Source organism: Crinia signifera, chromosome 4 (assembly GCF_055691185.1).
Source record: "Crinia signifera chromosome 4, ASM5569118v1, whole genome shotgun sequence".
NCBI lineage: Eukaryota > Metazoa > Chordata > Amphibia > Anura > Myobatrachidae > Crinia > Crinia signifera.
This window is the reverse complement of record NC_139220.1, coordinates 133,375,741-133,664,098: the sequence shown is the minus strand read 5'-3', so window position 1 is coordinate 133,664,098 and position 288,358 is coordinate 133,375,741. Positions and strand designations below refer to the sequence as shown.

General features: G+C 44.3%; 2 protein-coding genes, 1 long non-coding RNA gene and 1 pseudogene across 5 annotated transcripts in view; 1 reads left to right on the top strand and 3 right to left on the bottom strand.

The window, feature by feature from the left end:
* LOC146072429 (uncharacterized) overlaps positions 1–16,400 on the bottom strand; it is a 19,584-nt gene extending 3,184 nt beyond the window's left edge. The window contains exons 1-3 of the long non-coding RNA XR_014473121.1: positions 16,321–16,400; positions 7,530–7,608; positions 2,687–2,817 (exon numbers count right to left, since the gene is read on the bottom strand). This is a non-coding gene — a long non-coding RNA (uncharacterized LOC146072429). The remainder of the gene's footprint in view (positions 1–2,686; positions 2,818–7,529; positions 7,609–16,320) is intronic.
* Positions 16,401–80,383: 63,983 nt separating this feature from the next.
* MYRFL (myelin regulatory factor like) lies at positions 80,384–183,588 on the bottom strand. The gene is made up of 25 exons (XM_083182534.1): positions 183,506–183,588; positions 178,409–178,499; positions 173,864–173,922; positions 171,216–171,456; positions 158,510–158,598; positions 158,169–158,319; positions 156,064–156,259; positions 155,473–155,549; positions 152,395–152,505; positions 150,977–151,067; positions 145,643–145,843; positions 144,960–145,068; positions 140,134–140,243; positions 134,077–134,240; positions 128,816–128,906; positions 126,203–126,282; positions 124,642–124,713; positions 124,024–124,082; positions 123,605–123,757; positions 119,125–119,187; positions 115,607–115,694; positions 112,622–112,696; positions 90,160–90,268; positions 83,282–83,356; positions 80,384–80,875 (listed from the first exon to the last, which is right to left on the bottom strand). Exons 1-25 carry the CDS (start codon positions 183,558–183,560, stop codon positions 80,789–80,791), a joined length of 2,697 nt encoding a protein of 898 aa, XP_083038660.1. The 5' UTR covers positions 183,561–183,588; the 3' UTR covers positions 80,384–80,788.
* A 10,061-nt stretch (positions 183,589–193,649) lies between these two features.
* On the bottom strand, positions 193,650–237,961 carry RAB3IP (RAB3A interacting protein). 3 transcript variants are annotated; one of them, XM_083182531.1, is made up of 11 exons: positions 237,771–237,960; positions 215,869–216,132; positions 215,094–215,352; positions 213,960–214,055; positions 205,776–205,853; positions 204,001–204,201; positions 201,161–201,289; positions 199,551–199,663; positions 195,907–196,006; positions 195,742–195,811; positions 193,650–194,031 (listed from the first exon to the last, which is right to left on the bottom strand). In XM_083182531.1, the coding sequence occupies exons 2-11, from the start codon at positions 216,108–216,110 to the stop codon at positions 193,949–193,951; spliced, it is 1,371 nt and encodes a 456-aa protein (XP_083038657.1). In that variant the 5' UTR covers positions 216,111–216,132; positions 237,771–237,960; the 3' UTR covers positions 193,650–193,948. The 3 variants fall into 3 exon arrangements, with proteins under 3 accessions (XP_083038657.1, XP_083038658.1, XP_083038659.1); XM_083182532.1 differs by lacking the exon at positions 237,771–237,960 and adding an exon at positions 236,904–237,038; XM_083182533.1 differs by lacking the exon at positions 195,907–196,006 and having other exon boundaries at positions 237,771–237,961.
* Positions 237,962–273,110: 35,149 nt separating this feature from the next.
* On the top strand, positions 273,111–273,246 carry LOC146076271 (U2 spliceosomal RNA; annotated as a pseudogene).
* The last annotated feature ends 15,112 nt before the right edge of the window (positions 273,247–288,358 follow it).

Sequence of the window (288,358 nt, the reverse complement as noted above, 5' to 3'; positions counted from 1 at the left end):
CACAAGGAATGAAGGAGACAAAGCACGCCAAAATCTGTGCCCCAATTTCTCCCGAGTATGGCAATGCCTCACATGTGACCAAAAAATACCAGTTGGGTGCATGGCAGGACTCAGAAGGGAAGGAGTGATATTTGGTGGTGGAATGAATGGTGGGTGCTATGTCGCATTAGCAAGACCCCGGAAGCACCAATACAGTGGAACCCCCCCACATGTGACCCCATTTTGCTCACCAGATTTTGCAGGGGGTCTGGCGCTGCGGCTGGTGGGGGGGTGGGAGGGGTGCTGGCGCTGCGGCAGCCGGGTGGGTGGGAGGGGGGACTGCCGGGTGGGAGGGGGGGGGCTGGCGATCGGTGGTGATCGGTGCTGTACTTAACAGCACCGATCACCACCGATCACTGTGTTACCGAGCGGCTTAGCCGCCGGTAACACAGAAAACGCTGCAATTGGCTGTTCACATTTGAACAGCCAATCGCAGCGATCGCCGACCGGGGCTCAGGGACAGCAGACATCTCCAAACTGTCACCGCGTCAATGGATGCGGTGACAGTTTAAAACCATGACGTATATATACGTCTTCGGTCGGGAAGTACCTCCCGACCATGACGTATATATACGTCTTCGGTCGGGAATATCTATCTGTGTATATATATATATATATATATATATATATATATATATATATATATATATATATGTATATACACACATATATATATATATATGTGTGTGTGTATATACACACATACACACACACATATATATATATATATATATGTGTGTGTGTATATACACACATACACACACACATATATATATATATATATATAATCATTTCATTTTATTTTTTTCATTTTTACATTGTCCCTAGTGCTGCTGCTGCTGGCGGGGGGAGGGAGGGGGGAGGCAGCGCTGCGGCGCATAGCAGAGGGAGGAGAGCGGGTGCCGGGTAAGCACATAGTGCTGCCGGGTGGGAGGGAGGGGGTGTCCGCGGATCGGTGGTGATCGGTGCTGTACTTAACAGCACTGATCACCACCGTTTTCTGTGTTACCGAGCGGCATAGCCGCCGGTAACACAGAAATAGCTGTGATTGGCTGTTCACATTTGAACAGCCAATCACAGCGATCGCCGACCGGGGGGGGCATCCCTGCCCCCCCCGGGCGGCGAGGGGGGATGTCTGCTGTCAGGGACAGCAGACATCTCCAAACTGTCACCGCGTCTATAGACGCGGTGACAGTTTAAATCCATGACGTACATTTATGCCATGTGTCGGGAAGTACTTCCCGACCATGACGTAAATGTACGTCAAATGTCGGGAAGGGGTTAATATGTTGAATTGAGTTTTGTTGCAAATACATCTAATTGGCATAATTTAAAAAGTGAAAAACAAAACAAACAAGCCTTGTATTTTACGATAGTTAAATATGATACCAGTGGAATGTAGCTAGGGTACCATAGCTATAATTTATTCTAATTGAATACGACTATGGGCCTTATTCTAGCTCACTCTTTCTGACAAAATCATTCTTAGATGGACAGAACCATGGCCCTTATTCTGGTCGGTGCGGCCGGATCCGATTATGCGGCCAGGACCGTGCGTGCGAAACCCCGCCTTCCATACGGATTGCCAACTCCGTCCTTACGCGGTAAGAAGCTGGCCGAACGGACCGCACGTGTATTTTACACGGAATACGCCTCCTCCATCTAAGGGAACATCCCCCATCATTCGATGGTCGCAGACCATCGAATGCAGGACCGAGTGGTCCACCAGTTCCCGCAACCTCAGACCACAAAAGCAGGGATCTGGGCGGGCAGCTGACATCCGGCGATGTCATATGTCCGCCCCCTACACGTGCGTCACGGCCGCATTACCATACGTACGCCCAGCGTTTGCATGGGAATGCCCATGAAACGCGGGGCGTATGCATATGGTAATGAGCCCAAATAGCCCTTCACGCCCCTCTCCACCCCCTGTTCGGAGTGTTCACATATCATGCGGGATTTGGCCGTACGCCCCGCTCGCACATGCGCAGAGACGCCTCTGCACATGCGCAGACACAAAACATCGGCGGTCCGAACGCACGCGGATATATCCGCACCGACCAGAATAAGGGCCTATGTGCACTGCAGGGGGGCAGATGTAACATTTGCAGAGAGAATTAGGGGGGCAGATGTAACATTTGCAGAGAGAATTAGATTTGGGTGAGTTATTTTGTTTCTGTGCAGGGTAAATACTGGCTGCTTTATTTTTACACTGCAATATAGATCTCACTTTGAAGTAAAACCCCACCCAAATCTAATTCTCTCTGCACAAGTAACATCTGCCCCACCTGCAGTGCACATAGTTTTTTCCATCTAAGAAGGATTTTGTCAGAAAGAGTGAACTAGAATAAGGCCCTATGTAACAATGTTGGCCAAAGTGGTATTCACAAATTCAGGAGTAATACTGTACAAAGTTGGTCCTCAAAGTACCCTAAATGTCCATGTATTAATCATAACCACTCTTGGGCACAGGTGACTTAAAATGATTTCCTCAACCAATTTGATTTAACCATCGTTGCTCAGCCACGGATGTCCTTAAAACCTGGACTGTTTGGGTGCGTTGAGGACCAGATTGGGAGCCTCTGCTATAGATAATTTATTGTCATTCTTGTGTTTGCTTTGAATGTTATTTGTTCAGTGTACTTACTTGCTCAGACTTTGGTTAAGAGTTATATAATGCAGATTTCTCCACCGCTCTCTTTTTTCTTGCTGTTTAACGTATTCTTCTTCCGCCTCTTTTCTCTGCTTCTCCTTTATTTGTTCTTCAAAGAGAGCGATCTGCATGGAACAGAGACATATCGGGCAGAATGGTTTGACAAATGTATATGGCTCAAAACTGCATTCCGCACAGCACACATGCAGCTATAGACATACAACGCACCTCAGTTTGCTCATGTTGCAGAAGCAACATGGCCATATTTGTGGGGGTGTAGATGTCAGTGACCTACTGGTGCAAACCAGCCCTGGCATTATTAGTGGTGGGCACGTAGGGACATAACCATGCCTTATAGGGGGAGGGGGTGCCAGACTTCATTAACCATGGCATCTCAGCATGCTCCATCTCTCTGTGTGCCACCCAAGCAGCAACCAACTGGTCAAATGGTCATAGGCCTTTCTGGCATTTGCTAGATGGCAAGTCTGGCCCTGCTGTTGGCATATTGTGCTCCAGATTTTGAGGAGCATGGGGGGAACCAGATTTCAATATGCAGAACAATATTATTGTAATGAAATAAAGGGATGTAAAGGGACCATTTTCATGGACTTTACTCTGAACAACTATTTTCACTCTGTAAAAGGCCTTGAATTTATCAGCTCAGAAATGGTAGTTTCTGGTCTTATTTTAAATGAGACTTTCAAAATTCTGTATACAGGGCACTTTGTGAAACGAAAGTTAAAAAGAGCAATTTTTTACTCCCTAGTCCTTCTGGCCCAAAGCTATATCCAGTATAGCAGGGTGAGCACAAGCATGAGGCACCGTTCCTTAAAAATGAAAGTGGCACCATGATGGTATCTTTATGTATGCCACTTGCTATGTGTTGAAAGCTGGAGCGATTAGCAAGTTTTTGCTTCCTGGAACCTAGCCACTGCTGTGGTTCTAGTTTCTAGATAATGCTATTTTGCATGGGTGCCAGTCAGGATCCCGATAGTCATTTACCCGACGTCAGGATCCCGACAGTCAAAACCCCGACACAAGGGGGCCCGACAGCCACCGGCTATTCTCTCTCGTGGGGGTCCGCGACCCCATAGAGGGAGAATAGAATAGGTGGTGAACGTAGCGAGCCACCGTGCCCACAGCGTGGCGAGCGCAGAGAGCCAGCATGGTTCTTTGTTGCGCTCTCCATGCTGTCTGGGTCCGGCCAGTCGGGATAATGACTGTCGGGATCCTGACTGTCGGAACCCTATACCACACCCATTTTGTATAGATCATTTATTACAGTGTGCTGGTGAGGTCTTTAACAAAATCTAATTTAAGCTGTGTACACACGGGAGCGATAGGGGCTGAAATCGCTGGAAATATGGTCGCAGGCGACCATATTGCCAGTGATGGGAGTGTGCCCCGGCGATTAATCGCTGGGTGCGAGCTCCCGTTTTCAGCCCCTTTCTAATCATTGGTCGCAGGAGCTTGCTCCTGCGACCAGCTGATTACCTCTGCGGCACCACTGGCAGAGGTTCCCTTTCATCAGTGACCATCTCTGGTTGCTGTTGAAAAGGAGAAACTGAGCAATATATTGCTCAGCCATATATTGCTAGCAATATATGGCTGAGCAATATACTGTATCTCCCCCGTGTGTTCGGGGCTTAAGACTTACAGTATATGCATATTGACTGAAAGTGGTATATTTAAAAAGGACAAAATGTTTTCGTCACAGTGCACTTAATACAAACCAAAAGCAACCAAAAGAGTGTCATCCCAGAAACACTCATAAACATATAATTCATATATACATATATCATGAAAAGATCATAAGGACTTAACTTGAGCTATATTGCTCCATTTGATTCATCAGCATCTTGACAATATTATTTGGTGACAAAAATGTCTTTACTTATTTCTCACACTTAGGGTGACATTCTATGGGTTGCAATTTGCGTTTTTTTGGCGTTAATTAGACAACAAAATGGCGATATCGCATTTTTCCTTCAAATCGCCAATTTAATGGGATGCGCTAAGGGACTGAAATCGCATATTATGTGCGTTAAGGCATGCTGACCAAAAGTGCGAGATTAATTCGCATTTTTATCACATCCAGATGTTTTCGTACAGAACAGTATACAACTCGCTTATTTAATGCTATGCGCATTTGCAAATCGCAATTTTTAGGTGTCTAATTATCGCACTTATTTCAGACCAGGGTCTGTTTGGCGAATTAGCCAGAACCCTGCACAGATCGCAATGTTCTGTGCAGGGTTCTGGTGTTAAAAAAAAAAATAAACGGTAAAAATAAAAAAATAAACCAGCGCGGGGTCCCCCGCCAGAGCATAACCAGCCCCAGACTCATTGAGCCGGTGCTGGTGACATAAAATCAGGGTCCCCGACAAATCGGGGTCCCCTTGATTTCATGAAACCAGCACCAGGCTCAAGGTCCGGCGCTGGTTCCCAAAATACGGGGGACAAAATGACTAGGGGTCCCCCGTATTTTAAGAACCAGCACCGGACCCAACCAGCCAGCAGGGTAATGCCACAGCCGGGGGACACTTATTATATAAGGTCCCGCGGTCAAAGCATTAACCCCCTGGCTGGTCAGCATGGGCAGGGGTCCTGGGGAAGTGGGGACCCCCCCAATGAAGGGGTCCCCCCCCTCCAGGACTTACCAGCCCATGCTGATAGTCCGGGGCTGTCCCCGATGCCCCTGGGCGGTGGGCATCGGGCTGATGAATTGTGTAAAAAAAAGAAGTAAAACTATTGTTTTCTACTGGTGAACTATGAGTCCCAGCAAGCCTACCCCGCATGCTGGGACTTGGAGAACCACAAGTCCCAGCATGCGGGGCATTAAAGGGCCTGCTGGCACTTGTAGTTCTACAGTACAAAAAATAGTTAAAGAAAACACACTGACACCCTGAAAAATAAAAGTTTAATACGCACAGAACACACACACACTGATACTTACCTACCTTGAGCCCGTAGGTCGGTCCCTGGGTCCGGGCTCCAGGGCAGAAGAGTCCGGTTCCGGGGCCTTGGTCCTGGTTCCGGGGCTGGTCCGGGGTTCCGGGGCTCCTGGCCTGAAGAATCCGGGATCCGAGGTAGTCCCCAGGGGTACCTAAGGAAGGAAATCCTACTCACCTGGTCCCCGGTGACGACCTCGGCATCCTCTCCGGCTGAAGCGCTGCTCCCATCTGGTACCCGGCTTACAGGACTTCACCGGCGCCCTGATTTTATGTCACCAGCACCAGGGACCCCGCGCGCGTTTTTTTTTTTTTACTTTGCGCTTTCCTGCAAACGTGCGATTTTTCAGACATGGAAATCGCACATTTTCAGGACTAAAGACAGCGCACCAATTCGCCGCAAATCTCACCAATTCGCACTTTTCAGCCTCCAAAACGCATCACATTAAATATGCGAATTTTGACAGAAAAGTGCGATTTGAAAGTGCGATTTGCGGCGATGTGGTGTGCTAAAAAAACATGCGCATTTATCTCAACGCATAGAATGTCACCCTTGGTGTGATTGATTTGTGGGAACACCGGAAGCACTGGACACTTATACATCTTTTTTGCTGTGAAATTGGTATATTTGTTACAGTTATTCAAAATATATGATATGTTAACTTATATAATAGAACAATAAGCAGGATTAGATAATATACAAGGCATTTCTCAGTTTGAATGCATGATGAAAGGGAATGTTACCTTTATAAACAGTTATGGATTTATATGACATCAGCAGCGTGTATATTAGAATTATACCCTTGTTTTCTATAGTACATAAAATTTTACCATTTCGTCTCATCGTGAAGGTGTGCTCATCTGCATCTTTAGATTGTAAACCTGCAAGCAGGGCCCTCCTACCTCTAATACTATTTGTTATTACCTAGCTTTGTTTTATCTGTGTGTCCAATTGTAAAGGGCAGCGGAATTTGCTGCGCTATATAAGAAACTGTTAATTAATAAATAATTGAACACATTCATTATGCAGTGTGAATTAGTGTGGATTAAAAGATCAACAGTATAAAGATAGTCAATAGTTCAACAGCCAGTAGTTTAACAGGGTCAATTGGTCAACAGTTAAAAGGTCAACATGCAAATTTTTGACACAGAAAGGCTGACACCTTATTTTTGTCATTTTATGCCTAACCCTCCCTTGGTGCCCAACTATCACCTTCTGTAGACTAACCCTAACCCTCTCCTTTGTGCCTAACTATCCCCTTTTGTAGACTAACCCTAACCCTCCCCTTGGTGCCTACCTATACCTTTCCGCAGACTAGCCCTAACTCTCCACTTGTGGCCTAACCTTTCCACCGGTTCCTATCCTTCCTCTTCCACAGCCTAACTCAAACCCTCCACCAAGTGCCTAAACGTCTACTCCGGCAGCCTTACCCGAACTCCCAAATGCCTAATCCTAACCCCAAAAGTGTCTACCATATGTATGTTGACCTTTTGAGCATGTTGACCTTTTCACCCTGTCAACCATTTAACCATCAACCTTATTCTATCAACATTTTGTATCAACTGACCTACTGAATGTCAGCCATCTGGCGTCGACCTATTATCTATGTCAGGCATTCCCAACCACGGTCCTCAAGGTACACCAACAGTGCAGGTTTTCTAGATATCCAGGCTTGAGCACAGGTGACTTAATTAGTATCTGAAGTATTCTGATGATTAAGCCATCTGGGCTGAAGCCTGGATATCACTAAAACCTGCACTGTTGGTGTGCCTTGAGGACCTTGTTTATCTTCCATCTGATACCATGTGAAAAGCTTTTCATGAATCCATTATATTTACTATTTTTAGAAATCACTTTAAAAAAAAAAAAAAAAAAAACACTTTACCTCTTCTAGGAAGCAACATCTCCTTTCCTTCACATCCTTTGTCTGTATTACCTCTTTAGATAGTAATGTATTTTCATAACTGTAAAAGAAAGAACATTGTTATCATTTATATAATTTTATATCATTTATATTTATGACTGCTGGGACTGCAGTTCTGGGACTGCTCAACCAATTTCCTTGGCTGCGGTCTCAGCACTGCGTTTGTGTAAAATCTTGATGCCCTCAGGAATTATGGGTAATATCAGGCTGGCTGCAGAGGGGCTGCCTGGAGTCACTTCCCAAAGAGCGGCTGACTGGCGTGGCACACCAGAATGGGGCTGGCTGGCAGTACCGGGGTCACACAATTTCTGATGGCAGCCCTGGAAGTCCAATATGGGTAATATAATACTTGTAACATAGATAAATTACAAAGCACATGTTACATAGATGAATACTGAGAAACAGTTAGATTTGGCAGAGCCAAAAAAAGCATGTTACAACAATAAAAAAATTATTAGGGATGCAAAAAAAACAAGTGCGATAATGGCCAACCCATGAAACATGCAAGAATGTGTAACGGAAATGCATATGCAGAAACCAGCTGTTCCATATTACAGAGCATCGCGTTGCTGGCAGAGTAGGGTGGCCAATTCCGGGATCAGCGGGATCCCGGTATTTGGCCCCCAAAACACCGGGATTTCAATCCCGGAATTGGAGTTTCCAATCCCTGGATTTCGGTATTAGACTGCGCATGTGCAGTCTAATGCCAAGCAACTTCTGAGCACGTCCCCAGCAGCACGGCTCTGAGCAGTGTGACAAGGTCAGCGGTAACGCTGCGCAGGCCACACAGCTGCACAGCCGGGATACGGTCATTGGGTCTACAGCAAGTTGGTCGACAAGCATTGGGTCAACACCGTTAGGTCGACATGGGTCAAGGTCGATATAGGTCTAGGTCGACAGGTCATTAGGTCTACACAAGCATTAGGTCGACAGTCAAAAGGTCAATATGGGGTTTTTCACTGATTTTTGAGCCAACATATGTGGACAGGTGGTATTTCATGCCCTACCATCCACTAGGGCGTGGTGGGAGAATAAAGTAATGTGCCGTGTGCAGTGAGGCACCGTGCTGGAAGCATGGCGAGCAATGAGAGGGGATGCGGTACACTGGAAAGTGTGTCCATGTCGACTGTGTCAACATTTGGGTAAAAAAACAGTGAAAAAAACCATGTCGACTTTTTTACTGTCAACCTAGACAATGTCGACCTAACGCTTGTGTCAAACTATTGACCTGTCGACCTAAACCCATGTCGACCTAGACCCATGTTTAACTAGAACCACGTTGACCTTTCCCCATGTCGACCTAGTGATTATCGACCAACTTGCTGTAGACCAAACGATCCCAACCCGCACAGCTCACCTCATCCTGGGTGCACTGCCCTCCTGCCGCATCTATTGCATCCTGCCCGGCTCCAGGACAACAGCCCACCCACCAGCTTCCAGCAGCATCGTGGCTGCCAGCTCCCAGTTCCATTGCCCGACCACCTTCCTGGCCGTACCACACATGTAAGTAAATATGTGGGGCGGCCGGGTCAAGTTTTTCTTTTAGCACTGAAGCCAATCCTGGGAATACCGGGATTAGGCATTTTTCAATCCCAAATTCCGGAATTGAAAAAATGCCCCAGACATGAAGCAAATCCTGGGAATCCCGGCATTAGGCATTTTTCAATCCAAAATTCCGGGATTGAAAAAATGCCCCAGGCCTGGCATCCATACTGCAGAGTAGGACCAACTATTGCTTCACAGGTTGTAGCTCACAACTTTGCAAATTTGGAGAAGCTGTGTGCCAAACTAGCAATATAATGACAGCATGGTGAGACTTGCTGGTGACAGATGGTAAATCACGGAAGCGGGGGAGTAAGGTGTAAAATACTTGAGCCCAGCCAAAAAATAAAATACCTGTGAAACTATGCTGGCTCTATGGAGGTCAGCTGTGCTGTGCTACTGTACCATAGAAGCTTCTTCTTAATGTCTATCAAACAAAGCACAGCCTGGATAGTGGCAGCTGGGAATGGCTGCTCTGGGGTTGCTATCAAAGGAACTGGATCCTGGAAATGTTGAAGTCAATCCGAACATAACAGAACATTGGTAAAAGTGTCCCAGGTCCGCTGGTCATGCAATGAATTATTGCTTCTCAGCTGGAATCCAGTTGGATATGGGCAAAGTGATCACAATGAAACAGCCATGGTCCAAATAAATGCAATACCCCCACAGCAGATAATGGTCCCGCACAGGCAGTGCATTGCTCAACAGGTTTATTGAGGGAGTCACTTCACAGCCAAGGGAGATAGTCAGCAATGTATTTACAACACCATAGCAGTGTTCTCGCTAGGTATAATAGATATATATAATATAGATTTTGCGGGGCACCATGCACTGCCCATTTTTTTTCCATCAATTCCCGCACGCTGTGCCCTTGTGCTGCCACTGATAGCCTGTAATGCATTTGAAAGAAGGAGAATAGAATTCTACCCGCTTGCCGATTTCAGTGTTTGTCTTCCTTCCAGCCTTCCACAGCTTAAGTGATAAAACAGAGCACATATCAGGAGCTCATTTTTAAATACCAGGTGGGAATGCCAGTTTCCTGTCAGTCTGGTGGTGGTGGTAGAAGTGGAGTCTAGGGTATTTAAAGTCTGTTTAGGCTATATGTCTAGATGACTGATGCTGAAACAGCTGGCCAGTGGCCAGAAATAAGGGCTCTGTTAGCTAGTGACAGGGCCATGAACACTGCATTGTGAAATGGTTACAGGTCTGCAGTCACTTTGACAAAATAAAATCATGGTGAAGTACAGGGTGACATTTAATAGAATGAGAGTTTTTCGCAATTTTTTAAATTGCACCATATCGCCGCAAATCGCACATTTAGAACTCACATTTTTCCCTTGTAATCTGCATATTGAATGAAATGCTAGCGAGGAAAAATTGCGATATGGTGCGATTTGTGGCGATTTTTTTTTTTTAAACAGTAATTTTTATTGGGTTTTCAGAATAAAAGGGGGGGGGGATACAGAAAAAAGAGAGGGGAGGGGGTGGGGCACAGGGTACAAATAACAATATGCAAAACGTAACAGTCCAAGCGTATATTCAACACTAATAGGCGGGATTTGCCGGTACGTACAATAGAATGAAAAATGAGGAGGCCAACTCCCATTGGAAAAACACAGCTGCATATATGTCGAAGGTCATGGACCTCTAGATAGGAACTCCTGCCAACCGGACCATTTCCTAAGCAGTGAGGCATGGGAAGGGGAATACTGGCAAAAAGTGGTTTCCATGGTGTAGTTGTGGGAAAGCTTAGATTTAATGAGGTCCACTGGGGGGGGGGGGGGGGGATCGGGGGGGATCGGATCGGTTGTTTCCAAAACTGTGCAATGGAGGTTTTGGTGGCAATAAGAATGTGAGTGATTAGATGTCTATTATTAATGGGAATTGAATCTGGAAAAATATGAAGGAGAGCGGCCTGTGGTGACAAGGAGACCTGGAGGCCAATCACCTTCAGTATGAGGTCCTCAACCCAGATCCATAGGGCCCGAAGCACTGGGCAAGACCAAAAAATGTGAATCACATCACCCACTGATCCGCAGCCTCGCCAGCATGTCCTAGACCAGGCATGTCCAACGTTGGCCCTCCAGATGTTTTGAAACTACACATCCCAGCATGCTTTGCCACAGTTTTGCTATTAGAGAATGCTAAAACTATTGCAAAGCATGCTGGGATGTGTAGTTTCAAAACATCTGGAGGGCCAACGTTGGACATGCCTGTCCTAGACTGTGCTGGCCAGAATTTGTGTAGCTTGGCAGGGGTTAAATATGTACGGTAAAACAGTTTTATATACATTTCAACATGGGAAATACATTTAGACATTTTAAAGACAGATGAAAACAGGTGGGACCATTCTTTAGCTTCTAAGGAGAAATTAAGATCACGTTCCCATTTTGAATGCATCAGAGTTTTATCAGGTTGGGTGGAGGCTACTAAAGTTGAGTACCAAAAGGAAATGCCTCCCTTCCGGTAAGGGGAAGCGAGACGAGAGAGGAGGTGAGGGGGCACTTTATGGGAGGGGTTGAACAAAAGGGGTTATGATTGCAACCAATGCCTAATTTGCAAATACTTATAAAAATCAGCAGCTGGGAGAGAAAAGGAGGTTTGCAGTTGTGAGAAGGACTTAAGGACACCATCTGAAAATAGGTCACTGATCTGTTTGGCGCCCTTGTTGCTCCATGTAGATAAGTTTAAATCAGGGATTAAGGAGGAAAGCCCTAGTAATGTCAAATTGGGTGAAGGTAATGGTAACAGTAAAAGTTTAGAGAGTTTGTCCCATGCTTTGAGGGTGTCCACAGAAGCTCTTGAAGCCTGCGTAGAGACCAATCTAACTTTGGGTAAACACCACATTAGGTCTATCAAGGAGATAGGGTTTAACATGCTCGATTCCAGGGCCACCCATGGTTTAAGGTCAGAGGGTACTGACCAGTCGCTGATCTGGTTTATTAAGCATGCCAGCTGGTACAATTCTAGGTTGGGATAGGATAGGCCTCTAAGCTCCTTGGACATCATAAGGTACTTTTTTGCGATTTTAGGTTTTGCGTTATTCCATACGTAATTATTGAGCACTGCCTGGAATTTATTAAGCCAATGGGATGGTAGGAGTCTGGGGATAGACCTAAATAGGTAAAGGATATTGGGAAGGATCGTCATTTTAACCGTATCCAGTCTACCCATCCAGGAAAACTCATGCGACAGCCAGTCCTTAGTGATGGCTGTTATTTGTTTCAGAAGGGGGCCATAGTTAACCTCTAACTTTAATACATACAGTAGCTGATAGGTGTATACCCAAATAGCAGAGGGAGTGGGTTTGCCAGCTGTATTTATATTTAGACTGCAAAAGGGATAATGTATTAGGTGAAATATTCAGTGGCAGGACTTCAGTTTTAGTAGTGTTTAATTTATATAGCGAAGCCGATGAGTAGTTCCGGATAATGTTATGCAACTCTGGGAGGGAGATTTGTGGCGATTTTAAGTCATGGAAATGTGCACATTTCAAAACTTGTGATTTTTGGTAAAAAAAATGCGTAAAAAACGGCGTTAGGTCCCCCCTCCTGAGCATAATCAGCCCAGGGCTCAAAGAGCCGGTCCTGGTTTCATAAAATCACGGGGAAAAACAAATAGGGGTCCCCTGGATTTTATAAAACCAGCACCAGGCTCAAGGACCAGTCCTGGTTCCCAAAATACAGGATACAAAATGACTAGGGGTCCCTCTGTATTTCAAGAACCAGCACTGGGCCCAACCAGCCAGCAGGGTAATGCCACAGCCAGGGGGAGACTTTTTATACAAGTCCCCCCGGCCAAAGCATTCATCCCCCTGACCGGTCAGCATGGGCAGGGGGTCCTGGGGGAGTGGGGACCCCCCCCCCCCCCCAAAGAAGCGGTCCCCCCCCTCCAGAACTTACCTGCCCATGCTGAAGCTCGGGGCTGTCCTCGATGTCCCTGGGCGGTGGGCATCAAGCTGATTTTGTGTAAAAAAATATTCTCTTATACCCTGGAACTATGAGTCCCAGCAAGCCTCCTCCGCATGCTGGGACTTGGAGAACCACAAGTCCCAGCATGGGGGGCATTAAAGGGCCCGCTGGCACTTGTAGTTCAACAGTAAAAGAAATAGTTAAATAAACACACTGACACCCATTAAAAATTAAACTTTAATACATACAAAGCCCACACATACTGATACTTACCTATCTTGAGCCCGTCGGTAGGTCCCTGGGTCCGGGGTCCGGTGCTCTGAAGAAATCCATAGGGGGACCTGTGGAAGAAAATGCTACTCACCAAGTTCCTCAGGAGCAGATCTGTCATATTGATCTGACGTAGTCCAGGTCTTCTGCCCCGCGTCAGGTCTTCTGCGTCTACTCCCGCTGGTACCCGTCTGACGAACTATACGGAGAGAGGCTGATGTTCCATCTTCAGCGTCTCTCCTCCGAATGATTCTATTGGCCACCCAACTCGGCACCTGATTGGCCGCTAGGCGGCCAATAGAATTATTTGGAGTTTTCGGGGGGAAAAAAAGCAAAAAAACGGGACTCTGCGCACCCTATTAAATGGACGATTTGAAGGAAAAATTTGTTGCCTAATTATCGCAAAAAAAGCAAACTCTCATTCTATTAAATGTCACCCACAGAGTTAAGGCCCCCTTACACTTGTCCAACTTATTGTTCAACAAGTTGAACCTGATTGACTCGAGATTTATCCTATGTGCAGGAGGATCAATCTCTTGCAATGTCTTGGTTATAAGCAATGGCACGGGATTGTGCACTGGGTCCTACACATCAGGCACATAAGATTTTCTTAGACAGGCGCATCAGATTTTGTCAGATAAATTGACCCAATCCACCTGAACTGAGTTAAATCTGACAAAAGATCACAAGTGTAAGGGGCCCTTTAGTGTGTGTGCTTCCCTTACAGAGCTTCTTTAACACATTTCAGAATATGTGCTGACATTAGCACAATAAAATACAATGCAATGAATTTAAAAATTCAAGTTCAAGTGCGTTCTGGATCCGTGGCTGGGTCTTGAGGTGCAACCGCGGCTGGAGTCTCCACTCCCTCCTTTGACCCCTCTCTGCTGTCTGCAGCATTGTCCTCTGTGGCTGGGGCTCTGGCGCCCCTTGTGGATACGTTGCCCCGGGAGACGGCGGGGTCCCAGACAGGGGACGGTCTCAGGGGGCACAAAGGGGGCCTATTCCAGGGTGCTCAGAATTCTTGCAGGCCTTCAGGGATATGGGGTCAGCTGTTGCCATGATGGAGAGGGAGACACTCCCAGGTGATGGGTCTGCTGCTGCGCAGAGCGCATACAGGCCCAAGGCCATGGCCTCCAGTCCTCAGGGGTCCCCCTTGCTTGTTCTCTCAGATGTTGAGGCACAGCTGGACTACGGGGAAGAGTATTTGGTCGCCACTGGCGAAGACAATGCAGATGATGACACATGGGCTGCTCAGCCTGAATCTTCAGGAGAGGGGTCCTCTTGTGGGGAGTTTACATCTGTGTCTTGGTATTTTCTCTGCAGGCTCTCATTCTAGCCACTCCTCTTCCTCATCCTCCTCACCTGGGGGTTCGGATATTGACAGTGTGGCTAAAACTCGGAAATGGGCGGTCAAGTATGCTAGAAAAGAGGGAGGCAGGTGCGCCGTGATAGGCGTAGAAAAGTGTAAGCACTTTCCTGCAGGGAGAGGATGACACGTAACTTGCCGGCTGTGGTGCACTGTGATTACGCAGCAGTTTTGTGAGGGCTTAGGGCAGGGGTGTCCAAACTTTTTGCGACGAGGGTCAGATTTGAAGAGATGAAAATGTGTCGGGGCCAGCCATTCTTTGAATCATTAATCACATCAGAATGGTCCCCCACTCTGCCCCAATTCACTTTATGTCCCCCAGCCTGCTCCTTCACTGTATATTCCCCTGCCTGCAGGGGCGGATTGGGGTCTGAAAGTGGCCCTGGAAATTTTCTGGAAGTGGCCTCATGTGGGCGGCAGCAAATCATTAATGGGTGGAGCCAGCATAACAGTAGGCGGAGCCGCATCCAGCAGCACTGGGACTTATATTTACTGCAGGGTATGGGAAGAAAGAGGACACTTTGCAGTGTTGCCGCCGCTATACATGTCCATACTACCCACTATTCACATTACATAGCACGTAGTGGCCCATACTCGCATTACACAGAGCATAGTGTCCCGCAGTCACATGACACAGCGCATAGTGACCCATAGTCACATTACACAGTGCGTAGTGCCCCACAGTCACATGACATAGCGCATAGTGACCCATAGTCACATTACACAGTGCGTAGTGCCCCACAGTCACATGACATAGCGCATAGTGTCCCGCACTCACATGACACAGCCTGTAGTGACCCATAGTCACATTACACAGTGCGTAGTTACCCATACTCACATTACACAGTGCGTAGTTACCCATATTCACATTACACAGCGCATGGTGTCCCACAGTCACATGACACAGCGCATAATGTCCCATATTCACATGTCACAGCGCATAGTGACCCATAGTCACATTACACAGCGCGTACTGACATATAGTCACATTACACAGCATGTAGTGTCCCACAGTCACATTACACAGCACATACTGACCCATATTAATATTACACAGCATGTGGTGTCCCATGTTTACATTACACAATGCTTAGTGGGGTGGCAGACAGGGTCCCGACAGTAGGGATCCCGACAGACATTTACCTGACGTTGGGATCCCGACTGTCAAAACACTGACAGCCGGGTTCCCGACGGCCGGCAGCTATTTTCCCTCGTGGGGGTCCACGACCCCCATAGAGGGAGAATAGAATAGGTGGCGAGCGTAGCGAGCCACCGTACCCGCAAGGGGCTTAGTTGCGCTCACCATGCTGTCTGGGTCCGGCCAGTCGGGATCCCGACGTCGGGCTAATGACTGTCGGGATCCCGACTGTTGGACCCCTGTACCACACCCGCTTAGTGACCCATATTTAAACACACACACACAGTAAAACACAGTCAACCAGTAAACATTACTGACACCCCCAGCAAAGCATTAATGAAAACCCCCCAGCAAACATCATTTACTGAAACCCCCCCATAAAACATTACTGACACCCCACCCCCCAGTAAACATTGCTGTCACCCCCAGCAAAACATCACCCTAGCAAAGCATTAATGACAACCATCCAGCAATTATAATTTACTGACCCCCCCCCCCAACAAACATTACTGGTATCCTCACCAGGACTTGCCTGAGCCACTGTTGCCCGAGTCTGTGCTCCTGTAGTGTGGCTGCTGCTCTGAGTCTGCTGGGCTCCTCCATTGCACACTGTGACTTCCTGTTCAGGAAGCCAGCAGAGAGGTCAGGTGGCATTGTGCTTACACTGATGGGAGGGAGGAGGGGGGACCCGGAGACGCTGTCACAGTAATATCTAGCTGTTAGCACTTTAGCATGACAACAGGGCAGCGCGGAGGAGAGGGAAGGGGGAGCCTCCTTACACAGGAGATAACGCTGCCAGCGCTGCTGCTGCTGCCTGTCGTACAGTATGACAGGCTGGAGGCTGCAGCAGCAACACTTCCTCCACAGCCCCGGCCCGCTTCCTTCTTCCGACATGTCCTGCTTCCTCCTGTCTCCGGCGCCCACCACAGCGCAGCCCCACTTCCTCCTACCGACCTCCGCAGCGTAAAGCAGTCCTGCTTCCTCCTCCCCGGATCTCTCGGCAGACTGGCTACAGCAGCAGGACTTATTATATAGAGAGCGGGTGGAAGGATTTGAGGCCACATCCAATAGCGGGGCACTGTGCAGCGCTGCTGCTGAACGAAACACGGGGGGAGGGCTGGCCAGGGAGGAGTCACTTTATCTTTTACTGTTATTCGGCCTCACTGATGTCGGCCTCCCGGGAAACTTCCCGGTAAATATAATGGCCAATCCGCCCCTGCCTGCCTGCCCCCCTTCTCTGTATTTCCTCCAGCCTGCCCCCATTCACTGTATGTCCCCCACTCTGCCCCTTCACATTCTATTCCCCTGTCTGACCATCCTTCTCTGTATGTCCCCCTGCCTGACAAATCCTTCACTTTATGCCCCCCATTCAATGTATGTTCCCCCCTCTGCACCCATTCAATCTGTCCCCTAGCTTGCCCCCCTTCTCTGAATGTCCATCACTGCCTCAATTCACTGTATGTCCCCAAGCCTAACCCTCCTTCACTGTATGATTCCCATTCATTATGTCCCACACTCTGCCCCCATTCACTCTATGTCCCCCAGCCTTCCCCCCCCCCCTTCTCTGAATGGTCATCACTGCCTCCATTCACTGTATGTCCCCCAGCCTGACACTCCTTCACTCTATGTCCCCCACTCACTGTATCTCCACCTGCCTGTCCCCTCCTTTCTCTGTATGTTTCCCAGCCCCTTGTGTGAGCCAGAGGACGGAGAGGCAAAGGCAGCACTGCAAGGACAGGAGATGCTTGGGCTCCCGCTACCACCCTCCTCCGCTCAGCATGTTATGGGAGCAAGCTTCCCCCTTGCTGCCCCCCCTCCCCGCACACTCCTGTCACAGTGATTGCAGAAGAGGTATATGATATATGATTGCAGCAGCAGGAGTTGGACGCACACTCACCCGAAAGACGACATACTTATCTCACTGTGGCGGCCGGTACCTCCTCACTGCTGCAGACAGCAAGGTAAAGGCGCACTCACCGGGACCCCACCTTTATTGTCATGTGCTGTGCATCCTCCATCTGATGTTCCCGCTGGAGGCTGTGGGCCACTTGAAATGATGGCACGGGCCGCAATTGCCCCCCCCCCCCCCGGGCGCACCTTGGACATGCCTGGCATAGGGAGAGCTGCAGATTTAAAATCGAGAAAGGGGACTATGTCGACTTGTTCAGCTTGACTGACAAGTCCAAAAAAGCTTTTAAGGCCACCAAGGCAAAAGGGGGAGTTGGGGCCGAGGCTTTTGGGTCCTACAACAACTGGCTAGCCAGGTTTTGTGTTTTTTCAGCCTGCTACCTAGGGGATAGACCTGATGGGCACATCACTGTCATCAGGTACATACACATGGTCCATAACATGCAGATGAAGTACGGTGGAGTCATTTGGAGGACGTACGATGAGCAGTTACAGCGTAAGCAGGGCTGCCTTCATGTCATGGACTTTGGTTGCAAGGATGTTGAGGTGGGGATGGGACTCTGCGCACCCTATTAAATGGACGATTTGAAGGAAAAATTTGTTGCCTAATTATCGCAAAAAAAGCAAACTCTCATTCTATTAAATGTCACCCACAGAGTTAAGGCCCCCTTACACTTGTCCAACTTATTGTTCAACAAGTTGAACCTGATTGACTCGAGATTTATCCTATGTGCAGGAGGATCAATCTCTTGCAATGTCTTGGTTATAAGCAATGGCACGGGATTGTGCACTGGGTCCTACACATCAGGCACATAAGATTTTCTTAGACAGGCGCATCAGATTTTGTCAGATAAATTGACCCAATCCACCTGAACTGAGTCAAATCTGACAAAAGATCACAAGTGTAAGGGGCCCTTTAGTGTGTGTGCTTCCCTTACAGAGCTTCTTTAACACATTTCAGAATATGTGCTGACATTAGCACAATAAAATACAATGCAATGAATTTAAAAATTCAAGTTCAAGTGCGTTCTGGATCCGTGGCTGGGTCTTGAGGTGCAACCGCGGCTGGAGTCTCCACTCCCTCCTTTGACCCCTCTCTGCTGTCTGCAGCATTGTCCTCTGTGGCTGGGGCTCTGGCGCCCCTTGTGGATACGTTGCCCCGGGAGACGGCGGGGTCCCAGACAGGGGACGGTCTCAGGGGGCACAAAGGGGGCCTATTCCAGGGTGCTCAGAATTCTTGCAGGCCTTCAGGGATATGGGGTCAGCTGTTGCCATGATGGAGAGGGAGACACTCCCAGGTGATGGGTCTGCTGCTGCGCAGAGCGCATACAGGCCCAAGGCCATGGCCTCCAGTCCTCAGGGGTCCCCCTTGCTTGTTCTCTCAGATGTTGAGGCACAGCTGGACTACGGGGAAGAGTGTTTGGTCGCCACTGGTGAAGACAATGCAGATGATGACACATGGGCTGCTCAGCCTGAATCTTCAGGAGAGGGGTCCTCTTGTGGGGAGTTTACATCTGTGTCTTGGTATTTTCTCTGCAGGCTCTCATTCTAGCCACTCCTCTTCCTCATCCTCCTCACCTGGGGGTTCGGATATTGACAGTGTGGCTAAAACTCGGAAATGGGCGGTCAAGTATGCTAGAAAAGAGGGAGGCAGGTGCGCCGTGATAGGCGTAGAAAAGTGTAAGCACTTTCCTGCAGGGAGAGGATGACACGTAACTTGCCGGCTGTGGTGCACTGTGATTACGCAGCAGTTTTGTGAGGGCTTAGGGCAGGGGTGTCCAAACTTTTTGCGACGAGGGTCAGATTTGAAGAGATGAAAATGTGTCGGGGCCAGCCATTCTTTGAATCATTAATCACATCAGAATGGTCCCCCACTCTGCCCCAATTCACTTTATGTCCCCCAGCCTGCTCCTTCACTGTATATTCCCCTGCCTGCCCCCCTTCTCTGTATTTCCTCCAGCCTGCCCCCATTCACTGTATGTCCCCCACTCTGCCCCTTCACATTCTATTCCCCTGTCTGACCATCCTTCTCTGTATGTCCCCCTGCCTGACAAATCCTTCACTTTATGCCCCCCATTCAATGTATGTTCCCCCCTCTGCACCCATTCAATCTGTCCCCTAGCTTGCCCCCCTTCTCTGAATGTCCATCACTGCCTCAATTCACTGTATGTCCCCAAGCCTAAACCTCCTTCACTGTATGATTCCCATTCACTATGTCCCACACTCTGCCCCCATTCACTCTATGTCCCCCAGCCTTCCCCCCCCCCCTTCTCTGAATGGTCATCACTGCCTCCATTCACTGTATGTCCCCCAGCCTGACACTCCTTCACTCTATGTCCCCCACTCACTGTATCTCCACCTGCCTGTCCCCTCCTTTCTCTGTATGTTTCCCAGCCCCTTGTGTGAGCCAGAGGACGGAGAGGCAAAGGCAGCACTGCAAGGACAGGAGATGCTTGGGCTCCCGCTACCACCCTCCTCCGCTCAGCATGTTATGGGAGCAAGCTTCCCCCTTGCTGCCCCCCCTCCCCGCACACTCCTGTCACAGTGATTGCAGAAGAGGTATATGATATATGATTGCAGCAGCAGGAGTTGGACGCACACTCACCCGAAAGACGACATACTTATCTCACTGTGGCGGCCGGTACCTCCTCACTGCTGCAGACAGCAAGGTAAAGGCGCACTCACCGGGACCCCACCTTTATTGTCATGTGCTGTGCATCCTCCATCTGATGTTCCCGCTGGAGGCTGTGGGCCACTTGAAATGATGGCACGGGCCGCAATTGCCCCCCCCCCCCGGGCGCACCTTGGACATGCCTGGCATAGGGAGAGCTGCAGATTTAAAATCGAGAAAGGGGACTATGTTGACTTGTTCAGCTTGACTGACAAGTCCAAAAAAGCTTTTAAGGCCACCAAGGCAAAAGGGGGAGTTGGGGCCGAGGCTTTTGGGTCCTACAACAACTGGCTAGCCAGGTTTTGTGTTTTTTCAGCCTGCTACCTAGGGGATAGACCTGATGGGCACATCACTGTCATCAGGTACATACACATGGTCCATAACATGCAGATGAAGTACGGTGGAGTCATTTGGAGGACGTACGATGAGCAGTTCCAGCGTAAGCAGGGCTGCCTTCATGTCATGGACTTTGGTTGCAAGGATGTTGAGGTGGGGATGGAGGTTTCCAAGGTGCATTTGGAGATGGTGGAAGGCTCTCAATAGGTGCCGCCAACCAGCTCTCAGCCGTTTACGCCTCTGCGTTCAGTGGCTGAGGCTACTCTGGGCAGGCGTTTCCCTACTGGGACCCGCACATTGGCTCCTGGTTCGGCTAAGGGGAAGTGTTATGCCTTTAACAATTCTTCTTGCCACCTCGGCCAACGGTGTCATTTTCAACACATTTGCACTCACTGCTTTGGCAATCACCCGGCCTCCAACTGCTTTCGGCCTGGCCACCCCTCCAGGGGGGATCAGATGCAGTTACTGCACCAAAGCCCTCCGAGTTGGGCCCCACTCACTAGGGCTCATATGCCGGTCTGGGTGGAAGCCATGGCCAGATGACTTTACCAGTACACGGATAGGGAGGTGGCTTCCTTCCTTCTTGATGGCTTTAGCTCTGGTTTTCAGCTGCCGGTTGAGGGTCTTGTGCAGGGGGGTTCCTTTCGTAACCTTCAGCCCATTTGGACCCCCCCTCTGTATTCCTCAGTATTACGGGCAGAAAGTAGATAAGAAGGTTCAGCTAGGGCGCATGGCCAGGTCTTTTTTGCAGGCCCCATTGGCGAATCTGGTAATTTCGCTGGTGGAGGGTTGTTCCCAAGAAGGCTCCGGGGAAGTTATGCTTTATTCAGCATCTGTCTTGTCCGGTGGGGTCCTCGGTCAACGTCGCTATTCCCATGGAGTGTTGTTCAGTGGCTTATCAGTCATTCCATGAAGCGTTAGCCATGGTGCAATCGTTTGGTTCTGGGGCCCTCATGGCAAATATTGATGTGGAATCCAGCTTTTGGCTGCTTCCTCTACACCCGGATGCATTCCAACTCATGGGCTTCCGCATAGGTGAGAAATATTTAATTGTCAAAAGCTTGTTCTGTATCCTGTGCATATTTCGAGAAGTTCAGCACCTTCATACATTGGTGCGTAGAGGTGGCATCGGGGGAGAGCGGAATCACTCACTACCTCGATGACCTTCTGTGTGTCGGGCCGGCTGATTCTGAGCACTGCCCCGCTCTTCCAAGTAGTTTCCGTTCTGTCTTCGAGCATTTTGGCGTGCCGATCGCCGAGGATAGAACGGAGGGTCAGGTTACCTGCCTGTCATTTTGGGGGATCCAGATTGACACGGCGCAGGGTCTATGGAAAAAGTGTCCAGGCTCAAGGAGGCAATTGCAATGTGCAGGGAAGCGCAGAAGGTTACACTGTGGCAGGCACAGTTGGTCTTGGGACAGCTTAACTTTGCATGCCGGGTAATACCTATGGGGCGTTTGTTTTGCCACAAGCTAGAATGTGACACTGTGGGCGTAGCCAGATCTCTCTGCCTGGTTCGCTTGTCTGCTGAAATTAGGCGGGACTTGACGGTCTGGTCCTCTTTTTGGAGGACTTTAACGGGGTGAGGATCTGGCTGGCTCCCGTAGTCGATAACGCCAGGTTACAGCTGTTTACCGACGCGGCTGGCTCTGCTGGTTTTGGTTGTTTCCTGGCTGGTGTGTGGTGCCTTGGCCTGTGTGTTGGGTGAGCAATGGCCTTACGAAAGATATGTTGCTCTTGGAGTTATTCCCCATCATATTGGCAATGGTGATTTGGGGGCCCTGACTCCCTAATAGGCATTTGCTTTTTTAGTGCGATAACTTTAGCACAGTGCATGGAATCAACAACCAGAAGGCCAAGTCCCCCTTGGTCTTGCATGTTTTGGGGCAGCTTACTCAGCAATGTTTGAGCTTTAACATCCTCTTTAGGGCGTGGCATGTTCCAGGCATCGAGTTGCGGGTCGGTCTGCGCAGTAGGGTAGGCGGGGCTGAAGTTAGTGCTGTCTTTTCTGTGGGGGATGTTTAGTGGCGGGAAATCCAGGGCAGTGGCGGCGCATTACCAAGCGGGTATCTCCTTTTTTGACAGGATTACCCAGACTTTGCAAAGGGTTTCCTAATTACCACGGCTACAGTATGTAAGGTTTGGCGCGCGCAGTGCCAGTCTCCCCTGATTCCCATCGCCCCATAGATGCCCCCCCCCCCCCTTCTTCTTTCACTGCTGGGTCAGGCGGAACTCTGCTTATGAGATGCTCTTGTTCCGCCTTGTTTTTTTGCTATGGCTTTCCATGGTGCCCCTAGAGTGTCTGAGCTGGTAGCGCCTTCTAAGACTCGCGCTGTGTTCTTGCTGAGTTCAGATACTCCGCTAGACTCCAGGGTGTCATGGTTTAGGATTAGGCGAGCCAAGACGGATCAGATGGCTGGGGGCAGATGGGAGGCCTTGGGTCCTGCGGTGCCCAAGGTCATCCGCCCAGTGGCCTTTGCAAAACAGTTATGCTCCTGGCTCCTGCATTACAATGGCTCCCCTGTGACCAGATATCAGTCTGCTTGGATGATGAGGCATTGCCTAGCAGGTTTGGGCCTTTCCCCTCGGGAATTTGGAACCCATTCACTCTGCATTGGGGCTGCCACGTCGGCATTAAATTCCTAGGGAAATGGCGCTCCGCAAGTTATAAAAAGTACAACTGCTGCCCTGAAGGTCCTTGCGCTTGTGTATGCCTTGGGTTTGACTGATGTCCTTTGTTACCCCCCCCCCCCTTGTCCATCCTACTCGGGGATTAGCTACGCTCTGCTTTTGGGCCAGTGTCCAGAGTTTTCTCGCTTTTTACCTGAACTGACGGACTGAATTTGACCACTCTGATTCGGCTGTCCTGGGGTGCTGTATTAGATATTAAATTGCAATGAAGGGTAGACACACTGGAGTAAAACAAAGGTAGTTGTGCAAGACTCAACTGAAATATTGCACCTTTTTCTGCCTATATTATAAGTCCCAGCGGGCCCTTTATTGCCCCACATGCTAGGACTTGTGGTTCTCCAAGTCCCTGCATGTGGTGCAGGCTTGCTGAGACTCGTAGTCCCACAGCAGTATACAATAGTTTTGCTTTCTTTTTACACCATTTATCAGCTCGATGCCCACCGCCCAGGGGCATCGAGGACAGCCCCGGGCTTCGCATCTCATTACATATGCAAATTCACGGCAAAAAATTTGATTTTGCACATGCAATTTCAGGCGTCCAACCCCCCCCCCCCCCCCATCACATTTCACCGATGTCTAACACCAGCATAAATTGCAAAATTCAATTTCCAACTCTAATCTCCCTGAAACTGTTTTTCAAAAAGTAGGCAAATATGCCCTTGCAATATGCTTTCCACCCTATAGTAAACCCTTTGCCAGCCCCCTGCTTTTTCCAATCTGTTTGGCATATAATTAGATAAAAGTATTTACACAAATAGAGACACCCCCATGAGCAGACCACCCAGCCACACTGGTCACGCCCCCCACATTATTAGGTGATGGACACAACCCCTATTATTGTGCATAATAGGACCTTGATCATTTTCAGCTCCATTAAGACCTTAATCTGGCACTGGTGACTATTCGTTGAGGAATGCCCCGCATAGATTCAGGCACCGAACCCTCAGGGGCAAGTAAAACCTATGCGGACAAGTGTGGAAGAAAACCGTCCAAGCCCAAAAAGAAAGTTTAATTTTTAACTTATCCTCGTTTGAACTTTCTCAGAATTAAATTAGTTTGCTCTCTAAGGGCCTATCTTTTATTCTGACTTTTGGACCTAATGATTTGAACTGGCAACTAGAAAAACATCAGTTTATCCATACGGGATAAATTAAAGGTGCTTAAAAGTAAATCATTGTTTGACCCATAGTCTAACAATGCTAGCATTAAGACATTTATCAGACTTTTGGAGGAAGAAGTACAAGCTTCCTGGCACAAAGATTTGACCTTAAGACACAATTGTACTAAAGATGAGATGAAAGCCCTTAAATTGTTGGCAAATAATGAGCAAATAATCTGCCCTGCGGATAAGGGCGGTGAAATCGTTCTGCAGGATCTGTCTGCCTACTGACACGAAATTGAGTGTCAACTTGATGAACTGGGGATTTATTACAAACTTTGTGGTGATCCATCCAAAGTATTCTCGCAGGAATTGAGGGCAGTTTCAGTGCATTAGATAATGGATTTATCAGTGCTGAGAGCCATCAAATTGTGTTGCCTAGTTACCCCACGATTACACTCCTTTATACCCTGCCTAAAATCCACAAGGGTTTGAGCCCTCCCCCAGGTAGGCCCATTGTGGCAGCCCAGTGCCATCTATCTTGACCGTGTATTACACGGTATTATTCAACAACATCCCCACTTTCTTTTGGATACCACAATGTTTCTTAATAAACATATGTCCATTGGTGATTTAGGGACAGATGCACTAAGTGATAAACAGCCAGCCAATCAGCTCCTGCCTGACATTTTTCAAACACAGTCTGTGACATGGCAGGTAGGAGCTGATTGGCTGGCTGTTTATCTGACAATATTTATCAGCCACCATTGTGCACACAATATTATACATACATATAGATATACAGTACCATTTCATAACAAAAACAAGCCAGGATAGCATGAAGAACAGGCACTAAACAGAACCCCAACAGGGTCTTTTGTCCCTTCTCTCCTTTGTGTCCTGTCTGTTTATCACTTTGCACTGTCTTATTTGTGGTATGTAATTTTACCCTCTGTTACAGCTGAAGAGTTGCAAAAAGAAGGCAAGTACCTTGGCCTTGTCGGTGTTGTGTTATCTTTGTTTATCTGTCTCATGTTCCTGTGTAAGGTACTCACATGGGAACCAAACTGTTTATTTCTCTGGTCCTGTGAATGACAGCACTGTGAAACAAAATAAAAGTCAGAGTCAATCAGCTGTGTTGAGATTATCACCTTTTAACAGCAAACATCACTCAACACTTCCTCGTGAGCTATGCTGCGCTGAGCAGATGATGTACTGAGCAGTCATGTTATGGGAGAAGCTTTCGTATAAGAACGTATTCTTATGGACAATGAGCATGTTTAAGTCATTTAAACCGACCATTCCTACCAGCAGAATGATGGCAACTGCAGATATTTTTTGCAATAGCTACACACATAATCCTGCTTTTTGCTTACTGACATCACAAGTGGGTGCCTGCCCACTGAGCTGTCAATCTCCAGCAGCTCCCAGCACGACTGTATAGGTGGTCAGTGCATCGCCCTTACCTACAGCGCGATGTGCTAATATATCTCAAAATATATCAGGCATCGGCTGTGTTACAGATATATGTACAATATATCTGTGAATGGTGCTGTTCACAGATATATTGCTCGTACACACTGGGCCTGATTCTGGTTGATGCGCTCCCACGTGAATTTGCACGAGAGCGTGATGTTTTTATTCTGCGCATGCACATTTCTGTGCATGTGCATATGCTGTGTGTGAGTGGCCACGGCAAATAGAGTGTTCACCGGGGGGCTTGCACACAAGGGGGGCATGGGGTGGGGGGCCGGCTGATGCGCCCCCTTGGAAACTCCCAGTGTTTCATGGGTGTTCCCATGAAAACCCTAGGCATTCTTATTGTAATGACGCGGGTGCCGGGACGGAGTGATGTTGGGGTGTGGCAAGCGCAAATACGAAATGCAAAGAATGACTTCAGCACATGGGTAATATAAGCCTCAGCAGAGAAGGGGCTAATCTAATTAGGGATGGGGACTTTATAGATGCCAAGACCCAATACATAAAGGCCCTCATTCTGGTTACTGAACACCCTTGTACGGTCATAAAGGGAGTTCGATGGTGAAGATCTGCACATGCGCAAAAGCAAATATGTGCATATGCAGGTCTTCACTGCGGGCGCCCTTGTAGACTTGCATATTCTCCAAGGTGCTCATACAGGAGGCGGGCAGGGGGTGTTCGCATGTGAACACCCTGTGTTTCCTGGGTGTATCCACGAAAAACGCTGGGTGCACCTAGGAAAACACTGGACATCCCCATGCGAACAGGGGCAGCCACCTGCCTTCCAGGGGTGGATGGCTGCATCACCGGATGTCAGCTGCCCGCCCTGTTCTCAGAGCAGGGTGCTGCTAATCTAACTCAACAGTGAGTGACTTAGATTAGCGAGAGCTAAGCCTGTGCGAATAGCCATTCAAAGTGGCTTTCCTCTAAAAGGCCTGTATGTGAGAAAAGTGAGTGGCCATATTGCGATGCAAGGGGAGCAAATGGACTATTTAGGCATTCACTGTGTGAGCAGACACCTTGGGGTGGATGCAGAGATGGCCTCAATTGCACTCCAAATAACAATTACAATTTACGTTCATTAAATAGCCAAAAGTAACACATCCCCTTGGTATATGTCAGGCAAACATCATATACTCTAGAAACAGATTTTTAAACTACTGTTAGCTTTCTTTGCAGCAATCACAATTGCTTTTTAGCATTAATAAAACCTCTCAGGTGCAGGTCCTACTTGTGGATGTGCATTGGGTTCCATTAATGTAGAGGGCAGGATGTTGCACTCAGGGGGGGGGGGGTTCTGAGTACCCAGAAACCCCCCAGGAGTCTAAGGGCCCTAGGCTGAAAGCTGAGGGCCCCCTTCTTTACATGGGTACAAGAATTTAAAAAATCGGCCCTTGGGAACCGGAGATATCTGACTTCAAAGCAGTGGTCCCCATCCAAGCCTGTTAATTGCTCTTCCCATTTAGATATTTCAGGTTCTTTCTGACATAGAGTTTTTCCCAAAAACTGGGACTCTCTCCTTTTGATAGACACTAGTAGCTTGTCTCTACTGTGCCCAGAACCAGAGATATCAGCCTTCTAGCAACTGGTTACTGCTCCAGCTCCACACACCTGGTATGGAGTTTTATATACTTGTTGGCAGATTGCTCTGCCTCCTGAACTCTGATCCCCTAGTCCCCAATACCATTTGGTAGGTGGGATTCTCTCGTTTTTAATTCCATTAAAATCCAAGAAATCAATTTGCGGGAACTGGAGATATCTGCAGTCAAGCAAGCTGTCCTCCCATCAGAAAATTATGAATAATAAGCCCACTCCCCTATACACCACTCCTATGCATATTAAACATCCTCTACCACCCTGGAAGTTATGTATCAGGGCCCCTTCATTCAGCCCAATGCCCCCTTCTCCCACCATTTGTGCAGTAAAGGGGTAATTAGTGGAAATTACTGATTCAGGCCCTACATGCTGAGGGGTTGATATAACACCCCCTACCACCCTCGGGACATCAAAGCTTCCCCCACCCTTACAGCTGAAGGATCGGTAGGGGCCCCAATACATTGCTATACCCAGGGTCTACACTGCTGTTGACGCCCCTGTATGTATGATATATATGTATACATACTGTATATGTATTTATTTTATTATTATTATTATTATTATTTATATACATTTGGTCTATCTATATTACTTTAACTAACCCGGCATATACTAGGTCACCTAAGTGTCCATCTCCGTGCTTTGCTCTGCCCCTTTGGAAACCCCCTTCCGAAAATCCTACGTTTGCCCTTGCGCATCACTGCTCTCCCCTCAATATTCAGTAAAGTGTCTGTAATCGTTATTCAGCATGATGCAGTGATTAAAGATAGACTGATGCAGTTCTCCTGTGGTGATTGGCACACTGGACCTGATGCACAGATTAACACAATAGCATCTTCGTACGCAGCTAAAACATGCTAACGCTGCAGGAGGTGGCTTATTCTATAAAAAGACGCCTGCTGCCAGCTTCTCGGATTTATTGCTTCATTCTATCATGCAGAATCGGGTCATCCTCAGGTTATTGCCTGCCATAAATTTCTTTTGTTTCTAAGTGAATCCATAGCCATAATTCTTTTAGTGACAAAAAAAAATGATTTTACTCACAAAATTTTTTGTAGGTGGGCTGGTTTATGGGGATGCAGTTTAAATCCCGGTGGTCGGGATCCCGGCGTTCAAAATCCCGACGCCGGAATCCCGAAATCCCGACACTTTCTCCCCCTGTGGGTGTCCACGACACCCTCGGAGGGAGAATAAATGAGTGTGCCGAGCGTAGCGAGCCCGCAAGGGGGGGCGATCCACGTCCCCCCCTTGTCGGGATTTTGGCGTTCGGGATTTTGAACGCCGGGATCCCGACCGCCGGCTTTTCATGCCGAATCCGGTTTATGGGTGTCCCACGCCCTAGACTTGAACCTATATATAGTTACATAGTAGGTAAGGCTGAAAAAAGACTTGCGTCCATCTAGTTCAACCTAGCTCCTATAGCAGTGAATAGGAGCTCATTTATGTAATATTCTCACTTTGCATTACCCATAGATTGTTCCCTTTATCTTTCACATATCTTCTTATCTGGGGTTATTGGGGTTTTTACCATCACCATCTTCCCAACAACAACCCTGCAGTGTTTGGGGGAGGCAAAGGGGTGGTTAAAGTGCAATCATATTGGGACTTTTATATGGGCTTGCCCTAATCAGCTACTGCACAATTGTACACAGTAGGAGGTTCCTTGGTGCCCTGGGTGAGACAGTACAAATGTGCTCAGAGGTCTGATGATGCATCGGATTCCCCAGCTTTTGTATGTAAGAAATGTGATGCAGACAGACGGCTCAATTGATTACACTTCAAGACTCAATTTCAACAGTTTTTTTTTTTAAACAGCCATCGGACTTCATTCCAACTGTGTTTTTTTAATCAGCCACAGAACCTGTGTAATTAATATGTCTCCAGGATTAAAGGGATGAGGTGGTTACCCTACCTGGAAGGCCTGAATTAATCAGAGAGGTATGGCCATACCCTCGGTACTTGTGTATGATCACAGCGCCCAGTTTCCTTGCTTACGCTACCGTACAGAAATCGCATCGCATGTCACGTTATAGTGGCGTGCAATGCAATTTCGTTCCCGCTCACTTTCATTCCGTCATTCTCGCCCCCTCTCAGACCCTGTCAGAATCATTCTGAGGTGAATTTCTGCCAGGAATGGCAGCATCCCTCATACCTGCAGCAGAATTATCCGAAATGGCTATGGCTGTACCTGTAAATATGTTCAGCTTGCCGAAGACGAAGGAGAAGGCTGTCCAGTTCTTTCAGCACCATCATCTGCTGCTGCTGACACAGAGTTGATGTACACCAGCATGACTGACTCCTCTTCTATCCGGGATTCCTCCGGAGGATCCTGCAGCGCTACGCCTACTACTGCCTCTGCTGCTGTTGCTGGTGGGAGTCAGTCATCATCCCAGAGGGGAAGTCGTAAGACTGCTATGTCTTTCACCAAGCAATGGACTGTCCAACAGTCGTTTGCCACGAGGATGAAGTACGACAGCAGTCATCCTATGGCAAAGCAGATAACTGCAGCCTTGACAGCTATGTTGGTGTTAGACATCATCCGGTGTCCGCCATCAGTGGAGTGGTATTTAGACAGTTGAGGGAGGTTTTGTGTCCCCGGTACCAAATCCTGTCTAGATTCCACTTCACTAGGCAGTCGATACCCGGGATGTACAGAGATGCCAGAAAAAGTGTCCTCAGTGCCCTGAAAAATGCGGCTGTACCCACTGTCCACTTAACTACGGACATGTGGACAATTGGATCAGGGCAAACTAAGGACTATATGACTGTGACCACCCACTGGGTAGATGCATCACCTTCCGCAGCAGCAGCATCTCCTGCAAGCCAGCTCCTTCCAAGGCAGGCTACGCTGTGTATCACCGATTTCAGGAAGAGGCACAACACTGACAACCTCTTAGAGAAACTGAGGGAAATCATCTCCCAGTGGCTTACCCCCCTTAGACTCTCCTGGGGATTTGTGGTGTTGGACAACGGGCAATTCAAGATCGTGCAATTTTTTGCCCACACAATAAATTTGGTGGTGCAGAATTTCATCAGAAGTGACAGGAGCATGCAGGAGATGCTTGCGGTGGCCCGCAAAATTTGCGGACACTTTCAGAATTCTGCCACTGCCTGCCGAAATGGCTGGAGTGGCTGCAAAAACTCCTCAACCTGTCCTGCCATCAGTTTAAACAAGAGGTGGTGACGCGCTGGAACTCCACCCTCTATATGCTGCAGAGGAGGGAGGAGCATCAAAAGGCCATTCAAGCCAACACGGCCACCTACGACATAGGCAGAGGATCGGGGCTGAACCTGACTCAAGCGCAGTGGAGGCTGATTTCCGTGTTGTGCAAGATTCTCCAGCCGTTTGAACTTGCCACACGTGAAGTCAGTTCCGATACTGCTAGCTTGAGTCAGATGATTCCCCTGATCAGGCTGTTGCAGAAGCAGCTGGAGAAAGTGAAGGAGGAGCTAAAGCGCTGCGATTCCGCAAAGCATGTAGCTCTTGTGGATGAAGCCCTCCATACGCTTTGCCAGGATACGAGGGTGGTCAGTTTTTTAAAGTCAGAGGAATACATTCTGGCCACCGTTCTCGATCCTCAGTTTAAAGCGTATGTTGTGTCTCTGTTTCCTGCTGACACAAGTCTACAAAGGTGCAAAGACCTGCTGCTCAGGAGATTGTCATCTGAAGGGGACCATGACATGGCCTCAGCTCCTCCTTCATTTTCTCCCACACCTGTGGCTGCGAGGAAACAGCTGCGATTTCCCACACAACCCGAAGGCGGGGATGCAGGTCAGGCAGGAGGGAGTTTGGACATCTGGTCTGGACTAAAGGACCTGCCAACGATTACTGACATGTTACTGCATTGGATGCTGTCACCATAGAAAAAATGGTGGAGGATTACTTTGTTGACAGCATCCAAGTAGACATGTCAGACAGTCCTTACCTGTACTGGCAGGAAAAAAGGCAGTTTGGAAGCCCCTGTACAAACTGGCTCTATTTTACCTGAGTTGTCCCCCCTCCAGTGTGTACTCCAAAAGAGTTTTTAGTGCAGCGGGGAACCTGGTCAGTGAGCGTCGATGGAGGTTGCTTCCGCAAAATGTTGAGAAGATTATGTTTATAAAAATGAATGATCAATTATTCAATGAAGACCAGGATTTGCCTCCAGAGATTATAACGGGACCTGTGATTGTGGAGTCCAGTGGTCACAAATTGATAATCTGTGAGGATGAGGAAGTACACACTGAAGAGGGCGAGGAATCAGAGGAGGATGATGAGTGACAATGACGTATTGTCTCTGTAGGGACAGTTTATACAGGGAGATATGAATTGTTTTTTTGTGTGGGGGCCCAAACAAACCAATCATTTCAGCCACAGTTTTGTAGGCCCTGTCGCTGAAATGTTTGGTTTGTTAAAGCGTGCATGTCCTATTTCCGCAACATAAGAGTGAGCGGGAGTGCCCAAGGACAACTCCATCTTCCATCACCATTCATTAATCACACTGCTGAGAGTCATTGATATGTGATATAAGTGGACTCGTCTTTAATCACATACAACTGTTTGCGCTCAGGTGGTAATAATCACAGAGCTGAGCAATCCAACTGCTGAGAGTCATTAATATGTAAGCTGCATGAATCACCCACTGCTCCTTGGCTGGTCACCGCCAGGTTATATCTGGTCAGAAGGTTCCACTCCTTTGTAGCTCCACAGTGCAGATATTGCATTGCTGCACGAATCGCCTACTGCTCCTCGGCTGGTGGTAAACAGGATCAAGCCAGATAGGGGTCTTATTGGATATTAAACTGACAAAAACAGATAAACACTCACAGAAGTACTCAGTTCTGCACCAATCACCCACTGCTCCTTGGCTGGTCATCGCCAGGTTATATCTGGTCAGAAAGTTCCACTCCTTTGCAGCTCCGCAGTGCAGCTGTTGCATTGCTGCACAAATTGCCCACTGCTCCTCGGCTGGTGGTAAACACGATCAAGCCAGATAGGGGTCTTATTGGGTATTAAACTGACAAAAACAGATACACACTCGCAGAACAACTCAGTGCTGCACGAAACACCCACTACTCCTCGGCTGCACATCGTAAACACGATCAAGCCAGATAGGGGTCTTTTTGGGGCCTAGTTGTTCAAACTGCCATCCTGTCTGCCGCTACAGTGCCACTCCTAGATGAGCCACGTGTTTGTACCGCACACTTGTTTGGCTGAGCATAGTTATCCAGCTACCTCGGTGCAACCTTTTGCCCTTAAAACAATATTGTGAGGTAGACTGGAAATGAGTGGAAATGAATGCTATTAAGGTTAATAATAGCGTAGGAGCAAAAAAAAATCAAAACCCAAAACGTTTAGGGGGTGTTTTGGCAAAACCCATTAGTACCCGAAACCTGAAGGTAATCAGAACTCAAACCCCAAAATGCGAAAAGTGGCCGGTACACATCCCTAGTGAGGAAATGATATACAGTATTGTGAAACAAAGGGCCAAATTCAGACCTGATTGGAGGACAAATTTGTTCTCAAAATGGGCAGTACCATGTGCACCACAGGTGGGGCAAATGTAACATGTGCAGAGAGAGTTAGTTTTGGTACTTTTTTTTGTTTCTGTCTGTGCAGGGTATATAATGTCTGCTTTATTCTTACACTGATATTTAGATTTTAGTTTGAACACACAACCCCCCAAATCTAACTCTATCTGCACTCTGCACTTACATTTGTCCCACCAGCAGTGCAACATAGTTTTGCCCATTTTGAGAACACATTTGTCCTGCAATCAAGTCTGAAGTAGACCAGAAGGCTGGTAAGAAAAAGGTATGTAATGAAAAGGTTGATTGCACTTGGCATGTGTGGAAAAAGCTGGTGGACTGGGAATCATGGTTGGTGGCATAGGTGCCGATTTATGTTTTTGCTGGTGGGTGCTCAAGCCAAAAATATAGAGGAGTGGCTTCATGGGGAAGAGGTGTGGCCACAAAATAATTCCAATTTATATTATGGAGCAAAGTTGTTTTCAATATTCAAATTATGGCAACAGAGTTCCTCATACATAAATGCCCCCACAGTGCAGCTACATAAATGCCCCCACAGTGCAGGTACATAAATGTCCCCACAGTGCAGGTACATAAACGCCCCCACAGTGCAGGTACATAAACACCCCCGCAGTGCAGGTACTCCGCGGGCAGAATACGCACTTTCCGGCATACTGTTTCCCAGGTAGCGGGTCCAGCAATGTGGGTGCTGCAGCCGCAAATTAGCAAGTTAATATGGCGGCCCAGCAGCGGGACTCGGACCCGTGGGTGCACATCAATTTCCGTGGGTGCTCGGGCCCTTGAGCACCCACAGAAACGGCACCTATGGTTGGTGGGTAGGATGTGCCATGTCATAGACAAGTTGGTGGGTAGAATGGGCCATTTCATAGACAAGTTGGTGGGTAGGATATGCCATGACATAGACCAGTTTAAGGGTATGATGTGCCATGCCATAGACAAGTTGGTGGGTAGGATGTGCCATGCCATAGACAAGTTGGTGGGTAGGATGTGCCATGTCATAGACAAGTTGGTGGGTAGGATGTGCCATGCCATAGACAAGTTGGTGGGTAGGATTTGCCATGTCATAGACAAGTTGGTGGGTAGGATGTGCCATGTCATAGACAAGTTGGTAGGTAGGATGTGCCATGTCATTAACAAGTTGTTGGGTAGGATATGCCATGCCATAGACAAGTTGGTGGGTAGGATGTGCCATGTCATAGACAAGTTGGTGGGTAGGATGTGCCATGTTATAGACAAGTTGGTGGGTAAGATTCGCCATGATAGACAAGTTAGTGGGTAGGATCGGCCGTGTCATAGAAAAGTTGGTTGGTTAGAATGTGCCATGTCATAGACAAGCTAAAGAGGTGGTGGGCAAAAGTGCATTTGAGAGAAAGCCGTATGGGCTCCAGTTGGCATGTCAAATTCTATGTAACAAGTAACAATATGCGAAATGCTAAATCCATGGCAGCTGTTTTGTCTATTAGGCATCATAACAAAATAGTATGATGTCTCCTGAGCCGACTGTTGGATATAGCCTTTAATTCTTTTTTACTCTTTATGTATTTAATGTATTTGTATTATAGCATTATCTTACCAAAAACACCTTTACAATACACATATGGGCTAGTAATTCATATAGTAATTCCTAAAATTGTTTAAGAAGAACTAATAAGCGCCAGACACCAGTGCAAATGTACAGAAAGTATAGATATACAGTATATTTTATTATTTCTTTAAAACAAATAATGATTGCAATAATTAACAGAGTTTTTGTTCCACTGTAAGATTTTGGTATTTGTTTTATTTAATTATGGGTTTTCTATCATTTGTGTACAGATATTCTTAAAGATCAAACAATTACACTCCTATACACTGGACATTCAGGCAACCCAATATCATTTCCACCCTAAATCCCATATCTGGGGTACAGCAGCTCATTAATGAGGATGCTGTAGCTAAAAAAACAAATCCAGAGCTGTCAGCATTTGTCTCCTGGGAGAGATACAAAGCAAGTTTGTGTGATACCTAATGTACAATGAATGAATACTTGCTGACTTATGAGTGTTTATAGTTATTCACAAGAAGTGAATGCATCATGCATAATACATATGTTAGTCTAAAGAAGCAGTTCATGTGACATTGTCTGCAGACATACAATATGTCCTTATTTAATATTCTGTGTAATGTAATAGAATCTCTGGAATTCCTGCACAGTGCTCGAAGTTAGTTACACAAGTGTTGTCAATGAAGTGAGACACATTTATGCCCAATAGTGAGAGAAGTGTAGGCCAGAATGGTAATACGCTTCTACAGAAGCCGTAGCTCTAATTTAACAGACGAATACATGCAAGTCCTTAATTATATGCCCCATAAGCTGTAGTAACATATACTTGGTGTATAACTAATAGTAATGTCAGACCAGGCAATACAGAGGGTTTAAGAAGGTGACCTAAGAAGCATGTGCAGAATGAGACATTCCACTTGCCCTCAGGGCAGTAGAGAGCCTGGCCGGGCCCAGGTGCATTTCAGTGGGCGTGGCCTATTTGGGGATGTGCCCTTAAAATAAAATATAGAAAAAATAGCACTTTAAGCATCTCCCTAACCACACTGCAGCCCAACACACAGCAGCATGTGCTATGTTGAGAAGAGTTTATGCGCTTAGCATTTTATAGGTGTCCCCATGAAAACGTTGGGCGTTCCCATGGGTAGGCGGGCAATGCCTGCCGGGGGCAGGCGGCTGACTACACATGACATCAGCTGCCAGCCCTGTCTTCATCCCGGCGCCTGCAGATAAAAGTCAAATGAGACGGAGGCAGGAGGCAGGAGAAATCATTCGATGGTCGGTGACTATCGAATGTTTTTTCCTGAAGCTGTGATATGCAAGGGCATGTGTCTTCGTTACACATCCCCTCCTTTGGTTGCAATGGCAAGACGGTGGCAGGGGGCAGATATTCGGCGGGGCGGAGGTAGGGTGGCCTCTCTGGCACTCGCTAAGCTTCGATCTTCGCAGCTTACAGAGCCAACCAGACTCAGGCCCACAGTGTGTTAGCATTATTAATTAGATGTCCATGGTGTGTGGACTGTGGAGCTCCTAATTCATGCAGAATATATATGCAAGGACGGTGGGCAGGAGGACGGCATCCCGATGATTAGAATCCTGACAAGGGCTGGGTAAGTATACTTACTCTCTACCCTTACCCTCGTAACCCTAAACCTCACTAACTTATGCCTAACTCTAACCCTCCCTGTTAGTGCCTAACCCTAACCTAACCCTTCCCCCCACCACAGCCTAACCTTTAGTGCCTAACCCTCCATCCACGCAGCCTAACCATAACCCCGTCATACATACAATCGGGATGTCAGCTGTCAGGATTCCATCATCAGTATCTCCGGTGATGTTGGGATTTCAGCTCAGTGTTGTGTTGCTGTTCGGAATTCCAGCATCAGGACTCTGACCACCGCCATCCCGATCACATACCTTTCATACTATGCTATACACACCTGAATTAGGTAGTCAATAGGCAACACACAGTGGTGTAACGTAACATAAACTTGGTGCCCCGCTATGGTACCTGCTCATTGTTAGGGGATTCAGTATTCGGTACTTGTGTATTATCACGGCGCCCGAATTTACTACGTACGGAAACATAGTGAAATCGCATCGCAATGCATGCCGTTATGGTATGGCATGCGATGCGATTTTGACGCTTATAATGGCATTTAATGTACTGTAGCATTATCGACGTGATCCTGAAGCATGGCGAGCGGCGGCGGTACCGACCTTTTCATACCCCCACTATCCACGTCGGTGTGGAGTTGATCTTATATAGTGTTGCGAGCCACCGAGCCCGAAGCATGGCGAGCGGACGTGTATTATGTTACATGTGTTACACGTACGCTCGCCACACTATATAAAATCAACTCTACGCCGACGTGGATAGTGGGGGTATGAAAAGGTCGGTCGGACGCGCACCGCCATGCTTCGGGATGACGTAGATAGTGTGTGTGTGTGTGTGGGGGGGGGGGGGGGCGGCAAAATAAATGACATTATATGCCATTTTACCATCAGAACCGATATCTGATTGCATACAATAATAGCATGCAATGCAATTTTTTATCGCATCCTATCTTTTTAATGGATTCACTGACACAGAGCATTACATAGGAAAATCGCATTGCATCGCATCACATGCCATACAATATGGCATGCAATGCGATACAATGCGATTTCACTACCCTGAATAGCCCTCTACGCAAATGGAGTAGTGGGCGCCGTGATAATACACAAGTACCCAGTATTCAATACAAATACCAATCTCTAGTGAATGCTTAGCAATACCAACACAATATCTGATGGTTATTTTATAATATAGACCCCAATGTCTGGTGGTGGCTACAGTCTAGTGGTTTCCACAGTATTTATAGTGCAGATCCCTATATTGTGGCATCTGCACAACTCATTCCTTAATCTTATGGTTACTGTCTAATGCAGTATTATAATATCTACTAATAAGGTGACTGCCATTCATTTTTAATCAAAATCATCCTTTTATTGTTGTTATTATTATTATTGTTGTTGTTATTATTATTATTTAATTCACTAAATGTTGAAGACCTCCAAGCCAGAGACAGCTGCCAAAGCTTACGAGACTATAGGCATATCCCTAGTGTATGGTGTTCTATCTAATACCTCAGCCCAGATGATTGTAATCACTTTTTTTAAGCAAATTCCTTTTGATTGGCAGAACCCACTGAACAGCAGTAACACTATTAAGAATACCAGATACTGCTTATTACCGTTTTAGAACATTCCCATCCAAGGGCGTTACTACCATAGGTGCAGGGGGGGCAGCTGCTATGGGGCCTAGAGCGGAGAAGAGCCCTCTATGCCTGTCAAAGTATCATGTGCTATATACATTATTCAGCATTAGTTGATGAACAAACTTTTGCTATGGGTCCACATGTTTCGAGTTACGCCACTGTTCCCATCTCTGCCTATGGATCATGTTAGAGTACTTCTGCTGTCACATCAGTATAGATCAGGCATTGCCAACTACGGTCCTCAAGGCACACCAACAGTGCAGGTTTTGTAGATATCCAGGCTTGAGCACAGGTGACTTAATTAGTATCTGAGGGATTCTGATTAAACCATCTGTGCTGAAGCCTGGATATCACTAAAACCTGCACTGTTGGTGTGCCTTGAGGACCGTAGTTAGGAATGCCTGGTATAGAGGATGCACATAGAGGAGCAATGACTCAGGGTCAAATTTGGGTGTATCTCCTAGAAAATTGGAAATGCCTGTTAGGGTGCATGTAACGGTCCTTTAGTTGTACATTATAACCCAAGCTAATAAATCCCTTATTACAGGGAGCACGTTTGTCAAACTCTCAGAAATCGCATGAAAAATGCAAGATTTAATTAGAAATGTCAAATTGCAGTACTCACTGTAAGGTCCTGTGACTTTTCTACAGAGAACGACTGGTGGGGGTGCATGAAATAGTGGGAAAACATCTTGGACATCCAAAAAATTATCCACTGAGGTAGCATTTAGAATGTTTTTTTAAAAAAAAGTTGACAAATGGATGATTTTTGCAATTTCTATAAATGCTTGAAAAATTATAGCAAGCAAATTTTTGTTTTGTCACAATAACATTTATCCAGCATGTTGAGGGTGCAGAAAAATGTCTGTATAGTAGTTCTTAAGGGTTTTTATTCCCATTTGTAGTTGTATTTAATACTTTTACCAATCATCTACAAGTTATAAAACCCATCTTCCACTGATAGAGCACCTCCACGTTCCTGCCCCACATAATGTACACACTACTGAGTTGTTGTATTTTTGGAGTAATTCAGCTGAACACTGACATGTCTTTGTTGACCAAATTATTCTATTTAAACCCCTCCAAGCATAACTATTCCCTGGAAAGAGTTCACCAGAGGTTCTGTACTGTGTCCTAACATTTTTACCTTTCAATAAGATTTTCCTTAGCTTATTAGCGGCTCACATGTCTACACGCAAACAAATGCAAATTTCCTGTGACAAAGCAATGGGAGTTTGGAATTAAATTGCTGATGACCCCTATAGTTCATTATGGTGTGCTTTGTAGGAAAATAAATCTTCATGTTAACAATACTGTACATGCAGCTGTCTTTACCTGTGCCATAGTCCCGGTGTTCTTGTTAGTGTCTATGCTGAGTTTCTTGCAGGCTCCGTCTGGATGCTTTGAAGATCTAAACCTATGTCTCTGACTTAAGCCATCTTATGTGTACAGAATCAATCAATAATGCATAGATGAAGACTCTACAGTTTCCTTTTTCCTCAATTCTCTGCATCGATACAAGTCTTCCTAGTTATTCCATCCCTTTCCTGTCACACACTGGATGTCACCTGTGTTATTAATTACTACTCAGACGTTACGGCTTTAGTGGAGTCACCGGTGTTTTCATAGAAAGCATGTGTCATATCTGTCTTCTGATTCTACTCAACTCATTATTGGAAATAGTTTTACCAAGAAAAAAAAAATCATCAAACATCATCCACTGTACAAATGATATATTTCTATATAGCTTTACTAATTCAAATATACCCTGGACAAGCTGTACACCTGGCATGTCTAACCATTTACTATTTGGACTACATACCTATAAGGTGTCTTCTGTGATATGTTTAGCACATGTGCAGGTTTGTACTGTAATAAGATTAAGCGAGGGCTGTATAGGCACGAGGGCATTTAAGAGCCTGTGAATTTTGTGATTGTCCTAATAAAGTTGTTGAATAGTTCATTACCCATAGAAGTGCACATGATTGATAGTTAGAGTAGCCAATTCGGTAGAAAAGGGGTGGTAGCTTATGCAGGGGTATATAAAGGGGAGTCAGATGATGCTGCTTCCTCTGAGTCTGGATTCCCACCCTCCCTCCCTTGCTTTTTCAATTGCTACCTGGCCTTTCAGCCTTCACCTAATTTGGCTTTACAAAATTAATTAATAATTGGCGGGAAGGCACTCTCGACCAGCGGTCAATTTTGAGCTACAGGTGGTCATTGTGCGGTATTGCCCCCCGGCTGGTGAGTCCTGCCCCAGAGGGGGGACGTTGGTCACTTCCTTGAAGTGTCCTCTCCATGCCATAGGAGGGGCAGTAAGGACAGTGCGGGCTGTGCCTTAAATTCAATGGGGTGGTTCATCGCCCTGGTTATAAGTTGGGGCGTTGTAGTCGCCGCCATTACTAACATTTTTTGACCTGAGCTGGTCTCCAAGCGCTTTCCTGGCCATCCCTTTCAATAGGGTCATACCACTTAATAAATATTGTCGACCTTTTAACTTATGCAGTTGTTGTCAGTGTGATTATTTTAGAATAAGGTGTCCGTGTGATTCATTTCTAAGGGGTAATTTAGAAGTTAAGTTAAGGTAAATGTCAATCATGATAATTCAATAGGCGCCTTAATACATTACTGAATCACATGCAGCTAGTAAGCTAGATAGTAAGCTCAGAGCACTAAATACAGCAGTAGATAATTAAGGTTTTTTTTAGGCTCCAATAAGTAAGGTAACAAGACCTTTCATGTGTGTAATCTTGTCTGTTACATTGTTATTTCCCACCAGGCCAGAGCAGGTAGCCCACATTTTCCCATCATGTTCTTTACACTATGCCTCATATCAGTCATACCGTCCCAGCATCAGTTGTAAGATGGCGGTGCTGATAGAAAGTTGGTCAGATATTGGCTGCACAGCATACAATTTGCTGCACTTAAAAATCAATTTATTTAAGCTATATTTCAAGGTAATAATTCATATCTAGTAATTGAGGGGTAGATTTATTAAGCTTGGTGAAGTGATAAAGGGTCTGGTTTTTATCACTTGCCAATCAGCTCCTACCTGTCATTTTTAAAACCAAGCCTGTAACTTCACAGTTAGGAGGTGATTGGCCGGTGATAAAAAAACAGACACTTTGGGGGGAATTTACTAAAGGAAATTTGTAAAAAAATAGGTGTATTTGTATCCAAAAATACACTTATTTTTGACATTTACCATCCCGAAAATACGGCAATTCGTATTGATAGCACATCAATACGACTACGAATTGCCATATTTTTGGGATAGTAAATGTCAAAAATAAGTGTATTTCTGGATACAAATACACCTATTTTTTTTACAAATTTCCTTTAGTAAATTTCCCCCTTTATCACTTTGCCAAGCTTAATAAATCTGCCCTAAAATTACCTGATATAGTGTGTTATTCAGTAAGGGGGCCAGATGTACTAAGCTTCAAAAGTGATAAAATGGAGAGTGATAAGCCACCAGCCAATCAGCTCCTACCTGCCATGTTACAGGCTGGGTTTGAAAAATGACAGGTAGGAGCTGATTGGCTAGTGGTTTATCAATCTCCTTTTTATCACTTTTCAAGGCTTAATACATCCTGCCCAGGATCTCCAAAGCAAAATCTTTCTTTAATGGGCAAATCCATGTGCACTGCAGGTGGGGTAGATGTAACATGTGCAGAGAGATTTAGGTGGGGGGGGGGGGGGGGTTCAAACTGAAATCTAAATTGCAGTGTAAAAATAAAGCAGACAGTATTTACCTTGCACAGAAACAAAATAACTCACTCAAATCTAACTCTCTCTGCACATTTTACATCTGCCCCACCTGCAGTGCAGCATGGTTTTGCCCAATAGATTTTGCTTTTGAGATCCTTACTGAATAACCCCCATAAATTGATGACAGGACATTCAATTCACTATTGCAGGACATGTGACCAATAACTGAGTTGTTTTTCTCCTTACATATAACCTCCTAAAAGTGTTTATAAAATGTGCTAACAGTTGTGTAAAATGGCCGCATACATCACTGATAATGCTGTGTTTTTGATATTGCTAATTGATGAAACACTTATATTTGCCTGCGGCAGTAACAAATTGGGACCTTAATTGTGTAGCCAGAAAATAGCCCCATCAAATATTAAGAGTACCACAGGCTAATTACCAGCCATCATGGATAGACTGATGATTAGGCAACTACCCAATAATATAGGAAAAGGAGGTGAGGTGGCGCTGACACAAGGAAGGGGGGGGGGGGTGTATGCAAGCTGCTGGTCTCAGGAAAGGGGGGCCACCCTCTGAAGGTAATGATATGAGACAAAAGGGGGGTTCTGAGTACCTGGTACCTGTGCTCAGTATACACAATAGGTGTCTGCATTGCATGTAACAATTGCTGCTTCACGGGTGATATACCATATGCAATGTGCTCTAAGTGAACAAGGAAGAATATACTGCCACATGGGGATTACTAAACATATATCTATTCTATGCAATATGCTCAAAAATGGTCAAAATGCCAAATCCCACAAGTCCACTACTCATTAAACAATGTGCTAAATTGCAGACCTTATATACAGACAGAATGTGTGTGGAAGACAATACTGCTGTATGCTTCTGCTGCTGCTGCTGCTGCTGCTGCTGCTGTCCTGATGCTAATGACATTAGGCACAGGAGTGCTGATAATGGTTAAGTGTCAAGCAGATGGGACCAAAGTGGAAAAGAAGGTCCGGTTTTAGGCAATTTACCAGTACACAGGGTGGTGGAGCGGGGGACTGGTGTCCCATCCCCTCCGCAGTGCACCTCTAACTTGTGTGTTATGTCCTGCCCTCCTGGTGTCCCACGCCGCGATCTCCTTCTCAGCTGCTGCTGTAGCTGGCGCAGTGACTGCACAGCTAGCCTGGCTCCACAGAGCTGACATGCGTCGAGACTTCCGGGTTGCGTTCTCGTGAGGTCCCGGTCCCCCGTGTCTCACCCGCCGACTCTGTGTGCTCAACTCCCGGCCGGGAGGAGACTTCGGTGTAGATGGATGTGAATGAAGCTGTGTGCTGGCTCCAACGCGTATCGACCCCAATGGGTCTTCTTCAGGGAGAGGAATACCCAATAATGCTGCCAGGACATTTCCATTCAGACAGTTGCCAATCTCCTCCCATCTAGTGGGTCACTCAGAGAGTATTCAAACACTACAGATTATTTGAAATAAATTCAAGCTTCTTTAATAGTCTAGTTTTTAATTTATAACTTATAAATGTCTCTAAAGTTTTCTGAAGAACTACTGAGAATTTTTAGTGAGCTTTTAATTTCTGTCATAGTTTAATGCATACAGGAAATAGCTATCGTGCTATCATTTTTGTTATGCACCACATGTGTTAATGCAAAATTGAATTTAAGTGATCATTTTTAGTAATTGAAAATTAACTAAACAATGTACAAAGTGGTGACAATCCACATGTATTCCTACAGTTGGAAGATTGAATTCCAACTGTCGGAAATGTTCCAACAGTTGGAAACAATACCGAATACCCCCCTTAGTCTCACTTATGGATACATATAACCATATCGAATATGGAGAAAAGAGCACACTAATCATTATCATTAATAGGTTTTAGCGCACAAAAAAACCAAAAAGGAATAACAGAAGGATTCTGGTATTGTATTAACCCTTGTATTAACTCTAGAATGAGGGAGTGTTCGTGTACATGTAGTAGTAATGAGTGTAAGCTCCACTGGGGCAGGGACTGATGTGAATGTTCAAATATTGTCTGTAAAGCGCTGCAGAATATGTGTGTGCTATATAAATAACTGGTAATAAATAAAATAAATAAACTACCAGAAAGAAATAATTCATATAGTCATTCTAGGTTTGTTTTAAAAGTGTATTACTAATATACAATAAAACAGAGTGGATTACATTTCATAAAAGAATAACATAAAATACTTATTAGTTAAACTCTAAATTGTAAAAGCCTTTTAGTATCACAGAGTATTTTTTAAAGCTTAACAAAATAACTTAAAACGTAATAAGAAAAATGTAATTAAAAATAGCAGTTCATTCCTAAGTCCATAAGTACATTAATAATAATATTATTATTATTATCTTGTGCATAACGATTTAGAAATACTTGACTTTATTTTAATATTTATTGAAGCAGGTTAGGTTAGAAAAGGGTCCATCAGAACCAGGGGATTCCGCACATGTGTTTATTTGCGGTATGCAGGTATGTACCTCCTAAGGCCAGTACAATTACTGAATTTGAGGTTAATAAACTGAAATATCCAATAAAGGATTGTATTTATTATTCGCCACCTGGACAATGTTATGTATCATTTAAAATCCAGTATGGTAACTGTGTAGGGTGAACTTTCAGATGGGGATATGTACTAGGGGTACAATGTGAACAGTGAGGTAACTGCACAGCGGCTTACATTACACCAGGCATGTCCAACGTTGGCCCTCCAGATGTTGTGAAACTACACATCCCAGAATGCTTTTCAATAGTTTTAGCATTCTCTAATAGCAAAACTGTGGCAAAGCATGCTGGGATGTGTAGTTTCACAACATCTGGAGGGCCAACGCTGGACATGCCTGCATTACACCTATACATTGCACAGGGGCTGACATTACACCTGTACGTTACACAGGGACTGACATTACACCAGTACATTACACAGGGGCTGACATTACTTGGGGGCTGACGTTACACAGGGGCTTACATTACACATTTTCAAGTTTGAATGTTGCAACCTATAGTGACACTGAAAGCTGGTCTCTCAGACCATGTAATTTTGGAAGCATGGATGAGGAACTGCTTTGTAGCAACAATAGCATAGTCACAGACTCAACTCCCCCCTCTACCCAATAGACCCCTTCTCCATTAGAGTGGACTTGTTTTAATTGGTTCTGCCATTTCGCCAAATGACAAGACCCTACTTACAGACTGATTACATCTGTCCACTCCGGGTCTGCTGGCTTCTTGTCAGTCAACTTGCGTACAGCCAGTCAGTACCGTAAATAGAAATTTTGGTACCCTGTGCCAGAAAGGGAAAGAAGGGGTGCATTTTGACATCCCCAAATACTTAAAAAAGGATTTGTGTGCGCCTTAAGCATGCATCAAAAATGTAGGGGCATGGCTTTACAGGGATGGGACGTGGTTACATAATAGTAACAATAATGCCCACAGGAGTAGTGCCCCTTGCACACTTAATACCCACAGGACTAACACTGCTTGTGTACACAATGCCCTCAGAAGTAGCATCCCTCTTCCCGCTATTTTGAAATAGCAATTTTTTGGGCTGCCAGTGTCCACTGCTGCTCCTCTCTATCCTCCTCACCACAGCCAGTGACAGTGCGTCGCCTCTATGCTGCATTGTGTTCCCTGGCCGGCTGCTCCAAGCCTCAGTCACGCCCCCCCGCCGAGCAGTTTGCTGAGTCTAGGACACAGAGGGGGAGCGCTGGTCAGTTTGCCAAGTCTAGGACACAGAGGGGGAGCGCTGGTCAGTTTGCCAAGTCCAGGACACAGATTGGGAGTGCTGGTCAGTTTGCCAAGTCTAAGGTACAGAGGGGGAGCGCTGGTCAGTTTGCCAAGTCTAGGACACAGAGGGGGAGCGCTGGTCAGTTTGCCAAGTCTAGGACACAGAGGGGGAGTGCTGGTCAGTTTGCCAAGTCTAGGGGGAGCGCTGGTCAGTATCAGTGTCTGGGAGAGTCAGGGGACAAGGTGGGTGCTGGGATGTGCGTGCCCACAGTGCAGATGCGCTGTGGGCAAGGCATCGCTGGCACACACCTAGTTACAGCCCTGCAGAAAAGTAGCAGGATTTTATCATACAATGGCCTCACACATGCATATTATGAGCAGTACGCATGCACAGTCATGCGTTTATCGCTGGGTCTGCAAATTGGCAGCCATGCGATCAGGTCTGAATAACCTCCTAAAATGAGGAGTAATATTTTAGCTCCTATGTCCCACCTGATTAATAAATTATAGTTTGCAAGTAAAGACTTGTGTTTGTTTTTCTATTGAAAATATTCTGATTGCAGTATCACTCACAAAACATTAAATACATAAAACATTGTTATATGAAATAAGCATAAAACACAACCAAATATAATGATATGCTGTCATTTATAAAATGCACAATGTATGTGTCTGAACAAGACTATGAATTTAATAAGATTGGATTTGAACAAAATAAAACTTTTATAATAGGCTTTTGCCAACTTCTGTTTGTTATGAAAACACGGTGTCACACAGAAAAGGCAAAATGTCATTATAAATTGGGGACAGGGACCAGAGGGTTTTTTGTAGCTGAACATTACAACAAATACACAGTAAATGTTATTTTCAGTCCATGAGCAATACATTAGAGAATGGGACTTGACAAGAGGAGATTACCTTTAAATTGAACTTGAAATGTAGAAATGCTTTAGGAATAGCTCTCATTGGAGAACTCAGCTGCTCAGAGTAGTACTTGAGATGGATGAGACACAGCGGTGCAAAGTCCTTATAATTAGGTGTACTAGGTACGCTCACAACTATGACAATTTATATTATCAAACGCCTATGCCTGAAAGACTAGCTGGAGAATGTTACTAATATGTATACTTGAAAGAAATCTATGGTGTGAGCACTTTTGTTGTGGTGAGAGATGGGCACTTGGCATGAAAGCAATTAAACCATGAAAACACTGCATGCAGCAGTTCTGATTCTGAGTCATCAACTTTGGGAACAATGTTCCCCATTCTTTTTACTGTGTCAGCACAGAAGCATATATAGTGAGTACTCTATACTCTAGAACTTTTCTAGCTCAGTTACAGTATAGAACTCAACCGTTAGTTATATAAAATCCATTGTAGCAATGTATCGCATCACTGTCTACCCCTCCCCTTTAGAATGCAAGTGCTCATGAGCAGGGCCCTTTTCTCTCATGTGCTTTTTCCTTATCTTACTTAAACCATCTTCGATGGCGCCAAAACCCACAGTTTTCTGCCATCCTGATACTTATTTCAGTGTTGTCTGCTAATGCAGCTGTGTTATATACCCTGTACTTGTCCTTTATAGTCTTCATAAGTCAGTGTTTTTGTAGTAATTTATGTACTCTGTAATTGGGCGCTGTACAACCCTAGTATATAAAGGATAATAATAATAACAATAGTAATAAGGAATAAATGTGCTAGTCAATTTTTCATAATACAACAGCATACAAGTACAAATATATATGGTTACAAAGGTGAGCTCAGGTGTCTAAGGAGACCACCAGTATACATTCATAATGTATTAGCGTCATTGTGTTGCTCGAAACCAAGCCAAAAATAGAAAATCATTGTGTGTTCTCCAATGCATTAATTTAAATTTGACCTATTTAGGGAGACATTGCTGCTGATAGTGATAGAAGTTTACCTGCCAACATAGTACTGGCCACACCTCTTCTGCTTCTCACAAAAGTCCCTTCATCATAGAGGATCATTGGTTGGTTAAAATTATATAGTCATCATAGCTGCTGCCATTAGTGATTAACATTGATAGCATGAAACCATCTACTGTTATCCTCTATGGCTTGCACCTATTGAAGGCTATATCAAGGCGCATAACAGGCTTTGGGCCAATCAGGTTTAGTGGTGGGTGTGACAGAGATGCTGTATTTACATCATTACATATATACAGTTTACTTGAAATAAAAAAAGTTTAAATCTTTTATGTATATATAGTTTACTTGAATTTGTCTTTATTTTAGTAATCATTGCTCTCAAATGTTTAGAGGTGGAAGTGAGCAGAGTTAGTTATGGAATGTAACACGGTGGTTTGAAGGAGGATAATAGAATATAGGGCTTTTTACTATCCAACACTTTTTAAATCTGCTGCATAGTGGTTTAGGCCATTAGATTTATAGGGGTAATAGCAGTGCTTTATTGTGGTGGTACTTGGGGGTACATGCAGTAGCATAACTATAGCCCTGCAGATGCCGCGGTGGTGGGGAGGCGCTGTATAGGTGTGGGCGCCGGGTTCTGCGGGGCTATTGTAATGCCACTCACCTGTGGTCGGAGCCCGGGACCCGCATCTGCTGTATGGGGGAGGACATTTTGTGACGGTCCGTTTTCATTAGACACTGGAGCCAGGACGGAGCGGACAGGGGAGCCGGGACCACAGACAAATTTTCTGCGGGTCCCGGGCTCCGACCACAGGTGAGCTCCCGGCAGTGGCAGCGGCAAGACAAGGTTAACTGGGGGGTGTTTAACTGCAGGAGGGGGGGGTGTTTAACTGCCGGGGGGGGGGGGGGGGCGCTGGGTGCATGGTACTGGCACCTTTTTTGAGTCTTTTCTTTTCATACCTATAACTAGTTCCAGAAAATGTTTTTAAAAAATGTTTAATCATTTCGTGAATGTGTATAATAGTCAATTGCACACTTCTCCAAAGTCTGGTAGATATTATAAATATTGTACTAAGTTGTAACTTTAGGGGGGTAATGACAACTTTTTTTTGTTAGAAAATGTAAAATCATATGAAATATAAAAGAGTATAAATACAAAACACCCTTGTTTTGTATTTAATGTTATTTCTTCTTTAACCCTTTGAGTGCCAACATCTCTGTGAGATGTTCAAAATATCTGCTAAAAATCCCACTGTCCATCATATTTGTTATGTAAAAATAGATTATATTTCCTATATAAGGTAAACATTACAGGTCATTATGATTAATAAAAATGTTTTTACACCAATTTTTTACACCTATTTTGATAAATTCAAAAGGGTTAAATCCAGTGGCCAAACCAGCTGTAGGGATAGTAACACAGCTTTGTAAATGTATCCTGTAGTCCAAAACAGTGGTCTCCAACTTTATGTGTGTGTGTGTGTGTGTGGGGGGGGAAGGGGGGGGAAGGTTTAAATTCAATAGTGGCATAAGTTTCTAACTTTGAACTGGATTTAAGGAATAACAACCACGCACATCTGTTTTCCATAATCACCTATGTGTCATTGTCATGGCAACATGCATCTTACAGTTTGCTGAGGTTCATGCGCATGTCTGATGAGAATTAATAGTGTTCTTATTTGGCCATTTAAATACCTTGTTTATTATGGCTATCATTAAAATAATAAAGCAGTGGTCTACATTTTCTCTGTATTCTCTGTACACCCTGTAATAAATACAGTTGTGTGTCACAGCAGTCAAAAGATTGATGTGCCAGTCACTTGTACTAAAATAGTATGCACATTTTGAAATGCTTAGTGGTGCATCAGAAATGCCAGCTGTGGCAGAGGACATCAAGCCTCTGAGCATAAAGCCATATTCTAATACACATCATGTAAATGACAGCCACACAGGTGTAGCAGAGATAAAACGGAAACAGAAAATAAAAGAATACTATTTGGGATCTAAAGGTCTCATCTTTCTGTCTGTCACTGTCTAGCCCCCTGGTCTTCACTTCCACTAGGTCCCATCTGTGTAAAATAAATACATTTTTTTTTTTTTTTTCCAAATATTTTATTGGTTCAATGCATGAAAAATTGCATACAACATACAATGTTTTCAACACTTCACTTTGGGTTAGGTATTGCATACAGTTCGTATAGGGATGTACAATTACAGGTCTTTACATACTTGTACAGCATGAAATTTTCCAGATGTCTACATATTTTCATATGTTATCATGAGGCCATTCTCTCAGAAGGGGGGCGCACCGTTTGTTATCATCTCTAAGTCATACCAGGTTGTTGACTTGAGGCTGTTTCTTAGGGCATCTTTTATCGATTGGTTTAAAGTTAATATGTAGGGTAGCCATAAGCTGACAAATTTGCTCGTTAATTTTTCTTTATTTGTTATTGTTTCGGTCCAGTCCATTGTGAAAAGATACTGGATTCTGGGGTGTATTTGTGATAATGAGATAGGTGTTTTATCGACCCATTGTGAGAGAACAGCCTTCTTCCCTGCTGCCGCTATTTTGTTTAACAGGAGTCTTGTGTCCCTAGGTATCTTGCGTTCGTCTTGTTTGGAGTATATATTCCAAAAGACCCAGTCTTTGGATACTTGAAATTGTATTTTTAGTTGCGTGTTGATATATTGCTGTGTTGTTCCCCAGAAATCTGCCACAACTGGGCAGTCCCACAGACAATGTACCAAATCCGCCTCCTGAGCTTGACATTTATAGCAATTAGAATCTTGTGCATCTCCAATTAAAAATTTTAATTTTGGCGTGTAGTAAGATCTGTGAAGTATTTTCTGATGCATTTCTAAAAATGTGGTGGCTATTAGTTGCTTGTTCATATTGACATAAGACGCAAGAATTTTTTCCATGGGTAAATGGGGAAACTCAGTCTGCCACTTTAACAGGCCCACCCGAGATGATTTAATATTGAGTAGTCTACGGGACCTTGAGTATATTTGTGAGGTAGATAATGTGGTTGAGTGATTTCTGACTGCGCTATCTAGGATATTGTTTTTATCGTTAGTTTTTAGCTCCCTTAAAGTTGTTGTTATATAACTGTGTACTTGTGCATATTGAAAAGGCGGGACATGAATGTTCGGGTATTTCTCTTGCATCTGAGGCCGAGTCATAGGTTTCATAGTGATAGGGTCTAGAAGCTGATATAAGTAGCGTAGCCCTTTTTTATGCCAATCAGGAAAACATGGGTGTGTCGAGTATGAAGTAAAAAATGGGTTGTCCTTTAGTGGCATAAACAGGGAGGTATACATCTTTAATTTTTGGCTGGCTCTTAGTGTCCGCCAAGCTACACACGTTGTGTTTAATAAGATATTATCCTTAATGTCTTTTTCAATTGTACTTGAATGTGTGTGTAATAACATTATTAGGTCTTTTTGTGGACTAAAGGCTTGTTCTCTGGATTTTTTGGTGTATGTATCACCACCCTTTATCCAGTCTAATGCTATTTTGTAATTCGCCGCTATGGCGTAGTTCTTTAGGCACGGTAAGTTCAAGCCTCCTAGTTCTTTCTGTTGCTGGAGCTTGAAGAGAGAAACTCTGGGTTTCTTCCCACTCCATATGAATTTTGATAATGCTTTATTGAATGCCTTCAAATCTTGTTTTGTGGGCATTATAGGTAACATTTGGACTAAATAAAGTAATCTTGGGAAAGTTATCATCTTATATAAATGGCATCGGCCTACATATGATAATGGCAGGTCTTTCCATTTCTGGAAATCTTGATATGATTTTGAAAACGCTGGGGTATAATTCAGGTCATATAGCTTTTTAATGTCAGAATGTATAGTAATGCCTAAGTATTTAATTGTACTTGTTGCCCACGAAAATGGGAAATTGATTCCCCATCCCGACCTGGCCTGGGTTCCCAATGCCAATGCCGTTGTTTTAGAATAGTTTAATTTAAAACCTGTTGTCAGCTCCAATCGTTCTAGGGCCCTCACCAGTGTGGGTATAGCTTGTTTAGGTTTAGAAAAATATAGGAGTAGGTCGTCCGCAAATGCAGAGAATTTATACACATCTGTGCCAATTGTTATGCCTTCCCAGTCTCCAAGGGAGTCAAAATATCTAAGGATGGGATCTAGGGCTAAATTAAAAAGGAGGGGAGAAAGTGGACATCCCTGCCTTGTTCCTCTATATAGACGAAATTTTTGAGATTGCAAACAATTTATAGTGATAGATGCCTCAGGTTCTTTATATAACATTTCAAAAACATGTATGAACTCAGGTCCAAATTCCTGGTGAGCAAAAACCCTGGTTAGGTGAGACCATGATATCCTGTCAAATGCTTTATCTGCATCACAACTCAGGACTAGGCTATCATGGTCTCCCATCAGTTGTGATTGTGTTATTGCCGCTATAAGCATCCTAATGTTATGTGTTGATTGTCTGTTTCTGACAAAGCCCATTTGGGCTGGGTGAAGCATGTCAGGGAGGATCAATTGCAGTCTTTGTGCCATTATTTTAGAGAATATTTTGAAATCCTGGTTTAACAGGGATATAGGTCTGTAAGATGATACATCTGTAGGGTCTTTATTAGGTTTGGGGATCAGACTAATTTTTGCCTCATTAAAGTTCTCAGGAGTTGTACCGCCAGCAAGTATTGAGTTATATAGTGTAAGTAAATGTGTTGTCAGTAAGTTGGGAAACATTTTGTAGTACGCTGCCGAGTAGCCGTCCGGGCCAGGTGATTTTCCGGTTGGCAGGGATGAGACTACCATATTAATTTCCATCTCTGATATAGGTGCCGTTAGTTGTTCTCTTTCTACGGGCAGTAATTTTTTAAGATTTATTTGGCTTAGTAGTGATTCCCCATCTTGTGTGTCTTCTGGTGCCTTTGTATATAGGGATTTAAAGTAGTCAAGAAATATTTTTTCAATTTCTTTTGGGTCTGCGGTAAGTTTACCATTGTGTGTTTTCAGTGATGTGATATGTTTAAACCCTTTAGCTGCTTTTGTCATTGTTGCCAGTAGTTTCCCCGATTTATTGCCCCAGCGGAAGTACTTGTTTTTTTGGAAATTGATGTCCATTTGGGCCTTTTCTGTGCTTAACATGTCATAATGAGATTTAGCTTCTTTATACAGGTTCCTATTGTGGTCACTGGGTGTATCAATTAAAGTGGAATACGCATTTCTGACCCTTTCGCTGGCTTCCATAAATTTCGCGTTTAATTTTTTCTTTTGATGGCTAACATATGAGATAATATGACCTCTTATGACTGGCTTCGACGCCATCCACAGTAGGTTGATATTTTGACTATGTTCCTTATTGTCATTGAAGTAGTTAATTATGTTTTGATTCACGTATTTCTTAAAATCTGCAGAGTTGGCCATATAGTCCGGGAATCTCCAATTAGTGGAGGTTATTTGGGGTCTATGCAATTTAATGGTGAACCAGGTGGGTGCATGGTCCGAGATCAGAATATCCCCAATTGCCGCAGAAGTGACTCTGTGTAATAACGATCTAGGTATCAACCAATAGTCTAGTCTGGATGACGTATTATGAGGATGGGAATAAAATGTGTACTCCCTGTCGTTCGGATGGTGGTACCTCCATGGATCGATTAGTTGAAATGTGTCTATGAGTAATGATATACTGGGAGGGGTTTTCTTTCTGACACCACCCCCAGTTCTCTCTGTGGCATCCAAAATCGGGTCAATTGTTATGTTAAGATCTCCGCCTATTAATATCGGCCCTTCTGCCCAGTCTTGCAAGTGTGTAAATATATCAGTAAAAAAATCAGCATTTGAATTATTAGGGGCATATAAGCATGCTAACGTGTATTTTTCCCCTTCTAGGTTAACTTTCAGGAACAGGAATCTGCCTTCTGGATCTGCCCATTCTTGTGTGATTTCATATGCCAGATGTTTACTAAACAGTATTAGCACCCCTCTTGATTTGGATGTAAAAGATGCGTATTTGAAGTCCTTCAACCATTTGTCTCTAAGAACATTAGGATCACCTGCTTTCCAATGGGATTCTTGGAGGAATACCACATCAGGTTTGTATATTCTAAGGTGTCTAAGTATCTTTTTCCGTTTCAACGGAGTATTCAGGCCTTCTACGTTCCAGGATAAAAATTTAATATCTGTTTTAGACCTGTGTGCATTTCCTATCATATTAGTGTTAGCCATAGTTATCCAATGCCCACTCTGTGTGCTTTAATTATAAAGAAATATAACCTGTTTTTAAGAGGCCCCCTCCTGTCCCAGCCTTCAGGAGTGGGAAGTGTTGTGAATAACATTTTGCTGTGTTCCCTTATCGAACCTAATAATGATCTATATAGAACATTGTATGTGCATATAAATTGAAACATAAACAGTAATAAACTTTGCATTATAACCATTGTTTTTGTTTTCTGTACCCAAATTGAGGTGCTGTTGTAGCTCCTCTTTATATCATAACATTTATACAGATAAGAATAGGGATATAGTTTCCCAACTATATGTGTTTCATAAGACCACCTAGGCCTAGGCGGAGAAACCAGTAATCGACATAACCAAGCAAAACTATAATAGCATATAACAGTAACTATAAAGTCTTGTGTGAGTCCCAATGATCTTCCTATCATGAACTAAAGAAATAGGTGACATATTTACGGTTTAGTCGGACGTTGATTTACGTCAGCCCGTTTCTCCCCCAGTAGGGCTTGATCCAAGTGTTTTCAATGATTGCAGGACATTTTTTGCCGGCTGGACTTCGTCGAAGTACGATGGTTTGTCGTTGTGTATGATTCTCAATTTTGCTGGGTATAATAGGGCGAACTTTATCCCACGTGTGAACAGTTCTTTGCAGATCGGTGTAAATTCCCTGCGTCGATTCGATACTTGGAGTGAAAAGTCCTGAAAAAGGAGGAGTCTGGAGGTCTCATAGAACAGGTCCTTCTGTTTTCTGTAAGCTTCCAGAATTTTCATCTTGTCTAGGTAGTTAAGTAGCTTGAAGATAACAGGACGTGGTCTTTGCTGTTGCTGTGTAGGCCTGTTTTCTGGGCCTATCCTATGGGCCCGTTCTACTATGATCGGGCTGTCTTGTATGCGGATGTTTAGGGCTTGAGGTAACCAGATGGTCACCAGATGTAGTAAGTCTCTGGGTTTGACTGACTCGGGGACCCCGATTAGGCGCAAGTTATTGCGTCGGTTTCGATTTTCCATATCTTCCATTCTGTCCTGCATTGCTAGGACTGCAGATACGTGATCATCTAGTAGGGTTTTTGTCTCTTGTAACTCATCCTCCAGGGTAGATATTCGTTCCTCTGCTTCATCCAATCTGGTTGCGTGTTGTTTTAGCTGGTTCACCGCCGAGGTGATTGCTTCTGTGAGTGGGGCTAGTTTGGTATCCAAAAGGGGGGATATTATTTCTGAGATCTCTCTCGCTCTCTGTATAGATATGTCACTGTATGATTGTGATGCGTTCAAATCAGCCAGGGGGTCACGTGGGCTAGGTGAATGGGGTGAAGCCGGGGAGCTTTCAACTTGCTGTTTTTCTTTTGCTTTATTCTGTTGTGTGCCCCTTTGGGTTCTTTGTGTTTTGGCCACATATTTCTCCATTGAGCTGAGATGTGTTTATCTCTGCCTGATGTGATTGTGTGATTAGAGTCACTGAGTTAGCAGTTCTTGTAAGAGGTACTCTGCAGGATATTTGTGTTCTATAAGCTGTTAAATGGGCAATAGTGTCCACTTCAATTCTGGTAGATGCAAGGTTTCTTTCCCTTCCCTTTCCACACAATATATTGGTGTTAGAGTAATTAGTAAGGGGCTTCCCTTTTATGTTGTGCTCAGGTAGGTGAAGATTTTCAGTGGGCTGAGACTTCTGTCTCTATTTCTTACGCTTTGATGTGCTATGCTGCAGTGACTCTAGTTCTTGTGCTCTCAGGGGACTCTATTGCAGCACGTTTTCCCAGCTACTGCATAAGTGGGTTATATGGTTCCTCTTTATTAGGTACCAGTCCAGTACTCAGCCGGTGAGTGTCAGTGTTATGCTGCTATTCTGTGTCCACTCACCGAATAAGAGGATACCTCTCCTCGTTGTAATCAGCTTGATGGTTCCCCTCTATGACACACCAGGGCTTAGGTAGCTTTGCTGTCTCCTCTTGTGGTTTATCACGGTTGTGGTCACTGATCTTTTCCCCCCTTGCCTGCTGCAGCCGTAGGGAGTGTGTCGCGGGTGTATGCCTTCTGTGCGGCTTCTTCCCCCAAGATGGCGGCTGATCTCTAGCGCAGCCTTTCAGACGCTGGGCTCCGGAGTGAGGTGTAGGGCGCAGGTAGTCCTGCTGTCTCCTCCCGTATGTTCGCGCGGTCCCACTCACTCGTTTTTTCCCCCGCTGTATATGCCGTACGTGGCCGCGGGTGTGTATCTCCTGCGCCGTCTCTTCTCCAAGATGGCGGCGGGCCTCTGTCGCACTTTCTAAAGCGCTGGACTCCGGGGTCGAGCAAGGCGGTGATGAGCCGGGAGATGTCTCCTCTTCCTCACCGATATCTCCGGTGCCGGTAGGTGTCTCGGGCGCTGTGTTTTTAATTGATATATTCTCAATTTCTCTATCTATATGCGCCGGGCACGGAGAGCTCCTGTAAAACGCGGCCACCTCTCAGGTCCGCCTCCCGGAAGTCCTCCAAAATAAATACATTTAATGAATTTTGTTCATCCTTTCAGGCCCGGGAGCGTCAGTATATGATCGTCCCCAACATCAGCAGATTTACAGACATATTTTAAATAGTTCATAAAATTTAAACCCACAGTACCTTAAGTTTCAAAACACAAAGAAGTGTGGCCTACTTGTGAAGATGTGGTATTGGTCGGAATGGCATGATCAAAGCATGGGCTGGGTTAATCAGTGCATGTCCTAATTCATCTACATTTTTCCTTATGGTATACTCAGTGGTAAGCAAACTGCCATCTAGAACTGAAGGGACAACTGGCTACCCTGACATTTAGCTTCACTTTCCATAGTAACTAAAATCTGCCCAAGGATTTATTCAGCAGCATGACAGAAAATGCGCATAATAATGCTGTACTTAATACAAACTTGAAACTCGCATGAAATATGCAGCAGACATAACATTGTTAATGATTCAATTAATGTATTATTCATTTATACACAATATATATATATATATATATATATAAAAGGGAGGGGGGGGGGGGCGGCTAGACTCTATGCCTAACTACACGTTTTGAGAGGTGCAATGTATTGCCACACAATTCAGAAGAATGCAGGTGCACAATTATGTATTATATATACATCATATATATATATATATATATATATATATATACAAAGTAATACGCACTCGCACTTACCGGTAGTCAGCCTAAGGGGTGCCCAAATGGTCACACCGCAGTATGCCAATTATGGACCAAGTATCCACTGAGCACCCGCCTCAAACTTTTGTCTAAAAAACTTTTACATTTATTGCAAACAGAAATTTTTTGGGAAAAAAAAGTTTTAACCCCTTCCCGACAATTGACGTACATTTACGTCATGGTCGGGAAGTACTTCCCGACACATGGCGTAAATGTACGTCATGGCATTTAACTGTCACCGCGTCTATAGACGCGGTGACAGTTTCAACATGTCTGCTGTCCCTGACAGCAGACATGTCCGTGCATGCCCAGGGGGGGCTGCGATGCCGCCCCCCCGTCGGCGATCGCTGTGATTGGCTGTTCAGTGTGAACAGCCAATTACAGCGTTTTCTGTGTCACCGGCGAATAACGTTCGCCGGTGACACGCGATCGGAGGTGATTGGTGCTGTAAAGTACAGCACCAATCACCGCGGGGTGTAAGGGTGACACTGGTGTCACCCCACCTCACCCCGCCCGCCCCCAAAGGCCGTGATTGGTCAGTCGGACCGACGGACCAATCACAGCCATGGAGGGGGGTTTAAACTAACGGTGACTGCACTGCAGACGCCATTCCGGTCTGGAATTGCGTGCAGTGCGGTCACCGTGCCAATCTGCCGCGATATACTGACCAGAACCTGGCAAAATACTTACCTGATCCTTGCAAATATCTTGGCTGCTTCATCTGTGCTTGTAGTGTGTGGATGCTTCCTGGATCCTGTTACTTGTGAACTTGTGCTGCTGCAGTGTAATAGCGTTAGTTAGATAGAGAGAGATAGAGAGAGATAGTGTCAGAGAGTGCTGTATTTTGTGCTGCTGCAGTGTGATATAGTTATAGAGAGAGAGATAGAGAGAGATAGAGAGAGATAGAGAGAGATAGAGAGATATAGAGAGAGATAGAGAGAGATAGAGAGAGAGAGATAGAGAGGCCTAGTGACAGAGAGTGCTATATTTTGTGCTGCTGCAGTGTTATAGTTATAGATAGAGAGAGAGAGATAGAGAGAGAGAGATAGAGATAGTGACAGATTGTGCTATATATTTTTTATATAACTGACTGCTGCCCCCCCTTTTGTGCTGATCAGTATAAATTAACTGATCAGCAACTTTTTGGGGGCGCAGGGTATTTTTATATATATATATACCTGTCACTGCTGCTGCTGCAGTGTCATAGAGTGTTAGATAGTGAGAGATAGAGAGATAGTGACAGAGAGTGCTAGAGAGTGCTAGATTTTGTGTCTGCTGCCCCCGCCTTTTGTGCTGATCACTATATCTGAGGTGATCAGCAACTTTTTAGGGGTGCAGAGGTTTTTTTTTTTTGTTATATATATACCTGCCAGTTGCACTGTCAGTTGCACCTGCTGCCCCTCACTGGTAATCAGTGTCGCATCACTGATCACCTTTTTTTTTTTTTGTGTGTGCTGTGGGGTCTTTTTTTAATTTTTTTTTTTTACACACACTGTGATTTTGTGGGTGTCCTGTGGCCGCTGTGCGCGGATCAGTGACGTACATCACTGATCATCTTTTTCGGCACAGGGTTGATCTATTTATTTTTTTTTTTTTTGATCAAATTCCTGTTGCCTTTCAGCGCTGTTCAGTGACGGACGTTACTGACCAACATCTGTGCTCAATTTTTGGCGCAGGACCTTTTTTTTTTTTTTTTTTAACCCCTTCAATTTTTTTTTTTAACCCCTTCAATTTTTTTTTAACCCCTTCAATTTTTTTTTTTTTAACCCCTCCATTTTTTTTTTTTTGTATAAAGTATTTTTTTTTCTGCACACTACATACACACTACACACTACATACCCCCCGGGTTGAAATAAAGTTTGTACCCCCCCCTACACTATACACGTGTTGAAACATTTCACTACCAGTAACACAAAAATAAAAATGGCATCCCAAATGTCATCCCAAATGTCATCCCAGTCATCCAGAAGAATGTATTCAGCGGAGGAGGCATATGCCCTGCTTGCTTCTGACTCTGACACAGCCAGTGATGCAAGCGGGGAATTTGAAGGATTCGCCTTAAGCTCCTCTTCCTCCTCTGGTGATGAGGGACCCCCTCAAAGACGCCCCCGTAGAGCAGCTGAGACCCCCCCCCCCCAATAATTGATCTCGTATGGACCCCACCACCAGACAATTTTGAGCCCCAGGTTCCTGAGTTTTTGGCCATGCCAGGAATCCAATTTGATTCCACAGGTCTCAGAGAAATTGACTTTTTCAAATTATTTTTCTCTGATGATTTTATAAATTTAATGGTGGACCAAACTAATTTATATGCCCAGCAGTTTATTGCTCAAAACCCCACGTCATCATTTGCTAGGTGGACCCCTGTAGATGCAGTAGAGATGATGACGTTTTGGGGTCTGGTGTTTCATATGGGCATAGTAAAAAAGCCAGAAATTAGGCAATATTGGAGTACAGATGTTCTGTACAGCACCCCATTTTACCGTATGGCCATGCCCCGGGCTCGATTTGAGACGATCCTTAAATTTTTGCATTACAACGATAATGCACAGTGCCCACCCAGAGATGATCCCACCTTTGACCGGCTATTTAAAGTCAGGCCGGTCATTGATCATTTCAGTGCCAAATTTGAAGACATGTACATCCCAGATAAATTCATTTGCATAGACGAGTCCCTTATACATTTTAAAGGAAGGGTTAAATTCCGCCAGTACCTTCCCAGTAAGAGGGCAAGGTATGGCATAAAAATGTATAAGTTGTGTGAAAGCACCTCAGGGTACACCCACAGGTTTAGGGTATATGAAGGGAAGGATTCAAGAATTGAACCGCCAGAATGCCCCCCCTCCCTCGTAGGTGTTAGTGGAAAAATTGTCTGGGATTTAGTGCACCCCTTCCTGGATAAAGGTTATCACCTCTATGTGGATAACTTTTACACCAGCATCCCCCTGTTTAAGGCCCTTGGTTCAAGAGGTACAGCAGCTTGCGGTACTGTGCGCAAGAACCAAAGAGGCCTCCCAAAAACGCACATTGCCCAAGTAATGAGAAGGGGTGAAAGCAGGGGAATATGCACCGAAAATATGTTGTTGGTCAAATATAAGGACAAGAGGGATGTCCTTATACTGACAACAATTCACGGAGACAGTACCACCTCCGTCCCTGTACGAGGTACCAGTACCCACACCTCCAAACCTAATTGTATCCTGGATTACAATAGGTACATGGGCGGAGTGGATCTTTCAGATCAGGTACTGAAGCCGTACAGTGCCCTGCGGAAAACAAAAATCTGGTACAAGAAGCTGGCCGTGTATATCATCCAGATGGCACTGTATAACGCTTACGTGCTATTCCGTTCTACCGGCCAGAGGGGGACATTTATGCACTTTCAAGAGGAAGTCATAAAGGGCCTAATATTTGGGAACCAGCAGGCTGAGGGCCCCAGTACTTCTAGTACTGGCCCCCGTATTGTACCAGGGCAGCATTTTCCTGATGAAATCCCCTCCACTGGAAAAAAGGGCAGGACACAAAAAAGGTGCAAAGTTTGCTATAAAAAGGGAATAAGAAAGCAAACTATTTTCCAGTGTGACACTTGCCCCGACAAACCCGGCCTATGTATAAAGGAGTGTTTTAAAATATACCACACATCTATGGATTATTAGGTTCATAATTTCACCGTGCTTCGGGGGTCTTGCTAATGCCACATACCACCCACCATTCATTCCACCATAATCTGAGCCGCAAAATCCAAAAATCACTCCTTCCCTTCTGAGTCCTGCCATGCACCCAACTGGTATTTTTTAGTCACATGTGAGGCATTGCCGTACTCGGGAGAAATTGGGGCACAGATTTTGGGGTGCTTTTTCTCCTTCATACCTTCTGAAAATGAAAAATTTCGAGCCAGAACTGCATTTTTGTGTAAAAAAATGTAATTTTTCATTTTCACTGCCCACTTGTATCAAAATTGGTGAAACCCCTGGGGGTTTGAAATGTACACTATACCCCTAGATGAATTCCCTGAGGGGTGTAGTTTGCAAAATGGGGTCACTTGTGGGGGGGTTCCACTGTATTGGTGCTTTGGGGGTCTTGCTAATGCGACATAGCACCCACCATCATTCCACCAGAATTTGTGCTGCAAAATCCAAATATCACTCCTTCCCTTCTGAGTCCTGCAACTTTTTGGTCACACATGAGGCATTGCCGTACTCGGGAGAAATTGGGGCACAGATTTTGGGGTGCTTTGTCTCCTTCATTCCTTCTGAAATTGAAAAATTTTAAACCAGAACTGCATTTTTGTGTAAAAAAATGTAATTTTTCATTTTCACTGCCCACTTTTATCAAAATTGGTGAAACCCCTGGGGGTTTGAAATGTACACTATACCCCTAGATGAATTCCCTGAGGGGTGTACTTTGCAAAATGGGGTGACTTGTGGGGGGGTTCCACTGTATTGGTGCAACATAGCACCCACCATTCATTCCACCAGAATCTGTGCTGCAAAATCCAAAAATCACTCCTTCCCTTCTGAGTCCTGCCATGCACCCAACTGGTATTTTTTGGTCACATGTGAGGCATTGCCGTACTCGGGAGAAATTGGGGCACAGATTTTGGGGTGCTTTTTCTCCTTCATACCTTCTGAAAATGAAAAATTTTGAGCCAGAACTGCATTTTTGTGTAAAAAATGTAATTTTTCATTTTCACTGCCCACTTGTATCAAAATTGGTGAAACCCCTGGGGGTTTGAAATGTACACTATACCCCTAGATGAATTCCCTGAGGGGTGTAGTTTGCAAAATGGGGTCACTTGTGGGGGGGTTCCACTGTATTGGTGCTTGGGGGGTCTTGCTAATGCGACATAGCACCCACCAACATTCCACCAGAATCTGAGCTGCAAAATCCCAAAATCACTCCTTCCCTTCTGAGTCCTGCCATGCACCCAACTGGTATTTTTTGGTCACATGTGAGGCATTGCCGTACTCGGGAGAAATTGGGGCACATATTTTGGGGTGCTTTTTCTCCTTCATACCTTCTGAAAATGAAAAATTTTGAGCCAGAACTGCATTTTTGTGTAAAAAAATGTAATTTTTCATTTTCACTGCCCACTTGTATCAAAATTGGTGAAACCCCTGGGGGTTTGAAATGTACACTATACCCCTAGATGAATTCCCTGAGGGGTGTAGTTTGCAAAATGGGGTCACTTGTGGGGGGGTTCCACTGTATTGGTGCTTTGGGGGTCTTGCTAATGCGACATAGCACCCACCAAAATTCCACCAGAATCTGAGCTGCAAAATCCAAAAATCACTCCTTCCCTTCTGAGTCCTGCCATGCACCCAACTGGTATTTTTTGGTCACATGTGAGGCATTGCCGTACTCGGGAGAAATTGGGGCACAGATTTTGGGGTGCTTTTTCTCCTTCATACCTTCTGAAAATGAAAAATTTTGAGCCAGAACTGCATTTTTGTGTAAAAAATGTAATTTTTCATTTTCACTGCCCACTTGTATCAAAATTGGTGAAACCCCTGGGGGTTTGAAATGTACACTATACCCCTAGATGAATTCCCTGAGGGGTGTAGTTTGCAAAATGGGGTCACTTGTGGGGAGGTTCCACTGTATTGGTGCTTGGGGGGTCTTGCTAATGCGACATAGCACCCACCAAAATTCCACCAGAATCTGAGCTGCAAAATCCAAAAATCACTCCTTCCCTTCTGAGTCCTGCCATGCACCCAACTGGTATTTTTTGGTCACATGTGAGGCATTGCCGTACTCGGGAGAAATTGGGGCACAGATTTTGGGGTGCTTTTTCTCCTTCATACCTTCTGAAAATGAAAAATTTTGAGCCAGAACTGCATTTTTGTGTAAAAAAATGTAATTTTTCATTTTCACTGCCCACTTGTATCAAAATTGGTGAAACCCCTGGGGGTTTGAAATGTACACTATACCCCTAGATGAATTCCCTGAGGGGTGTAGTTTGCAAAATGGGGTCACTTGTGGGGGGGTTCCACTGTATTGGTGCTTGGGGGGTCTTGCTAATGCGACATAGCACCCACCAAAATTCCACCAGAATCTGAGCCGCAAAATCCAAAAATCACTCCTTCCGTTCTGAGTCCTGCCATGCACCCAACTGGTATTTTTTGGTCACATGTGAGGCATTGCCGTACTCGGGAGAAATTGGGGCACATATTTTGGGGTGCTTTTTCTCCTTCATACCTTCTGAAAATGAAAAATTTTGAGCCAGAACTGCATTTTTGTGTAAAAAAATGTAATTTTTCATTTTCACTGCCCACTTGTATCAAAATTGGTGAAACCCCTGGGGGTTTGAAATGTACACTATACCCCTAGATGAATTCCCTGAGAGGTGTACTTTGCAAAATGGGGTGACTTGTGGGGGGTTCCACTGTATTGGTGCAACATAGCACCCACCATTCATTCCACCAGAATCTGTGCTGCAAAATCCAAAAATCACTCCTTCCCTTCTGAGTCCTGCCATGCACCCAACTGGTATTTTTTGGTCACATGTGAGGCATTGCCGTACTCGGGAGAAATTGGGGCACAGATTTTGGGGTGCTTTTTCTCCTTCATACCTTCTGAAAATGAAAAATTTTGAGCCAGAACTGCATTTTTGTGTAAAAAAATGTATTTTTTCATTTTCACTGCCCACTTGTATCAAAATTGGTGAAACCCCTGGGGGTTTGAAATGTACACTATACCCCTAGATGAATTCCCTGAGGGGTGTAGTTTGCAAAATGGGGTCACTTGTGGGGGGGTTCCACTGTATTGGTGCTTTGGGGGTCTTGCTAATGCGACATAGCACCCACCAAAATTCCACCAGAATCTGAGCTGCAAAATCCAAAAATCACTCCTTCCCTTCTGAGTCCTGCCATGCACCCAAATGGTATTTTTTGGTCACATGTGAGGCATTGCCGTACTCGGGAGAAATTGGGGCACAGATTTTGGGGTGCTTTGTCTCCTTCATACCTTCTGAAAATGACAAATTTTGAGCCAGAACTGCATTTTTGTGTAAAAAAAATAATTTTTCATTTTCACTGCCCAGTTGTACCACAATTGGTGAAACCCCTGGGGGTTTGAAATGTACACTATACCCCTAGATGAATTCCCTGAGGGGTGTAGTTTGCAAAATGGGGTCACTTGTGGGGGGGTTCCTAACTTTTAGCATCTTATGGTGCCTAGAAACCTACATGGTGCCTAAAAAATAATCTCATAAAAAGGAGGCTCCAAAATCAAGTAGGTGCTCCTTCTATTATGAAGCCTGTGGTTTGGTCACCGTGCACACTAGGGCCACATATAGGATATTTATGAAAACAAAAGAATTGGGGGAATCAATTTTCAGTCACATTTCTCTAGTAAAATGTACTGTGTTCCTTAGAAAAATGTATTAAAATTGCAAATCTGCAAAAAAAAAAAATTTTGAAATTTCACCTACACTTTGTTTTAATTCCTGTGAAACACCTAAAGGGTTAACAAACTTCCAAAATGCTGTTTTGAATACTGTGAGGGGTGCAGTTTTTGAAATGGCATCATTTATGGGGGTGTCTCACATACAAGTCCCTCAAAGTCACATCAGAACTGAACTGGTCCCTAAAAAAATCAGTGTTTGAAATTTTCTTGAAAATTTGAGAATTTGCTATTCATATTGTAAGCCTCCTAGTGTCCCAAAAAATTAAAAGGAAGTTGAAATAATGATGTCAACATAAAGTAGACATATGGTCTATGTTAGTTATTAACTATTTTGAGTGGTATGATTATTTGTCTCACAAGCAGAAAATTTAACATTTTGCAAATTGCTAAATTTTCCATTTTTTTACGACATTTTGGTATTTTTCACAAAAAAACACAGACTGTATCAACCCAAATTTACCACTAATTTGAAGTACAATGTGTCACGAAAAAACAATCTCAAAATCACTGGGATAAGTAAAAGCAAAAAAAAGTTATCCCCACTTAAGTGAGACATGTCAGATTTGAAAAAAAGGGCTCTGTCAGGAACGCAAAAACTGGCTCTGTCAGGAAGGGGTTAAACATACCAAGTGAAGCTGTCAGTTTTACAAACTGTCCCGACGTTTCGATCCCAATCCGGGATCTTTTTCAAGGGAGAGTCACCAGGGGCAATATCAGCTAGAAAGTGAAAAAAAAGCCAGCAATCCTGAGGTCCTTCTGCCACAGCGCACAGAGACCAAGCTTCACTCGGTATGTTTAAAACTTTTTTCAAAAATGAGGCGAGTGCTCATTTCCCTCAGTGGATACTTAGGAATAAATGTGAATAAATAAGCATTGTACCTACTGTGGTGGTGAGTGCCCTCTCTGGCCTAAAAACCGGACTATTTGCTATTATTGGAACATCATCCTTCCTTAGGGGAGCACCCCGATTTTTCAATATTCCTGGATGTGAGTACGGATTCCTGGACTATATATATATAGAAAAAGAGTGCGCCACTAGTAAATATCACCACCACAACCGCTGTAGTAATTTACAGAGTCATAAAATTTAGTACATTTTAATGCAAAATCACATAAAAACAATTGGTAAAAGATTTTGTCTTGCAATTCATCAATTTCATATGACGGAAGTGTCTTGTTAGATTTCACATAAGACAGAAAACACCCAACGCGTTTCGGCAACAAGTGACTTCCTCAGGGGTAACAGTTCAATATGAAGATCTTTAGCACTGGATGCGCAATTAGCGTATACCAGTGTCCTATCGATATTACAAGTAGGGGGATCTCCAGTGGATCCTATTGGAATGTGCACAATAAGCAGTATCCAAATTGAATCAAAATTTTCTAAAAATTCAGGTAATCCGGCAGGAACAAAAGCAGGCAAAATTTTCCCAAACACCTTTAGTGTAGTGAACAGGGCACCAGTCTGTCATCCACTGCCGATATATATATATATATATATATATATATATATAAAGAAACAGACTCAGGCGTCACTCCGGGGCTTGTAGTGAAAAAGTTTTACTGTGTGGCGGTCAACGCCGTTTCGGGTTTCCCCGTCGTCAGGACAAAAATTCACAAAAAATTTTTTGACATGAGCGGAAGCTCGTGTCCCGCGGGTGGTATGGGGTATTATATCAACCGCTCAGCATGTAGGGCTCAGTAATTTCCACTAATTACCCCTTTACTGCACAGATGGTGGGATATGGGAGCATTGGGCTGAATGAAGTGGTCCCAATACATAACTTCCAGGGTGGTAGAGGATGTTTAATACACAGAGGAGGGGTGTATAGTGGAGTGGGGTTATTATTCATAATTTTATGGTGGGAGGACAGCTTGCTTGACTGCAGATATCTCCTGTTCCCGGAACTAGCTTTCTTAGCTTTTAATGGAATTAAAAACTAGAGAATCCCACCTACCAAATGGTATTGGGGACTAGGGGATCAGAGTTCAGGAGGCAGAGCAATCCGCCAACGAGTATATAAAACTACATACCAGGTGTGTAGAGCTGGAGCAGTAACCAGCTGCTGGAAGGCTGATATCTCTGGTTCTGGGAACAGTAGAGACAAGCTTCTAGTGTCACTCAAAGGGGGAGAATCCCAGCTTTTGGAATATATCCTCAGAAAACTTTAAGTCAGACAGAAACTGAAATATCTGACTGGGAAGAGCAATTAACAGGCTTGGATGGGGACCACTGCTTTGAAGTCAGATATCTCCAGTTCCCCAGGGCTGATTTTTTTAATTTTTGGAAAGAGGGGACCCTTAGCTTTTAGTCTAGTGCCCTCAGATTCCTGGGGGGTTTCTGGGTACTCAGAAACCCCCCTGCGTGCGCTACTGCCATTGTTAATCCGGCCCTGCCTTCGGGATGTTGATAGGTATAGTTTGAAAAAGGTAAAGGAGTTGGGGCATAAGAGTCATTTTAATCGCTATGATTCTGCCCAGCCAGGAAATGATATGGGACTTCCATTTAGTAAGGTCTGATTTTAGCTTATGGAGAAGACGTGGCAAATTCTCTGAGTATAAAGATTTATATCTAGAAGTGATATATATTCCTAAGTACTTTACTCTGTTTTCCTGCCTTATGAGATCATAAGATGAATGTAGGGTGCATTCAGTGGCGTAAGTTAGTTCAAGCAGCCCGGAGGCAAGAGAATGAATGAGAGAGAGAGAGAATGAATGAGAAAAAGAAGTGTCAGAGAAAGAATAAATGTTACAGAGAGAGAGGATTTCACAGACTCACCCTCACCATCTGCCGCTGCAGCGCCTCCCACTCAGATCCCGGCTCTAAGTTTGCGCGTGGACTGTCTCCCGTCTCTTCATCACTGTCCTACAGTGACATTGTTGGCAGGCTGGCTGGTTGGCTGGTTGGCTTGCTCAGCCTCAGGCAGGCCGACTTCCGCCCCAGCTAAGTGACAAGGTGGAGTGGTGACATTGCCGCGGCCGCATACACGCAATGGTACAGGGGAGGGGGCGGGGCAGCCAGCACGCACCACTACCACTGCACACAAGGTTACGGGGAGGGGGGTGCACGTCCGCACCACTGCAAACAAGGCTATGGAGGAGGGGGGCCGCGCTGTGCTGCATATGCATAATATAGCCGCATGTCGCTGAATAAGATAAGTGCGACAGGCGGCAGTGACTATGTTATGCAACACAGCGTGGGCCCCCCCTCCCCCGTAGTCTTGTGCGCAGTGGTGCTGAAGACCTATAAGAACTGTTCTGGTGTATGTTCTGGTCTTCTCCCAGAGCCCCACAATGTAATCAGGAGCAGAACCTTGAGTCTTTTCATCACAGCCGTGCAGTGGCAGAACATCGGAGGCAATGGAGCCACTGTCCCCTTTAAGCCTGGCGCCCGGCGGCAGATGACTCCATTGCCTCCGGGAGTTCCGCCACTGGGTGCGTTTCAGGTCATCAGGAGTATGTAGGAGCATAGCTTCAGATTTGGAATAATTTATTTTATAACCTGATATACTTCCATATTCCTCTATAATTTCATGTAAGGCAGACAGGGATGATTGCGTATGAGTAAGAGATAGCAGAACGTCATCTGCAAACAGTGATATTTTATAATTTTGAGGGCCTACAGGAACACCACATATTCTGCCAGACAATCTGATCATGGCGGCCAGTGGTTCTATGACCATAGCGAATACTAGTGGTGAGGACTGCCCATATTTTAAAAGTAGCAATCATTTACAAGGCAACAGCAACCTGTTTTTTCCATGTTAATGATTTCAACTTAAAAAAAATATGGACAGACTCACACAAACTCCGGCACCTCTGTCAGCTCGCAGGCTATTACATTTAGTGTTAGATACTTTTTAAATAAAAAACAAAGGGACAAAGTCTGTTTTATAAACCCTACCTTTCCCATGTCACATACACATACTAGGGTACGCTTACAGATGTGCACACAAAACAGTAAAGAGACTTATAGAAATAGCCCTTTTCAGTTCCCAACAATCTAATGATGTATTAATGGTTTGCGGTACTTGTTTCCTAGAACGGCGCCCACTAAGCTATTTGCTTAGTCGGGTATTCTGCGTAGTCAAATCGCATCGCATGCGATTGTACTGCCGTGTGATGCGATGCATTTTTTCATGTAATATTAGGTATACAATAATATGATTGTATGTCCTAAAATGAGGTTTAACGGACCCCCCACTATCCACGCCACCCCGAAGCGTGGCGAGCGCAGCAATACGCGTCCTATGACTTTTTCATACCCCCACTATCCACGTCGGTGTGGAGTTGACTTTATATAGTGTGGTGAGCGCAGCGAGCCCGAAGCGTGGCGAGCGGCCGCGGAATACATGTAAAGTATTCCTCACGGGGCGCGCTGTGCATGCCACGCTTCGGGCTCGATAGCTCGCTGCGCTCACCACACTATATAAAAATCAACTCCACGCCTACGTGGATAGTGGGGGTATGAAAACGTTGGAGGACGCGTACCACTGCGGACGCTTCGGGGTGGCGTGGATAGTGTGGGGGGGGGGGGTGCGTAAACCATGATTGTATGTCATACAATCATATCATGTAGTGGCATCGCAGACCCGATAAAATCCCATACGATCGCATGCGATTTTGCGGGAGGTGCTATACGATGCGATGCGATCCCCTGGGGCACACAGAGCAGTGAATAAATTACATTTAAAAAAACGCATCGCATGCCACTAAAACGGCCCATGCGATGCGATTTCCCTACGTTTGCGTACGTAGAAAATCTGGGCGCCGTTCTAGGAAACAAGTACCTGGTTTGCTTAATGCTGTAAAGCAGATATCCCACAGAGAAGAGTTTTATTCTCTTTAGATAGCAAATTAAGAGGTACTAATTAGGCCTACACATGGGGCAATTTGAGGGTAAACGATCTTACTAGATCCCTTAGAACATGCCCCTACATCATTCCATATGTAGGGGGCTATAGCGATAGTGATACATGGCCCTGCACATCGATATCGCCTGGCGATTTATATTCAGCATGCTGGATAGATCTATAATCGCCTGTATCAGGGCCACCTGCAGCAGTCGATGGCCCCAGTACTTCCACCTAACAACTGTGTCTCTAACACCTCTGCCTTATCACTGTTTGACCCCAGCAATATCCCACTCTCATCTCTGTGGCTTTTCAGCATCCTTCTCTGTTAACCCCTTCCTGACAGAGCCAGTTTTTGCGTTCCTGACAGAGCCCTTTTTTTCAAATCTGACATGTATCACTTAAGTGGGGATAACTTTTTTTTGCTTTTACTTATCCCAGTGATTTTGAGATTGTTTTTTCGTGACACATTGTACTTCAAATTAGTGGTAAATTTGGGTCGATACAGTCTGTGTTTTTTTGTGAAAAATACCAAAATGTCGTAAAAAAATGGAAAATTTAGCAATTTGCAAAATGTTAAATTTTCTGCTTGTGAGACAAATAATCATACCACTCAAAATAGTTAATAACTAACATAGACCATATGTCTACTTTATGTTTCCATCATTATTTCAACTTCCTTTTAATTTTTTTGGACACTAGGAGGCTTACAATATGAATAGCAAATTCTCAAATTTTCAAGAAAATTTCAAACACTGATTTTTTTAGGGACCAGTTCAGTTCTGATGTGACTTTGAGGGACTTATATGTGAGACACCCCCATAAATGATACCATTTCAAAAACTGCACCCCTCATAGTATTCAAAACAGCATTTTGGAAGTTTGTTAACCCTTTAGGTGTTTCACAGGAATTAAAACAAAGTGTAGGTGAAATTTCAAAATTTCATTTTTTTTGCAGATTTGCAATTTTAATACATTTTTCTAAGGAACACAGTACATTTTACTAGAGAAATGTGACTAAAAATTGATTCCCCCAATTCTTTTGTTTTTATAAATATCCTATATGTGGCCCTAGTGTGCACATTGACCAAACCACAGGCTTCATAATAGAAGGAGCACCTACTTGATTTTGGAGCCTCCTTTTTATGAGATTATTTTTTAGGCACCATGTAGGTTTCTAGGCACCATAAGATGCTAAAATTTAGGAACCCCCCCACAAGTGACCCCATTTTGCAAACTACACCCCTCAGGGAATTCATCTAGGGGTATAGTGTACATTTCAAACCCCCAGGGGTTTCACCAATTTTGATACAACTGGGCTGTGCAAATGCAAAATTACATTTTTTACGCAAAAATGCAGTTCTGGCTCAAAATTTTTCATTTTCAGAAGGTATGAAGGAGAAAAAGCACCCCAAAATCTGTGCCCCAATTTCTCCCGAGTACGGCAATGCCTCACATGTGACCAAAAAATACCATTTGGGTGCATGGCAGGACTCAGAAAGGAAGGAGTGATTTTTGGATTTTGCAGCTCAGATTCTGGTGGAATGTTGGTGGGTGCTATGTTGCATTAGCAAGACCCCCCAAGCACCAATACAGTGGAACCCCCCCACAAGTGACCCCATTTTGCAAACTACACCCCTCAGGGAATTCATCTAGGGGTATAGTGTACATTTCAAACCCCCAGGGTTTTCACCAATTTTGATACAACTGGGCAGTGAAAATGAAAAATTACATTTTTTTACACAAAAATGCAGTTCTGGCTCAAAATTTTTCATTTTCATAAGGTATGAAGGAGAAAAAGCACCCCAAAATCTGTGCCCCAATTTCTCCCGAGTATGGCAATGCCTCATATGTGACCAAAAAATACCAGTTGGGTGCATGGCAGGACTCAGAAGGGAAGGAGTGATTTTTGGTGGTGGAATGTTGGTGGGTGCTATGTCGCATTAGCAAGACCCCCAAAGCACCAATACAGTGGAACCCCCCCACAAGTGACCCCATTTTGCAAACTACACCCCTCAGGGAATTCATCTAGGGGTATAGTGTACATTTCAAACCCCCAGGGGTTTCACCAATTTTGATACAACTGGGCAGTGAAAATGCAAAATTACATTTTTTTACACAAAAATGCAGTTCTGGCTCAAAATTTTTCATTTTCAGAAGGTATGAAGGAGAAAAAGCACCCCAAAATCTGTGCCCCAATTTCTCCCGAGTACGGCAATGCCTCACATGTGACCAAAAAATACCATTTGGGTGCATGGCAGGACTCAGAAGGGAAGGAGTGATTTTTGGATTTTGCAGCTCAGATTCTGGTGGAATTTTGGTGGGTGCTATGTCGCATTAGCAAGACCCCCCAAGCACCAATACAGTGGAACCCCCCCACAAGTGACCCCATTTTGCAAACTACACCCCTCAGGGAATTCATCTAGGGGTATAGTGTACATTTCAAACCCCCAGGGGTTTCACCAATTTTGATACAACTGGGCAGTGAAAATGAAAAATTACATTTTTTTACACAAAAATGCAGTTCTGGCTCAAAATTTTTCATTTTCAGAAGGTATGAAGGAGAAAAAGCACCCCAAAATCTGTGCCCCAATTTCTCCCGAGTACGGCAATGCCTCACATGTGACCAAAAAATACCATTTGGGTGCATGGCAGGACTCAGAAGGGAAGGAGTGATTTTTGGATTTTGCAGCTCAGATTCTGGTGGAATTTTGGTGGGTGCTATGTCGCATTAGCAAGACCCCCCAAGCACCAATACAGTGGAACCCCCCCACAAGTGACCCCATTTTGCAAACTACACCCCTCAGGGAATTCATCTAGGGGTATAGTGTACATTTCAAACCCCCAGGGGTTTCACCAATTTTGATACAACTGGGCAGTGAAAATGAAAAATTACATTTTTTTACACAAAAATGCAGTTCTGGCTCAAAATTTTTCATTTTCAGAAGGTATGAAGGAGAAAAAGCACCCCAAAATCTGTGCCCCAATTTCTCCCGAGTACGGCAATGCCTCACATGTGACCAAAAAATACCATTTGGGTGCATGGCAGGACTCAGAAGGGAAGGAGTGATTTTTGGATTTTGCAGCTCAGATTCTGGTGGAATTTTGGTGGGTGCTATGTCGCATTAGCAAGACCCCCCAAGCACCAATACAGTGGAACCCCCCCACAAGTGACCCCATTTTGCAAACTACACCCCTCAGGGAATTCATCTAGGGGTATAGTGTACATTTCAAACCCCCAGGGGTTTCACCAATTTTGATACAACTGGGCAGTGAAAATGAAAAATTACATTTTTTTACACAAAAATGCAGTTCTGGCTCAAAATTTTTCATTTTCAGAAGGTATGAAGGAGAAAAAGCACCCCAAAATCTGTGCCCCAATTTCTCCCGAGTACGGCAATGCCTCACATGTGACCAAAAAATACCATTTGGGTGCATGGCAGGACTCAGAAGGGAGGGAGTGATTTTTGGATTTTGCAGCTCAGATTCTGGTGGAATTTTGGTGGGTGCTATGTCGCATTAGCAAGACCCCCCAAGCACCAATACAGTGGAACCCCCCCACAAGTGACCCCATTTTGCAAACTACACCCCTCAGGGAATTCATCTAGGGGTATAGTGTACATTTCAAACCCCCAGGGGTTTCACCAATTTTGATACAACTGGGCTGTGCAAATGCAAAATTACATTTTTTACGCAAAAATGCAGTTCTGGCTCAAAATTTTTCATTTTCACAAGGAATGAAGGAGACAAAGCACCCCAAAATCTGTGCCCCAATTTCTCCCGAGTACGGCAATGCCTCACATGTGACCAAAAAATACCATTTGGGTGCATGGCAGGACTCAGAAAGGAAGGAGTGATTTTTTGATTTTGCAGCTCAGATTCTGGTGGAATGTTGGTGGGTGCTATGTTGCATTAGCAAGACCCCCCAAGCACCAATACAGTGGAACCCCCCCACAAGTGACCCCATTTTGCAAACTACACCCCTCAGGGAATTCATCTAGGGGTATAGTGTACATTTCAAACCCCCAGGGGTTTCACCAATTTTGATACAACTGGGCAGTGAAAATGAAAAATTACATTTTTTTACACAAAAATGCAGTTCTGGCTCAAAATTTTTCATTTTCAGAAGGTATGAAGGAGAAAAAGCACCCCAAAATCTGTGCCCCAATTTCTCCCGAGTACGGCAATGCCTCACATGTGACCAAAAAATACCATTTGGGTGCATGGCAGGACTCAGAAGGGAAGGAGTGATTTTTGGATTTTGCAGCTCAGATTCTGGTGGAATTTTGGTGGGTGCTATGTCGCATTAGCAAGACCCCCCAAGCACCAATACAGTGGAACCCCCCCACAAGTGACCCCATTTTGCAAACTACACCCCTCAGGGAATTCATCTAGGGGTATAGTGTACATTTAAAACCCCCAGGGGTTTCACCAATTTTGATACAACTGGGCAGTGAAAATGAAAAATTACATTTTTTTACACAAAAATGCAGTTCTGGCTCAAAATTTTTCATTTTCAGAAGGTATGAAGGAGAAAAAGCACCCCAAAATCTGTGCCCCAATTTCTCCCGAGTACGGCAATGCCTCACATGTGACCAAAAAATACCATTTGGGTGCATGGCAGGACTCAGAAGGGAAGGAGTGATTTTTGGATTTTGCAGCTCAGATTCTGGTGGAATTTTGGTGGGTGCTATGTCGCATTAGCAAGACCCCCCAAGCACCAATACAGTGGAACCCCCCCACAAGTGACCCCATTTTGCAAACTACACCCCTCAGGGAATTCATCTAGGGGTATAGTGTACATTTCAAACCCCCAGGGGTTTCACCAATTTTGATACAACTGGGCTGTGCAAATGCAAAATTACATTTTTTACGCAAAAATGCAGTTCTGGCTCAAAATTTTTCATTTTCACAAGGAATGAAGGAGACAAAGCACCCCAAAATCTGTGCCCCAATTTCTCCCAAGTACGGCAATGCCTCACATGTGACCAAAAAATACCATTTGGGTGCATGGCAGGACTCAGAAAGGAAGGAGTGATTTTTTGATTTTGCAGCTCAGATTCTGGTGGAATGTTGGTGGGTGCTATGTTGCATTAGCAAGACCCCCCAAGCACCAATACAGTGGAACCCCCCACAAGTGACCCCATTTTGCAAACTACACCCCTCAGGGAATTCATCTAGGGGTATAGTGTACATTTCAAACCCCCAGGGGTTTCACCAATTTTGATACAACTGGGCAGTGAAAATGAAAAATTACATTTTTTTACACAAAAATGCTGTTCTGGCTCAAAATTTTTCATTTTCAGAAGGTATAAAGGAGAAAAAGCACCCCAAAATCTGTGCCCCAATTTCTCCCGAGTATGGCAATGCCTCATATGTGACCAAAAAATACCAGTTGGGTGCATGGCAGGACTCAGAAGGGAAGGAGTGATTTTTGGTGGTGGAATGTTGGTGGGTGCTATGTCGCATTAGCAAGACCCCCAAAGCACCAATACAGTGGAACCCCCCCACAAGTGACCCCATTTTGCAAACTACACCCCTCAGGGAATTCATCTAGGGGTATAGTGTACATTTCAAACCCCCAGGGGTTTCACCAATTGTGGTACAACTGGGCAGTGAAAATGAAAAATTACATTTTTTTACACAAAAATGCAGTTCTGGCTCAAAATTTTTTATTTTCTGAAGGTATGAAGGAGAAAAAGCACCCCAAAATCTGTGCCCCAATTTCTCCCGAGTACGGCAATGCCTCACATGTGACCAAAAAATACCAGTTGGGTGCATGGCAGGACTCAGAAGGGAAGGAGTGATTTTTGGATTTTGCGGCTCTGATTCTGGTGAAATGAATGGTGGGTGCTATGTGGCATTAGCAAGACCCCCGAAGCACGGTGAAATTATGAACCTAATAATCCATAGATGTGTGGTATAATTTAAAACACTCCTTTATACATAGGCCGGGTTTGTCGGGGCAAGTGTCACACTGGAAAATAGTTTGCTTTCTTATTCCCTTTTTATAGCAAACTTTGCACCTTTTTTGTGTCCTGCCCTTTTTTCCAGTGGAGGGGATTTCATCAGGAAAATGCTGCCCTGGTACAATACGGGGGCCAGTACTAGAAGTACTGGGGCCCTCTGCCTGCTAGTTCCCAAATATTAGGCCCTTTATGACTTCCTCTTGAAAGTGCATAAATGTCCCCCTCTGGCCGGTAGAACGGAATAGCACGTAAGCGTTATACAGTGCCATCTGGATGATATACACGGCCAGCTTCTTGTACCAGATTTTTGTTTTCCGCAGGGCACTGTACGGCTTCAGTACCTGATCTGAAAGATCCACTCCGCCCATGTACCTATTGTAATCCAGGATACAATTAGGTTTTGAGGTGTGGGTACTGGTACCTCGTACAGGGACGGAGGTGGTACTGTCTCCGTGAATTGTTGTCAGTATAAGGACATCCCTCTTGTCCTTATATTTGACCAACAACATATTTTCGGTGCATATTCCCCTGCTTTCACCCCTTCTCATTACTTGGGCAATGTGCGTTTTTGGGAGGCCTCTTTGGTTCTTGCGCACAGTACCGCAAGCTGCTGTACCTCTTGAACCAAGGGCCTTAAACAGGGGGATGCTAGTGTAAAAGTTATCCACATAGAGGTGATAACCTTTATCCAGGAAGGGGTGCACTAAATCCCAGACAATTTTTCCACTAACACCTACGAGGGAGGGGGGGCATTCTGGCGGTTCAATTCTTGAATCCTTCCCTTCATATACCCTAAACCTGTGAGTGTACCCTGAGGTGCTTTCACACAGCTTATACATTTTTATGCCATACCTTGCCCTCTTACTGGGAAGGTACTGGCGGAATTTAACCCTTCCTTTAAAATGTATAAGGGACTCGTCTATGCAAATGAATTTATCTGGGATGTACATCTCTTCAAATTTGGCACTGAAATGATCAATGACCGGCCTGACTTTGAATAGCCGGTCAAAGGTGGGATCATCTCTGGGTGGGCACTGTGCATTATCGTTGTAATGCAAAAATTTAAGGATCGTCTCAAATCGAGCCCGGGGCATGGCCATACGGTAAAATGGGGTGCTGTACAGAACATCTGTACTCCAATATTGCCTAATTTCTGGCTTTTTTACTATGCCCATATGAAACACCAGACCCCAAAACGTCATCATCTCTACTGCATCTACAGGGGTCCACCTAGCAAATGATGACGTGGGGTTTTGAGCAATAAACTGCTGGGCATATAAATTAGTTTGGTCCCCATTAAATTTATAAAATCATCAGAGAAAAATAATTTGAAAAAGTCAATTTCTCTGAGACCTGTGGAATCAAATTGGATTCCTGGCATGGCCAAAAACTCAGGAACCTGGGGCTCAAAATTGTCTGGTGGTGGGGTCCATACGAGATCAATTATTGGGGGGGGGTCTCAGCTGCTCTACGGGGGCGTCTTTGAGGGGGTCCCTCATCACCAGAGGAGGAAGAGGAGCTTAAGACGAATCCTTCAAATTCCTCGCTTGCCTCACTGGCTGTGTCAGAGTCAGAGGCAAGCATGGCATATGCCTCCTCCGCTGAATACATTCTTCTGGATGACTGGGATGACATTTGGGATGACATTTGGGATGCCATTTTTATTTTTGTGTTACTGGTAGTGAAATGTTTCAACACGTGTATAGTGTAGGGGGGGGGTACAAACTTTATTTCAACCCGGGGGGTATGTAGTGTGTAGTGTGTATGTAGTGCAGAAAAAAAAAATACTTTATACAAAAAAAAAAATTGAAGGGGTTAAAAAAAAAAAAAATTGAAGGGGTTTAAAAAAAAAAAAATTGAAGGGGTTAAAAAAAAAAAAAGGTCCTGCGCCAAAAATTGAGCACAGATGTTGGTCAGTAACGTCCGTCACTGAACAGCGCTCAAAGGCAACAGGAATTTGATCAAAAAAAAAAAAAATAGATCAACCCTGTGCCGAAAAAGATGATCAGTGATGTACGTCACTGATCAGCGCACAGTGGCCACAGGACACCCACAAAATCACAGTGTGTGTAAAAAATAAATAAAAAAAAGACCCCACAGCACCCACAAAAAAAAAAAGGTGATCAGTGATGCGACACTGATTACCAGTGAGGGGCAGCAGGTGCACAACCTTTGGTGCAACTGACAGTGCAACTGGCAGCAACTGACAGGTATATATAAAAAAAAAAAACCTCTGCACCCCCAAAAAGTTGCTGATCACCTCAGATATAGTGATCAGCACAAAAGGCGGGGGCAGCAGACACAAAATTTAGCACTCTCTATCACTCTCTGTCACTATCTCTCTCTATCTCTCACTATCTATCACTATCTATCACTCTATGACACTGCTGCAGCAGCACTGACAGTTATATATAGGAAAAATAACCCCTGCACCCCCAAAAAGTTGCTGGGGGTGCACTCTCTGTCACTATCTCTCTCTATCTCTCTATCTCTCTATCTCTCACTATCTATCACTCTATGACACTGCAGCAGCAGCACTGACAGGTATATATATATATATAAAAAAAAACCTGCGCCCCCAAAAAGTTGCTGATCAGTTAATTTATACTGATCAGCACAAAAGGGGGGCAGCAGTCAGTTATATAAAAAATATATAGCACAATCTGTCACTATCTCTCTATCTCTCTCTATCTCTCTATCTATAACTATATCACACTGCAGCAGCACAAAATATAGCACTCTCTGACACTATCTCTCTCTATCTCTCTATCTCTCTCTATCTATCTCTCTCTATCTAACGCTATTACACTGCAGCAGCACAAGTTCACAACACAGGAAGTCACAAGTAGTAACAGGATCCAGGAAGCATCCAGCACACTACAAGCAGTGATGAAGCAGTGATCAGGTAAGTATTTTGCTCGGTTCAGGTCAGTAAATGGCGGCAGCTGGGCACGGTGACCGCACTGCACGCAATTCCAGACCGGAATGGCGTCTGCAGTGCAGTCACCGTTAGTTTAAATCCCCCTCCTTGGCTGTGATTGGTCCGTCGGTCCGACGAACCAATCACGGCCTTTGGGGGCGGGCGGGGTGAGGTGGGGTGACACCAGTGTCACCCTTACACCCCGCGGTGATTGGTGCTGTACTTTACAGCACCAATCACCTCCGATCGCGTGTCACCGGCGAACGTTATTCGCCGGTGACACAGAAAACGCTGTGAATGGCTGTTCACACTGAACAGCCAATCACAGCGATCGCCGACGGGGGGGCGGCATCGCCACCCCCCCTGGGCATGCAGGGACATGTCTGCTGTCAGGGACAGCAGACATGTTGAAACTGTCACCGCGTCTATAGACGCGGTGACAGTTACAAGCCATGACGTACATTTACGCCATGTGTCGGGAAGTACTTCCCGACCATGACGTAAATGTACGTCAAATGTCGGGAAGGGGTTAATGTTACACCCCACCCACCTCCACTGTTGCTCTTCAATACCATCCATGCACCTCCAGCAGCTCACCACACCTCATGTTTCTCCAGCTCCAGCACAACCCTTGTGTTTCTTCAGCAGGGCTCCACACTTACCTTGTCTGTCTTCTGCTATTCCTCTTCATGGAGCTGGGGAAAAAAACTGTATGTCACTGACAGCTGGGTCTGTGCTCTTTGTACATGCCTGTGCCCTGCAGTAGCACCACAGCAGCACAGACAAACCAGGCAGGCAACAATAGTCAAGTACTGGACAGGACACTGTGGATTCCTAAGTGGCCAGGGCCCCTGAAGTCTTGCAGACTGGTACAGGTGTCCCCCTAGTACCCCCTGTTGCCGGGCTTAGTTGAACAGGTACAGGGTCAAAGCCTGTCCTTTTTTCATTTTATCACATCTTTAAATATGCTAAATTAGCTGGTGCAGTTTGCTACAGTATTGTATAGGGAAAAGGGGATGGGGGGACATTACCCGAGCACAAGTGGTACTACAATGAAAGCAAGAATTGTAAGAATATGTTGTTCAGTAGATGTAGCCACAATTGAAGATTTGTAGTGCCAAAACTTTTGGTTATATTGATGTGGCGGTGTTCCCCTGAGAGTAAGTTTGATACAAAGTTGAGGGGAAGAGAAAAAGTTAGCTACAAGTCATTCGATGGAGAGCAGATCAGTTATATGTGACTGTATTAAAAATGTACCAATGCTCTTCCCATACAGTTTTTTATGAAGATGAAAGTTGCTGACATCTGTCCCATTGAAAAGAAAGGTCTCAGCATTATGGTTGATGTTACCACTCATAAAATGGCAGCACTGCAAATCTCTGTGGAGGAGAAGGATTGCTACACTGATGTACAGTATGACAACACAGGTAATTTCCCATTTGAGGTAATGCAGCAGTGCATTGTCTCCAAACCAATATGTTATTGGCATACATCCTTATGTTCTCTGTATATTCCCAATATCTGATATACTGTCCCTAGAAATAGTATCATAAACTACTGTCACTTTATTTATTTATAATAGCACAATTCAGAGACATTTCATTTAATGTGTTGATACAGTTTAAATATGCTGTAAATTTCTGTCAGTTTCTTAACTTTGAAACCTAGTTTATCAAGGTTTTGTAGACAAAGGGCCAGATTCTCTTAGCTTCAAATGTGATAAAATGGAGAGTGATAAACAGCCAGCCAATCAGCTCCTGCCTCACATTTTTCAAACACAGTCTGTGACATGGCAGGCAGGAGCTGATTGGCTGGCTGTTTATCACTCTCCATTTTATCTCTTTTGAAGCTTAGAGAATCTGGCCCAAAAAGTGTAGAGAAATGAAGTACCAACCAATTAGCTTCTGATATTCTACAGTGGTTAAAAATGACAGTTATAAGCTTATTGGTTGGTACTTTATCACTCTACACTCTATCTCTGCCCCTCCCCTCCAAAAGTTGACAGTTACATCAGTCTAAACCAGACTTGGCCAAACCCTCCAGCTGTTGTGAAACTACACATCCCAGCATGCATTGTCATAGTTTTAGCATTCCCTAATAGCAAAACTGTGGCAAGGCATGCTGGGATTGTAGTTTCGCAACAGCTGAAGGGCCATAGTTTGGCAATGCCTGGTCTAGTCCACAGGTTCTCAAAGTCGGTCCTCAGGACCCAACACAGTGCATGTTTTGCAGGTCACCTCACAGAATCAAGTAAAATAATTAGCTCCACATGTGGATCTTTTAAAATGGGTCAGTGAGTATTGAGTGCACCTGTCAGGTGACCTGGAAAACGTGAACTGAGTGGGGGGTCCTGAGGACTGGCTTTGAGAACGACTGGTCTAGACTTTTGCCAATTTGCGAACAGCCTTTTCCCTTAAACCAATACATTGGCTGGAGTTAATGGTGTAGTAGAGGTGGATGACTTCCATATTCTGTAGAGCAGGTACTGTATTCGGTTTCTTATCTCAGCAAGTAAATAAGAAAAAATGAGGAAAACTACAGAAATCATATATTTTACAAATGCAGCTCACATGCTGTTAGTAATACTGCATGGAGAAGGTTGAGAAACTCAACCGACCATTTACATAATTCCCCTATAAACACACATAACAATTTAAAACAAGGTTAAACATGACATACTTAATGTACAGTACAGGACAATGAAATAAACAGTTTATTGAAATGTAGGACAATGAAAATGTACATAGCATAGTTCCCACCTATGTGGCACTTCCCTCTGAGTTCCTGGAGGGGATGTCCTGGGGACAACGTGCTGTGAATCACATGATTATGGCTCCACCCCAACTGCAGAATGATGTTGTTAGCTACAATGTGCAGTGAGGGTTAGAGCCACAATACAGTATTTCACAGTAAATCATGTCATCTTAGGACCCCGCACACTTTCCTGTAGCAGCGGACAGGATGATGCAGAGGGTATTACAGAAGAGAAAAAAATACAGCACAGAGGAAAAGTTCTACTTGCAATCTCTGTAAAAATACAAATAGTAGTCTGTGAAGAGGATTCCAGCATAGTTTGGATCTGTTGAACAATTTGCAAAATCCTAGTGAAAAAGAGAGAAAAATGTAAAATATCATTCTGTAAATAATGAGCAGAGCAGTAATGACTGACTGTGTGCTCTATACTTTAAAAGATTGTTCGGTACATGTTTAGTTTTACAGCGGCAGCGCGCGCACACTCTAGCTATGAATCTTGGCAGCTTGCCAAACTGCCTTAAGCTACATTGTCAGCGTAGCGCCTGGCGGCAGCACGTGCCGCTCTAGCTATGAATCTTGGCAGCTTGCCAGACTGCCTTAAGCTACGTTTTCAGCGTAGCGCTGCCTTACTTCTGTAATCTACGTTATCAGTTAGTCAGAGGTCGACAGCGCAGGCCTCCCATAGCAAATTGTTATACTGCACAGTGGTGGCCTTGGACACGGAGAGATGGCGTTGGCAGAACCGCACACTGGTCAGCTCCTCAGCCCAGCAGAAAACAAATCTTATGAGGGGACGAAGGTCAAGTGGCACCCTCTAAACCACTGTGTTGCCCTTAAACTGACATTTTTGCCACAGGCCCTGATATGGCAGCGCCACATCCACTCCCTAATAGAGAGCCTCATCGGGTGCCCATTGGGGCAGGTCTGGGTCTCAGACAGGAAATGCTGCCCCTTAAGAAAAGACACTGCCTCCTCCTCACTCTGAGGCAGAGTAAAGATAGTCAGCCTCTCTGCAGCCATCTCTGTGATATGTCTGCCTCTCACAAAATACAACAGCTGACTGACAATGTTCACTGTTTACCGCTCAATCTATACCAGCTGACTGACTACGCAACAGCTGACTGACTACGCTAACTGCGTACCGCTCAATCTACAAGCTGACTGACTTAGTCGTGAAAACTAGATGTTGTTTCTGACAGTGATGCTAATTCTGACTAGAACTATACGCTAGACGCTTTTAGAACTAGACGCTAGATGCTTTTCAGTAAATACGATGACTACGCTACTCAAGTAAACAGTACTGCCTACGCTGACTACACTACGCTACTTCTGACTGACTGCACGCGCTGCTGATAACGTAGATTACAGATGTAAAGCAGCTGGCGAGCTGCTAGAATTCAAAAATGCGCTGTGCTGATTACGTAGCTAAGAGAAGTAAGGCAGTTTGGCAAGCTGCCAAGATTCATAGCTAGAGTGTGCGCACGCTGCCGCCTGAAACCAAACAAGTACCGATTGTTCTTCCTAAACTACATATATTATACCTTTTTCCCTATACTTTTATATATATACTTTTATATATTATAAGATTTGCCAACAGTCTAGAATAAATTATATGAAATATAACGCAATTTTTTTCTATACCCGATACTAATATCGCTTTCACATTGCAAAATGCAGGGTCGCACCGGGGCTTTGAAACGGTTCAGTCCTGGTGCGACCCTGCATTTTGCGCCATTCAGATCACTGATGTCATGTGGGGGCACAGCAGAGCGACATCGGAGGTGAGGGAGGCTCCAAGCACTGCCTCCTCCATAGTGTGAACGGGAAACAGGTCGCTCAACCCAATTAACCTGTTCATACTGCAAAGCAACACAGCAACAAACCAGTAAGAACCCTTTTTTTTTTACCAGTTCCTATTGCCATGTTGCTACCGGTTTGCTGGACCCGGTAACCCCATTCACATCGCACCAATTACCAGGACGAACTGGCAAAAAACTGGCATGAACCCGGTAATTAAGTGTGATGTGAAAGGGGTATAGCACACATAGTAAAAGTCCTTGTGAAGTCAGTCAGATACATCAAAATCAAACCACCATTTCTAAACCTGATCGTTGACAATTTTCAGAACTGGATTTTCTTTCATATAAAAAATACAAACTGCAAGATAGAGTAACATGTAGTTACGTAAATCAGCAAAAGTGCCGATAAAATGCCCAGGAAGAAAGGAGGCTGGTATAGATGAGATAATTAAAGCAGCAGCTATATTACAGTACCTGAAACCTTAGAAAACAACCCCCCCCACACTAAAACTAACATATGTGAACTCTTATGTTTCATTAATATGATCTCTGCTATCTCATGTTTCAATAATCAGACCTCGGCACACTTATAATGAAATATATGTGCCAGTAATGACTAATAATTTGCCACTTCTTAATTCAAAATACCTACTATGGTAAAGCATAATTAGTGGCAGCAAGCCAATTAGAAAGCCACTTAACATTAGTATCTTTGCCTATCCAATATGGACTCAAATGCGAGGGACGAAAATGAACAGACCAGCAGGGCTGTATTGTAACCCAGGAATGGTTAACCCTGGAAATATGTAGGTGAGGGAAAAAAAAAAAAGAAATATGCAGGTGAAATCTGAAATCCATATTTCAGCCTAAATATCTCAATCTAGAATTTGTAGTGCTGCTAGTCAAGATTTGCCATCTGTATGGAACACATTTTTCAAACATAAATGAACTTACCGGAGTGGCCACACGAAAATGATATTCACTATCAAACAGCTGTGTCACTGGGAGAATCCAGTGATGCTGGAGACCCTAAATGGTACCACAAAACAAAATAAGTTATTAAAATGAAAATCCATGCCGGGAATCACACCAGACAGTAGCAAACCTCTTTAAGATTTTTTTAATATTCCTCCTGCCTACATTCAGCCATTATTGGGATTTCTTGCAACCCCTGCTGTACCCCAGAGATGTAAGAGCCAGTTAACCAATCAGAAGCTACAGCCAAAAGACTACATACGAATGAATGACTGTCACAAACCCTCCAATCCCATAAATGTGATTAACTAATTTGATCGATCCCCAAGAAAATCGCCTGCACTTAGCAGACCCTGTGGCTCTGGCTAGGGGGAGAGGAATGTTAGTAAAATATTTTATGTAGGTAGTAATCCAGTTTTCCGTACCATGAAATATAGCTCTCGGTAGTGTTTCTGAATTACAAGCATCTTAAAGTAATCATATCTTATTAAAAAATAATAAATCGCAACATTAGGTAAACACAGTAAGTAAATGTTGAGAAGCTCATTTATTAGCCAAGTTCATTAAAACGGTTTAATAGCTAGGTCTAGAAGAATGTATTGATGCTATGTGTATGTATTGGCTCCAAAATTACCAAAACTAGCCAGCGGAAAAAATATAAATCATAACAGCCATTTCTACTGATAAACAGCTTAAACTGTATTGGCAGTAGAGCTATATTACAGCCAAGGTGAAGCAAAACGTGTATTTATTATGCGATTGTAAAATGTGTGCCTGTAGGGATTACACCTGGCAACATTAGCGTAATACTATTTAAACTGTAATAGGAATAAACAGATTACATCAGCCGTGGCAGAGCAATGACTAACAGAGGAAGAGATAAATTAGACAGCAATGTAACACAGTTAAGGCATACCTCCCAACTGTCACGATTACAGCGGGACAGTCCCGCTGCGGGGGGTGGCAGTTGGGAGACCCCCCAATCTAATAGAATAGATGCTGTGCGCATGCGCACAGCGTCTATTCTCGTATGAAAATGAGGTAGCGGCTAATTAGCATAAGCCGCGCCCTCATTTGCATACGTCCCTATTTCGTCAACACAGAAGTTGGGAGGTATGGTTAAGGGCCCTACACACCCGGCGACTGTGCTGAGTGATCTGAGCGATGGTAGATCGCTCAGCAACATCGCTCAGCACACAACGATGTGTTAGCGCTGTGTGCTGAGGCAATCTGTCAGGGCCAGGGTTCTCCAGTGAGAACAATGGCCCTGCCCAGCAATTAACTCGATTTATTTATTTTAAAACAAAAATTAGTCTAAACAACCTCAAGCGCTCAATCCACCTGCAAGTCAAACAATATGTCTAAGGGTTAACTGCAGCGCTGATGATATATGTCCTGGATTTTCTGGAGGATATGCAGAGGAATATAAGGCAGCTTTTTTCAATATGGATTTTATAATATGTATTCTCTCTACAATCTTCTTAAAAACAACAGTCTCTTTGGGCCTTATTTTGGTTCACTCTTAGAGGCAAAATCCTTCTTAGATGGGTAAAACCATGTGCACTGCAGGTGGGGCAGATATAACATGTGCAGATAGAATTAGATTTGGGTGGGGTTTTTCTTCAAAGTGAGATATATATTGCAGTGTAGAAATAAAGCAGACAGTATTTTCCCTGCACAGAAACAAAATACTCACCCAAATCTAAAGGCCCATACACACTTGAAGATTTTCATTTCAAAAGACTTTGCCAAAATCTCTAAAAGATTTATCTTTTACCAAAGTAATGCATACACACTAAGCTACTTTCCCCAAAGAGCAAGAGATTTTCAGGAGTGCTGAAAATCTTTCATTAGAAAAGCTATTTAAATAATGGGCGGGTTTGAATTCCAAGGGTGGGAGCAGAGGCCACCAATGTAAAAAAAAAAATATATATATATATATGAGGAGGTAACGTATACATCACTGGCGTGTGATGTATATTCTGTACATCGCTGGCCAGGGATGTATACGTTAGTGGATCCACTGGCCACCAATGTAAAAGAAACATGAGCCGGTAACGTATACATCGCTGGCACAGGCCAGCGATGTATACGTTACCAGCACCACTGCCCACCCATGTTAAGAAATGAGCCGCTAATGTATACAATGTTGGCGTGTCAGCGATGTATACGTTATCGGCTCATTTCTTAACATTGGTGGGCAGTGGCACTAGTAACGTTTTACGCCAGTGATGCATACGTTAGCGGCTCATTTTTTTTACATTGGTGGGCAGCGGATCCGCTAACTTATACATCGCTGGCACAGGCCAGCGATCTATACGTTACTAGTTCCACTGTCTACCAATGTAAAAAAAATATAAGCCAGTAACGTATACATCGCTGGCCTGCACCAGCAATGTATACGTTACCAGCTTTTTTTTTTTCCATTGGTGGCCAGTGGCACTAGTAACGTATCGATCGCTGGCCTGCGCCAGTGATGTATACATTACTAGCTCTTTTTTTTTTTTTTTTTTTACATTGGTGGGCAGTGGTTTGCTGGTTAATACCAGCATAATACATAATTACATTGGTGGCCAGTGGTTTGCTGGTTAATACCAGCATAATACATAAACAACATTGGTGGCAGTGTACTCGCTTGTAATAGCTGCAGCAGCGCTTCTGCGCTTCTCCAGCAGCTTCTTCTATTGTGAGTGACTGAGGGACGGACGGACTGACGGCCGGAGGGAGCAGGGCGGGTGAGTATGACTGTGGGAGGCACTGGGGGAGGCAGCGGGGGGAGTGCAGTAGCGCCTAGGCTACTTGGACGGGACTCGGGAGCGCAGGTCAGAGGGAGGGAGCGGGGGAGGGTACAATTGCCGCGGCAATGTAAAATCAGCAGGACGGGGACAGGGGGAGGGAGCAGGGGAATGGAGGCCAGCCCAGCAGAATGTCTTCTTTGGACCATCATCACTCGCCGCATACACACTGAGCGATGATGGTTCCAAAAGAAGCCATGATCGCCAGGCATGCTGGTTTTACCAGCAGATTACCCACTTTGACAGCGATGATGCGGGAGCGCGCATCATCGCTAGTGGGTGATCTTTGCTCCATACACACTAGGCGATTTTCACCTGAAAATCGGTCAAAACACCCGTTTTGACCGATTTTCACCTGAAAATCGGCAAGTGTGTATGGGCCTTTATTCTCTCTGCACATGTTACATTTGCCCCCCTGCAGCGCACATGGTTTTACCCATCTAAGAAGGAATTTGCCTCTAAGAGTGAACCAAAATAAGGCCCTTTATTTCCACAAACCGACAAATCAGAAAAACTAATAAAAAGATAAAAAGTACATACTGTCTAAAAACAGTTCCTTCCACTTGAACAAGAAAAAAATTATTTTGAGCTCAATAATTTTTTTCTTGTTCAAGTGTAATGAAATGTTTTTGGTACTTGTTTCCTAGAACAGGGCCCATCGCGGGCATCGCATGTACATTGCATGCCATTATAATGGCATGCGATGCGACCGATGCGATGTCCGCGATTTTACATAGAAATGCATGGTAAAAAGTAAATCGCGTCGGTCGCATCGCATGTGGACAAAAAATCGCATGCGATGCGACCGACGCGATTACCGATTTTACATAGGGAACAATGTTAAATGGCCCAATTGACCCGATTTCACATAGGGAACAATGTTAAATGGCCCACAGACCCCCAAATAGCCACCCTGAAGTGTGAAATGGCCCCCCAAATTGTTAACGCCACCCCACGATCAACGTCAACCTGAAGCACGGCGAGCGCAGCGAGCCCGCGAGGGGTGGCGGTACGCATCCTCCGACCTTTTCATACCCCCACTATCCACTTCGGCGTGGAGTTGAGAATAGAACAGAGTAGTGTTAGGGACTTTTTTTATTGAGGTAACCTGGACGCGGTGGACAAGCCCATAATAATGGCCATCATTATGATAATAACCTCCAATGCATTATAGCAAATATATTAAAAGGTCTAGCATTTATATTTAGTGTGCACCTGCAAACTCCTCCTCCTGCTTGCTGCACTACAGGTCTCAGCAGGTAGCACCTCATATGTCCAGGGCGTGCAGTTTAGGGCCCCTCCCCCCATGTACTATATATTGTGTATTCATACACACTGGAAGGAACTAGAGACGCCTTCCTCCTTAACTAGCACCCCAACCACCTGTCCCAGATTGTTTTTAATTAGGTTGGAGTCCCAACATTCAAGACTGCACACCTCAGCTTGGCACTATGAGGGTAAGTCCTACTGTACATATATGCTGAGTGTTGGTCAGTGGGACTGTGTTTGGGGCGCTGGGCTCTTTGGGCTGCTGTTGCTGGGCTGCTCCATGGCATCATATCGTACACTTTCAATCACCCCTTTAGTTTGTTTAATATATATGTAGCACCCTTCACATTTATTATTACTTCTTACCTAGGTAATTCCTATCACATATAATTTCCCCTATCCCTTTTACTATCACTTTAATTTCACACTAATGTGATGCCATGGGGTGGTTCTGCTGGGCTGGCCTGGGGGGCCCTGTGCCCTGGACCTGTCCCAGAGTAGTGTTAGGGACTTGTCCTATTGAGGTAACCTGGATGCGGTGGACAAGCCCATACTAATGGCCATTACTATGCTAAAAACCACAAATGCAATATAGCAAGATATTAAAAGGTCTAGCATATATATTTAGTGTGCACCTGCAAACTCCTCCTCCTGCTTGCTGCACTACAAGTCTCAGCAGGTAGCACCTCATATGTCCAGGGTGTGCAGTTTAGGGCCCCTCCCCCTATGTACTATATAATATTACAGCACAGCACCAGAGGTAGGCCCCAGTACAGAGGAGACAGTAGTACTACAGGTACACAGTTAGACCGTCCTCCTTGCTAGGGAGAGCCCACCCTAAGCAGAGAGGAGAACAGATTACACAGCAGCACTGAGGGAGACAGCCCCAGCGAATAAAATAATTACAGCACAGCACACCAGAGGTAGACCGCACAGAGGAGACAGTAGTACTACAAGTACACAGTTAGACTACACAGCACTGCAGCAGCACTGAGAGACAGCCCCAGCAAATAAAAAATATTGCGTTCAAGGTCAAGCTCAAGTTCAAGCCCCAGCAGCAGCACCAACACACCCTCTCCCAACCCACTACTAGACTGGAGTGAAGATGGCGGGCGCAGCAGCCGCTATTTAAAGCCTCGCGAAATCCGGCGCTGGGAGATGACGTTCTGACCACGCGGACGGACCCGAGTCAGGCGGGAATCTCCGAGCTCGGAATCATGACATCCGTGGGGGCTCGGATCTCTGGAATCCGAGTCTGCACATCTCTAATGTAGATGTATTTATTTTTGCAGGCATCATTTTATAATTGATGGGGAATCAACAAAGCTTTATTCAGGCAAAGTAGTGCCTCCATTAGGTGGACACTTGAGGAGAGATCCTCTCGTACACTCAAAGGATATTCTAGATGTGCTTTTTAGACTTAAAACCACCATTGGCGCTCTGTGCACGGACTATTCCATGACAGCTGTGAACTAGCTGAAACAGCAGGCAATACAATATAGAGAGGCCCATTCTATTAATGGGTAAATATGAAACATTTCATTAGACAGGAAGTAAAGATCCAGAAAAAGAAACACTCTGTACATTGCTTACTGGCAAAAAGTAGAATTGCACAACAAATATATTCATCTTAACTTGTGTATTGCTATTTTTGTATTGTAATATTATTAACATAAGCAACAGGTTGAGGGCCAGATGCACAAAGCTTTAAAAGAGATACACTAAAATGGAGAGTGATTAACAACCAAGCAATCAGCTCCCTAACTTCCATGTCACAGACTTTGTTTGAAAAATGTCAGGTAGGAGCTGATTGGCTGGCTGTTTATCACTCTCCATTTTATCACTTTTGAAGCTTAGTGCATCTGGCTCCATATCTGAAATGATTTGGACCTGCATAATGCAGGGTATTTTAGCAGGATCACAAAGCATACTCATCGGTTGACACCTCCATTTTCCTTCAATGGGGTGGCAGGCACATGCACACATGGCTCTGATTGAAGTCAAAGCATAGTGTAGTGTACAGTATGCTATACCTCAAGTTGCATTACAACAACGTGAATGGATACATCTGTACCCTTTACACGCACACGAAAATTTTTAAAATACCCCACCCACACCACACATAAACATCTGCCCATACCAACATTCAGGGTCCAACTAGTCCCCAGGGATGCAGATGAAACGTTCTGTGGCTCCTACTGCCTAAGGGGCCACCTTTAGGGATCAGGTTGTGCAATTGAACTTTGCACAGGGCTATAGTGTATTCACTGCAGCGCATTGCTGTTATTAATAAAGTACATGATTATGCATAAACTAGCAACACTTACTATAAATATTTAACCAATGGCTAGCCATGCATCTGTGGTGGTTGCTCCCTCCCCCCCCCCCCACCCACCACCACTGCATTTTCCTGTTGGGCCCTTCATGCCCCAGTCCAACACTGCCTGCAATGCTACATGGTTTTCCAATCTTCTTGACAACCAGTGCAGTGATTGGTATAATGCGTGCTGCCTTTTCTTGGCCTTCAATAAGTATGCTGCATTAACACATACCAAATGACTGGTGTAAACAATGCAGAAACTGTTACTTAATACTTGCTGTTTTTTGTGACAACAGTTCTTCTCCATCCCCTTCCCCTCTCAGTTGGCTTCTGGCCATCCGTAATGTCCCCAGCCCTGCAGTTATTATATAGTGCTGCACCCACACCTCTAAGTGCTGTATTGCTAGTCACCTGATGACCAACTGTCTAGGGAAATAGATTCACTTTAATATATGGATTAAATATGTTCTCACCTGAGTTGCCACTGAAGAATCTTCTGTTTTGCTCATTTTGTATAATGCTTGGTTACAGATATTCCCCAGCCTCATTTTACACTGGTAGACAATCAATGGCTCTGTAGTACTGTAAGAACAAATACAACACAGAAGACAATTAAAAGAGAATTACATTAAATTAACTTTATGCAACTTCATATACTGCCATTGATGCTTTTTAATCTCATATATTGGTCTCAGGAGACTGAGATTTCCCCTTCTGCCGTTCATCCTTGTACTCATTTACTACACATATAGCACCAGATGTATCAAGCTTCAAAAAGTTTTAAAAATAGAGAGTGATAACGCGCTCTTACCTGTCTGTAACATGACAGTTAGAAGCTGATTGGCTGGCTGTTTAGTCTCCATTTTATCACTTTTTGAAGCTTGATACATCTGCCCAATAATCATATAATACGAGCAGCAGCCACCCCCATTTAATGGAGGAGGTGTTCCCACAACCAGATCCAATGCTTGACTTCATATCCTGGGTTCTTGTACTTCATTTTCCACAGCTAAAATCTAGTTGTTATGACAAACACAACGGGTGACATTCTATGGGATGAGAGTTTTTCGCACCTCAGTTTTTCGCCCATTATCGCACTTTTTTCAAATCTCATTTTTGCCTTGGATTCGCATATTTAATGAGGTGCGTGTTCCGGCAAGAAAAGTGCGATTGAGTGCGATAATGGGCGAATTTTCGGCATGAAAATGTGCGATTTTTAGGCATGAAAATGGGCGAATTTGAGCTTATGTGCAATTTTGGGTTTGTATAAAAAAAAATAAAAAATTGTGTGGGGTCCCCCCTCCTGAGCATAACCAGCCCCGGGCTCATTGAGCTGGACCTGGTTCCAAAAATACAGGGGACAAAAAGCGTAGGGGTCCCCCGTATTTCTGAAACCAGCCCCGGACTCTTGGACCGGTCCTGGTTCCAAAAATACAGGGGACAAAAAATGTTGAGGTCCCCCGTATTTTGAAACCAGCACCGGACTCCAACAGCCCGCAGTGTCATGCCACAGCCGGGGGACACTTTTTACATAAGGTCCCCCGGCCGTACCATGAGCACCGTCGCTGGTCAGCCTTGGACGGGGTACCTGGAGGAGTGGGGACCCCCCCAATAAATGGGTCCCCCCCCCAGGCTTCACCCGTCCAGGGCTGAAGCCCGGGGCTGTCACCAGCGTCCCTGGCCAGTGGACGCCGGCCTGATGGGGTTAAATCTTTCAATCCTAACATTGCTTTATACAGGAGAACTACAAGTACCAGCAGACCTCCCCCGCAGGCTGGGACTTGGAGAACCACAAGTCCCAGCATGCGGGGCATTAATGGGCCCGCTGGGACTTGTAGTCCACCTGTAAAAAGAATGTTAAAAGAAAACACACACACAGAAAAGTAAAACTTTATTACATACACACACACACCTCACTTTTACAACAATATACTCACCGATCCAGGATCCAGCGCTGGTCTCCCTTCTGCAGCAGAGCCGGCTACCCCCGCACTGACAGCGGGGACAACCGGATGTCTCCGATGCAGCTAACAGCTTCTGTCGCGTTGTCCCAGCGCGACACAGGCTGAGAGCGTGATTGGGCGATGCGTCTCCATGGAGACACATAGCTAAGCCGAAGACGCTCTCAGCCTCTGTTGCGCTGGGACAACGCGACAGAAGCTGTTAGCTGCATCGGAGAAAGCCGGTTGTCCCCGCTGTCAGTGCGGGGGTAGCCGGCTCTGCTGCAGAAGGGTGACCAGCGCTGGATCCTGGATCGGTGAGTATATTGTTGTAAAAGTGAGGTGTGTGTGTGTATGTAATAAAGTTTTACTTTTCTGTGTGTGTGTTTTCTTTTAACATTCTTTTTACAGGTGGACTACAAGTCCCAGCAGGCCCATTAAGACACATTTCCCAAATTCGCATCTCATTAAATATGCGATTTGTATACTTATCAATGGGAAAACATCTAGATGCGAGTTCTGGCGCGAGTTAAAATCGCACTTTGTAAAATCTCATTAAATATGCGAAAAAGGGATTTTGGACGTTTTTTGCGAAAATTTCGCCAAATAACACAAATCTCATCCCATAGAATGTCACCCAACATCTTTCCTATGTACATTTATTATTATTAAAACAATCCTTATCATTGAAACAGTGCTAAAGGCCCTTTTCAGACATAAAAAGCTAACAGTGTATTTGCTTGATGATTAATTACTGGATACAATATGAATGAAAAATGAATGATATATATGTGTGTGTGTGTGTGTATACAGAGCCATTGCAGAGTGAATGTAACATGACTTTGCCCTGGGAATAGGTGATGCGGCATTGCAAGCATTTCAATTACATCAACAATTATGACTGAAGAGACGAAACTACAGTAGGTTGGAATGGGTCGATCTCACATAGGCAAATGCAGACTAAGCAGAGCTGTATACATCAATTAAGAAGCCATGTGTATTATACCTAGTATTGGGCATGTACTAGGTAACTAGCAGCAAACCAGGAGTACAGCTAGTGTGCATATTGTACAAATTTGTGTATGGGCCAGAGGTGTAACTCTGGGAGGCAATGGAGTCATCTGCCGCCGGGCTCCTGCTCCCAAAAGGGCACCTTTCCTCCCCTGCAAGTTTGAATAAGTTAATTGAAAGCCATCTATATCACTTCTGAGGCCAACTCCCCCTACTAACAATAATTTAGCAAGTGTCACACCACTATTTTACTGGAGACAGGCACCTTACTGATTGAGCTATTTGGGGGCACCAATATTTATCTTGCCTTCGGGCAATTGGGACAAACTTAAGCCACTGATATGGGCAAATATATGCACTTTCCCAGGCAATGTATGCTCAACACTGCGATGGGCCCTAAATGTGTTGGATGCAAGTTATTACAGACTAGTAGTGGACAAAGATGACAAATATAACATACTGCTTATATCAGAATATCCCAAACTACACTATTAAAGTCCAGGTGTTTACAGAAATCCAAATAGTTAAAGTAAAGTATAATGCTCTAAAATATGTATAGCACAGTAACTTTTGTGGGAGCAAGAAACTGCAAGCTATGCAGCATATTAGTGAGAAAGATTTGGTTATCTTACTCTGTGACATCAGTTACACAAATTGTTTAAAATAATGTGGCCATTTATTTTATATTCGAATACAAAAAAAAGAAGTGAAGAAAAAATTTTGAAAAGTGAGAATGTAAAAATTATCTTTGAATGAAGTTCAGTAAATCAACTGCTAACGGCCATGAAATCTAATTTAGAATCTGTCATTACTAATTGCTGATATTTCTAGCATTCATCTCATAATTTTATTTGCAATACGTTATTTGAAATAAAATTCCAAGTACAGAAATGTAGCTTCAGCCATCTACTCACTTAGAAAATACTGATTCCCTGAATAAACATGGAAAAATCCACAGATATGCTACTTCAAGGTAAATGTGGCTTCCTCTACAGCAGGCAAAGTAAGTTACCTGGGATTAATTTTGCCCTGCAATCCATCACATGTACAGATGGAGCCTCCCTCATCTTTGCAGTTGGTGCATGGGCAGGGCCGTTGAAGTACAACATACATAGCATGCAATACACATCTTCACCACTGGGTGGCTAATGCTCCCCTAATCCAGTACTGTAGAGCGAATAGCGGTGGATGGATATACAGTACCGTACAATCTCTGGCAGATGACTAGTGACAACTGTACTTTTACTGTATACTGTATGAACAGAACAATGGTCAGACGGAGAGAGTCAATAAAAAAATAAAAATAAACCAATAAATAAAAATAGTATATACAGATGCAAATGAATGGGTTAACGCAATATTCTATTGATGTTAGGTTAAAGTGAGAGTCCAAGTACCATAGCCAATACATAAGCAAAACCGTTGTGAAGGGATCCCTGCTTACATTTACACATAAGCTAGTTTCTCTATCACCAGGTGTCGTGGCCAAGTGGTGACCAATTCCCCTTCAACTTCCCCAGTGTCCAGGACAAACAATATTGTGCATACAAACCAAACAATATGATGTACGACGAACGATCTAGCTAGACTTTTTAGCTTATTGTGAAAGTCATCCGAAAATTGACCTGCCTGCACAGTAGACGAACAACCTTGATAAACGAGCAGACCTCTGATTGAGCAGCTTACCAACAAAAGTGTTGTGCAGTTGAGAGAGGCATAGATGGGTCAGCATTAGGAGGGATTGCTGACACCTGAGTGCCATTGGAGAAGCCAGGGGTATCTCCAGGTAAGCTGGCTCTCAGATGTTATACGCCATTATCATGTGGCCTTACACTGGGCTATTAAGCCCAGACATATATGTTATTGCTAATGGGATGGGTTTGGGAGTGTGGTGCCCCCTATGTTGGTAGGGCTGGTCTGCTCCAAGTTAGCACACCCTAACACTTTATTAACACTTATTTTTTCCTATCACATTGTATATATTTTGTATTTTAATCACACCTTCACTTACCTATATAGCACTTATGTGCTTCTAATTAACCCCTACTAACTTTCATTTGTGTGCTGCCCTGGAGTACTCAGCCTGTGTCGGCATGTTGGGGGCCCACACCCCAGTATTAGGGACCCCCAGTGACAGAGATGCCTTGACGTACGGCCTGGGGGCTTAGCCCTATATCTGCAGATATATGCAACCAAGATCTCTGATTATTATGTAGATATCTCTCACTCAGTGTACAATTGGGATACAAAATGTTGTTTTCCTAACCAGAATTACCCCTCCCTTTTGGCACCTGAGTGACCGACCTCTGATTGAGCAGCGTACCAACAAAAGTGTTAAACGAGCGGTGGGACAGCACATCTTTGTTAGTAATTCATAGCATACGCAATGGCTGATATTTTGATCAATATCATTTAGAAGGGCCAAAATATATAATATTGGTCAAAAATCATGTAGTGTGTATGCAACGTTACACTGCTGAGTGATATTGGATGTGATCAGGCTCTCTCCCTGACTTCATCAATTTAAAATTCCTCGTATTCTGCTTTTGCTTTGCTCTATGTTCCTTCCTCCATTCCTATTTCAAGTCTTTCATCTACTCCAAGTTTTCCGATCACCTATCACTAAAAATCTTGCCCAGATCTTGAGACTCTAACTTTCACATTCTCTCCCTTTCACTTTGCCTCCATCATTGAGATTCATGTCTAAAGATCTTAATAATCCCCTTACTCTCACTATATATTGCGATCCCTAAACTCCTCAGTTCCTCAAGTCTGACCCCAGTTGAAACCACGTCCGAAATCTGGGTGTGATATAACACACCAACAGTCGGGATTCCGACAGTCATTAGCCTGACGTTGGAATCCCAACTGCAGAGACTCAGACAGCAGGTCTAGTGCAATTAAGCTCCTTGCTGGCCCGTTGCGCTCACCACACTGTGGGCATAGTGGCTTGCTGCTCTCGCCACCTATTCTATTCTCGCTCAATGGGGGTCATGGACCCCCACAAGGAAGAATAGCACCTGTCTGTAGGGATTCCAACTGTCTGGGTTTGAAGTTAACAGTCAGGATTCTGATGTTTGTGTAATGACTGTCAGTTTCAGAATCCCGACAGTTGGCCAGTCATCCGGCACCCCCGAAACCTTTCCCCCTACAGGACACTATGGCTCACAGTTGAGGCAGAGGCTACTTTAAAGTCAGGAAGTATAAACAATGTGGCAAGTGGGGCTACAGGAACCACATAAAAGCAGCATGATGGTGACTAGCCACCGAGCTGGACACACTGTCAGTCATAAAATCTGAATTCTGCAATCATTACATAATTTTTTATTTAGAAATACTTTATGTCTGTACTATAGAGGGTGAACAATATGAATGTGGCTATGGCCACAACCGCAGAGCACTGGTTTCGGCTCCTCCTCAGCTCAGTATTGGTCTGAGCCCCAGAGCTATGCGACTTTGAATGGCCATTTGCAGTTTCGCTCTCAAGTTGCTATTAAGTCAAACATGTTATGACTTAATGGAACATCATGGATAATTAACGCAAAGCAATGAAACATACATTCTGTACTGTTTTCATCAGTAGCTACTATTTAATACTCATTATAGTTTAATGGTCAGGTTCTAAAAAATACATTTGCCTCTCGTGCTCAGTAAAATTGTTCCCTTTCACACTGTACGGTGTATGAGACTATGTGGATGAGTGCTAGCCATAATTCCTAACACTCGCTCTCAGGAATGGGTGAGCTGACAATTGGGTCAAGAGCTCTCCAGAGTGTTTTTCCACAGAGGTTTTTGAAGCTCACATCAATGAGGGGACAGAAATGAACAAAACAGCAGAAGTGATTGGGATTTAAATGAGGAAACAAGTAGATTACAGTGTGCCGAGGGAATAGATACTTTGAGCAATGGTACAATATAAAAGGTTTACTGCAAATGACAACACAAATCAACCTGTAGTCTTTTCTATGTATTGTAACTAGTGATTAGACTAACAGATTTTTGCTAATTAATCATACATGAACTGAGAATATTCTTGGTCAGCAGCAAAACAGTACATAACCAATTTTCAGTTTCTTTCACTGTGCTTCTTCTAAATGTCATATAGCCTTTGCTGATTTTACAGCAGTTTACAATGAAAATGTGGCAAAGTATTTTTGAACCCAAAAAAGTATTTTAGTATTTGATATGCATCAATAAGTAATAGCCTTGTTAGTAGAAAATACCTTCAAGATCTTTTATGGTACAGTAATTTGCCCAGTACACAATGCTATAAAGATATGTTTTGTATGGCGTTAACCCATGCTGCATGAATTAAGGATATGGAGGACTGTGAGGTTTGCTGTCCACGGTAATGTAGTGTTCCTAGCGTAGATTTCATGCACCACTAAGCCCAGAATGTGGCACCTGCTCAACCCCTTTGGCATTGTTACGAGGACAGCAGTAGCATTGTCTCATGCACAGTTCTGTGAAAGGTAATTTTCAACACAGTAATTACTGTGATACAGCATACTGAAAGGAGACAATAACAGAAGAATAGAAGAGAATTGAGAACCGTATAAAAGAAAGTGGTAAGAAAACACCTGAGAACCTGTCTCCTGTGCTTTAGCCAAACTTGTATCCACTCCACTATCTTTGAGCCGAGCGCAATGATTTTATTGTGGCAAATCAATCAGCTGAACAAGCCATGTCCACTGATCCACCATGATATATATAATTTTAGTAAATAAGTCCACTAATGTGTTTGCAATGATCTCCCCGCAGTACATGGATGCTTCAATGGTAACTGTAATTTGTTTGGCCTTAAATAATTAATCATCTATAGAAGTTATAGCCTTTCCTACTATCTGTTCCCCCCAACTCTGTGTCTCTTTCCTCCGGACCTCCCTTATCTGTCTATCCCTATTACCCTGGAATGGGATCATTCGTCAGACTGCATTTAGGTCTACACCATTAGGTCAACTTGCATTTAGGTCGACCTGACTGAAGGTCGACATGGGTTAGGTTGACACGGTCATTAGGTTGACAGGTGTTAGGTCGACAGGGTCATTAGGTCGACAGGTATAAGGTCAACAGGGTCATTAGGTCGACAGTGAAAAAGTCAACATATTTTTTTTTCAAGCGTCGACAGAGTCAACATAGCACCGCTGCGCTCGCTACGCTCGGCACACTATTTTATTCTCCCACCACACCCTAGTGAATGGTAGGGCATGAAATACCGCCTGTTGGCACATGTCGACTCATGAAACAGTGAAATGCCCCCATGTCGACATTTTGCCTGTCGACCTTCCCCATGTCGACCTAATGACCCTGTCGACCTTATAAAATTCGACCTAATGAATCTGTTGACCTAATGACCCTGTCGACCTAAATGCATGTCGACCTAAATGCAGGTCGACCTAGTGGTGTAGACCTAATGCTTGTAGACCTAAATGCTGTAGACAATGTGGAAGTCTAGGTACACACACGCCATTTTGTGATAGTATGGCCGCCATTTTGGTTCGCAGAGTTGCGCAAATAAAGTTTCCATACCCGAGTATGTGTGACAATGTGGACCAAAATGAGTAGACATACTATCACACATAAATTCATAATAACACACTTACACGAAATGATATATAGTTAAAAGGTTTAGAACGCCACACATAGCTTAGTTAGCCCTGCACACATCTGTCTGTATCGTGTTTAGTATCGTTCCGCTCAGCTCATCATGCAAAGTATTCCGGTCATTGCGAATATTTCGCAATGTAAACTGTCCGATAGTTATGGACATAATCCATAAATCCAGAGACAGTTTCTGTTGTAAGTAGTTAACAAAGGAAACTAGCTCAAACCGGTTCTTATCCTTGCTGACGCCGAAACCACCAAACAAAGGACTCTTAAAGTTCACTCCCCTGCACCTGGTCAGACCAGTTACAGCGTCTAACCTCCAATCACAGTGGACCGGACATATGATCTCTGACCAATGAGAATGGCCTTTGACCTCCCCCTTCTGACCCTATAAGATAGGCGACCCGGAGCAGGCTCGCTCTCTTCGGCACATCTACTTTCCCTGGACCTTCCTACCGGACTATCGCTCATTCCTGAACGATAGTGAGCTCTGACCGGACTGCTTTTCACATACTAGATGACCACGGTAAACGGTTGCATTTATCACGGTATTTATCCTTGTAGTTATTGTTGGCTGATTGTGTCTTGTATTTGTATTCTTTCCCTTTAGCAGAGTTTGTTTAGTATTCATTGTCATTGTATTGTATCACTTGTTATACCTGTTTATTCTTATTTCTGTAACCCCCTTTTGTCCATTAGGGACTTTGGGCCTTATTTTGGTTCACTCTTTCTGACAAAATCCTTCTTAGATGGACAAAACCATGTGCACTGCAGGGGGGCAGATGTAAAATGTGCAGAGAGAATTAGATTTGAGTGAGTTATTTTGTTTCTGTGCAGGGTAAATACTGACTGCTTTATTTTTACACTGCAATATAGATCTCACTTTGAAGTAAAACCCCACCCAAATCTAATTCTCTCTGCACAAGTAACATCTGCCCCACCTGCAGTGCACATGGTTTTGTCCATCTAAGAAGGATTTTGTCAGAAAGAGTGAACCAAAATAAGGCCCTTTAATACAATCTTTTTACGGAGTTCTAACCTCCTTACTTCTATTCAGTGGTCGTGTCTAGTTATTCGCATAATAGCGATAAGGTACATTAAGGACTCTGTCCTTACATTGCGGACTCTGTCCTTTAAGGTATATTCGCACAATTGGAGACAAAGTCCTGCGAAAGGATCTCTTATTAAGGTATCGGTTATTGGTGTATAACATACAATAGACTGTACGCTGCGCTGCGCTACGTTTTGTTCGCACGCAGTTAGGTATAAAGGGTACGTTGGTTGCGGACTTATTACGTAACCAACGCTTTTCACTTATCGTCACTCTGGTTATATTTTAATCACCATTAACAATTGGGGTGCTCGCCCGGTCGTTTCACAGTCCAGAACTCAGTACCAGGCGTGCGACTCGACCTATACCAGCAAAAGGGTGGAAGTATTTATTTGTTTCCATTGCTGGATAGGCCGAGTCCGCGGCGGTGCGGGGTTCGGGAAGTGCTAGCGCTGAACCCGGAGTACAATAAGTGAAAGCCACATGTTTTAAAGCATATCATACCTAAGTGTTTAGTAAACTGTACTTCTGCCTGCCACAAGTAGTTTAACGGGGTATAGTGTCTTGGGCTGCTTGTTTATTATAGTATATGTACCACGTGCGATAAGGTTCGCACACGTGGAATCTGTGTTTATTATAGTACATAGAGGATCCCCTCTGTGCAAAACTATAATTGTTTATTGTTAGTTACCGCAAAAACAGGGACTCCGCCACGTGGCGACAAGTCCTGGGCCTTTTGCAGTAACGTAAAGCGTCTATTGTGTATTACGCAAGGTGCGCGCGCACGTGCCCACATCGGGAAAGTTTCGCATCTTTGTACGTGGTTTACGGATTAAGTGCGGGATTTATTTCGCATCTTGATACGTAACTCTCGGACAGAGTTAAGGGATTTATTCCACATTTAGGCGCAATTACTACGTATAGCGAAACCCGAGCGCAACCTTGCAAATACACTATAGAACACGTGGGTGGCCGATTCATCGGCGGCCTGTGAACAAGCGCACGTACACACGTGGCTGTTCATTGGTACTGCACACGCAGCACACATAGGAAGAAGTGAACAGTATTTAAACCACTAGCTTTATTTAAACAGTATAGTAATATACTGCGAATGAAGCGGTGATTAAGAAAAGAAAATAAGGTTTTCTTTTTGTTCATTTTCTCATAAGCAAGCAACTCAAGCATTATTTTAATAGATTCCTATAGCTTATTATAAGGGATTTATACCTGCATAAGAATCTAGTGAAAAGCTACCGGCCTGGGAAAAATTTTCTGTACAGAAATATTTCAAAAATAAGCATAAGACCTAGGTGTAAATAGCGCCCAGTGTGAAAAAGAACTGAGGCGGACGGGTGTGGGACGGACACAACCCAAGCGCAGTGTAATAGGACAGGTCCAGTTAGGACAGGGTGTACGTGCCGACGTACACATAGGAACTGCCCCTTCAGTGGAATTAATTCCGCTAGGAGGGTACAAGAAGATATATCGGAACGCACTTGTTTCCGATTAGCTACTTTAGAAATCCGATTTTTGGGGGTATAGGAAAACAAGTTTGTTATACCCTGGAAAAATTGTGCCGCATCAAGCAAGTTGGCTAGAAGTTCGCTGCTAGTTGAGAGCTTGGTGATTGAGTATAATACCTCGTATCCTTCGCACCTGCTTGACTGTGGGATGTTCTAGGAAGCTGTAGAAGTGAGTGTTTGGGGAGCTCTCAGATAAGTAATAACCCACCGATATCTATTAAGCTGTGAACGTTTATTCCTGTAACTATGGGTAATAACGGGTCACGCTGTGATAACGTGCAAGATAGGGAGGAAGCAAGCCGGCCAAGAGGATCGGCTGCTTTTATTATGTGCAAGAAGCACGGTGAACTCGCAGTTGTTTACCAAAATAAATGGAGAAAAATGACACAAGGCAGCAAGTTAGAATTTCCCAGTGTTGGTAGCTTCGATCCAGAAATCTTATCGGCAGTAAAAGATGAAATATGCCTACTCTCCAGCCGTAAGGAGAGAGTGAAGCATATAGATATTCTTAAATTGTGGCAGAAGGAAGGACAGGAACAATGGGGAATCAAAGATCTGGCAATACCGGACACAATCAGCCACAATAAAAATGCAACCGTTGCCGCAATAGAATCAGCTCCCCCACCCCCATATGTGCCGAAGGGGTTAATGACTTATAAGAAAGACATAAGTAATAATGTATCCATTGCTAACTTGTACCCTGTTTTTACCCTCTATAAGCAAGATACAGATCCACAAGGGAGATTCCTGACATCAGCCATCCCTTGCGAAGCTAGCGGAAAGGAGAGAGAGGCTGAGACAGCCCAAGCTGCTGTTGCCGTTCTGGTCGAGGAGATGGCTGATGCCAGGAACACGATTGGAGACACAGGTAAGTACACACAACACAGCACAGAGATAGTTGCTCCTGAGATGTTGTCCAATGGTGCAGGGGGGATACAGATCCGCCCTCTGCACACAGTGGAACCTCCTTGTGGACGGGGAGACGGGGATGAGGTAATGCCTGTAAAGGATAGTAACATGCACAATACATGGACACGATTGGAACGTCATTCAATCATCAAAAATTTCCCTGATCCCAGCAAAGATCTGGCAAAGTGTCAGAAATTTGTAAGGGAGCGAGGAAATTCAGATGAGCCCACCAATAAAGATTGGCGATACATGTTGAGAGCTTGCCTCCCTTCGCACATAAATGTCCAGAAGTTCATTCGAGACAGTGGTGTGGAGGGCGATAAGATTTTAACTGAACAGGGCAACCAGGAAAATATACGCCTAATAAATATACAATTGGGTGTATATTTCCCAGGGACAGTTGAAAATACCCTAGGGTTCACCATCACACAGAAAGATGGTGAAGTAGCTAGCGAATATTTCAACCGGGGTTTGATGGCGATATCAAAATACACTGGTGTCTCTAAACCTAAGGACGACCCCCACTTGAGGGAGCTGATTGTGTCTGTGCTGGTGGAAGGGCTTAACAAAAACCTGAGAGCCAGAGTCCAAACTTCCTTTCCAAATTGGCGTGGAATGACAGTAGACGCCCTACGGAAATCTGCTGTGGACCACGACCGCAACATTAAGAAGCACAGGGAACTGCAAACTGACAAACTGATGATGGTTAGCATCCAAGCCCTTACTAATGCCCCAAACAAAGCTGCATACCAACAACGAAACACCAGGGAAACAGGTAGAAAGCCAATTATCTGTTACAACTGCAATAGGGAAGGTCACTACTCAGCTCATTGTAGGTCAGGAAACCCCAGGAGTTATCAAGACACATAAGCGAGAATGGGAATCTCACAAAGGAGAGACACGGAGATACCCAGCCCCTAGACAATGGGAGGAGACAGACAGGTCACGCAACATGCCTCCTCCCCATCTGATGGCTGACACTGTGCTAAGGGCAACCCAGGTCAGACAATAGGAAGCAGGTCATACCTGCATCCTACAACCAGTTAGACTAACTCAATACCTTAGGGAGGAGCCTCAGATATGGGTAAGTGGAATAGTTTAAATATAAAGTTTTTTTTGTATCAAACCAGTTAACAACATTCCCTCCTGGTCTAGGTTGTGCCAAGCAATCAGTAGCAGCAATTGGGGTAACAGGAAAAATACAACATTACCCACTGACGAAACCAGCGGAGGTTACAATCGGGCCTCTGCATACCAAACACTCTTTTCTGTTGGCTGCAGCGGCCCCGACAAACCTCCTGGGTAGAGATTTACTATGTAAAATGGGATGTGTCATCTATTGCACCCCTGATGGGGTATTTCTGGACACTCCTAGAAATCTTACACAAGAAGTGCAAGATATGCTGGACAGTCCTCAGAGGCTAATGTTGTATTCCACTGTTATAGAGTCAAATCCATCTAAGGTAGCTAAAAACTACAGCACAAATACCGAGTTCCCTTTGAACTAAAGATGGGAAGGACACAGGATCAATGGCAACCATAGCTTCAATAGAAACCCTGTTAAAAACAGAAAGTATAGCGCCCCAAAGTACAGCTTCACCATTCGAAACCTGAGGTTGAGCTGGAAAAATACCCCTAGACACAGCCCATAGCCACAACCACACTGGGAAACAGAAAGAAAGGGAGGGCTTAAGAAGCAGAACAGGAGTTGACAAGGGTAAGAACCAAATAGTTGAGAGCCAATTCCCCCATAGTGCTAAATCCTGGCGTCCTCAAAATAAAAGAAAAATTTTCGGTTGAAAATAAATGTACACATTACTGTCATTGATATTTTCTACCCTTTTTGAGTTTTTTCTCTCTCTCTTTTTCCAATTTTTTTCTCCTTCCCCTACCCTTTTGTTCCAGAAACCCACAAATCATAGATAAATAGTTCAAAGAATCTGTCGCACTCCCAGCAGAGAAATACCATTGGGAATATGCGGTACCCTGTAAAGCGAGTAGTCACAATAGAGATATTTTTCAGTAAATCTTGAACAAAGTCCAAATAACTTTAAGCATTACTCCTAATGTTACCCAGGGCAACCACAGCCACCATCTTGTGAAAAGCAGTCCAAGTAATGCACAAAGCATTCCCCTTCTACAAAGAATGAAAAGGGTTGTAAAACGCATTTACATATAAATAGGTGCAATCACAATACCCATGTCTTCACAGACAGATGTGGACAATAAAGAAGGAGAAACAGGCCTGATTACAGCTTTTTGCCATGGGTAAAACTGACACAAGAGACCATGTGATTTAGAATATTAGACCTGCTGAGGGGGCGGCAGATATAGTGACGTAAGAAACCTGGTGATGCCAGCCTGACCAATGTCGTACTGCAGTGTGCAATTAAACCCTATTTACTTAAGCACATTCATACTTGTCTACACAGTGTAGTCGCCATAGCACTACTGGTAAACAAAACTGAGAATGTGGTGTTGGGGTGTGTTTTAACTGTTTATGCTCCTCGTATAGTCTGGACACTCCTAAAATTCTGCCTAAACATGTGAAAAATATTCATCAGCCAAGTTCACTAAATGGGAACCTGCATTGATGTTACCAGTAAAAATGGGTAGTATTGTAAACCCAGCAACACTCTTACCAGGTGTGCCCACTAAGGCACAAAGGGTGGAGTGGTGCTGAGGTTGCTGGAATGGTGGAATTTAGTGGGAGCCGAGACGAATATGATTGCATGACATGTTTGAATCAGACCTTTGCAGCATGCCCCCAAAAGGGTGGTAACAACCCATTGGAAGAGGTAATTCATTTTTTTTTTTTTTTTTCGTTCTTTCCACAACACCGAGAGGGAAAATTGTACACTGGCTATACCGTAATAGATGGAAAAGGCATAGTAGAGGCTGAACCCATTGGACGTCTCACTCAGCAACAGCAGTCTCATTAGTAGTACTGCGGGCTGAGAGAAAAACAGCCAATATTCATGCCGACTCCAAGTATGTTTGTTGGGGTAATACAGAAGATCGTAGGGCCTATGGCACCTCAGATGTTCTGTTTCAGTAGCTGGCACTCCAGTGGCGCAAGCGTTGTAAGTTTAAAAGATTTCTGACAGTCACACAGCTGCCGGACAGAGTGGCTGTTATCAAGTGTAAAAACCACATCCTCAATGAGGATTCAGTGTCACTTGATGATGAACATGCTGGCAAGGCAGCTGGGTGAGCCATGCGCTCTGCGGATAATGTTTGTGGTCCCCCTATAAATGTCAGTATATTCACATAGTAATACAAGATTTGTGTCCCCTGCAGGAGAAGCAGTCTGGAAGCCGAAGGGATGTGGACAGGAATAGAAAGATGGACAAGGAAAACCAGTGACTCTGAGAACATGCCAAACTGTCAGGACAGAGATAGCCCATGGCCTGACTTGTCTTGACAGGGAAGGTATGTGAAAAAAAAATTAGTCCGAAATTACTGGTGTGCCCACAGACAGGTAAGACGACAGAATCATGCCTTACTTGTCTGGAGGAAAGAAACTGCAACGGCTGTTCCCACAGAGCCATCTCCACATCCCTCCTCCAGCAGGATCCTCTGCAGGTAATACAAAAATTGGCTTTGCACAGTCCACTCTAGAAGCAATATAGTTTTTATTATTATTTTTTTTATGTATATATATATGTATGTGTTGACGTTTGTGTGTATAGATATGGCAGCCCAGAAGCACCCTTGAGTATGCAAATATATATATAAAAGGTTTAAGTCATGTGTTAACCTTCAGGGACTGATGGTACACCCCATAATCTCTTTTCGTAGTAGTAAAATCACTCTCAGAACTCCACCTCACTGGTTCCCATCGAAACATTGCTTGGCGGGCAGCCACAGGTTATGGTAATCCCACAAGGAGATCCTAGACCACAAATGCAAGTGATGTATCCACACCTGGAAAACTGCAGCAAAAGGACTTTGTTGACACCTGTTGTGAACTGTCATAACCGTGAACCAGGAGATGTTGTTGTTGTTTCCCCTGCTTTGCCATATACAGGTTGCTTGATAGACCTTTGGAAAGGACCACCCCAGATCTTGTTGACCAGCACTACCTCAATAACAAAGTCGCAGAGAGAGATTCGGGTACGTTCGTCCTACGGCAGAAAGAACTGAAAACCGGAAGGTCCCTACACTCGAGGACGAAAGAAAGAAATCACTAAGAGGCACCATTTCGGGAGGACTGGAGAGCAGCTAAGGTCAAGCAACCTGTACAAGCTACAAAACGGGACTGTGATACACCCCACTGGTAACAGGTTGAAAGGATCACTAACAAAATTTTTCCTTTCTCAGTTTTCCCTACTGTTGTGGGTCCTATTCTTGTCTTTTCCCCCCCCCCCTCTGTCCGTTCTCACCCTCCAAATCAAGGATACCGCCGCCGCCCTGCTGCCAGGCATTGGATGGACGATACAGAGTTCTGAGAGTGTGTTACCCGTCCCAGCTTAGGTTAAGGTAGAATCTATAAACTTGACACCTTACCCAGGACCGGATGTTTTAATACCATCATACTTAAAAGCATACCAAAAAGAGAGACAACAAAGAGTTCAAGGGTCTGTTGTCACAAACAATACCTACCAAAGGATGCCATATTTGTGAACGTGTATATGTTGTAACCACCCCTGTTTTTATTTTTATCCCAAAAATTGTACATTATCCTTCGTGACCCTGAGTAGATTGTTCGATAAATGCGGCCCATCGTTTATCCATGATCCTGGATCGGCCGAGAGCAGATGGTTTACTCCCCTTATATGTTTATTTCATGTATCCCAATTTCTCTGTTAGGATTATGAATTTCTGTTTTGTCGTGTGAAATATTTTGTAATGTAACAGTTTTATATTTACTGTTAAAGGGTGGACTGTGGAAGTCTAGGTACACACACGCCATTTTGTGATAGTATGGCCGCCATTTTGGTTCGCAGAGTTGCGCAAATAAAGTTTCCATACCCGAGTATGTGTGACAATGTGGACCAAAATGAGTAGACATACTATCACACATAAATTCATAATAACACACTTACACGAAATGATATATAGTTAAAAGGTTTAGAACGCCACACATAGCTTAGTTAGCCCTGCACACATCTGTCTGTATCGTGTTTAGTATCGTTCCGCTCAGCTCATCATGCAAAGTATTCCGGTCATTGCGAATATTTCGCAATGTAAACTGTCCGATAGTTATGGACATAATCCATAAATCCAGAGACAGTTTCTGTTGTAAGTAGTTAACAAAGGAAACTAGCTCAAACCGGTTCTTATCCTTGCTGACGCCGAAACCACCAAACAAAGGACTCTTAAAGTTCACTCCCCTGCACCTGGTCAGACCAGTTACAGCGTCTAACCTCCAATCACAGTGGACCGGACATATGATCTCTGACCAATGAGAATGGCCTTTGACCTCCCCCTTCTGACCCTATAAGATAGGCGACCCGGAGCAGGCTCGCTCTCTTCGGCACATCTACTTTCCCTGGACCTTCCTACCGGACTATCGCTCATTCCTGAACGATAGTGAGCTCTGACCGGACTGCTTTTCACATACTAGATGACCACGGTAAACGGTTGCATTTATCACGGTATTTATCCTTGTAGTTATTGTTGGCTGATTGTGTCTTGTATTTGTATTCTTTCCCTTTAGCAGAGTTTGTTTAGTATTCATTGTCATTGTATTGTATCACTTGTTATACCTGTTTATTCTTATTTCTGTAACCCCCTTTTGTCCATTAGGGACTTTAATACAATCTTTTTACGGAGTTCTAACCTCCTTACTTCTATTCAGTGGTCGTGTCTAGTTATTCGCATAATAGCGATAAGGTACATTAAGGACTCTGTCCTTACATTGCGGACTCTGTCCTTTAAGGTATATTCGCACAATTGGAGACAAAGTCCTGCGAAAGGATCTCTTATTAAGGTATCGGTTATTGGTGTATAACATACAATAGACTGTACGCTGCGCTACGTTTTGTTCGCACGCAGTTAGGTATAAAGGGTACGTTGGTTGCGGACTTATTACGTAACCAACGCTTTTCACTTATCGTCACTCTGGTTATATTTTAATCACCATTAACAACAATATGACCGTATCCCATTACCCCCCCTGATTTTGTCTCTTTACCTGTGTTTCTCCATCAACGCTCCCTTCTCTTTTTTTTTTTTTTTTTTTATTGTAACCTGATCTACTGTTTTGAGAAAATTACATTCCTGGGTGATAAACCAGCCAAGATGATGATATATTGGAGTCTGCTATAGGAAAAGGGGTATTCTGTCTAGAGCAGAGGTAGCCAGCCCGGGATTCGAGCGCTACTAAGTGAACATGTTTTCCAGACCACCTAGCTCAGGCATGTCCAAACTATGGCCTCCAGCTGTTGTGAAACTACTAGTCCCATCATGCCTTGCCACAGTTTTGCTATTAGGGAATGCTAAAACTATGGCAAGGCATGCTGGGGTGTGTAGTTTTACAACAGCTGGAGGGCCATAGTTTGGACACGCCTGACCTAGCTGCGGCACAGATGACGTCATTAATACTGTAACTGTCACGTTTTCGAACATGCTGCATTCATTCCTAATGCCGGGCAGATCAAATGAGTGTAATGCTGTGTACACATGATTCGGTTTAGTGTCATTTTTTTATTCACTTTGGACTATAGTCCAAATCAAATCAGAAATGACACCGAATCGAACCCTGTTAGCTGTCTTCTATGCAAATTCGATCCCGTAGCATCCCTGCCCCTTGCCTGGCAAGTCTATTTCTGCTTCGATCAGGGAGATCGAACGCAGTTCCGTACTGCTCAATGCAGCACCCCACCACCTCCCCCATGTGCTGGCCTTTCAACGCCCTCCCTTCCTCCTGTTTGATTGCTGCCGACAGTCAATATCGTTATCGATGGCCGCTGGGTCGAACCGTGTGTACACCCTTTAAGACATTTTATCTGACGCATCAGATATCAAAGATATAGACTGTGAGTGACCTGATATTGGCGCTTCACCCCTGGGGAGGAGACATCTCTTCAGCAGGGTCGGTGTAAGGCTTCTCAGCACCCTAGGCAAAACATCAACCTACTGTACCCCCCCCCCCCCCTCCTTCTATACTGCAAATACCGACTTTTCAACCCTTTAAGGCATACTTGCTTAACGATCCGGAATAGATGCTCCCAAAAATTGGGTGGTCCTTCCAGCCCCCTGGGATGGTGGGCACATTCCCTGGAGGCCCCCAGGAGAGAGCAGCAAAATAGGAAAGTGTGCCCCAAGGGAAAGCATGGAGGCTAGGCCTTAGAAGTTCCACTGCCATCACCTGAATTAAGTACAACAAGGATCCTCATAGACATCCTTGATTTTATGATAGGCAGATTTGGTGGCGCCCCCGAAGATTCCAGCGCCCTAGGCAGCTGCCTAAAGCTGCCTAATGGTAGAGCCAGCCATGCTCTTCAGTCCTTACCATGTGCAGAAACAGGAGAAATGTCCATCACTCTTAGAAAATACATCATGCCCGTTCCATCAATATTTTTATATCGATGGCCAATCCATCTGATATCAGGTGTCCTGGAAAACAAACTGTTGGTAGCTCTGGAGGACCATGGTTGGATATGGCTGGTCTACAGTCATTACCAGACAGCCTTAAGGCTGAGAAGAGACTTCAGTCAAATACAAAATAGTCTTGAACACTTACAAAGTCACAGATGAAGCACTGTTACACATATTCAGACTCAGTTACACACAGATATAAAAATGTCGAACATGAAATAGATCAGTGCAAGCCAGTTATATAGTTTTGTTATTCACAGTGGTTTTATGTCAGGTATGGGGCTGCTCAGTGCAACCGCACTGACGTCACACCATGCACAGCCGCACATTTGGGCAGCATCTGAAACTGAGCAGAGTGCTGCTGGGGCTCAGCAGCACTGCCCATCCCAAAATAAATTGTGCAAATGCCCCGCGTATTTCCACATATCCCAAGATTGCAGGCTCCATCCTGGGATTGGCTTTCCTATACTGTACAATATGCCATTTTAAATGGAGTATAAACAGGTAGGACATGCACAGACTGTCCTTATAAGATGTCCTTCTTAGCAAATATGTATGAATAATTAAAAAGTAAAACAAAATGTCATAGTTCATGGTTGATGTTAATGATAATAGTAATAGTAATAAAAGTATTATTATTATTATATGACCAATCATTAAATTAGGGTTTATAATAGAGCAGTTAAAATAAACAAAAAGAAGGTAAGAGTGTGTGTGTGTGTGTGTGTGTGTGGGGGGGGGGGGTCATTACTGTTGTGCGCAGAGAGCCTCCAGTCCCTATATCTGCCTGTGTAAATCGGGTATCAAGCTGGGAGTCTGCCCATTCCATCCTCAGTCTAATTATTCTTTATGTTACATCTCTAATCTAATGTGTTTGATGGTGAGGATGGCACACTGACACACAGATGTGGACATACATTTATTGGAAAACAATTATTGCTTATACACAGCAGTCACAATTACATAACTGAATTAGTACATAATGTAGTGTTATGCTGGTCTGCACTTTTAAATAAAGAGCAGTAATTAATAAAAATAACTGGACATTGTAACATTGGCACATTCTTTGATTATAGATTATGTGCAAGCTTTATGGAAACTTTCTGTTAACATCGGATGCAGGAGGAGTTACACATAGAAGATTACAGACGTGACTTCTTCAAAACTCCAATTCAAATTATCAATGTCAACCTTTTGCTGTCAATATAATCACCTAGACTAGGCCTGGCCAATTTATGAAACTACAATTTCCAGCATGCTCTGGCACAGTTTTGCTACTAAGGAAGCTACAACTGGCTCACAGCATATTGGGATGTGTAGTTTTGCAACAGCAGCAGAGCCATAAATTGGCAAGGCCGGCCCCATACATTGTCTGTGAGCAATAGGACACTGCCAACTACTAGTCCATAGATTAGGAGACAAGAGGGGTTACTAGGGAGTAAATGCCTAGCTGCCACCCAGTAACACCAATCCAGCCAATGGCAAGATGCTCCAAACAAAAAATGCTGGAAAAACCCTGTTTTCGGGGTTTTACTGCAATTTTCATACGCAGCAAAGCCCCCACACTGGGCTTCACTGCTGGGGGGGGGGTTACACCCATTCTAGATGGCATAACCACACAGAAGCCTATGGGCTTCCCTTCACATCCCCTGCTGCCCCGCACGACTCCCCCTCACCTGAGTCCGGACAGCCTCCTGCTGTGCTGCCCGGACCAGTGACCTTCTCCTCCCTGCACCTCTTCCAGGTGCAGGGAGGAGGAAGCGGAGCCCTGGCCAAGCAGCAGCAGCCAGGGAAGGGTCCAGGCAGGGGGGACCCACTGCACATTGCTGGCCAAAATGCAAATTACAGCTCTTAACGCAAGAGCTGTCCTTTGCGTCAATAATCGCATATGTTAGTGCATATGCGATTTTTAACAATGCGAATGCCGGCAATGTGTGGCAGAGGATGTTAGAGAATCCTGCCCATTGTCAGAAGCAACTGAATGCATTTGACTAGAAGTTTGGAATGATGGCTGTAATCGATGTGCAATTTGTTAAAAATCACGAGATGCAGACTTGCGTGTAACTCAGAATTAGGCCAAATAAAAAACAAAATACACCGGAAAATATTTAATCATTTCATCAGCGTAGTCTACCATTTCAGTTCAATGATGTAGGTATCTATAAACATTTTCTATGCTGTATACTAGCCTCTAGCCATTGTGGGAACCAGAGGGATCATCTATTTCATTATTTCCTTTATTAAGCTTTGTTTTTATAACTTGTTTGAGATAAATAGTGAAGGACATGACCCAGTTCAAGCACAAATATAACTAAAAACCATAGCAACTGTAGGGTATTGAACAAAGAAATACAATGTTTCTAGATTCAACAATAATAAAAACTGATGTTGTGTTAGCTTGCTGGTGAATTATAAATTGATATGTTTGCTGATAAATACATTGTATTCAAATTATTGGTAAAGCAAACTCTCATTTAGCAAAACCGATCATCCTCAAAGATGTGTCCAAATAAAAATTACTTTAGCAACTGAAAACATTTATCAGTTTAATACAAAAAAAATACCAATTACTGCATAAACATTGTAACATTAAACCATACACTATTACAATGAAACAATAGATGTCTTCAAAATGTTGCTAAGGGGCACCTACTTTAAATTATTATTTATGCTCCTGATATACCAAATACATACATTTCTCCCACATGGTTTTACCTCCTGCCCTTTATGAACATATATATATATATATATATATATATATATATATATATATATACACAATATGCCATCCTGGCTACTGCTACGTACATACTCTCGTAAAAGTCAACTTTCTGAAATGATGTTCTTATAAATAAACTGAATAATAGAATAGTTCCATGATTTAAATTTAAAGGCAAACTCACAGAAATCCCAGCCATTCCAGGAAATCGGAACCTATTGTATGTACATCAATCTCTTGCCTCAGAACCATAAAGCATGAGGGTCTGTAGTGAACCATGCTAAACACTGACTGCTGCTGCTATAAGTAGCACTGTCTTTATGAAACTGTTCTGGCTAATTAGACCTATATTAGTTACTATTATTAAAAAAAAAAATTATATATTGCTGCGCTTTACAATTGGCAGCCCATCAACATGCCGGAACAACATAAAAGTAATGTCAGCACTGGTGGCTGTGTGTGTCTGTATGGAGCAAGACTTTAACTGCTCCATCAGGTGACATCTAGTGACTAACAGTACACAAGACACTTGAATTCCCCCCACAAAGGTGAGGAGCAGAATAGCCTTTTATTGCACAGGATTTTTATAGAAAATCTACAGTAGAACACATTTCAAGTTATTTTACTTACTTAATCTCTAAAGTAATCCGCATATTTATAGGTGTGTATTTATTCACAGGAATGACATAGCTGTTTATCCCAGAACTAAAATATAAAAGATATAAGCAATTACTTTCAGTAACTGTACATTAGTATAGGAGTATTAAGACAAGGGCAGTCCACTTGTACACAGAGACATCAGCAGACTTCTGGCTGTGAATAATACCTAATAAAACATAACAATCAGGGGCGGAACTACCATTGGTGCAGTACAGTGCAGTGTACTGGGGCCCCTGAGGACTAAGGGACCCACTGCTGTCCTTGTCACCCTCTTCCTGTCACCCACTGTTTTTCCCCATCTCACACTCTGCCTCCCCCTGCTTCTCCCTGTCACCCTCAGACTCTCCCCATCACCCACTATAATGTTGCATAATGTAAACTTGGGTTGTGGTGGAGGAGGGAGGCCCAAATTATAGCCTCTAGCATACTCAAAAACAGGTGGGCATTTTGTAATGGACATTTTTCATAAGGAGCCAGCCAGGAGTAGCGCCGGGACCAGGCTAGTAAATCTACGGGTCCACTCCCGGCCACAGCAGATGCGGCAGCAAAATAGCCCCTGCAGACCCCAGGTGCCAGGCTCCCACACTTAGACAGCACATCCCCGCCGCCACGAGGTCTGCGGTGCTATTGTCGTGCCACTGGCCGTTGCTATACTTACATACAGTTAATAGTAGTAGTTTAATAGTATAGTTGCTGTCATAAAAAAGTACAATGTATATTTGACAGAAAGGACTATAGCCCGGTACACTCTAGAGAACAATTTGAGCGATTTGCCTGATAACAACAAATCGTTAGGACAAATCATTCAAATCGTCCTAATGTATAACCCACACACCGCTGTACAGGGCCTGCGCCACCACTAGGCAGGTCTAGGCATTTGCCTAGGGCGCCGGCACCTGGAGGGTGGCAGTTCGCCCCTCACCCCCAGCGAACTGTGTTAAAAATCTTGCTGGAGCGGTCAGGGGTGTCCGTGCTACAGTGGTACCTGCGGCGCCGTCATGTGTATAAAGCTGGCTGCGGCCGGCGGGGTCCCTGCAGTGAATAGAAAATAACTAGCGCTATGCGCGTGGCGGCGCGGGAAGCGCTAGTTATTTTCTATTCACTGCAGGGACCCCGCCGGCCGCAGCCAGCTTTACACACATGACGGCGCCGCAGGTACCACTGCCGCACGGACACCCCTGACCGCTCCTGCACTGCAGGGATGCCGGGGCCGCAAGTTTTTTCCACAGGTACCACCCCCCCCCGCGCCGGCACCAGGGCGCCCCCACCCCGACTTGCCTGGGGCGCTCCGGTGCCTTGCACCGGCCCTGCCGCTGTAGCTCGCTAGCGACATTCCAAATCATCTGTCCATGCAGCTGAATAGGTATTGCTGCTAGCGATGCCATGCTGCAGAATGCTACAACAATTAACCAGGGCTTCTGACCAGAAAATACAGCAATATGTTGGCAAAAGTTAATAAAGCCAGACTGTATGAAGGTGTCAGGGTGAAATTGAATTAGGCCCAATAATTTAACAGATGGCCTCAAGCTTTTTTTACACTTTTTACCTTCAGGCTATTTAATTACAGGTCATTTTTGCACCTATTAGTTGAATTGTTTTCAAGTGTTAACACATAGAATTCAGGATAGGTTTTCAGATCTATGTGTTAACACTGCCGTAGCTCGCGAATACCAAGATGTTTAATAGAAGATGGGTGGAGTCACTTATGCAGCAAAAAGTTCCTTTCTACATGGAGCAGATGTTGGAGCTGCTACATAGACAAAAGACTGTTCACTATGACTGGACACTACAAGGTAAGTGGTGAGAGATAATGGGAGGAGAATGGTGGTGGAGATAATGGGCTATCCAGTGAGGGTAGCAAATGCTCCCCCTAACATGTGATTCTGAAGCGGTCTACCGCAGATCTCTGGGATGCAGCAGCACTTATATGGTAAACGGTTAGAGTTGCCATTTTTTAAAGCTCCACCACATGCTACCTATAGCTTTGCACTGTGTGAGTTGGGCACCTCCAGCTGGACAATCCACAGGCTGACTGCACAAAGTTATCAGTAAGCCGCTTAAAAGAGTTTTCCTTTAAGTAGTTAAAGCCCATTTGCGACATGTTGGATAAACTTCATCAGAAACTAAATTAACGACATAGCACTGTCCATAAGCTGGCAGGGATGAGGCTTGTTCCTGCTCTTTAAAAGTGGGAACATTTTCTGTAGCTTCAAAGCAAAACTGTTTATGTGCTTGCAGATACTATATTCTTTGTCTAGTACAAAATATTGTCATTATAGGTAATAGCGCTCTCTGCTGGCAACTGATGGTCACACACGCTGCTCTAGCTGTGGCATATATATATATATATACTGTATATTTCCCATTGAATTTCCTAGTTTTGGAGTGACACAAGCAAGAGAAATGCAGCTTTATATATACACTGTACATTTTAAATATATGAGGATGAGTTGATTAGCATAATTAAACTATATGCATATTTTAAAATCCTTAATGATAAATGCTGAAGTCCTAGGTCTGAACAACCTCTTGGCTGTACTGACAGATGCACATAAAAGCTGTATTGAGAATGGTTGCGGTAACCAGTGATAAAGTGTGAAAGGGCTTCTAGCACAACATGGTTATACTACGGGATTGATACGAAATCCCGGCGGTCAAAATCCCAACGCCGGAATCCCGACAAGGGGGGGACATGGATGGCCCCCCCTTGCGGGCACGCTGCGCTCGCCACGCAGTGGGCCCGGTGCCTCTCTGCGCTCAGCACACTGATTTTTTCTCCCTCTATGGGTGTCGCGGACACCCACAGAGGGACAAAGTGCGGGGATTTCAGCGTTGGGATTTTGACCGCCGGGATTTCAACTGCATCCCTATACTGCATGCAGCAGAACATAAACTCCCTGTGTAATCCAGAGTATCTTCTGTGCTCAGTCTTCTTGTATAGTGGGAATCTCTTACCCACACTCCGGGCTTTTTCCACAGTACTTCTGGTCTATTATTTGCTGATTCTCCACAATTTTTAATGAGCTGATTGATGTGTCAATCCCTGAAAGAGTATAATAAAAGAATGCATGAAGCTTTGATAAATACAACATATGTAAATGCTATAAATAAGTAAGTAAAAAAAACAGATGAATTTCCAGATGTCAGAACCATATATAGTAAATTACTTTTTCCCATATATACAAATTTTTGCAAAAAGATCATGAGCCTAATGTATACGATAATGTATTTGATATATAGCTGCATGTAAATGGTAGAAAAGTGGAAAATTCAAAGCAGGTATTAAAAGTAATTTCTCTCAAAGTTCGATTAATTGCTGTAATCTGTAATAGCTTCTGATCTTTCCCAGATCATTATTATAATAAATACAATAGATGCTGAGCCAACAAGAGCAAACCTACAGACGCTGCACATGGGAATGCTCATCTCTCAGGTTTGGCCCCATTTCCCTAATTCAGGTCCCCATTCAAGCAGTACATTGGATACAAAGTACCAATGATCAGTACTTTGTACATGCGCCAAACCTTTACCGCACATGTGTAGTACGGATCCTGCATCGTCAGAGTGGTTGACAGTCTGCAGTTCTCCAGAGGTTTTAAATAATGGAGGTGCGTCAACTCCATTTTGTGGTGTTGCCAAAGCCAGAATCTCAGAAAGAGCTGGGGCAGCTGGCCTGCGTGACTCGCTCAAGGAAAAACGATTGGTTGCACATGTTTAAGTCGAAATTATGGGCCTAATTCAGCAGAGATCCCTAGTTAGGGAAAAAGCAGTTGGCTGCAATCTTTCTCCATCTGAGTAGGTGTAGGGCTTCCCCCAATCAGCTAAAGAACCAAGCAGGAAGTGGTCATTACTGACATCAGAGACCCATAAAACACCTGGGCATGCCAGCATTTTCTCATAAACAGAACCAGAAAGCACAGGGATTTCACCACTAAATGCTGGCTTCCTGTGAATCAAACTGTGCCTGCTATGTAAATGCTATTCATATGGATATTTATATTTATTGCCACCACGCATGCACACTGCAAATGTGCAGTCCTTTGATAATCAAACGGATTGTGAATATTATTGTCCATGCTGAATTAGGCTCTAAGTTTAACAACTATTATTTTATCCTTGTGAGCAACAGCACAAGCAGCATTATTTTCTACAGGGACAGTTATTAGCAAGCTTTGAAAAGGTTCACTTTTCAAGGCTTGCCTCCATTCGCTAGTGGTATCTCCAGATGCCATTATCCTGCTTACTTTATTGGAGCAGTCCGCCAAAGGGCAAAAGGGCTTTTGGGACCCCGCTTAGTGTGTTGGAGCTGATCACAATGCAGATTGCAACTTTTCTGCTGTGCACCAGACTATCACTTTTCTGCTGTGCACCAGACTATCACTTTTCTGCTGTGCACCAGACTATCACTCCGATGGGCTCTTATTAGAGACTGTATACAAGTCACCCAAGATTGATTCATAGACATGAAATAATGGGCAGATTTATTTAGCTCGGTGATGTGATAAAGTGTCTTGTTTTTATCACTGTCCAAACAGCTCCTAACTGTGAAGTTACTGGCTTGGTTTGAAAAATGACAGGTAGGAGCTGATTGGCCGGTGATAAAAACCAGGCACTTTATCACTTCACGAGCTTAATAAATCTACTCCAATATTTCTTATTGATGTGTTATGGGGTGGTAAGGAATACTAATTTTTCAGGGGAAGATCTCAAAATTTAGTAAATATGCCCTTGATATGATAGCACTCATTCAATTTTAGATAAACCCAAAATGATTGAATCACAGCCAAAGTTAATTTAATGGTAGTAGCACTGACCATAGGTGGGTTTAACCAGGGCCAGGATGGCACTTACCAGGGGAGCTGGTCTATGGGGCACAACCTGGCTCAGTCTGTCAACCACTAGGGGCCTTTCTGCTACCCAGATGAACCATTATAATCCTTTTTATTATTATTGATTGTATTAAGCTTAATTTGTTCTGTTCAATGGTGTCTAAATTATTGACAATCAGAGCGAGTAAGTTGGAGCATCCCATTTCTGTGCCAGGCTACATCCTCTTGTAGCAAAAGGGGCTGATCTAGTGGTTGTACTCAGACAGCACATCACAGGGAGGTTGGGCATTGTCATTGCCGATACATATCAATCTTAATATACCCTGTAGAACATAGTTTAAAGAGAATATAAAATATCATAATATAATCTGCTTTCATGGGCAGTGGGGCAGGATCTGGTCATGGAGGGAAGGGACTAGTATTTTAGAAGATCCCATCTTCCACTATAGAAGGGGGTGGCCAAACCTGTCCTCAAGATCTACCAGTTCACGTATTTCAGGCAGCCTGTGGAGCTATAGTAGGAATGACTGCAGCAGGTTTGACAATGTGACAGTTAGTAATGACTACAGCTGTGCAGCAGCTAGGTGATTTGGAAAACATGGACCGTTGGTAGATCTCGAGGACCGGTTTGGCCATCCCTGTACTAAAGCAATACTGAGCATACGACTGATTGATGCATCACTGCCTTCATGATGCTTGGAGCTGTTTGATGCCACAAGGTAATGCCCATTTTCCAATTCCTCCTGCCCAATATCCCTATCCTCCTGCCAATGTTACTGAACAGTCTCATCCTCAGAATCCCTAAGAACCACTAAGTCCATTGTTCTATGCCCACAGATGGACAGGGGCTCTTAGACAGCCCTGTTATTCCACTGAATGCAAATGACAAGTTGGCGTGGTCAACACTTATGGGGGTGTGTCACGAGTCATGGGGGTCTAGCCTCTCTATATACTGGACAACAGAGGATAGCACCAAGAAGCGGAGCAGCATGGCCTCCCCAATCTCTGTGTGTGCCATGTTGCCCGACTGGCCCATCAGGCCATCTTAAGGCATTAAAAAGAACTGCCAGATGGCTAGTCGTCTGGCCCTGACTATGCTCTAAACAGCATGAATATCCATGCTATAACCAACAATTATTACATTGATGATGGGGGGGGGGGGGGGATGGGTGGCATGTCAATACCATCACTTTGCCAATCGTGCCAGGACCCCTAGCCTTCTACTGCTTGGTGCCTTTCTCATTTCTTATTAAACCACTGCAAACATTTGTACCTGTTTCTTTAAAAGACTAATACTGTGAGTTTAAATCATTACTGACAAAGAATGAAAATATTAGCCTTTTATTCTACATTTTGCTTCACATGTAAGCCTGCTGACTAGTATGGTTTCTCTTTGATGGCCTTCTTTTGTCATGTTTTAGTGTACCCTTATTCCTCATTTGAACACTTGTCCATTCACTGTAAATGGGCGTCAACTATTTTTTTTTATTGCTGCCAGTATTTGGGATATATTGAAGGGAGTGATGATTAGTTTATACCTGCTGCTAAGTGGTAAACAGGATGATAAATCACAGACAGGATACTGACCTAAATGTGAGCTGAAATGGTTACTGTCAAATACAGCATTCAGAAGCATCTACTTACAGTCACTTGAAAATAAAGGTCTGTCAAGCCAACGTTTTTTAGGTACCACTTTACTGAGGCTTCCTGCAAAGAAACCATACATGTCATTAATGAATGCACTGCAAAGCACTGGAAGATAGGAATGTCAGGAAAGCATGCACATTAATGGATGTTGTTTCTATAATGACATGGATACAAGTCAATATGTGCTGCTATTTCCGCCGCCATTATACAATCCACAGCACATTCCTCTCACTGAAAATAAATGTCACACAATTCAGGCTGGGCAATGCATCTGCTTAGCAGACAAATCCAGGTCCAGGCATTCTAACTTCACCAAGACTGCTTATACCCAATTAAGGCTCAGTTCTATTAAATAGCCGGCAGAAGCACATCTTTATCCCACCCTAATCACATCACTTGAACAATTAGCTCTGGTCGCTCTTTCTTTCCAATGTTGATCATAACTCCAGTCACCATCAGGGCCGGATTAGGGGGGGGGGGGGGGGGGGGGAAGGAGTTCAGTACCCCTGGCCCCTCCTCTAGCTAGGGACCCCCTGTTGTTGGCATGTGCTGTATTTTTTTTTTAGCTAAAGGTTTTGTGCATGGGAATGGGTAGTGCTGCAGCTTCACCTATCTGCCAATGTGCATTACTAGGAGATGACTAAGGCCCCATACACACCAGAACGACCAGGATCGTCTAACGATCGGCTACCGATTTGGCGTGCACTTTCCTGGTGCGCTCTCCCGCTGCCGGTAAACGACTAGGGAACGATCATGTTCCCTGGTGCACACGATTAGCTAACGATCCGACATCGGTAACGATGGTCGTACGACCGTCGGATGTGCGGATCGTTAGTAAATCGCGAGTACAGTGGGAGTGTCTTTATAAACAAGCCGGATTGGAACGACGGTCCGTACGACGGGAGCACACACAATGTGCTTCAGATGTGCATACAATCAGCACCCGACCTGCGGTCGGATTGGAGATTCTGCTGCAGGAGGCAAAATCTCCAATGCGACACACGACGTGACGGGAGCGCGCATCCCGTCGCAAACGATCCTGATTGTGAGTGAAAAACGAACGATTGACCCACAATGCATGCACAACCGTCGTTACAACGGTCGAAATTAGCCCTAATCGTGAGCTAATCTTTCTGGTGTGTACGGGGCCTTAGTCCCATACCACTCTGCACAAGAGGGCAGAGGCTTAGAGGTTTGTGCTGAGCTCTGATTGGTGGAGCTCATTACATGCTTCTCAGGCCCATGGAGGCAGGCCCGGCGACAGGGGGGGTCGAAGGGGACAAGTGTGATGGGCCCCGGGGATCTGAAGGGCCCCAGAGCCCGGCCGCCTGTACAGAGCTGGATTAAAGCCCCCCCCCCCCCCCACACCTGTCGACTGCTGCAAAACACATGTCTATTACTATTATCCTTAGTGCAGCACTGCACACCACACTGACAGCGGCGCCGGGACCGCAAAGCAGTACTGGGAGGTGAGGTGGGCTTCGGCTATATGCGTCTCTCTCTGCAGCTTACAGGAGGAGAGCTGCTCGGGATGCTGGCTTCCTGTTGCTGTAGAAGTCAGCTGACTGTGTGCTGTGGCCGGAGGAGGATAACGTGCAGGACAGATCTTGTGTCAGTCCTGTAGTGCATGACAGCCTCTGCGCTAACAAAGTAAGGTACTATAAATCTGACTGACATTCCCTAGCTCCCCACCACCGCACTTGAGGGCAGGCTCCTGTGCTACTTATGTATGTGATTTTTTTTTTTAAAGTGATGTGAACTCTTGGTGATAGCCCTTGACCTCCCTGTCACCGGGAACGCAGTGGGGAGGTGTACGGGGGTTAACCAGGATAAGGGCCATGACTTTAGCAGAGGGAAACTAGTCAGTATGTGGAGTATATACATAAATTCTCTCTCAACAAGGGCTAACGCTGCTTCACTGTGCATGCTCTGGCCAATATACATACTCAATATCATCCACTCTTTGCCTATGGGCATGGGCCTGATTCAGATGAAAAATGTAGTTTTGCAAATATTTCTTAGATCCCCATTAGCAGCAGGCACATACTGCCACCTCTCTGACCTTTGGCTCTAACTGTGTGTAGTTTGTATATTCTCCCTGTGCTTTGTGCGTTGTATTTATCATATTGTATATGGACCTTGACTTTAAAAGTAGTGTACATTATTATTATTGTATAAAATATTAATTATTCCATACAAGTCTAAAAGAATCATTCAAATTTATCACCTAATTGTAATTTTCTTTCTAGTGATTGATAATTCTATGATTTAAATTTTAGACCCTAGGGCCCCCCTGTCTTAAGTACCCTGGTCCCCCCCAAAGCCTTAATCCAGCTCTGTGCCTGTACCATACTAGCTGTGAGTCAGTGACACCTGCGGGCCAGCCATCAGCCTGTCTACTGTGTGCCGTGGCTGAGTCTCACTCTGGGCGGGATTCTCTAAAATCTGCAGCCCTCTTCGCCGGCCACCGCATTTCTAATGACCGCATATTCTCTAAAATATGCGGTCATTAACGCAAGGGACAGCTCTTGCGGTAAGAGCTGTCCCTTGCGATGCGGCGCCGTTGCTGGACTTCCGGGTCTATGACCCGGGAGTCCGTCTGCACGTGCGCAGACTGACGCGCCGGCCGCAGGGCATGTTGGGAGGGATCCGTGATGGATCCCTCACACGCCGCTGCGGTAAGAAGCCCATAGGCTTCTGCAGGGGACCGCCAGCTTTTTCTGGCGATTCCCTCCGCAGAGGTGACACTGCGGAGGGGGGTTAGAGAATACAGAAATGCAGTAAAAACCCCGATAACGGGGTTTTTACCGCATTTCTGTAATAGAGAATCTCGCCCTCTGTGCGCTGTCTGTGTGCACCAGCCCGCAGTCGCTTGGAGATGGAGTCGGCTGTTTACTATCTGCACTGCGTGCGGCCAAGGTGTACCCGCTGGACACTGCCATCTTTCTGGCTCCTGCATGCTTGCTGCCCTTTTGCAGCACCCCAGGTTGTGTGGGTTTGAGATTAGGTGGGGACAGGGGAGGCAGAGGGGCCCAGAAAATATCAGTGTACAGGGCCCCAAGATTTCTGTTGCCGGCCCTGCATGGAGGATAGCAACAGCAGCCTAGTCATGGGTGGGTTTTTAATCAGAGGCAGCACTAAGCCTGTGAGGTCTCCTACAGTCCTACAGAGTAAGGTGCAGAGGGACAAACACAGGCTTTTCATTTGGTATGTATGTATGCATGCATGAAGAATAATCTTTATTCCGACATGTTTTGGGAGTATATCTGAATACCTTATTTGTATAATTACATTAATTTTGATGATTAGTAGAGTTAATATATTTATTTACTAAGCAAACTAATACACCTTTCAGAAAACCCCCCAAAACACAGATATTTCCCAGATGCAAAAACCCGGGTAAGACTCAGCTAAAAGCTCTGACCCCCATTCACACAGCACAAAAACCCGGGTCGACCCCTTGCTGTGTCGACCCCTTTCACACAGAAGCCTGATTACTGGAGAGGTGAGGTGAAAGGGGGCATGAGAGGGATCGAGGTGATGGGGCAAGATAGCAAGATGGACCCAGGTGATGGTGGATGAGGTGAAGGGGTGACAAGGGGAGTGGTGAAGGGGTGGCAAGAGCGAGTGATGTGGGGGGAATAGAAGAGGAGGCTAGTCTCATCCAACCTTCTGCTCACTGGCGCCAGGCTACCTTTCTGCCCTGCAGCATGCTGTCCATCTCCAGCTGCCGGCCGCTGCTGCTGCTCCCCATCACCTGCTCCCTGCTGCATCTACACAGTGCCTTTCTGTGTATTAATCCCCAAAACCCAGGTCGCACCCTTTCAGACGACTCGGCAACCCGGGTTTTTGGAATTAAGACCCAGGAAAAACCCTGGTAAATTCCAGGGTCAAAGCCATTGCATTTTAGACCTGGGTTGACCATTTCAGAACATTTCCATTTTTTTTCTGTCTAGCACAAACTACAATTAATTCTTGAACATCTGAGCCACATTATCTCTAATAACGATTAGGGGACTGGAGGGACATGCTGTGTACAGTGGTCTATACATAGAATATCTAGTATATACTTTATAAGTTAATGACAAGAGCTACGTTGTTGATACTTTTATGATTTTCAAAGTTGCACAAAAGTCTATTTTACCAAGAGATCTAGATATTCTTGTACTGCATACACTGTGTATGCAATAGGCCATGCACAACATTGAGCAACTATGGCCAATTTACAGGTCCCTTTAGTAAAGAGCAAAATGAACAGGTCCCTTTACTAAAGAGCAAAATGAATCCCCCCCCCCCCCCCCTTAGAGGTGAAGATCAGCGTTAGCCATTCATTCTATAGGATATTTTAAAGATTTAACTTTTGGATGCAGAGTACAACAAAGATATTAGCAGGAAATGATACACAACAGCAATAAGTAATACAATAATATGATTAATAATGAAAAGTAGCAGAGAGTATATGCATATGTGTACTTACTCTTTTCTGTTTGCTGTCTCTTAGAAACGATACTTCTCAACCTGGTATTGTGAAGGGAACAGCAGTACTCTTGATTACAGGGGAAGAAATCGCAGAAACTTAGTTCCATTTCTTCAAATGATGTAGTAATTACCGCTGTAGTCGTGCTTACAGCTGTAGAATAAAGCAAGTTTTATTACTATTATAGATGGCTATTTATTTCAGTGTATACACTGCCAAACCCAGCAATATCTTAGTGAAATCAGTGCTTTATCACTGGGTAATAAAACACTACATTCCTAGTGGCATAAGGAATTCAGGAGTTGGATATGGTTGTTGCCTGGCGCTCCAACTGAGCACAGTTTAATTGTAGCTTGTTTGTACAATAGGAAATAAATGTCAACATAATATTCAGAATTTCTGTATAAAATGGATAATACCCATCATAGTTGTGGAAATAGAAGGCCGTATTGAGCTTGCAATGCTGGTGTAATTATTCCTGTGGTACAAGAAAAAGAAAAACAGAACAATGTGGATGGAACATTACAGCAGTAAAGCAAACACTTTGTAATACTGAGTGATGATATTACTTTGTTTTATGTTTGAGCTAAATAAAAACCCAGGTTAATCCAACAAAGGGGGGTATTCAGTCTGCGCCACTATTTCCTCCAGGGAAAATAGCGGCACTTGCCTATTCAATGCTGCCATTACCGACAACATTGAAGGGTGTCAGATCTGATTTTTATTAAAGTCGGCTCTGTTTTGTCGGATTGACGCATTTATGGACGTTTTTGTACAACCCGCAGCTGTTTTTGCAGATCCACAGACTTTCTGACACTCGACAGCCAGAACATTGAATTCTGACTGTTGAGTTGCTGTCGGATCGGACAAAAGCAGAGAGGGATTCCAACTGTCGGGACGTTCCACCTGTGTTGCTGTTTGGCACCTTCTCAGATCCGGCTCCCAGATCACCCTTAGCACTCAAACCCCTTCCCTAGTTATGACCCTGATTATGTAACTGCACAACAAAGTAAGGTACAGTGTAGAATACTACTTACTGTGGCAGTTGTTCTCTCTCAGTGGCTTCTTCTTGCACATACAGGATATATAGTGTAGATATGGTCATAGCACTGAAAGACAAGGAATAGTCACCATTTGCTCTCATTGTATCAGCAAGAAAACAAGTCAGTTTTTACTTCCACGTCTCACCCCAAAAACGAACCAGTGGGTAAGCAATGTGAATAAGTACAAGGATTTATTGACCTTTTAGTAATGCGTTATAGGGCCTAATACAGGCCTAAATTTGTTCTCAAAATGGTCAAAACCATGTGCACTGCAGGTGGGGCAGATTTAACCTGTGCAGAGAGAGTTACATTTGGGTGGTGTGTGTTCAAACGGAAATCTAAATTGCAGTGTAAAAATAAAGCAGCCAGTATTTACCCTGCACAGGAACAAAATTAATTATCTCCCCCAAAACTCACTCTGCACATACTACATCTACCCCACCTGCAGCGCACATGGTTTTGTCCATATTGAGAACAAATTTGTCCTGCTATCAGGTCCGAATTAGGCCCATAATATCTTACAGCAATGAAATGTAGGTGTTCTCCTAAGGTACGTTTTCCATTTTACAGAAATGGTGGTTGACGATACTGTAAGAGGGGATAAGATGGGTCCTTTTCCAGCACTATGAGAATTATCCTATAATAAAGGTTTTCAGTATATCTTCCAGATACAATACCTAGTGCAGTAGAGGATCTTGCACTGTTCTGGATAATATGAGATAAATTTACTAAGATGGAGTTCTATTGAAGATGGGATGTTGCCCATATCAACCAATCAGATTCTGCCCATTATATTCTAGAAGGTGCTAAATAAATAAGTTTAATTTGGTTGCTATGGGCAACATCCCATCTTCAATAGAACTCCCATTTTAGTAAATACTTGCCTACACTCCAAGAATGGCCGGGAGGCTTTGTTGAGCACTATGGCCCTTATTGTGGTTGGTGCGGTAATATCCGCGTGCGTTCGTGCCGCCGATGTTTTGTGCCTGCGCATGTGCAGAGGCGTCTCTGCGCATGTGCGAGCGGGACGCACGGCCACATTCCGCATGAAATGTGTACACTACGAACAGGGGGTGGAGAGGGGTGTGAAGGGCTGTTTGAGCTCATTACCATATGTTTACACCCCGCGTTTCATGGGCATTCCCATGCAAACACTGGGCGTACGTATGGTAATGCGGCCGTGACGCACGTGTAGGGGGCGGACATATGACATCGCCGGTGTCAGCTGCCCGCCCAGATCCCTGCTTTTGCACGGAGAAATGCCCGTGTGGTCTGAGGTTGCGGGAGCTGCCTGGCCACTCGGCCCTGCATTCGATGTTCTGCGACCATCGAATGATGGGGGTGGTTCCCTGAGATGGAGGAGGTGTATTCATGAGAAATACACGTGCGGTGCGTTCGGCCAGCTTCTTACCGCGTACGGACGGAGTTGGCGATCCGTATGGAAGGCGGGGTTTAGGACGCACGGTGCTGGCCGCATATTCGGATCCGGCCGCACCGATCAGAATAAGGGCCTATGTTCTTATTTATATTATTGCTCTATTATTTAGTTACATACCAGAGTGCCATAACAGAGATCAAAGCTATTACTGTAGTCTGGAAAATCATTTTGGAGCACTGCTGCGGTTTAGATGGAACCTGCAAAAAGGGAAACAGACAGAGCAAATCAAATAGGTGTTACTGATGGTAACATTAGATTTATCCATTAAGAGCATACTGTACTGTATGTCATTGTAGTATAAATATGGTAAATATACAGTAATGAAAAAAGAACTGATTATGTTCACAATTACCTTAAATGATGACTATAATGATTACATTATTATTATCTCTATCTTCCGAAGCAAAAAGCTGGATGTTGATTATAATGCACCATATGCGGCTTTTAATTAAGAACTCATTTGCATTATTAAGCAGCTGACTATTAAAAGAGACCAATACTATTAAGGGGGGCAATACTAAAAACCGGAACAAGCTGTCATATACATGGGTGCACCATATATATATGACAGCAAGTTTCTTCTTGTTGCTGTTCAATATTATTGTCTAGTGGTAGCACACCCCATTACGTTATCGCAGTTTTTTGAAACTACACAATAGGACATTAGGGCACCCTTTATCCTCATAAACAAAGGGTCTTGTGCAAAAGGTACGCTCTCTCTGTCAATACTAAAAACCTACAGACTGGACAAATGTCCAATATATTAGATTTATTATTTCTGTCTTTAATACTCAGTTTGGGATTGAAGAAAACTTGCATACTATACCATTAGTACTGTCTCGTTGTATTGTACAGTAAGATGTAGTCAGGATCATGGTGGTCAGAATTCCAACAGCAGCAACCCTGAGTATTAGGGTTAGGCATTAAGGGGGCGGTTAGGGTAAGGCTGTGAGATGGGAAGATTACAGTTAGGCATTAGGGAGGCGGTTAGGGTATGGCTGTGAGATGGGACGGTTAGAGTTAGGCAATAGGAGGGCGGTTAGGGTAAGGCTGTGAGACAGCATGGATAGAGTAAGGGTGCCAAAGGGGAAGTTTAGGATTAGGCTTTGGGATTGGATGGTTAGGGTTACAATATTCACCTACATTCCCTTTAACCGTCTGGATGGGATAGTGACCATCGGGATAGTCACCATGGGAATATCCAACCCAACCCATTTGGAGCATATGCATTTTCTAATCCAATATTATGTTATTAATATTATTATTCGTGTAGACCACTGCCAAACTATATTTACACCTTCTTCTGGTGTGAAATACACACACACACTTACTGTACATAATGCTTTATTCATCATGCTAATTTAAAATAAATATCTCTAATAGTCTAAATTGACCAAATATTCATAAAACATCAGAAATTCCAAAATTACAATAATCAAATATTCCCAGCAGACAGCCATGATTAACAAATTAGCACACATCAGCATTGGCAGCATTAGCTAATTAAAAGACAGAAATTAAGCTAAGGTCTAAGTCTGTGTTCCTCCTAATATGTTTTGGCAGACAGAATACTTATGAATGTGGATTGTTCCTGTTTGGCTCCTAAGTTGTTTGTGTATTAAGGGGGTTATTCTGGTTGACACGCAGCGCTGCGAGGTTCAAATTCGGCCACACGGTTGCGAATGGATGTTTTGCATAAACATCCATTCGCAGCCTACAACTCCCCCCGCAGGCAGTCTTGTGTGCGAGCGGCCGGGGAACAATCTGTTCGCCGTGGCCACTCGCACACAGTGCATGCACATGCGCAGTTCAAAAACATTGCGCACCAGTCCAGAAAAAGGTCCACAGTTTGCAAACTGTCAAAAGTTCTAATATAGGCATTGGCAGGTCACCTTACTGAAGCAACTCAAGACCTTACCCCTGTATTCAGGAACAACATTGTATATTAATATGATGGGGCACAATAAGAATAGGTATGTCGTGGTTGCTATTTTGGTGAGCATAGATGTTCATGGATGGTAGCAGTAGTGGTTTTAAAAAATAAAATAATGTTTTTTATCATTATTTTTACTGTATATACATTACACTGCTGTTTTCCAAGTTTATCTGTTCATCCTGTTACCAGTTTGTCCAAATATAAGTACCTTTTATTACGTGTTTAATAAACTGATAGATGACCATTTTTCTTATATGCTTATGTCAGAATACCCAGGGCCAGCTCCATGTCTACTAGCGTCTTGTGCAAGAATTTTTGCACCGGAAAGAACACATTGGGTCCAACCAATAAAACTATAATTAGAATTGTAAATATGCTTCTTGCACATTGTCAGTATCTTTAGTAGATACGAGTTATAAACCAAATACTAGATTATATTTGTATGGCTTAGAGGTATATTCAATGCAGACGGTGAGCCCTTGACAGCGAGCTATAAGGCGAGCAGAGCCAATAGCTCACCATCAGAGTATTCAATAGCCTCCCCTTTACTCGCCATTTTCACCTTGCCTGTTCACTGAGGCGAGGTGGAAACGGTGAGTGCGGTCATCAAAATGGCAAATCTCGCCGTTTAAGGGAATCGGCAAGGATTTTTGCAAATCACTGAATACGGCGAGGGGGGATGGACATTTCCTCACCAAAAAAGGCATCCTCACCGTACAACCCCCCTCGCCGCCTGCGTTGAATGTAGCCCTTAATCTCACATAAATTCTTTAGATTACTAATGCATAATTTACCTGGCAATTTTCTTCTTTCCTTCCAGTAACCTTTTTTGCTTTTACAGGCACGGGTTTCTTTTGAAATGGTAATGTGCTGGGTCTGCTGAGTCTGTAAGAATGAAACCATATGATACAGCTCCTTTTACTGGACCAATAATTACAAATGGCCATGGAACTACAGTATAAAACTATATTTATTTATTTTTTATATACAGTTTCTTATATAGCGCAGCAGATTCCGTTGCGCTTCACAATAGTAGACAGTGATAAAACAAACTGTGTAACAATAGACAGACTTGGAAGTAGGAGAGCCCTACTGCAAGCTTACAATCTATATCATTTGCGCCATACAAATAATCTCAAGTCTTTAATTCTATCCAATTCAAAAAGTATAAAAGTTTTTAGGGGGCTTAGTAATACCCCTTTTACAACAAAATGCCGGATGACACCCGGGTTTTTGGACCCAGCTTCAACCCGGGTGTGACCCGGCGTTTGTTACCTTTTACACCAGCAAAAAACCCCACCCGGTGTACCTGTTTACATTGCCCTCTACCCAGGTCCTAGCTGTGTTCTACCCTGGGTAGAAGTCCTGCGTAAAGGGACACGGCATGACCTATTTACACCGCTGCTGACCCGGGTTTTTGTGGCGGTGTAAAAGGGGTATAATACATAGATTGTTTGAGTGACAGTATTGTGGGTAGCCTATAAAAGGGACACTTTAATTCAACCTACTGGCCACTGAACCAACATTACTGTATGACTGGATCATGAAGCCCAATGTCTCACTTTTACCTAATACAATCTGGATGGACTAACCAGCAATATGTGGAATTTACCCTTATACCAAGCTAGTATTTTTTTGGCTTTGTGCCTGTGAACAGGACATCTTTTATCCTATTCCCAATCGTGTTATATTACTTTGTTTCCTATCAGTTGAATTCACAGTCTTCATTACTATTTCATCAGAAATACTGCATCAACTCTATTCCATCTATGTTCATGATTAGTATGACCTATGGTGATTTTTCATTGGTTATGTACATGAATGATGTAAATAAGTCTTTACTAAATATTTATTTACCACACAAAAAATTCTAGGCATCTCCAATATACTGTACTATATGTCTTATACCTTACATTATACAGTTGCAAGAAAAAGTATGTGAACCCTTTGGAATTATCTGGATTTCTGATCCACTGTAAGTCACAACAATAGACAAACACCGTCTGCTTAAACTAATATCACACAAACAATTATATGTTCTCATGTTTTTATTAAACACACCATGTAAAAATTAACAGTGCAAGGTTGACAAAGTTTGTGAACCCTTGGATTTAATAACTGGATAACCCTCCTTTGGCAGAAATAACCTTAACCAAACAATTTCAAGAGTTGCATATCAGACCTGCACAATGGTCAGGAGGAATTTTTGACCATTCCTCTTTACAAATCTGTTTCAGTTCAGCAATATTCTCGGGATGTCTGGTGTGAATCGCTCTCTTGAGGTCATGCCAGAGCATCTCAATCAGGTTGTCAGGACATTGACTGGGCCACTCCAGAAAGCGTATTTTCTTCTGTTGAAGCCATTCTGTTGTTGATCTACTTCTGTGCTTTCGTCATGTTGCATCACCCATCTTCTTTTGAGCTTCAGTTGGTGGGCAGATGACCTTATGTTCTCCTGCAAAATGTCTTGATAAACTTTGGAATTAATTTTTCCGTGGATGACAGCAATCTGTCCAGGCCCTGAGGCAGCAAAGCAGCCCAAAACCATGATGCCCCTTCCACCATACTTCACAGTTGGGATGAGGTTTTGATGTTGGTGTGCTGTGCATTATTTTGTCCACACAAAGGGCCCAATGCACTAAGCTTCAAAAGTGAAAAAATGGAGAGTGATAAACAACCAACCAATCAGTTTCTGGACAGGACATGGCAGCTTTAACCAACACCTCCGATCTTGTCTCATTGATTGGACTCCAGGTTGGCTGACTCCTGACTCCAGTTAGCTCTTGGAGAAGTCATTAGCCTAGGGTTCACATACTTTGTCCACCCTGCACTGTGAATGTTTACATGGTGTGTTCAATAAAAACATGAGAACATATAATTGTTTATGTGGAATTAGTTGTTGTGTTGATGAAGATCAGAACTAATTATTCTCTAGTCGAAAGTTCATGCTTATGCAATTTTGTGTACTTTTTACCCGGGTCTAATGGAGGGCCCTGGGTCCCGTGCCCCCCTCACCCACTGCAGAGACCAGGCAGTGGGAGTAGAGAGCAGAGGCTGCCACAGCAGCACAGCCTTTCTCCCCCTCTCAGCACATGCTGCTCAGTGCTGTGTGCTGAGCGGGGGAGAGAGGCAGCTGCCTGTGCACCCGCACACAGCCCACACCCCCTGTAGTAAAACATTTTTTTACAGGGGTATTGCCATGCCCCATCCCATTGGGCACACCCCTCCTGTTGAAAACATACCTTTATTACAGAGGCCCGGCGGCGCTTTCAGCAGCCCTGTTGTATTCAGAAAGTCATACGCTTTCCAATGGTATGCATGAAAACATCAGAAATAGCATGGACCCTAATGACAGCACCCTTAAGGGCTCGTCCGATTCAATCCATTTTCAAACTTAGATTGTCCCTTAAGATGTTAAGGTAGTTTGCAAAGTTTGAAAACGATTAGTCAAAGCTGGATAAATGTAGTCAGATCGCTTAGCAAAAGACTGCACATCGCCTGGGTTTTGTAAAACGAGCGATAGCGATCAGCATTCTACATTTCCCTGGCTTAACTGAAATCACCCCTGCTTAATCGCTTAGCACAATCGCTGGTGCACATTGCTGGCACATCGCTGCACTTTCGAAGCGATATAGATTCTTGAAAGCTCAAGGGGGTTCTTCCCTGCTAAGTCACTGGCACAAATTGCTACGTGAGTAGGTCGCATAAGCCTTGGAGAGAGATAAAGTACCAACCAACCAGCTCCTTACTGTCACTTCTTAAACACAGCATGTAACATGGCAGTACTTTATCTTCATCCAGGACTTAGTAAATATACCCCATAAGGCTCATAAGGCACAAAAATGTGTGTAATCAATGAATACAGAGGCCACAGCCTTATAAATGCTTAGCTGATACCACATGTTTCATAGTTGCATATGGCCCATTTTGTATAAATGTCTCTATCATGTTTTAGGGATGTGTATATAATAAAAACATCATACCACAATGGAGATAGTCAGCCTCTCCTGGCCTGCTGCTTTATTCTATACTCAAACATTTTACTTGGAAGAAATTAATTACACTATCGTTGAGAATAGAGTTTCGCCAATATGGTGCAAGCACTAGGCACTTCGCTATCTCAGCTGCATGATTGGATACAGAAGAGTAACTCCGGGGGGCAATGAAGTAATTTGCTGCCAGGCTCTTGCTCCCAAGGGGGCACCTCTCCTCCCCTGTGAGTTTGAATCAGTTAAATGAAAGCCGCCAATATCGCTTCTGTGGCTGCTTCCCCACCTAGCAGGACCTTAGATGCACACTCTTTATTCTAAACATAATTTTTGCAAGTGTTACACCCTATCAGCAGCATGCAAGTGGCAGAATTTGGTACTTGGCCGATATATTTGGTGGAATGGTTGAGGAAAATATGTGTATAGCTTCTAGGAATTATAGCGAAATGGCATAAAAAGAGCTGGCACTGTAGTTAATGCCATACATTATTTTAAAAAAAATGAAAGATATGATTTTAAATAATACTCTGCAATAAAAAATTTTTTATGAAATGCACATTTCACTTTGAGTCAATATATCTAAAATATAATTGGCAAATTATATATATAGACCATCCAGTAAACAAACAAAGGGTTTCACATGTGTATAAATAATATGTATCTCACATATGGGGCCTTATTCTGGTTCACTCCTAGAGACATTAGATTTGGGTGGGGTTTTTCTTCAAAGTGAGATCTATATTGCAGTGTAGAAATAAAGCAGTCAGTATTTTCCCTGCACAGAAACAAAATAACTCACCCAAATGTAACTCTCTCTGCACATGTTACATCTGCCCCCCCCCCCCCCCCTCCTGCAATGCACATGGTTTTGTCCATTTGAGAAGGAATTTGCCTCTAAGGGCAGTATTCAATGAGAATTTTGACGATGTGCAGCGAATCGCCACTGCCCGCCGCGTTCCGGAGCCTCGCCGGCTCCAGTATTCAACGAGTCAGGGGCTCACTGCCCCTGACCGGCGAATTTTAACTCCTGCAGCGATGCCGCAGGGAGCCCGAGGACGGCGGCAGGAAACTAGATGGAAGTCTCCCTGTCTGCCCCAGAACGTTTGTGGGGGGGGGAGGTGGGCTCCCCGGGAGCCAGGCAGCACAGGCTGCCCCCCGGGATAGCCAACAGGGGACCGGGTATTCATTACACCCGATCGTGCATATGTAATGATCAGGTGCAGTGAATATATGAATATCTAATGAGCAGCTCGGCTCCCGGCCCCCTGCTGGCTGCTGTGTAAAAAAAAAAATATATATATATATATATATTTTTTTTTTTTAAATTAAATATATATTCATGTGCTTACAGCACATGAATAAAAATAGCATGCCCCTCCTCAGAATAAAATTCCTGATTTTTTGACACCAAATGTAAAAAACAAAACACTTTATTTTAAAAGTTCACATTCCACTTCACCATAAAAAGATAGCGATTGCTACTCGGTGAATCATGGCGATAAAAACCTTGAAATGTTTTCACCATCTGGTTATTGAATAGGGTGATTCACCGTTTTAGTCAAAAAATCGCCGTACAGCACGAAAATAGCACAAAATCGCCATAAAACATGGCGAATCAGCCTCATTAAATACTGCCCTAAGAGTGAACCAGAATAAGGCCCTCAGGGTGAAATGTAATAGGGTGAGAGAATCAGAAAGTATGATTTTTTTTTTAAAGATGCAAATCATTTACACTGCAAAATCAAACCGGTTATAATAAATAATCAGATCTAATTTACTAGTTTATTACAACAATTATACAGCTCAAGACATTATAAGTTCATTGGAAATGATTTCACCTATAGATACTGTAACTATAATGTACTTTGATATTTTTTTGTGAAGTTTAAACCATTTCTTATGTGAATCAAACACAGACCCATGTATGTCATAACATCTCCTTATTTAATGTCCCTGCCATTAGTGTATATACTACTGTCTAAGTCAACAACCATTTTAAGTCGCAGTAATTCATCAATATTGAGTCACGTATAGATACACCTTCAAACAATAGAATATCCGCTAACCTTGAAGGAGGCCGCTCAGCGGGAGTTTGTTTTAAGCTGTTTTTCTGTTTTAGTTTGGCAAGCTTATTGTTCCACACTTCTAGCTCCTCGATCCTTTCTTCAAGATTGTTTGTGAGTTTACAAAGCTGTTTCACTGCACCCACATTTTCCATAAAGATTTGGTCCTAAAAAAATATAAAGAGTATAAATAATATTATGGCATCATTTCTCTGGGAGTTATCCTGACCTAGCCATGGGAGAGCTAAGCTTGACCTACCACCCATTGTTTTGCCTCATTATTTCTGATTTACTGTAAAGACAGTTGGCTGAAGCTGTATTCCCCACCATGCCATGATTAGCTCACACTAGGACCAGTGCCTTGCCTCATGTCATTATAAAGGTCAGCAGACAGCTCAGATCCCTGCAACATGAAGGCTCTTTCTCTCTAAATTGCAGACTAAGGTTGTAACTGTGGGAGCAGTTTCAGGTGTAATCTGGTCCACATATTATAAAACAAAAATTGCTAAATATATACTTCGTTATGGGCCTGCTGATTGAAAATCTGCATATACAGGTTCACACTGACTGGAGCCTTCCAGTTCAGCATGTTGTTTAACCCTTGTACTTTAAGAAATTACACATAATTTGGAAAACAAATATTAAATACTAGCTAAGCCTACTCAAAACAAAAGCTTTGAAAGCTAGTCTGCTACCTTGTGATTGTCTCTGTATTTCTGTATGTGTGAAAGAGAAAGATGTAGTTTGACTAACTGCCAGCAGATGGCAGCATTTCTGTTACACACAGACACTAAACATACCACAACATTAAAATGAATAATGTTCGTCAACAGTTGGCTGGCCTATGTGGTGCAAATTACTTTTACTACCTATAGTACACATTAAATAGATGGTGTAGGCCTGTTTTTGATACATCTAAAGAATGTTAATGCTATAGATACCGTGACGGAAGGTGGGGAATTGCGTCGGAAGCATCAGAGGGATACCATACATAATACAATTACGCCACAACATCTCAAGGCTACTCCGGATAAAGTTGTACCACAAAGGTGATTCAGCACCAAAGACTGGGAGGCCAGAGAAGTGATGGGTGGCTTCTGTAAGGTACCCCTGTTATAAAGTGTCTGGCCAGACATATAAACTTGGACAGTTCTTAATATATTCCACATCAATCAATACCTGCGAATTTCAATGGTTCCAATTAAGTTTCACTACTAAACCGCCAATAGACGGCTTACTAACAAGTTGCATCAGCTAAATAAAGTCATTCTAATTCACTGACTATCATCATCTTAGGGAAAATGCATGCCTAACTAACACAATTTGTTTTAATTAATATATTATTTATGTGCTGCATATAGCCACAACTGGTTGTGCTTACCCCCCTTGTTTATAACAATTATTGTCTTTATCTTTTATTTCATGTATGTGTTTGATGTGTTTTTATGATATTATAGTATGTCAAGTATAAGAGACAATATTAATAAATGCCTTATTAACTGATTAACTATCTCCCAGTTATTGCACAGTTCTATTTTTCACATTTTTCAAACCAAGCCTGTAACTTCACAGTTAGGAGCTGATTGGTCAGTGATAAAAACCAGACACTTTATCACTTCACTGAGCTTAATAAATCTGCCCCACAATGAGAGGCCAGGCAGCAATCTCTCTGCCTTCCAGCCTGCAGCCAGACCATGAATGGGTGTCAGAATGTGGATTGGTGGAAAACTGGAGCTATGCACCAATCAGATTGCTGACATCCATTCACTGTATGGAAGTATGTTGAGGCATGTAGTTGTAAAAGGGGCAGGTATTTTTGTTTCTAATTTGTTCCTGGAAACCAATTAAAATGGAACCCTGGTGCATTGCTTTGATCAGGGCCTACAATGCTGTTTAGACAGCCCTGCATTGAAGCTTGCTTGCTATAGAATTCATAGAAATATCCTGGCATGCAAAGTACATTTTCCTTACCCTTTTCATAGGATTTATTTAGTTATATACAAGCTAATCCCTGAAACAAAAATCAATAAGAGGACGACAAAATAGAACAAAGCACATGGCAGATTATATTTGAGACGGCTTTTTTAACTTTAATATTTTTCTAATGACTAATAATCAGGATATATAAACATCCCTTTCATCCCATGAAATCTTGGGTATGGATCATTCGGTCGAACCACGAAATCTTGACACTCCTTAGGTCAACACTGAAAGTTTGACAGGCAAAAGGTCGACAGGGTCCTTATGTCAACAATGCAGAATCTCGACACATATTTTTTTTGTAGGCGTCTAGATCTAGACGTCTAGTTCTGGACACTAAGGGGGGTATTCAATGTCTGTCGAGTTTTGTGAAATCGCGAGTTTTTATGTTATCTCGCCCAGAATCCTTAGGTTTCTCGTCCTCGATTATTCAATCTGCATTTTTTCTCGATTTTTTTTATTGTCCCGTTTTTCATATTTTTTCGATTTGGTCGACTGTCGAGGGCACAAAAGCTCGCATTATCGAGCATTTTGTCCACACATTTTCGTCGACTTTTCTCGTAACCTATGCAATCTTTTCTGTTTTTGGTTTTCTCGACGTCAGTTTCACCAGTTCTCGTCTTGCAAGTCTCGCCAGGCTTGTGTGGCGTGATTTAAATATTATGTATTTATTTTGGTCCGTATAACAGATTTGTGATATATACCTATATGTAATAGTCTACTATTGTTATCTATTTTGTGAACTACTTGTTAAGAGTGTCTAAAATCATTTTAGGAAGGGGTCATAACTTTATTCTTGCTGGCTGATTACTGACAATCTTGGTTGCAATTTTTGCAATGTAGTGAAAGCTGACCTTCTTCAATTTCTATGAAGAAGGACTGTTTGATGTACATAATGCAGAGTGCATTCGAATTACTGAAATCTCATTGTAATGTCTATATGCCCTAAGTCAAACTACACAGTGTATTATTTACACAGATTAATTAACACTTACCTAACGCTTCTTCCGCAGCAAAATGCAAGCAATATTTCTGCTACACCCACGTACAGCATACACTTCCTCCTCAAACTCGCTCACTCACACGTGGCGAGCAGCACAGGGACTTATATAGAAGATGTCGAGCCGGGAAACGGGAAAAAGTGACGCCCACAACTCGCAACATTGTTACAACCTCGACGGGAGTGGTCTCGCTTGATTGGCACATTGAATACCCGAGATCTCGCTTCGTCGAGCTAATATAATCTGTCGACCAAAACGAAAAAGTAAAATACTCGCCGAAGAAAATAAAATCGACACAGATTGAATATCCCCCTTAGGGGATACCCGAGATCTCGCTTCGTCGAGCTAATATAATCTGTCGACCAAAACGAAAAAGTAAAATACTCGCCGAGGAAAATAAAATCGACACAGATTGAATATCCCCCTTAGGGGGATATTCAATCTGTGTCGATTTTATTTTCCTCGGCGAGTATTTTACTTTTTCGTTTTGGTCGACAGATTATATTAGCTCGACGAAGCGAGATCTCGGGTATTCAATGTGCCAATCAAGCGAGACCACTCCCGTCGAGGTTGTAACAATGTTGCGAGTTGTGGGCGTCACTTTTTCCCGTTTCCCGGCTCGACATCTTCTATATAAGTCCCTGTGCTGCTCGCCACGTGTGAGCGAGCGAGTTTGAGGAGGAAGTGTATGCTGTACGTGGGTGTAGCAGAAATATTGCTTGCATTTTGCTGCGGAAGAAGCGTTAGGTAAGTGTTAATTAATCTGTGTAAATAATACACTGTGTAGTTTGACTTAGGGCATATAGACATTACAATGAGATTTCAGTAATTCGAATGCACTCTGCATTATGTACATCAAACAGTCCTTCTTCATAGAAATTGAAGAAGGTCAGCTTTCACTACATTGCAAAAATTGCAACCAAGATTGTCAGTAATCAGCCAGCAAGAATAAAGTTATGACCCCTTCCTAAAATGATTTTAGACACTCTTAACAAGTAGTTCACAAAATAGATAACAATAGTAGACTATTACATATAGGTATATATCACAAATCTGTTATACGGACCAAAATAAATACATAATATTTAAATCACGCCACACAAGCCTGGCGAGACTTGCAAGACGAGAACTGGTGAAACTGACGTCGAGAAAACCAAAAACAGAAAAGATTGCATAGGTTACGAGAAAAGTCGACGAAAATGTGTGGACAAAATGCTTGATAATGCGAGCTTTTGTGCCCTCGACAGTCGACCAAATCGAAAAAATATGAAAAACGGGACAATAAAAAAATCGAGAAAAAATGCAGATTGAATAATCGAGGACGAGAAACCTAAGGATTCCGGGCGAGATAACATAAAAACTCGCGATTTCACAAAACTCGACAGACATTGAATACCCCCCTTAGTGTACAACAGCCCCTCGCACCACTAGCTACGCTCGGCACACTATTCTATTCTCCATCCGTGCCCTAGTGGATGGTAGAGCCTGTTGTGGAACCACAGTGGAGAAAAAAAAAGTTTGTGTCACCCTTTTGCATTGTCAACCTTCCGCCGGACGACCTAAGGACCCTGTCAACCTTCAGTCCCTGTCGACCTTCTGGTGTCAACCTTTCTTGTGTTGACCTAACGATCGCATCCCGTATGTACACTTATGAGATATTGCATACAATCATTCGATTTTGATCACATCTGTTCAATAAATTGAATGATTGTGAAATCTCATCAATAAAGGTTTCCCATTGTATACAATTATATTAATTATCTGTATTATGCTATGTTTTAAAACATTTGGTCAAACTGGATATTTCTTCTACTATTGGAAAGGATGTCCTTCTTCAGTTTGTGGTTTACACCATCTACTGTGGCTATACTATTGTGCTTCCCACCCCCTTGGTGTCCCGCATTAAATTGATATTATGGCAATTATTGTAACTTGGTGGGAACTGCTGTGCTATTACTGGTGCCTGTCCTTGTGTTTCCCTCCTATGTCCCTATAGATTGTAATCTTGCAGCAGGGCCCTCCTACCTCCAAGTCTGTCTGTTGTTACCCAGTTTGTTTTATCACTGTCTACAATTGTAAAGCAGAATCTGCTGCGTTATATAAGAAACTGTAAATAAATAAATAAACAATTATACTGTACATGGATGAATGTACATACATGTGCACTGACTGGCTTGTTTAACAATAATCCATTTCTTTATATTTTAAGATTATGGGTAGAAAAAATGGGGGTGTCCTAAGAAAGCATAAACACAAGGGGTGAGATTTAATAGGATGAGAGATTCAGAAAATGAGAGATTTTGTGAGAAATCTCCAGTTTTTTTAAGCGGCAATCATTTACACTGCAACATCAGTTTGATTTTGCAGTGTAAATGATTGCCGCTTTAAAAAAACTGGAGATTTCTCACAAAATCTCTCATTTTCTGAATCTCTCATCCTAATCAATCTCACCCAACATATCACAATGGATTCAGGGAAAATGAGGATAGGTGTATAAAGAGAGTGTGCAGGATAAATTGGAGCAGACTAATGTAGGGTACACACCAGGACGACCCGCTCACGATGCACATCGTGAGCGGGTCGTCAGTGTCTCGTCCGACCCGCTCACGGTGACGCGGGGGGGCACGACCCGCTCACGATGTGCACCGTGAGCGGGTCCGATCCGATGGCGACCCGCACCCGGCTGTATGGTCGTCATTGAGATCCTACCTGCAGCAGGTAGGATCTCAATAACGACCGACCGACCCGCGGGACCGCGCATCGGATCGGTATCGGTCCACACCAGGACAGAAAAGGGCCAAATCACCACCCAATCTACATCCAATTGGTCGGAATTGGATCTAGATTGAGGGGATCGGGCCCTAGTCGTCCTGGTGTGTACCCAGCATTAGAAAAGGGACTGTGTAATGAAACAGAGCATCTCAGAGATGGTAGATATATTGGATTTATTTTAAGTATATATTCTTAACATAATTCAATTATAAAAATGACAATTTGAGAGAGTTTTGGAAAAAATATTAGCCAGTTAAGTGGCTAAGCTGCTGTATTAGACATTAGTAAAAAAAATATAGGGCATTACCTTATCTACCATGAGAAAGTTTTCAATGATATCGCCATTTTCACATGTAACAACTCCAGTATCTTTAACAGCCCGTGGTAAAACATTTCTCACTTCTTGAGCAATTATGCCTGCAAGACAGACCCGTTTTTGTTACAAATATTAGTGTTAGTTTTTTGCAGTCATGTGATTTTTTTTATATGTTTGTTATTTGGCAGTATTACAGAACCATTAATATTTAAATAAAAATGTAAAGATAATTAAAATAATAAGGCCATAGCACCTCCTGCATGGCATTTTGTACTGCACAAGTATCTTTCCATGAAGATCTCTTTGTGAATGGGGTTTTATTTGGTTTGTGATTATTTCTGTTGGTTACAGTTTGAGTATCCCTTATCAAGGTACTGGTTCTGTTGGCCAAATTATTCTGAAAACCATAGTTTCTGGTATGTACTTTTTTTTTCTAAAAACACTACTGGGGACATCTGTAACTGGCACCACTGAGAACATGATCTGTAGCTGGCACTACTGGGGACATGATCTGTAACTGGCCCTACTGGGGACATGATCTGTAACTGGCACTACTGGGGACATGATGTGTAACTGAAACTACTGGGGACATGATGTGTAACTGGAACTACTGGGGACATGATACGTAACTGGCACTACTGGGAACATGATCTGTAACTGGCACTACTGGGGACATGATGTGTAACTGGAACTACTGTCAAACTCTTAAAACTGAAAGTGGATAAATCAATGGGGCCAGATGGGATACATCCAAGGATACTAAAAGAGCTTAAAGGGGAGCTGGTAAAACCAATAACAGAATTATTCAACCAGTCACTAGCTACTGGAGTAATCCCAGAGGACTTGAAAACAGCGAATGTAGTCCCACTGCACAAAAGTGGAAGCAAGGAAGATGTAAGCAACTATTGACCAGTGAGCCTTACATCAGTAGTAGGGAAATTGATGGAAACACTCTTAAAACAAAGAGTTGTAGAATATCTCAAAACCAGCAATTTACAGGATCCAAAACAGCATGGGTTTACTGGGGGAAGATCATGTCAAACAAATCTTATTGACTTTTTTGACTGGGTGACTAAAGTAGTAGATCAAGGTGGTGCTGTAGATGTAGCTTATCTAGACTTTAGTAAAGCATTTGACACTGTCCCACATCGCAGACTGTTAAATAAACTTGAAAGCTTGGGATTGGATTCTAAGATAGTTGAATGGATAAGAGCGTGGTTGCAGGACAGAAAACAGAGAGTTGTAGTAAACGGAGTACAGTCAAAGGAGGGAAAGGTTACAAGTGGAGTACCCCAGGGATCTGTACTTGGACCGGTGCTTTTTAATATCTTTATTGGTGATATTGCAAATGGAATTGAGGGTAAAATGTGCCTTTTTGCAGATGACACAAAGGTATGCAACAGGGTAGACACACCAGGAGGGGTAAAACAAATGATTGAGGATCTAGGTAGATTAGAGGAATGGTCAAGAGCATGGCAACTACAGGTTAATGCCAAAAAATGCAAAATCATGCACTTGGGTCTCAGAAATCCAAAGACTAAATATAGTCTAAATGGCACTATAATGGAAACTACTGAGGAAGAGAGGGATCTAGGTGTCACTATTTCAGGGGACTTAAAAGCAGGTAGGCAATGTAACAAAGAAATGAAGAAGATTGGTTGCATAGGGAGAGGTATCAGCAGTAGAAAGAAAGAAGTAATAATGCCACTGTATAGGTCATTGGTACGACCTCACCTAGAGTATTGTGTTCAGTCCTGGAGGCCATATCTCCAGAAAGATATAAATACATTAGAGTCTGTACAAAGAAGGGCAACTAAAATGGTGCATGGCCTACATCACAAAACGTACCAGGAAAGACTAAAAGATCTTAATATGTATACTTTAGAGCAGAGAAGGGAAAGGGGGGACATGATAGTAACTTTCAAATATATCAAGGGTTTTAACAAGGTACAGGTGGGAGACATTCTTCACAGAAAGAGGAGCAACAGAACACAAGGACATGCACTGAAACTAGAGGGAGGAAGATTCAGGGGAAATGTGAGGAAGAATTACTTCACAGAAAGAGTAGTAGATAAGTGGAATAGCCTACCAGCAGAGGTGGTAGACGCAAATACAGTAGTACAATTTAAACATGCTTGGGATAAGCATATTGATATCCTTACAAAAAAATAAGGATCAAATATAGTTTGAGGTAACATGTTTAAAAAAGGGGCAGACTAGATGGGCCAAGTGGTTCTTATCTGCCGTCAAATTCTATGTTTCTATGTTTCTATGTACTGGGGACGTAACTGTCACTACTGTGAACAGGATATGTAACTGTCACTACTGGGAACATGATCTGTAACTGGCATTACTGGGGACATGATGTGTAACTGGCACTACTGGGGACATGATGTGTAACTGGCACTACAGGGGACAGGATGTGTAACTGGCACTACTGGGGACATGATGTGTAACTGGCACTACTGGGGATATGATGTGTAACTGGCACTACTGGGGATATGATGTGTAACTGGCACTACTGGGGACATGATGTGTAACTGGCACTACTGGGGACATGATGTGTAACTGGCACTACTGGGGACATGATCTGTAACTGGCACTACTGGGGACATGATCTGTAAATGGGACTACTGGGGACATGATATGTAACTGGCACTATTGGGGTCATGATCTGTAACTGGCACTAATGGGGACATGATCTGTAACTGGCACTAATGGGGAAATGACATGTAACGGACTACTGGGGATATGATATGTAACTGGGACTACTGGGGACATGATTTGTAACTGGGAGTACTGGGGACATGATCTGTAACTGGGACTACTGGGGACATGATCTGTAACTGACACTAAATATGGGCAGGAAAATTATTGCTTAGCATCAAATTCAGTGCCTGAGATAGTACAAAACCTTGTTTCATGTTCAAATAAATTACATGCGTGTATTTTATGTATTTGAGGTGTTTATACAACATAAAAGCATTTTGAGGCACCAGCCTACCGGGACTGTGGCCAATCTGTGATATTTTGATGTAAGCAGTGCTTCTTGGAGGCTTCACAGATGGGTCTGCTAGTAGAGGGTGATGGGAAGAGGCAGTGGGTGATGGACAAAGGGCAATTGGGAGGACAAATTATTGTATAGACAAAGGACTAAGGGAGATGAGTAGAGGGTTATGGGGAGTGGCAGTGGGTTATGGAGTGAGGGAGAAGTTGACCAGCAGTCCATGCATCAGTGATTCACTAATCAGAAGACCTGAAGAGGCCATCTATTCCCACCTGTTGAACTCACCAAATCCCTTCTGTGGGTCACCAGCAGTCAGCACATGTGCAGTAGCTTAGCCCACCTGGGACTGCTGACAGTCCGACCTGTCCAAGGCAATTCCAAGCAGGTAGCAGCCACTGACGCCCATCATCATCAGTGATGATTCCATCAGATGCCAGGGGGCCTGTCATAAAAGCTATAGTTCTTTGCCCTGTATGTGGCATAATCTGAATTGAATGCACTACTATACGCATAAATTGAATTGATCCAGTAATATTGATTGGTCGGACATGCCTGATTGTCTAGCATGTCCCTACAATGTCATATTTTGAAAGTGTTATCGGCCACTTTGGGCAGTATATGTCCTGCTACAGCCATTTCACGGACATCTCCCTTGTTCCTACATTTGGGATCATATCACTGCCAATACTTTGTGTAAGATCTCACAGTGCATGCCTAGGATATGTCCATATTTTGTATGTGTATGTAGAGATTCTTTAGATTGATTGATATATGATAGGGTTGACATCTAAATAAATATATATTGTACTTTATATCCCTTGTTGTTATAATTGTGTGACTGCACATATTGGTCCTGCTTCCAGTAAATATAGCGCAGCAACCCACATAAGTTTTGCAGTTTGTTTGGTGGTTTTAGAAAATTATATCTATATATGCCTCCACAGGCATATAGTGGTTTCTGTAGCTTACATTTGATTGTATATCTAACTAAAAATATTAAAAAGCGCCTGAGAATAAATTTGTGTTTTGTCTAGTGGGATATGTCTATTGTCAGATAAATTGTATGTCAATCTGAAAAAGCATTTTATCTGTCTGTGTATGCCCACCTTAAGTAATTTATATCCATTTATATTCGACTTGTTATAGTCACACATATTTTTAGAAATTTATTTATATAGGAAATCCAGCCATATGGAATGCAAAAATCTGAACATTGTTTAAATAAAGTAAAGATATCTATTGAATACTGCTTGGAAAGGCTGACCTGTGGTATAATATGGACTGGAGGCACTACAATGTGGCTTAGGGGCTGATTCTAAATAGTGAGCAAAGTAAAAAAAATAACAGCACATGGAAATGTAAAGGGTTCAAATACATGTCTTTATTTTTTTTGCATGTAGGTTAAATACTGGCTTCTTTTTCATGTATTTCAGAAATGCTGGACAGCTTGATCTCTAAATTGCTATTTAGATTTGAGTTTGAACCATTATTATCCCTCATAAGTGCCGGGAGACTCCAGATTTTTCAGACAGTTCCCAGCATCCACGGAAGAGTGGGCAGATCTCCAGCATCCCACCCACTTCCTAGTGAAGCAGGTAGGAAGAGGATATCATAAAGGGAATTGTGGTGCAGTATGGAGTGGGTGGGACTAAATTATAAGTATTTAGTCCTGGCCTCCTACCCATGGACTCATAAATCACAGCATTTGGGGGGGGGGGGGGGGGGGGGGCAGGGCATGTGATGTACAGCCCTGAAAGCCTACAGTATCTCCACTCTGGTTTGAATAACTAGCAAGAAAGGAAACAGGTACCTGTTTCATGAACAGAATCTATTCCCATGGCTGTTGCAAACTCAGGTTTATAGTCATACTCTACCAGTCTCATCTGAGCTATTCTTCTCAGCTGCTCCATTGTGTCAACCTGAATAATAATATAAAAGAAAATCAACCTAAATGTCTACTGGTCACTCCTTTCTACAAAACTACATTTAAAAATGGAAAGAAAATATAAGGCTTTACTAAATGTAAATTACATGACATATTATTTGACATCTACAGCATATCATAATCTCAGTAGAATCTCAGGGTGTGTGGCCGGTGGGAATATTTGCACACTGCACCCAAAAGATTATGTTTCTGCCAACTGCAAACCAAAAAAAGAAAGAAATGTATTACATTGCATTGACACTATATAGGTAGGAGTTGAATGGTAGGTATGTGTGTGTGTGTGTGTGTGTGTATATATATATATATATATATATATATATATATATATATATACACAGTGGTCAAAGTGGAACTTTGAAACGTATGTACATATTTTAGAAATATGATCTTGTTATTAAATACATTGTGCCATAATTCAGGTTCTGCCCCACATATATCACTGCTTTGATGTGCTTAGAAGAAACCACATCATTTATGTCACTTTATAGTACATTACTCAATACAAATGTAATCTAAGTGGCACAGATCTTTTTTTTCTTGAGGCTCACCTCCTGAATGTTCCTCTTTGCTCTTCTGTCAGACGGATGCATCATTGTCCCCATCACTTTCATATTGCCACAGACAACCAGTGCTTCATCCGGGGTGTCAGTGTTAATTCCTACGCGACCATGAGTTACTACTGTCTCTGGCATATGCCCTCGTTGCCAAGGGGCATCATTATCATTCTCAAACTGTCCAGGGTTCGATGCCTAAGATACACAGCACAACAATTTATGAATTGCTCCACAGGTTTTATTTTGAATTGCATATGCAGACATGATGCAGTATGTACCATTGGGGCCATTGCGAGAGTTACTAGGCCCTTGCAACAGGCAATCAGTACCCACTCCACCCCTGCTCTCAATGTCCCTGTGTGCCATGCGATATATAAACCAAAGCATGACAATATAAGTACTTGCAGAACTGCCTAACGAAGCAATAGGCTTCAAAGTATTATTGCTCATGACAGCTAAGTAGTGCTTAGGATGTAGTGCAGGATGGTTATTATATAATATTTGCAGGTGTATTCTGTTTGCTTATGCCATTTTACAAAGCATAAAATTCTGTACATACTACACCAAGCCCATGGCTCATATCACTTAACAATTATCAAATATTCTATGAACAGCTATATAAATAACTATTAACAGCTACTAAATAACTGGAAATGTATAATTAGAATAATAATAAATGTCCACCTTAGGGCATTGTCACACTGGCAGTATTGTTTGCAGTTTTTCACAGTAGAAAATGACTATACTAAATACAGAGAGATTTCTGGTAAGGATGACATGAAGAGGATAAATCAGCTGCATATCACTGTTTAGCAGAAGTGAGTGCACACTGTGCCCTCGGTAATCATCTGATACCATTAGCTGTTCTTTCCAGTGGCTTTTATCTGAAGAGTTAAATCACTGTCAGCTGCACAAGCCAGCAGATTGTTAGAGGAAAATCACAGGTGTGACATCCCCCAGTAACAGATGTCTATGAGAGAATATTTGCAAGGAATTTTAACTGGCAAAACAAGAAGAAAGTGTCACTAGCCTTTATGACTATGGCTAATATAATTTATAATACAGATGGAGCCGGCCTGGTCTTTGCAGGGGATGGCGGCAGAATCGCCAGCCGCCATCCCCCGCCAGCCGCCATCTGATATGCGAAAGGGGACGCGCACGAGAGGGGTCCCCACCACCTCCCCGCACCCCACCCCCCCTAACCCTGTCCGTCTCCCGGAACCGGAGATGGACAGGGTTCCTGTCGCCCCGCCGCCCGGAAACTGAGACGCGCGTGCTGTGTGGGGCATGATGTGGTGCAATAGGCATTACTCTGTGGAGCATGATGTGGTGCAATAGGCATTACTCTGTGGAGCATGATGTGGTGCAATAGGCATTAGTGTGGGGCATGATGTGGTGCAATAGGCATTACTGTGTGGTGCATGATTTGGTGCAATAGACATTACTGTGTGGAGCATGATGTGCAATAGGCATTACTGTGTGGAGCATGATGTGGTGCAATAGGCATTACTGTGTGGGGCATGATGTGGTGCAATAGGCATTACTGTGTGGGGCATGATGTGGTGCAATAGGCATTACTGTGTGAGACATGATGTGGTGCAATAGAAACATAGAAACATAGAATTTGACGGCAGATAAGAACCACTTGGCCCATCTAGTCTGCCCCTTTTTTTAAACATGTTACCTCAAACCATATTTGATCCTTATTTTTTTGTAAGGATATCAATATGCTTATCCCAAGCATGTTTAAATTGTACTACTGTATTTGCGTCTACCACCTCTGTTGGGAGGCTATTCCACTTATCTACTACTCTTTCTGTGAAAAAAATCTTCCTCGCATTTCCCCTGAATCTTCCTCCCTCTAGTTTCAGTGCATGTCCTCGTGTTCTGTTGCTCCTCTTCCTGTGAAGAATGTCTCCCACCTGTAGGCATTACTGTGTAGGGCATGCTCCTTACCTGCAAGACCAATCCCCTTTTTTGTGGTCTCTCCTTTCTTCCAAAAGACCTAGAGCCTGAACCATATTAGTACGCAATGCTTATGTTCAGGCAGCTGTGCATTTATTGATAGACTTTGCATGCACCAAGGTGCTCTATCGACGCTGCCTGCAATCAGCAGAAATCAGCAAAAATATAGTGCTATGGATTGTTTGAGAAAGGAGGGCCCCAAATCAGTTTCTTGCTTAGGGCCCCATGAGGTCTAAATCCACCTATGCTTGGTGACTAATAAACCTCAATCTAGGGATGTAAACTTGTGTTACTGGCTTTGAACCTTAGCTAACAAACCACTTGTTATAAAGTACAGATGCCTAGCAGATACAAATACTCAGCCATTGATAACACAGAATGAACCCACATCAAGATGAACTGCACTGAGGGTGTTCTCCTTTCCAAATAGGTCACACCCTTAGGATGGCAAAAGCTATTCTGTATCACACAAACCATTTGCTCACTTGCAAGGGACTTTCAGTAGGCAACTCTGTTAGAGTAGCACTGTACTGAAATGTCCCCTTCAGTGCTTCTGAAAACACTCTCCTTATAACAATGCAATGCCCTAGGGGCGGCGTTTTTTCATGATCATTTATTAAACGGTAATTTAATTCTGACATCTGGGTCCTGTTTTATTTCAGAGATAAAATGACAGCAGCTCTTTCACATATATAGTAATAAATAAGATAGTATTTGCCATCAATCTGTGTCCTCACTGAACTCTGAGACAATGGCAACAAAATGTTTAAGGCGTCAATACTCACTATCACAACAAATCATTGATGACAGCAGGTGGGGTCCCAGATACAGCTGCCAATATATTCCACATAGACACTCACCCTAGATGTACCTAACCTCATTCTGCTTCCAAGTTAACATCTTTGATCTCTAAAAAGTCTTTGTATTTCAAGGCTAAAATGGGATGAATGAAATATCCTGATGACATCCAAATGTCAGTGATGGCAAATCCCATTTTGTTGACATGACAGACTGTATCTGACAGGCAGCAAAAGGAAAGTCTTCCAAGCATAGACATGCAGCCTTCTGAATGCCATATGCACTCCCATATTTACTAAATACACACAGGCATATTATTAAATACAACTACGGATTGCAAATTGTTGTTTACCTACAATACCACTCCCCTAAATTATTTCAGTGACTATAGGATCATCCTAGTGCTTTTTATCCACTGTGTTCAGTCCACTAAGAACACTAATGCAGACAGATTTAGGGATCATTCAACCCTATATAGGAGGATGTGTAGTGTATATGATTTGGGTTTTTTTTTCAATAAAATTTAATTTATATCTGTCATCAATTCATATTGAACTTATGTCTTTCAATGATATTAATAATCCCAAAGACTGACTTAATCAGCATTGTACATTATGGGGTGCTTCTGGTTGGCTCGCTAAGCAGCAAAAGTTTGTTGCTAAGCGAGCCTTCTAATGTTGCCTGCTGGGCATGCGAACAGGGGCGGATTTGGAATTAAAACCAGCCCGGGAAATATCTGGAAGCAGCCCTAACCGGGGAAAAGGGGGGGTCGGTCGGGCGGGGGGGGGGGGATGTTGTGCGCCGAAGGCATGCCCAAATTTTTGGGGCGTGGCCTAGATATATGGGGGTGTGGCCTATTTCACAGATGCCAATCCGCCCCTGCCCCTCTGTCCATCCTGCCCAACGTCTCCTCCAGCCATGAGGTCCTCCCTAGCACCAGACATCAGGCTGCTGCATTCTGTGCCCTTCTGTAGGGTGTGTTAATACATGAGAAGTGCATTGTGTTATTTGTATGTGTTGTCTGTGGGGCGCTGTAATGCATGAGAATTGCATTGTGTTATTTGTGTGTGTTGTCTATAGGGCGCTGTAATGCAGGAGAAGTGCATTGTGCTGTTGATGGAGGTTCTGTAATGCATGAGAAGTGCATTGTGTTCTGCATTGTGGCAAAGTGGTCACTACAGTGGCAATTCTCACATTGCTATTACCCAGGATGTGCTGAACACAGTATTGCAGATCAGCTGCCAGCATTTGATGAAACCTATTGGTGCATCTGTAGTGGTGACTGGTTCCATAGGTGTATACAGGGAGCCTAACCCTCTTCCTGTCCCGCTCTCTCCCGCAGCTCCTTGGGATCAGCCATTTTCTCCCGGCACCATCCTGAGCCGGACAGCAGCAGTGCAGCGTGTGACGTGTCGGGGATCGGGTCGCGGGAGCAGCTGTGTGCTGCTGCACCATCCTGAGCCGGACAGCAGCAGCGCAGCGCGTGACGTGTCGGACCAGCCCTCCCGCGGCCATTTTAACTTTGGCAAACTCGAGGCTGGCCGCTGCACTGTGCCCTTATTAAAGATGGCCGCGGCCAGCCTCGAGTTTGCCAAAGTTAAAATGGCCCAGCACGAAGATGCCGCAGCCCAGGGTGGCCACTTCTGCTGATAAATGTGCCAGCCCACCGGGAAACGGCCCGGTTTCCCAGTGGGCCAATCTGCCCCTGCATGCGAATGTCCTCCCCATGCCATGCTATAAACATCCCTTCCGCTCTGCAAATGGATGTTTTGCATAAACATCTATAGGCAGGGTAGCGTACAGTGGCAAAATCATTATATGGTCACAGACTATCGAATGATTTTTCCCATGCTCGTAGATCTGTCAGTCTGAGCTGACTTAGACTTGCGGAGTCCGGGTCCGAGAACTGGGCCTGTGATCACATGGGGATGCCCACCGTTCTCCTGAGAGCACAAAGCGTTTTAGTGGTTACGCCCAGGAAATGCTCGGCATTCGCATGCAAACGCACCCTTCCCGCCTCATCCCGCCCCCCCTTGTGTGAGTGCCACGTAGACTATGCAAGTCGCGTATGTCGCCGCACAGAAGCCCTTAACTTGTGCATATGCAAATATGCACATGCGCAGGACAGAAACATCGGACCCCAGTGTGAACACGCTGAGGACCAAATCAACCAGAATGAGGGCCTATATACAGAAGTTATGCATACAGCTGGAGCCCCGGTCAACTTTGCTCGGCTCCCGCCAGAACCTCCCCTCTGGTGAGCGCTGGCGGACAGGGACTCCATTGAAATGCACGCGCATCCTAGTCTTTCGGCGGCGGGGCAGCGGCATCCTGCCGTCTCCGCTTCAGGCAGGGTTGGGGGGGTCAGAGTGGCGAGGGGGACTGTCATTGTCGGCGGACGACGGTGGGGAGCTCCGTTGCCACAGGGCGTGAACAAGAGAAGCTACTGTACACTTGTAGCTTTTAAAATAATGGTTGTGTGAGCTGTAACAATAGTTAATGCAATGTGACCGGTATTTGTGCTGTGTGAGTAAGTATATACTGTATAAAGAAATGCAGACATACCCTTACAATGATCCTTTCAGAGACATGTGCCACTACCAGAGAGGAGGACTCCTTACTCTCAGCATACAGACCAACCACCAGCATGAAATACCTGCAAAGATAACAGATTAGATCTAAAACAGAGGAAGCCAACTCCGATCATCGAGATCTACCAACAGTTCACATTTTTAAGACAACCTAGCTGCACAGGTGCACTCATTACTCACTGACACATTTTAAAAGATCCACAGGTGGAGCTAATTACTTCACGTGTGATTCTGTGAGGAGACCTGGAAAACGTCAACTGTTAGTAGTTCTCAAGGACTGGAGTTGGCTACCCCTGATCTAGTGCATGTACAAACAGGATCTGGAAACAGGGGGAACTCATAAGACCCCCATCCACTATGTGAATTCCCCCCCCCCCCCCATACATCAGACTGTTTTTAAGGATGCTAGAGGAAACCACCGACTCCTCTATAATCCTCAAAAACTGTCTGATGGGGGCAGCCATTTTATGTGTGTCACTTTTCATTAGCAGCAGGACTCGGAGCCAGGTGAGCCGTGACGGGACCGCAGACAGATGCGGCAGGTCATGGCAGTTGGCAGCGGCAGGTCCCGGCAGGCGGCAGCAGGTAACAATAGCCCCGCAGACCCCCCAGCGCCCACACTTTCTCAGCACCACCCCACCACTGCGGGGTCTGCAGGGCTTTTGTTAAGATGGCAGGATTGCATGCAATATATCACAATGTGATGTATGGCATACTATCCTGTTCCCCCCGCCGTGATCGGGTCTGACTCAGCTATCAGACATGCAGCAGGCCCAACCTCCGACTCTGGTCTGACGTGCACAGGGTCAGATCGCATGTCTTATGTAGGGTACACACCAGGGCGACCCGCTCACGATGCACATTGTGAGCGGGTCGTCAGTGTCTCGTCTGACCCGCTCACGGTGACGCGGGAGGGCACTACCCGCTCACGATGTGCACCGTGAGCGGGTCCGATCCGATGGCGACCCGCACCCGGCTGTATGGTCGTCATTGAGATCCTACCTGCAGCAGGTAGGATCTCAATAACGACCGACCGACCCGCGGGACCGCGCATCGGTTCGGTATCGGTCCACACCAGGACAGAAAAGGGCCCAATCAGCACACAATCTACATCCAATTGGTCGGAATTGGATCTAGATTGAGGGGATCGGGCCCTAGTCGTCCTGGTGTGTACCCAGCAATACACATGTGATTTGGGCCAATTTCACCTGATTTCTCTGCCTGATCCACCGGAATCGGGTAATTCAGGCCCAAATCGCATAGTATATGGGGCCTATACAGCAGCCCCAATTCCAGGCATCGCTAACAAAACAGATAAAACTGCTATTGTACATTTGAATTTCAATGGACTAAACACTAAACAAATCAGTTAACATACTGAATATACAATACCTTTGATCGGGATTTGGTTTTCCTTTTTTCCTCATGTTATTTGCAGTAGTTTCACTAAAATGTAACCTTCCCAGTGTTACTTTCGTTACCTGGTCTGGGGGCAAATGTACCCTAGGAAAAAGAAAAAGGTGTAAAATGTCGATCAGTCATTTGCAATTCCCATGACCAGGACACGGCACCTGTATAGCCAGCAACACAGTATCTAATGATACCATTCAGTGGACGTCTCCGGGAACCCCATCAAACATGCAGTCCCTGACTATATCTCCAGACTATACTACATGTTCAGATCATCAGTGCTGTCATTAATGATCCGTGGATGCGCACATCATTAATAATATAGTGGATATGTATTTAACTCCGATCTTCACAAGATTTGGCCATCAGTATCAAATCTATGCTGGCACAATTACGGTTATGTGGGGTCTCTTTTAGATATTTTTTGTGAGTGCCCTGCTATAGCAAAACTGTGGTTCTCAGTATTTGCTCTTACATCTATGGTTTTGAATTTCCAGATCCCTCTGACTCCACTTTTAACAATGTTTCATCGGTTCCCAGGACAATTATCCAAAAATTATAGATATATAATGGGCCATATTCTGATAACTACAAAACTCCTACAAAATTGGAGTTCCCCCTAATCGTCCCCACTATTCCTCAAATTGAACTTAATGTCCAATCTCGAATATGAAACAACAGGTAGCCCCTATACCTTCTCAGATTCTAATTCCCTGAGGGCTATTTCACACGCTCCGGCTCCTGGCGGGTGGCAAAACCCCGCACGGCCAGGAATCCGTGCCGCACTCAGAAGATTTCAATGGTGGGGATGGCCACAGCCCGGCAGCCGTCCCTTCCAGTGGTGGGATCCGGCTGCAATCGGGTGGCCCAGGCCGTGGCCGTCCCTTGTGAATGGACACAATCGTGTGTGTGGCACGGCATTTGGCCATGCTGGGTTTCGCCGCCCGGCAGGAGCCGGAGCGTGTGAAATAGCCCTGATTTAGTCGTTTCCATGGCATGACTGTTGAACACAAAGACCATAATTTTACTAGGTTTATATTTCCCGGATGTACTGTCTGCGCTAATCCGATTTTATTCTAATTCGGATTTTATGTTTCTATTGCTATGTATAGCCAAAATTATTTGTGGCAATGTTGTGTCTGCCTACTATATTTCTGTGTGCAATGGTTCTGATTTTGTGTTTTCCCTTCCCCTATTGATTTGTGTACCCTTTTTTCCATTATTTTATTTCCTTTGCTATATAAAACCAATAAAAATCTATTATTGAAAGAAAATAATATAGTGGGTACACACTGAACAATATGCACAATATATTAACAATTATCGGTATGATGCATATCATTCATGCAAACTGCATAGTGTGTACCCAGCTTAAGTTTCAGAGGGCTAGATGCACTATGCTTTTTTTCAAAAGAGTGATAAACAGCTAACCAATCAGCTCCTTACTGCCATGTCACAGACTGTGTTTGAAAAATGATAGATAAGAGCTGATTGGCTGGCTGTTTATCACTCTCCATTTTATCAATATTGAAGCTTAGTGCATCTGGCCCAGTTGAATATAGCAAATCAACTTTATTAAATTTCAAAAAAGCTGTTTTGTACAAGCTTATTAAGTGGACACTTGGTAAATGTCTTACTCCTACACATTTTACTTACCATTTAAAACATCAACTGGTAGTCATAAACAAACAAAAAGTCAGGTTATGTCATGAATAAAGGAAAAAAAGGGGGTAGCAGCGGAAGCTGTTTAGAGCGCTGGTCGTGGTTGTTTAACTCAGGGTGAGCTGCTGCAACTTGGGACTAGTCAGGTCCCTAGTGAGAAGTACAAAGAAAAAGAGGGAGTTGTTGCAGCGCTCTCAAATTTTAATGAGTAATTATTTCTCAATAATCATAAAATTCAATAACAAATGACATACAATAAAATTAATAAAAACAAGTTAATAACAACAACAGGTGGACCAATTATTAAGTGGAGAATAAAACCTGCTCCGGTAGACAACCGATTGGAGAAGAGCACTGGAGTCCAATTGGAAGTCCCAATTTGTAATCCCAATATGTCGCTGGAGGTGTCCCTGTCCAATTTTGGAGAATGTTGCTTGTTGGGATCCTCTCTAAAGTGCGAATTAGTGCAATGGGAAGAAGGGGGAGGTACTCCAATGAATATAGCCAAGCCGTGATCTTTTACCCCAATCCGGATTTGTACGGGGAGGCTAGGGATAAAAAGTGCTCTGTGCCAAGGAAATAATGAGCTCCAAATAAATGTAAAAGCGGTTGTAGGGTCCCAGAAAGATTCAGCAGGTATGATATAAAGTCCACAGAGGATGGTCCAACCTGGTCACCAACGCGTTTCGCTGTCACTAGGGACAGCTTTGATAAAGCTGTCCCTAGTGACAGCGAAACGCGTTAGTGACCAGGTTGGACCATCCTCTGTGGACTTTATATCATACATACAGATAGTGGTAGATGCTCAATTAGTTCAGTAGCATTTCCCAGGTGCATGAATACCTGCTGAATCTTTCTGGGACCCTACAACCGCTTTTACATTTATTTGGAGCTCATTATTTCCTTGGCACAGAGCACTTTTTATCCCTAGCCTCCCCGTACAAATCCGGATTGGGGTAAAAGATCACGGCTTGGCTATATTCATTGGAGTACCTCCCCCTTCTTCCCATTGCACTAATTCGCACTTTAGAGAGGATCCCTACAAGCAACATTCTCCAAAATTGGACAGGGACACCTCCAGCGACATATTGGGATTACAAATTGGGACTTCCAATTGGACTCCAGTGCTCTTCTCCAATCGGTTGTCTACCGGAGCAGGTTTTATTCTCCACTTAATAATTGGTCCACCTGTTGTTGTTATTAACTTGTTTTTATTAATTTTATTGTATGTCATTTGTTATTGAATTTTATGATTATTGAGAAATAATTACTCATTAAAATTTGAGAGCGCTGCAACAACTCCCTCTTTTTCTATGTCATGAATAATACATATCTTTAATATTCGTTGTGCAAATCCATATTAAGTAACAGAGTAGCAGCATTGAGAGAAAGACTTACGTAACAAGGCTGAAAGGTCTCTTGCTGCGGTCAGACTGCGACTGCTCAATGGTGATTGTCTGGTTCAAAGATTCTACCTAAACATAAAAACAAATGTTTGCTGATCTGTGCTGCACTATAGTAATATAAAGTATGGGAATAGGTCATAGGGTCTAAAGAATTTAGGTAGACAGTCAATAGGTCGACAGTCACTAGGTGGACATATTAACTAAGTCGACATGCATCAGTTCAACACAAGCATTGGGTCGATGAGGAAAAGGTAGACTTGAAAAATGTAGACATGGGTTTTTCATGTTTTTTGCTGTCTATGTCAACCTAGTGACCGCCTCCCATATAAAGAAGTACACTTTCATATTTCACAACAGCCACAATTGTATCACTATGTAGATCGCATTAAGCATTAGATTTCGCTATCGCCCCTAAACACAATGTAGAGACATTTTGCCCTGAAACCGCCCCTTAATCACCTACTATAAAAGAGTGCCCCACAAAGAAACCACTTTCCTTGTTTGAATTATCAATCCTTTCTCCTTGAGGACTAAATAGGACATACCAAGACATGCATATATTCAGAATTGTTTTGCTGCTTACCTTTACCCCAAATACTTTTAAATAAAAGTTTTCAATAGGAATCAGGCCCTTTGGTGTTTTGATATGTTTGGGGTTTCCAAGAACTCGAATATGAACTGTGACCTGGAAGTGGTTCTTTTTCTGGCATACATAGGCTTCATCTACAGTTGAAAAGTTAAATCCTTTGTCGGTGATAACTTGGTACCCCATGGCAGGACTGCAAGAGGAAACAGTCTGATTCATAAAACACTGAAGTACTTGAGGGATATACAGTATGATCATTTGTATAGTTTATTATTTTCCTGAAGACATTTATTCACATGTAGAACAATTTGGATACTTAGGGGATAGTCAATCTCTGCCAATATTTCCGACAGTGGAAATATTGTCAATTCAGTATTAAATCCCAGCTGGGAATTGCCTGCTACAGACCCGGCTCCCTATAGAGTCTGTATTGCCAAAAAAAGCCATGTTTTTGCCAATCCATGGACTTTCTGACACTCGAAAGCCAGAACATTACGTTCCGACAGTCAGAATCCCGGAATGAATAGCCCCTTTAGTTGAAAAATACAATTTATGGAATAAAAAGGTTACAGACAATACACATATCGTGTAGTTAAACTGGGTACTAAACGTAATTTGAAACAATATTGCCGATAATGACCATTCATAATGACAAATTCTTAAAATCTTTCAGTGTGTGTGCATTATATTGCTAGCGATGCTCGCTCCCAAGGTTGATTAGCCATGAAATTTGTCATCTGTAGATGCAGTTCAATCTGAGGATATCAACGACAGCTATATTACCACTGATTATATTGTTTGTGAAATGCCAAGTAGTTAAAATACACACAAATACACACAATGTAGTTTGTCCGGGAGTTCCAGGGAAATCATAAGCGACATTGTAATGTTAATGTCGTCTAGTTTGTACTACTTAGGTTTAGGGGCGCATTTATCATTACAGAGCGATGCCGGTGTGTATTATCTGAAGAATCTGGATGATGCGATGATGAGACTCCTTTAGCACACATTGGGCGGTATTCAATGAGGCTGATTCGCCAGGTTTTTATGGCGATTTTGTGCTGTAAGGCGAATTTCTGACTAAAACGGTGAATCACCCTATTCAATGACCAGATGGCGAATACATTTCAAGGTTTTTTTCGCCATGATTCACCGAGTAGCAATCGCTATCTTTTTATGGTGAAGTGGAAGGTGAACTTTTAAAATAAAGTGTTTTGTTTTTTAAATTGGTGTCCAAAAATCTGGAATTTTATTCTGAGGAGGGGCATGCTATTTTTATTCATGTGCTGTAAGCACATGAATATATATTTAATTTTTTTTTTTTTTTTACACAGACCAGCCAGCAGGGGGCCGGGAGCCGCTCATTAGATATTCATATATTCACTTCACCCGATCATTACATATGCATGATCGGGTGTAGTGAATATACCCAGTCCCCTGCTGGCACCCCCGGGGGTCAGCCTGTGCTGCTGGCTCCCGGGGAGCCCACCTCCCCCCACAAACGTTCTGGGGCACGCAGGGAGACTTCCATCTCCCTGCCTGCCGCCGTCCTCAGGCTCCCTGCGGGGTCCACCACAGGAGCTCATATTCGCCGGTCAGGGGCAGCGAGCCCCTGACTCGTTGAATACCGGAGCCGACGAGGCTCCAGAACGCAGCGAGCAGTGGCAAATGTGCAGCGAATCCTAAACAGGATTCGCGGGACGTCGCCATTATTCACATTGAATACTGCCCATTGTGAACCCATAGATTCACAACCCCCTTGATTTATTTATTTACAGTTTCTTATATAGCGCAGCAAAATCCGTTGCGCTTTAAAATGGTAGTCAGTGATAAAACAAACTGGGTAACAACAGACAGACTTGGAGGTAGGAGGGCCCTGCTGCAAGCTTACAATCTATAGGGATATAGGAGGGAAACACAAAGATGCCTTTATAAAACTGTATATTGCAAGAGAAATACATAAAAGGCAAGCTTAGATCTACTATATGTACTGCAGTAATGAGCGATGAGTTTATGTGCAGAATATAATCATGGCGCATGCGATTCACGTGTCATTACTTGCTCTTGGCAATGTGTACGGCTAGTTGCGGTGATGTACTTACATTTGCTCAGAGAGGGCATTATACAGGCTGCTCCATTGCGACGTCTGGTAAGGTTTCCACGTTAATGATTGAAAACATTTGTCCATAGAAGACACTGTCTGTCCATCACTGTCATATCCATGTATGTCCATGATAACATCTACTGGTGATGCTACAATGAAACCAACATTAGTCCCCATGCAATCTTAAATGTAATAAAATGTGTATAAAGACAATTCAATGGTGTAACATGTATAAAACAAATATTGCAGTTTTCTAATGTAACTCTGTTATGTTCAATATGTTTGGACAGTGTAAACCGTCCCATGTGCTTTGTACATGCAAACATATAACATAATTACTTTGTCTTGTATTCCAAGTCTGTTGCCATTTCTCTCTTTCTTCCAAATGTGAATGTTTCCTTTTCTTTGATGAAGAAAATGAAGTCCTGTAATAAAATTGGCCAGGTGTTAATTGTGAAAGGAGATGAAAGATTTGTTAATAATATAAACTGGAAATATTGCATTAGATACAGTATGGTCACTTGGTTAATATACTTTACTTATAAAGGCAGTGGGGGATGATTGCTCTTCCCTGGCCCACCTGGAGGTGTTTCGGGTGAGGCAGTGTGCCTTTGCCGCATTTGGCTGAGAGAAGGTAGAAAGTGACAGACTGGTGGTTGTGTTAGGGGGTAGAGGGGGGCATGCTGGTAGGGGACATTAGGGGGTAGATAGAAGGTGGCAGGCTGGTGATGTGGGCATGTAAGGTGGTCGCTTTTTGGAAATTATTCCAGGGTCACTTTGAATCCCAATCCACCAATGAGAACAGGGATGGTCATTGTAGTGGAATTAACATAAAGTCGCAGACACAGTTGCATACATCCTTGTGTCTTTTCCTGCAGTTGTGTCTTACTCAGACTCATTCCCTGTGAGAAGGGAACTCACCCCTTCAACAGACCATGGGCCTTATTCTGATCGGTGCGGCCCGATCAGAATATGCGGCCGCAACCGTGCAGGCGAATCCCCGCCTTCCATACGGATCGCCACCTGCCGTCCGTACGCGGATATGTGGCGATCCGCATGAAATTGGACGGGGATACGCCTCCTCCGTCTTGGGAGCTGCCCCTGCATTCGATGGTCGCCGAACATCGAATGCAGGGCCGCACGCTCCACCAGGTCCCGCAACACAAGACCACACGGACACTTGTCCGTGTGAAATCATGTATGGGGGCGGGCAGCTGACATCCGGCGATGTCAGATGCCCGCCCCGTACCCACGCGTCACGGCCTCATTACCATGCATACGCCCCGCGTTTGCATGGGAACGCCCATGAAACGGGGGGCGTATGCATAGGGTAATGAGGCTAAGTAGCCCCTCACGCCCCTCTACGCCCCCTGTGCGGCGTATAAAGAATCCATGCGGCGAAATCGCCTGCACATGCGCAGAGTGACCTCTGCACATGCGCAGACGATAAACATCGGCGGGCCGTACGCAAGCGGGAATATCCGCACCGATCAGAATAAGGGCCCATGAGGGCTACTGCCAAAAATTTCTCAAGCGGGTTTTTCATCCCAATCCTCCCCTATGTAGTGAATTCTGTAAAGCAGCAGGATTTTGTTAATCCAGGTTGTAGACTTGAAGCAGTAATAATTTAATAAGGAAAACCTGCCTAGTTTACCTTTTAACTGTGTACTGTGTATATCTCACAGGCCCTTATTCTAGTTCACTCTTAGAGGCAAATTCCTTATCAAATGGACAAAACCATGTGCACTGCAGGTGGGGCAGATGTAACATGTGCAGAGAGAGTTAGATTTGGGTGGGGTTTTACTTCAAAGTGAGATCTATATTGCAGTGTAGAAATAAAGCAGTCAGTTAGTATCCCTGCACCGAAACAAAATAACTCACCCAAATCTATATCTATCTGCACCTGTTACACCTGCCTCTCTGCAGTGCACGTGATTTTGTCCATCTGAGAAGGAATTTGCCTCTAAGATTGAACTAGAATAAGGCCCAAAGTTTCAGATGACAAGCACGTTGTTGACCCTAAGTTTGTAGATGTGTGACAGTGCCCCTGTACGGTGTGGTGCAAGATGGCGTACCTTAATCTGGAGCTGGTGACGGCGGCGGCTTCTGGATTTTTCGCGGCTTCTGCTGGGGAACCTGTGGCAGGGAACGGCACAACCCAAGGGACCCACAAAAGACAACTCTACCACGATTAGCAGCGACAATAATTTATTTACTAACACACGGATTGACCGCTGCAATATCTCAATGACAAATGACAAGAAGAAATACTCAATGAACAAATATCTACAGTAAAGCATACAATCAAACAATAATCATTCTATCTAGCAATCAATTTAAATGGCTCAGAAACCTCAATATAATCTATTGGCAAATGAATCAACATACACAGTCACGTGTCAACATAATGGTCCCACGTCGACATATATCCTCACTTTAAATTAGGACCTAACTTAGTGTGCACACTGACTACGAGCATGGCAGAGCAAATTAACAATCCCTTCAATAGGGTACAGGCGGGTTCCCGTTACCTAGGGCAACCCCCTGCTAGACATACAACGAAGGCTGTAGATATAGGCTTGGCAGTGGTGGCAAATCTGGCATGCAGCCAGAGGGGTGTTGCAGGTGTCTCTGGGCTGCTAATGTCGCAGGGTGATCAGCACCCCAATAACAGTTGTCCCCTATGCAGTGGAGAGCCACTTCAATAGCTGGGTAAAGTGGGCCAATGTGGGGTGCAGGCCAGCCTGGGGGTAGGGGAGCTCCTGTACCTTAACTCTCAGCTGCAGATGCCAGCTCCTGCTGGTCATGACTCTTCAGGGTCTCTCACTCCTCTCTGGGTCTCTCACTCCTCTCTGGGTCTCTCACTCCTCTCTGGGTCTCTCACTCTGCCTTGCATCTATCAGCAGCACCTGATCTCCTCTTCAGTGCAGGACAGGGGAACAGCTTCTCCATTCACTGCAGACACACTGCTGGGCTTTCTCCTCTCTCTGCCTGAGCCTCTCCCTGCTCCAAGCATGTCTTCTCACTCTCTGCACACTTCCTCCCTCTCACCTTGCTGCTGGGATCACCTCTGACCTCTCAGCTTCCTGTCACAAGTGCAGGGGAGCTGGGACACTAGCTGTCTGTTAACCCCTCACAGCCCTGCTGTTTCTATAAAAATGCAGTTCTTTCTCTGAGCAGCATTAGCTGCAATTTACCTTCTTTGAGGGCACAGGGACACCTCTGGGGTAGACTGCCACACACCTCCCTGCTGGAAATTTGCCTGTCCTCAGGCAACTTACCCAGGCCAACAAGTTCTTGACAAAGTCCTGTCAATGTCCATGACAACATTCAAACGCTAAACGAAAACAGGTGTGATCAATTATACATTCAATAACAACTATAAGCATCACTACCTTCCTGCCACCTGATATCTAATGTGGGCTCCCCAGGTCAACCATCCCTCTGCCACAGGACCTCCATCCCTCCGCGGTCCAGCTTCTCCAAGGCTGTCAATGGATGGCGCCCACTCTCACGATGTACGCATCTTTAGGCATGTCTCACCTCTCGATCTTGCCTCTTCGACCTCTGTATCGCCTGCTGGATTCTGAGGGCGAATTCCTCTCCTGAGATGGTCGTATATTCACCACTTGTTACCGGCTTCCCACCGATGAAACAGATCTTGGCCTTGTCTTCTCTCTCTGGTGCTTCTACCTTGGCCTTGGATTCAGGCAGTGGCACAACTGGTTCTGCTGCTGACGGCTCCACTGTCTGTGTCACAGCCATGTGAACCACAATCTCTGGGCTTCTCTGCTGGTCTACCATTCCGACATTTCTCGGCCTTAGATTCGCCACCCGGTAATCGGCATCGTCCATCCTGGGCACATACTCCCGCGTCGGCTCTGGAAGTTGAGGCCTGGTCGCTTTTTGCCAGTTCTGATGGACTGCCTCACTCCGCACGACCGGTTTCTTGCTTGACCTCGTGATGTCAGGTTCTGGTGGGCGGGGCATCTGTCCTGGTCGAGGAGGGTTGGTGTTGACCCTTTCGTTCTCCTGCTTGACCACTCTCGGTTCAACTCTGCTTCCGCTATATTGGTGGTAGGGTGGAGGCTCTTTACGGTGCGGGTAGTGCCACTGATGTTCTGGGGCATGTCTGTTGCGTAGCACCGGTGTTCTATTCGGCCCCGTCACTTTTGCGGCCTTGGTGCCTTTCTTCCCGCTTGTTAATTCGAATTCGACGGCTTCACCATCGCTCAGGCTCCGAAAGCAATTCTGGGGGTCTTCATTCTGTATTGCGGTGTAATGGACATAGACGCTCCACCCAGTATCCGCACGTCTAATGTATCCATATCCGCGTGGCACATCAAACCACAGGACACGACCTGTGATCCTTCTTGGGCCGGTTCGCGGCCTATCAGTCATCTGCGTTACACCGGATGCTCTTGACGTGTTCTGGAACACTGCCGGTGGACCTCTTCTCCCATGCCATCTCACAGTCTGTGGGCATACATCGGCTCGGTCACGGTGTAGTCGTTCCGACCTCCATTGGCGATTCTGTTGCCATCTATGCCTTCTGCCACCTTCACGTTGCTGTCTTTCCTTTTCATCCTCCGCCCATTCCTGACGCATCTCACGGATCATCCTGGTCATTTCGGTCATCGCTTCGATGATGGCCCCAATCGAGTTCTGATTGGCTTGGGCTGGTGGAGTGGCGGTTCTTCGCATCTCCAGCGGTTCTATGTACTGCGATCGCCACATCTTGCCGTTCACAGGGGTCTTGTGCAATCCTGTTCGTGACGCCAAGTGTGACAGTGCCCCTGTACGGTGTGGTGCAAGATGGCGTACCTTAATCTGGAGCTGGTGACGGCGGCGGCTTCTGGATTCTTCGCGGCTTCTGCTGGGGAACCTGTGGCAGGGAACGGCACAACCCAAGGGACCCACAAAAGACAACTCTACCACGATTAGCAGCGACAATAATTTATTTACTAACACACGGATTGACCGCTGCAATATCTCAATGACAAATGACAAGAAGAAATACTCAATGAACAAATATCTACAGTAAAGCATACAATCAAACAATAATCATTCTATCTAGCAATCAATTTAAATGGCTCAGAAACCTCAATATAATCTATTGGCAAATGAATCAACATACACAGTCACGTGTCAACATAATGGTCCCACGTCGACATATATCCTCACTTTAAATTAGGACCTAACTTAGTGTGCACACTGACTACGAGCATGGCAGAGCAAATTAACAATCCCTTCAATAGGGTACAGGCGGGTTCCCGTTACCTAGGACAACCCCCTGCTAGACATACAACGAAGGCTGTAGATATAGGCTTGGCAGTGGTGGCAAATCTGGCATGCAGCCAGAGGGGTGTTGCAGGTGTCTCTGGGCTGCTAATGTCGCAGGGTGATCAGCACCCCAATAACAGTTGTCCCCTATGCAGTGGAGAGCCACTTCAATAGCTGGGTAAAGTGGGCCAATGTGGGGTGCAGGCCAGCCTGGGGGTAGGGGAGCTCCTGTACCTTAACTCTCAGCTGCAGATGCCAGCTCCTGCTGGTCATGACTCTTCAGGGTCTCTCACTCCTCTCTGGGTCTCTCACTCCTCTCTGGGTCTCTCACTCCTCTCTGGGTCTCTCACTCTGCCTTGCATCTATCAGCAGCACCTGATCTCCTCTTCAGTGCAGGACAGGGGAACAGCTTCTCCATTCACTGCACACACGCTGCTGGGCTTTCTCCTCTCTCTGCCTGAGCCTCTCCCTGCTCCAAGCATGTCTTCTCACTCTCTGCACACTTCCTCCCTCTCACCTTGCTGCTGGGATCACCTCTGACCTCTCAGCTTCCTGTCACAAGTGCAGGGGAGCTGGGACACTAGCTGTCTGTTAACCCCTCACAGCCCTGCTGTTTCTATAAAAATGCAGTTCTTTCTCTGAGCAGCATTAGCTGCAATTTACCTTCTTTGAGGGCACAGGGACACCTCTGGGGTGGACTGCCACAGATGTACATAACAATGTTCACTTTGACATGAAAAGTGTACAATATATGCCCAATAACTGGAAACAGATTGTGACAGCTATAAGGCAGGGTTGCCTACCTGACCCTCTCCTTCAGGGAGAAAATGCTCTGCTCCTGGACTTCCCTGGTAATGTAGGATTGCCATCACCTGTGGTGGAACACCTTTCTTATCAATTATTTATCTCCTCACAGGTGATGCTAATTATGCCTTACCAGGGAAGTCCAGTAACAGAGTATTTTCTCCCTGAAGGAGAGGGTCAGGTAGGCAACCATGCTATAAGGAGTATGGCAGATTCCTGTGGGAATGAGTTCTAGAGTGGAAAGAATAGTGCTTACCATCTCAGTCCCTATTATCTGTATTGTACAGTCTACATTATCTATACTTTATGGAAATAAACGCTTTTCATGATTTTCCAGAGCCATGTGAAACATACTGTCAGCAAACTGTAAATGTCAAACTATTTTTATTGTGGTTTAATGTGTAAGTACTCCAGTGCCATCTAGTGGGAGAATGAGATTTTTCCACACAAAAGTTACTGAAGGTCTGCATGTTCAAGTACAATTGTTGCTATATTAGTTAATCAAATAATATGTTTTTAAATATAAAAAAAACTAAGAATGTTAGCATGGGTAGCAATGTAAGAAGCTCTAATGTATATGTCAATGAGTAATGAGTAACATCACCCTGCACACAGGTACTGGGTTTGGGGGAGAGATCATTTAATTTCAGCACCCAGGGGCGGATTGGCCATAGACTTTACATTGAAGGGTCCCAGAAGGCTGACACAACTACCAGCCAGCCAGTGACTTTCATGTGGCCCTGCCCAGAGTAGCAGCCCCGCCCCCTCCTGTCTCCCACATAAACAAACTTTGCTGATTTAAAGAGCAGAGTACCCAACACTGCAAATACTCATATAAAATGGGTTCCCACCTATATCCATTGAGACAGCTGTTAAATGGGGAGGCGTGGAGGCTATCTGTGGGTGCAACAATTTCTGGGCTCCTCTGGGGGAGGGGTGGAGATATTTGTAATATTTGTGGGATTATGGTATTGAGTTGTTTGTCTGCATGATGGAGGGTTTGGAGTCTGTGTTCTCAGTAGGGGAGGTGCGGTATTATTTGGAATGTAGAGGTTCGTGGTTTGTCACAGCAGTTTAAAGGACTGGGGGTCACTAGATTGACAAGCATATTGACATCAACGGCATCTGCACAAATGTAGCAATGTATTAATCCCGCCTATTATGCTGCCCACATGAGGACAATTTTAGAAATATTTCCAAGGCCACTTTTAGGTCCAAGTTCACCCCTGTCTGCACCCCTATATTGCTGAATGTTACCCCTGGACTTACTAGCTACATTTATGCCCCTTTCCCACTGCAGCTCTTAAACGGTAAATTGCCGTTTTTTCCCCACTATTTACCGTTTAAGGCTGAAGTGGGAAAGTGCCAGAGTTGATTTACCGGTTAAAGTTAACCGGTATTTCAACCCGTTTAAAAAGCAGAGTCCTACACGTTTAAATACCGGTTTTTAGGCAGTGGGAATGCCTCTTAAACAGTATTTAAAATCCCACACTACTTCCCCCTCCCCTGGTACCTGCCCTGTGCCCACCCTCCCCTGATACTTACCTGCGTGTGGGATCCGGGCAGCGGGGTTCACGCACTGCTGAGGAGGCAGCGGGGTCCGGCATGGGCACAGTACTTTGGGTCACTCTGCATGCTAGGCAGTGGGGTGGGTGCTGGTGGTGCATTTGGGGTCCATTCAGCGTCGGGGCAGTCCCTGCAGCTGAGGGGAACTAATAGTTCCCACTATGCGCATGTCTAATGACCGCCGTGCATATCAATGACCCGCTCATTACATATGCGCATATGTAATGAGTGGCTCATTGATATGCACGGCGCTCAGTAGACATGCGCATAGTGGGAACTATTAGTTCCCATCAGCTGCAGGGACTGCCCGGACCCCGAATGGACCCCGCTGCGTCCCCACTGCCTAGCATGCAGAGGGACCCAAAGTACTGTGCCCATGCCGGACCCCGCTGCCTCCTCAGCAGTGCGTGAACCCCGCTGACCGGATCCCACACACAGGTAAGTATCAGGGGAGGGTGGGCACAGGGCAGGTACCAGGGGAGGGGTGGTATATTACTGGTTAATTACCATTTTGTAGCTTTTATAAGGGGTTCAATGTGAAAGGTACAAAAACGGTAATTAACCAGTAATATACCGTTTACTACATGCAGTGGGAAAGGGGTTAAACCTGCTTTGGCCCGTTTAAAGAACCGTTTAAAAAAATGGGTCAAAGCCGGTTTGGCAGTGGGAAAGCAGCATTACCTACCTCATGACAGACATATCTATCTATGTACACAGACACATAAGTACACATTTATGTAAAAAATAGCACAGAGGACACAACTGGGAATGAAGATAATAGTGTATTAGGAGGCAAATATAACATTATGGGGCCCATTTACTGAATGTTGAGGTTTACACTCAATAAATATCATTCTTATTTGCTGGCAAATTTTAGGCAATAAGAAATTTCCACCAAAATGTATTAACACTCACCTCCACGCATAGGCGCTCTGATTGGAGCCCATCCCAAGTGTAAATAAAAACACAGCTGTAACACTTGAGTGACTTTATGTGGAAGACAAAGAGACTGGAGCCATTCATAGCTCACATCCTGGCTGGGGTCATGCATGGAGGGCAATGGGGCTTTATTGGGGACATTTTCAGCTGATTACAGTTGCAAATAGGGAGAGGTCAAGATGTGTCGCTAAAGAAGGGAGATGAGGGGGGAAGCGAAAAGTACAGGGCTGCTCCCTGAGGAGGGAGCAGCCCATAGTAATTAGCCACACACTGTAGCGGTTGGAGCACAAGCAGGCAGAGCAGAGCTGTGCAGAGGGAGGAGGCGAGCAGCTGTAAATGGTAGTATCTTTGATCTGACACTGCCTATATTAACTGTAGATTGTGGCTAAACTGCACCCTACGATGCACTACTTTGGACCCCTTTCAAATATTTGGTGGAGAGCAAGCTGCCCCTTGTCCCCCCTGTTCCATTGCCTTTGCCTCTGCACAATCTACATGAAGATAAGCGAATAGGCACTCACTTCAGAGTATACTCAGTGACACTTATCAGACATTCAGTATGTCATTGTGCCCACACAAAGTATATTTCACCTAGGTGTAAGTTTTCCTCAGGGGCCATGAAGGTTAGTTCACGTGGCCCCCACTAACCTCTATTGTTTCTGATAAAAACTATACCTAGTTATAGCGGATGTTGCAGGACACCGAAAGGTAATGAATCTAATACATTTCCCTTACTACGTATACTTTAAATTGAGTGCTAGTTCTTCATAACACCCCAATGTGGAGGGGTGAGCACCATAACTGCATTGATACTTTTCAACAGCTGTGATCAAATGTGCATAGTGTCTGGTGAGAGGGCACCCACAACATGATGAGCCTATCACTTGCTTAGGACCTGTTCTTGTATACGGACTATTCTATAAAACCAAGGGGGTCCTTTCACCCATGAGCAGTTATGGTGCCTAATGCATCTCAGCCAAATTGCAGCTAAGAATTTTCAAGGAAGCTCTTCCCCACTACACAAACTGATGGAGGTAATGTCATCCTTTCCCACTGAGCAGCATAATCCCAATTGCGACCAATCGGGCCATTAAATCGGACCAAATTGGCTGTCCCTTACATGGCGTCGGGTCCGATGCGTGGTCCCGTGCGCATCGGAACCGAGCATGTGGTCGGACCTGCTGGCCATCTGACCACCCGTCCTGGGACCTCCCTCCTGGTGGCAAGACGGGCGGGAAGTAGGGAAGCATGTGAACCATCACAACAAATTGTGACGGATCACATGCTACCCTGCCACCGGTAAGGTCCCGGGAGGCTCGCAGGGTATCGGGTGTCCGTACACTGCTGTGACATTGCAGCAGTGTATGGGCACCTTAAGGCTACAGCAAGCACAGGCTCGCTACAACTGGACAGTTTAACTGTACTTTCCCCGGTGTACTGGGGGGAAAGTTTACTGGTCTGACAGATCTTGATATCTACTTCGACATACTGTATTATCATGTACTTATAAACCAGGTAATCATTGCTATTATGTGCTTAATACATTGGACACTGATAGCGTTAACTATATTATAAATATATGTATTGCCTATTATTAGATTAGATATACGAAAGCTGGCGTCAAATGGTCATACATGGCTTAGTGTTACAATGAACACCTCCCTACAATAAATTGAGTCACACCTAAAGCTGTCAATACATTTCTTATCTCAGACATAAAACATAATACAGACAACCTAAAGCATTTCCAGATCTAATAAGTAGAGGTTAGAGCCAATCTGTTGTCATCTTTGAAATAAAAATGTTGGAATTATTAAATATTGGCAAAGGCTCATTTAATATTTAGATTGAAGTACAATTAGAGCTTGAGCATTATACCAATACATAAGCACACAATATATGTATGCAATAGCTCCAGGAAAGTGTCATCATATTGAGATATATACCCCACAGCAGTGGCGTAAGTTCACCCAAGATAAATATTGTTGCCCCACCCCGACACACACACACACACATACCTCCTTACATAAAAATATGTATGTATATTATGGAAATTATGTTTAAAATAAAGAGATTGTGACATCTATGGTCCTGCTAGGAGGTGGCGTCAGCAACAGAAGTGAAGTTGGTGGCTTTTAATTAACGGATTCAAACTTGCAGGGGAGAAGAGGTGCCCCCTTGGCAGCAGGAGCCCGGCAGCAGATGACTTCATTGTCTCCCAGAGTTACCCCTCTGCCCTACAGATAATTTGTGTAAGAGATTTCATAAAAGCTTTTTTGTTTTTCTTATAATCTTTGTTTTATGACCACAAGAATTGTCCAGTATCTGAATTGTGAGTACAAATCTTTAATAAGTAAGCCAGTTGGATGCCTGGTGTCAGTTAAGCCCCATACAAACTAGCCAACGGGGCCGCAGCTGATATAGTTTACCATATCATCCACGGTCGATGTTATCCTTACACACTGAATAATATTGGCCGCAGATATGATTCAGTAACATTACTGGGGTCTGCTAAACATGCAGGTCGCTTGGCTATATTGCCAATTTGATTTGCATGTTTGGAAGACATCAATCATCGTTAATGATTTACGGGAGCACGCTTCGTTATTAATATTGGCCCTTTCTGAGAGCTATTGTTAACAATATTGCCTGGTGTGTTTGGGGCTTTAGTGTAAAGGTTTGGGTCTGACTCTGGGTACAACACGGTGAAAGAAATATGTACCCATTTAATTTACGTTATATATTATGAGGTTGCTAGTGGCAGAAACAGATAAATAATGTTCTAGGTCAAATTATCACCAGAGCTGTCTGCCATGATATTGTTTCTATGTAACTAGACAGAAGAGCTACATATAAATGCAACATGATCATAATACACCCATGGCCAAAGGTTTTGAGAATGACACAAGTATTGGTTTTCACAAAGTTTGCTGCTTCAGTGTTTATAGACCTTTTTGTCAGATGTTACTATTGCTTTTATTGAAAATTACATTAAGTTTATGCGAAGAGTCAATATATGCAGTGATGACCCTCCTTTTTTCAAGACCTCTGCAAATCACCCTGGCATGCTGTCAATTAACTTCTGTGCGGCCTACTGACTGATGCCTGTCCATTCTTGCCTGATCAATGCTGGAGTTTCTGAGAATTTGAGGGTTTTTGTTTGCCCATCCGCCTCTTGAGGATTGACCACAAATTCTCAATGGGATTAAGGACCGGGCCATGGAACCAAGATATTGATGTTTTGTTCCCTGGGCCACTTAGTTATTACTTTTGCCTTACGTTAAGGTGCTCCATCGTGCTCGAAAAGGCATTGCTCATCATGAAACTGTCCTTGGATTGTTAGGAGAAGTTGCTATTGGAGGATGTTTTGGTACCATCTTTATTCATGGCTGTATTCTTAGGCAAAATTATGAGTGAGGCCACTCCCTTGGCTGAGAAGCAACCCCACACATGAATGGTATCAGGATGCTTTACTGTTGGCATGACACAGGACTGATGGTAGCGCTCACCTTTTCTTTTCCGGGCAAACATTTTTCCAGATGCTCCAAACAATACTAATAAGAGAAAATTACTTTACCCCAGTCCTCAGCAGCCCAGTCCCTGAAACTTTTGCAGAATATCAGTTTGTCCCTAATTTTTATCCTAGAGAGGAGTGACTTCTTTGCTGCACTTCTTGACATCAGGTCATCCTCCAAAAGACTTTGCCTCACTGAGTGTGCAGATGCACTAACTCCTTACTGCTGCCATTAGTGAGCTCTGCACTCGTGGTGCCCCAATTCCACAGTTGCATCAACTTTAGGAGATAGTCCTGGTGTTTGCTGGACATTCCTGGGCGAACTGAAGCCTTCTTCACAACTATTAAACCTCTCTCCTAGAAGTTCTTGATGATCAGATAAGTGGTCAAATGAGGTGCAATCTTACTAGTTGCAACATCCCTGCCTGTGAAGCCCTTTGTGTGCAAAGCAATGATGACTGCATGTGTTTTCTTGGAGGTAACAATGGTTAACATTGATTTTAAGCAACACCCTCCTTTTGAAGCTTCCAGTCTGTTATTCTAACACAGTCGGCATGAGTGATGTCCAGCCTTTTCCTCTTCAACATTCTCGCCTGTGTTAAGAAGAGAATCACTGACACGATGTCAGCTGTTCCTTTTGTGGCAGGGCTGAAATGCAGTGGAGATGTAGTGTTTGGGATTAAGTTCATTGTCATGTACTTAATCCCAAAAGAGGGACTTTCCAATTGATTGCAATTGATCTGAACACTCTTCATTACATTCTGGAGTATATACAAATTGCCATCATAAAAACTGAAGCAATAGACGTTGTAAGAATTAATATTTGTGCCATTCTCAAAACTTCTGGCAGTGGTTATATTGTGTGTAACTTATTAGAATTACATGAACATTTATTGACCAAGCTGTACTATACACCACACTAGTATGCCTTAATATTACCTGCTGCTGCTGCTTGGAGATAGCCTCTGCTGAGTATATGATTGAGTATATTCCATACAGGATGGTGTTGGAGAACCATTCCATGGTGTCCCTTGGTTATTCACTTTCATACAATTGTCCTGAGAAGTACTGAAAGAATGGACTCCAGAGACAGGATTTGGTGATCGCTCCATATATCGACAGGATAGTGATGGATGGGTCGGCTGAAACCCACTGGACCAGCAAGGAGCATGGATTACACCTAAAAAAGAAAAGTAAATCTATCTTCTGGAGCAAACAAAGGTTCCTCAATAGATTGTACTACAGAAGGGACAATAGTAACCAACGTACAGTATCTTGAAGCACCAGGTCATACAGTATGTACCTTAGGCTGCTACTCTGATAGTGTTCTCAGCAACTGGCCTGACAAAAGCTTTGACTTGTGGATGTAGAGAGTAAATGCAAACCTAACCAAAGGCAATTACTGAATCATAAAGCTGATATTTGTTCAAAAAACAGAAGACAGTGTAGCCCCTACTTAACTACCAACCAATCAAAATGACCAACAGAGTTTGAACAGAATGTATTGTCATGCCCAATCATACAGATGTAGCGTGTCCCATCTTTGGCCGGCGCTCGCCAGATCCCTTGGACTGGCGAGCGCCGGCGATAGAGACTGGGACGCGCGTGCGTCTCACATGCACGTGCGTCCCAGTTTCCCATCGGCAGGGGGACGGGAACCCTGTCTGTCTCCGCTTCAGGGAGACAGCAGGGTTAGGGGGGGTGCGGCAAGGAGGCGGGAACTCGGGGCGACTGTCGGCGAGGCGGCGGGGACCCAGAGGAGCCCCGTTGTAAGGGGACGCACGCGCATCTTGTGCGCGCGTGTCCCCTTACGGCGGCTGGCGAATACTCCACCATCCTCTGCAAAAATGGGCCACGCTCCATCTGTACCTGCAGATAATGGAAGGAATGTATGGTCACTCCCAGTATTCCCTTAATGTATCTAGCTTGGACTACAGCAGACATCTGCTACAGAATTCCATTTTCACTCAAAACAGTAGCTATCCAACCACCTTATACAAACACAATGTTAATTTCCCCTATACAGGGTGATTCAAAAGTCACAGTACCCCCCTTTTGTTTCAAAAACTGTGCAGGAAATGGGAAAATTTTATATTTTAGGAAGGTATGGGTGAGGTGTGCTATCTTTTTATCTTACTATGTGAGTGCAATCTATAAAGAAATTGTTTTTTTATATGTTGTGCAGTAGAAAGATCCAAAGAAGAATACACATCCTGTTGTGACCATTCCTATGGTGGATATATATGTTGTTTAATCATCACATCATGTGAGTGAAACAGATGAAATTAAAGAAATCTCTTTATCTGACAGAATTCCCAATGGTCTTTTTTCTTTGAGTTTTTCAGAGAAAGAGCTTCACACATTCCAACCTCAGGACATATAGAGGAAAGTAACACTATGGGGGAAATTTAATAGCATGAGAGATTCAGAAAGTGAGAGATTTGGTAAGAAATCTCCAGTTTTTTTAAAGCAGCAATCATTTACACTGCAAAACCAGTATGCTTTTGAAGTGTTAATTTCTCACTTTCTGAATCTCTTATCCTATTAAATTTCACCCTGTGTTTCCATAAGGTGGTATGAAAAAGAAGATATGTTGTGCCAGCGCTGGCTGAAATAAATTTGCAAGACGGTATTACAATAAAATACAAGTTTAATAACTACACATAAAAAGCATTAATCTAAAAGAGTGCTACAGTGTACATATAATGTGCTGACTGAGATCTTGGTCAGACCTAAAGGAAAGGAATACATTCAAGTTCCCACTGGGTATTATATATTACCAGTCCACGCTTTGTTGCAGTAGGTGCTGGGTATATAGAGCCTTGGAGGATTATAGGAGAATGATGTGCAATCTTGCGTTCTTTAGAAGCAATATCTCCCTTATATCCGCATAGATGTCTTTTTAGACGAATGCCAGGAAATTCTGGGTATTTATACCAATGGAACTCTGCAGGCTGGTTTAGGAACAGATGCCGTGTCCCAAAAGAGAATGTCCAGTTGGAGTTCACAGCTCTGGATGACAATCAAGCCATAGATGGTTGTGCCAGTTGGGGGTAATTCCAAGTGGTGGCTCACGGCTCTAGGTGACAATCAAGCAGTGGATGGTAGTGCCAGTTGGTGGTAATTCCAAGTTGTAGCTCTTGGAATTACTTGGAATTACCCCCAACTGGCACTATCATCCACTGATTGATTGTCACCTACAGTCGTGAGCTACCACTTGGAATTACCCCCAACTGGCACTACCATCCATTGCTTGATTGTCACCTAGAGCCGTGAGACACCACTTGGAATTACCCCCAACTGGCAATACCATATATTGCTTGATTGTCACCCAGAGCTGTGAACTCCGACTGGACATTCTCTTTTGGGAATTATATCAGATGCGATAAATAAGAAATATGCCCCTATGATTTGTACATAACATGCCCATAAAACTGCAGGACCTAGAGCTAGCCATGTTGATCACACTGTAGCACATAAAGTAATTGTAAATGATTTAATCAATTCCCTATCCTGGATTTTAAGAACATGCTCTTTTATTCAGTATACAAAATTCAGAGTATCTATTAATAATAAACTTTACCTACCATTGATCTGTGGAGGCGAACATGGCTCTGATCCAGAATCAGGTGGTGAGTCCGGTAATCTAGATTATGCATAATGATTTTATAACTCTCATCAACATATATATATAAAAAAAAAAACATTTTACAAATAATCAAATAGATTTGTTGCAGTAAAATATAAATCCATGGTAATCAGTAGACAAACATTAAGAATAAGAAAGCATTACAAAATGAAACAATTCTCAAACAGAAATAAATAATTTTGATGGAAGAACAGAACCACCTGGTCCATATTGTCTAACCTAAGCACACAGACATGCACACAGTGCCTCACTAGGGTTCCTTTTTTTTGTGGGGGGGGGGGGAGGGGGGCTGGGAGACAATTAATTAATTAGTATATTTTTGGTCTGTTGGAGGAAACAGAAATGTAAGCAGTGCATTTTTGTTCTATGAAAATATGTACCGGTACAGTACTCACGGAAATTTATAAGTCATTATAACGCAATCTTGGCTACTCTTCTGTAAGTGCTGGGAGATTATTGTGTTTTCGGGGAGTCCCACACTCCCATGAAAGAGTGGGCAGATCTCCCACATTCCGACAGCTTCCTAGTGAAGTGGCCAGGATGAGGAGATTTCACTGAGAATTACAGGTCTGTGGCATTGGGCCAGAGCTTATGCCACCCATACACAGTGCGATGCATACCGTTCACTTAGAACTAGATCACATCGTATCTAGTTCAAAATGCATCTGATGTGCTAAGGCAGCGTGCATTTTTAACTATATATGATGCGATCTAGTTCATAAAATACGGACAGCATATACTTTTTGAACTGTACGATGTGATGTGTGCTTGTGCGTGCGTCGCATCAGCAGCCTAAAAGCACTGTGTATGGGCACCATTAGTGATGCACATTCACACTATTTAGTCACACCTCCTCCTTGTAGACCCATGACTCACGGCAATTGGAGAGAAGACTGTAAAATTAGGCAACAACAAGATCTGCAGTAGCTGACATAGTGGAATTATTTCACTTATTTGCTTTTGTTTCTGGAACTAGTTATAAGAATTAATAATGACACAAAAAAGTTGCCAGAGCTTTGCATACAGTATCCCAGAGGACAAGCGCTGTTTTCAGAACAATGTCCTGCCATAGATAATGCTATGACATTTTCCACAGCCGTTCCTCCCAGTCACCGCTCTGAAAAGTTTTGGGCCACTCAGGAGTGCTGTGGATTTCGGGTGTTCATGCGCCTGGACACATGAATGCCAGAGTGCACGAACACCTGAGCTCTCCAGAGCTATCCCCCAAGTGGCCCCGAACTTCATTGAATGGCTGCAAACAGCCAGAGCTTTCTGTAGCAGCCCCAGGGGAGCAGGTCTCTGAGTGTTCTTAAATGTGTGCATTATGCTATAGTCCAGAGGTTCCCAAATGCAGTCTTTAAAGCACCCCAACAGTCCAGGCTTTAAGTATATATTTGCTTGGTCACAGATGACAATTAGTACCTCAGTCAATGTGATTTAACCTTCTGTGCTGAGCCATGGACCATTAGGGTGCCTTGAGGGCCGTTTTTTGGAACCTCTGCTCTGTCTACTCAAAACAATTCTCTGCTGTCTGATGTGACTTCTTCTATTCATCGCTACAATCCTCAGCCATGGTTTCCACTGAGTCTCCCGGATATGATAGTATACTGACACATTTGTATTCGCTACCAGATACAAAAGAACATCAAATACTACTCCCTTGAAGTATACAATATAAGACCATTTCATAAAGGGAAGCTATACCATTATTCTGTGGTATGATATTTTGATTATACTACATGAGAAGGGAGTGCAGCAGCAGCATCATAAAGATCTAGCATCATAAAGATTTTTAAACATCTCAATTATAAATAAATACACACAATGTCACCATACGTACACATTGATAAATAATATTTAAAGAAGATATTTACTGAATATATATATAATCCAGCAGTGCTCAATTAAAACTTTGCGTGAACGGGACTGAGCCACAAAACACCATGAATAAGAACAGGGCCTGTTCAGGTCCTGCTGCTGAACTGGAAGTAACTTTAAACAAACTGGTTTCCTGGTGTCTTTTGCTTCATCAATATGACAATTCTACCTTTAAAAGACGTGCATGTATCTTCACATACCTGTAGTATACATCTATTTATGTAGCCTGAGCAGCACTGTACAATCAGAGAATATTTAACCACACATTCCACACAGATAACACCCAGGTCAGAAATGAACCCTAGGCTCTACAGTACAAGGCAGCAATAACAACAACAACCACCACTGTGCTGACTTGTATCGCTAGTTTTGACTCCAATCATTTATCTGCCCATAGTAGAATAGCTGCAAATATTAGTGCCTTAGTTCATATTGGCAAAGCTGTTTACTAACAAAATTAGGTAGGCAGATATGAAAATAAACTGTGTTATATGTGTTATGGGTAAAACTACAGGATTGACAATACTCTACTATTGACATGGCCTAACTACTGCAAGGCAGCCCCAGCTGCCACTTGGGGGAGCAAGCAGCAGCGTGGTCCCCGGCACCTGCTCAATGCACTGACATGCTTCTGCCTGCCACTGCCCACTGGCTGAGGCCCGAAGGCGAGTCAGCCGCAGCATGGGTGCTGCCATGACAGAGACGACAAATCCCCCACCGATTCAATTGACTGTACACAGAGCCGGCTATTGGCTACTGTGTACAGGATGGGGGGGGGGGGTGGATGGGCGTGCTGGGGCGGCCTGGGATGCTTCAGAGCCAGGGGAAGCAGCAATGTCTTCTGGTCTCTCTGCCTCTCTTCTGCTTCAGCTTCTCCGTTATGCGTGTAACATCATCACGTCACACGCTGGGGAAACACGCTGGAGAGGAGCCCGGGGGATGGGGGGGTGCCACAAACTTTTTGGCATGGGGGAGTAAAATGACATAACATAACATAAGTGATAGGTTTTAATTAGGCACTCGTGATTTCCATGACACAAGGATTGGGTGTTGTCCAAGCTTCCACCTGCAATGAATACTGTAACAAAGGCAGATGGAAGTACTTTGCAGATATCTTATCAGTATTACATTGCCAAGGATAAGATTTACATACTATCTAAAAAGCACATGTGAAGGCGTTCCCCACAGCAACCAGATACTTGCTATTATCTAGTATGTTCTATAAGAGTATAGGCCAGATGCACTAAGCTTCAAAAGTGATAAAATGGAGAGTGATAAACAGCCAGCCAATCAGCTCCTACCTGCCATTCTGATTGGTTGGTTGTTTATCATTCTCCATTTTATCACTTTTGAAGCTTAGTGCATCTGCCCCTATATCTGGAACCTTATGGGGCCTACACATGTAGAGATATAGGGACATTTACTAGGCAATCTCACTAGATCGCTTAGACACACTGAATGCTATCAATAATTCAATTTAAACACTACAGATGAAGCCAGATTCTGCCAACCCGCCAGCGCGACATAGCCATAGCACTGATGGGCATGGCCGGTGGCTCACTCGCTCACATGTCCCACTCTGAAAGGCGGCAGGAGCCGGGTGTTTCCCTGCACATCTCCGCTTCGAAGAGACAGGTGGGGAGCAGGGGAGAGCGGGCAGTCGGCTGCAGGGCTTCCGACAGAATGGGTTGTGTCAGCATCTCGTAAGCACTCCCCTTCTGTCAGACTCCTGCAGCTGGCGGGGGGCGGTGCATGGCGATTTTATCACCAGGAGCCGCTCTAATGAGAGCATATCCATCTGTATATGGAGATATCTTGGTTACATATATTTGCAAAAATGTATGAATAAGCCCCCAAGACATCATCAAGGCTTCTCAGTGTCTTGGGGGTCCATGCTGCTATATCTTGGTGCAGAATGCGGCATCCAAAATCAGCACAAGCCAGAAAGCCCAGAGCAGAACACCAGTGAAAAGACTAAAGTGTTCTAAATATTAGTGTTAGTGAAAAGATTAGTGTTACATATAATGTCTTCTTGCTTCATCTCATGAAGCAGCTTGCTGCATCTATTTGCAACTATGACACATTTCAGGCTTAAAAGACCCACAAAAAGAGATCCTGGGCACAAGCCAAGTTGCAATGGACCTAGGGATCCGACAGAGGCTGTCTGGTGTAACTGCAGCAATAGGGTACAAAGAAACGTCTATGGGGCCTTATTTTGGTTCACTCTTTCTGACAAAATCCTTCTTAGATGGACAAAACCATGTGCACTGCAGGTGGGGCAGATGTAACATGTGCAGAGAGAATTAGATTTGGGTGAGTTATTTTGTTTCTGTGAAGGGAAAATACTGGCTGCTTTATTTTTACACTGCAATATAGATCTCACTTTGAAGTAAAACCCCACCCAAATCTAATTATATCTGCACAAGTTACATCTGCCCCACCTGCAGTGCACATGGTTTTGCCCATCTAAGAAGGATTTTGTCAGAAAGAGTGAACTAAAATAAGGGCCTATATGGGATGAAGTGCTATTGTCGGTGTGTTTTACAATTAGTATGTCACTAAGGGACAGCAACAGGATATACAGTAACTCTGTAGGATCACTTACAATGGTCCAAATCCAAAGTCACTGCTTATGTATTCCTCCAGCATTCTTGTATCCACCATTGGATTGTCCAGGGCTCTGTGCAAATCTTGGCCTGCAAGGTTGACAGTGAACATGTTTTGTTTACTTTTATGGGTATAGGAAACAGTTTTTATGACCAGAATTGATAATAAGGAATTACTATAAACATCCAGTTAAAGAGGTGTATGCAATGATTTTTGTGAACTGTGACAGCGAGCAGTGCTTACTGCTTGCTGTCACAGCTCGTAGGGTCAGTATTCAACTGACCCTCTGCACACGCCGTTTCCCCCTCGCTAGGTTTTTGTAGTGAAGGGGAAGCGGGGTCTGCACCTGCTAAAACAGCGAGAGTCGCGGCAAAATGCAGTGGGCTCCCTGCATTGGCCATGAGCCTCGCTGGTTGGGGGAATCCTCACCGTCCTCTGACAGTGAGGATTCCACCGGAACATAGAATAGGGTGAGCGGCTGGCATGGGGGTTAAGTGGCGAGGATCACTTGTTTTCAGCGATTCTCGCTGTTTAACCCCCTCACCAGCGGCATTGAATACGGCCCAAAGTCATTCAGATGCTGCAACAATACTAATTAGCACAAGCACCATTGCATACTCTATTTGCTATTCTAAATTCTGGATGTATGCCCTTATTTTTTTCATTTCATTTTATCTAACACATTATGCAGTACAGCTTCTCTTATTCTATAGTAAGTTAGGCAACCATAAGCCAGTTATGCTGAACAAGTACAGAGCAACAGGCAAGCTGATATTTTGGAACATGAGTAGTAATGGTCCGGTTATTTTACATCAGATTATTATATAGCAGTGATGGCTAACCTTGACCCTCCAGTTGTTGTTGAACTACACACCCCAGCATGCCCTGCATCAGTTTTAGCATGACCAAATAGTAAAACTGTAACAGGACATGCTGGGATGTGTAGTTCAACAAAAACTGGAGTGTCAAGGTTAGCCATCACTGTTATATACAATAGTATTTCATTTTGGGGACACAAATGCTGCGATAATATGCCCACTACATGTGTTTCACTGCTGTAATCAGGCCTATATTATCTGTAGTATGAAATAGTCTGTACAATGGGCATGCAGCTTTAATTTTATTCTGAAATTAGAAAGAAAATAGCATTGTAACATCACAAAAATACTGCAATGAGCGAGGTGGTTCAGTAGCATTAGGAAAACAATCTTCTAATTTTTTACTCAGTGCACCTCTTCCGAATTAATTAATCCTCCTGAAAGTAGAGAATATTCAAACACATAACATCTCACTGAGGGATGCTGCTGATACCAGTTAGTGGAGCAGTGCCCGTATGGTATTCCAAGCTGAAGGATGCTGGCATCCAGAAGTAGAACAAAGGATGATCCTGCAATCTCTGCAAGGTAAATTCAGGTGCATTGGGGCAAGGTGGAACTGAGAAGTAGTGGACCCAGGTCCAAAATCTTGGGCAACCTCCCTTCTAGGCAGATGGAGGAGGTAGCAGGGAACAGGCAGAGATTGACCGGGGGAGAAACAACACAAACACTGATTGCAGCATCTACTCCTACAGCTCATTGGGTAGAGTCACTGGTGCAAATAAGCCTGCAGTATGGGTAATTTCATAGGGTGGCTGAGAATGGACGAAGGGTCATATTAATGTGCAGGAGTAATGGGCAGCTACCAAAGGGCACCATGATTCCAGGGGTCTTCAAGCAGGAATGGGTTGGCCCAACTTTTTAGGGGGCAAGAAGTTAATGAATTTTGATTTTTTTTTTAGCGGTGAAGCTAAGGCATGGTCTAAGGACAAGCAAAAAGTCAAGTTAGGTGGCAAGCATGATAAGTCACAGTTGACAGCAAGTATAGATGGAATGCAGTGAAAAGGCCAAGGTCAGGAAAACCAGAGCTCAAATCCATTCCGGAAAACCTGGGTCAGCTAAATAAATCAGGCTGAGTATCCTAGAATGCAGAGCAGGTATTCCACAGCCAGCAGGCAATATAACTAGCACTACAGTGAAGGAATATTCTCTCTTTCTACAGTGCTGGTCCAATGCAATAATCGCAGAATGAATGACCTAGACAAGAAACAGACACTGGATGAGTTAGTATGGTAACTGGGTGTATTATTAGTAGCATGTCTTGTTTTCATACGCTTACCAAATAAGTACAGCTAAGAAACTGGAAGAAGCAGCACAAAACACATGCACGGTCAGTCTCATCTTGTACACAACAGAGAAGTCAACGAACTGTTTCCGGGCAAAGATCACAATTGTTTCTCACACATAATATCAAGAATTTTAAATATGACAGATTACAAGAGATATCTTTCTTACAACATTGTACTTTTAGTAGACTGGTACAACATATGTATGAAAAAGCAATAAAGCCTTAACAACTGATCAAAATGATTATTCTTTGACTTTTTGCATAATTCTTTGAGATGAATTAGACTTTTCAGATTGTCTGATGGCAGTGGCAACAAAAATCTTTTATGCTTTTGTAGCAGCAGAACTGTGGTTGAATGCCACCTATAAAGATCTAGCCTGGAACATAACCCTGGATCAGTGGCGTAACTACCTAGGGTGCAGGGGGTGCAGCTGCTATGAGGCATGCAGCTCCCCCTGCACCCAGTCACCGGCTGCCTCCACAGCTCCCCTTCACCCCCCACCAATTAGGGATGGCCATCAACCATCGATGACTCTAAATTATCAATGATTTATGGTTGATGTAGAATAGTTTTGCCATCGATGGGGGAGAACCAGATGGCATAACAAATAGTTTCTTTTTTCCCCCAAGGGGGCGGGACACTGAACAGAGCTCCACTTCCAACACCCCTGAAGCACTACCACCATGTTTTAATTGTCCCACAGGCCAATCAGTCAAAGAAAATGGATGAAATGGGTAAAAACATTGATGGTCATCCATTGCATAGTATGCCACTATCGAGGCCAGTTGCAACCATCTCAGGTATTTAGGAGCTTAATACTATGAAGTGCCCATCCCCATCAAGTGCCTCTGCTGCTGGGTCAGGTGGTGCTCCCCCCCCGCCCCCCCCCCCCGTTGACACACTGTCTCTCTTGATTCTCTCTTCCTGTTGACACGGTCTCACTATCTTGCACTCTCTCCCCGACACGGACACTCGCCAGGGAGACTGATGCCTGCTCTTCCCAACACTGGTGCTTGGCCACTTTCCAAACACTGTAATCCTGCGTTCTTCAACAATGACACTTGCCGGCTCTCCCCAACACCGAAGCTTGTCCGTTTTCTCAGACACTGCAGCTTGCTCCCCCCCAACACTGATGCTCACTCTCCCCAACACTGACGCGTTCCCTCTCATCTCGGGGTGGAGGAGGGACCATTGAAGATTTTGCTATGGGTGGGCCCACAAATGCTAGTTAAGTCCTGTCCTGGATAACACTCAGTGATGTAATCTAAGCACATTATTCATCTATTCTGCAGGGACTTTTGTCTGACTTCCTCATCACCTATGTGCAGCTATAGTAGCTTTAAGTTGGCTAAAAAAAACTAAAGAAGGCGGCCTATAATTATCTGTATTATTATTATTATTGTGTGACAGCAGGTAGTGGACCAACGGCGCTGACAGGTGCAACTACTCCAGCCAATTTAGAAGAACTTGGTAATCAGGTTGATTTAGCAAGTCAGCACTAAATCCAATTTTTAGGACTGCAGCCTCCTCCAAACTCCCTGGACTCTGGGAGTAAGCAATGGATCTGTCAAAAAAGAGGACAGGAGGGGCGCTCCATAGTGCATAAATGACAGTTTTATTAAAATGATCATAAAACCACTTTCAAAAAAGAGACAAACAATTGCTTGTACCATAAAAAAGAACGCTGTGGGCTGGGTACCACAAGGCTTTTGTATATACAACACGACCCGGCAAACTCCTACCAGCCGTCTGGAGCACTATCGCCAACCAGGATCACCCACTGGGAACACCGATGGTGAGAACAGCGTGTCGTTGGAAGCCGTAGGAACAGAGGCGTGCAGGCGAGCCTGGTACACACACAGCAGACGTCACAGGCCTCACCCTAACTAGTTTCGTAGTAAAACTTCGTCAGAGGGCGTGCTGTTCTCACCATCGGTGTTCCCAGTGGGTGATCCTGGTTGGCGATAGTGCTCCGGACGGCTGGTAGGAGTTTGCCGGGTCGTGTTGTATATACAAAAGCCTTGTGGTACCCAGCCCACAGCGTTCTTTTTTATGGTACAAGCAATTGTTTGTCTCTTTTTTGAAAGTGGTTTTATGATCATTTTAATAAAACTGTCATTTATGCACTATGGAGCGCCCCTCCTGTCCTCTTTTTTGACAGATCTATTATTATTATTATTTACATTTAGTAAAGTGTGAATTATATAGACAGATTGCTAAAGAAACTGAGGTTGAAATTTAATAGGAAGAGAGTATCAGAAAGTGAGACATTTGGTAAGAAATCTCCAGTTTTTTTAAAGCGCCAATCATTTACATGGCAAAATGTTTGATTTTGCAGTGTATATTATTGCCGCTTTTAAAAAAACCCTGGAGATTTCTTACCAAATCTCTCACTTTCTGAATCTTTCATCCTATTAAATGTCACCCTTACAATCTTTATTGTGAATGCATCACACACAGGTCAATACATTGATTTTACAGAACAAATATATTTGCCTATGTTTATTACTTTTTAAATTAAATAATGATATGATTTATATAAAGTTCTCTGATATACAAAAGTGATGTTATTTATAATTATGTGAATAACCCTTCATCACAAAATTGCTAAACCCCAAGTATTGTGCATATTCGATCCCATACCTTCACTTCCAATATTGAAACCGCTACAAGTATGCAAAACATATATAGTTTATCATTAAGATGATTTATTCATTTAATTAATTTTCTGGTTAGACTCAACCAAAATGGAATTTAAAGCATTGAAATTTTTTTTTTTTTTTGCCAGATTAACAATGGGGTGGATGGAACTGCAATGCCAGGCCCACCATTATTACAGCATGATGATCAGAAACATATGTAACATTCTATCAGAAACATATGCTACCAAAGAGATTATTATATCAATATTAAATACTGTAGTAGATTTACCTTCAAAGAATTGCTGCAATGCCTCATTTTCCCCTAATACATCCAGGCGATCCATGACTACTCCCACGGCTGTGCTTGAAGAAGGCAAATGTGGTTAAAAATCCAGAACTGATTTGGCTAGGCCACAATTCCAAAGTGACGCGACATAATGCACACTCATATTATTTTGTGGCATAACAAACAAAACTGCTTGTGCCCTGGTTATCTACACAACGGTTCACCTCCGTCATTTCATTCTTGAGACCAAAATATGCAAATGATGGTGAAGTATCCCTGTAAAGTAGGCTTGAAAGATTGTTTTAATTTCACTATATACAGCAGATCATTCTATGTCCGTCTCTTCCTGGTTCTAAGACCTTTGATCCTAGGAGCTCTGTACAACACATGCGTAGACACAAGAGTAATAACCATTAATTCTTATCTAACATTTGTCCTTCCATTCAGCTAAATATTTTTACAATGCATGCAATCAAGGACCATGATACGCCTCGTCAGGTAATGTTTGGATGGTTCAAATGCAGTCTAATGTATTTTTGAAAACCAACATATTTCTTCAGGCAACATATGTAAGTACAGTATTTCCCAAAGTTCATAGAACTTAAATAATGCACACTATACATATATGTAATTATGTATATAGATTTACAAAAATGAGCATGATGCTTATTTAAAAGGAGATACAAATCCATAGAGCGGTCTACTGAGCTTGTGCTTATCCCAACTTTATCTAAGGGCCTGATTCAGCCAAAAAGCATGCAAATGGGCCAAACCATGCTGCACTGTAGGAGGGGCTGATGTAACATATTATAGATGGGGTGTGCGCAAATTGAAATCTACATTGCAGTGTAATAATAAAGCTATTCAACATCTAAGGGCTACAGTACATGCAAAAGCAGGCAGTATTTACCCTAGAGAGAAGCAATATAAATGTATTTCTACCCATTGCATGGCAACATGGTTTGTTCCAGACACAGAATGACTTGCTTTTTTTTGCTTTTCTGAATCTGGCCCCATATCTGTAATTTCTCTCTCTCGCTCGCTCTCTCTCTCTCGCTTTCCTGGTATCTTTCCATCATTGGTCAATCATGCAGTGATTATTCCTATTATAAAAAAAACAATCTGACCTTGACGCCCTGTCAAATTAACATCCCCTATCTCAGCTCCCATGTGCCCCCAAGCTACATTAGACTTTCATACACACCGCACACAGCGGTAGATTTATTATCTGTCGATCAGGGAAATATGTGCTATCCCTGTCCGTTATGGCAGGGGATAGCGCTTACCATGATCTATGACACCGGCAATGCAGGTGTTGGTGCTTAATGTGCGGCGGGGCAGGAGGCATAGCACTAAAAAGAGTGCCTACACCTTACCTAATTTATTATCTGGCGATGTGGGGCTTCGTTCTTTATGGAGCCCCATCCCAGATTGCCATCTTTTTCTGGCGCTGCGGGTCTCGTGCTTTTAATGTTCAGTGCTGCTTGCTGGTCTTCATCGTCTTCAAGTTAAAACTGTGCAGTTTTTATTTGGAGATATCGGAGACCAGCAAGCGGCACTGACCATTAAAAACAACTGCGCATGTGCCGAGGAGACATAGCATGAGGCACCCAACCCAATGCATGCACAGTACTACAACCCAGGGAGGAGCGCACCACCATTATGGGAGGACGCCTATTCCCGCCGGGTGGGGATAACGCACTCCCATAAATAATATACTAATCAAATAATACATCAAGGCGATGGGCAGGGCCACTTCACCACGATAAAGTGGTGAAGCGAAACTGGGCTCATAAAGAACGATGTAGCCCTGATGATAAATCTACCCCACACTTTCTTGACTAGCACAATTTGTTGACACCCACAAGTCTGGCTTTCATTCCCAGCACTCCATAAAGACCACTCTGACGAAGGTAATGGATGATTTGATCACTGCTAAAGTATGTGTAATTAAATGTCAAAACTCTGCTTATTCTTCTGGATTGCTCTACTGCATTAGACCACTCTCTTCTCATACAAACACTAAAATCCCAAAATCTTAGCCCAACCAATCAAATTGCTCTTTCAGTGTTCATTTCTCTGAATCCAGCTCCTCTTCACTTCCCCTATCATCTGCCTTAATAAACTGTATACTGGGTCTCTCTCCAAATTAATCACCACTTTCAGGACTTCTGTCAAATTTCTATGTACAGTACAGTATGAGGAGGATAATTAAATCTAACAATCCACTCAAGATTTGTCAACACTTGTATTGGTCCGTGTTAAGGTGTTTCAGCCATTTCATCTTGAGGTCATCTCACCACCTCAAACTTGCTGCCTAAGGTATAATCCTTGACTCTGAACTGTCCTTTGATCATCAAATTTAATGTTTCGAAATCCTGACGCATACATCTTAAAAAAACATATCCTGTATCCATTTCACACATGACACTGAAAATACTGTTCTACTCATTCCCGGCATTGGTTATTTCAATAGTCTCCTTATTACACCAACATATATCTCTTTGCTTATCTAATGTCCAAACCTGACCTCTCTGCTCTGCATGTCCTCAGTGCAGGGGGCTGGCGGCCATTTTCCTGTAGCCGAGGCCGTGTTCTGGAAGCCGCGACCAGCGCAGGAGGGCTGGAGGAGGTGGACAATGCGCAGGATCACCAGGATGGTGATCCAGCGCGGCCCACAGCCAGTGACTGGGTAAGCGGCCCAGGGGGCACATGGCACCCTGCCCCCCCGGCCCAGCCCGCCCCTGATTACTACCATCATTTTAATCACTTCTATACAATCCACACATTCCTGTGTGATTAGATAATACAGCCCTCAAAGAACCTTTGCAATCGGGCTGGACCAATATGATATATGTAGCACTTATCAAGGCCTTATTCTCTATAGATTGTAAACGTGCGAGCATGGCCTCATTTTATTACCATTATGTTACCATTATAAAGCACAGCGCTATATACAATAAGTAACTTATAGACATGAAAGCCTTTTTTCTGTTCCATTCAAAGCTTTTATAGTTTCTCTTCTAGATATTGCTTGCTGCTCTTCTCTGTGTGTATCCAACAGAAGTCTATTTTTATGTGGATATTCCAATTCTTTCATGTCTTAGTGGAATCTTTCTCCTTGTGACTGCAAGCTTTCCTGGAAAGTATGTAATCAAACAACCTAATGCTATATACTTTTCTATGTTTTACACCAGGGGTGGCCAAACAGTTGTTTGCGATCTACCGGTCGATCGCAGACCTTCTGCCAGTAGATCGCGATCATTTTTTATATTTTGAAGCCTCCATTACTGCAAATTTTCTTCAGAAGCCTCTCCTGGCTTCAGCGTTCCCTGTAGTCCATTGCGTGGGTGCACAGGTGACATCACCATGCAACGGCGCAGTGCAGGACTGAGGCGCTATGAACAGGCGCGTAAGCTGTGCAGTGGAGGCGGGAAGGCAGCGGCTTGAGGCAGAGTGGCAGCGGCGGCTTGAGACAGACTGGCAGCGGCAGATTGAGGCAGAGCGGCAGCGGCGGCTGGAGGCAAAGTAGCAGCGGTTAGCTGTGTCACCAGGATGGACGACAGAAACACTTATTATACGTTATGAAAATATTGCATATGCAGTTAGAGATCATTTTATAGACCTTGCTTGCAGGTAGGGTATATAGGAGCTGTGCTCTTTCATGGCTACAGAACTCCTACCGAGATGCAGGAGAGATCTTTTGCAGGAGTCTTGGATTCTGGAAGGTGGGATTGTGTGAATAGAGCTGTGCCGTGACTATACAGATTTACAATTCATGAGCTCTGATATACAACTACATATACCCAGTAAGACACATTCTGCATGGCTACATTATTGTTCCAATGAATCGCCATTCAGTTTTTCTCATTAAGCTCTGGACCGATTTCCAGAAGTAAAATTACTATGGGCCATGTTTTCAGCTGATAGATTTAAAAGGGACAATCATATTAAACACAAAATTAGGCAGGTTTTTTATTTTTGCCCCTTTACATCCAGCATTAAAAGACAAGGAGACTTTGAAAAGCAACACATAGTAAATAAACCTGACATGTACTGATCCCTTAGATTTATCCCTGACCTCATTCTCTGATAATTCCCTAAACTCTCTAGGTGTACCAAATCTATGGCTTTAACCCTATGTTCTCTGCTTATTTCCTGACTTCCAAGTATCCTGAACACCCAGTACTAGGGTTGAATATGTTTGAAAAAATGCCCCGGGACGGGCTTCCCTACCCAGTACTTATTCTAGTGCATGTTACTGCATACTACCTCCAGCTCACAGACAATGTCTGTCGACAGTCAATAGGTCGACAGGACCTATCTATAGTGACAAAAGGTTGACATCACAAGTAGTTGACAGTTTTTCTCTTTTTTTTGGTGTCAATGTTGACACCTGGAGCACGTGAACCACAAAAAAAAGCACTTTGTTCGCCGTAATCAGTGAGGCACACTTCACTTTTCCCAATCGGAATCCGTGTGGTTGGTTAAGTATTAAGACATTCCAAAACAATGGCATAAATCATGAAAAACGCATACGGACCTTTTCATGTGTTGACCATTGTAATGTCAACCTTTTTCAATGTCTACATTGAGCATGTAAGCTTTTGGCGGATGTCAACCTTATGCAAATCGACATATTAATGGTCAACCTAGAGATTGACTGTGGGCCAGATGCACTAAGCTTCAAAAGTGATAAAATGGAGAGTGATAAACAGCCAGCCAATCAGCTCCTACCTGCAATGTCACAGGCTGTGTTTGCAATTTGTCAGGAAGAAGCTGATTGGCTGGCTGTTTATCACCCCCATTTTATCACTTTTAAAGCTTAGTGCACCTTACCCAATAAGCCAAAAACACAGGAATCAAGTGGTGCTTGAAGTACAAGCAACAGTAATAAGAATAACATTTTAAGCAGCATATACAAATGACACACATAAAACCTCCCAGTGGTACCTGATAATATATTGAAGTAATAAAAATTAAGCATAAGAACAATCACTGATTAGAACAGATGAATATCTGATAGCTGTCACCCAGACATGCCCATCGGCTTGCATTAATGGGATGAAAGTGCAATATGAATAGATGTATCCTTCAAATGTGAGTTCACATATCCAGTTGAATGTAAATGTAATGGGGGGGGGGGATAAATATATATTTAAAAAAAATAGAAGTTATAACAGATTGCTTCAGGGTTATCACTCCTAGAAAAATGCAAATGAACAAATGTGTAGTGAACACAGATGCTCTGTCTCTTTCTACTGCTGACAGGAATCTCCTCCCATTCGGTATATATTCCAAACAGGAGGATCACCCCGTATACCACAAACGAACATATAAGGAAAAAAGAAGCAGGTTAAATACTGACGAGACACAAGATTCCTTTACAATACCATATGACTGACCTTTTTTCTAAGGCCCTATATGCAAATAAAGGTTTCTTTTGGATACCAGCTCTCACTCGTCTCCCAAATATTAGCATCTCAGCTTAAATGGGTGTCCTATGTTCCTCAAAAGGTTTATTTTCATGAAGTAGTGGTCCAGCAAGCCTCACGAAAGTATGGGACACAGGCAATTCCAGCAAGATTCAGTATAAAAATCCACCTACCTGTAGAAGCAATATGTAGCCATCTTTTGATAAAGCTGTTCAGATATGATGAAATGTGTCAAAATTAGCCCCCACAGTGACCCTGGACGGAGTCATTACATCCCAGCTTTAATTCAATTTGGAACTGTTCCAGACCAGCCTCAGATAGATACTCTCCTTGTACCTTCCATCTTCAGGAGTAGAACCCTCCTCCACCGGAATTCACTCCAATCGCCAAGCCTGTCCTCCATGGTGGACTAGTCTCCTTGGCCCTTATTCTGATCGGTGCGGCCGGAGCCGATTATGCGGCCAGGACCGTGCGTGCGAAACCCCGCCTTCCATACGGATCGCCAACTCCGTCCGTATGCGGTAAGAAGCTGGCCGAACGGACCGCACGTGTATTTTTCACGGAATACGCCTCCTCCATCTCAGGGAACCTCCCCCATCATTCGATGGTCGCAGACCATCGAATGCAGAACCGAGTGCTCCACCAGCACCCGCAACCTCAGACCACACGGACATTTCTCCGTGCAAAAGCAGGGATCAGGGCGGGCAGCTGACATCCGGCGATGTCATATGTCCGCCCCCTACACGTGCGTCACGGCCGCATTACCATACGTACGCCCAGCGTTTTCATGGGAACTCCCATGAAACGCGGGGAGTATGCATATGGTAATAAGCCCAGATAGCCCTTCACGCCCCTCTCCACCCCCTGTTCGGAGTGTTCACATATCATGCGGGATTTGGCCGTATGCCCCGCTCGCACATGCGCAGAGACGCCTCTGCACATGCGCAGACACAAAACATCGGCGGCCCTAACGCACGCGGATATATCCGCACCGATCAGAATAAGGGCCCTTGTTTGGACAAGCCTGAAATACCGACATTAGGAGGCGAACAGAAGTGCAGGACTGCTCAATCTACATTGGTGGACGTATTTTAACAATACTCCTTTCCATTCAGGCACAGTATACACGCTAAAGGGGACATAATAGGAATGGACAGCTCCCTCAATATTCACCAGTAACTATTTGGGCCATTTCATTTATGCTACACATTCAACTGTGTTTTTATTATATGTATTATTGATTGGTCACCATTGTGTTATCAATTGTATTTTCATTAAATGTATTTACCATTGTAAAATCAGTCCAATTGATTAAGATTATTTTTAATTAAGCACTGCTATCCAATTTTTCCTTTCTTTGTAGACAAAGTTGTTCAAAGCAAGGATCCACAATATCCCACATGGATTAAAAGACTTTAAAAGTACATAAACCAGGCACATAGAGGGGGGATATCAAAGTGGTATCTCTACTTAGTCACTAAAGCGAAAAAGGGTAAATCACCGGCACAGCTGAAGTGGGAGGTAGACCTTTCCACCACCTTCACTGAGGAGGAGTGGGATTCTATTTCTTGCTTTGGCTTTAAAATGTCCAAATGCCTCCATCACTCTGAGATGTTTTATAAATTATGCCAAAGAGCATACTTCACCCCCCCAGCGGCTCCACGGGATATGGCCCACTGTTTCCAAGCTTTGCTGGAGGAGTTGTGGCAGTATTGGCACCCTGTATCACATTTTTTGGGAATGTACGTTAATCCGTCTACTGTGGATTGAAGTATTTTCCTTTATTAGCGACGTCCTGAGAATTAGTGTCCCTCCAGACCCAATAGTTGCGCTATTACACCGTACCACACAGCTTTCTAGGGGGGATCTATATATACTTAGACACATTTTGATCTCAACTAAAGCGGCTATAGGCCTACTTTGGAAATCCCCAGCTGTGCCCCCTTGTCACAGATTGTTCCCATTACACATAAACATTTTATGTTTGAGACAACTAACATTTCATACTCAACTTCTGCCTTGTCAATCCATATCAAATGGCTTAAGTGGAGTGAATACAGGGAATCCCATGGCTTACCATTATCCCAGGCGGACACCTTGGACCTATCAGCCCTTTCTTCACTCCCACACTCTGTTGAACATTAGATCTATAATAGGAGCTCGATACCCCTTTGGGGCTCTTCTGGATTATGTAACCCCACAACACACACCAGGAACCTTTATCCTTCACCCTCTTCCCTTCCTTTTACCCTCCTTCATTTCTTCTGTTTCTGTACCTATTTTCCTTGCTTTCTACCCTTTCTTTAGTATTAAAACTTGTCTTGCTTTTTATATATATATATAGTGACTTAATCATTTCTTCCACGAAACTAATGTTCTTGCTGTAACTGTTTATCTACAATTTATACAGCCAATCTGTTCAGTGGAAACCAAATGATCTTTATTGTTTTCAATGCTGTACTTGCACAAGACTCAATAAAAATTTATTATTGAAAAAAAAAAAAAAAGTACATAAACCAGAAAGAATCTTCCAGGGATGAAGATCACAGTACTCCCACACACCAGCTCACATGGGTATAAGTCGGGGTGGATGTCCTCAGATGAAAAATCAGGAAATATGGCTCCTAATCCAGGAAGAAAACATACAAACTTTCAACACGTTTCAGTCAGAAGGCCCTTTTTCGAAGTGCGGAGGTGATGCATACTGGGCTGGTATTTATACCCAGTGATCACCTGTGCACAGTAGCTGATTTTATAACCATAACCGGATTTACCCGTATCGGTAATAATAAAACATATACAACTCCAATTTTTTTTTAGTGTGGTACATGCACTGGGTGCCGTTGTCCAGTGTCCATATTTGAATTTACCATTAATACAAATTGCGCCAAAACCATTCTAGTCTCTTCCGCTCAGAACCTGAAGGGATGCAGGGAGGTACCTTAGCCATCTGTTTTACAGGACCCAGGCAGTGTTCCCCCCAGCATTACCTCAGCTCTGCGAGCCCTATACCCTACAAAGGAGGTAAAATATTTTTTAACTGTTTGTTTGCACTTTAAGTGCCACTTGATTCCTGTGTTTTTTTGACTATATATTGGAGGCTGATGTATAGGATGGACTCATTGGATGTCTTGACTCACCTTTGGACCAAAGTCTCTGTAGATGAAGGTACTGTACAGTGTAGCTGCTCCTCATTCCTACAAACCAGTGACTGCAGTCAATACTATCCATCTGTGAATTGAAAACCTCCTGACTGCATTTGTATTTGAGATTCTGTGCACTGCCTAAGAGACTGTCTTGCTTCTGGTGGCAGACTGTTCAACTACTACACCAATTTCCGAGTAGCTGAAACAGAGAATGCAGTCTTGCACTTAATCGCCTTACATAGCACCAGATTGAATAAAGTCAGAGTTTGGCGACCATGTTGGATGCCGGATGAACTAGGATTTTTTTTTTTAATGGGGCAATCATTAATAAGGCATGGTTTCCTAACCCGCACTCCCCCCAAACTCAGACATCATTACATTCAGTTCTTCGAGTGTAAAACATCAAAAGACAGGAGCACAATACACAGCTTCTGAATTTCTCTGATGTTGTCCCTGGGAGGAAGACCATTCCGAATTGTGTATTTAAAACAAAAACTCATGCACTGGCTGGAAATACTCATTGACTCCTGAATATCTACTGTGAGACTCTAGTACCTCCACAGCCTTTATAATATCTGATTTTAGGTCTTTGGAACTGCTCTGAAAAGATTGCCCAAATAAGGCAATAAGGGGTCTTTACACCCACTGATATTATGGGTTTTGCAGGACACATGATTTTCATAAAAGGGCTGTAGCTAGAACAATAGGAAAATACTGTCCCTCGGCCATGAACTGTAGAAGGTCCTTCCCAAATTGACATATGGAGATTCATTGGAGGACTAAGAACAAAAGTGTAAGGCAAAGGGGAAGAAAAAACCCAACACACATCAATCTTAAAAATTTTACTTGAATGGTATTTCCCTAAATCCCTGTAGCTATAACAAGAGACTGTCTCGCTCTCTCAGGGGAAGCTAGAGGAGTGCTCAACTACTTTTGGTTTACACTTGTCCATGTGCAGCTAGTTCTATAAACATGAGTTAGATTTTAGGTCTATTTACTATGCCTTCTAAATTCTAATACATCGGAAACTTGTTTTCTCCAAGTACTGAATAGAAAGTCTAATGCTGTGTACACACCAGAACGATTTGGCCTCAATTCCCCCAATTTCGATACAATCTCGACCGATTTCGATGTTTTAGATACAATTTCGATCCGATGCATCTCCCCACTGGTCGTTTTGCAGATCCTACCTGCTGCAGTGAGAATTTGAAAATGACCCCTTCAACTGGGTACAGATTGTGATCAGATCGTATGCAGATTGTGAGCAGCTTGTGCAACCATCGTATGATCGTCTCACGATCATGATCTTTCTGGTGTGCACCCTACATTATTGTAGCAAAAAAATTATGTGCTGCACATACTTTTACTGCCTTCTGATCACATTGCATGCAAATCGCATGTGATACGATGCGATCTAGTTCAAAATGCACGGGAAAAATTGTACCGTGTATGGACACCTTAAGAAGCGTTCACTGAGGTTAAAGTTGTTGTTCCCATTATGCAGGCCTGGGAATTTCTGTAATGTAAAGCAATAATATATGTCCTCACACAATGCCAGAAAACATATTATAAATTGAAAACTACACTTTATTTCTTGAAATTTGCATGTGCCAGTAGTAATGTCCTGCACATAATATCTGCAAATGTTTGCCAGAAGTTAGCAGCAAATAGTCTCTAATGCTCACAATGTAGCTCATTTTCTCATGTATCCCATGAACTCTACAGACGCAGTTTACAAGGTACAGAAGATAGATATGTTGTGATATGCAATATATCAGTGACATCGATGCGCAGATCACCGTTCTGTAACGCTTTCTGTTTCCCTATTGTGGAAGAGATTAAGTCCAAGTAAAGTCATTTAGGTACTAAAGTTCTTCTTTGAAAAATCCAAGTTTTGCTCGAGACATCTCTTTTCTCAACTGCATGATCTCCCAGAACATCTGCTCAACTGTGCAGGAAAAGAATACAGAAACAACATATTAACCTGAAAATAAACAAGTATATAGACATATATAAAGCATACAAAATAGGATGTCCAATACTTATTGTTAAATCCTGTCCACTGTTTCCACCTATCATTGCTGACCAAGGGGGTGTGTATTAAGGGTATAGAAACTAACAATTAATGGATTACAATTCTCAGGTATACAGCTCCCCGCCATTTGCAACTGATAAAGCCCAATAACAGGTTTGAACAAGAATATGACAAAACTACACTACTCATACAAAACATACAGGGAGGGATCCCTCTGTACTCCAGATGGAAGAATGATATTTTACTGCAAGTACAAAAAATTGATTGACCAGAATCTGCGTTAAGGGACGGCTTCATATTTGTGAGAAAAGCAAAAACGCAAGCTATTGGACAAAATGACATATTGCAGATGGGGCAGATGTAACATGTGCAGAGAATTAGAATTGGGTGGGATGTGTTCAAACACAGGGGTAGATGTACAGTATGAAGCAGTGATAAGGGAGAAGTGAGCCAGAGAAGTGTCCCATGGCAAACAAATAGCTGCTCTGCGTAATTTTCTAATATGCAAATCGTAGATGTTACTGCACTGCTGATTGGTTGCCTTGAGCAACTTCTCCTCTGGCTCGTTACTCCTCTCTTATCACTACTTCATACATCTACCCTAAATTCTTAACTGCAGTGTAAAAAAAAGTGATCTCAAATTTGTGGGCTACATGCAAAAGCAGCCAGAAGATACCCTTCAAAGAAACTATGGCCCTAATTCAGGTTAGCTCAGTAAGCAGCAAACATCGCCCCATCACATTTTCAGCTGTCAACCTATACATTGCTGATCTATTAATGCACCCACCGAGTATAGCAGCAAATAATTTGTACCGTAGAAAGCAAACAGAGGTATCTGGTTAATAGTCAATAACATTGTGCCCCCATTATAAAAGTATTAACACCATGTTGGACCTTGATAAAAAATAATGGAAGTGGACCTATTGTACAAGTAGGGAGAACTGCACACTTACTTTCTGCCTCAATAGGACAGGCAAGATACTGTAGCAGCTCCCTTGTAGGCCAGAGGCACCTCAATCGCTCAGAATGCAGTGTCTATTATATCCAGAAATAATTTAGCACGGTGAACTAGGTTTTAAAACTCCACTTCTATGAAGAATTAAGGGATGTTTTGAAGTTGGAAACAGAGCAAAAAAAAAGAAGCAAGTAACTATTCTGCAATTCTAGGGGTGGAAATACATCTACAGTATGATTTTGCATTAGTGTAATACTGGCTGTTTTTGCTGTAGCCCACAAATGCTGGATATCTTTATTTATACACCGAGTGTGCACACACCGCTCCCTGTCTGACAGTCTATAAGCTGATAAGCAGACAAACAGTGCTACAGGTAGTCCTAAAATCATTTTTACTTTCTCAGCATAATACTTTAATGCCATGTACTTGTACCTGCCTTTTTGTAGTTATCTTAACATAGCACTGCAAGAAATAAAACCTTCTGCGTAACTTTATACCCAACAACAGGAATCTCTAATGAAAATAATAATTATATTTTATGTTATTGAAATATACGACACAATACATTAGGATGTCGGGTCTGTATTCTGAACATCAGCGTTCTAACCGCCTGTCATCCAATATGTATCCGTGTGATCCTGAAAACAATTCTGTGAAGTTCTACTCACCATCTTGCTGCTTTACAAGTCCTTGATGGATGTACCGAATATACGTGAAGAAATTACATACAGAGGTAATCTGTTAAAGCAGAACAACAATACAATACATTAGTGTACAGTACATTCCTTTATGCATTGATGATCAACAAAATAAAAATCGAAATCATTCCTCACCCTAAATCTACAGCATGGAGAAATGTAGTAATAATTGCTAGAGTCTCCCAATTTGATTCTGTGCTTACAAGACTTTGTTTGACCACTCAGAGCACATTTCCTAAAAATATATTAGAAAAAAAAAAAAAAAAGGTATCCATTAATTATATAAGATTTACTTTAAGAAAGACAAAACAAAAACGCAACAAAAATCTATAGATAAACTGAATAAACCTGCTAATGATGCAGTATACACAACTTGGGATGACCATAAAAGTCTCAGGTTTGTTGCCCGTTTTAGAACAAATGGACAAATAGAATCACTTTGTACTCAGCACCTCAAGAAAAAAAAAAAAAAACAACACTACACTACCTGTGGGTGCATTTATTATACAAGTACACAATACAGGCCAGTTATTTAGTTGGAGAGACAACAGATATATATATGTTCAGAGAGAAAGTCACAACATAGGGGGTGGCCATTCGATCTGCGCTCACGCAGGGTACTAGTGACAAAGCAGAAGCATGCCATTTTGCTGAAGCAAAGCCCTGCATGGCAATGCTGAGGTATAAAATCATAGACCCTCTCCCCTTTACTTTAAGAAAAGGGGACAGGGTCATAAAATTATTGCAATTGGAAGTTAGATGGATCCACACTTTCAACACGGTTAACCCCATAAGACTCCACGAGGCACTCTTTAATTAGCTTTTTCAACATTCCAAATTGTTTTGGGGAGATCTGTGCTGTTAGAGAGGTATATCCAGGATAAATGTATATACCTGCAGTGGTTTCTTCACGATAGGTGACACAATGCATCATGGGCACATAGCTGGTTTGCCAAACTGTGAGCCAGCAAACATTTACCTCATCTTTCAGTGATGTTAAGTCCCTTCATTTTTATAAAATAGTTTCAAACTATTTTTTACTAATTATCTTGGAATAATATAAGTAAGTCTTATCACATATAATTTCCCCTATCCCTTTTACTTTCACTTCAATTTCACACTAATGTGATGCCATGGGGTGGCTCTGCTGGGCTGGCCTGGGGGGTCCTGTGCCCTGGACCTGTCTCAGAGTAGTGTTAGGGACTTGTCCTATTGAGGTAACCTGGACGCAGTGGACAAGCCCATAATAATGGCCATCATTATGCTAATAACCTCCAATGCAATATAGCAAATATATTAAAAGGTCTAGCATTTATATTTAGTGTGCACCTGCAAACTCCTCCTCCTCCTGCTTGCTGCACTACAAGTCTCAGCAGGTAGCACCTCATATGCCCAGGGTGTGCAGTTTAGGGCCCCTCCCCCTAAGGACTGATATTGGTGCCTAGAACTTGTATATTGTTATGAGAATTATTTACTTCAATATATTCTTAACAATTATAGCAGCTTGAATTATGTATTTAATATGGCATCATGATATTAGTCATGCTGTTTTGTAAATTACTTACCCCAGAATACTGTTTATCACTAAAGTTTTATCAGCAGCTTCAATGTAATGTTTTGTTCTTCCACATCAAGTGGTTTTATCTTTGTGTCTTCACATTAAGTAGTAATGTACTGTCACCTAGAGTGATGTGTTTATCAAGCACAGAGCTAATGTTTTCATAGATTTCCTATTTTATCATATGTTTAGATGGGGTGTTTTGGTCACACAGTGTTGTTGCTATGTTCTAGCCGCTGCATCACTTGCGGCTGGCCTCTGGGCGACATCACTTACGGGGACACATGGGTGCCACAGCCGGGAGTGAAGGGGATGGCCGTGAGTACGTACTTATATATGTTATATTTTTACAACAGCACTACAAGCATATTTACAGAATTAGCCCACAGAACTAGTGATTGTAACCAATTTTGGTCAGAGGGACCTACTGCTTAAGAACAATTTTGTCATCATCCCTGTAACTATTAAATACAATATTTTCCTCTATTTTCTAAAGTTCTTCCAGATTGGGGTATTTCTTATGTCGATGAAGCATACAATTTTTGGAGACTGAAGAACAAACAAGGATTTCAGTTAATGTTTTTGTAGTCCATCCTTAGTGGTAGAGCAGCGGGATGCAGTTACCATCCCGGCGGTCGGGATCCCGGCGTTCAGAATCACGACGCCGGAATCCCGACCGCCGAAATGCCGACACTTTCTCCCTCCGTGGGTGTCCACGACACCCCTGGAGGGAGAATAAATTAGTGTGCCGAGTGTAGCGAGGCACCGGGCCCGCTAGGGGGGGGCGATCCACGTCCCCCCTTGTCGGCATTTCGGCTGTCGGGATTCTGAACGCCGGGATCCCGACCGCCGGGATTCAATACTGAATCCAGAGCAGCAACTAATAATTGTAAGTTTTGCCAGCACACACAGAAAGCATTCATCTTGTAGCAGCAATAGCACACCACGTAGGTGATAAAGAACACAGCGGCTGCACATGCGCATGAAAACCTAAGCGCAGTCGCAGACAACCGGTCCCCCGTGTAAACGTGCGGAAGACCGATGGAATTAGAATAACCCCCTTGGTTTGGATTTGTAGATTTGGGAGGAAGTTACTTTAAGGTTCCAAGTTTTGTGGCGATTTATTTAGAAGCCTTCAATACATTTAACAATCTATATTTAATTAACTAATTGTCAGACAGTCGAGAGATTTCGCAGAAACACTTTTGATGTCCTCTCTTTTTGAATAATTTTTATCAACTCAAATTGAGACATCCACTCTTTAAGCAATGTGTCACATTCAAAAGAGCATCGACAGCTGTATATGGTAAAAATAACAATAGAAAGGTCAAGAACTGATATAAAGATACAATCAACAAAATAGATTGCTCAAAAAGTTGGAATACTTTCTAAAACTCTTAAATTATTCCATGTGGCCAGGAGTGTGGTACAAGATCCCGACAGTCATTAGCTTGAAGTCGGGATCCCGACTGGCCGGACTCAGACAGCATAGCGAGCGCAACAAAGTATTGAGCAAAGGCTGTGAATACTTATGCACTTGTGATTTTGTTAGTTTTTTATTTTTAATAAGTTTGCAAGTATCTCACAAAAACTTTGTCATTATGGGGTATTGTGTGTAGAATTTTGAGGGAAAAACTAATGTATTCCATTATGAAAAAAGGCTGTAACATAAAATGTGGAAATAGTGAAGTGCTGAGAATACTTTCTGGGTGCATTGTATGTTCCAAGCACCATCTCTTTCTATGCAGTTAATGGGTACAGGGTCGCTATAAACCAGCTTCACTGTTTATACTGCACCATGAGCTGAGTTTAACCAGTGTTCAAGCCTGCTTGATACCTGGGCTGAAATGCCAAGTCACTTGACTTATTTCAACTGGTGCTTTCACACTGCACAATATGCATGTTCACATGCAGTAACCTGGGATATTAAAGGGGTATTAGATATGGTAAACACAATAACTCTGGCTACCCTTGTGCTACTCATATAGTCATTAGCCAAATACAGAACACCACACACAGTGCTACACTTTCAATACATGGGACCTAAACGATATATTATGATTTAATATATACTTAAAGCAAATTGCTGCAATTGTGACAATAGATTTTATAGAACAGACCTTGATAAACAAATATTCTGCAGAACATATGATCCCAGAGCATTTGGTTATAAAAATACATTAAAATGACTGCTTGGTATTCCCCCTTTCTCCATTCTTACTTTGGTCCTCCACATTCAACGGCGGATGCCTTCACAAACCGAACAGGCTGCAGACCAGCAGGCTCAATACTCAAAGTGTTATTTTCAACCGCTTCCAAGACAGCTGCAGCCAACTACAAAATGAAATAAATGATTATTGTTGGCTGCTTATTATAAAGCTTCTATTTCAGTATTTGTATTCCTTTACATACAGACTTTTCAGCAGATACCAACATCTATAATAATAAAATATTAGATATAAAAGCAAAAGCATCTTGTAGTTTTTACTTTAAAAAGGCCATATTCAGTGGGAAACCCTGTAAAGGAACATTAATCACTATGTCATCAGCAGGATTAGCTCAGAAATGTGCACTATAGGAGTGCAGACAGGACACTGGAGAAAGGACTGGGTTCTCTCTACTGACTGTATTCAGTACAAAGTATATGGGTAAACTAACAAGATCAATTCAATATTAACACATTTTGGGTTCTAGAAAACCAGAGCAATTTGGCAACAGTAATTTCACGCTACAAGTTGCATTTGTTCAGTACTGGGTACATGAGTGTGTGGCTACAGTAATTTGTACATGGGGCTAAGAACACTGATCTGTCATGTTTAGGCCCTTTTTGTGTTCAAGGAGTCTGCTAGAACTTCCCCTTCCTTCTTAAAACGTTACCCATTGAGAACTGAACCCACTAGCACAAGGTGATTAATCTACACAATGGGGGGTATTTTGGCTCACTCTTTCTGACAAATTCCTTCTTAGATGGACAAAACCATGTGCACTGCAGGTGGGGCAGATGTAACTTGTGCAGAGAGAATTAGATTTGGGTGGGGTTTTACTTCAAAGTGAGATCTATATTGCAGTGTAAAAATAAAGCAGCCAGTATTTACCCTGCACAGAAACAAAATAACTCAACCAAATCTAATTCTATCTGCACATTTTATATCTGCTCCCCTGCAGTGCACATGGTTTTGTCCGTCTTAGGAATTTGCCTCTAAGAGTGAACTAGAATAAGGCCCCATGTGCAGGAACCACTGTTTACATTAATCCAAATTCCCAGGAAAAAGACTGAGCTGAGCAACAAAAGGTTTCCACTGGGTAGATGTTAAGGATAACTTGCTACTGCAAAACAAAAAGTTGTGTCCTCAGACACAAATTAACAATCATATGGATGGGAGGTGCAAGGATTGTAGGATCGTAGAATAGACAGAGTCTTGTTCAACAGTCAATAGGATCCACATGCACAAGGTCAACACAAGCAAGAGGTCTTTGTGGAAAAGGTGGAAACATAACTTTCTCCTTTTTTTTCAACACCTGAGCACATGGGACACCACAGCAGATTAGAGCTTCTCTCGCCCTGCTTTTGAACACTTTCCATTCCTAATCATAGTCTACATGGATGCTAAAGTATAAAAAAGTAAAAAAATAAATAAATAAATAATGTAAAAACAAAAAGGTTTGTGAAAAACATGTCAACCTTTTCATGCCTCGGCCACTGCCATGTTAACATTTTGCTTGAGTAGACCTAGTGCATGTTGATCTATATATTGTAGACCCATCATCCATATCCCAGATGGGAAGGGGGGAGTTCAAAAGAACACAATAATTGTTGGAGGAATTCGTTACCTCATTCTTTGGAAATGTAAGACAGGGACAGATGTCCTCCTGATAAATTCTTTTTAAAAACAAGCACGAGCTGTCCATCAATGGCTCCTCTTTCCAAGCTTTGAATTCATTATAAAGTGATAAGTCTGCCTAAAATGTGGAACACACATAGGTTAAAAAAAATAAATAAATAGAACACATCTTCCTAAACAATGTTTTTTTTCAGTAAGTAATATGAACAATGATCCCTACATAAACTTAATGACAGTTTCTCAGGCTCTAAAACTCTCGTAAATCAAACAAGTGATAGTAGTGATATTCCTAGTGTTCCGAGATCCTTTTGTCACTGTTGACTGCTTTGAAAGTCTTTGGCAATTAGAAGTGTGTCAGATAAACTTCATTGGCCATCACAAATCATCCATCTCTGCTCCGGTTAGAACTTTCCTACATTTGGTTTTAGAGAAGTTCGTAACTGCACATCATTAGTTTCAGTGAAGAAGCTACAGTAAATAATAAACTCAGGTGCAGCTGTATAAAGCAGTGATAAGGGAGAAGTGAGCCAGTGGAGAAGCTGCCCATGGCAACCAATCAGAACTGAACACCTATAATTTGCATTATATAAAATTATACAGGGCAACTTCTCCACTGGCTCACTTCTCCTCCCATATCGCTGCTTTATACATGTGCACCTGAGCCCGTGTTGTCTGATGCTAATTTAAAACCCGTTTTGACTTTTGCTTGTTTTAGAATATGTCCTATTATGTATGTCCTACTTCTAGATATCGGTGTGTGATATTGAGATCTAGATATAACATACATGTTCCGATATTTCAAGGAATATAATTAATCAGCTCTATTATCAATTTAATATAACAAAATGTAGATTCATATATTTTTATCAGCGGCGTAACTATAGCACCACAGCCACCGCGGGGGGGGGGGGGGGGGGGGCGCTGTGCATGTGGGGGCGCCGGGGGCTGCGGTGCTGTAGTTACACACCCCCCCCCAATCCCCCGCAGACTTACCTATCTCGCTGGTCCCGGCGGCTCCGTTCTTCTGCTGAGGACCACCACAAAATGGCCGCCCCCATATAGCACACAGTTCTCTGAAACTGTCTGCTGTATGGGGGCGGTCATTTTGTGGTGGTCCTCAGCAGAAGAAGAACGGAGCCGCCGGGACCAGCGCGATAGGGAAGACTGCAGGGGATTGGGGGGGGGGGTTTGCATGGGCAGTGGTGGCGGAAGCGGGTGGGGCGCACAAAACTTAGTTACGCCACTGATTTTTATATAACATTTCCACTTAAAATCTTTTTTTTTATATCATATACATTATTACAGTATGTCTAGATATTACCCAGCTCCGGTTTACAGATATACTCCCTAATTATTTATTCACATCTACTACTCATAGGGTTGCACTAACCAAATACCCTTGAGCACACATGCCTATATTTATAACTGTATTCATACCACTATACACCTCACCCTAGATCACATTCCTTCAACCAATACGGTTTTTTTTTTTTTTATTTCAAGTACCAGTCTGTCCACCTATGGCAAATTTGCATATCCACCAAAACAAAACTGCCACCAAGTGATACGTAAACATGCACCATTTGTACACAACTATTTAGCAGAGGGGCGTTGGGATTACTAATGCCCTAGGTGAATGACGGTAATAAATAGTGAAATACAGAGCCATCAGAGACCCTACAGCTTGAGCTTATTTCACATAATAATTGTAAGCTTGAGAGCAGGGCCCTCCTACCTTTTGACTGTCTGTATCACTGTCTCCTTTTGTAAAGCGCAACAGAATATTCCGCGCTACATAAGAAAATTAATAAATAAATAGCGTTCCTGCTAGGCTGTTTTAGCGGGGCGCTATGACCTGCCCGATTTTGAAAGGGCAAAATGCGCCCTGCCCCGCTAGCAGAGTCCCACTAAAACAGCCTGGTGCCTGCCCCGACGGTGTGCATGGGGAAGCGCAGCGCCGCCTTAGATGGCGATTCCTGGCAGCACGGCAACTTCAGCGTCGCCGGGACCCCCCCCTTTAGTGACAGCGGCGGCCAGGCCTGCCCCTTTTCATGACATCGCAGCCCAGGCACGCCCCTTTTGTGACATTGGGGGGCCCGGTCCGCCCCCGTGCAGCGGCATTTCTAGGAGGAACACTAAATAATAAAGTGTTTAAAAACAATTATGTTCTCTATTACTTTGCACACACTCTCTGTTGGAAGACCTGCAGATGTCACAGAGAATTTTCTATACAATATATCTGGACGTCAACCTGGAAACCATGCCAAAATTACAGCAGCCAGAATTCAATGGTGACAAAATACGAGCCATTAACAGGGAACCGACAGTGCCAGCTGCAATGACAGGAATGCAAAAAATGCATCATCAATCTCCAATGAGTCATCATGACTCCAGAAATCCTTCACACTGTATGTACAGAGGAGAAATACAATGATATAATTCTAAGTATAAGAAATATACGATAATTAGGCAGGGACATGGGAAAAAAGTTAGCACACACAAGGTCGACAAGGGATGGACATGAGTTTTAGTAAAGTAAGGTCTACATTAGCAAGAGAAAAACATTGTTTACTTGATTTTTCACCCATGATAAAAGTTACAGCCAAGTCATTAATGAGGTGAAGAGGTTAATTAATTTAATTTAAATATTAAGAGTAAACTAATGTTTATGCATTAAGAAAACTGCAAGTATACCAATGCTAGCTCTATCTATCTATCTTTATTTATTGTGTTTTCAGGTCATTTTTACCAATGTTGAACACATTTTTGGCCAATGCTCAGACAGAAAAGGTGTGATGTTTTAAAACACAGAAATTAAAATGTATTTACCTCTTTACATTTCTTCACAAGGGGCTGCATTACAGCGAGGTCATGTGTGCCACCACCCATAGCACTGCTTGTGCTTTTGTTCCGTGCATGGCCTTTTTTGAAAGGGGTTTTCCCACCTGGCTGCAGCTCTTTCGAAGGTGAGGTTGGGGAGGTAGATAGAAGAGCCTTAAGTGCTGCAACTTCTGCTTGGAGTACATCAATCTAGAATGAAAAAAGATGAATATGACATATTAGGGGAAATTAACTCAGATGGAAGGTCTATTTCACATGGGATACTGCTATGGGCAACCAGGTACAGCTGATTATCTTCTAGAATGTGCTAAATAAATAAGAACTTGATTCTGATTGGTTGCCCATAGCAACATTCCATGAAAAATAGAACTCCCATCTTATTAAATTCCCCCGATTGTCTCCTTAAAAATAACACACACATACAAACCCCTAAAACATTTTATACCAATATTTTAAAAATATATATAGCAGTGTCATTCTGAAGATTTCAGCATATTGGGGTTATGCAGACCTGAATGTAGCTCTGCCATTTCCCAAGATGGCAGATTAGTGAATGAATCTGCACGCATGCCAATCAGGCCATTCAGTGAAAAAATCCAACGTCTTTACTGATCGCAAGTTGATTGACAGAAAGCGTATGCTCCACCCTCAATCAGCCAATCAGTTTGCCATTCCAATCATAGTCCACATGGTAAATTTACCATTTCAATTCATTCATTTTACGTTTTTGCTGGTGGGTGCTCAAGCCAAAAATATAGGGGAGTGGCTTCATGGGAAAGGGGCATGACCACAAAATAATAATACTGATTTATATTACGCAGCACAGTTGTCTCCAATATTCAAATGATGGCAACAGTGCCAAATACATAAATGCCCACACAGTGCAGGTACAAAAATCGCCCACACAGTGCCAAATACATAAATGCCCCCACAGTACCTGTGCCAGCAACGAGGGAGGGGAAGTGCAGTGAGACACGGGTGGGTGGGCCTCTGCTGAGCGGGTGGGTCCTCATCACTTTCCGTGGGTGCTCGGGCCCTCAAGCAACCACAGAATCGGCACCTATGCTGTCAACCTATCATCAGGATCCCAGTGGGAGCGTATATTAAAATGTATTTGACATAAATAGCTATAATTGGCTAAATAAATAAGCACTGTGGTTCCACAGTTAAGGTACCTTTATTAGATGCAGGTTTTCCGAAGGACTCAGCCCGCATTTAGCTTTATTGCCACAGGCGTATGAATGAGACTTAGCGGATGTGAGAGTAGATAAGCTATGTGACACTGTTCATGGCGGCTATGGTTTGGGCAGGAGTGACGAGAACATCTGTACTTATGGATGTCCATGCTTGTACGGCAAATGTGCTGTGCAACACACCAATCTTCACTACTCAACATTACTGGTATGTGCAGATTGGGTCAATGCTATTATTTGGGTGCTGGATGGGGTCCCGAAAGTCATTTACCCGACGTCGGGATCCCGACTGTTAAAAATACTGACAAACGGGTTCCCGACGGCCACCGGCTATTCTCCCTCATGGGGGTCCACAACCAAAATAGAGGGAGAATGGAATAAGTGGCGAGCATAGTGAGCCCGCAAGGGGCTTTGTTGCGCTCGTCACGCTGTCCGAGTATGGCCAGTTCGGATCCCAACGTCAGGCTAATGACTGTCAGAACCCTGTGCCACACCCCTATTATTTGTCATATGTACTTTTCTATATATATATATATACACACACACACACACACACACACACACACACACCTTTCCTTGTGCTTCCTTCAACTGTTTCTCTGCTGTGGCTTGCTTCACATTTGCCTCTCGTACCATTTTGTGTGCTTCCTGAAACAAATAAAATAAAAAAAAGTTATTGATAACATGTCGTGCACTCCTCTATATATCACAAGATGTGAACATCCATCTCTAAAGTGCAACTTCATGAGTAGTGAAACACTGTTCCTGCAATCCTCTGCAAAACTGTACTGAGATAATAGCTATATCCACTAGGGCAGCAGTTCCCAACCTTTTTTCTCTAATGTATGCCTTGATTAGGCTTTTCATTTAGGAGTGACCCCTCCTCTCAATTTGAAATGTCCACAGTACTTATGAGTGGAAGTGAGCGATATGCGTATCCTTATATTAAGGAGTAGTGTGCGGTCAGGAATTAGGGTTCCTGCTAAAGGCCTGTAGCATTAATGCCGCTGCATCCTCCACCCCTGTCAGTGTGGACCAGATGATCGCCGATGTCTGAGGGCAGCGCAGGTGGCTCCTAGTGGATTACTGGTCAGGCTAAAGCACAAGGAGAGGCTGATGGTGCTGCAGATAGAACCAGAAGTGACAACATGGTACATCTTCACGGCAATCAGAGACTTCTTCCACCATCAGGAGATGACTTTTTCTCTTTCCGCCATTACCAATATTATTTTTGAATACTCCCAACCAGTCTGCAGTATACCCCCATGAGTATGAGTACCCCAGGTTGGGAACTGTTGCTCTAGTGCAGTGTTTTTCAACCACTGTGCCGTGGCACACTAGTGTGCCTTGAGCTGTTCTCAAGCGTGCCCCCAGATCTACAGATGCCCAAACCAGTTTACAGCCACCATCAGTTAAACTGTAATTTACTGGTCTCTTCTTTTCATGTAAAGGGTCAATGTATTTAATTTGTGTTACCTGTGGGGACCAGTGTGTTTGTTTTATATATGGGGCCAATAGGTTTGTTTTTTTTCCTGTGGGGACCACTGTGTTTTGCCCTGTGGGGATCTCATGGTGTGCCTTGGCAATTTTAAAATCTTATTTAGTGTGCCGCAAGGAGAAAAGGTTGAAAATCACTGCTCTAGTGTATAGCTGCAGAATTCAATAAATTTACTATAAGGATTTACCCCTGCTACTGCTACACATTTTTGTGCACTTCAGCTAGGTCCAATTATATGATTAGTGATGGCACCAGTACCCACACTGTAGTAGAGCAAGTGCAAAACCTTTCTGTATACCCTCCTGAAGAAAGTGAGGTACTGGAAGCATTCTGCACCTTTATCAAATTTGATTTTCCCCAAGAAACAAATGTTTTCATTGTTTTGTAGTTATCTTTTCACTATTTTTTCTGGTCTGTACTAGAATGTCAATAACTTTGGCATGTGTTTATTATGCAGTTAAAACTATACCATCAAAAAGAGAGTCACTATATATGGCTTCAAAACTAGTCTTGATGCGAAGGTCTGGCTAGAGAGGATTATGCCCCTTGTTCTCTAGGAAGATCACTTCTGGTTGAGAAGTTAATGACTTGAAGGTCCAAAATGAAACATACTGTAACTAGCATTTCTTCTGGTTTCCCTTATTATTAGTATTGATGCAAACTTAAGACATTTTTCTGGTCTTAATGTAGACCTTTTATTAGGGGTCAACTCAGGGCCGGTGTAAGGCTTCTCAGCACCTTTGGACAAAACTTCAACCTACTCAAGGTGGGCAAGTCCCAGCTTTCCCTGGAGGCCCTCTGCACCCTCCCCTTTGGCACCCACAACAGATTACAAGGAGGAGGGAGCAGCAAAGTAGGGAAGTATGCCTCAAGGGAAAGTATGGAGGTGAGGTCTTAGAAGTTCCACAGCCGCCACCTGCATTAAGTACAACAAGGATCCTCATAGACATTTTTGGTGCACCCCAGATCCTGGCGCCCTAGGCAGCTGCCTAAAGCTGTCTAATGGTAGAGCCGGCCCTGGGTCAACTAAGATGTAGTAACCCATACATCAGGGATGTCATGCAGTCTGCTTAAGAAAAACAACTAGGCAATGGAATTGTGATCTGAATAGAAAACACATTAGTTCACCTTGGGTTTGAGACTTCTGAATGTTTACAGCCAAGAAAAAAAAAAATGTTCTTGTAACCCAGTCGGGGATTCAGGGAGAGACTTATGAGTTCAGTAGCTTATGGGTGGATTTTCCACAAAGCACCATAAGCACCTGCCTAAAGCCTGTTGGGTCCCAAAGACCCCCATAAAGAAATGGCAGCCTGGAAGAGATATGCCCTTCACTGTCTATGGCAATGTCTCATCACGATCCGTACATGCCACAGGCACTAAGCTGGGAACATCATAGCTTTTACTGCGCATGTACCTTGACCCACCACACCACCAGCTTTGTGCGTCCACACTACAGATGCCACTTTACAGCAACCTTCTAATCTCTACCACTCTTTCAAGTTAGGCTTGTGGGCTGCATGTATATAGTAATGGAGAGGTGGCCCTCTGCCTTTATAGTACTAAAAGGAAAAAAAAAAACATAGGTGTAGGGTAATAAGTTTAGGTTATTAAACATAGGGTATAAAGGCTGGTGTTGCAGTTTGGGGATAGTGTATTAGGTTTAGAGTAGATGTTTGTGTTACCTTAATGGGGTTAGGATAAAGGGATTTTTGTAAGAACTTACCGTTCTAATCCCTTTCTCTGATATGGTCCTGGTGACACAGCTTCACATTGGGAAGTAGGAGGGTCCGTAGGAGCCAGGCACCTATCCTAAAGCTTTAGAGGGTAGGTTCCTCCCCTACTGCATCCCAGACTCTTCAGTTCAATCTTTCAAAGCCACTGGAATACATTTACTCAGTACAAACGCCTGCACACATTATATGCACATTTTTAAAAAATAACTTTTAACCATATAATATGACACATCATGAACCTGGCATACTTACTGAGCGTAAGGGAGGGATCGCTGTGTCACCAGGACCATATCAGATAAAGGGATTAGAACGGTAAGTTCTTACAAAAATCCCTTTTTCTCTTTCAATGGTCCTGGTGACACAGCTTCACAATGGGACGTTCCAGAGCCGGTCCTTTGGGTGGGTACGCTCAGGTCTGCAGCTCTCATCACTGCTCGCCCGAATGATGCGTCCTCCGACGCGAACTCATGGAACCTATAGAATTTGGCAAAGGTATAAGGTGTCAGGAAGTAAAATGACAAGGCCGAGATCTGTACTTTGAGTGACTGAAGGCTTAACCCGGAGGAAAAGCCATCCTGCAAAAACTCAATTTTGCCAATTTAAAGCGTGATGTGTGTGACTTCTGTCTTTCACACCATCGAATATAGGTCTTCCAGACCCTATAATAATTTGCAGAAGACACTGACTTTCTGGCTTTAATCATTGTGTTAACCACCGCCTCTGAGAATCCTTTATTCCTCAAAATGGCGGTTTCAACAACCAGGCCGTCAAAATTAATCGAGCTGAATCCAGATGGTTGAACGGTCCTTGCTTTAGAAGGTCTGACCTCAGAGGTAGACGCTGCAAGTTCACAGACAATCTCTAAAGCCTTGAGTACCAGGACCTCCTTGGCCAATCTGGGGCCACTAAAATTACTGGAATTGTCTGGGCCTGTATCTTTTTTAACACTCTTGCCAGCATTGGAACTGGCGGAAAAACATAAAGAAGATTCCCCTCCCAGGGAATAGTCATGGCATCCACTGCTTCTGCCAGTGGATCCCTCGTCATGGCATAAAACCTGGGCACCTGATGGTTGAACCTGGATGCCATCAGGTCCACATCCGGAGTACCCCACCTCAAGTGTAATCTGGTGAAATACTTGTGGGTTCAGGTTCCCCTTCCATCAGCTCCTCCCTTCTCAGGAAGTCAGCCTCTATATTCTCCACTCCTGGTATGAATATTGCTGATAATGCTGGAACATTCTGTTCCGCCCACAAGAAGATTCCGGACACCTCCCACATAGCCAGCTTGCTGCGTGTGCCTCCCTGGTGATTCAGATATGCCACAGCTGTGGCGTTGTCGGTCTGAATCCTTAAAGGGAGCCTCTGTAATCTTTCTCCCGCCAGAGAAATCACCTTCCACACAGCTCTCAGTTCCAAGATATTGATCGGCAAGGCAGACTCCTCTGGGGTCCACATGCCTTGCAGACGCAGGTCCAAGACTACTGCCCCCCAGTCTCTGAGACTGGCGTCGGAAGTGACTACCAGCCAGCTCCAGGACTGCAGGTACCGACCCCACTGAAGGGAATCCACCTCCGTCCACCATTTCAGGGAGGATCGAGTTTCTGAAGATAACACTATTTGTTCTGACTTCATGGTCTGAGTATTTCCTGACCAATTTGTCAGAATGTTCCACTGGAACACTCGAGAGTGGAACCTGGCAAACTGCAACGTCTCGAAAAACGCCACCATCTTCCCCAGCAGCTAGAGGCACCTCCATACTGATGTGCTCTGAGACCCGAGGATCTCCTGGACCAAGGCAGCCAGATCCCTGGCCTTTGCCTATGGTAGAAATACCCGATGTAGGTGGGTATCCAGAACAACTCCCAGGAATTGGAGTCTCTGTGACGGCACCAACTGAGACTTTTGTAAATTTAAAAGCAAGCCATGAGCCTGCAAAAACCCGATGGTTTCTGCCCAGTGACTCTTCAACATGTCTGCTGACTCCGCTTTGAACAGCAGGTCGTCCAAATATGGAATCACCGTGATTCCCCTCAGTCGAATCACAGCCGCCATTACAGACATTATTTTGGTGAATACCCTTGGCACTGTGGCCAGGCCGAAGAGCAACGCCTGGAATTGCAAGTGCAGGTCTCTTATCGCAAACCTCAATAGAGCCTGATGTTCTGGGTTGGATAAGAACATGAAGGTACACGTCCTGGACATCCATGGACACCAAAAATTCTCCCTGGTCCAGGCTTAGCAGCACTGACCTTAGAGACTCCATTTGAAATGGTCTACCCACAATGGGATATTTAATGACTTTAAATTGAGAATCGGTCTGAAAGACCCGTCTGGTATGGGCCCCAGAAACAGAGTGAAACAAAAGCCTTTTTTCCACTCCGCTCTGGGAACCGGGATCACCACACCCTTCTCTAAAAGAGAATGAGCCGCTCCCAAGAGAGCTGTACGGAGCTGAGCCTCCTTTGGTATTGGCGTGGGAATGAATCTTCTTGGAAGAAGACCTTTGAAGGGAATTCTGTAACCCTGGGTTATAATTTTTTAACACCCAAGAATCCCGGTCTAACATTGCCCATGCGTCTTTGAACAGTGTCAGACGTCCCCCCACCTTGACCACCGCCGGGCAAAACCCTTGGCAGTCATGCAGAGGGTTTGTCCTCTCCTTTTGGGTTTGGGTTCTTATGAAAGGAACCAGATTTAGACTTTGGGGCCTTGCCCCTGGAGGACTGAAACTTTCCCCTAAAGGGCTGCCCTCGAAAGGACGCACCTCCTCTAAGGGAGGGCCGAAAGGACGGCCTGAAAGCAGAAAACCTTGATGTCTGCTTGGCTGCAGGGGCTGGCAGGAAAGTACTTTTGCCACCTGTGGCCTGCTTAATAATCTCTTTCAGTTCCGAAGCAAATAACAGCTTTCCTTTAAAAGCTAATGCCTCTAAGGCTTTCTTAGACACATTATATGCCTCCCAAGCCTTAAGCCAGAGCACTCTCCTGGCATTTACAGACACTGTGGAAACTCTGGCAGCCATTTTGAGACCTTCCTCCTCAGACTCCAGTACATGCTCTGCAGCTGCTTTTAAGCTTCTCCGCAAGCAATAACACACACGGGTCAGCGTGTAAAATAGTGCACAAATTACTGGCCCACACGATCATGGCCTTAGAGACCCAGGCTGAAGCAATCAGAGGGCGTAGGGTGTATCCCACCCCTTCAAATATTGCCTTGAGGTTACCCTCCAGCTTTTTGTCTACGGGGTACTTAAACGCTGCTCCCCCTTGTACTGGTAGCACAGTGGCTTTTGACAAACGTGCCACAGAAGCATCTACCACTGGGACTTTTTTCCAGAGGTCAGCATGCACCTCAGGCATGGGGTACAGGCTTGAAAATCTTTTAGGCATCTGAAGCCTTTTATCAGGGGTTTTCCAGGCCCCTTTGCAGGGAAAGTAACAGTTTCTTTACGCTGTCTCTTAAAAAACACCCTTTGCAGGAGTTTTATCCTCCACAGACAAATTCAATGCCTGTTTAACAGCAGTAATAAAATCCTCCACCCCTGAGGCTGAGGACTCTTCAGAATCATCACCCTGCTCCCAGGGAATGTCTGAATACTCTCCTTCCTCATCAGCAGCTAACATGGCACTGAATAAGACCTTTCAGGGGTCCCCACAGAATCACCATCAAACTTGTCCAACAAGTAATTAAACCTGCTGAATCCCTTAGCAGTATCCTGCATAATAAGACAGGATCTGTCTGGATCAGAGGCAAGGAGCCAGAGGACTGCTGAGATAATGGCAATGGTCTAGGGGAAGTTACCAGCACATCACTCTGCCTGTCCAGCAATGCACCAAAGCATTAACAGACCTGCCCAGGGACTTGCCCACGCAGGTTCCGATAGCACTACCCTCTGGAGTTCACTCCCCATGGGTTTCACAGCAGCGCAAGAAATACATAAGCCCCCCCCTGGCAATCTGCTCAGGGACAAATTTCAGTGTACAACCACTGCAAGCGCTCAATGCATTTAAGGCTCCCTCCCCCAGAACTACAGACTGTTGCTCAGACATGATGTTCTCAAATATCACAGTCACAGTGCATTAAATATACAGGCATTATATACAGTGTACTCAGTCACTTAGCTGTCTGTAGTCTTCAGTATGGGGAAAGCGATGCCCAGGAAATCCAATCACTCTGTCAGGATCTGTAAGCCAGCTCAGCCCCGCTGCAAGCATTCCGAATGGCGCCAAATCAGAGTGAGGGAAGAGACCCAGTCCCTGCTGCTGCGGGGTCTGTGACTTTTGGCGTCAACCACCCCCAGACAGCCGCTCCCATTGCAGGATTTCCTAGTTCCAGTATCTCCCCCTCAGCTGGGGACCACTCGGAACATGCCTGTAACACACTGCTGTCCTCTCATATAGGAGCTCAGTGTGTAAGCTCCGCAGAAAATGGCCGCCGCCATCACGGAGCGCCTGTCCCCCATGATCCCCACCTAGCGTGAAGCCGGTTTTAGAGCGCTCCGGAGCCCAGGCAGCTTCTTAAAAGAAGCTGTAAGCGCTGCACAGGGAGGCCAGACAGCGTCTCCCCTGTGCACAGCGAGCTGACAGGACGCGCTTCTGTCAGCTCCTGCTGCGCTAGCAGTGTGAGGATTCACTAATGAGAATCCTCACACTGTGCCCACCTAGCTAGAATAAAAGTTAATAAAACAATAAAACCCCTAACTAACTCTAATTCTTCAGCTGCTCCAGCAGCCCTTTAGAATAGCACCCACTCCAGTGGGCACCTAACACGAACTGAAGAGTCTGGGATGCAGTAGGGGAGGAGCCTACCCTCTAAAGCTTTAGGATAGGTGCCTGGCTCCTACGGACCCTCCTACATCCCAATGTGAAGCTGTGTCACCAGGACCATTGAAAGAGAAATTTTGGTTGGTGAAGGGAGGGGGAGCCAAACTGGACCTGGAGAGCTACCAACAGTTGACGGTTTTCAGACCACCTAGCTGGTGTACAGGTGTAGTCATTATTAACGGTCACATTCTCAAACATGTGCTGCATTCATTCCTTACCGACACATTCTACAGAACCACAGGTGGCCTGGAAAACATGACCTGTTAGTAGATCTTGGGGACCAGTTTGGCCACCCCTGCTGTAGGGTTTAGCGGTTTGGGTTAAGGTTTAGGATAGAGTTAGGGTCAGTATTAGGATAGGGATGCTATCTGTCCTGGATTTATCCATATAAATATCCGTGTAAACAGTCTTAATCTGGGTACAGGCTAGGTATACATACAACAGTGTGTAGACAGCATCAGTCACACACAACATACAAGTGTATGACAGTCTGCTCATGCGTCCTGCAGTTCACTGCAATTAAAACATTTAGCAAAAAAAGAAAGGATGCCCAACGTTGGCAGAGCTGCACAGGACCTGGGCGGCTCACTCACTCTAGGCATCTCACACTCCATTTCCAGACCCAACTGCCACATTTGCAGTAGTATCTGATGATAAGGAATGCGAATGCTCATCTTTTTCAGTAAAAAGACCTACCTACCTCAAACAGACTGGCTGTCAACTCCTCCAGCTCCAGCCCCAGTTGGTCCCGCACTTTGGAAAGCCTTTCACATTCTTCATCTTTCAGTTTAAGCTCCTAGAAGTAAACACATAATATGAGACAAGGCCAAGAATTCAACTGACACCCCCCTCTCGTAGCATAGTTGTCGCAATGTGCTATATAAATAACATTACATTTAATTCTGTAGCCATAGCGAGCCATAATGACCACACACACACTAGGCAGCTTCTTTTACTTTTTTGCTGGGGGGGGGGCTCTTTAGATCAGGGCATTTTTCATCACATTCTTCTTCTGCAGCTCTTAATCAGTTGGCCCTTACCACACAGTCTATGGTAGTCTCTCTACCCCTCTGATGAGTTTCTCGTGGCTCTATTTCTAGCTCTCATCTATTCATTGGAATGGCAAATGTGGTTTCTGCCAAACCCAACTATACACCCCTCCCCCCCCCCCCCAGGTGAGAGCAGGAGATAAGATATGACTGCTCCTCCTGTCATCTACTGACCCTAACTGTCACTACATGACAATACACCATCCCCGGTGATCCTTCCCGCTCTCTCTGTAGAGGGCGTTACACTGCATTTAATTTCCATGAAATAACGTGAATGTTACGTAAGGTGGCAATACATTAATTTACATGAGGAAAAATTCTAGATCATGGTTTCAACATGCGGCCCTTCAGCTATAGCATGCCAGCACGTCTTGATGTCCTGTCACAGCTTTGCTATTAGGCCATGTTAAAGATGTGGCAGGTCATGCTTGTAAGGACATTTTCCATAATTGCTTGTGGGCTGCACCCACTGTCCTAGAGCTTCACAATGGCTGTGATAATAAATGTTACTCATTACATCATTAGGAGTATTCAATTATCTGCCAGATACCATTGCAAGGTCCTGTTTCGCACATTAATTGTTCAGTACAGTGAGCGACCTGCACTCACTTTACTGCACACCCCTACATGGTATCAGAAAAATAAATATTGTTGTGAATTGCCTACATGGGAGACACTTTCACAGTAAATCGCCAATTAATATGTGATCGATCATGAATTTGCTAGAAACAGACAGCCAATACTAAAAAAGAAATAAGCAACACAGGAGTAAATGTTCATATTACTCTTTGCGCTTTAGCAAGTTCCTCTTTGAGTCTCTCATATCCTTTCTCTCTGACTTCTAGTACAGATGGACTCCGCAAATGGGACAGGCTGTCTGTACTCCAGCCAAGGATATCATCTGGCCCATCCACAGAGTCTGTAACTGTAGCCCCCTGCAAAAACTCTCTCTCTGCACGACTGCTGTCCTTCCTCCGGCTGTGTTTGGGGGAACATGTCTGGCATCCAGAGGTAGAACAAGACAAAGTTTCCGTTAGACTGGTGCTGTAAATGACACAAAATATACAGACATGGTTTCAATTAAGTACTTAGAAAGCATGTTGAAGATACTCCGGCTTCTTTGAGATTAAAGCTAAAAAAATTTTTTTTAAAAAGAGTCAAACTTAAAATATAACCATATATTAAATACATATGCTCAAAACTATTGTTGAACAAAAAAAAGTTGCTAATAAGTCCACAAAAATATTTGTGCCAGAGGTTTCTGCTAGGCACCTAGATTTAAAGATACATTATGGACTACAGAAACACGGAAATATGCCTTCTTACAATTCAGCAGTGTTACATCATCTATAATAGTGATCTCATTGTATCCGACATACAATAGTGATCTAATACTAGCTGGTATAGGAGTCTCCAGCGAGGGGATACTATAACTTTTAGTTAAATAACAGATCTTAGTCTCCATCCACACACATCTGATCTAAATACAAAAATAAATCTATTATAATGTAAAAGCTCAAAACCTCTAATGTTTTTGCTTTTGGTTAACATGCAAATTACCTTATCGCTTTAATGTCCCGGCAATTTAAATGTCTTGGAGAAGAATACACTGGTTGTGTTGGAAGGTCTGACGCATTTAGTGTGTTTGGTTGCACGGAGTTTGAGTTGACACTTAAATGTCGGTAAAGAACTTTAGGTGAAGTTCTTGGTTCCTGAGGCTTTACATCAATAGCACCAATGTCCGGAGTTGTAGGTGAAGCAAGATTCACTTCATGAAAGCCTTCAAGGGGGTCACTGGCCATAGTAGAAGCATCAGTCACAATCCTGAAATAAACAGTGTTTAATGCAAAATGGTTTAGGCAACATTTAGCCTGGCACGATTTATAAAAAAAGATAAATGTGCACCGTGCAAGTGGCAGGAAATTTTGTTCTTGTACAGTATAAGTGAAATGGTTTTATAAGTCCCTGATCTATACTGCAGGCAAAACAAAGATCTGGTCTGAAAGCACCATCCCTGCTTGAGGAGCATACTACCGCCTCAGTAAATATAGCACTGTGCATACCTCCAGCCATAAGGAATGTGATTTGGTAGTACGAACAGACAAACTAAATTTTGTGTGTAGAGTTCTACATGGTTACTATTCCTGATCACATAACTTCAGTGTTCATACAGGTAGGCAGGCAGGCTATGCAATCTTTGCCAACTCTGTACTATTTACATACAATTCGTGCAATCTACATTCGATTTGCACTATACTGTATAGTCATTACTGCCCTGTCTACCTGGGTTTCGATTTGTGCTGTCCTGGGAGTGTGCATCGGGATCGCAAGGTGCATGTACCTTAGTCAAAATCTAATGTCAAATCTCACCGTGTGTACACAGCAGAAGTTAAAAAAAAAAAAAAGAAAAAAGTTCTGAGTAAGATTAAAAATATTAAGAAAAATAATGTGCCCTAATGCTCTGGTAATGCCTCAACCTGCTGGGCGTCCTGTGCCGTATTGCAAGGTATAACAGCATGCGTTAAAAGAATCCAGATTTTTTAAACAAGGATGTCTGGTCCACCTTGAGTATCCTAATTTGGCCACTTCTTTCCTGAAATATTACACTAATATAACAAAACAATGAGGACAAAAAACATGGTACATATTATACATTGTTAGATCAGTAGTCAACCATTTGCATATAGGAATGCCCAACGTTTGAGAACACTGGACGTTCTTATGCTAATAGTCGATGATGTGGGTGCGGAGGCAGCTGACAGAACTAGATGTCTGCTGCCTGCCCATTTCCCCCCGAGTGTTCACGCATATAATAAATTACTTCAGTCACTTTTATATTGCGTGTGCCTTCGCCATCATTCGATGGTTGGGCGTATACTGCAAGGATGCGAATGGATGTTACTTTGTAACATCCGTTCGTAAGCACTGCGTGCGAATCCTCCTTGTGAATGGATGGCGGCCAGCCACCATTCGCAAGGCGGGGTGTGGCTGACTCAAAAGGGTGCGAATTCGCATCCGAAAGAGTTAACCAGAATGACCCCATATGTATCACTGGAAAAAGAGCAATACACAAATTTTGCAGACTCAAAAAAGGGACAGATTTCCTTGGGCAAAATGATCTACAAGGTCTGCACTGAACAGAAATATTTCTTAATAGTTTGGGATACAAAAGGTCATATGTAAATCTCCATTATAGAACAGTTCATAAGAGAATATGGACAAAACACTTTGTGTAAAGCCAAGTATGTAATATATCATTATATAAAATGTGCCCATTCTGGTTACTATTCAAATAAAGAAAAGAACAGAACAGACATGGAGAAAGTGTGTGTGGCAGTGGCTGGCGCACTGGAGGAAAAGTTATTTTAGAACATCACTTTCAATACTAGAAAGAAATATAAAACAGTGGGGACATTAACATATATAACAGATATTTGTTGCTCTCCTCTTCAAATACAGAAAAAAAAAAAGATGTCTCTAAAAAGAAGAAAACAAAAATAACTATTACAGTTTAAAATGATTCTGGTCAGATAGTTAAAATTACATAAACTCAGTCTCCATATTAAAAGAATACCAGTTCTAACTCGCATCACTGCTTACTTATTTTGACTAGGAATATTTGAATGCTTTTTGAAAGAAACTTCTAGTTACCCATAATTAAACTAGATATTATTATAACAATAAGCTACAAATGTTAACCCTTTGAGTGCCAACAACTCTGAGAGAGATATGAAAAATAGCTGCTAAAAACGCAAGCGTCGCTAACATTTTTTATATTGATTCAAGTAAATGTAAAGGATTCAAGTTGTGTAAAAAAAAAAAAAAAAAAAAAAAAAAAAGAGGATTATATTTCCTATATAAAAACGTACAATTACAGGTCATTATGATGAATAAAAATGTTCCCTTGCCAATTTTCACACCAATTTTGAGAAATTCACTTGGCACTCAAAGGGTTAATAGAAGTTGTCAAATAATGCAAGTCTAAGGTTGCAGTAATTTAGAATTGAGAATTATCTTCTCAACAGAAAAGCAAAAACCTGCCCTTTGCAAGGGTAGAATTACATGACATTGAATGAAAGCAAATAGGAGACCGGCTACTCATACATGTTTAATGCTTTTTTAGTGGGGAGCTTTAAGTAGGAATACAAAGAGAAAGATGGTACGTATAATGTACAACAGTTGCTAAGTAGTAGAAAAGAATTGTAGCACAGATGCCAGAGGTCTCATGGAACAACTTTCCAATATTGTGCAAAAGACCCACAAAATAATTATTGGAATTACCTCACAAGTCTAAAAAAAAAACCGAAAAACTAGTTTCTAATTTGCACTATATAAAATATGTTTGCTTATTTTTTAAAAAACAACATAAAACATTGAAACAGCAAGGTAATCATTAAACAGTTGTTTGGGTACATAAGATTGTACATACTAAACGGATTACAAACCACACAATCTTACCAATGCAAATGGTCTTGAATTCCCTGTCATAGGGTAACTTAGTCCAATGTATAAAGGCCCCCATACACTATGCAATTTGGGCACGATTTCACCTGATTCGGATGAATCGGGCCGTGAAATCGGCCCAAATCGCACTTGTAGACGTCCCATGTGCATCAGATCGGGGTCAGGAGGTTGGACGGGCTGCACATAAGTTTTGCTAAATCTTATGTGCAGCCTGGCCCCGGAGCCGTGCGGGGGATGGCAGCTGGTGGGGGGGCTAATAGAGAGCCGAACAGGGGGAGGCTGCATTGGGAGCTGGCAGGGGGAAGCTGAGGTGACAGCGGGAGCAGGGCGCCGGGCAGGGAGAACTTGAAGACGCTGGCTGCCAGGCAGCGGTGGGAGCCGGGAGGAACAGATAACTTGAAAAAACAAACAAAAAAAAAAACGCCCATACAGAGGACTAGGAAGCCATTGATTGGCTGAGAGAGGTCTCAGCCAATCAATGGCTTGCTAGTCATCTATATGGGTGTTTTGTTTTTTTTCACGTTAGCTGTTCCTCCCGGATCCCGCCGCTGCCCGGCAGCCATCATTTTCAAGTTCTGCCCGGCGCCCTGCTCCTGCTGTCACATCACCGCAACAGCTTCCTCCTGCCCGGCTCCTTATGCAGCCTCCCCCTGCTCGGTTCTCTATTAGCCGGCATCCCCCGCAGCTCCCCGGAGACTGCATATGATAAATCCATGCGATTTATCATATGTAAACCTTGGCACATCAAGTGTCTAATCATGTGTCCCCCTCCCGGGGAGCTGCAGGGGAAATCAGATCGGACTAATGTATGTGGGGCCTTAAGACTTTTAATGGAAAGATGGTATAGTTTTATTTGCTGTCACTACCTCCTCCAACTCTCAATAATGAAAAAAAATTCCCATGACTCTGGAGACACTTAGGGCCGTATTCAATGTGGCCTGCAAGTGGTTTAAATGGCGATAATTGCCAAAAACAAGCCACCGTCGCTGGTTAACCCTGCGCCAGCCGCTCAACCTATTCAGCGTTCTGGTGAATCCTCGCTGTCAGAGGATGGCGAGGATTCCCCCAAAAAGCAAGTTTCGCAGCTAATGCAGGGAGCCCGCTGCATTTAGCCACAAGCCTTGCTGTTTTGTCAGCCGCACACTCCGCTTCCACGTGTAGCACGCTGTTTCCACATGAAAAAGTGAGGTGGAAACGGCGCAAGCAGGGGGTCAGTTGAATACTGCCCACAATAGTATGAATGAGCATCACTGTAGCACTTGGTATCTTACTGTACTGGTCATTATTTTTACTGAAGTTTTTATAGTGGGTTTTACTGCAACTAAAGAAAATCGGGTCTGGGTCATTCGGTCGACCAAATTTAGGTCGACATAGCTAAAACCGACAGGGTTGCAAGATCGACAATCAAAAGGTCAACGTGAGTTTCACATTTTTGTCCCTAATGTTGACATGCACACTGGCTAAGTGTACCGGGTCCCCTCGCCATGCTTCAGGCACAGTATTTTATTCTCCCACGATACCATAATGGATAGGAGGGTATGAAATACCACCAGTCCACATGTCGGCACCAGAAAAAAATGTGAAAAACTCACGTCAACCTATTTCACGTCTCGACCCAAGCTGTATAAACCTTCAGCGGTCGCATGTTGACCTAAATGGGGTGGACCTAGTGACCGTATCCCAGATCATCTTACTGCACATTATTGATATGCATACAATACCGACCACTGAGGCTGAAAGTTTGCATCTTACTGGTCAGAACTAGCAAGGTTTTATCTCTGGCAAATAGAGATACACAAACACTTGCATAATATATTCTCTAGAGCAGGCATGTCCAACGTTGGCCCTCCAGATGTTTTGAAACTACACATCCCAGCATGCTTTGCAATAGTTTTAGCATTCTCTAATAGCAAAACTGTGGCAAAGCATGCTGGGACGTGTAGTTTCACAACATCTGGAGGGCCAACGTTGGACATGCCTGCTCTAGAGGTACACAGACACTGACAGAATAGAGAATTCTGTCTGGCATATTATATAGATATACCGTACACATACACTGGCATAATATATTGTATAGATATACATAGACACTGGCATAAACTATCCTAGAAGCCATTATTGCTGGCAAAGTACATCATACTGTGCATTCACACTTCTATTCTTGACAAAGAGGGGCATAAGCACTGCTATTTTATAACGGAAGCACTGGTATATTACAGTTTGATATACAATGATACTGGCAAATTAAATCAGTATCATTACTAACACTGTATAAGAGGAGGGCCGCTGTATTACAAGTGGATATGCATAAAGAAATTCTATAATGTCTGTACAGGACTGTTTGATGCCTTGTAAAACATGTACACACGTCTAGAAGACTCGCGTGTTATTATTCACAAGACTAAATAGTAAGATTAAAGAAGAAATTATCCAAATGCTTTAGAAGTGTAAAAGATGTCTGCTGAGAAGATCAGCATCTGCCTAAGACAATGGGCAGGGCAGCTTAGAACTTCATTGGCAACAAGGCAGATGCTTTGTTGCCAATGAAGTTCTCGTCTGCCCTGCCCATTGTCTTAGAACAGTGGCGTCAAACTCATGGCCCTCCACCTGTTGTGGAACTACACATCCCAGCATGCCTTGCCACAGATTTTATATAATGGATTGCTAAACGGTGGCAGGACAGGCTGGGACATGTAGTTCGACAACAGCTGGAGAGCCATGAGTTTGGCACCACGGTCTTAGAATATTACCAATGATACAGCAGCTCCTTTCAGGTCACAGTTTAGTAAAAGCATCACAGACACAGTAATTTGCCTGTGTTGTGCTACTGACATCACCTTCAGTTAAAATACTTTAACCCCTTCCCGACATTTGACGTACATTTACGTCATGGCCGGGATGTACTTCCCGACACATGGCATAAATGTACGTCATGACTTTAAACTGTCACTGCGTCTCGAGACGCAGTGACAGAGGGACGATGTCTGCTGTCCCTGACAGCAGACATGTCCCTGCATGCCCAGGGGGGGCTGCGATGTCGCCCCCCCGTCGGCGATCGCTGTGATTGGCTGTTCAGTGTGAACAGCCATTCACAGCGTTTTCCTGTGTTACCAGCGAATCAGACGCTCGGTAACACAGGTGTCAATCACCGCCGGGCGTCAGGGGGCATGAGGGGGTCATCGGTGACGATGACACCTCACCCCACCCTCACCCCACCTGCCCCCAAGGCTGTGATTGGTCCGTGGGACCCACGGACCAATCACAGCCAAGGCGCGACATTTAAACTAACGGTGACTGCGCTGCAGACGCCATTCCGGTCTGGAATAGCGTGCAGAGCGGTCACCGTGCCTATCTGCCGTGATACTGACCTGATCCTTGCTAATACTTACCTGATCCTTGCAAATACCTTACCTGATTACCTGATCACTGCTTGTAGCGTGCTGGACGCTTCCTGGATCTGACTTCTTGGGACTTCCTGCTGCTGCTGCAGTGTGATAGAGAGATAGAGAGATAGAGAGAGATAGAGAGATAGTGACAGAGAGCTATATTTTGTGTCTGCTACCCCCCCTTTTTGGGGGTGCAGGGTTTTTTTATATATAAATAACTGTCAGTGCTGCTGCTGCAGTGTCATAGAGTGATAGATAGTGATAGATAGAGAGATTTGTGTCTGCTACCCCCCCTTTTTGGGGGTGCAGTTTTTTTTTTTATATATATATAACTGTCAGTGCTGCTGCTGCAGTGTCATAGAGTGATAGATAGTGATAGATAGTGAGCGATAGAGAGATAGAGAGAGATAGTGACAGAGAGTGATAGAGAGTGTATATTTTGTGTCTGCTACCCCCCCTTTTTGGGGGTGCAGGTTTTTTTTATACATATAACTGTCAGTGCTGCTGCTGCAGTGTCCTAGAGTGATAGATAGTGATAGATAGTGATAGATAGAGAGAGATAGAGAGAGATAGAGAGAGATAGTGACAGAGAGTGTATATTTTGTGTCTGCTACCCCCCCTTTTGTGCTGATCAGTATATCTGTGCTGATCAGCAACTTTTTGGGGGCGCAGGTTTTTTTTTTAATATATATATACACACCTGTCAGTTGCTGCCAGTTGCACTGTCAGTTGCACCAAAGGTTGTGCACCTGCTGCCCCTCACTGGTAATCAGTGTTGCATCACTGATCACCTTTTTTTTTTTTGAGGCTGCTGTGGGTCTTTTTTTAATTTTTTTTTTTTTACACACACTGTGATTTTGTGGGTGTCCTGTGGCCACTGTGCGATGATCAGTGATGTACATCACTGATCAGCTTTTTCGGCACAGGGTTGATCTATTTTTTTTTTTTTTTTGATCAAATTCCTGTTGCCTTTGAGCGCTGTTCAGTGACGGACGTTACTGACCAACATCTGTGCTCAATTTTTGGCGCAGGACCTTTTTTTTTTTTTTTTTTTAACCCCTTCAATTTTTTTTTTTTTTAATTGGGTTCAAATTCCTGTATAAAGTATTTTTTTTTTTTCTGCACTACATACACACTACACACTACATACCCCCCGGGTTGAAATAAAGTTTGTACCCCCCCCTACACTATACACGTGTTGAAACATTTCACTACCAGTAACACAAAAATAAAAATGGCATCCCAAATGTCATCCCAAATGTCATCCCAGTCATCCAGAAGAATGTATTCAGCGGAGGAGGCATATGCCATGCTTGCCTCTGATTCTGACACAGCCAGTGAGGCAAGCGGGGAATTTGAAGGATTCATCTTAAGCTCCTCTTCCTCCTCTAGTGATGAGGGACCCCCTCAAAGACGCCCCCGTAGAGCAGCTGAGACCCCCCCCAATAATTGATCTCGTATGGACCCCACCACCAGAAAATTTTGAGCCCCAGGTTCCTGAGTTTTTGGCCATCCCAGGAATCCAATTTGATTCCACAGGTCTCAGAGAAATTGACTTTTTCAAATTATTTTTCTCTGATGATTTTATAAATTTAATGGTGGACCAAACTAATTTATATGCCCAGCAGTTTATTGCTCAAAACCCCACGTCATCATTTGCTAGGTGGACCCCTGTAGATGCAGTAGAGATGATGACGTTTTGGGGTCTGGTGTTTCATATGGGCATAGTAAAAAAGCCAGAAATTAGGCAATATTGGAGTACAGATGTTCTGTACAGCACCCCATTTTACCGTATGGCCATGCCCCGGGCTCGCTTTGAGACGATCCTTAAATTTTTGCATTACAACGATAATGCACAGTGCCCACCCAGAGATGATCCCACCTTTGACCGGCTATTCAAAGTCAGGCCGGTCATTGATCATTTCAGTGCCAAATTTGAAGACATGTACATCCCAGATAAATTCATTTGCATAGACGAGTCCCTTATACATTTTAAAGGAAGGGTTAAATTCCGCCAGTACCTTCCCAGTAAGAGGGCAAGGTATGGCATAAAAATGTATAAGCTGTGTGAAAGCACCTCAGGGTACACCCACAGGTTTAGGGTATATGAAGGGAAGGATTCAAGAATTGAACCGCCAGAATGCCCCCCCTCCCTCGTAGGTGTTAGTGGAAAAATTGTCTGGGATTTAGTGCACCCCTTCCTGGATAAAGGTTATCACCTCTATGTGGATAACTTTTACACCAGCATCCCCCTGTTTAAGGCCCTTGGTTCAAGAGGTACAGCAGCTTGCGGTACTGTGCGCAAGAACCAAAGAGGCCTCCCAAAAACGCACATTGCCCAAGTAATGAGAAGGGGTGAAAGCAGGGGAATATGCACCGAAAATATGTTGTTGGTCAAATATAAGGACAAGAGGGATGTCCTTATACTGACAACAATTCACGGAGACAGTACCACCTCCGTCCCTGTACGAGGTACCAGTACCCACACCTCCAAACCTAATTGTACCCTGGATTACAATAGGTACATGGGCGGAGTGGATCTTTCAGATCAGGTACTGAAGCCGTACAGTGCCCTGCGGAAAACAAAAATCTGGTACAAGAAGCTGGCCGTGTATATCATCCAGATGGCACTGTATAACGCTTACGTGCTATTCCGTTCTACCGGCCAGAGGGGGACATTTATGCACTTTCAAGAGGAAGTCATAAAGGGCCTAGTATTTGGGAACCAGCAGGCAGAGGGCCCCAGTACTTCTAGTACTGGCCCCCGTATTGTACCAGGGCAGCATTTTCCTGATGAAATCCCCTCCACTGGAAAAAAGGGCAGGACACAAAAAAGGTGCAAAGTTTGCTATAAAAAGGGAATAAGAAAGCAAACTATTTTCCAGTGTGACACTTGCCCCGACAAACCCGGCCTATGTATAAAGGAGTGTTTTAAAATATACCACACATCTATGGATTTTTAGGTTCATTATTTCACCGTGCTTCGGGGGTCTTGCTAATGCCACATAGCACCCACCATTCATTCCACCAGAATCTGAGCCGCAAAATCCAAAAATCACTCCTTCCCTTCTGAGTCCTGCCATGCACCCAACTGGTATTTTTTGGTCACATGTGAGGCATTGCCGTACTCGGGAGAAATTGGGGCACAGATTTTGGGGTGCTTTTTCTCCTTCATACCTTCTGAAAATGAAAAGTTTTGAGCCAGAACTGCATTTTTGTGTAAAAAAATGTAATTTTTCATTTTCACTCACCAGTTGTATCAAAATTGGTGAAACCCCTGGGGGTTTGAAATGTACACTATACCCCTAGATGAATTCCCTGAGGGGTGTAGTTTGCAAAATGGGGTCACTTGTGGGGGGGTTCCACTGTATTGGTGCTTTGGGGGTCTTGCTAATGCGACATAGCACCCACCAACATTCCACCAGAATTTGTGCTGCAAAATCCAAATATCACTCCTTCCCTTCTGAGTCCTGCCACTTTTTGGTCACACATGAGGCATTGCTGTACTCGGGAGAAATTGGGGCACAGATTTTGGGGTGCTTTTTCTCCTTCATACCTTCTGAAAATGAAAAATTTTGAGCCAGAACTGCATTTTTGTGTAAAAAAATGTAATTTTTCATTTTCACTCACCAGTTGTATCAAAATTGGTGAAACCCCTGGGGGTTTGAAATGTACACTATACCCCTAGTACACTATACCCCTAGATGAATTCCCTGAGGGGTGTAGTTTGCAAAATGGGGTCACTTGTGGGGGGGTTCCACTGTATTGGTGCTTTGGGGGTCTTGCTAATGCGACATAGCACCCACCAACATTCCACCAGAATTTGTGCTGCAAAATCCAAATATCACTCCTTCCCTTCTGAGTCCTGACACTTTTTGGTCACACATGAGGCATTGCCGTACTCGGGAGAAATTGGGGCACAGATTTTGGGGTGCTTTTTCTCCTTCATACCTTCTGAAAATGAAAAATTTTGAGCCAGAACTGCATTTTTGTGTAAAAAAAAATGTAATTTTTCATTTTCACTGCCCAGTTGTATCAAAATTGGTGAAACCCCTGGGGGTTTGAAATGTACACTATACCCCTAGATGAATTCCCTGAGGGGTGTAGTTTGCAAAATGGGGTCACTTGTGGGGGGGTTCCACTGTATTGGTGCTTGGGGGGTCTTGCTAATGCAACATAGCACCCACCAACATTCCACCAGAATCTGAGCTGCAAAATCCAAAAATCACTCCTTCCTTTCTGAGTCCTGCCATGCACCCAAATGGTATTTTTTGGTCACATGTGAGGCATTGCCGTACTCGGGAGAAATTGGGGCACAGATTTTGGGGTGCTTTTTCTCCTTCATACCTTCTGAAAATGAAAAATTTTGAGCCAGAACTGCATTTTTGTGTAAAAAAAATGTAATTTTTCATTTTCACTGCCCAGTTGTATCAAAATTGGTGAAACCCCTGGGGGTTTGAAATGTACACTATACCCCTAGATGAATTCCCTGAGGGGTGTAGTTTGCAAAATGGGGTCACTTGTGGGGGGGTTCCACTGTATTGGTGCTTGGGGGGTCTTGCTAATGCGACATAGCACCCACCAAAATTCCACCAGAATCTGAGCTGCAAAATCCAAAAATCACTCCTTCCCTTCTGAGTCCTGCCATGCGCCCAAATGGTATTTTTTGGTCACATGTGAGGCATTGCCATACTCGGGAGAAATTGGGGCACAGATTTTGGGGTGCTTTTTCTCCTTCATACCTTCTGAAAATGAAAAATTTTGAGCCAGAACTGCATTTTTGTGTAAAAAAATGTAATTTTTCATTTTCACTGCCCAGTTGTATCAAAATTGGTGAAACCCCTGGGGGTTTGAAATGTACACTATACCCCTAGATGAATTCCCTGAGGGGAGTAGTTTGCAAAATGGGGTCACTTGTGGGGGGGTTCCACTGTATTGGTGCTTGGGGGGTCTTGCTAATGCAACATAGCACCCACCAACATTCCACCAGAATCTGAGCTGCAAAATCCAAAAATCACTCCTTCCTTTCTGAGTCCTGCCATGCACCCAAATGGTATTTTTTGGTCACATGTGAGGCATTGCCGTACTCGGGAGAAATTGGGGCACAGATTTTGCGGTGCTTTGTCTCCTTCATTCCTTGTGAAAATGAAAAATTTTGAGCCAGAACTGCATTTTTGTGTAAAAAATGTAATTTTGCATTTGCACAGCCCAGTTGTATCAAAATTGGTGAAACCCCTGGGGGTTTGAAATGTACACTATACCCCTAGATGAATTCCCTGAGGGGTGTAGTTTGCAAAATGGGGTCACTTGTGGGGGGGTTCCACTGTATTGGTGCTTGGGGGGTCTTGCTAATGCGACATAGCACCTACCAAAATTCCACCAGAATCTGAGCTGCAAAATCCAAAAATCACTCCTTCCCTTCTGAGTCCTGCCATGCGCCCAAATGGTATTTTTTGGTCACATGTGAGGCATTGCCATACTCGGGAGAAATTGGGGCACAGATTTTGGGGTGCTTTTTCTCCTTCATACCTTCTGAAAATGAAAAATTTTGAGCCAGAACTGCATTTTTGTGTAAAAAAATGTAATTTTTCATTTTCACTGCCCAGTTGTATCAAAATTGGTGAAACCCCTGGGGGTTTGAAATGTACACTATACCCCTAGATGAATTCCCTGAGGGGAGTAGTTTGCAAAATGGGGTCACTTGTGGGGGGGTTCCACTGTATTGGTGCTTGGGGGGTCTTGCTAATGCAACATAGCACCCACCAACATTCCACCAGAATCTGAGCTGCAAAATCCAAAAATCACTCCTTCCTTTCTGAGTCCTGCCATGCACCCAAATGGTATTTTTTGGTCACATGTGAGGCATTGCCGTACTCGGGAGAAATTGGGGCACAGATTTTGGGGTGCTTTGTCTCCTTCATTCCTTGTGAAAATGAAAAATTTTGATCCAGAACTGCATTTTTGTGTAAAAAATGTAATTTTGCATTTGCACAGCCCAGTTGTATCAAAATTGGTGAAACCCCTGGGGGTTTGAAATGTACACTATACCCCTAGATGAATTCCCTGAGGGGTGTAGTTTGCAAAATGGGGTCACTTGTGGGGGGGTTCCACTGTATTGGTGCTTGGGGGGTCTTGCTAATGCGACATAGCACCTACCAAAATTCCACCAGAATCTGAGCTGCAAAATCCAAAAATCACTCCTTCCCTTCTGAGTCCTGCCATGCGCCCAAATGGTATTTTTTGGTCACATGTGAGGCATTGCCATACTCGGGAGAAATTGGGGCACAGATTTTGGGGTGCTTTTTCTCCTTCATACCTTCTGAAAATGAAAAATTTTGAGCCAGAACTGCATTTTTGTGTAAAAAAATGTAATTTTTCATTTTCACTGCCCAGTTGTATCAAAATTGGTGAAACCCCTGGGGGTTTGAAATGTACACTATACCCCTAGATGAATTCCCTGAGGGGTGTAGTTTGCAAAATGGGGTCACTTGTGGGGGGGTTCCTAAATTTTAGCATCTTATGGTGCCTAGAAACCTACATGGTGCCTAAAAAATAATCTCATAAAAAGGAGGCTCCAAAATCAAGTAGGTGCTCCTTCTATTATGAAGCCTGTGGTTTGGTCAACGTGCACACTAGGGCCACATATAGGATATTTATGAAAACAAAAGAATTGGGGGAATCAATTTTTAGTCACATTTCTCTAGTAAAATGTACTGTGTTCCTTAGAAAAATGTATTAAAATTGCAAATCTGCAAAAAAAATGAAATTTTGAAATTTCACCTACACTTTGTTTTAATTCCTGTGAAACACCTAAAGGGTTAACAAACTTCCAAAATGCTGTTTTGAATACTGTGAGGGGTGCAGTTTTTGAAATGGTATCATTTATGGGGGTGTCTCACATACAAGTCCCTCAAAGTCACATCAGAACTGAACTGGTCCCTAAAAAAATCAGTGTTTGAAATTTTCTTGAAAATTTGAGAATTTGCTATTCATATTGTAAGCCTCCTAGTGTCCAAAAAAATTAAAAGGAAGTTGAAATAATGATGGAAACATAAAGTAGACATATGGTCTATGTTCGTTATTAACGATTTTGAGTGGTATGATTATTTGTCTCACAAGCAGAAAATTTAACATTTTGCAAATTGCAAAATTTTCCATTTTTTCACGACATTTTGGTATTTTTCACAAAAAAAACACAGACTGTATCGACCCAAATTTACCACTAATTTGAAGTACAATGTGTCACGAAAAAACAATCTCAAAATCACTGGGATAAGTAAAAGCAAAAAAAAGTTATCCCCACTTAAGTGATACATGTCAGATTTGAAAAAAAGGGCTCTGTCAGGAACGCAAAAACTGGCTCTGTCAGGAAGGGGTTAACTAACCCTTCAGCTGAGATGAAGTATCCTTAAGAAAACGAGCAGATCTGCACGGTAGGGGGTATTACCCCAACATTCCGAGCAATGGCACCAGACAAGGAGATTAAATAGTGAGAGTAGTTTAGTAAAAATGGCAAAGGGCTACAGAACTGGAAACATGGGGAACTAAATTCCAAGTGATGTTTGCAAAGTGTCAGTGGGACTGTTCAAACACCAGCATCTCTTGGTCATCAACAGTGTTTTAGGACTATTGAGTAATAAAATCCCCAATAACATACCGAACAATCTGTCATGATTAAGATTTGGTTTTATGAGTACATTAACTGAATGTACAACTAATGTTAAGTTAATAAATAGAGGAAAATAAAAGGTTGATCAATTCAGAAATATGACTGGTATGTAAGGAATTTGACCACGATACCTCCACTTAAAATCAACAACTCATACACGTTTCAGTTTATTTTAAAGGGAATTTTCCAAGAATGTCTAATACAATACACAGATATATCTGCTATTTCGTGTAGTACATCAGCTAACTTCCAATTACGTAAATGTTATTACATGTAAATCAGATAAAACCAAGAAAAATCCAATGAATATTCAAGTATCACCATTAGGCTCAGTAATAAAAAAAAAAAAAAAGTGGAATACAATAAAAACACATGTATAAAATGAAACTAGACTCTCAGATCTATTAAATCTGTCCTAAAGCTGTAATGAAGTGGTCCAACAGCCTCCGATAAACCAATAAACAAGTTTACAGCAATCAAATTGAAAATCAAACAACCTGACTGCAGGTAAGGATCCTATAGAATAGGATAACCGGATGGGGCCCCCAATGGAGCAATTCAGGAGCTCTGTTTGGCTGCACACAGATGCCAGCACTGACATCTGCAGCCTAAATTCTAGGCCCCAGAAGCTAGAAGTGGATCACATCTGTATTGGTGCTTATAGATCAAGACAAAACACCAATGCCTTCTTCATCCAGTGGAATATCACACATCTGACAACTTTAAGACAGAAGGGAGGATATGTCAAACATGGCACACCAACAGTGCAGGTTTTGTAGATATCCAGACTTGAGCACAGGTGACTTAATTAGTATCTGAGGGATTCAGATTAAACCATCTGTGCTAAAGCCTGGATATCACTAAAACCTGCACTGTTGGTGTGCCTTGAGGACCGTGGTTGGGAATGCCTGCTCTAGCAGTTCCCAGTGACTGTGTATATTATAACTGACATCACAACAAATTTTATGCCAGCACCCAATATAAACGCACATTCTGTCAAGCAAAATAGAGGCAGATAATGCATGCTAAACACTTAGAAGATAGGGTAAAATAATCTAAGCTGCCAGGAGAGCCATTACCCAAGACCGATTAAAGTGCTTGGTCCATTTTCTGTAGTGTACAATTACTCAGCATACGAGGCCTCAGAAGAAATGCTACCAAACACTGAAGAGCTGTAAAAACAAATCTAGAACAATATTCAACACACATGTATCACCCTTTATATTTTATGGTACAGAGAACGAACCAAACCACAAGCTGCTCATGTCACCCCCATTTCAAGCAATTCAACACATATTTTGCAGGTAAGGTACTTGTAATTCTGAAAAATCTGGACTGTTCTCAGCAATGAACATATTCTGGAGAGCTACATATAAAAGTGAGGACAATGAAGCAGGTGTCATAAATGAAATACAGCGCACAGGTGCTTGCTCTGCATTGTGCTACAGTCAGGTGTATAAATGCCAAAGAGTTACGCACCACAAAGTGTATGAGATGCCCAGCCAGGTCATCTCCAATCTGTAATTAATACACACATATACAACGTGCTCTGACAGCGGGACACCATCCCCTCCCAAATACAGTCTCACCCCTACCTACTAGAGTACTCTGTATTTACATGTGACATGCATATTGCTTCACTTCTCTAGCAAATTCCTTATTAATGGTTTTCTAAGTTTCACAGAACCATGGTGACCGTGGACTTTAACTATAGTTATTATTGTTCTTTTTCAGCGTATATGAAGACTGTTTGGCCATAAGCCCCTAACTTTACTACAATCAAGTAGCACAGCTAGGCTGTAAATGTATAATTTACGTTGTATATGTGTAATCTATCTGAAAATGACATGGACATTAAATCCTTCCAGGTATTTCTACATTCAAGGTTTAATGCGGGATTTAGCTGAAGCTGACAGCCTCACTCACATACCATTTACACTCTATTAAACTGGACTACCAAACTATCAGCAAGGCACTGTATAACATGTCATTAAAGTGAGGGTTTCAATAATACCCCTTTTCCACAGACATGAAAATCCTGGGTTATTGCACATGAACCCAGGAACCTTTATAGAGGAAGCCACTCCACCCAATACTTTCAGGGCACCGAGCATGGTTTTACACCAGGAAATTGTAGCATGGGAATATGAATTTAACCAGAACAAGGAGATCAAATGTCTTCAATAGTCAGTACTGCACCCATAAGCAGCACCGTCCAGGAATAATAATCAGGATCGTGCAGCACTGGAAAAGTGTCTGTACCGACCTAGTTTTGAACAGTGTTACAAATTCTGGATACCAGGACTGTAGAGGGACCCGTGCCCTGTACTTGCGGTTTAACAGGATAGTTCCATGAAGTTTGCTCTCCCAATACAGCACTGCTTATTTGGAAAAGGCAAGTTGCAGATCTTGTGCAGTGTGCAGCATATGTGAAAAGTGTTTATTTGATATCTGGAACTTATAAATGATGAAAAAATTGATAGCCAGCAACTGTATTTCAGTGAAGAAAGTGTTTAGGAGTATAATAGAGTGTCCCTATTATAGTTTTCTGCATTTTTACAGTATATAAGGATTGCAAAACCAACAATTAAATCCTTGTAACAACAACATGATCTCCAAGTTCTAAAATGTGCTTTCCTAACAATACAACATCAGCATACAGTACATACCACATAATTTAACCTAGTACAGTAGTTCTCAATCTGAATCCTCAAGTTTTACCAAAAGGTCATGTTTTGAGGACAACTGTCTGACTTTCCATCTGCTTCTACACTCACTTGTTCATGATGCAAGAAAGACGCGAGATATGACCTGTTGCTGGTACTTTTGGAATGGAGTTACTGTATTCGAGAACCCATACTGTAGTATCTAAATAAAGTACTAGAGCCTAATCCGGACAACACAAGCAAATCACGGATTTTTTGTGACACCTTGTAACTTTAAAACACAGAGCTACAGTGCGGAAACTGAATTCAGATTTGTTTACTATTGGTGCCTACAAGCACATAAAGTATTAAGGACCAAGGTTGGAAAACATTGGCTTATTCTACAGCTCAGGTGCTCTACAGGTGAAATCGAGAAAGGGTGTACAGGGGAGGTGAGCAAGCAGTTATTGGCAGACTAAAGGATATATGGGGGAGAATAGTACATTGTTTCTTGGGCAAGAGAGGAGTAACCTGAACAAAATTAAAGATACTGTAGGACAGAAAGATAAGAGACTGGTAAGGGGGCAGCAAAGTGGGAGTAACAATCTAGGAAAAGTTAGTAGGCAGTGGCAAAATACAGTATGCCAGTATTAAATGAAACAGACAGGGGCATCCAATTCTCTGCAACGTGCCCAGGAATTTAGGCTGTTCTGTTGAATATTGTGCCCCAGATTTGGGCAAGGGAAAATGTTGGTGATTGCAAAGTTGAGGCAATATAAATATGCACAATTGCTTCTGGCAATTGAGAATCCCATAGTATGTCTTTGTACACACTGGGCAATTCCGTCACCTGCAGATATAGTTAACTACATTGGTTCCGTGGTAGAATGATATAGTACATACTGTACACACTGACCAATAACGTTCACAATATTGGTCAGTGAAGTCACCCGCCCTGCACATGCAGTCGCTGATGATATGGTCAGATTTAACTACATGTACAGATGACAGCTTTTGCTGGTGTAACCCTTTGCAACAAAGCCCCAATGTACAGGGTTTTGTGCATATGAAAATGCTGTAAAAACGCTCAAAACAGGGTGTTGCCTGGATTTTTCCTTTAGTGCATCCCACTCTAAGGGGGGTATTTAATGTTGGGTCACGGCTGTCGAGCTGGCCCAACAGCCATGATCCTGTCCCGTTCTTGGTCTGCTCGACCGAGAATTTGCAGGCGGGATTCAATGTCCCGCCTGCAGCGGGACAATAAGGTGGCGTGGCCACGAGCTGCAGAACCCAACTGCTTGTGAAGTCGGGCTCGTTCTGCCGAGATCAATGCTGTTGGGGAAGACAGCATTGAATAGTGCCCTGCAGCGTCTCCCCCGTCGGGAGATGGCTGTGGGAGATTGAATACCCCCCTCAGTGTGAGAAACACTGTAATAATGGATTTTGGGCTGTGTCATCTAAAGCCATGTACACGCTATGCGACAAGTGCAGACGATATACATGTTAACGATATTATCTTGTATATTGTTTATTCTGTACGAACGATAATTCAACCCCTTTTCATCTGTAAATGCAGTAAAATTTTGCCTATATCGTTCAATGTGTACATTTCATATTTATTTATTTATTAACAGTTTCTTATATAGCGCAGCATATTCCGTTGCGCTTTACAATAGCAGACAGTGATACAACAAAACAGGGTATTTACAGACAGTCAAAATGTAGGAGGGCCCATATACAAGATGTTCAGTGGTAAAGTACAGTAAACTAGTGTTTACAGTGTGTATACTCAGATAGCTATATATATATCTATCTATCTTTCTCATTCATTCTGTAGCTCAGGGGAGTTCAGTGGAAATAATTAATGATATTGTGGTCCGCATTTATCGCATAGTGTGTATGTATACAGCTTTAGATTTTAAAATCAAACCTTAACTACAACCCAAATACAGTGTATCATAAAAAATTCTATGTATGTCTGGTAGAGCTCTCCTTATCCGATTACAGATTATAGTCTTAAGTAAATTGTAATCTGATCAAGGTTGGTAGAGGAAAAAAAAACCTTCATTAAAAATAAGTATTGCCTATAGAAATATGTAGGAAGTAGACTTCTTCAGGAAAGACACTGCTATAGTTGACACCTGTACCTAATTTTTAGTGACAGTCCTAAAATTTTAAATATGCTATTTGTCCATGGAAATGTAACTACTGTATATTCCACCGTTTGCTTATTGCACACTTAGGGCTATTTCACACACTCTTGCTCCTGCCAGGCGCCAAAACCCTGCACAGCCAGGAAGCCGTGCCACACACAGAAGTTTAGAATGGTTGGGATGGCCACAGCCCGGCAGCCGTCCTTTCCAGTGGTGGAATCCGGCTGCAACCGGGCGGCCGGGCTGTCGCCCTCACAGCACAATCGCATGGAAATGACATGCGATGTGTCACTTTTCATGCGGTCCATCGCAGCAATGTGTTGGAATCGCATAAAAAGTGGCAATATCGCACTAGTGGTTGGCTGCCTTATGGGCTATTTCACACGCTCCGGCTCTGCCGAGCGGCGAAACCCCGCACGGCGAAAAAGCCGTGCCGCACACCGTAGTTAATAATGGACACAAATGTGTCCATTCACACGGGACATGTGAATGGACACATTTGTGTCCATTATTAACTACGGTGTGCGGCACAGCTTTTTGCCGTACGGGGTTCCACCGCCCGGCAGGAGCCACAACGTGTGAAATAGCCCTAGTGCTATATTGCCACTTTTTATGCAATTCCAACACATTGCTGCGATGGACCGCAATGAAAATTGACACATCGCATGTCATTTCCATGCAATTGCGCTGTGAGGGCCATTCCCGTGCATCTCACATAGCAGCCCTGGATAGGATTGCATACAATACAATGTATACAAAAGGAAGGCATACAATGTATCATATGCATTCCGCATACGATACCTGGCTCTTTTGGATAGGGGCCTTAACTATGCTGTATAATTAGTGTCACCTGCACTAGTTGTCTGTTGTCCTCATGTGAGAATGTAATATTGATTATTGCGATTAGAAATTCAAAAACCAATTGATATTACTACCTTCAGCAAACAAATCCTGATCAGAATTATTGTCCACCAAGGTACATTTAATACCATATTCTACGCTTCAGTGTCCCTAGAAACAATGTCACCCTATTTTGGCAACTCTCCACCTGATACCACCTGGATGGGATGGGCAGCGGTGTAGCTAGGTGCAAAGGTGCCCGGAGCAAGGACATATTTCACGCCCCCCCCCCCCCCCCGACAATGAATTGTGGGCGTGGCTAACATGTGTTGGCATGTTACATTTGAAAAGAAAAAACATAAAAAATAAGACACTTTATAAGACACTGTAACGGAATCTGCTGCGCTATATAAGACGCTGTAACGGAATCTGCTGCGCTATATAAGACGCTGTAACTGATTCTGCTGCGCTATATAAGACGCTGTAACGGAATCTGCTGCGCTATATAAGACACTGTAACGGAATCTGCTGCGCTATATAAGACGCTGTAACTGATTCTGCTGCGCTATATAAGACGCTGTAACTGATTCTGCTGCGCTATATAAGACGCTGTAACGGATTCTGCTGCGCTATATAAGACACTGTAACGGAATCTGCTGTGCTATATAAGACGCTGTAACGGAATCTGCTGCGCTATATAAGACGCTGTAACGGAATCTGCTGCTCTATATAAGACGCTGTAACGGATTCTGCTGCGCTATACAAGACGCTGTAACGGATTCTGCTGCGCTATATAAGTTGCTGACAGCTGTAAATCTGTAAATAAATAAATATATATACAGATAAAGATATATACTGTACAGCACAGCAGGGCGGCAGCGGAAGCCAGACAGAATGAGCCAAAATTCACATTACAGTCTGCCAAACGGAATGCGCCGAAATTCACATTTTGCCACACGGAATGTGCCAAAAATTCACAATAAGTCACACAGAATGCGCCAAAAATCACAATAAGTCACTGGAATACGCCAAAATGCACAATACGTCACACAGAATGCGCTAAAAATCATAAGTCACACTAAAAAGCGCCAAAATTCACAAAAAGTCACACGGAATGTGCCAAAAGTCACAATGAATCACACGGAATGTGGCGAAATTCACACACAGATTGAGCCGAAATATGGTTATGCAGAGGGAGGAGGGTCTCTTCACAAGTGTAATGTTGTCTCAGTTGCAGCCTATGATCGAGTTTTGTGCCCCATTAAAAATGTTTATGTACTTTTAAGGAAGGCACAAAAATTCAATCACAGGCAGCAACTGGGACGACATTACACTTGTGAATATGCCCACTTCCCCCTCCCTCCGTGTGCATAGAAGACTGGAGAAAACACTCCCACCCCACATGTATTGCATGTCCCCACAATTTTACTGTACTTGCCAGGATCCCCACTGCCGGCTGAGCCTCCTCACTGCTTATGAGAATCCCCACTGACACAGGGCTCCCGAGTCCAACGCTGCTGTGATTTCTCCGTTGTTGCTGCTTTGCTTCCTGCTCCTCACTTGCGGTGCGCGGGCGACGTCATGACGCCACCCGCGCACTGGATTACTGGGAGTGGGAACGCTGAAGCCTCTCAGAGGCTTCAGCTTACAATGGACATGTCATGTACACTTAAACGGATGTCACTGGGTTCCGTGCATCTGCACAGTAATCACCCAGAAACATCCAGGTGACTGGAGTGCTGCTGTGCTGCGCTGCCCGGAAGCCGGACCGAGCAGCAGCAGCAATTTAGACAGGAGTGAGTCAGCCGCCCGGACGGTGCGCTTGGCGGCAGGGACCGCCGGGCGAGCAGATCAGGAGACAGGCGCCGGGCAGGGCAGCCACCGCGAACGCTGCCCGCCATTATCGTTATACAATTTAGTATGATCCTCCTTATGCAGGGATCATTTGCGGAGGGGGGGCGGGCCAGCGGCGCCATTCGACCAATCGGCGCCCGGAGCATGAGCTCCGGTGGCTCCGCCCTCCCTACGCCTCTGGGGATGGGGGGCGACACTATGCACTAGTTTCCACGAGGCGCCCTCTGTGTAACCCCGCTACCTGCACGGGCACTGTAGAGTAAACATGGAGGGGACACGCACGCTGGTGTCAGCAGCAGCCGCCGCCAGCGGGTGACACACACACGCACATACACAATGACAGCCGGGCGCGATGCCGCAGCTCTCCCGGGAAAGGCGTCAGAGTCAGACTAGGCAGCAGCGGGCACCCCAGCTATTATCCTTGCACCCCAGCACCGAACCAACAAATTACCTGTGTGCGCCGCAAGAACAATACAGGGATCAGGTCCAGCCTGTGCCCGCGCAGCGCGTCACCCCCAGGGCCGGGCAGCAGGTGCACACAATGACTGGCGGGGCACACAGCACTTGCCGAGAGACGGAGCAGCGACAGCGGCGGCTCCGCCTCGGTGACGTCAGGCCAGCTCAGGCACCCAATCAGCTCGTACGGAATTGCTGCACCTGCGTGAAGACCCTGATGTCAGCCAATGACATTGAGCCTGCTGGCCGTGACGTCAGAGCGTGGGGTGCACGGGCATCGCATCACATCACACTGTACACACACACACACTTACGCACGCACGCAGTCAGTCACATAAAAGGAATGACAGTGGAATGACAGTCTGGTCTGCTGAAAAGGAATGCCAATTGACTTTAATAGGAGCAGATTTAATTTATATTAATGTTTCTGAAATTATTACACCTATGAGCTATATTTTTAGTACACATCTTGCTAAGACCATTACACATATGTTACATGCAGAATGACGCGGAATGACGGCTGCCTCCTATGGAATAACGGCTGTTTAATCTGCCATCCCTAAGCAAAAATAGCATTGAAACAGCTCCATTATGCGATATTAAGACCCCGATGTTACTGTGATCCCCTTAGCGCACGCACACCTTTTCCAAAAATGCCCGCCTACACCGCTACTCTTATAACCATGTCACCTAATGCGGAATGACGGCTTCCTCCTATGGAATGACGGCCGTTTAATTTGCCATCCCTTAGCAAAAATACGCACTCATCCTTTTCCCTTTAGGGGAGCACAGTAACATCGGGGTCTTAATATCGCATAATGGAGCTGTTTCAATGCTATTTTTGCTTAGGGATGGAGAATTAAATGGCGTCATTCCATAGGAGACAGACGTCATTCCGCGTCAGTCTGCATGTAACATGTGTAATAATCTTACCAAGATGTGTACAAAAAATAAAGTTCATAGTTGTAATAATTTCTGAAATATACATATACATGTAATCCTCTCCCATTATAGTCAATTGGCATTCCTTTTCAGCAGACCAGACTGTCATTCCTTTTAGTATGTCGCGTGTTGGGGAGCACTATCAGCAGCTGCCTTGTTCTGTGTTGAATTCAATTAGCCCCCAGAAGACAACGTTTTGCAACCAGGATTCTTTCACATACCCTCCAACATTTTTAGGGCAGAAATCTTTACACATACGGAAAGGGGGCATGGCCATGGATAAAGGGGACAGAATAAATGATACATGACTTGCAGCTATAATCCCAGCATAATGCGTTTGATTTTCTTTATGCTTCATTAGGGGCGCAATAAAGTCACAAACTATGTTGTTGCTATGGGCAACCTCTGCTTTATACTGTATCTATTAACGCTTGAGACATCTCCCCCACAGTGATAGGACTGCTACAGGGGATGGAGATATACAGCTGAATGATGGGGTGACACTTAATTATTAGACATCTCCCAGCTGCTGAAGTCTCCAATAAAGCGCTGATTTACTATACAGACCAGACAGAAACTCATATGCCACTCTGACAGACAGCCTCAGGATAGATGATACACAGAGCCAAACTCACTGTGACAGGCCCGCCCGCATCGTGTGCAGGCGCAGGTAGAGGCCACAGAGTGAGGACCATCCCCGACTCTGTGCAGACACCCCAGCCATAGTCCCGGACTACTAAGTGCTCCCTCCCTGGTAGCGACACACTCACTGAGCCCATACAGCTGACTGTGATCTGAGCCCGGCATGCTAGAGTCAAAGCGCAGTATCAATGTGTTTCTGTCTCCCAGCAGGAGGACAATTTCTGTAGACCGTGCCGCTGCTCTGTAATTTGTTTGGTCTTCAGAACAATGGCATAGGGAGACCAGCATGAATGCAAGACTAGGACACTAGATAAAGTAATGTCCCTGGTTTTTCTTGCAAACTACCTACACACGTGCACTCATTTCATGAGCTAGCACAGTGATTGACTGACCGCAGCAATGGGGAAAAAAGCAGTACATTTGGTACCATCTATATTTGCACGTACAGACTGTTAAAAACGGTACTATACCAGCAAATTCGGTACAGTTGGAGGGTATGCTTTCATATACATATTAACCAGAGCAAGTTTTTGTTTCCTATTTATTATTATTATTATTATTATTATTATTATTATTAGAAATGTAGAATTGTAGTATTAAATCATATTTTTTGTGATTTGTATATTTTTACAACTTTCATATTTTCACAAAAAAATATACTAAATCAGTGGTTCCCAAACTGTGGGCCTTATTCTAGATCACTCTTTCTGACTAAGGGGCGCATTTATCATTAATGTGCGATGCCGGCATGGTGACATCGCCGGTCATCGCATTGCGGTTCCTTGTAATAGCGCCTGGATTTATCATTTTGAGGGCGCAGGGACAGGGCTCCGAAAGGAGTTATTTTGGTGAGTTATTTTGTTTCTGTGCAAAAATCTAATTCTATCTGCACATTTTACATGTGCCCCATTGCAGTGCACATGGTTTTGTCCATCTAAGAAAGATTTTGTCCAGGGTTGCCAACCCTCCCGGAATGGCCGGGAGGATCCTGAAAATCGGGTCCCCCTCCCACCCCCCCGGAAAGGTGGGCCACCCTCCCGGATTCCGTCAGACCCCCTTCCGCCCCTAACGTACCTGGTTGTATAATCTTTAAATTGCCATGATTCGCGGCTTTTCGGCTGAAGGGGCGGGGCAAAATATGCTAATCATGCATATTTAGCCCCGCCCCCTCACCGGAGACCCGCATATTGCGGGATTTGCATTACTGCGGGCAGGGATTGATGATTTCTCTATCAGGCCCCGCTCCCAGAAGTGATGCTGACAGTCTGTGAAAGTTGGCAACCCTGATTTTGTCAGAAATGACAAAATCCTTCTTAGATGGACAAAACCATGTGCAGGGGGGGGGGGGCACATGCAAAATGTGCAGAGAGAATTAGATTTGGGTGAGTTATTTTGTTTCTGTGCAGGGTAAATACTGACTGCCTTATTTTTACACTGCAATATAGATCTCACTTTGAAGTAAAACCCCACCCAAATCTAATTCTCTCTGCACATTTTACATGTGACCCCCTGCAGTGCACATGGTTTTGTCCATCTAAGAAGGATTTTGTCAGAAAGAGTGCACCTAGGTTCCCTGGGGTGCCTCAGGACACTTGCAGGGGTGCCTTGGGTTGGTGGACCAGGATCAATTCATATTATTATTGGTCAATGTAACAGGCAAAACTAGTGCTGGTGGCTGTCAATCATAATATATGTGGACAAACAGGAGCAAATCCTGTCCCTCACCACATAACTGTGACATATACACACAATGTGCTTAATTTAATTTTTTTTTCTAAATTTCTCAATAAGAAACATTTGGCCTAGGGATTCCTTGAAAACATTTGATGCTCTAGGGTAGTAGTAGTAGTAGTACGTTTATTTATAAGGTGCCACAAAGTGTCCGCAGCGCCGTACATAGCAAACAAAAAACTAATTACAAGGTAACGTACAGGGTGTGTTGATAAAATGCAGCATAAATAGGGGTATAGCTGGTAGAACTAAAATCAGCATCAGTTCTGAAGTAGGTGTCAAAATTGTCGAGGAGACTGAAGATGAAGTAGAGGAAGGGAAGAACAGGAAAGGAGCAAAGGTGAGGTAAAGAGGTAGGGTGACTACGTGAGGAAGGAGGGCCCTACTCATAAGAGTTAACATACTAAAAGGAGGTGGGTGGAAGAACAAAAAACAATAGGATAAGTAGGAACGGATGGGAACGGAGGCAGGATAGGAGGATCAAAAGAGGTTAGGAGGAGGGATAGGCTAGTCGAAAAAAGTGGGTTTTGAGGGAGCGCTTGAAGGAGGTAAGGGAATCAGAAAGCCTGATGGGTGGCGGGAGGTTGTTCCAGTGCAGGGGGGCAGCGCGAGAGAAGTCTTGCCACGGGAGTGAGAGGAGGTGATTAGGTGAGAGGTCAGTCGGCGGTCAGCGGCAGGGCAAAGAGGACGGGAAGGAGTGTGGATAGAGATCAGTGAAGAGAGGTAAGGAGTGGTGGAGGGGTGTGATATATTTGCCCGACAGTCGGGATTCCGACAGTCATTATGTAAGGATTCTGGGAGTATCCCCGGCAACCTAACTCCGTTGCTTCTGGCTGGGGGTCGACGGACGTGTGCTGGGCTAGGCTTCACCTGGGCCCGTCTCGGCTGAAGGGCGAATTAGGTCCGCCCCACTCCACTACAGGCAGGTCTTAGGAAAAGACAACACGTCCGCCGAGGCCAAGAGAGAGCAAGGGGACAACCTAACTAGACCCTAGAACCGGGGAACTCCCAGAAACCCCAGGGAAGCAACAATGCTCAGTAGGTGACACAAAATGGCAACAATGCTTGTGGGATGTTATATAAAGAAATGGCAACAATGCTTGTGAGATGTTATATAAAGAAATGGCAACAATGCTTGTGAGATGTTATATAAAGAAATGGCAACAATGCCCAGAGGAAGATATCACAAAATGGCAACAATGCTGGTGAGATATAATAAAGAGAAATGGTAATAATGCTGACTGAGATGCACAACTACGAATGATGCCAAACAGCGGAAGGAGAAACACAGGGTAACCCCTGACTTATCTGAGGAGATGACGGAGTCCCAGACAAGCCGTTGCAGACTTCTGAGGATGGTGAGTCTTACAGCTGGGCACACCAACTGAATCCCAGGCACAGCAGGACAAACCAGGCAAGACAGAGCAGGCGGGGAACAACAAGGGTACTTCCGACAGGGACCAGGACCAGGAACACGATCTTAGCAAACAGCTGAAAGAACGCTATAACCGGCGTCAGTGAGAGAAAGACGCCGGCTTATATTTGAAATAGCCGCCCCCCTGTGGCGACATCACTTCCTGTACGCTCTGCATACTCTTCCTCCTGCAGGGGCGGCCGGAGCGGAAGTTCGGGGTGTTGCCTAGCAACATCCCCGGAGCTTCCTGATGACGCGCGTCGGAAGATGGCCGCCGTCCTAGCAGCGCAGACGCTGCCGAGGGACCTGGACGGCGGCGACGCCAGGTACGGTGCCTAACAGTACCCCCCCCCCTTGAGGAGGGGTCAAGGGACCCCCAACCCTGGGTTTATGGGGAAATTCTTCAAAAAAATTTCTCTTAAGAAAAGGAGCGTGGAGCTCGTTATCAGGAATCCAGGATCTCTCCTCCGGGCCATATCCTTTCCAGTGCACTAGAAATCTGAGCTGATTGCGAGTCACCTTTGAATCAAGAATCCTTTCTATAACAAACTCCTTGCGACCTTGGACAAGGATAGGTGCGGGTCCTTTGCGCCTAGGCTGAGACGCCTGCTTGAAAAGAGAGCAATGAAAGGTATTGTGAATTTTCATGGTCCGGGGCAGTTGGAGCCTAAAAGCTACTGGGTTGATTTGACTGATAATCTTAAAAGGACCAATAAAGCGGGGCCCAAGTTTCTGAGAGACCTGGCGAATCTTAATGTTCCGGGTTGAAAGAAAAACCCAGTCTCCTACTCTAAATGAGCAGGGCCTCCTGTTACGATCGGAGAACCGTTTGGCAGATGCCGAAGAAGCAAGAAGAGCCTTATGAACTTTGCTCCAAATGACCCTTTTCTGTGACAACCAAGAACCACCCCCGGAAGATCCGGGATCAAAAGAATTGGCTCTGGGGTGTTGACCAGAGATACAGAAAAAAGGAGACATCTTTGAAGCTGAATGCCATGCATTATTATATGCAAACTCCACGAAAGGCAGATGCTCCGACCAATTGTTCTGACACTTGGAAGCATAACATCTTAAAAATTGCTTGAGGTTTTGATTGACTCTTTCAGTCTGTCCATTCGACTGGGGATGATACCCAGAAGATGGACTGAGGTTGATGCCTAAAGCTGCACAGAGGAACTTCCAAAACCTGGCGACAAACTGTACCCCCCTATCCGAGACAATATCTGTGGGGAGACCATGGAGGCGAAAGACATGCAACAAAAATAATGCAGCCAGCTTTTGAGCGGAGGGAAGACCGACCAGGGGAACAAAATGCCCCATCTTGCTGAAGCGGTCCACAACTACCCAGATGGTATCATAACCAGAGAAAGAAGGCAAATCTACAATAAAATCCATGGAGATATGGGTCCATGGTCTTTCCGGACAAGATAAAGGAAGAAGTTGACCCGTGGGAGGGGTGCGGAGGGACTTGTTCCTGGCACAGACCTCGCAGGACTTGACGAAAGATTCCACATCCCCTCTCATTGATGGCCACCATACTGAATGAGAGATTAAATCCAATGTCTTAGCACAACCAGGATGACCTGCAGTCTTGGCCGTATGAAACTCAGCAAGAACTTTCCCTCAGAGTCTGGAGGGAACAAACAATCTCCCTGAGGGGGTGAGGTCGGGTGCCTCCGTTTGTGCCCGTAAGACTTTATCCAAAAGTGTTTGCGCGATACCAACATAAATCCGAGAAGATGGGATAATGGTCTCAAGTGCCGATTCCCTGTCCTGAAGACCTAAAAAACTCCTAGACAAGGCGTCTGCCTTGACATTTCGGGAACCCGGCCTAAAGGTGATACGAAAATTGAATCGAGCAAAGAATAACGCCCACCTTGCCTGACGGGCATTAAGCCTCTTGGCATCCTGTAGATAAGAGAGGTTTTTATGATCAGTGAAAATGGTCACCTGAAATTTGGCTCCCTCCAGCCAGTGCCTCCACTCCTCCAGAGCGCACTTTATGGCCAGAAGTTCCCTGTTCCCTACATCACAATTACACTCCGCGGAAGAGAATTTACGAGAATGGAAGGAACAGGGATGTAAAAGACCATCCTTGGGATCTACCTGCGACAGCACAGCCCCAATGCCAATTTCAGAGGCATCTACCTCTAAAATAAACGGGTGGTCAGGATCTGGATGACGTAAGATACGAGCAGAAATAAAAGCCTCTTTAAGAAGACGAAAAGAATTATGGACCTCTGTAGACCAGAGAGCGGGATCTGCACCCTTCTTAGTGAGTGCAACGATGGGTGCGACAATATCTGAGAACGCAGGAATAAACCTGCGATAGTAGTTCGCGAACCCCAGAAACCTCTGGACTGCTTTCAGAGTAGTGGGCTGCACCCAATCCATGATAGCCTGAACTTTGGCAGGATCCATATAGAAGCCCTCCGGGGAAATAACGTAGCCAAGGAAGGAAATACTATGGACCTCAAACTCACACTTTTCGAGTTTAGCATAAAGACAGTTTTCTCTGAGTCTCTGTAAAACCCTTTTAACATGTACTCTATGTTGCTCTAAAGAAGAAGAAAAAATCAAGATATCGTCCAGATAAATGACCACAAAAATCCCCAAAAAGTCCCGGAGGACGTCATTAATGAAGTCTTGAAAGACCGCAGGGGCATTGGCCAACCCAAAGGGCATCACAAGGTATTCATAATGACCAGTGTGAGTGTTAAAAGCGGTGTTCCACTCATCCCCTGCTTTGATTCTAATCAAATTATACGCACCTCGGAGATCTATCTTTGAAAAAACAGTAGCAGAGCGCAATTGATCAAACAAGACGGAGATCAGAGGCAACGGGTAAGAGTTTTTAACAGAAATTAAGTTAAGCTGTCTGTAATCAATACACGGACGTAAGGTACCATCTTTCTTGCCGGCAAAGAAAAACCCCGCCCCCACAGGAGACTTTGAGGGACGAATAAAGCCCTTCTTTAAGTTGTCGGCAATATACTCCTCCATCGCCTTAGCTTCGGGTAAGGACAATGCGTACAAACGACCCTTGGGTAACTTAGCCTGAGGAAGGAGACTGATGGCACAGTCGTAAGGCCGATGGGGAGGTAAGGTCTCTGCCTCTTTTTTGGAAAAGACATCAGAAAAAGAAACATACGGAGCAGGGAGCAGAGGATTGGTGAAACTTGAGACCCTGACAGGGAGGTGCAGACATGAGTCAGCGCATGACTCACCCCACCGCAGCAGTTCCCCAGTCCGCCAATCGAAATGAGGGTTATGTAATTTTAACCAAGGCAAACCAAGCACCACAGGAGCTAAGGGACTGTGAATAACGAGAAATTCTAAACTCTCAGAATGGGTGGAACCTATGCTTAGGTCTAAGGGCACGGTACGATGTGAAATTAGACCCTTGGGAAGGAGACTGCCATCCAAGCCAAAAACAGACAAGTCGGAAGGAAGAGGGACTAATGGGATGGCAAGATCCTGAACCAGGCGAGAATCAATGAAATTCCCGGCTGCTCCACTATCCACAAAGGCTTGGGATTCCCACCGTTGAACCCCCAGACCTAAACATACTAATAACAAAAGAGAATTATTGGGAGACAAGCGGGACTGGCCTAAGAGGATTCCTCCCCTAACCCCTAGGCCCTGGCGTTTCCCGGACGCTCTGGACATGTGCCCACAAGGTGCCCTTTACCCCCACAATACAAACATAAGCCTAGAGAGCGACGACGTGCCTTCTCCTGGTTTGATAGGCGAGATGCACCAATTTGCATTGGTTCTTCAGACCCGCCCACCAGCTCTCCTCCTGTCTCGGCAGAAGGGTAGGAAGGCAATTCTCGCTCAGAACGCCTCTCTCTGATGCGTCTGTCAATACGGACCACCAACTGCATCAAGTCATCAAGAGAAGCTGCCGCCGGATACTGTAGCAGGTAATCTTTGACCTTATATGCTAGGCCAAGACGGAATTGGCTCCGCAGTGCAGGATCATTCCAAGTGGTATCCCCAGCGTAGCGACGGAATTCGGAGCAGTAGGCTTCTGCAGTACGGCGACCTTGTCTTAAGGCCCGAATGTGAGCCTCAGCGGAAGCTGCCTTATCGGGATCATCATACAGCACCCCCATAGCTGTAAAGAATGCATCCACAGTACTGAGCTCAGGACTATCTGCCCCTAAACCAAAGGCCCATGTTTGTGGGTCCCCTTGGAGTAGGGAGACTACCAACCCGACCTTCTGAGTTTCGGAGCCTGAGGAGGCGGGCCGGAGACGGAAATATAATTTACAGCTCTCCCTAAAATTGAAGAACAACTTCCGGTCGCCAGAAAAGCGATCGGGTAGATTCATCTTAGGTTCTTTGACAGATTGAAGACTACCAGGGACTACTCGTCTGACCTCATCCTGTGTCTCCACTCGCAGGGACAACTCCACCATCTGCTGCGTGAGGAGACGGACCTGATCAGAGAGTACTTGAGCTGGACCCCCTGCTGAGAAATCCATGATGGGCGAAAAAACAAAAGACACCCGAGCACAACAACTGAGTACAAGGAAATCCTCCAGAACAGCTGGGGGATCCTAGTAGGGCCGGTTATAATGTAAGGATTCTGGGAGTATCCCCGGCAACCTAACTCCGTTGCTTCTGGCTGGGGGTCGACGGACGTGTGCTGGGCTAGGCTTCACCTGGGCCCGTCTCGGCTGAAGGGCGAATTAGGTCCGCCCCACTCCGCTACAGGCAGGTCTTAGGAAAAGACAACACGTCCGCCGAGGCCAGGAGAGAGCAAGGGGACAACCTAACTAGACCCTAGAACCGGGGAACTCCCAGAAACCCCAGGGAAGCAACAATGCTCAGTAGGTGACACAAAATGGCAACAATTCTTGTGGGATGTTATATAAAGAAATGGCAACAATGCTTGTGAGATGTTATATAAAGAAATGGCAACAATGCTTGTGAAATGTTATATAAAGAAATGGCAACAATGCCCAGAGGAAGATATCACAAAATGGCAACAATGCTGGTGAGATATAATAAAGAGAAATGGTAATAATGCTGACTGAGATGCACAACTACGAATGATGCCAAACAGCGGAAGGAGAAACACAGGGTAACCCCTGACTTATCTGAGGAGATGACGGAGTCCCAGACAAGCCTTTGCAGACTTCTGAGGATGGTGAGTCTCACAGCTGGGCACACCAACTGAATCCCAGGCACAGCAGGACAAACCAGGCAAGACAGAGCAGGCGGGGAACAACAAGGGTACTTCCGACAGGGACCAGGACCAGGAACACGATCTTAGCAAACAGCTGAAAGAACGCTATAACCGGCGTCAGTGAGAGAAAGACGCCGGCTTATATTTGAAATAGCCGCCCCCTGTGGCGACATCACTTCCTGTACGCTCTGCATACTCTTCCCCCTGCAGGGGCGGCCGGAGCGGAAGTTCGGGGTGTTGCCTAGCAACATCCCCGGAGCTTCCTGATGACGCGCGTCGGAAGATGGCCGCCGTCCTAGCAGCGCAGACGCTGCCGAGGGACCTGGATGGCGGCGACGCCAGGTACGGCGCCTAACACATTAGTCAGACGTCGGAATCCCAACTGCACAGTAAGGGGAGAGCAATGAAGCCCCTTGCGGGCATGGTGGCGAGCTGCTCTCGCCACCTATTTTATTCTCCCTCTATGGGGGTCGTGGACCCCCACGAGGGAGCAGTCTGGATTCCGACGTCGGAGTAATGACTGTCGGAATCGGCACCCCGGTGGAGGAGGAGAGAGCCTTGTAGGTGGTGGTGAGGAGTTTAAAGATAACTCGGAAAGGAATGGGGAGCCAGTGAAGAGATAGACAGAGGGGGGAGGCTGAGGTAGAGCGGCGGGAGAGGAAGATGAGCCTAGCAGCAGCATTAAGAATGGATTGGAGAGGGGCAAGGCGGGCGAGAGGTAGCCCGGAGAGAAGGATGGTGCAGTAGTCATGGTGGGAGATGACAAGAGAGTGAATGAGAATTTTGGTCGCGTCAGTGGAGAGGAATGGTCTGATGCGCGAGATGTTGCGTAGGTGAAAGCGACAAGACTGTGAGAGAGCACGGATGTGGGGGGTGAAAGAGAGGGAGGAGTCAATGATGACACTGAGGCAGCACGTTTGGTCGGTAGAGGTGATCTCGGTTTCACCAATGCTGATGGAGATAGTGGGAGAAGAGGGGATGTTCGGGGGATGGAAGATTAGGGTGCCGTGATTCCAAAAAATTTGGGAACCACTGTACTAAATAAAAAAAACTTCTTTAGGTGACGGCTACAACTAGTTGGGAGCAGATTCAGGGGGTTATACAAAACTGATCGCTGTTGTGCAAAGTTGCAAGGCGATCAATTACCAAACTTCTGCACATGTGTACGGATCATAGTGTGCATGAAGAAAGCCAAATAGTGAAAAAATCTGCGATTTCTTTTTTCACAATACCCTCGCAGTTTGACTGACAGGAAGCCGCAGGTTGCATGGTAACCGGACATTTTTTGTGAGTGCCAGAAAAAAACGCCGGCATGCCCAGGTTGTTCTTAAGGAGGCAGTGTGACATCAGCTCCAACCTCAATCAGCCTGTCTTTGTCGTAGACTTGTGGAAGGGTCCGAGTTTTACAGACACATGCACAGACTGGGAAAATCTTTCGACGGTGAGCTATCGGGATGCAGTGTAAATCCCGGCGGTCAGGATCCCGGCGTTCAAAATCCCGACGCTGGAATCCCGTCCGCCAAAACCCCGACACTTTCTCCCTCCATGGGTGTCCACGACACCCTCGGAGGGAGAATAAATTAGTGTGCCGAGCGTAGCGAGGCACAGGGCCCGCTGCGTGGCGAGCGCAGCGAGCCCACAAGGGGGGGGCGATCCACGTCCCCCCTTGTCGGAATTTCGGCGGTCGGGATTCCGGCGTCGGGATTTTGAACGCCGGGATCCCGACCGCCGGGATTTAATACTGAATCCGAGCTATCCATTCGCAGACTTGCACAAGGCGAGATTTCACTCTGGGCAGCAGCTATTTGATCACAGTCCTCTACAAAATCACACAACAGCGATCAGGTCTGAATCAGAACCCAATTGTTTGTATCGCCTGTAGCTCCCATGTAATTTATTTATTTACAGTTTCTTATATAGTACTGCAAATTCCATTCTTTACAATTGTAGACAGTGTTAGAACAAACTGGTTACAAACAGACCAACATGAAGGTAAGAGGGCCCTGCAAGCTTACAGTCTATAGGGTGATAGGAGGGAAACACAAGGCCAGGCACCAGTAATAGCATGGCAGTCCCACCAAGTTACAAGTCCAGAAGGGAAGCTATATAATATATAAGTGACTTAGAGGGTTATGCGTGTGGAACTTAAATATTATAGGCTTGCCTGAAGAGGTGGCTATTAGAGAGTCTGGAAAGGAGTCTGCTCCCACCCTATGCAAGTGCATTCCATAGGGTGGGAGCAGCCCAATGAAAGTTCGGTACTCTTTACCTAGAAGGGCGCCCCTTCATGGAAATCGTGTCGGTCGCGTCGCGGCCGGCCATAAATGTACCCGCGATGCCCGCGACGCGATGCTCCCGATTTCCCATAGGAATCAATGTTAAAAGGCGCGATGGACCCGATTTTACTGTTAAATGGCTCAATCCACCCGATTTGGCCATAGGAATCAATGTTAAATGGGCCACAGAGCCCATTAACCCTTAAATGTCCCCCCAAATTGTTAACGCCACCCCACGATCCATGCCAACCCGAAGCGTGGCGAGCGCAGCGAGCCCGCGAGGGGCGGCGGTACGCGTCCTCCGACCTTTTCATGCCCTACTATCCACTAGGGCGTGGTGTGAGAATATAATAGTGTGGCGAGCGCAGCGAGCCACCGAGCCCGAAGCGTGGCGAGCGCAGCGTGCCCCGCGAGGGGACGCGGATACCTTCACAGGTATGCGCGTCCCCTCGCGGGCTTCACAGGTGTCCGTGGCGAGGCGGACACCTGTGAAGCCCGCGAGGGGACGCGTCTACCTGTAAAGGTATCCGCGTCCCCTCGCGGGGCTCGCTGCGCTCGCCACGCTTCGGGCTCGGTGGCTCGCTGCGCTCGCCACACTATTATATTCTCACACCACGCCCTAGTGGATAGTAGGGCATGAAAAGGTCGGAGGACGCGTACCGCCGCCCCTCGCGGCCTCGCTGCGCTCGCCACGCTTCGGGTTGGCGTGGATCGTGGGGTGGCGTTAAAAATTTGGGGGGACATTTAAGGGTTAATTTGGCCTATTTGGCCCCAAATCGGGTCCATTGAGGCATTTAACAGTAAAATCGCGGTCAATCTGCCGTTTTATCATTGTTCCCTATGGGAAAATCGCGGTGATCGCGGTCATCGCGGGCATCGCGGCCATCCCGATTTACCCGTGATGCCCGCGATGACCGCGATGACCGCGATTTTTACCCCCGACGACCGCGATTTCAATCGCTGGCGCCCTTCTAGGTAAAGAGTACCGAAAGTTCTGTAATAGTGAATGGGAGCTAGTGATCCATGCAGAAGAAAGAGACATATCTTGAGCAGAGCAGAGTGTTTGAGTTGGGAGATATTTGGAGATAAGTAAAGAGATATATACATTGGTGTAATATGGTTAATACTCAAGGCCGGTGCTAGGGGGTTCGGCGCCCTCCTGCAAACTATAAATTTGCACCCACCCAAACTTTACAAAGGGAGGGGTGTGGCCACACAATAGTACTCCAAATTACACCACACAGTAGCACAATCTTATTCACCTAACACAGCACCAGTGCCGTAACTAGCAATTTTGGTGCCATGTGCCAAACACAGGGACAGTGCGCGCCGAAGGCGTGCGCAAAATTGGAGAAGCGTGGCTTCATGGGGAATTGGCGTGGTCACATAAAAGTACCAATAACACCATAATCCCCATAACACATTATGCTTCGCACCTCAAAGCCCATAACACATTATAGTAACCACACACAGTAATGCACATTATTCGTTATGCCACACATCATGATGCCCCTTACACAATATGCAGAATACCATAATGCCCATTACACATTATGCCACACACCGTAATTCCCCTTACAAAATATGCCATGCACTATAATGCCCATATGACATTGGCACACATTATTCTACACATAATGCCCCGAGTACTCCTGCATATGCCTACATTATTAGCGTTGCTCATTCATGACACCCACACCAGTTGCGAAAAGTAGTTGCTCTGCTTATACATAGTGCCCACACCAGTTGCCGACAGTAGTAGCCCTGCCTATATGTAATGCTCACACCAGTTGCCGACATTAGTAGCACTGCGTAACCATATGCCCACACCAGTTGCTGACAGTAATAGTGCTGCCTATACATGCCCACACCAGTGCCAAAAGTAGTTGCTCTGCTTATACGTAGTGCCCACACCAGTTGCCGACAGTAGTAGCACTGCTAAACCATATGCCCACACCAGTTGCCGACAGTAGTAGCACTGCTAAACCATATGCCCACACCAGTTGCCGACATTAGTAAAGCTGCCTATATACATGCTCACACCAGTTGCCGACATTAGCAGCACTGCCTATACAAGTGCCCAAACCAGTTGCCGGCATTAGTAGCTCTGCCTATACACATGCTTACATCAGTTGCTGACAGTAGTAGCGCTGCCTATACACGTTCCCACGCCACCTGCTGACATTAGTAGCGCTGCCTATACACGTGCCCACACCAGTTACTGACAGTAGTAGCACTGCGTATACATATGCCCACACCAGTTGCCGACATTAGTAGCGCTGTGTAACCATATACCCACACCAGTTGCCGACATTAGTAGCGCTGCCTCTACATGTGCTCACACCAGTTGCCGACGTTAGTAGCGCTGCCTATACATGTGCCCACACCAGTTGCTGACATTAGCATTTCCTATACGCGTGCCCACACCAGTTACTGACAGTAGTAGTGCTGCCTACATACATGCCCACACCAGTTGCCGACATTATTAGCGCTGCCTACACATGTGCCCACACCAGTTGCCGACATTAGTAGTGCGGCCTACACACGTGCCCACAGCAGTTGCCAACATTATTATCGCTGCCTACACATGTGCCCACGCCAGTTGCCGACATTAGTAGTGCTGCCTACACACGTGCCCACACCAGTTGTTGACACTTCTCAGGGCTGTAGGCATGTTGGTGTCACTTAGCCTCCCAGCTGTCACAGGCTGTTTATACCTGCCTTCTGCACTCACATTATGAGGTACAGCCCCCAGAAGCCACGATAATTTTTTTTAAGAGGTGGGAACTGGGAGAATATATATATATATATAAGGCCGACATTGCTGTTTTTTTTCTGCTTTCAATATTCACCTAAAACTACAATTTTACCCTTGTATGGCATATGTGGCCTCAATGCCTCTTGGAGGCTGTCACTTATGCTGAGGAGTGTTATGTTATGATAGATCTAAATGGTCCAGTGTGTACGCTATATTACTTTAACGATGGGCACTCCCGTCGTTATATAATCCCCTCGTCTGTACATGCAGTTCATTGTTTACTATCTAGTCAATGATGCATGTATGGTGTGGCGCCGGGACACATCACTGATGACGTTACCGAAATTGATCAGTGTATATGCAGTATATTGTTACCTCCCACGGCACCACCAATATAGTTTCAGTGGTGTACACAAAAAAAGGATTGAAATGTTTTCTATTGCGCAAATTAAGGGGGAAATTTACCAATATGAAAAACCTAGTTTTTCGTATTGGTATTTCCCCTACGGTTGCATACGACTGTTTTAGTCGTATGCAAAGTCGTGTTCCGGAGGGGAAATTACAAAGCAGTCATGTACGACTGCTTTGTAACCCTCCGATGGTGTAACCATTCGTATTAGCGGCACATATATACGGCCGCTAATACGAATTATTTGTAGCAGTCTGCACGGATCAGTCAGATCCGTGCAGGCTGCAAGGTGTAAAAAAAAATAGAAAAAAAAAACGGCGTGGGGTCCCCCCCACACCCGAAACCAGCACCAGGCTGACAGAGCCTGGAGCCGGTAATTAAAAATCAGGGAACCCGACAAATAGAGGTTCCCCGATTTTTAACAACCAGCCCCAGGCTCCTGCTCTGGGGCTGGTTCCCAAAATACGGGGGACAAAATGACTAGGGGTCCCCCGTATTTTAAGAACCAGCCCCAGGCAAAACCAGCCAGCAGGGTAATGCCACAGCCGGGGGGAGACTTTTTATACAAGTCCCCCCGGCCAAAGCATTCATCCCTACCGACCAGTCAGCCTGGCCAGGGGCCCTGGGGGAGTGGGGACCCCCCCAATGAAGGGGTCCCCCCCCTCCAGGACTTACCTGACCAGGCTGAAGCCTGGTACTGTCCCCGATGCCCCTGGGCGATGGGCATCGGGCTGATTATGGTGTAAAAAAAAAGATTAAACTATTGTTTTTTACTGTGGCACTACAAGTGCCAGCAAGCCTCCCCAGCAAGCTGGGACTTGGAGAACCACAAGTCCCAGCCTGCTGGGCATTAAAGGGCCCGCTGGCACTTGTAGTTCCACAGTTAAAAAAATAGTACAATAAACACACTGACACAATGAAAATAAAAGTTTAATACATACATTACACACATACTGATACTTACCTTTCTTTTTTTTTTCCATCAATAAATTTTTATTAACACAGATTTTATATGGGGTACAGAAAAGAAAAAAGAGGGGACATGGGGGGGGAGGGGGGGGGGGACAGCATTTTGAATTAGATACGGTACAATCTTGTACTTAAAACACAGTCTTGTAAATTCAATAGATGTCATACAGATAAAATACATGAGACACTGCACAACATTCCGCTACGCAGAGCGGGTTATACATAATATAGGTGATACACATACCGAGTAAAACAACAAGGCAAGCCGAGGTGGGCCTATATAAATAATCCTGGCTCATTTATCCTGGCCTGGCCTGATCTGACTATTGTCTAACACCTAGGGTGGAGGAGATTCTGGATCTGGAGTTTCATTCAAACTGAACATGGGTGGTTGCCCGGGGGGGTCAGCGGGGGAGAGCCTGGTCCCCGGTCCCTTTGTTATGTAGTCTTGCCACAGGGACCATCTGGAGTGGGATGGAGAGGTGTTGGTCGAATAGGGTTGGGAGCTGGTCTCCATAAGATAATGGTGGTTTGTTTTTATGATAACCTGGGGGAGGGCTGGTGGGGAAGACAGTTTCCAATGCTGGGCTAGAGTTGCCCGAGCTGCGATAAGAATGTGTCCGAGCACATATGTTTTCTCCGATGGAAGTTCCTGGGGGTATATGTGAAGTAGGGCTAGAAGTGGGTCAGGTGGAAGGTTTATCTGAATCACTATAGAGATCAGGTTGAAGACTTCTCCCCAATATTCCCTGAGTTTGGGGCAGGCCCAGAAGATATGATATATATTACCTATATTTCCACATTGACGCCAGCACATGTTGGAGCATGTTGGCCAGAAGGTGTGGAGTCGTTCAGGGGTTAGGTAGAGACGGTTAACCAATTTTATATGCATCTCGGAATGGTTGAGGCAGCGGGACATTTTGTGTGAGGTCAGGAAAATCTTGCCCCATTGGGTGGCTGAAAACTGGACGCCTAGGTCTTTCTCCCATTTCTTATGGGCCGCTGTTTTGGTGAACTCAGGGGGGGTTATCAGTATCCTGTACCAGAAGGAGATGTCACCAGTAGAGAGCGTCATGAGGGGGCGGGAGAGGGCCGTCTGGTGGTGAGCCTCTGGGGGGGGGGCGTTTGGAGAAGTGGGAATTCCACCAATGGGCCAGCTGCAGATAGTGGTAGTGCTCATGGGAGGGGAGGAGGTATGTCTCTTGAAGGGAGGCGAAGGGGAGAATCGTATTGACGTTGGTCACGTCACCCAAGGTTTTGATTCCATTACGTTTCCAGATGTTCAAATTAAGATTAGGTATGATTTTTGCCATTGTGGTGATAGGGAGAGTAGTGATAAGAGTCGTATGGGCTCGAAGGGTAGTGAGTAGTTGATCCCATACATGCAGGGTGGCAATTGTCGCTGGGAGTAGGGCTGGGAGGGGGGGTCTGATATGCTTAGGGATCTTTAGTAGGTCGGGGAGGGGGATGTGCGGGGAATAAAATTGTTCGATTTCCACCCAGGCTCTGCGTGGGGGGCTTTCAGAGTAATGTTTGGATGGGGCCAGGAGGCAGGCGGCCTGGTACTGGGACAGGTCGGGGAGTTCGAGTCCTCCAAACGCCCTAGGAAGGGACATTTTGGAGCGGGCCATAGCTGGGGGTTTTGTCAACCACACGTATTTTGTCAGGATGGAGGTGGCCATATGCAGGGATTTTTTCGGGAATATGTAAGGAATGGTACGGAACAAGTACATGAGTTTGGGTAGGAGCGACATTTTGAATGCCGCTATCCTTCCCATCCATGAGATTTCGAATGACATCCATGATCTGGAGATTGATGTGAGGGATGTGAGGAGGGGGGACAGGTTAACTTCAAATACATCTTTCATGTTTGGGGGGATGTGTATGCCGAGGTATTTTATAGAATTGGGTTGCCAGTTGTAGTTATAAGTGGATTTCAAGAAAGGGAGAGATTCCGCAAGGTTAATCGGGAGGGCGTCGGTTTTTGATGTGTTAAGCTTGTAATAAGAGGCAGCGCTATAGGAGGACAGCGTCGAGTGAATGTGGGGGAGTGTATTGGTGGGGTCTGTCACGAATAGTAGGACGTCATCTGCAAATAGACTCAGTTTATGGTTAGAGGAGCCTACCTGTAGACCTGGTATATTAGGATTGTTGCGAATGGACATAGCTAGTGGTTCGATGGAAAGAACAAATACCAGGGGGGAGAGTGGGCAACCCTGCCTTGTGCCGTTGGAGATTGGGAAAGGGGTGGATAGGAATCCGTTGCTGAACACTCTGGCCGACGGAGAACTATATAGAGACATAATTGAGCTCAGAATCCGGTCTTTGAAACCAAAACGCGACAGGACCTCTCGCATGTATTGCCAGTTAAGTCGGTCGAATGCCTTTTCGGCATCGAGTGAGAGAAGGAGCAGGTCCTGACTTGGGGATAATGAGTCAACCAAGTTGAAAACTCTTCTAGTGTTGTCCGGGGCCTGCCGCCCAGGGACAAACCCCGTCTGGTCCGGGTGGACCAGTCCGGGTAGGAAGCGATTAATTCGGGATGCCATTAACTTAGCGAAAATTTTAATATCGGTGTTCAGCAAGGCTATCGGGCGGTAATTTTGGCACAACGCAGGGTTTTTGCCTGGTTTCGGGATGGTCACAATCCGAGCTTCCAACAATTCTGGAGGGGCCTGACCTGTAGACGAAAGCTCATTGAATAGGTCTCTGAGGTAGGGGGACAACAGGTCGCTAAAGGACTTATAGAATTCTGTGATAAAGCCATCCGGCCCTGGGGCTTTGTTGCTGGGGAGTGACTTAATGACCAACTGGATTTCTTCCTGGGACCAAGGCGCGTTGAGGGATTCTAGCTGTTCTGGAGAGAGCGAGGGGAATTGTAGGCTGTTTAGGAAGTCACAGACAGTGGCCTCCGTGGGTTGTGGTGTGGAAGGGTCTAAGGAGAGATTGTAAAGCTTAGAATAGTAATCCGCAAATTGATTTGCAATAGATTTAGGGTTGAGTATTTTTTCTTTACTAGGGGAGATGATGTATTTAATTCTATTTCTGGCCTGCTGAGCTCTTAGTTTTCGGGCTAACATTCTGCCCGATCTATTACTGGCTAAGTAGAATCTATGTCTTATCCTGTTTAGAGCTGATTGGGTTCGGGCAAGCAGTAGTTTCTGGAGTTGGCTTCGTACTGACGCCAACTCTATCTTCAGGGAGGAGGAGGGGGATATCTTATTCTTGTCGTCTAGATCGATTAGTTTGGCTTCTAGGGCTTTTTGAGTTGCAATAGTCTTGCGTTTTAATGAGGCTCCGGCTTGTATGGCTGCTCCTCTAGTGACCGCCTTAAAGGCACACCAATGGTTGATCACCGAGGTATCTGTTGTGTGGTTGTTAGACATATACGCTTCAATTGCATTCAGTATGGCGTCTTTGGCTGAGGGGTCTTTTAATAAGTGAGGAAATAGACGCCAGGGTCTGGGGGGGATTTTTGAGGGGAGGAAGTTCCAATGCCATACCACAGGGGCATGGTCGGACCAGGTAATGGGGAGTATGTCAACTCGTGCGGAGTGTTGGAGGGACCATTTGTCACAGAGAATATAGTCAATTCTAGAATAGGTGTTGTGGACTTGGGAGTGGAAAGTGTATTCTCGGCCGGTCGGGTAAGTTGTTCGCCAGATGTCATACAAATCGAATTCTAGGAGTAAGTTACGAAAGGCTATCGATTGGTTATCCGAATGCGAATGGTGGGTAGGGGGGAGGCGGGATTTATCCAGGCGGGGGTCAAGGACTAAATTAAAATCACCAAGCAATATCAATGAGCCTTTTGAGGTTTTTTGTACAAGGAGAAGAAGTTTGCGGAGGAAGGCAACTTGGTTTGTGTTGGGGGCGTAAATAGATACAATGGTCGTCAGACTGTCTTCTAGTAGACCGGTAAGGATCAGGTATCTGCCGTTCTTATCAGCCGTATGGGTATGGCATGTAAAAGGAGTGTGGCGGTTAAAAAGGATAGCAACCCCATTACGCTTGAAAGGGCCATTTGCATAGTAGGCTGTCGGGTAGTTAGAATCTTTAAACATGGGTGGGTTCAGGGCGGCGAAGTGTGTCTCCTGGAGGGCCACAATGTCCGCCCTCTGTTTGTGAAAGTAGGATAGAGCCATCCTGCGTTTATGTGGGGAATTTAACCCCTTAACATTTAAAGATAGTAGCTTAGGCATAGTGTATCCTTAAAAGGTGCTGTGGGTATGTCGGCTGTGTCCTTGGGGGGGAACTGTGAGTCAGGCGGATTAGCGGTAAGGAATTCAGTCCGGGGGGGGGGGGAACATGTGACAGATAGAGAAAAGAGTAAAGGGAAAGGTAAAACAAAAGGGTCCGTCGACTAGGACCCGCATGACTACTGCAGGGGAAAGAGAGAAGTTTTTCATGCAGTAGTATCTAGGGGTTGTGGGGGTGGCGGCCTAGCTTCTCTGTAAATCAGGGAAGAGAGGAGGGCCACCTCTCCGGCAACAACATCGACTTGTTTTTTTTTTTTGTTTTGTTTTTTCCTTAGTAACTAAGCAACACATTATTTTTAACTAATGTACCACCTGTGGGCCTCAGGGGAAACGGATAGGCCAGCACTGTATATAAGTTTCTAATATATATGTATATATCTCAGCTGCTGTGAGGGTACGCTACGCACAGCCCAAAACTTTTAACAGGCTAACAACAGGTTAACAATAACTTACAGCAATCATCAGTGTATAACGTCCCAATACCTAACAACCTGTAGCCAATCGGGATTAATAAAACTGATACTTATCGTGTATACCTCAACCCACGGCGTGGAGGTGAGAAGGTAGGCTGGCTTGGATAATCAAATACAAGAGAAGATGTCCATAATTGCACCAAAGTCATCAGGTTTCTGCCCAATCCTGACGGAGGGGCTGGGGGCGCTTCTGCCCCTGAGGCCTTGTAGTAGAAATGTCCCAATCCGACAGGAGCTTCATTCCTGCTTCCAGGGTGGGCACAGTGTAGGTGGTATCTTCGTGGGTGATAATCAGCTTCACAGGGAACCCCCAGCGGTACCGGATCTCATGGGTGCGCAGTGCCATGGTGATAGGGGCGAAGGCTCTTCTGCTGGTCAGGGTCGCAGGGGACAGATCCTGGAACAGCTGGAGGCCTCCGAGGGCATCGGATTTCTTTGCCTCTCGGGCGGCTTTCAAAATTTGCTCCTTAACGGTAAAGAAATGAACACGGAGGAGGGTGTCTTTGGGTAGGTCGGTTGGGATTGATTTGGGTCTTGGCAGGCGGTGGATGCGGTCAATGAGAAGATCTTTAGGGTCAGCGGAGGGGAGGAGCCTTGAGAACAGTGCTGTGGCGTAGCCCTCAAGTTCGGAGTTGGATACAGATTCTGGAATGCCCCTGATCTTGATATTATTCCGTCTGGATCTGTCCTCCAAGTCCGCAAGTTTGGTTTTGAATTGGGTGATTTCAGTTTGCTGACGATCATAAGAAGATACTAGGTCATTGTGGGATGCGACCAACTCCTCCATTTTCTTCTCTAGATGATCCGTCCTGTCTCCGATCGCCACTAGTTCAGTTTTAACCTCGCGGATTGCTAGCTTTAGGTCTTTAGCTATCTCTGCCTGGAATGAAGAGAAGACCTGGCAGAGGGACTTTACTGTAACTGGTTCGTCGGATTCAACATTTATACCCGCCAGCCCTGTAGGGGGGTTTTGCGTTCCCTGGACCTCCAGCGGGGTGTACGACTTCTGTATGGGGCTTGTCTGCAGTTGTGAGGATTGGGAGGGTTTCCCGGCTGGCATACTTATTTTTGCTGGGGCTGCTTCCTTGGGTTTCTTTGGGGGCATGTTTAAATGAGGCACTGACTGTTGAAATAATGAGCAGGTAGAGCTAGGCACCGTGGGGGGTAATGTAACAAGTCATTACTGCATGCACATCACAAGCTGTGGCAGTCCCGGAGAGGTGGACATGTGGCGTGGGTGTTCACATTGAGCCCAGATTGAGGGAGTTAGCAAGCAGGAGCTATGGAGGGTGTCTTGTATTATAGCGCCCCCTGTGGTGATCGAGTCAGCCCCTGGGAGGACTGGGAGAGGGGGCTATTATTATGCCCTAGAGAGGAGGTGGTGCAGGTTCTGGGGTGCAGCGTGGTGTTTTGCTGCCTTTGAGAGCCTCCAGAGGGAATGAGAAGGGGTGGGCAGCGCTCAGACCTCTGCAGTGCAGCAGTTGATAGTGAGGGAGCAGGGATTTGCTGGCTCTGCAGGGTGCAGCACGGTGCCTCGATCTGTGGCAGTCCCAGATGGGGCTGTGGGTGCTGGGATGTAGCTGCAGGGGACCGCTGGCTATGGTGGGGGAGCAGGGAAGATGGCGGAGCCACGTGATGTATGGGGTGATGGCTGGGACCAGCCACGGCCAAGGAGGGGGTGGGTGCCGCTGGAGTCTGTTCCCCAGATGGGGATATGCTGTGGTCGGGGAGGGGGGGATCTTCCCTTACCGCTGGAGAGAAGCGGAGTTGCGGCCGCCGGTGTTGAAGCTGGCGGGGGTCCCCCTCTGTTCCGTCTCCGTCCCGAGGGGGGCTCCAAGCTGTCCAGCGGCTGGGCGGGAGGTAGCGGTGATCGCGTGCAGGAGAGGGAGATGAAGCTGTCTCTCGACTGCAACGCGCACGACGCCTTCTGATGTGTCGCCGCTCCGTCCGGCTTCCAGAAATTGAGGCCCCGGCTGCTATCCCCGGACCAGGCCGCAACCCGCGGCGGCTCTGAAAAGTGCCGCCCGGCTCCGCAACCCGGACCAGGACAGGCGGGTGATGTAGCTGGGACAAGGGATGGGATGGGGAGGTGGACTGGGGAGGATGAGGGCTGGTTTGGGGGTGATATTAATTCGGGTTAGCAGGAGCTCCGGTGAAGCACGTCTTCTCGGTCAGCTCGCCAGGCCACCGATACTTACCTTTCTTGATCCCGTAGGTAGCCCTGGTCCTGATGTCCTGTGTCGTCCTCCAGGTCCATGTCGGCTGTCTGCGTCGTCCTCCAGGTCCATGTCGACGGTCCGTGTCGTCCTCCAGGTCCATGGCGGTGTCCGGGTCCGAAGAAATCCATGTTGGAGCTGTGGAAGGAAATCCTACTCACCTGGTCCTGCGCTGAAGAAGTCTTCTCTTGGTCCGCTGTAGTCCAGGTAATGTTCACAGCTGTCGCCGGTCCCCGCAGTCTCCGCATCGCGCTGAGGAGAGATGTTTCCTCCTCGGCGTCTGCACTAAGAATGAATTCTGGCCAATCAGGAGCCGGCTCCTGTTTGGCCGCTAGGCGGCTCCTGATTGGCCTGGTTACAGCTGTGGGGGGGACCCCACGCCATTTTTTTTTTTTATTTATTAAATTTTTCTATTTTTTTACACCGAAGCCTGCACGGATCTGACTGATCCGTGCAGGCTTAAAGCAAATAGAACAGGAAAATGGTGTTCTATTTTCCTGTCGTATTTGCGTGGGTGTTTTACACCACTTAGCAGCCATATTATCCATACGGCTGCTTAGTAAATCAGGAATCACCATTCTTTTGAATGGTGATTTCTGTCGTATCCTATCGATGGTGTAGGACATTCGTATTTGTAACTACAAATACGAATGTTCCATCTTTAGGACTACGAATTGTTGTATTTTTGGGATTGTAAATCCCGAAAATACAAATTCGTAAAAAAAAGGTGTATTTCTCCCTACGAATACACCTTTTTTCAACGAATTTTTTGGTAAATATCCCCCTAAATTGCAACCTACCAACCTACAAGGGTTATCACCCTCTATACAGAATATCAAGCAAAATACAAATATGGAAGGTCAGCGCTACACTGTGGGTCAAAACGTGGTATTTTTAAGGAAAGGTCTCACATATGATGGTCCTTTGTTTGCTTCAATCCTTCTTTCCAATATTTTCAGACTCCCCCGAACACATGCAAATTAAAAAATCAAGGCATATATAGTGACGTATGTCCAATGAGGGGAACCAAATGTATAAATATCAGCTATGGGGGATCTTCAAAGGTCCTCTCCCCTGTGATATGTGGTATCACTGTCTTTTTACAGGGTCACCTGGTGCATCAATCAAAGACTGTGCTTACATGGTCAAATACATAAAGGAGCTACTACTCCCACATATAAAGGTTTCTTTTCCCTTCTAGGGTTTATTTCAACCGAAAATCAGCAAATCAACAAATGGATACTCACTTGTATGCTTACATGTGCATATGTCGTCCTACTCTAATTAAGGTTTCTTTAAATAAAGTCTCCCAAACGTGGTGATAAAAAAATCCCATTTTTTTTTGTTTTTATTAAAATATAATAAGTAAAAAGAATACCAAATGAAAACTGGTACCAGATGTAAATAACACAAAACAAACCGAGGGATAGATGGAACACCCGGGAAACTCACCTCAGGTAAATTGCTGTCTAGACTCCCAGTATTTACAGAATGATATAGCAAAAACAGACACCGCACCTAGAAGAAGCCACAATCATTTTTTTTTTGAAGAGATGAGAACTGGGAGATATATACGGCTGACATTGCTAATGTTTTTTTTCTGCTTTCAAGTTCAATATTCAACTAAAACTACAATCTTACCCTTGTATGGCATATGTAGCCCCAATGCCTTTTGGAGGATGTTACTTATGCTGAGGAGTGTTATGTTATATCTAAATTGTCCAGTGTGTATGCTAAATTACTTTAATGATGGAGACTCCTGTGCATCATTAAATACCCCCCTCGTCTGTACTGGTGTGGTATAACACACCGACAGTCGGGATTCCGACAGTCATTAGCCCAACGTCGTAATCCTGACTGTACAGCAGGGGGAGCGCAACGAAGCCCCTTGCGGGCACAGTGGCTCGCTGCGTTCGCCACCTATTTTATTCTCCCTCTATGGGGGTCTTGGACCCCCACGAGGGAGCAGTCGGGATTCCGACGTCGGGGTAATGACTGTCGGAATCCCGACTGTCGGTGAGTTATACCACACCAGTACAGACGAGGGGGGTATTTAACGATGCACAGGAGTGCCCATCGATAAAGTAATTTAGCGTACACACTGGACTGCATATGTTACATCTGCCCCACCTGCAGTGCACATGGTTTTGCCCATTTTGAGAACAAATTTGTACTGCGAGCCGATCTGAATAAGGGCCTATGTGCGGTGTAATGTGAATAAGATTGTGTTACTGTGGGGCGTAATTTGAAATGTGGGGAATGTTGTCTCGCCATGTACCTTCCTTGTGAGACCACACCCCACACCCCTGACATGTTACCAAATTCATAGTTTGTAGAGGAGCACTGAACACCCTATCATCAGCCCTGCATAGAACCCACAACAGAAATGTTCACCTATTGTTCACTACAGGGTCCGCCTATAAACAGTGGAAAGCAGCATCTGAATGTGGGGGTATATGAGGTAAAATCTATACTAAATCTAAAATTCTTATGAATTCTCATTGATGTATGTCTCTACCATTAGCCCTGCACTGATATCATCAGTGCTGATGGAGATTTCTTTCAAGATCAGAAGCCTGCACTTTACAATTTTACCCTTTGTGGCACCCCTTAAATGTTCTCAATCATTCATTCACTGCCATTTGGGCACATATCTGAGAAGTAGTCATTTTGGGGGCAAATTCCTTCTCAAATGGACAAAACCATGTGCACTGCAGGGGGGAAGATGTAACACATGCAGATAGATTTAGATTTGGGTGAGTTATTTTGTTTCTGTGCAGGGAAACTACTGACTGTTTTATTTATACACTGCAATATAGATCTCACTTTATGTTTAGCACTTTTTACTTTAGTATACCTTTGTCTGAAACAATCAAGTCAGTTTGCCAGAAATACTGCTACGGCTACTCAGCAGGGATGACTTATACAATCCCCTGTGTGGTTCCACAATGTTCGGGATACTGCACAAGCACAAAACCCATTCTGCACACATGCAGGGCAGCTCCTACGATTGCGTTGCTTATAATTAAAACACCTCTGCCTGATTGAAAGGAAGAGGCATTCACTTTGGGTTGGTGTCATAATTGAAAATGCTAAAATTGAGGCAGCTCCTTCTCTGCCTCCAGCATGCACTGTAAATTGCTTTGGAATATGTGGACAGGTAGGTGGCTGGGGAGTAGGGTGTGATGAGGTTGGAACCATTACTGTAGTGGGAGGGGCATATGGGGGGGGGGGGTGTTTGATGCTCCATGTTGCCAGGGTGAGGCTTCTAATTCCCCCCCCCCCCCCCCCCGGATGATCAGACCTGGTCTGTATCCATCTGGCACACAGCACACCCATGTAAGAGGCTAGATTGTTGAATTGGTCTGGTACAGGTAGTTGTTTTTTTTTTATTTGTGCCGTCTTCTGCGGAAACTGGTATGCTGTTATAGGTTTGTTTTGGGTCTTGGTGGGCGCGCAGTGCTGCCTTTGGGGGGAGGGTGCACTTGCTAACGTTGTATGCATGAAGAATTTTGTAAAGGATTGCTCTTGTGGTATGAGCCGTCCATTGCAATGATAGGACTTCTGGGTTTGGGACCTGGAGTCGTATCTGCCCATTCATAGAGGAACTATGGCCACTGGGACTGTTGGAAGGGATCCCGTTGGATCACGTACAACAGAAAATGGTGAAAGAAGACCAAAGGCTTTTATGGGCAATGCTGATTTTAAAATCACGTTGCCTACTGCATCCAAGCCTCAAAATGTACCCCATTCTAGGATTGGTGCATATGGGGACTGCAGGGACTGCAGCCATTTCGCCCCAGGGGAGTCTGTTGAGGAGAAAATTTGCATAAACATCATATTTTAACCCATTTTTCTTTTAAATAAATTCTAGTTTCCTAGAACCATGGAGGAGTGGAAAACTATCGTTGAGGAATTTGAATGTCGCAAGAATTTCCCTATCTGTGGGGGAGCCATCCATGAGAAACATATCTGCATAACCTCACCAACCATCACGGGCTCTAATTACTATTATAAGGGGTCTTTCAGTTCTGTTCTTTTCAGCAGTTATTTTATATACATATTCTGTATATTTATGTACTCTTGTAGGTTATTATGCATAAGTAGTAAGTACACATCCTTGTGAGCATAAAACCATTGTCTTTGTAAATAACTAGTGAAAGATGGTGCCATGAAACTATATTAATAGCGGTAGACAGTTGAAGGACTTTAGGTGTCTTAGGTAAGGAATTGTAACTGTTGAATGACACTGACTGGATTTTGCTTATCAGCGGTTTTATACTCTGAGAGGGGGACTGCAGTCAGGGCTGCCAAGAAGTATGCCGGGCACCAGTTACATTTTGGGGGCGTGGCTTACTCATGGGAGACATGGCAACCTCCTGCAATTGGACCACCCCCCAAAATGTTTAAGGGGGGTGAAAAACACTATAAAGTTGAGGGGAGAGTATTATTCCCCCCCCCCTTCCTCAGCAGCAGCACACACCTACAGCATGTGCTGTGCTGTGCTGACAGAAGGCTCAGCATGAGCTCTCATGCTGTCAGTGAGACTCTCATGCCGAGCCAGTATATTTAGGAGAAAGGGATGGTAATCGCACAGGAAAGAATAAATATGAGTCAGAAAAGGTTTGCCCCTCAATAGGCGTCTTAATGATATTAATTCATATGACAGGTGAGGGTGTGCTACCACAGGACATCAAACGATTGCATATATGGTTTTGGACAGAAAGAAACGTCACTGTGTGGTGCACCGAGTGAAGAGTCAATTAAAATCTAACCTTTATTATTGTCGGTTAAAAGTATAGCGAAATAAAATGACACAAAACATAAATGACATACACATTCGTTAAAAAAGGATATAAGTTATCCTTGCAACGTGGGGTCCCACACTCCTTATTTCCAATTTCCACTTGAGTTAAAGTACGTGCTCCGTCTAGTAAATATGTTGAATTATTTATATATATGTGGCGGGTAGCGAACACACATTTTAAATTACCCCATTCGTAGGGGAAAAATTGGTACAACTTAAAGTAAGCTGTCAGGGTAGGTATGCCAATTAATTTTCAATTTTTAATTGGTGGATATAGCTTGTATGGCGGCATTAAGAATATAATTTCAAATGGCCAGTGCTTGTATTAGAGGGCACTGGTAGCCGCTCTGAATTATTACTGATACGCTGTTCTGCACTTTATCAAGTGATAGTGCCAATTATGCCATAATCAATAATTTGGCAGTGTGAACAGTGCTCATATTCAGAAATACCGGTAATTGCTCAGTGTGTAGTATTCACACGTTCAAACGTGTGAATACTACACACTGAGCAATTACCGGTATTTCTGAATATGAGCACTGTTCACACTGCCAAATTATTGATTATGGCATAACGTGTGAATACTACACACTGAGCAATTACCGGTATTTCTGAATATGAGCACTGTTCACACTGCCAAATTATTGATTATGGCATAATTGGCACTATCACTTGATAAAGTGCAGAACAGCGTATCAGTAATAATTCAGAGCGGCTACCAGTGCCCTCTAATACAAGCACTGGCCATTTGAAATTATATTCTTAATGCCGCCATACAAGCTATATCCTCCAATTAAAAATTGAAAATTAATTGGCATACCTACCCTGACAGCTTACTTTAAGTTGTACCAATTTTTCCCCTACGAATGGGGTAATTTAAAATGTGTGTTCGCTACCCGCCACATATATATAAATAATTCAACATATTTACTAGACGGAGCACGTACTTTAACTCAAGTGGAAATTGGAAATAAGGAGTGTGGGACCCCACGTTGCAAGGATAACTTATATCCTTTTTTAACGAATGTGTATGTCATTTATGTTTTGTGTCATTTTTTTTCGCTATACTTTTAACCGACAATAATAAAGGTTAGATTTTAATTGACTCTCATGCCGAGCCTGCTGTCTTCACACAGCACATGCTGTAGGTGTGTGCTGCTGCTCGGTAGGGATGGAGGGGGAAGGGGGTCGGACCAGGGACCCGCCGGGCCCCTCCAGCAAGCCTGTTCCCGGGTAATTAGTACCCGCTCCCCCCCTCCCCTTGGCAGCCCTGACTACAGTGTCAAGCAGGTGAATCAGAGAGAAACATGTGTGGTAAGGTATTTGTCATTAGTAGTCCTGTTTTTCTGATAAAATCCTAAAAACGTTTTTATTTTAGGGTTGCCGACTTTATTATTCTCCTCCTCCGGGAGAAGCCCGAAGAGGAGAGTCTTCAGCAGCTGCTCAGGGGGGGGGGCTTAAGTGTGACATCACTAAGCCCCGCCCCATGATGGTAAACCAGCGAATTCATGGATCTCCGTGGAGGGGGCGGGGCTAAAATGATGCAATTGTGTCATTTTAGCTCCGCCCCCTACTCTGAGACCCGAGGATTGCGGCATTTTAATGCCGCGATCCGGGGGACAGCGGGGGTCCCCCCTGAATCCGGGAGGGTTGCCCACCCTTCCGGGGGGCCGGGAGGGGGAACCGATTTTCGGGAGACTCACGGAAATTCCGGGAGGGTCGGCAACCCTGTTTTTTTTGAGTTTACTAATTTGTTACGTTGTATAAGACAACTTCTATTTTAGGTATAACGGACCTGTGAAACATCACTATAATTGTATGTTGAACACTGCCGAGCCTGTACTCTAAATGGAAACTATGACCCACAGGATGATCTGCAGCGAGATAAGAACTAAGCAATGGAAAATAGGCTGCAAGTTGTGAATCCTTCATAATGTGTTTATATATCTTTGGTACAAATGTTTCTGACAGCAAGAAAGCTTTCCTGTAAAGCTAGAGATAACATCTAAAGAAAACTGAAAAATGATTTTGTGGATACGGAATCATTTTGAAATATGCACCAAAAGGGAGGAACTGTATGCTGTGATGTCTGCCGTTAGCCTGGTCTGCTAGGGACGTTTCCTGCAGGTCATTTGCAGAAATAAAGGACATCTGTCACTGGAAAGAGACACTCCTGAGGTAACCGCTGCAATAACAATACTTTACTTAGCAGAACAGTGGCTAACGTTGACACTCCAGCTGTTGTTGAACTACACATCCCAGCATGCCCTGCTACAGTTTTACTATTTGGCCATGCTAAAACTGATGCATGTCATGCTGGGATGTGTAGTTCAACAACAGCTGGAGTGTCAATGTTAGCCATCTCTGGAGCAGAATATTACATTTATGAATTTCCTCACTGACTATATGGGGGACATTTAATAGGATGCGAGATTCAGAAAGTGAGAGATTTGGTAAGAAATCTCCAGGTTCTTTTTTAAATGGCAATCATTTACACTGCAAAACCAGTTAGATTTTGCAGTGTAAATGATTGCCGCTTTAAAAAAACTGGAGATTTCTCACCAAATCTCTCACTTTCTGAATCTCTCATCCTATTAAATTTCACCCTATGTATCTATACTTTTATCTATACAGTACATTTTACATTCCTAGTATCAAAGCAGATAATGTACACCTAGCCCGACATCTGATGATGACACCTGGCATGCAGCAACTGCATACACACTTGCCAATGCCGAGACTGATGGAATGAAGTACGTCATCACTAGCGACATCCCCTATTGGCTCTGCTGCAGGGTCACAGAGGATGTCGCTAGCGAACCAAGGGAGCGCACATGGAACACCCTAGATAATGTAACTGATATGTCACTTTGATCCGCAGGCTGGGACGAAATATTAGTTGGTGTACTGTATACCCAATCTTACTGTAGGTAATGTAACTTTTAGTGACAAATGGGATTTATAATATCACACCATCCTTAGAAACAGAAATTCTATAACATAATAAATATAGCTGTAAGCTGTCTCAGTTTGTAACATATTTTCACTATAAAGTGTAATGTAGTAAGAATTTTGTATGGAGAAGGCTCTGTGCACGTAAAGTAGGATCTATAGAAAACGTTGGAAAAAAGGTCATTTTTGCAACTTATTCATATTTTTTTTTTTTTAAAAGAAGATTGCAACGGCGGTTCCATCCTCTCCACATAGGTTAGATGCAGGTGAAATATGACTGGAGAAGTGGCTTCACCTTGAATACCAAGAAAAGCTAAAAATCATTACACAATGGTATGCATTTCATTTAGTGGCTATATAGTGCAGATAATAGGTACAAAAGTAACTGGATTGCAAAGTTAACCAGATGCACAGACCCTCCATCATGACCAGTTCCATTAGGTAGAAAATGCAGGGTCATGTAGGTAAGCATGCCTTTCCATCCCTGCCATGCCCACTTCTTGCCTTCAGGCCTCCTTACCTGCACCTCATGTCACCTGTCTGTCTCCTCCTCCCTCTAGACCAGGGGGTTCCCAAACTCGGTCCTCGGGACCCCACACGGTTCACGTTTTCCAGGTCACCCGGCAGTTGCACAGGTACACTCATTACTCATTGACACATTTTAAAAGATCCACAGGTGGAACTAATTATGTCACATTTAATTCTATAAGGAGACCTGCAAAATATGCACTAGTGGGGTCCTGAGGACTGAGTTTGAGAACCTGTGCTCTAGGCTATAAGCTCCTTAGAGCAAGGCTCTCTTCCCTCCTCTACTCACATCACTATTCTTGCATTTCAATTACAGCTCTCTTACTTACCTACCATCTATACCTGCATCTCTTCTCACTTGTAATCATTCATCTCTCCCAATAACATACCTCCCAACATGACCCTCTCCAGGAGGGACACAATGATCTGTTTCTGGACTTCCCTGGTAATGTGTGATTGCCATCACCTGTTTAAAACAGGTAAATGGGTAAGAAAGGTGTTTCCACACAGGTAATAGCAATCATACATTATGGGGGTTATTCAGGTTGATTCGCAAGGCTGCAAATTCGCAGCCTTGCGAGTCCACCAAATCCCGCCCGGCAAACGCGCACCCCCCCAGCAAAGTGCGGCTTCGCCCGCACAGCAGCGAATGGATGTTTTGCATAAACATCCATTTGCTTTGCTGGGGTGTCCGCCCACATCATTCGATGGTCGGTGACCATCAAATGATGTTTAGCGTGCACGCTTATATAAGTGACTTTTGAGTTACTTAGTTTAGCGTGCACGCTGGCGTGATATGGGCGGGCAGCTGACATCCGGTGATGTCAGCTACCCGGCCCACACACGCGCGTCACTGCCTCATTACCATGAGAACGCCCAGCGTTCTCATGGAAGCGCCCATGGAACGCTGGGCGTTCCCATATGGTAATGGAGCAGCCCGGCGCTCCCCGCCCATCTCCGCCCCCCCTCGCTGCCATGGGTGCGTGCACCCGGCGACCCGAAAGGTCGCCGTGGGTGCACGCACCATGCGCCTGCACATGCGCAGAAACACGCCTGCGCATGCGCAGACGCACAACATCGGTACTGCATGCGAATGCGCGCAGTACCGATGAAATCTGAATAAGGCCCCTTGAGGGAAGTCCAGAAACAGAGCAATGTGTCCCTCCTGGAGAGGATCATGTTGGGGTGTATGCAATAACAAGCTGACAACTTCTCTGCTTCATTACATCTCAGCTGTATTGTGTACTAAGAATTGTGCTGCTAAAGCAGCCCATACCCGCTGCGATGCGGGCTGTGCGTTCTGTGCTTTGAGCTCCCGCGGCACCTCATCGCACAGTACAAAAAGTATGTGCTTGCACATACTTTTTGTACTTTGTATTCATCACATTACATCGCATTGCATGCACAACGCATGCACAGGCAATGCAATGCAATGCAATGTGATCCGTGCTTGTTAAGCACGGAACGCACGCTCGTATCGGGGCGTGTATGGGCAGCATTATTGTTACTTGTGCTCTGTTTTAGGGCATGATTTTGGTTCACTCGCAAGACCAAACTCCTTCTTTATCGGACAAACCATGCTGCACTGCAGGTGGGGCAGATGTAGCATATGCAGAGAGAGTTACATTTGGGTGTGTTATTTTGTTTCTGTGCAGGATAAATACTGGCTGCTTTATTTTTACTAGAGATGTGCGGCGGCCACTTTTTCGGGTTTTGGTTTTGGATCTGGATCTCCCTTTGTGTTTTGGATCTGGATTGGTTTTGGCAAAACCACCCTTGTGGGTTTTGGTTTTGGATCTGGATTTTTATGAAAAAATGCTAAAAATGGCTAAAATAATAGAATTAGGGCCTGTTTTTGCCCCTAAAGTATTATTAACCTCAATAACATTAGTTTCCACTAATTTCTAGTCAATTTTGATCACTTCACAGCTTAAATTTTTTTTTCATTTACTGTAGTTGGGCCAAAAGGGTATACCAAGGTAGCTGGATGACTAAGCTAAGCGACAGCAGTGGGCATCACATACATGTGGACCTTACACTTCCAACCTGGCACATCTTGGAAGCAGAGCGGCACTGCAGGGGCAGACAGGGTGGCAGTTTAATAAACTATCCAAAAAAAAGGCCTTGTCATGACTGGTGGTAGCAGCTTCAGCACTACTATCAGGTTGCTGATCTCCCACTATTTCCTCCTCCATCATCCTCCAAAAATGTGTTTTTATTTTATTTATTACTTTTATTTATTTTTCTTACTTTACACTGGACACAGCCTGTCACACTGGACACAGCCCCTTGGACACTGGATACTGCCCCTGGACACAGCTCCTGTACACTGGACACAGCCATCACACTGGACACAGCCTCTGGACACCGCCCCTGGACACAGCTCCTGTACACTGGACACAGCCGTCACACTGGACACTGCCCCTGGACACTGGACACAGCCCCTGGACAATGGACACAGCCTCTGGACACAGCTCCTGTACACTGGACACAGCCATCACACTGGACACAGCCTCTGGACACCGCCCCTGGACACAGCTCCTGTACACTGGACACAGCCGTCACACTGGACACTGCCCCTGGACACTGCCCCTGGACACTGGACACAGCCCCTGGACAATGGACACAGCCCCTGGACACAGCCTCTGGACAATGGACACAGCCTCTGGACACCCCCCTGGACACAGCTCATGTACACTGGACAAAGCCGTCACACTGGACACTGCCCCTGTACACAGCCCCTGTACACTGGACACTGCCCCTGGACACAGCCCCTGGACACTGGACACAGCTCCTGGACACAGCTCCTGTACACTGGACACAACCCCTGTATACTGGACGCAGCCCCTGTACACAGCCCCTGTACACTGGACACAGCCCCTGTACACTGGACACAACCCCTGTACACTGGACACAAACCCTGTACACTGGACACAGACCCTGTCACACTGTACACAGGCCCTGTCACACTGGACACAAGCCCTGTCACACTGAACACAGCCCCTGTACATTGGCCACTGCAGCCCCTGTACACTGGACTTGTGTACAGCAGCCCCTGCAGACCCTAATCGAGTGAGCAGCAGCAAAATAATATATTATTATTATAGCACAGCACACAGCACAGAGCACAACCACCCTCTTCCCTCTCCTATGCTGGAGTAAAGATGGCGGGACGTGCGTGCGTCTTATATAGAATGCAGATCCCGCAAGAATCCGTCAGCGCGATGATGACGTTTTGCCTCGTTTTCGGTCCGGAATTTAGGCGGGAACTCCCGAGCCGGCTCGGATCCAGACTCGGATCGCGATATTCGGTTCTGTCGGATCCCGGAGATCCGGACCCGCTCATCTCTAATTTTTACACTGCAATTTAGATTTCAGTTTGCAGTACAAACCCCACCCAAAATCGAACTCTCTCTGAGCAACCTTACATGTGCGTGTGTGCTGGGGGGGGGGGGTAGGCAGGTATCCATTGATGTCAGCTGCCCGCCCTCCGCCTGTCCGTCATGCCCTAATTACCATCCGGTTCCCATATGGCAGGAGTGGGGAACCTTAGCCCCGGGGGGCAATATGCGGCCCCCACAGCCGGTCTGAGTGGCCCGCCCACCCGCCTGGCGACTTTTTCAAGGTGTCCGAGTTCTGTGCATGAGAATACTTATATATGTACAATTTGTAGTCCTATTCCCGCGATCACGCCGGATTCTAAACAGAGGAAGACTACAAGTCCCATAGTCCTTTGCGTGCATCGCGGGACTTCCTGTTGCCGTCGCTTCTCGGCCTTTTGGCTAAGATCAAGTGTAGTATCTGTTCTTATCAGTGGGTATGGACTGGCCTCTGGCAGAGAATAGAGAAAGGCTGGACTGAGTAACTGCTCTGATGGGCAGAGGGTTTGGGACCCCTCATGCCTGGGAGGGGTGAAAAGTCTGGCTGAGTACCTTCACCTTTGCCATGTGGTAGGAGGTGTTGTTTCCGTAAACCCACTGGTAGGAGGGGGCTAGAAACACTGGGCCTAGTAGGTTGGCTCTCTTGACGGGGTTCGTAGCCCTGAAGGATGAAGGATGAGGCAGCGAAAGGCTCAGTCTAGTATCCATTCCCAGTGAGCGGAGAAAGGCTGGGACTGAGTAGATGGCTCCTGTTCCAGAGGTTCGTAGCCTCTGATGGGGAGACAGCGAAAAGCCCAGCTTAGTACCTTAACCTTGGGATCGAAGAAACACCTAGACTGAGTAGATTGCTCTTCCGAGGGGGCCTCAACCCCTAAGGGAGTCATTCGAAAAGCCCAGTGGAGTACCCATTCCCATGCCAGGGGCTGGAAAGTGCCCTACGATGGGAGCAGAGAAACACTTGGTCAGACGCTGATCAGTCGGCTGCCTGGAGTCCGAGGCTGCACTGTGCCCCCGGGAAACTCGGGGGTGCCGAACCTGCATGGGTGATCCCAAAAATCACCTTGCACAAGTAAGCACTTGCACTGCGCACTTCCCCTCTAGGTTAGGCTGCACGTCCTTACCTTGTCCTTTTGGATGGGGTAGGGCAATTTTTCACACCCCCACCCCTGCCTTCTGGCTGGGGTTCTCTTTATTATTTATTTATTTTCCTTCTTCACGTTCGTCACTTTTCACGTTTTCTGTAGTCTGTCAAGTTTTTTGGGTTGTGTGTTTGACCCTTATGGGCCATTCACTCCCCAATGTACCAAAACTCTCATCCTTATGGGGAGAGCTTTGGTCCCCTCGAGGGCGACCCCAAGCCGTAAAGGTTGAGGGAAGCCTAATGCGGGTCTCTCCAAACCTTCGGGTGCTGAGGACCCACCATCCTGACCCTTACGGGGGTTGAGGAAAGCGGGTCTCACTAAGCTTCGGCGAAGAGGACCCACTGATCCCTTTTTTCCACTCTTCGGCCTTATGGCTTAGAGGGGTTAGGGGAGTAATGGGGCCCTTCTCCTTTGGGAGAGGGTCCATTCGAATGCACGACCCAATATGCATGTGTTTAGGCACAGCACTGGTGGTGGGAGCACACCTCGGGCTCCGTGAGTTTCTTCAAACTCAACCGCAGGTGATGGTAATCATACATTACCAGGGAAGTCCAGGAACAGAGCATTTTCTCCCTCATGGAGAGGGTCAGGTAGGCAAGTATGATCTGGTCATGTATGGCAGCATATGTGAATCGAACAGAAAATAGACACTCAGACAAATTGGTTAATCAATTTGATTTAATACATTTATAAGAAATATCATTTGTATCCATTCTCCAGCATTTGGCAGCACGTTTTTTATTATTTATTGTTTAACGCTCCCATACGTTACCAGATTTCTTTCCACCAGACAGATTGGACAGATAAATCTGTAGGTGTGTACCCAGCTTTAGAATAGAACACTCTTCAATGCATTGATCAATTCATGAACTAAAACTCCATTATTTTTTTAAAACTTTGTGTATTAATGTGAGCTAGTTAATTATGGTGAGTATTTAGCCCCCTGTTTCTATATTTATTTAAGCATGTTGTCACAAGCCACTGCACCCCAACCTGGGAATGGCAAGTGTAGTTTGCACCCCATTCCTAGGAATGGCTAGTGTTTTGGTATTCTATATGTATATAAATATAGGCTTTTACTGTATAGGATATCACTTTTCTCAAAAGATAAGGTGACCATATATGTAATACTAATGTGTTACTGGCTCAGCTTTGAAAACAGGACATTCTATATCGTTTTTTGAACAAACATAATTATGGTTTTCCAGTGGCTCTGCTAAATCCTAAAATGTGGACATACACATATATGAGTGAAGTCGACAAATAGGCACAGGCTTAATACGTTCTCATATATGTGTTAAGTTGACAAATAGGCACAGGCTTAACACACGCTCATATATTTGTTAAGTTGACAAGTATGCACAGTTGTGCACAAAGAAATGGAATGCATTTCCAATTCCAGTTACAGAAGTCCCTTTTTTTAGAGTTCTTTTGACTACTAATATAATATCCTTAGCTGCATTTTAACCTATCAGTATCAGGAACTCATTATCTAAACCCACATGGCTCAACCAATAGTTGATGGGGGAAATTTACTAAGCAAAATACGCAAGGAATTGGCGTATTCGTATTCAGTTGTATTTGTATTCAGGCCCCTATTCATATTTTTGTAATTTACTAATGTGAAATAATATTAGTCTTTTGTATTTAAGATCATAACAACCTGTCGTATTCGTATTTTTTCAAAAATATGAATTAATATGCCATCAAAAGAATACGCCTTGAATTTTACTTTACTCCAATGTAATTTTGACATTTACTATCAAGTCGTATTTCAAAATATGAACATATACTAGGCGCATTCTAGTACAAATTGTAAATAAATACTCCAAAGAAATATGACTCCATACAACATCGGAAAATACGAATCTCAAAAATACGGCACCTTTGTAAACTATGCTCGATACGTCATGAAAATGCATTGACTGATCTTATTTGCCCACACAGAGACTTTCTCACAAACAAAATCTACCATAAGCCGTATGTCAGTTATTCCCTATGTACCATTTGTCTATGAACCAGTATAAAACATATCATAAACAGAAACTATGTCATTTATCTAGGTATATTATACCTTTTGAAGATCTTATATTACAGCTTAGTATGTCAATGTAATCCCATTTACAATATTCTAATAGTCTAAGCTTTATTCCCACGTATGTAATGGGTTACAGATATTCCTGACATCTACCACACAGTGTTACTTTAAGAACACTGCGATCCTCTTAGAACGCACTGCACAGACGAATCATCTTTAAGGTTTTAGTGACATCTAGATGTGTTCAAAGATCACTTGGTCAATGGTGTTCTGTAAAGGGCAGGTGGATTTATAAATATAGAATAAGAGCGCAAGATCAGCAGCTGCTGGCTGTTTTCGTCTCCTGGAACAGTCTGTGATGCAACTGAGGGTATATTGGCACAAACAGGCTACCAGCGAGGAAGACACTTTCCCTCCTGTACTTGTCAGTCTTGTCTCCAGGGACTCCCTAGTGCTCCTTGAGAAGTGAGTTGATTACCAGCAGAAGACGGCTGTGACTGTACAATCTCTGAACTTCACAGTCTTTTTTGACCACAAGGACTCTTTAAGGACATTCTCCTGATTCTCGCATCAGGTTGGTTAAATACACGTATTCTAATTACCTAGAAATATTTTATATCTTTCAGGAACATAATAACTGCATTTCTTATTAAGTATTACCCAGAAATATAATTTTTAAATATATTTATATAATTCTTAAAATTCATATTATGTACTGTTATGAGACTATTAAAATGATTTCTATAATTATTTCTATATATGACACCTTCAGTAATAATGCATGTAACAAATAATTTCAGTATGTAATGAAACTGTTGGCTAGAAAAACTTTTTAACATGTACATAATGGGACAGTGCCAAGAGTGTAACTATCTAGGTGACAGTACGTGGACACTGCTCTTCTGTAATGAGCTTGTTTGGGAACGGCATGTGGAGAAAAACAAAATGGGGTTCTTGGTGCAAATGGACCGGTGCCTCCAGTCCTGCTCACTGCATGTGCTGCTTGTGTGTTGACTGCTCCACATACTTATGTACTGCTTGCCATGTATTTACATGACAGACAAATACAGAATATAATTACATTGTTGTAGGCCCAAACTCATAAAAATGTCGTGCCATGAAAGGCATGACCATAATAACATTATTCGTCTTGGGCCACATCTGCCACAAAGGTTTGTTTTTAGTCTTTTTCATATAACCTTACTGGCTTCACCCAGAATTGGTGAGAAGGTACTGTAAGTGATAACTTGCTTGCCAAAATACAACCTTCATGGTACTTGTGTGAGCTCTCTGTAGCAGGGACATGATATCTGATATGGGCAATAGAAGTAAGACAACAGATTCTGAGGAACACTTTCTTTTTGCACCTTGATGGACACTGAAAAGTGATTTGTATCCACTATTACTTATTACCAGTTTTTTTTTTTTTTCCAAAACATTTTTCTTTATTTTCCAACAATAATCAAGTAACAACAAGAAATTTGTGTGCATAGCATATTTCACATACAATGTCATGTCACATTTATCTAAACATGTCAATAAAGCATTATGCCTTGAGTGACTTGAAGTATTAATGTTTTCTTTCTTGTATTATCATTACATGCATAACGAACTATAACCCCAACTCTACCCCCCTCTAACCCTCCCTCCCTTCCCCCTCCAGTCAGGTCTTGGGTGCAAACTAAGTGTTGCTTAGCGATCTGGTAAGGTACCAAGTGGTACCTTCATACAAAGAATAAATGCGCTGCTGGGATTTACCATCCAGTGAGTCAATGTACACTCCCCATTTGTGCCTATCTAGATGTAACAGGTGTATTAGGGACGTTTTGACCGAGTGAAGGAATGGGGGAGAAGGCACTGTCCAACTCCTTAGTATGGTTTTCTTAGCCACTGTCACTACTATTGTTAGAAAAGGAACAAGAGCCGTTTTGCGGCCTTGTAGGTTCCAGTTAGTAAAGTTTACGCATAACATGGCCAGGGGATCTTTGGTCAGTTTTAAGTGGCATATTTCATTTATGAATCCCATCACTTTGTCCCAGAATTTTCTTATGCGGCCACAATCCCACATACAGTGGTAAAAATCAGCTCCTGAGCCCTTGCATTTCAGGCATCTCCCCGTTTCCCCGGGGGCATAATGTCTCCTCTGCGCTTGAGATATGTATGCCCTATGTAAAGTCTTAATATGTTCTTCTTGCATCTGGGCTGATCGGAGTAATTTCAACGTTTTTTCCATGGGTTTTAGAAAGATGTCAATTTCAGTCACCTCTGGTATGTCTCGTTGCCAGTGCGCAATGGCATCAGTCCAGATCTTCTCCGGTTGTACCGGGAGAAGGTCTGTATATATATATCTGAGTCTGAAAGGCCCAGTTAAACTTAGTACAAATATTGATTTTAGGGCGTCTGGTTGTTCAGGGTTTACCATGGGGGATGGCAGCGATTGTATGTAATGCCTAACCTGAAAATATAAGAACATATCCCTATTTGGGATTGAGAACTTATCCTTAATATCTTGAAATGACATTACCCCGCCTCCCGGATCAAACACATCTTTTATAGTCAATATTCCCTTTTCTTTCCATCTGCGATATCCTGCCGTGTTCATTCCCGCAGGGAATGCTGGATTGCCCATTAATGGTATAAACTTAGTAACTGTGTGTCTTCTACCCAATTTTTTATTTACCTGGACCCACATCCAGAAGGTGTCGTTAAATAATATATTTTGCAGAACTGCCGCAGGGATATCCTTTCGTGGTAAATGGAGCAGCGCCGCCAACGAGTACGGCTCTACCAATTCCTCCTCTGAAGCCTTATGCGTGTAAGACTGACCGTTGTGCAACCAATCTAGAGCATATCTTAGGAACACTGCCTGAGTAAATGCTACAATATTTGGGACTCCCAGCCCTCCCTCTGCCTTTTTAATGAATGTTTTATGTCTAGCCATTCTTGGTTTCTTTCCCTGCCATAGAAACTTGAAAAAACTTGTATTTAATTTAGCTATATCTTTTTTTGTTAATGTTATGGGTAACATTTGGATGCAATATGACAGCTTCGGGAATATTATGGATTGTAAGGCCGCTGCCCTCCCCATCATAGACAGTGGTAAATTATTCCAGCTCTCCAGCATGGCAACAACCTTGTCCACTATAGGGGTGAAGTTCAATTGGTATAATTTAGTTAGATCCCCTGGTATGTTAATGCCCAAATATTTAATTGAGTCCCTTGTGACCTTAAATTTATCTAATGTCGGGGAACCCTCCCACATCTCGTCTAGTCCCCCCACCCTCAGGATCTCGGACTTGCCCACGTTGACCCTGTAGCCCGCAAATGAGCCAAACGCTGTAATCAAATCCAAAATGGCTGGCAGCGAATTTCTCAAGTCTGAGGCAAACAAAAGCATGTCGTCGGCAAAGAGACATATCTTCATTGTCGTGGTTCCTACCTCTATTCCTCTGTAACCCTGGCTGTCGCGTAGTGCAACCGCCAGTGGCTCCAGGGCCAGAGCGAACAGCAGGGGGGACAGGGGGCATCCCTGTCTGGTGCCCCTCTGTATCTCAAATGGTTCGGAGACATACCCATTACAGGCTACTTGGGTCCGCGGGTGCCAGTACAAACCCCTAATCAGGTCTACAAAAGGAGTCGGAAATCCGTATCTAGTTAAGCATTCAAATAAATGGTCCCAGGTGACCAGGTCAAAAGCCTTCTCCGCATCCATAGACACAATTGCCTGGCCACCTGGGTTTCCTACCCCCCTTCCATGTTGAATCACCGCTAACACCTTACGAACGTTTACTACTGAATGCCTGCCACAGATGAACCCCGTTTGGTCCGGGTCTACTATCCGCGGCAGGATAAATTTCAGCCTTTCCGCTATAATTTTAGTTAATAACTTGTAATCAACATTTAATAGGGAGATGGGTCTGTAAGCTCCCGGATCTTCCTTATCTCTTCCCGGTTTAGGTATCACCTTGACAATAGCAGAATTGAAATACAATGGCACCCGCGTACCCTTTACTATGGTGTTAAATACATTTCTCAATGTTTCCCCAATTCTTGGGGCTAGGATCTTATAAAATTCCCCCGAGAAGCCATCCGGCCCTGGGGCTTTTAAAGGCTTCAACATGCCTATGGCCTGTTTGACCTCTTCGTCTGTGATAGGGGCAATTATGTTCTCCTTTTGCAAGTCCGAGATCCCAGGTAGCTTTACCTTTTCCCAGAACTCTTCCTTTTTGGCCTGATCAATATGATCTTGACTGTATAGTTGGGTATAAAACTTGTTAAAGACATCTAATATTTCTGTTCCCTTATGTGTTGTGCCTCCCTCAGGGGTCTTGAGAGAAGCCACAGCAGCCGAGGTTCTAGTCCCCCTAAATAAATTAGACAGGTATCTCCCTGTTTTGTTACCATGCGTGTAGAACTGGAAAGTGGAGTTAGACATGCACTTCGTGGCCTCCACAGCTAAGAGTGAATCATAATGAGCTTTGGCCTTAACATAATTCTGTTTATGTTCCTCAGAGGCCTGTGTTTTATATTGTGCAAAGGTCGTGGTTAATTCTTCCTGTGCTTTTTGAATAAGAGTTGTTCTGTCCCTACGATATTTGCCAACAAAGGACATAATTTCCCCCCTCAAGACTGCTTTTGCAGTCTGCCATAGTAGTAATGGGTCTGAATCCTGGTTTGCATTGTTATGTATATACTCCTCCCATTTTGCCTCTAACATGTTGCGGAACTTGATGGATGAGGATAGATACGCTGGGAAACGCCATTGGCGGTGTGTCCCCGTATCAACCGATGTGGCTATGTCACACCAGATCAAAGAGTGGTCTGACAGACATATTGATTCTATACCAGCATCCAGAATGTCCGACATCATGGAAGAGGAGGTCAACAAGTAGTCTATACGTGACAATGTACCGTGTGCGGCTGAGAGACACGTATAATCTCTATCTGTAGGGTACAGTAGTCTCCAGCAATCTATTAAATGTAATTGTTCTGTAATAAATTTGATATTTATTGCTGGTTGTGAAGGGGGCCTTCTCGGGCAGGACGACCTATCTATAAATGGGTTAGCCACCATATTGAAGTCACCTCCCAGAATCAGTCTTGAATCCGAGTGTGTATAAAGTTTAGACATTAGTTTGCGGTAGAACTGCTTTGAGGAGGAATTGGGGGCATATATGTTGCAAATGACATAGTGTTCCTTATTTACTTGCATTTTCACTATGATCACCCTGCCCTCTGGGTCTACATATACCGTAGAGATCTGTGCATTTAAAGTGGCTTTGACTAATATAACAACTCCTCTTGCTTTAGATCCGTAGGAGGCAGAGGCTGCTACAACATAGCCCATCGATCCCAATTTTGCGTGTTCCGTGTCGGTGAGGTGAGTCTCCTGCAACAAGGCGACATCTGCCTTTTGTTTTTTGAGATACAGTAGTATCTTTTTACGTTTTATGGGAGAGTTCACCCCACCGACATTCCACGAGCATACTCTTATAGCTGTCATCTTATCCTATTTCTAGTATATCTCTGCAAGATTGCCCCAAGACCTGTTTCCCCTCCCTTCTGCCCGCCCTTCCCTCCCTCCCCAAACATCCCCAACCCCTACAAAATATAGTAAAACATAAACTGGTAACCCCAACTCTATTCCTAGGGTCATAACAAAACTCAAAAATTCGGAGAAAACTTTTCTCCTCGGCAATATCTTGCCTGTCTTCGGACTTCCAGGAAAAAGAGCTCCTTTCAGAGCACATCAGTTCTGCTGTAAGCGTCCCGGACAAACGACAAGGGTCGGCACCCCAATATTCATTCAAAATGTACTTAAAACTCTACACATGAGTCTATGTATCCCTCCTTTAGGTTTGGCTGTGTGGGCCTTGCAAAACAAAACAAAACAAAAGTGCAGCATCTGTCTTTTTAACATAACTTGCAGATTGATCCTGCTGCACAAGTCACTCCAATTATTTGTGTTTCTTAACCCAAATTGCTAGTCCTCCACTCCCCAGTGGTTATACATAGTCCCATCACTTCTAGCAGTAGCTCTGTTTACTCTCTTGTTGGGCTATCTCTCTCTCCAGCTCTTAAATACGCTTGTGCATCTCCCGGTGTAGAAAAATCTTTAAAGTTGCCATCCTCAAACAACCGTAATCTGGCCGGGTACATTAGCGCGAATTTCCTGTTGTCACGTATCAACTGGGTACAGATCACTGAGAACTCCCTCCTGGCCCTGGTGACCTCAGCTGAGTAATCCTGAAATAAGTGTAACTTGTGCGTTTCCCACATCAGGCCCTTCACTTTGCGGGAAGCTGCCCACAGCAATTCTTTATGTAAATAGTTCAGTGTCCTGAAAATTACCACTCTGGGTCTATTGCCAGCTCCTTCCTTCTCTGGGCCCAAGCGATGTGCTCTCTCTATAACCATGTCACTGCAGTCAGTGGACACATCTAGCAATTCAGGCAGCGTGTTTCTTATAAAGTGTTGCAGTGCCTGTCCCCTCACTGACTCTGGGAGCCCCACCAACCTCAAATTGTTCCTCCTTGATCTGTTTTCCAGGTCATCCAATTTATTAGTCATCATATGACAGGATTTTTGTAATGCTTCATTATGTGCTTTTAATTCTTGCACTTCATGGAATACAGCCCCTATTTGTGATTCATTGTGGGATACACGATGAGTGAGCTGAGATAGGTGTCCTTTTAGTTCCTCTATAGAGGTCTTAAATGTGTCTGCCTGCTGCTGAAACATGGGAGTGATAGTGTCTCTTATTGCTCTTACCATCTCTTGGTATGAGGCTGCAGACTGTTGTCCTGTGTTCTCCACACAATCCTGATTTGGTGTAGGGGTGAGAGGGCTGCTGATGTGGGGATCAGTCTGCTGTGGGTGAAGTGCAGGCATCTTGGGGCTGGATGGATCAGCGCGTGTCGCTCTGGGCGTCTTAGATGCTGCGGCCGCCATCTTGATTTTTGGCTGGATCGTGTTGCGCTGTTGCTGGCGTCCTGGCATCGGAGATAAATATTTCTCCATACAGCGGGGACTGTTCCGGAGGGTGTAGGGACGCTGCCTTTCGTGTGTGACCGCTCAGCGGTGATCCTGGGGTGCCGCCCCGATCACCGTCCACGGAGCTGCTGCATCTTGCGGCTCCCTACATGCCCGCCGGAACCGGAAGTCTACTTATTACCAGTTATTTAAATAGCGCACACATATTACATAACACTTTACAAATAATATTTGGCCTTAACATCAGTCCCTGACCAAGTGAGCTTACAATCGTTATTTCTGATCACGTGTACACGCGCACACATTTACACTAGGATTCATTGTGTTGGCAGCCAATTAACCTACCTGTATATTTTTGGATTGTGGGAGGAAACTGGAGCACCAGGAGGAAATCCATACAAACTCCACACAGTAGGGTCATGGTGTCATAGAATCATAGCCATGGCCTCAGCACTGTGAGTTAGTAATGCTAAGTATTGCATGCCTGTGCTGTCTACAACCACAAGCTGCTGGGACAAACCACAAACCTCCACATTTCAAATAATACCCCCCTCCCCCCACTGATACTGAGTACAGACCACAAACCCTCCATCATGCAGACAATCAACTCATTACCAAAATCCCATGAATATCACTAATATCCCCACCCTTCCCCCAGAGGAGCCCAGAATCCTCCCTTTAACAGACACAATGGATATAGATGGGCCTCTTGGGAATTTTCTCTGTAAGGCCCATGGCCAATCTGCCAATCCATATGAGAAGCTGCAGAAATATAGCCCATTTTTACTGAATATCAGAAGTTCAGAAATATATATTTTTTAAATACATTTCTGTACCATGACATGTTCCTGATGGTGACTAAATTACCACAGCCAATGGATTCCCCGGGGCTATCCAATTAGACCCATAACCTAGCATTTATGAAGGATTATGGTATTTTTCATATACCTCAAGCACGCAAAGCATAATCCCAATGTAAGGGCTCGAACCCGCCAAACCTGCCCCCCTAACTCTGTTGCCCCAGACCGTGGTCAGTGAACACGTGCAGCGCTGACCGTCACCTCTAACAGCTGCATTCGAAGGAGCTGGTAATGCCGGCTCCAACCCTGATGCCGCCAGGTCTTATGACAGACAACGTGTTCACGGAGGCGATCCAGGTGCAAAAGGAAAGCTAACTACCAAGGATGGGGCTGGCTGGGATACCCCTTAGGAGTGCCCAGATGTGGGGTGACAAGCCCTGGGTGCAACAAGGCACAATGGGTGTACAATAAACAATACTGGTGCAACAATGCAGAGAGATGGTTTAATACACAATACTGGTTCAACAAGGCACAAAGGTGGTATAATACACAATACTGGTGCAAAAATGCACAGAGATGGTATAATACACAATACTGGCACAACAATGCACAAAGGTGGTATAATACACAATATTGGCACAACAATGCACAAAGGTGGTATAATACACAATAGAGACACGCGCAAGGCAGGGTCCAGGAAGCTATAACCGGCGCCATAGAGAAGATCCAGATGGCTTTTATTCCAAAATTGCTGCCTCCCCGGTGGAAGTGATGTCGGGTGCACCTGACAGCCGTGTCTCCCTGCTGCCGTCTGTGCGGCGGAAGTTCGGGGCGTTGCTAAGCAACGAAACGACACTTCCGCCTAGAGCTGCCCGGCGATCGCCGGAGATTCTGTTGTCCCTGCGCTTGCAGCCCTGAAGCTGAGAAGCAAGCAGGGACGCATTGGCGCCCACACTGGCGCCTAACACCCCAATAACCAGCCCTAGTAAACATATTTATCAGGTATACTACAGGGGACAAGAAACTTATCCCTGATGCCATGTGTTAATATCTGATAACAGGTCATTTACCGCTCAGTAAAAACAGACTATACTTGGATAACCCAAAAGTACTAAATTAGCACTGCTGATAGGATACCACACTTTGGGGGTATTCAATCCCCTCTGCTATTTTCGACGGGGGGAAAAGCAGTGGTGCCTATTCAATGCTGTTTTCCCAACATCAGTAAAGAGGCAGATCAACAGATCGGGCCCTACTTTAAAACCCGTCAGGCCCATTTTGCAGATAACGTGCATGAATTTTTACAATCACGGCCGAATCTCGACAATCAACGGCCGTTTATGCAGACACATCCCCTTTTCCCGATCGTCAGGTGGGACATTGAATCCCACCTGGCAATATGCTGTAGAGCAAAAGGAAAACAGGCTGGGATCACGGCTGTCCAGACAGATTGACAGCCGTGACCCGGGAATGAATATCCTCCTTAGGGCCTTATTAAGCTTGAGTTGTAGGCAAACACAGAATGATGCGTTAAACCACGCAATTCAAATGCAAAATTTGTATTTGCATCACTATTGTGCAAGCGTTTCACTATACAGTGAAGCGCTCACACACTACCGTAGCCTCCTGGCTGCACAGCCATTTTTTGGGTTGTAGGGACTGCATGTGACATGACACACACGTCACCCACCTCACTTCAACAGTCCGGACACTCCTCTGTTGTCTGGACCGGGCCCCTGCAATTCTCAATTGCCACCCCTGCAACAGTCCTGACCTGGTTGCAATGGAACCACAGTTTCAGTCTCGTACACTTACACATGCACATCTCAAAAATCCCAATCTGTGATGTTTGGAGATCTGTGGGGCTAGCTGAATTAACCCCTTAGTATCAGAAAATACTGAATGGAAATGTCCTTCTTTTGCAGTATTCAAGTATGATATTACAAAATGGTGCAACAACAATTTTAAATTAATTTCTGGTCTTACTTAATGACATTATAGAAAGTGGGCAGCATAGTATATGACCTCACAATTCCTATTTACTCAAATATTTTTCTTTTATTAGTATACAGTGTTTTATTAACTACAGTCCCTGCATTTAAATGATTTCATTTGCAAATCTGTATGCAATAGCGAAGAGATCTACAGCTGCTTCTAGATGAGGTGAATACAATTTGCATTATATTTGCTTCTGACTATATTCCTCTCTGTAGTGTGAATTGTCTACATGTATGGTTTTTATAAAATTCTGCACACTTTGTAATTGACTTCCATATACAAGGACACATGAAACTAACACCGCGTTCTCACTGCAGGCAAATTCCCGGGTCTATCATGTCGACCCGGGAATTTGCCTTTTAACACAGGTTTTTCAGCTTTGTGAATGGGTCGCATACACAGATCTCCTACACGGGTAAAACCCTTCTTTTTACCCGTGTCTGAGATCCGGGTATGCAGACACGGGTTGACCTGTTCACACTGCAGAAAACCCGTGTTAAAAGGCAAATTCCCGGGTAGAACTTCTTCACCCGGGAATTTGCCTTGCAGTGAGAACGGGGGTCCGTCCCTGCAGTCCCGTGTATTTCTCACTGGCAGTGAGAACACGGTATTATGGGCCATACACACCCGATGATTACAGCCCATTTCTAAGCAATCTATCCAGATTGCTTACAAATGAATCATGGATCCCTCCGTGTGCATGGCACCCAGCGATGACGATGCGCGGTCCTACGCATTGCTATTGCCTGACTAGATTGCATGCAGTATAAATGTAGTCATCGCTCATTTTCTCTTGTGCAGTGCTGTGTGCTGAGTGGTCTGTGCAGAGTGATCTGTGCTGGGCTATCTGTGCTGAGAGATTTGTGCTGAGCGATCTGTGGGCATCTTAAGACTTATTAATGAAATAAATATGTGTGTGTGTGTGTGTGTGTGTGTGTGTGTGTGTAAAAATGCACAGTGTATATAAAATACTGTTTTTGGAATGCTAAAGAAACGTGAAAATAAACCCATATGGATTTCCTAATCAATCACATACTGTAAGACCCTGATTTAGCGATGCATATAAAGTTGATGGTTTGTGTACAACTATGGTGGCATTAAGACTCACAATGTGCAGTTCTGCATTGTCCACGCAGTGCTACCAAATAATCAGCATGATTGACAGACTGGGCCTTTTGAAGAATGGGATGGGGTGGCGCCACTGCCAGACAGCACCATTGTCATCCCCAATGCTCAGATAGCCAATGTTTTCACAGATGATGCAATGCTGCAGCGTCTGACCATGCACAATACATGGGATGAAGCTGGGTTTATTTTGTCTGTTGAGACTATTTGGATCACATAATCTATTTCATTTTCACACTTGTGTAGACACAGGTGCACAATACAGCTAAGAATATAACTTTGAGTTAGTCATTCGTATTTGCGTACAAATGACATCACCTGACATCGTTCATATATTTTTTTTCCGGTTGCAATATCCAAATTTACTAAGCTTCCGAAGTGGCGCCATATTTTCCTATGTCGTATTCATTTGTATGGGTTCATATTTTTACATGTGTATTCGTATTGTTGTTAGCATATGTATTTCATTTTTTAGCTAAAAATACATATACGTATTTATTGTAAAATACAGCTGATCTGTTTGCATGTTGTTTTCTCATTTGGTAATTGGGTAAAATTCCCAAACATGGAAGTGACTTGTCACAGAGATATATAGCCCCCAAAATGCCCCAGCTCTTTGTGGGTTAAGTTAGGAGTGGAGAGATGTGGTGAGGTGCTGGAGATTTTTTGGTGGTTTCGAGGAGTTTGGGGCAAGTTTCTGTGTTGTGAAAGTTGTCCTGTGCTTATTGCAGGGTTGCCGACTATGAGGCTGCAGCCAGCTCCAGGAGGTAGGGGGAGGAGCCGGCGGGGCAGGCTAGGAAAGGGGACCACATCCTCCACTATGGAATGCCGGTATGACAGGCATTACACATCGGGTATGGGGTCACAATGACAAATTTGTGTCATCTGGTCTCCACTGCCTTCCCACCAAGGGGGGCTGCGGGAGGCTGCCACCAATCGGGGGACCTTTCCTCTTTTCTGGGGGGTCAGGAGACAGACCTGAATTTCAGGAGCCTCCCAGCCATTCCGGGAGGGTATTCAATTTTTATTTCCAGTCCTTAGTCATTGTTTGGGAGTGTGCTGTATGTTTCAGCAATCTATCACACCAAGAACATTAGGAATGTCAGCTGTGCGATAGGGTCCAGCTCCAGTCTGATGAGGTCATACAGATGGAGAATGTTGGTACGATCCAACCGGAATATCTTTATGACCTCATCATCCAGCAATGCTGCAGTAATTAAAGGAGGGCTGCATAGCCTCCAAGGTAACTGCACAACCTGCTGACCATGTTCAGTTTCCTAAGCCTGGCGTCTTCTTCTGCACTGCTGTCAGACCATCAGGTATCCTACAACCCGCTCATCCAGCACATAAGTAGCCATGTATGGAAAATGCAGAGATGTGTGTGTGTGTGTGTGTGTGTGTGTGTGTGTGTGTGTGTGTGTGTGTGTGTGTGTGTGTGTGTGCGTGCTTAATGGCCTTTTGTAAGCCACACACTTGAGCTGGGGAGTAGCTGTGGACTGATATGTGAAAAATGTGAAACTTGCATCAAAATCAT

Coding starts and splice junctions, on each gene's coding strand:
- RAB3IP (XM_083182531.1), bottom strand. CDS start 216,110: ATGGCCAGTGACCCCCTTGAAGGCTTTCATGAAGTGAATCTTGCTTCA. Junction 214,056..215,093: donor AACTTGCTAAAGCGCAAAGA/GTAATATGAACA, acceptor GTTTACTTCTAG/GAGCTTAAACTGAAAGATGA. Junction 194,032..195,741: donor ACTTGTAAAGCAGCAAGATG/GTGAGTAGAACT, acceptor TTTCCTGCACAG/TTGAGCAGATGTTCTGGGAG.
- MYRFL (XM_083182534.1), bottom strand. CDS start 183,560: ATGGATCGCCTGGATGTATTAGGGGAAAATGAGGCATTGCAGCAATTC. Junction 178,500..183,505: donor ATTGCAGCAATTCTTTGAAG/GTAAATCTACTA, acceptor TCAACCTTGCAG/GCCAAGATTTGCACAGAGCC. Junction 128,907..134,076: donor GCTGAGCGGCCTCCTTCAAG/GTTAGCGGATAT, acceptor TCATTCTTACAG/ACTCAGCAGACCCAGCACAT.